The following is a 288358-nucleotide window of genomic DNA, read 5'->3' as shown; positions in this document are numbered from 1 at the left end:
TTGAAGAAAATCAAGTAAGATGCCAACTACTCAAGTTTTTGCATGTGCCATTGCAAAAAATTATTAAGACAATTGATGAAGTTGATATTGGCTGATGAGTTGTTTGGCTGGGAAACCGTCGTCAAGTGATGAAGTCTCAAGTGACAGGAAACGTCTCCACCTACATCTTGTCCCAAAACGTGGACACAATGGACTGACAAAAGAAGCTCAAAGACAAAGATGCTGACTGACAAAGAAGCTAACAGAAGTAAACAGACAAAAAGGTGAAAGAGGTAAATGGACAGACAAGCTAACAGACAGAAATAAACACATATCAGCAAATATCAGAAAAAAAATCAAAGTAAAAAAGAGACTCAAAGAGCTGGTAGAAGTATAGGCAAGCAAACTAGAATAATGGCTAGATGGATAAACATAAGCAGGCAAGAGACAGATAATCAGTCAGTCAGACAGCTAAGCAAAGGATGCATTCTAACAAATGGAAAGGCAGACACTCAGACAATGGCAGGCATAAAGCGATTGGATGAAGGCAGTGGCACCTCACAAAATTTGGACCACATAGAGCAGATGAGAGATCACTAGCTAGGTTTCCATCCAATTGGTGACAGTATTCAAGCGAATATACAAAAATCTGCGTAAAGAAAATGTGCATTTTCCCACCAGTGGTGTGTTTCCACCAAATGGACTTGTTGCAGATAAAAATCTGTGTGTAATGACAGTGCACACAAAATGTACTTTTTTGCTTAAGTTTTCATGTACTGAATAAAACATTTAAGTTCGATGTGTTTCCATCGCATTTTCAACTCTGCTAAATGGCATATTATTATATTATTATCTACAGGCTAGAATCTAGATGAAACGCCAAAACAATGGGGTAATAGCCTGCTATTTACATTTTACATTTACATTTTAGTCATTTAGCAGACGCTCTTATCCAGAGCGACTTACAGTTAGTGAGTGCATACATAATTGTTTTATTTTTCATACTGGCCCCCCGTGGGAATTGAACCCACAACCCTGCCGTTGCAAACGCATGCTCTACCAACTGAGCTACATCCCTGCCGGCCATTCTCTCCCCTACCCTGGACGACGCTGGGCCAATTGTGCGCCGCCCCATGGGTCTCCCGGTCCCCGCCGGCTACGACAGAGCCTGGATTCGAACCAAATCTCTAGTGGCACAGCTAGCACTGCGATTGACCAGGTAGTCAATTAGAAATGACTTGTTAAAATGGTAATTATGTAATAATTGAATACTCATGACACTTTGGTTTCTGAGGTTAAATGACACATAGGTTCCTACAATCTCAGGTGCCAAATGTCAAAACAGGTCCTTAAGCAAAAGAGTAGCCCAACTCCCTGACCTCCATGACGTTTCTAGATAGTCTTGAGCTGTTCGCCTTCTAAAAAAGCATCCATTCAGCATTGACATCATGCATAGCAGATTGCCTTCAGCTTTATGGATAAGTGGTAACTTTCTCAGTGGTGGCAGGCAGAGCCATGCTATGGATCCTAATTGCTGTCGTGACGGCAGCTCGCAGTGCATCAAATACAGTCATGCTTCAACACGACCGAGCTGCAATCTTACGAAGGGAGTTTCTCATCCTTTTTGACATGTTGCACGATCACCATCAAATTATGGCATAGGAAATATTTTCTTACATAAGGGATGTATAGGCTTAATTCAAGACATAATTGTATATTATTGTGGTCAACTAGGTATAACTGTTTGATTAATTAGCTGAGTGATTACTTGATTGGTTCATTGAGCAAGTTAGCGAGGAAAGAATAATGCACAGCTTGAATCAACGCAACGTTTCTCTGCATACATGTGCACACGTATCGGTAGCCTACAGTATGCTATTGATGGTGTGTGTGCAACAGTGTCTTCTTGTGTGTACACGCACATTCCCACATGCACACGCAGTACAGACAGGTCCCTTTCATCACCTGGGTCTCATCTCGTCAGTCAGCATCACACATACAGAAGGAGAGGAGCTTCTAGCTGACGCCCTCTGCTGCCAGGCAGGAACACGTTTAGAATGGTGCAAGTACAAGCTTGCCTCATGTTTATCTATCAATCAGGCCAGTAATCATAAAGTGTCACAGAGTAGGAGTGCTGATCCTTTAGATCGTAATGAATGAGATTACATTGAGGGGGGGGGGGGGCCTGGGGATGATCACAGAGTAGGACCAATACAAAACGTTGTTGTTTTCTCTCGTTTGCTAAACCAGGGGATTCTTTACTCATTGCAAGTGGTTTTAAAACACAAGGTTTCAAGGTAGATAGAGCATGCAAGATACTGTGTGATGCAAGGTGTACTACATCATTTTATGATTGATACAATTCACCATTTTAATTAGTTTAGTGGTCTCTCATTAGTCTAGCCAACATGTTTTGAGAAGCCTTATAAACAGTGGTGTAAAGTCCTTAGGAAAAAAAAAACAGTACTAAAGTTGTTTTTGGGGGTATTTGTACTTTACTATTTATATTTGACAACTTTCACTTTTACTTCACTACATTCCCAAAGAAAATAATGTACTTTCTACTCCATACATTTTCCCTGACAACCAAAAGTACTTCTTACATTTTGAATGCTTAGCAGGACAGGAAAATTGTCCAATTCACACACTTCAAGAGAAAATCCCTGGTCATCCCTGCTGCATCTGATCTGGCGGACTCACTTAACACAAACACTTTGTTTGTAAATTAGTGTTGGTGTGCCCCTGGCTATCCGTAAATTAAAAAAGCTAGAAAATGGTGCCGTCTGGTTTGCTTAATAGAAGGAATTTGAAATGTTTATAGGTTTAGTTTTGATACTTAAGTATATTTTAGCAATTACATTTATTTTTGATAGTTAAGTATATTTAAAACCAAATACTTTTAGACTTTTACTTAAGTAGTATTTTACTGGCTGACTTTCACTTGAGTCATTTTCTATTAAGGTATCTTTACTTTTACTCAAGTATGACAATTAGGTACTTTTTTCAACCACTGCTTTTAAATTAGCATGAAATGATTCACGCTCAGTTTTCAAGAGGCTATTTAGCTTGGATTTGGATCACTGAGTTTATAATATTCGGTACAGCATTGCATTTGGGCTCTCTGTAACAAACAAAACAAAAGCTTGGCCTTTTTATCATTCAGAGAAGATTTATTATATGGGAAATCAAGCAACTAAAACCCATCATAATAACTGATCAAAGCTTCTGTACACACATAGGCCTTAAAGCAACCGGGCAAAACAGGACATAACTCTATGTACAGTTGAAGTCGGAAGTTTACATACACTTAGGTTGGAGTCATAAAAACTCGTTTTTCAACCACTCCACAAATTTCTTGTTAACAAACTATAGTTTTGGCAAGTCGGTTAGGACATCTACTTTGTGCATGACACAAGTAATTTTTCCAACAATTGTTTACAGACAGATTATTTCACTGTATCTCAATTCCAGTGGGTCAGAAGTTTACATACACTAAGTTGACTATGCCTTTAAACAGCTTGGAAAATTCCAGACAATGATGTCATAGCTTTAGAATACTAATTTGAGTCAATTGGAGGTGTACCTGTGGATGTATTTCAAGGCCTACCTTCAAACTCAGTGCCTCTTTGCTTGACATCATGGGAAAATCAAAAAGATATCAGCCAAGACCTCAGAAAAATAAATGGTAGACCTCCACAAGTCTGGTTCATCCAGGAAGTTAAAGCTTGGTCGCAAATGGGTCTTCCAAATGGACAATGACCCCAAGCATACTTCCAAAGTTGTGGCAAAATGGCTTAAGGACAACAAAGTCAAGGTATTGGAGTGGCCATCACAAAGCCCTGACCTCAATCCTATAGAACATTTGTGGGCAGAACTGAAAAAGCGTGTGCGAGCAAGGAGGCCTACAAACCTGACTCAGTTACACCAGCTCTGTCAGGAGGAATGGGCCAAAATTCACCCAACTTATTGTGGGATGCTTGTGGAAGGCTACCAGAGACGTTTGACCCAAGTTAATCAATTTAAAGGCAATGCTACCAAATACTAATTGAGTGTATGTAAACTTCTGACCCACTGGGAATGTGATGAAAGAAAAAAATCTGAAAGAAATAATTCTCTCTACTATTATTCTGACATTTCACATTCTTAAAATAAAGTGGTGATCCTAACTGACCTAAGACAGGGAATTTTTACTATGATTAAATGTCAGGAACTGTGAAAAACTGAGTTTAAATGTATTTGGCTAAGGTGTATGTAAACTTCAGACTTCAACTGTATAGACTAGTCAACAACACACGCACGCATGCACAGACACGCATGCACGCACACGGGAACACCAATGTGTGCACATGGGCACTTGTAGCCTACATGTTCGTCTGAAAAAATTACGATTATTGACATCCCTACTACACACACCACCCTGGGCTGCAGATGCCACACCAGCTCTGGAACACTCCCAGGACAGTGTTCCTAAATGGCAGGGATGACATCAAGGCCTTAATTCAATTGGTCTTGTGCGCTCTGCCTACAAGGCTTTGAGATGGCAGTGGAGAACTAAAGGACGATCAAACCCCCTCCCTTTCCTCCTAATGTCACAAAGCCTAGTCTAGATCCATGAGCACTGAAATCTAAATGTCATGCAGGTCTCGGGGAGAAAGAGAAAAATAGAACCGCCAGGAGATTGAGTCATTTCTACAAAACATTTTTCGGACCCAAATCATCTCCCCCTTCACTCTAAAAAGAGTGATCATTCAGGATAATTTAAGGTTAAAAAAAGAACCTTAAGGTTAAATTAAAAACCTATACTCTGCCATCAATTCGCTTTTTAACCTTTGTAGACTGAAGAGGTACTTTGAAGAACCCTTTTCAAATGAGGGGTTTGTTTTCGACCCAGCAGTGCGCTCGTGAGTAAAGGGCGCTCGTGTGTATAATTCAAATTGAGAACATTGGTCAAAAGATGCACTGGAAGCGGGAAGCGCGCGGATGGTTGGAGATGCGACAGATAAGAGATGACTTGTAACGGATCGACGTGAAAGGTGAGTGAACCTTAGCATTTTGAATTATCTTAGCTAGTGAATAGCTATCAAAAAAAAAATTTAAACACTACATCATGTAAGGTACTCTTTGTTTTTCATCAACTAGCAAAGCTATAGCCTTTAGCCTAATGTTAGCTGGTAATTGTTGTAGCTATAATTTTTGGTAGCTACGTTTCAATATTGAGAAATGTTAGTCCTAATTTAAACCCATGATACACTATCACCATCTCCTTCCATCCTCCTCCAGTCTCTGTCTTATCCTGCCCAGTTAAGTTAGTAGAGTTTGGGTGCTGTGAGAAACTCAGCCTCTACAAACAGGTAATACACACACACACACACCACACACACAGACAGACACAGAGGACCCAATCTAGGTTATGTTAAACTTGACAAAAAAAGAAAACATGAGATGTAACATTTGATATCAACTTCTTATATTGAATGTGTCAAATGTATATATTTCAGGCTGGTGTGTCTGGGTGGCCTGCTTTGATAGATAAACGCAACCTCAGAAAACAGGTAAGACACACACAGAGACACAGATTACCCAATCTAGGCTGTTAAACTGCACAAAAAGATTGTTGTTTATGTTCCTAATATATGTCTTTCATGTTGGTGTATTGGGGTGTTCTGTCTTCTGCATTTCAGACTAAAGCAAGACAATGTTTAAAGCTCACTATGGATCTACCAACAATTTAGCATCTACAAAGTCTTTGGATGTATTCGTAGTGTGTTTATAGTGTGTTCTATGTTATTCCTTAGTCTTTTCCAATACTAACCGAATGGTGAATGAATGTATTTACAGTGTGATTATTGTATGTTCTGTTACTCCTGTCTCTGTCTTCTATATTCTCCCTCTCCATTCTGCAGCTGATAGCATAGCACATACTTAACTTTTACTTGATGATCATCAACACCATCAATCAATGTCATTTGTATTAATCTAAATGTAATCTTGTATGCTTCTATTTTGCTTTAGGTACCCCATTACCCAGCAATACATGGATGTGTGCACAGCGCTCATTAAGAAGTACTCCTCGTTGAGAGACCACACGTGGAGGGGATTTGTAGGAATTCTTAAATTTCCTACTCACATTAATTCACACACTAATAACCTTTTTTTACACCAGATTGTGCCTACCCAGACCATAATGTTCTGGCTTGGATATTTTCTTCTCACATTGTTTATTCTATCACATTTCCAGCAGCATAACGAGACAATCGCTAGTTATGAAATTGACTAACCTCTGACCTTGGTCCCATAATTACATTTAATGTAATGACAGATTATGTACCCTCTACAGCACGAAGCCGTTCTAATCTATTTATTCTAATCCAGCCTTTTTATGACACACCCTCCAATTAAAAGGTCTCAAGGTCACTGTAGAAATTTGGCTCCTCCCCTACCTCCTCAAAGTAGATCCAAGTGGGCTGTACGTCACACCAAGACAGTCGTGAAGAGGGCACGACAACACCTTTTCCCCCTCAGGAGACTGAAAAGATTTGGCATGGTTCCCCAGATCCTCAAACAGTTCTACAGCTGCACCATCGAGAGCATCCTGACCGGTTGCATCACCACCTGGTATGGCAACTGCTTGGCATCCGACCGTGAGGCGCTACAGAGGGTAGTGCGTACGGCCCAATACATCACTGGGGCCAAGCTTCCTGCCATCCAGGACCTATATACTAGGAAGTGTCAGAAGAAGGCCGAAAAAATTGTCAAAGACTCCAGTCACCAAAGTCATAGACTGTTCTCTCTGCTACCGCACGGCAAGCGGTACCGGAGCGCCAAGTCTAGGTTCAAAAGGCTCCTTAACAGCTTCTACCCCCAAGCTATAAGACTGCTGAACAATTGATCAAATGGCCACCCAGACTATTTACATTGACCCCCCCCCCCTTTATTTATTGTTATGTAATTTTATTGTGTTACTTTTTATTTTATTTTTTACTTTAGTTTATTAAGTAAAGACTTTCTTAACTCTATTTCTTGAACTGCATTGTTGGTTAAGGGCTTGTAAGTAAGCATTTCACGGTAAGGTCTACACCTGTTGTATTCGGCGCATGTGACAAATCAAATTTGATGTACAGTATTTTCCAGCAGACGAATAAATATATGCAACATTAGAAGTGATAATGTGTAAGGTGTACTCAGTTGTTAACTTACTGTTTAAAATATGACTTGAGTAACCTTAAATCTTATTAAAATGTTGTATTTCTTACAGTGTGTAAAGTTCCCATCACCTACCATAAGAATAGATGGGAATCCCTTTGCGGATGAGAGCTACGTCCAAGTCTTCCTGGATGGAGAGGAGCTACTCACTAAAGAGCCTGAGGACATCTCCATGGGATTAGGAGTGGCAATGGACCCCCATTGCCTTTTTAATATTTAATATGCAGCATCAGTGAAAAGCACTATGATGTGCATTCAGAAATGTGTTGTTGGATTTGATGAGGGTGGTAAATTACCAACAAATGTTGAATGGCAAACTTTTTGCTGCGGAGAGGGACAAGGGAGACAAGAGCACAAAGTAACGCGAGGTCAGTTGTAACAGCCACATTACTCGAATGAGAAACCACTTACAAACTGTTATTCGATGTGCTAATGCTTTGTTAGTGTCTCTACATGCCTATGAGTTTTATTATTGACCTATGAAATATGTTTCATGTATCTAAACTTATTTGGGGTCTTTTGATTGGTATAGTTGATGACAATAATTATTATTGTGTTTTTATTGATTGATTGCATATTTGGATTTCTGTAACTTTCAAAGTCAATAAAGTGAATTTGTTGACCATTCAATGTTATTTGTATAATTATGATAATAATAATAATTATACATGGGACATAAAAGGTTCAAACCCTAGAAAGCTATTTGAGGAACCTTTTAAAAAATGTATTTTGGGAAAAGTTCCCTTGAAGCACCTTTTGGGGTTCCACCCGTGTTTTACAATCTGAGGAACCCCTAAAAGTACATCCAGGAACCTTTTCTTTTTAGAGTGTTGAATGAACACAAAAAGTAAGCTCTTAAACACACTCAGTAGTTGACATACGAACGTAATGTTGTGTCATGCAGTGTAACTTCCCAGAATTCATTGACTCACAGTGGGGGTATAGAAGAACTAGGCTAAATTCCATAATATTCCAAGGTAAAATGTCCCAAGTCCCATAGCCACAGGAAGATGTTTGGGGGTGGGGGTGCTGCGATTTTTTTTGTCAAAAGGGGGGTGCACTACTGTCAAGTCCCACAGTCAAGTCAACCCATCAAGTCAACCCATCAAGTCAACCTATCATGACATGCATATTGAAAGGCAGATAAAAACCTACCCGACACATAAGTAGGCTGTATCAGGCAGCCTAAAGCGTAAATCATAGTCCACAGACGCTGAGACGCGATAGTCCAGCGTCCCATTGTGACATAGCTACTCATATCCGAGACCACCATCCACGGTGGACACATAGCCCGAACACGCACCTCCTCAATTCATTTGATGCTGACAGTTGAAGAAATTGCTTGAGCTGTGCAGAGAATTCGAAAAGTATGAAAGCCAAAGGTCCAATATTCTAGAACACTGCTGTGCATATGCATTCAAGTTTAGGACTATGATAAACCCTTTATGCTGCATTCGTAACCAAGTGTGAAGTGGAAATGTACCACATGACTGGGAAAAATCCACTTGAAAAGCCTCCAACTGGTAATTACTGGAGGGAAACTCATCATCCAGAGCTCTCACATGCTCTGACATCACCTACTAAGGAAATTATTTAGATAACAGCATTTTCTGCAGGTAAATGCAACAAAACATTATTCATAAAAAGCAATCTATTAATATGGTTTTTGAACACTATAATTAGTTTACAAGCATAACAGCTGTAATTTTTGTTTATGGTTTACACAGCTTGTTGGCCACTAGCCGATCTGCTCTTATCAATGAGTTCAAAACACATGAATGCATCGAACTGGTATTTACCACTTCACAGTCCAGTCAATTCCCACCTCCCACTTTGTTATGAAAGCAGCAAAAGTCACTTGCCCCCCCCCCCCCCCATTTTCTACAACTGTTTCGAGTGGCAGCCCAGCCATCAGTGTGACATCTAAACATTCAAAAATGTTTTTAATGCTTTAAAACGATCAATTTTGAAACGAAATTGCATAAAAATCCTGTAGAGAGGTGTGGCTGAACAAGCGCACGATGCAATGATTCCATCTATGGACAAAGCTTGTTGTTACGTTGTAGCGGCAACCTATATAACTGTCAAGGCTCGCAACAAATAAGATTTGGACAGTTCACATAATGGCGAGATGTGGCTTCCTAAAGCTTCAGTTTGCTATTCCTGCACAACTGAAAAGGAAAACGGAGTCATGACAGCACATAGATTGAAACACCACATTCAGCTCTCTCCTCGAACTAATAACCTACTAGACAGTGTCAAGTGTTCATCTGTTGGAGACATGGAGAGGCTTCTCCCGAATCTAGTCTACCTGTCACACGTCCGAACAATCGCATTGTCAGTAGCCTAAATAAAAAGCCAGTCAATACCTGTTGACTCCTCCTACCGACGTGTTGGTTGGTGGAAGTCCGAACCTGAACCGATGATGTTTTGTCCTGAGCTTCTTTTCCGAAGTCGTTTCTCTGTCGTTTGACGAGGGGTGTAACGATTTGGAAGGTCTGCTTTGTCAGACAGTGCGCGTCTGACAAGAGCTCTGCGAGTTTTCGCCAAAGAAACGGTTTTTCACGGAGCCGCGCAAATTGAGTCGAGGCTAGAGAGCAGCAGCCATTGCGGTTACGTGCATTTTCGGAAATCCAACACTGGCCAGCCTACAGAGGTCCACTCCCACTTTTCATATCTACCATGCCAATTATGTAATCTACTGCAGGGTTTCGCAAAGTCGGTCCTGGGCCCCCCCGGGTGCACATTTTTGTATTTTGCCCTAGCTCTACACAGCTGATTCAAATAATCAAAGCATGATGATGAGTTGGTTATTTGAATCAGCTGTATAGTGCTAAGGCAGGACCGAGTTTGGGAAACCCTGGTCTACTGTACTGTACATCCAAACTCCAGCACACTAAGAAGCCTACTATTGCTCTTCTAACTATGACTTTGGAAATGCTACATGAGAAACACAATGACGTGAACATATATCAAATATTTATAATATTCCTTTCATAATCAAATGAATACATTACATGTAATGCTGTTTTGAATATAAATGTGGCATCAATGTCAGTATCTGTATTAGATTGGTTTCTTTTATTTTCTTCTAATGTGGGCGTCAAGAATGAATCCTATCTGTGTCAACTGTCAATGAACCAAATTCTTAGTGTAAATCTAAGGGCGCTTTCACATATCACTGTATGATCCGGATCCTGGAGGGTTTGGTACCCTAATCCGCGCTATAAAGCATGTGTGAAACGCTAACAAACCCTGGCTAAAACAGGCATATTTTATGGGGCCTGGCTGCCAACCAGGAGGGGGGACCTGGGAACCGTCCCACACTGGGTAGGCAATATGTCGCTAAGCAGCTATCGTCTTCTCATCCAGCACTCTCTCTCCCAGTCCCACGCTTTGACTGACAGCACTCTAGTGAAGGGATCCGATCCTGATCCAGAAAGTGCGGGGCTTATACAGCACATGCTCCCAGGAATCCCGGACCCCGCCCATTTAAAGGGACTGTGCTACAATATTCCTGCTAGAAGTCTCTCTCTCCTTGTTTCTTTCCCCCACAATGTAATCTTTCAAAGATGATTTCTCTGGCGCTCATCCTGGCTGGTGTCCTCCTCTCTACTCGCCTGGCCTCACCTGGTCTACCTCTCCTCTGTTTATGGCAGACTGTATTTATAGAAGTGGGCTACCTTCCAGGGCTATTCCTGAGATGGAAGTGAGCGCAGCGGGTCCATCCAGTCCACACTTGTCACCACCGGACAGGGTGGCCCATGGGCCGTAAATGGGCCCCTACTAAGCCAAGCATCCCTCGCTGGGTGTCCTCTTTCATCTCTCCCTTCTCTCCTCTCTTCCTCTTTTGACGAGATGTGTGAGGAGAGAGACAGCTGCTTGGAGACTGCCAGGACCATTTACTCACATAGCACTATGGCCTGGCCGGCCAGCAGTGTTTCCAGGGAGAGTGTCTGCAGACCTGGGTACCAATACTATTTGAAATGTCAAATACTTTAAGCTTGGAGTGTCATGTGGGCGGGGTTTGCACATTGGGGACTTTTCTATTGGTTCCATCACACCAGGCAAGCTCAAACAAGCACAACTAGTATTTGGAATGATTTTCAAATAGTATTTGAACGCAGGTCTAGTGCATCCATAGTGTGTGTTTGTGTTTCCAGGGACAGGAAACTGAGCATCCCAGTCAGAAAGCCAGGAGGATTATGGGCCATGGAGACGGAAATAGCATATGGGTGTCTCTGCCTGGTCTAAGCCTTCTTCTTCTTTGTCTGTCTGGGCCTGCAGGAGCACAGGCTTGGGCACAGATGTGGCCGTAAGCATGTGCATGTGTATTTGTGCTTATTTGTGTGTGTGTGTGTGTGTTTGTGTGTGTGTGTTTGTGTGTGTGTGTGTGTGTGTGTGCGCGTGTGTGTCAACTAAATCAAATTAAAATCAAATCAAAGTATATTGGTTGCATACACACACGCACGATTTCCAGGTGTTATAGCAGGTGCAGCGAAATGCTTGTTTCTAGTTCCAAGTGTTAAACAAATCATATATTTTATATTTGAGATTCTTCAAATAGCCACCCTTTGCCTTGATGACAGCTTTGCACACTCTTGGCATTCTCTTAATCAGCTTCATGAAGTAGTCACCTGGAATGCATTTCAATTAACAGGTGTGCCTTCTTAAAAGTTAATTTGTGGAATTTATTTCCTTCTTAATGCGTTTGAGCCAATCAGTTCTGTTGTGACAAGGTGGGGGGGGGGGGGGGGGGGGTATACAGAAGATAGCCCTATTTGGTAAAAGACCAATCCATATTGTGGCAAGAACAGCTCAAATAAGCAAAGAGAAACGACAGTCCATCATTACTTTAAGACATGAAGGTCAGTCAATACGGAACATTTCAAGAACTTTGAAAGTCTCTTCAAGTGCAGTCGCAAAAACCATCAAGCGCTATGATGAAACTGGCTCTCATGAGGACCGCCACCAGAATGGAAGACCCAGAGTTACCTCTGCTGCAGAGGATAAGTTCATTAGAGTTACCAGCCTCAGAAATTGCAGCCCAAATAAATGCTTCACAGAGTTCAAGTCACAGACACATCTCATCATCAACTGTTCAGAGCGGACTGCGTGAATCAGGCCTTCATGGTCGAATTGCTGCAAAGAAACCACTAGTAAACAACACCAATAATAAGAAGAGACCTGCTTGGGCCAAGAAACACGAGCAATGGACATTAGACCGGTGGATATCTGTCCTTTGGTCTGGAGTCCAAATGTAATATTTTTGGTTCCAACCGCCGTGTCTTTGTGAGACGTGGTGTGGGTGAACGGATGATCTCCGCATGTGTAGTTCCCATCGTAAAGTATGGAAGAGGAGGTGTTATGGTGTGGAGGTGCTTTGCTGGTGACAGTCTGTGATTTATTTAGAATTCAAGGCAAACTTAACCAGTATGGCTACCACAGCATTCTGCAGCGATATGCCATCCCATCTGGTTTGGGCTTAGTGGGACTATCATTTGTTTTTTAACAGGACAATGACCCAACACACCTCCAGGCTGTGTAAGGGCTATTTGACCAAGAAGGAGAGTGATGGAGTGCTGCATCAGATGACCTGGCCTCCACAATCCCTCGACCTCAACCCAATTGAGATGGTTTGGGATGAGTCGGATGGAAGAGTGAAGGAAAAGCAGCCAACAAGTGCTCAGCATATGTGGGAACTCTTCAAGACTGTTGGAAAAGCATTCCAGGTGAAGCTGGTTGAGAGAATGCCAAGAGTGTGCAAAGCTGCCGTCAAGTCAAAGGGTGGCTACTTTTAAGAATCTCAAATATAACATATCTTTTGATTTGTTTAACACTTTTTTGGTTACTACATGATGACATATGTGTTATTTCATAGTTTTGCTGTCTTCACTCTTATTCTACAGTGTAGAAAATAGTAAAAAATAACGAAAAACCCTTGAATGAGTAGGTGTGTCCAAACCTTTGACTGGTATTGTGAGTCAAAACAGTAACTCCACCACTCAGGAATATTCACTGTCTTCTTGGTAAGCAACTCCAGTGTAGATTTCGCTTTGTGGTTTAGTCCTCCTAAAAGGTGAATTCCTCTCCCAGTGTCAGATGTAAAGCAGACAGAAGCAAGTTTGCCTCTAGGATTTTGCCTGTGCTTAGCTCCATCCCGTTTCTTTTCGTCCCCAGTCTTTGTCGATGTCAAGCATGCCTATACTGTGATGCAGCCACCACGATGCTTGAAAATAAGGAGGCAATTACTCAGTAATGTGTTGGATTTTCCCTAAACATGAGCCTTTGCATTTAGGCAAAAAGGGTATTCCTTTGCCGTGTTTTTTTGCGGTATTACTTTAGTGCCTTGTTGCATACATATTCATGTTTCGGTTCATGTTTTATTTTTTATTCAGTATATTTTGATTCTTCTTTTCACTCTGTCATTTAGGTCATTATTGTGGAGTCACTACAATGTTGTTGATCTATCCTCAGTTTTCTCCCATCACAGCCATTGAGCTGTTTTAAAATCACCAATGGCCTTATTGTGACATCCCTAAGCAGTTTCCTTCCTGTCCTGCAGCTCAGTACTGAAGGACGACTGCATCTTTGATGTGTCTCGGTGGTTTAATACGTCATCCACAGCATAATTATTAACTTGACCAAGCTTTAAGGTATATTCCATGTCTGATTTGTTATTGTTACTCATCTACCAATCGCTGCCCTTCTTTGTAGTTGAATCTGTGCTGAAAATTCAGTACTTGACTGAGGGACCATACAGATGTTGTATGTATGGGGGACAGAGGAAGGTATAGACATTCAAAAATGTGTGGTCCCAAATCTGGGATTAAGGGTATCTTTTCCAAGTTTAAAATGATAAACTTTCAACATTGGCCATGCTGTCAATGAAGCATGATTTGTGCCGCGCTCAAAACAACGGTTAATTTGGAACTGTGAAAACTTGACTTCGGTGCGTTCAAGACAACTGGGAACTCGGGAAAAAACGAGCTATGACTGGGAAAATATGTTTTGAACGGTCATCCAACTCGGAATTGTAAATCCGGAACTCAGGCCTCTTTCTAGAGCTATGACCCGAAGATCAATGACGTCATCATGATTCAACCTTGTTTTTTTTCCAGAGTTCCCAGTTGTCTTGAAAGCACCATAAATCCAGAGAATGCCAGACTTTGATGACAAAATTTGCCCACGAAGGACCGCCACGCCACCTTAAGGTGAGTCCAAAGATGTCTTGTATGTTGCTGCATAAATGATGTAATAATCCAGGGAGATATGTATAATGTAGCTAAGAAAGTAACAATAAGTGTATGTTGTGTAGTAAGATGTTAGTAGCCCATGTGCCTCACCCTAATAATTTGGTCTATTTTCACCTCTTAATTTCGCCTACTGTTCTGACTTGGTAGTGCATATGGAGCCTATAACCTGTTTTAGAGAAATGTAATCATCGAATATTGTAAGAGCTTTCATTGTCTGCTTATATGCCCCCTTTATTTATCCTACGGTTCTGATTTGGTGTACAGGGAGAACACTCTAAGAACGGCCCAATTTCTGAATTCTGTCCATGTACATTTCAAAAGTGCTAAACAAATAGTTATATTGACTGCGTCCGTCCTCGCTCATTAATGTCTTAATCGAAATTACGGATTGCCTCTTATCCGCTTGTCGTCCCCTTATGCCATAGTTTGTACATCTCAATTGTCATTAGAAACCACATTTGTTTAAGCAAGTCAGCCATATCAGCTATGTTTTTTTTAAACGCAGTAAATGAGACTGAATGAACTGTTTCGCTGCCAGACAAGGCTCTGCTGATAGCCAGGTGGTAAGATGTTGGGACTGCTGTTGGGACAGCTTTATGTTGGCCCTAACAGTTTGTGGGCAACGTTTGTCACCGTTATAGTGCAATTCATGTATCGTTTAGTGTTGTGTTGTGTAGTGGCTTTGCTGGCATGCATGGCACTTTATTATTTTGTTTTTTTGCCCCACCAAGATTTATATGCTAAAATCGCCACTGCTCACTTGTCTCAATATTTATTTAACATGTCTCCGCCCTTTCATCTACACTGATTGAAGTGGATTTAACAAGTGACATCAATAAGGGATCACCTGGTCAGTCTATGTCATGGAAAGAGCAGTTTTGTACACTCAGTGTATGTGCATGAACTGTCTGTATTGTGTGGAGTTTGTATGAGAAATGTGTGTGTTTGTGTGAGTGTGTGTGGCTGCACCTCTATTCATGTGTGTTTGTGAAAGGTCACCTCACTTGGCCTTAGGAAATAACAGGCTGGTTGAGATCCTATCTGGTTTTGGGGAAAAAAACAGGCATAGCTTAGACTCCCCCCCTGAAGTGGGAAACCACATAAAAGAAAACAGGCTCGCAAATCTACCCCCCACTCACTGCCTCTCTCTCTCTCTCTCTCTCTCTCTCTCTCTCTCTCTCTCTCTCTCTCTCTCTCTCTCTCTCTCTCTCTCTCTCTCTCTCTCTCTCTCTCTCTCTCTCTCTCTCTCTCTCTCTCTCTCTCTCTCTCTCTCTCTCTCTCTCTCTCTCTCTCTCTCTCTCTCTCTCTCTCTCCCTCTCTCTCTCTCTCTCTCACACACACACACACATACACACAGACACACCAATTACCCCGTTTGCCACTACAACGCTCTTAACCTCTTAAGGATCGGACCCTTTTTTAAATTTTCGCCTAAAATGTCATACCCAAATCTAACTGCCTGTAGCTTAGGACCTGAAGCAAGGATAATCATAGTCTTGATACCATTTGAAAGGAAACACTTTGAAGTTTGTGGAAATGTGAAATTAATGTAGGAGAATATAACATATTAGATATGGTAAAAGATAATAAAAACAAAAAAACATGTTTTTTTGTTTGTTTTTGGTTCCATCATCTTTGAAATGCAAGAGAAAGGCCACAATATAATATTGCAGTTGAGGCACATTTTAGATTTTGGCCACTAGATGGCAGCAGTGTGTGTGCAAAGTTTCAGATTGATCCAGTGAAGCGTTGCAATACTGGACTACTTTGAGACATTTTCAGGAACATAACTATAGAGAACAAACCAAAATGATGTGGTAATACAAAATGTAAGTTTACACACTCCCAGGAATGTCATGCATGATGGATCATTAGCTTATACACTAACTTTCACACATCTATATGGCGGGGCGGGGTGGGTGTGGAGCCAGAGACAGCAGGGGTTCAAACTGTAGAACCCAGTTCCTACATTTGAATATGAAAATTGATTTTATCAAACAAAACTATGCTACATTTTATCTCTGGGACCCTTAGGATGACAAATCAGAGCAAGATCACTGAATGTAAGTACATTATCTACCTTCAGAGGTGAATGTATCAAACCAGTTGCCTTGATATGTTTTTTTGTTGTTGTGCACTTTCTTCAAACAATATCATTGTATTTTTTCACGGTAATAGCTACTGTAAATTGGACAGTGCAGTTAGATTAACAAGAATGTAAGCTTTCTTCCCATATAAGACATGTCTATGTCCTGGAAAGTTTGCTGTTACTTACAACAGTCATGCTAATCACATTAGCGCAAGTTAGCTCAACCGTCCTGTCTACAGGACACCGATCCCGTAGAGGTTAACATTAACACTCTACTGCGGCGCTCCAGCCGTGGCAGTAACATTCACACACAATCACACAAAAGCCAGAGGCCATTATGCCATTTCATTTTCTTTAACACACGTTGGGAAAGATAAATAATTTTTCCAACAGTCCTAGACAGCGCAGCGCAGTGCAAGCAGCTTGGTGGTTGAGCCAATCTGAAAGCATGTGGTAAGCCATGTGGAATGTTTCAAATCACTCCCAGATGTGGAAGCTAGCGCCGACACAGTTAACCCCTTAGCTCCACAGTCAATGGCACCCTATGCCCTATTTAGTGCATTACTTTTGACCAAGGCCCATAATACTTTTGATCAGAGCACTATGTGCCCTGGTCAAAAGTAGTGCACTTAATAGGGTGCTATTTGGGACGCACCCCCAGAGACGCTGCTTCAACTAGGGGAAGAGAGGAAGCATGTGGGTCTTTTTCCTTTTTGCTTTTATCGTTCATTCTTTGTCTCCCTCACTCTCTCCTGTCAGCTGAACGAGAAAAGGTGAGTTGTGTCTGGTGTGTGTGTGTGTGTGTGTGTATGTGTGTGTGTGTGTGTGTGTGTGTTTGTGGTGTTCCATGTGCACTTCAGAGAGAGGGAGGGCCATGGAGGAATTGTGTCTCTTTCCACCTGAGTGGACATCATACATCAGAGTGAACCAGACCTGTAGAAAGAGAGCGAGCGAGAGAGAGAGAGAGAGAGAGAGAGAGAGAGAGAGAGAGAGAGAGAGAGAGAGAGAGAGAGAGAGAGAGAGAGAGAGAGGAGAAAGGGGAATGTTTTTAGATACAGACTGTACCTTTCCACAACCTGAACAAGAACATGTAATTCTCTATTCAGCCTCACTGACCTCGTCGACTATTTCTGTTTGCTTGGCTTAACTATAGCATGTAGGTTCACACACTCCCTCATTGGTTGCCATTGGTTGCCACATGTTGCAATTACGGTAATGATGCAAATACTGCAACAGTATGAGAGAAATTACTGAAACTAAATGAACTGACTAACTGTAGCCCTCAATCTCTTCAGCAGTAGGTAAGGAATTAAGCACCTGCAAATAGCTGGTAAAGCGAGGAAATAATAATAATAATATAGAGCTGCGATTAACGGGGTTCACAGGATGACAAAAAGGACACAAGATCAGTTTGTTAACAAAGCAACACATGGTTTCCAGGTGTTTGATGCCATTCCATTTGCTCCGTTCCGGCCATTATTATGAGCTGTTCTCTGATATACACCATTAGTTAAGGCAACTGGGATTCTCCAGAGTTTCTCAAGCGGCAACAAGGTGAAAATAAGACACATAATGGTTTAGTTCTTATTGGATGTGAATATATTGTGCCACTGGGGACAATAACATCTATAGTGCCACCAACTGGCCTGGTGCAGCCATCTAAGGTTGCAGTGACTTTATATTCACACAGCTTCTAATGATATATACACAAGGTTTACATAACAAATTTCATGTCCATTTGTCCAGTTCTTATAGTGGTGTAGCATGGCCGACTTTAAATGCAGCAACTAATCATTCTCAAATGAATTAGAGGCTAATTCATTGAATGTACAGTCCCAGTCAAAAGTTTGGACACACCTACTCATTCAAGGGTTTCTCTTTACTTTTAATTTTTTTTACATTGTAGAATAATAGTGAAGACATCAAAATTATGAAATAACACATATGGAATAATGTAGTAACCAAAAAAGTGTTAAACAAATCAAAATATATTTTATATTTGAGATTCTTCAAATTGCCACCCTTTGCCTTGATGACCACTTTGCGCACTCTTGGCATTCTCTCAACCAGCTTCATGAGGTAGTCACCTGGAACGCATTTCAATTAACTGGTGTGCCTTGGTAAAAGTTAATTTGTGAATTTCTTTCCTTCTTAATGCGTTTGTGCCAATCAGTTGTGTTGTGACAAGATCCATATTATGGCAAGAACAGCTCAAAATAAGCAAACAGAAACGACAGTCCATCATTACTTTAAGACATGAAGGTCAGTCAATACGGAAAATTTTTCAAGAACTTTGAAAGTTTCTTCAAGTGCAGTCGCAAAAACCATCAAGCGCTGTGATGAAACTGGCTGTCATGAGGACCGCCACAGGAATGGAAGACCCATAGTTACCTCTACTGCAGAGGATAAGTTCATTAGAGTTAACTGCACCTCAGATCACCTCAGATTCATGGTCGAATTGCTGCAAAGAAACCACTCTAAATGACACCAATAAGAAGAAGAGACCTGCTTGGGCCAAGAAACACGAGCAATGGACATTAGACCGGTGGAAATCTGTCCAAATTGGAGATTTTTGGTTCCACCGCCGTGTCTTTGTGAGATGTGGTGTGAGTGAACGGATGATCTCTGCATGTGTATTTCCCACCGTAAAGCATGGAGGAGGTGTTATGGTGTGGGGGTGCTTTGCTGGTGATACTGTCTGTGATTTATTTAGAATTCAAGGCAAACTTACCCAGCATTGCTACGACAGCATTCTGCAGCGATACGCCATCCCATCTGGTTTGGGCTTAGTGGGACTATCATTTGTTTTTCAAAAGGACAATGACCCAACACACCTCCAGGCTGTGTAAGGGCTATTTTACCAAGAAGCAGAGTGATGCTATTCATAGCATACTTTGAAAAGGCATTTGATAAAGTACGACTGGAATTTGTAAATAAATGCCTGGAGCATTTCAATTTTGGAGAATCTCTTATAAAATGGGTTAAAATCATGTATAGTAACCCTAGGTGTAAAATAGTAAATAATGTATATTTCTCAAATGTATATTTCTCAGAAAGTTTTAAACTGTCAAGAGAAGTAAAACAAGGTTGTCCACTATCGGCATATCTATTTATTATGGCCATCGAAATGTTAGCTATTAAAATCAGATCCAACAATAATATCAAGGGATTAGAAATCCAGGGCTTAAAAACAAAAGTGTCACTGTACGCTGATGATTCATGTTTTCTTTTAAATCCACAAATTGAATCCCTCCAAAGCCTCATAGAGGATCTAGATACATTTTCTAACCTCTCTGGATTACAACCAAATTATGATAAATGTACTATATTACGTATTGGATCACAAAAAATAAATGTTTTACATTACCATTGTCACGGTTTCGGCCGAGGCTGCTCCTCTTCCTTGTTCGGGCGGACTTCGGCGGTCGTCGTCTCCGGAGTACTAGCTGCCACCGTTCGATGTTTCTTGTTCTTTTGGTTTTGTCTGTTCATAACACCTGTCCCTTATTTGTGTCTTGATTGTTCCCCTTATTTAGTTTGTGTGTTTGGGTCAGGTGTTATGCGTTATTGTTTTATGTCAGCCTGTGTCAGCTGTATCAGTCTCTCGTGGTTTTTCGAGAGTTTGCACTGCGTGCGCTTCTTTCTTGTTTTCCGCACAGTGTTTCAGTGCGTATTGGTGCGCCACCCGGTTGGGGAGGCTATTTTGTCCATTTTTGGATTTACTAAAGTGTTTAACGTCATCCTGGTTCCTGCGTTTGATTCCACACACTCACACCACTCTGACAGAATAACGCATCGAAATGGAATCAGCAGGAGCGACCGCGCCGACCGCCGATATGGACGAACGTCTTCGTGGTCAGGAGGACCGAATGAACCAGGTCTGTCACGCCCTGGAGAGGGTGATGACCACTCTACACCGATGGGAGACCAGCGGGGTGCCCACACCTCCAACCACCGACCCAGCTCCAGCGGTCAGCCCTCCGGTGTCATCTCCGGAACCCAGTGGGATTCGGCTCTCGCTCCCGAGGGCGTACGACGGCTCCACCGCCGGGTGTCAAGGGTTCCTGCTGCAGGTGGAGCTCTACCTCGCCACCGTACACCCGGCGCCCTCGGGACACGAGAGCGTCTCAGCCCTCATCTCCTGTCTCACCGGCAAGGCGTTGGAGTGGGCCAACGCCGAGTGGAGGAGAATGGACGCCGCAACCACGAACTATGCGGAGTTCTCCCGCCGCTTCCGTGCTGTATTCGACCATCCACCAGAAGGGAAGGCGGCGGGGGAACGTCTGTTCTACCTCCGACAGGGGATGAGGAGCGCACAGGACTTTGCCTTAGAGTTCCGGACCCTAGCGGCTGATGCAGGGTGGAATGAGCGGGCCCATATTGACCATTTCCGCTGCAGCCTCCGAGAGGACGTCCAGCGAGAGTTGGCGTGCAGGGACACGTCGTTAACTTTCGACCAACTGGTCGACATGGCCATCCGGCTGGATACCCTGCTCGCCACCCGTGGGCGTCCCGGAGGGGGGGGTTCGCCCATTCCACTTTCCAGCGCCTCCGAGCCGAGTCCTATGGAGCTCGGGGGTGCTGGCGCTAGGGAAAGGAGGAGGAGGAGCCCACGGGGACCCGGCCCGTGCACCAACTGTGGTCGTGGAGGGCACACTGCGGCTAGGTGCTGGGGCGGGTCCTCCAGGGGAGGAGATGGCAGGTCTAGCATTGGGGGGTCCCCCCAGGTGAGTAGGCGCCCTGCTTACCCAGAGCTTTCTGTCGTGCACCTAACCTTGCCTGTTTGTTTCCCACAGGTTGCACCTCGTTCCCAGCATAAGGCGCTGGTAGATTCAGGCGCAGCTGGGAATTTTATAGATCGCCAGTTCTGTTTAGAGTTAGGGATTCCCCTTCTTCCAGTGGATAAGCCTTTCCCCGTCCATGCCCTAGATAGCCGTCCGTTAGGGTCTGGGTTGATTAGGGAGGTCACAGCGCCACTTCAGATGATGGCGCAGGAGGGTCATGAGGAGAGAATTCAGCTTTATCTGATTGACTCTCCTGCGTATCCGGTGGTGCTGGGTCTTCCCTGGTTGATGACTCATGACCCTATTATTGGGTGGCGAGAGAAAGCTCTTAAAGGGTGGTCTGCTCAATGTGAGGGGCGGTGTCTGGGTGTTTCCATAGGGGCGACCTCGGTGGAGAGTCCGAATCTAATGCCAGCACTGCAGATTCCCCCCGAGTATGAGGATTTGGCATTGGCGTTCAGTAAGACTAGGGCTGCGCAGCTGCCGCCTCATAGACGGGGGGATTGTGCGATAGATCTCCAGTCAGGCGCAGCTCTCCCGCGGAGCCATGTGTATCCCTTGTCTCAGGAGGAGAAGAAATCTATGGAGACATACATCTCTGAGTCTCTTGGACAGGGATACATACGGCCCTCCGTTTCACCCGTTTCCTCAAGTTTCTTTTTTGTGAAGAAGAAGGATGGAGGTCTGCGGCCGTGTATTGATTACCGCGGTCTCAATCAGATCACAGTGAAGTACAGCTATCCACTTCCTCTGATTGCGACTATGACGGAGTCACTGCACGGTGCGCAGTTCTTTACAAAATTGGATCTTAGGAGCGCATATAACTTGGTGCGCATCCGAAAGGGCGATGAATGGAAGACAGCGTTTAGCACGACTTCCGGGCACTACGAGTATCTAGTCATGCCATATGGGTTGATGAATGCTCCCTCAGTCTTCCAATCCTTCGTTGATGAGATTTTCCGGGACATGCAGGGACAGGGAGTGGTTGTGTACATCGACGACATTCTGGTGTATAGTCCTACCCGTGCTGAGCATGTAGCCCTGGTGCGCCGAGTATTGCGGAGGCTGTTGGAGCATGACCTATATGTCAAGGCAGAGAAATGTCTGTTTTTTCAGAAGTCGGTCTCCTTTCTGGGTTACCAGTTATCTGCGTCAGGGGTGAAGATGGAGGTAGACCGGGTGTCAGCTGTGCGTAATTGGCAGACCCCAACCACTGTGAAGGAGGTGCAACGGTTCTTGGGTTTTGCGAATTACTACCGGAGGTTTATCCGGGGTTTTGGACAGGTGGCAGCTCCCATAACGTCTCTGTTAAAGGGGGGTCCGGTGCGCTTGCGGTGGTCAGCTGAGGCGGACAGGGCATTTGGGAGACTGAAGGACCTGTTTACCTCGGCGCCGGTGTTGGCGCATCCGGATCCCTCTTTACCGTTCCAAGTAGAGGTGGACGCGTCAGAGGCCGGGATAGGGGCCGTTCTTTCCCAGCGTTCTGGTACTCCACCTAAACTCCGTCCCTGTGCGTTCTACTCTAAGAAGCTCAGTCCGGCGGAGCGGAATTATGACGTAGGAGACAGGGAGCTGTTAGCCGTGGTACAGGCCCTAAAGGTGTGGCGGCATTGGCTCGAGGGGGCTCAACACCCTTTCCTCATTCAAACTGACCATCGTAACCTGGAGTACATCCGGGCAGCTAGGAGACTGAATCCTCGCCAGGCTCGTTGGACTATGTTCCTGGCCCGGTTTGTGTTTAAGATCACATACATCCCGGGGTCCCAGAACGGGAAGGCAGATGCTCTGTCCCGGCGGTATGACGCAGAGGAGAGGTCAGTTGAGTCCACGCCCATACTACCGGAGTCTTGTCTGGTTGCTCCGGTGGTGTGGGAGGTTGATGGTGAGATCGAGCGGGCGTTACGCACCGACCCGAGTCCTCCTCAGTGTCCTGTGGGTCGGACGTACGTTCCGCTCGAGATACGCGATCGCCTCATTTGTTGGGCTCATACGTCCCCCTCCTCTGGCCATCCGGGTATCGGCCGGACAGTGCACTGCCTTAGCACGAAGTACTGGTGGCCAACGTTAGCTAGGGATGTGAGGATTTATGTCTCCTCCTGTTCGGTGTGTGCCCAGTGTAAGGCGCCCAGACATTTGCCCAGGGGTAAGTTACAACCCCTGCCTATTCCACAACGACCCTGGTCCCACCTCTCGGTGGATTTTGTTACCGACCTTCCCCCCTCACAGGGGAATACTACCATCCTGGTCGTTGTGGATAGGTTCTCGAAGGCCTGTCGTCTCCTTCCCATGCCGGGTCTACCCACTGCCCTACAGACCGCTGAGGCTCTGTTCACCCATGTCTTCCGGCATTACGGGGTACCCGAGGATATAGTGTCTGACCGAGGCCCCCAGTTCACCTCTAGAGTGTGGAGGGCATTTATGGAACGGTTGGGGGTGTCGGTAAGCCTTACCTCGGGTTACCACCCGGAGAGTAATGGGCAGGTTGAACGTGTCAACCAGGATGTGGGTAGGTTTCTGAGGTCATACTGTCAGGGCCGGCCGGAGGAGTGGGCGAGATATGTGCCCTGGGCCGAGATGGCACAGAACTCTCTTCGCCACTCCTCCACCCAACTAACCCCGTTTCAGTGCGTGTTGGGGTACCAGCCGGTGCTGGCACCATGGCATGAGAGCCAGATCGAGGCCCCCGCTGTGGATGAGTGGGTAAGGCGCTCGGAGGAGACGTGGGACGCTGCACACGTCCATCTGCAGCGTGCCATACGTCGACAGAAGACGAGCGCCGACCTACACCGCAGTGAGGGGCCAGTGTACGCACCTGGAGATCGAGTCTGGCTCTCAACCAGAAACCTGCCCCTCCGCCTGCCCTGCCGGAAGCTGGGTCGGCGGTTTGTGGGGCCGTTTAAAGTCCTGAGGAGATTGAACGAGGTGAGTTATAGGTTAGAACTACCTGTTGACTACAAAAATATTAACCCCTCGTTCCATGTGTCTCTCCTCAGGCCGGTGGTAGCTGGTCCACTCCAGGACTTTGAGATTGAGGAGACTCCTCCGCCCCCGTTGGACATCGAGGGGGCTCCGGCGTACACCGTGAGGTCCATACTGGATTCTAGACGCCGGATGGGGGGTCTTCAATATCTCGTGGAGTGGGAGGGGTACGGTCCGGAGGAGCGGTGCTGGGTGCCAAGGAGGGACGTGTTAGACCAGTCCCTACTGACCGATTTCCATCGGGGTCATCCTGCGCGCCCTGCTCCGCGTCGTCCGGGTCGTCCTCGAGCTCCGGGTCGGCGCACGGCTGGAGCCGCGCGTCAAGGGGGGGGTACTGTCACGGTTTCGGCCGAGGCTGCTCCTCTTCCTTGTTCGGGCGGACTTCGGCGGTCGTCGTCTCCGGAGTACTAGCTGCCACCGTTCGATGTTTCTTGTTCTTTTGGTTTTGTCTGTTCATAACACCTGTCCCTTATTTGTGTCTTGATTGTTCCCCTTATTTAGTTTGTGTGTTTGGGTCAGGTGTTATGCGTTATTGTTTTATGTCAGCCTGTGTCAGCTGTATCAGTCTCTCGTGGTTTTTCGAGAGTTTGCACTGCGTGCGCTTCTTTCTTGTTTTCCGCACAGTGTTTCAGTGCGTATTGGTGCGCCACCCGGTTGGGGAGGCTATTTTGTCCATTTTTGGATTTACTAAAGTGTTTAACGTCATCCTGGTTCCTGCGTTTGATTCCACACACTCACACCACTCTGACAACCATGTAGTTTACCAATACAATGGTCTGATGGTGATGTGGATATACTCTGAATACATATCCCAAATGAAATATATGATCTCACTCCAATACATTTGAATAAAAATTTGCCAAAAATAGATGAGATCTTGCTACCATGGAAAGGTAAATACCTATCTATTTGTGGAAAACCTGATTAACTCTTTAGTATTATCCCAGTTTACCTATTTGCTTATGGTCTTGCCTACGCCTAGCGAACAGTTTTTTTAATTATATGAGAAAAAAATATTCCATTTTATTTGGAACGGCAAGCCAGACAAAACATGCAGCTAACAAAAATATATGGAAATGTCTGCTCTACCCAAAATTACAACCAAAATATTTCAGCATTACCGCAAAAATGGAAGAGGAAAGTGGAAGGGGAAAAAGTAAGGAACTTGTCTGTCCGCCCTGCATTAAAGAACATAATTGGTTAAAGAACATTGTGATAAATAAAAAAGTATACCAGTTTCATTTAAATACCAAAGGATTGACCGCCGTCCAGTATAGATTGCAAAATAGTTGGGAAGAGATTTTTGACGTACCGATTCTATGGCATAGTGTTTATGAACTGATACGCAAAACGATGCCGGATTCAAAACTTAGAATTTTTCAATTTAAATTATTATACAAAATTCTTGCTACCAATAGAATGTTATTTATATGCGGGATACAATATTCCCAGCTCTGCAGATTTTGCTGCGAAGAGACAGAATCATTAGATCAATTGTTTTATATGTATATATATATATATATATATATATATATATATATATATATTACGAGAGAAAAAAACATATGGGGGATTGGAAGTGATGCAGACAATTACATTGATGGAAGTTACAATCTATCTGCAATATTAAAGCTGATCTACACCCCCCCCAAAAAAAGGGGGAAAAAGGAGGAGAATGCTGCATCAGATGACCTGGCCTCCACGATCCCCAGACCTCAACCCAATTGAGATGATTTGGGATGAGTCGGATGGCAGAGTCAAGGAAAATCAGCCAACAAGTGCTCAGCATATGTGGGAACTCATTCAAGACTGTTGGAAAAGCATTCCAGGTGAAGCTGGTTGAGAGAATGCCAAGAGTGTGCAAAGCTGTCATCAAGGCAAAGGGTGGCTATTTGAAGAATCTCAAATATAAAATATATTTTGATTTGTTTAACACTTTTTTGTTTACTACATGATTCCATATGTGTTATTTCATAGTTTGTATGTCTTCACTTTTATTCTACAATGTAAAAAAAAATAAAAATAAAGAAAAACCCTTGAATGAGTAGGTGTGTCCAAACTTTTGACTGGTAGTGTATATGACAAATCTGGAGTCAATCGAATGTATGGTTTATGAGAAGAAGATTTTCGAAGTATTCTTTTGCATTAGCATGTGCTAACATACATCTATAGGTACAGTGCGGCCATATTTGAATGCAGCAACAATTTTGTGATAATGTGAAAACATGTAGAAGCAACATGTGATAACATAAAACTACACATGTGAAAACATTTGAGCACATGTGAAAACATGCTCTCATGTGGAATAAATGTGACATGTGGATGCAAAATTTCAACATGTGATACCATGAAACTACACGTGACAACATTTCAACATTTTTCACATAAAAGTGCAAATTTGATTTTTACATATGACCGTTTTCTGATGTGAAAATACAATTCCACATGTGAGAGTTAGATTTTCACGTGAGGTGAAAGTATGTTATTCTCCTCACATGTGAAAAGGTAGTGTTAACTCATATTGAATACATGTGAACAACTGACCTCTTGTCATACAAAGTTTTAAGTCTCTAGGTCAAACGCTGCGACGGATATGAGGGTTTAAGTGAGTCTTTGTAGAGAGCCCCTAATAATATTTAATTTGTAGAGCGCATTTCCCATGATCTATGTACACATCACATGGTTGCTCTGAAATGTCACCTAATACAGCCTGTGGTTGGAAGGTTTCCCTCTGTAGCAGATATGGGCAGGGATTTAAAATGGGAGAAACATAGCTTATAAATCCCTGAGAGTTAACCTAACTTTATTGCCGTGGGCATTGTAGCTTTTTTTGTTGTGGGGGTTTTATTAGCATGATTTAGTAGCATGATAACACACATATTGTTATTTTATGGGCGTAATAACACACACAATGCTGTTTTATTACAGTCATAAGGGATGCCGAAGGGAGTGAGGAAGGAGAGGAGAGAGGGAAAGAGGGAACAGTTTGCGAGTGAGTTGACTGCACAGGGGGCGGACACAATGGGCTGATTGATTTCCCCTTGAGCGATGAACTCAAGTGCCCTCTCTCTCTCTCTCTCTCTCTCTCTCTCTCTCTCTCTCACTCGCTCTCTGCTCCTGTCGCACTCTCTCGTCGGCTCTCCCTCCCGCTCTTTTGTGCTCACTCATTCACTCACTCACTAATTTCGTCTCAATCTCTCTCTTTCCCTTTCTCTGAGTCCCCCTCCTTCTCCCTCTCCATCCGTCCTTCCTCTCTTCCTCTCCCTCCCTCCCTCTCTCTCTGTCCTAGTTGGAAGCTGTAGCGCTGGACTGTCTGCCAGAACAAAACCCTGGAACGAGGCCCGTTTCCCTGCCCTATAACAATGGACAGAAACAAGTATGCAGGAGGAGAAGAGGAAGAGGGAACAACAGAACGAGACAGGGAGAGAGAGAAATGGAGGGAGGGAGGGAGGGAGAGATATGGAGAGAGGGAGGGAGAGATATGGAGAGAGGGAGGGATAGAGAGAGAGGGGAAGGGAGTGAGAGCTGTGGGTAGGAGGGTTGAGTGAGTTTTTGGAAGCTAAGGCAGTATGACGTGGGACGATCATACCACCCCGTTTACACACACACACACACACACACACAGAGGGAAAGTGAGAGTGAGGGGAAAAGAGCGATGAGGCAGGGAAGGAGAGTGAGAGAGGGATATAGCGAGGGGAGCAAAGGAGAAAGAGGGAGAGAAAGTGAGAGGGAGCGGGACAAAGAGAAACACTATTTGGTGTAGGGGACATTGAAACAGAAATGGATAAAAACAAAGAGAGAGAGAGAGAGAGAGAGAGAGAGAGAGAGAGAGAGAGAGAGAGAGAGAGAGAGAGAGAGAGAGAGAGAGAGAGAGAGAGAGAGAGAGAGAGAGAGAGAGAGAGAGAGAGAGAGAGAGAGAGAGAGAGTGAACAAACCCAACTGTACTGTACAGTATGGTACTGTAGTGTAGTGGTGTAATGTGACAAATCCACCCCGCTGCCTCCTGAGATCCCAGACACCTCAGCCCAGACGACAGACATCTGTCCAGACAGACTGGACTCACGTGGTGGATTGGAGCTGGGGCTGTAGCTGGGCAGGGTGAGCCACGCCAAAGCTCTGAATGTGGCTTCTAAGACGAATATAGTACTTCTATTTCAGTATTTGAACTACAATGAATGATTATGAAATGCTGAAATAGCAGCAAACTATTGCTTTAGAAATTAGATTCACACAGTCGGCATGACATCCAATCATGAGAAGACACCATAGCTCACCATAGCCATCTAACAGGAAGGATGTGAGATGTCACTGACATCTTGTGTAGTCCTCTGTAGCTCAGTTGGTAGAGCATGGCACTTGCAATGTTAGAATTGTGGGTTTGATTCCAGGGACCACCCATACGTAAATTCAATTACGTATTTATAACAAAATACCCTCCTACACAGCAAGAATATTGCAACCAAGTCAAAGTCCAGCGGAACCCCTCTCCTCTGGCACCATCCCCAGCAGGTGAAACCAACTCCATTCGAGACACAAAACCCTTTTGTCATCTTGTGTCTATCTGCTCCCCCTCCATCCTCCATTCTGTGCCCATAACGCATAGTTGCTCTGATGAGAACCTAATCTGCTGAAACTGGAGCCTGTAAAATAGAGAATATTGCCATGTCACAGAGAGAAGCGCTGCGTCATCCATTAGAGGAAGCAGAGAGGAGGGTGATGACAGAGATAATGAGGGTGCTGACGTACGGAGAGGTGGATGGATGGAGGGAGGGAGGGAGCGAGCGGGTGGATAGAAAAAAGAGGAAAGGAGAGGGGGTAGTGATGAATAATTGAGGACACCTGGCACGGCGCTTCCTCGTTTTCCTCGTGTCTCTCTTTCATTTATTCTTTAGTTCATTCTCTCCCCCTCCCTCTCTCTGTTTATCTCTGTCAGTCTTCCTCTGCTTGCTGTCTGCTGACCCACATTGTGAAGGGAACCAATAACAATGACTAACCTGATCACTCAGACTCCATGGAATCATACTGGAGGCTCTGCTGCCATTGAACAGGACTTACTGGCATCTAACTGTCCTGTCCTCTGTGTCTGTGTGTCTGTGTGTGTGCGTACTTGTGTGTATTTGTGCGTGTGTGTGTTAGATTATGTGACTGGAGTGGGGTGTGTGTGTGTGTGTGTGTCCACACAGAGCTGGAAAACAAACAAGTATATGGAGTCAGCCACACAGACAGATGAGCACCACCACAATATTCTCAAAGGGAAACACAACAGTTGCACAGTGTGTGTAAACTAGGGTAAATGAGCAACAAGCCAGCGTGCTGTGCTGCATGTCCAGCCAGGTCACTCATGATACAAGTCAGTATTCAACGTCCATCCATGTCTGAGGACGTCGGGAGATGACGTGGAAACCAGCCACTTGGGGCAACGGTGAGCGCTGCGCTGGAAAGTTGTTTTTGAGATTTTTGTTTTAAGCCTATCCCAAACCTTAACCCTTACCTTAACCATTACTAGTTAATACCTAACCTTAAGATTTCGGAGTGAATGCCTAAACTTAACCCTAACCTTAAAAATGTGGAGTTAATGACTAAACTTAACCTTAAACACTTAGAAATCTGACATTTGCAACGACTTCGAAATTTGACGTTTGAGAAACATGGATGAACGTTTAATTCTGACATGAGACTGTGAGAGCTAGTTGGCATGTCAGTACACTCAGGCTGTGTCCAAAATGGCACCCTATCCCCTATATAGTGCCTTACTTTTGACCAGGGCGCTATAAGGTGCTATTTGGAACGTAGCCTCAGAGAGCCCTTTCACAAGCCCTATAAAAGCCAACAGCTCAGTAAACCACAATTAAAACCCTGGCCACTAATTAGGTGGAAACTACAGCTTGTAAAAGGAAGAGGAGTGAAAGTTAGATGCAGTGTGTGTTGGGAAGAGGGGGTGGCTTGTGTTTGTGTGTGTGTGTGTATGTGTGTGTTGGGAGTTTATAGGCAAAATTATCATAACCTTAGCCTATAATCCACCCAGTTTCGTGTGGGATTAAACCACCTACAGTATGTACAGTATTTTCAGTGATGCTCCAAATACACCTTATAGCCTCACTGTGGGCACAAATTACCCTCTTATTGACTACACAAGCCAAACAACCACACCACACACACATCCCCTCACAGTCATTTTCACAGTCATTTTTAGGATAGTAATGTGCTGCTATAGATACCTTCATGGGACATAGAAAGTAGATCAAATGTATTAAATAATTGTGTTATTCTATAAAACGTGATCAACTCTACTGAACCTACATCCGATTAGATGACATAGCAACAACATCATCCACAAGTGGAAGTATGCTTTATAGTTATACAACACAAATCCAGGGACCTCTATGATCACATTAGCAATTAGCCTTGGATAACCGCTGCATGTTGTAACAGTGTGTGTGTGAGTGTGTGTGTGTGTGTGTCTGTGGTCATGGTGCGGCTGTATGGCTGGATGTTTGGCCACATTAGTATCGCTCCGAGGCACCGTGGTATGCTGGGATGGAATTAGGGATTAGGGTTTAAGGTCAAGGGTCGCAGAACTTAATCCCTTGTCCATCTGTCCCACATCCACACACCAGTCAGCTGACCAGGGAGAGGGGAGGGAGGGAGGGAGGGAGGGGATGTGGGAAAGGTAGAGAGGAGAGGGAGGTCGGAATGGTATGGAGGAAGGAAGTAAGGGAAAGAGGAGAGGGAAGAGAGGTTCAGGGTGATTGGAACAATATGGACGGAGGGGGAGAGGGAGGAGGGAAGAGAGAGGAGGGGAGAGGGAGAAAGAGATATAGGAAGAGGGGAAGGAATGAAATATAATGGAATATAGTCTGAGCACATGGTTAAGAAACAAGTAGCATATACAGGTAATAAAATAATGTATGTGCTAACTGTAAGTCGCTCTGGATAAGAGCGTCTGCTAAATGACTAAAATGTAAATGTAAATATATTATAATTACAGCTTGGGAAGGACAGAGTGGAGGGTATTCTCCTCTCTTTTCTTCTTCTCTTTTCTTCTCTTGTAGCAAAGACCTGCCCAAAATGGAGTGAATCCTCCACACACACACCCTTTAAAACCCCTATGCTCCTTTGAGACCCCTCTTTCAAAGTCACTGAGATCTCTTCTTCTGGCCATGTTAGCAATAATAATAGGCAACTGGACATTTTTATACATGACCCTAAGCATGATGGGATGTTAATTGCTTAATTAACTCAGGAACCACAACTGTGTGGACGCACCTGCTTTCAATATACTTTGTATCCCTCATTTACTCAAGTGGTTCCTTTATTTTGTCAGTTACCTGTACATACAGTACACACTCACAATCACACACGTTACACAAGCAATAGCACACACACACACACACACACACACACACACACATGCACACATACACGCACACACACACACACACACTCATGCACACATACACACATACACGCACACACACACACACACACTCTCTCTCTCTCTCTCTCTCTCTCTCTCTCTCTCTCTCTCTCTCTCTCTCTCTCTCTCTCTCTCTCTCTTACGTCCCCCAGTCTCTGTCACGCACCCCACCCCTCCACCCTTTCAAAATAAAATGAATCCGCTGTTTAACCTGAAGCCTTGACATTATTAACAAGGAGTTGTTATCAACATGAGGCAATGACGTTAATGATGGATGCTTCAATTAACACATTACCATTAACAGGAGACAATGCCATTAAATTGACACTCTTCCATTAAGGAGCGCCAGGACAAATGATATAAGGTTGTGGAGATACCATTAAGGGGTTTACCATTACCTTGAGGCTCTAGCTTTCATCTCCACGTCTCTATCATACTGAGACTCTATCATTATCAGTGAGCATTACCATTACATGGAACTGGATCATTGTTTGGAGGTCTGAGTGAGTGTCGCCATGCCTACCCGCACAGGTGTCAAATACAAGGACAAAGACTTGAGGTCAGCTGCATATCACCCTTCATCCTACTGCTGGCTAGGCTCTGAAGCTAAGCAGGGTTGGTCCTGATCGGTCCCTGGATTGGAGACCAGATGTTGCTGGAAGTGGTGTTAGAGGGCCAGTAAAATGATGGCACTTATCGTAAGAGTAGCTAAATGTCCTGGCTAAATTTGCAATCCAGCCCTCATATCATCATGGCCACCTAATCATCCCCAGCTTTCCAGTGTAACTATTCCCCAGGTCATTGCTATAAATGAGAATGTGTTCTCAGTCAACTTACCTTGTAAAATAAGGGTAAAATAAAATAAAAATATAAAAAGTTTTGATTCCAAAATGCCACCAGGTTAGTCCTCTTTCCATGCCCAAATTCCAGGAATTTGTGTCTCCAAATTCCTCTGTCCATCCCCCTAACCAACGTTCTATCTCCTCTAGAAACATTGTGCTACTGTAACATTTTTCCGTAGCGGAGACATTGCCCTCCTGTGACCATTTTGGGATCCGGGGCTCGTTGGAGCGTGAAGGCTAGTTGTCACTTCGCGTTACGGTGAGCAGGGGCGGCCATCCAGCATGCAGGCATGCAGAGCAGGGAACCACCTAGCAGCCCCCAACCCCCCACAACACCACCACCCCAGCCCCCTTCACTCCCCGTATAGTCATGCCCATGTAGTCCTAGCCTCCAGGGCTTGGATGACAGGCATACACTCGTAGAAAAAAGGGTTCCAAAATTGTTCTTTGAGTTCTACCAAGAAACGTCTTGATCAGATGAACCCTTTTTGGAAGACAGTTGTTCTTTATAATAAATTTTTTTTGAAGAAAGGGTCCTTTCATGATTCTTTGGAAGGGTGGAAGGATTATTTGGAAGGCAAGAAGGGTTCTACATGGAACCATATATAATATTTCACAGCATGCTCTATTGCAGTGTCAAGGTCGAGGTAAGGAGTAGACCAAGGCGCAGCGTGATGAACAAACATGACTTTAATTAGTTAAAGCGTCAAAATACAAAACAAAACACGACTCGTGACGTCCACGGTATCAATGACCGAACACGGAACAAAAACCCACAACCACAAAGGGAAAACATACAGTTTAAATATGGCTCCCAATCAGAGACAACCAGCCAACAGCTGACACTCGTTGCCTCTGATTGGGAGTCACTCAGGCAAACATAGAATACAACAAACTAGAATGAACACCAACATAGAAATACACACATAGAAATGAACACACCCTGGCTCAACATAATGAGTCCCAGAGCCAGGGTGTGACAGTACCCCCCCCTAAAGGCGCGGACTGCGACCGCGCCTCAACTAAACAAACCAGGGGAGGGCTGGGCGGGCATACCTCCTCGGCGGCGGTTCTGGCTCCGGCCTTGACCACCACCCTCCAATACACCCCCCATAGTGCCCCTGGTCCAGTCTGGCCCCGCCGGCTGGAGCAGGACTGGACTTAACAGGAGCGATCCTTACCAGGCTGTCGACTCGCACCCCTGGCTTGGTGCGTGGAGGAGGAACGGGCCTTACCAGGCTGACGACTCGCACCCCTGGCTTGGTGCGTGGAGGAGGGACGGGCCTTACCAGGCTGACGACGCGCACCCCTGGCTTTGTGCGTGGAGGAGGAACGGGCCTTACCAGGCTGACGACTCGCACCCCTGGCTTGGTGCGTGGAAGACGGACGGGCCTTACCAGGCTGACAACTCGCACCCCTGGCTTGGTGCGTGGAAGAGGGACGGGCCTTACCAGGCTGACTTCTCGCACCCCTGGCTTAGTGCGAGTGGCAGGAACAGGCCGGACCGGGCTGGCGACGCGCACCGTAGGTTTGGTGCGAGTGGCAGGAACAGGCCGGGTCGGGCTGGCGACGCGCACCGTAGACTTGGTGCAGGTGGCAGGAACAGGCCGGACCGGGCTGGCGACGCGCACCGTAGGTTTAGTGCGTGGAGCAGGGACAGGCCGGGCTGGGCTGTCGACGCACACCGTAGGCTTGGTGCGTGGAGCAGGGACAGGCCGGGCTGGGCTGTCGACGCACACCGTAGGCTTGGTGCGTGGAGCAGGGACAGGCCGGACTGGGCTGGCGACGCACACCGTAGGCTTGGTGCGTGGAGCAGGGACAGGCCGGACTGGGCTGGCGACGCACACCGTAGGCTTGGTGCGTGGAGCAGGGACAGGCCGAACCGGGCTGTGGAGACGGATAGGAGGCCTGGAGTGAAGAGCGGCCACCACCCGTCCTGGCTGAATGCCTACCCTCACACACTCTGTGTGAGGCATCCGCACAGGACGTACAGGGCGGTGTACCCCTGGCCTGGTGGCCTTCTGGATCCGCCCCCTTTTCTCCTCCGTCAGCCCCGTCGTCCATGCCGTGTGCCCCCCCCTAAACATTTTCTGGGGTTGCCTCACGACCGTCCGACGACGACCCTGATCACGCCGTAGCTCCTCTCTACGGCGCGCCTCCACCGTCTCTTCTCCCGGCGCTTCCTCCCATGTCCAGCCCAAGAGCTGCCCCTGGACACGCTGCTTGGTCGTTGCATGGTGGGTTTTTCTGTCAAGGTCGAGGTAAGGAGTAGACCAAGGCGCAGCGTGATGAACAAACATGACTTTAATTAGTTAAAGCGTCAAAATACAAAACAAAACACGACTCGTGACGTCCACGGTATCAATGACCGAACATGGAACAAAAACCCACAACCACAAAGGGAAAACATACAGTTTAAATATGGCTCCCAATCAGAGACAACCAGCCAACAGCTGACACTCGTTGCCTCTGATTGGGAGTCACTCAGGCAAACATAGAATACAACAAACTAGAATGAACACCAACATAGAAATACACACATAGAAATGAACACACCCTGGCTCAACATAATGAGTCCCAGAGCCAGGGTGTGACATGCAGGGAGATTTTAAGAATTGTTTGTTTTACTGTAACATCTGTGTTTTTACATCTACTACACAAAGATACATAACATACAGTTTTCTAAACTAATCCAATCTGTTGGATTTATTGCACCCGTTACTGAGATGATTGTTCGAGTTTAGATGATTGAGGTAGTCTCAGTATTCAATATTCCCTACCCTGGCAGTCATTCAGATTGCAGGTTGAGGGTGATTAACAATTCCACTTGTTGGATGTCCTAACTCTGGCTGGATTCCAATAGGAATACCAGAGGTGGGACCAAGTCACTATTATTCGAGTCACAAGCAAGCTTCAAGTCACAAGGTCCGAGTCTCAAGTCGAGTCCCAAGTAGAACGGGTTGAGTCTTGAGTCAAGTCCAAGTCATGCATTCTAAGAGCAAGTCAAGTTTCAAGTCAAGTAAAAAAATATATATACATGCAATGACTTGTTAAACTACAAATTAAGACCTTGGGACTATAAGGTTCTGTCTGACATTTTTTGTCAAAAATGAGTTTGTCACATATAATAGATCTTTAGATGGTTCTTCATATGTCTATGTCTGTGAAGTGAGATTTGAGAAAAAGTACATTTTAAGTGAACAAAAATGAAAAACTAGAAAGTTCTATCTGCCTAAACCCATTTGAAATTGCCGTTATGAGGTCATATCTGCAATCCAATCACAAGCCTGAACAAATACATTTGAACCAATCAGAACACGTCATTGCCATCTCCCTCTATGTATGGCCTAGGCTAGGCTAGTCTAGCCAGCAATAATGGCACACAAGCAAAAAACAACACTGTCAGAAATCTTAAAGTAAATGATGTCACATCGTTGTTCAGTGATGACAGTAATTCGTCTGATGATCATAATACATTGCTTAATGTATTTGATGATGTGTTCTGACTCTATTTTGGTAAAATAATGTTATTCTATCATTTATGTATTCAAATAGCTACAGTTTTCTTAAAAACTGAACATGTCTAATTCATAAGTATCAGATAGAACCTTATGGCTGAACCCAGATTGACATTTCAGAGTCATAAGGTTCTATCTGATATTGCACCCCCTTAAAAAAACGAAATGTCTCAGGATTTTGATACTCTGTACTTTAGGAACCTTTAAGGTGAGGACCTTAATGGGTTATGACAAAATTACTCAGTACAAAACAGTTCTGAGATCTGGGATGTGAAAATATCTCAGAACTATGCTTTGTGCAGATATAACCTTATATTCCCAAAGTCACAAAATCTTTTCTATTTATTGAGGCTACCAGACAGCTCTTTTCATTATTTTGTCTACAACACATTTTGACTATATAATAATTAATTTTAACAACAAATTCCAATTGCAAGCTCCATAACTCAATTATTATGATATTATTACATTTCAAGCAATTTCGACATACCAAAAGACCAGTAGGCCTATGCTAGTAATGGTTGCTTGATGACCCTTTGCTGGTGAGCATGCAAAGTTAACAGTTAATATTCTTGATCACCAAACACATTTTGGAGCTGCATTTTTATTTATGTCAATCCTCTCTCCCTACAATTTGATGTTTGCACCCGATCCTATACTGTAGCTGTACAGCAAATCAGCAATCTGTTCGCTAGCTCAGTTGTTCTCAAACTTTTTGACCCGTGACCCCCAAAAAGCAGTGGTTCAAAGATTACGACCCCCTGCGCACAGGTGATGCATTTTCAAAACGCAAGATACAGAAATAAACTGCGTTTTACACCTGCATTTTGAGCTGAAAGTCATTCATGTTAGCAGTCAATATCAACTTGGGATATCATGTCACACTTTCACTTCTCTGTAGCCTTTTCTTCCTTACAAATATCGTAATTAATTCGCCAGAATATGTTACATCTTCATCCCATAAGTATTGAAGGTAGTGCGATGTTACAACTATCTTTAGATATATAGCCAGTACCACCACTGAGGTACAGTATATAATTATTACCTACCCAAACTAGGCCTATCTGAAATATGAAAATTATCAATGAAATCACCAGTTAACTTATTGTTCTGGCAAAGATGCGTCCCTAGCAGATTGCTAAACTGAATATTATATGGGTAATATTAGCGTAGGTAGGCTACTCTGTTTTTGCCAGGAAAAAACAGAGAAAATTAAACAAGTGCTTTCTTGTCATTAATCTGGACATGTGCGCCAATGCTGATGACTGGTCATTGGTCAACAGTCAAGAAGCGCAACTTTTTGGTTCTGAAGCATAGATTACAATAACTTGGTGCAATTCCGTAGGCCTATGTTAGTGACCAGATCGAATAAGCAAAGATCTAAATATAAAGTACAAATGGTAGGCAATATCTAGCCCATTAAAATATGTATGAGTTTTGTATTTATTTTTCCCATTCAGTTTCACACTCGAGACCCCCCCAAAACCTTCTCACCACGATACTGTACCTCAACTGACCTGTGTTGATTGACAGTTTGCTGGTCCAATCAGAGGGCAGAGTGTATGTTTCACTAGCGAATCTGTATTTTTTCAAGTGCGATACTGTCTCTGACTGCATGGAGAGTAAACATTACAAAACCTGCCCAGATAATGTCAAGCCATCAGTCTCAAGTCTAAATTGAGTCCCGAGTCTTGAGGCTCCAAGTCTGAAGCCATGTCTCAAGTTGTTTTATTTTCCATCAAGTAGAGTCTCAAATCATCAAATTTGTGACTGGAGTACGACTATTCCAAGTCATGTGTCTCAAGTCCATACCTCTAGGAATTACACATCACTTTGCAAGCCAGCATAATGTGATTTGCAGGTCTGATGTGGCCTGTAAACCAGGAGATTCCTAACACCACTGTGTTAGGGTATAACTAAGCCCTCAAAGAAAGGCCTTATGATGTTTGTAATGTATTGTCATAAATAATAAAATGTGAAAGGCTAATAAGGCTGGTGGAACCTTAAAAGAAAAAGGGTTCTCGGTAGAACCCTTCATAGACGGTTCTAGGAAAAACCTTTAGATGATAAAATGGTTATTGGTAGAACCCTTCATAGAGGGTTCTAGGTAGAACCATAGACGGGGTTCTTTGAAGAACCCTACATAGAGGGTTCTAGATAGAAACCTCTGCAAAGGGTTCTACCCAGCACCAAAAAGGGTTCCCCTATTGGGACAAACCGAATAACCCTGTAGGGTTGTACTTAGCACCTTTTTTTCAAAGAGTGTAGAGCTGCATGTCTCCATCCCACTGGGGGGGATACCAAACCACCACACAAGATGGCAACCGCCGAAATTATGCATATACACTACCGTTCAAAAGTTTGGGGTCACTTGTCCTTGTTTTCGAAAGCAAAGCATTTTTTTTGTCCATTAAAGTAACATAAAATTGATCAGAAATACAGTGTAGACATTGTTAATGTTGTAAATGGCTATTGTAGCTGAAAATAGCTGATTTTTAATGGAATACTTGTATTTTATCTTTTCATTTTACCTTTATTTAACTAGGCAAGTCAGTTAAGAACAAATTCTTATTTACAATGACAGCCTACACCGGCCAAACCCGGACGATGCTGGGCCAATTGTGCGTCGCCCTATGGGACTCCCAATCACAGCCGGTTGTTATACAGCCTGGAATCGAACCAGGGGGTCTGTAGTGAGGCCTCAAGTACTGAGATGCAGTGTCTTAGACTGCTGCGCCACTCGGGAGCCCTGCGCCTATATCTACATAGGTGTACAGAGGCCCATTATCAGCAACCATCAGTCCTGTGTTCCAATGGCACGTTGTGTTTGCTAATCCAAGTTTATCATTTTAAAAGGCTAATTGATCATTAGAAAACCCTTTTGCAATTATGTTAGCACAGCTGAAAACTGTTGTGCTGACTAGTCTCCTGAGTGGCGCAGTGGTCTAAGGCACTGCATTGCAGTGCTAGCTGTGCCACTAGAGATCCTGGTTCAAATCCAGGCTCTGTCGTAGCCAGCCGTGACTGGGAGACCCATGGGGTGGTGCGCAATTGGCCCAGCGTCGTCCAGGGTAGGGGAGGGAATGGCCGGCAGGGATGTAGCTCAGTTGATAGAGCATGGTGTTTGCAACGCCAGGGTTGTGGGTTCGATTCCCACAGGGGGTATGAAAAAAAAATAATGTAAGTCGCTCTGGATAACAGCGTCTGCTAAATGATGTAAATGTAAAGAAGCAATAAAACTGGCCTAGTTGAGTATCTGGAGCATCAGCAATTGTGGGTTTGATTACAGGATCAAAATGGCCAGAAACAAATAACTTTCTTCTGAAACTCGTCAGACTATTCTTGTTCTGAGAAATGAAGGCTATTCCATGTGAGAAATTGCCAAGAAACTGTTCACAGAACAGCGAAAACTGTCTCTAACCAGAATAGAAAGAGGAGTGGGAAGCCCCGGTGCACAACTGAGCATCCCGGAGTCACCTCTTCACTGTTGACGTTGAGACTGGTGTTTTGCGGGTACTATTTAATGAAGCTGCCAGTTGAGGACCTGTGAGGTGTCTGTTTCTCAAACTAGACACTCTAATGTATTTGTCCTCTTGCTCAGTTGTGCACCAGGGCTTCCCACTCCTCTTTCTATTCTGGTGTAAAACTGTCTTCAAAACTTCACAAATGAACAGAGAGTTGCAGCCAACCTCTGCTGAGAATAGATGGCAATATGCATGTGTTTACAAAGTCAGATGCAATTGTTTACAAAAATTGTTCACCAGTTGGGCCTCTTCTTCAGGGTTCTCAAACCCCAAACATAAAAATGGTTTAATATGTTTTTTAAATACTTTTATAGTCATCTTTCAACAAAATACCCTAAGAGAGAAACTATTTCCAGTTGCAATACATTAGACCTGGCCAAAACAACTGGGTTAGTGGAAAAATTGACACAGAAAAGGTAGTAGACGTCTTTCTCAGTTTGATCTCATGGTGGTTAAGCATTAGGCCTCTGAAACTGTAATGATGTCATTGAAATTAGAAGGAATTAATTCTCAAACACATCTGTTTGGTGATTATTCGTTTCTCATGCAACTAGTGTCTTCAAGGGCAAAACAAAACGGAATAATCTTTTGACAATTTTGAACAATGTCTTCCATGGCAGTTCTGACGGCTGTAATTCACAAGGATTTGAAAATAAACGTGCGACAACATAAACCCCAAAAATATTTTTTACCACTAAACTAGTATACCTTTCACATACACAACCACATGCGTATTTACATAAACAAACACACATCCCTAGCCCACTTCTCTCTGCCTTGCATGCAATATGTGCTGAACCAAAAACCAAAGGCTTCCTCTTTCTCCCGCTGCATGGCTTTTAATTGCTGCCATTACCCATCTACAATCTACAACCTATAACCTTCACCCCCTCCTCTTACACCCCCTCACCTCCCCCGGCTCCCTGTCTCCCTTTCCCAGAAGCCCCCAGCCACCACATAGAAGTGAAACACTAGATGGTTACTTCAGGGCAACGGTGACAGACTTAACACAACGTATCCAATGTGTGTGTGTGTGATGTGACTGATGGTGGTTTGGGCAGACAGTGGTATTCAGAGTGTACAGGTGTGTGTACGTGTGTGTGCGTGTGTGCGTGTGTGGGCGTGTGTGTGTGCAGACTTCAGATCATGTGAGAACAGACGGGTGTTTTTTTCATTCAGACAAAAACAACGTAAAAGAGGAGGAGTAGAACTTCTGTCTGCTAGAAACTCCTAGACAGAGGAAACACACAAGCTACACCATTAAAAGGCCATATTATCTCACTTAGTAAAGATGTAAGATTGGATGTCTCACATATGATAGAGGTATGACAGGAGTATGACGGTAGTGTACTAATAATGTAACAAGTTTAGTGTTAGAATAAATGGAAAACTGGACATAAACCTCCCACATAAATTGGTATCACAGCTACGGTAAGTTCAGAAAATATTTATACCCCTTGACTTATTCCAAATGTTGTTGTGTTACAGCCTGAATTCAAAATTGATTAAGTGCAAACGACCTTATACTGGGGCGGAAATTTACATTCCAACAGGACAATGACCCTAAGAATACAGCCAAAGCAACACTGGAATGGCTTCAGAGTGGCCCAGCCAAAGCCTAGACTTGAATCCTGTTGAACATTTGTGGAAAGACTTGAAGATTGCTGTTCACCGCCACTCCCCATCTAACATAACAGAGCTTGAGAAGTCTGCAAGGAAGAATGGGAGAAAATCCCCAAATCCAGATGTGCAAAGCTGATACAGACATATCCAATATGACTCAAAGCTGTAATTGCCGCCAAAGGTGCTTCTACAAGGTATTGACTCAGGGGTGTGTATACTTATGTAAATTAGATATTTCTGTATTTCATTTGAAATAAATTAGCTAAAAAAAAGTTTAAAAAAATTAACTGGGTGAGAAAAACATATATCTAAGCAATTTTGAATTCAGGCTGTAACACAACAAAACCAATTTAATCCATTTGAAATTCAGGCTATAACACAACAAAACCAATTAAATCCATTTGAAATTCAGGCTGTAACACAACAAAACCAATTTAATCCATTTGAAATTCAGGCTATAACACAACAAAACCAATTTAATCCATTTGAAATTCAGGCTATAACACAACAAAACCAATTTAATCCATTTGAAATTCAGGCTATAACACAACAAAACCAATTTAATCCATTTGAAATTCAGGCTGTAACACAACAAAACCAATTTAATCAATTTGAAATTCAGGCTGTAACACAACCAAATGTGGAATAAGTCAAGGGGTATGAATACTTTATGAAGGCACTGTACCTATATTACAGCAAATAATACCAAGACAGTTGACTTCCAAATTCTGAATTTAGTTTGTGTTGATTTCTGGCAATTCTCAATCAAGCATCTGTCCTGACATATTTTGAAAAAGTGCTGATAAACAGTTTCCTGCAATATACGATGTAGCAATAAACCGTGATGAAACATGTTGCAAGATAATACACATGATGTATTATGACAATTATTGTTGTAATACTGTCACGTCATCACTTCCTGAGTTCTAATGCACTTCACAGAGATTAGTGATCTCAAAGAAGCAGTTAACACAAAGAAAAGGTTTTTCAAGTGAAACACAACAAAGACATTACACTCTGAAAACATGTGGGTTGTTTGGATGACCCAACTGCTGGGTTGCAGGCATTGGGTCACTTATTTGGGTTGTTGAGATATGACCCAGCAGGTCAGATCAGAAGACTGGAGACTTGGCCAGTTCAGAAGACTGGAGACTTGGCTTAGTAGGGCGTGGCCACCAGTAAGAGTACATTTCATTCCTGTTCTGTTACATTGTAAGCACATGCTAAGGTTGAACACTAACCAGGTTTCCACCCAACCTTTTTTGGCGATATTTTTTTTTTTGACAGGCCTGATGGAAACAGCAAATTTGTCGGTAAACTTTCCAAATGTCAAGAAAACAAAATACATTAGACAAGGTGGGATATTTTTGTGTTCTGGTGACATGATGATCGATGCTTGGCTGCCGTTTGACCAATAAAAATAATCTCACTTTTTTGTCCATAATAATGTCATCATGTACATTTTGCAATTGTTTTACTCATTTCATGCAACTCTACTGATTTTACCATGGGGTGGAGAGAAAAATGTGCAGTTTTACAGCTAATTTCCTGCAATTCTACCCATTTTGCCATAGAGTGGAGGCAAATGTTTGGGCCTCACCCCGGTCAGTAAAATTGACCATACTTACTATAAGTTTAGATAGCTAGCCGCTAGACTAACTTACCAATCTACAGTTTTTTTTGCTGTCATGGGCTAATTGACTGACTGCTGATGCACAACCAAATTTCAAAATTGCACCTTCTGTATTCTAATGCTCAACAATAAGTTGAGACCCCGACTGAGTTCCGCATCCCTGATTGTAGGCTATACCCACACTGTATCTACGAGTGCGAGGTGTTAGATCACACGTTCCAAGAACAGAGTGGACAAATCTGTCAAATATTTGTTTCGTCAAATATTTTCCCAAAGAGTGTAAGTAACCAGATTGAGAATTTTCATTTAATATGTGTCTTTGATAAATATCTGTTTTTTATTGTCTACAACTGTTGTAATTGCAGTTCTTCTTAATCAATCGGATCTTGGTCTTTTGATTAGCAATGAGGGATTAATCAAGCTTGCTGGGCAGCCCGTGATGATACCAGGATGTTGAATTATACATAAAATCTATATTTGGATCATCAGAGTCTACCTTTCACATCTGAGACTGGTTTACTTGTGCACAGTCTGTCCTATCTCTAAGATTTCTCTCTCTTCCTGTTTATTTCTGTCTGTCTCTCTTCCTCACACAAAGTACATACATACAAGCATGCACACTTGCATACAATACACTCACACATTGACCCACACATATGCACACAGGCATATGAAAGTACACACACACACACACACATACACACACGCACACACACACACACACACACACACACGCACACACACACACACACACACACACTGGGCTGTCTAGTGGGCCTGGATAGCAGTGATTAACCTGGGCCAGCCCACTGTAGGCCAGATTTTATCAGAGTGGGCAAGGCCTGACAGGGAGTCTGTCAACACCACGCACAATCAATACAACGCACCGATCCTACATGCTGTGTGTGTGTGTGTGCATCATGCATCTCTGCCTCTTTCTCTGTCTTTCGCCCTATGTTTCTCTGTTCCTATCTGCCCTGTTTGTTAGAGCATTGTACCTTTATCCATAGACAGAGTTCTACAGAGAGAGTTCTACAGAGAGAGTTCCACAGAGAGAGTTCCACAGAGAGAGTTCTACAGAGAGAGTTCTACAGAGAGAGTTCTACAGAGAGAGTTCTACAGAGAGAGTTCCACAGAGAGAGTTCTACAGAGAGAGTTCTACAGAGAGAGTTCTACAGAGAGAGTTCCACAGAGAGAGTTCCACAGAGAGAGTTCTACAGAGAGAGTTCTACAGAGAGAGTTCCACAGAGAGAGTTCCACAGAGAGAGTTCTACAGAGAGAGTTCCACAGAGAGAGTTCCACAGAGAGAGTTCTACAGAGAGAGTTCCACAGAGAGAGTTCTACAGAGAGAGTTCCACAGAGAGAGTTCTACAGAGAGAGTTCCACAGAGAGAGTTCCACAGAGAGAGTTCTACAGAGAGAGTTCCACAGAGAGAGTTCTACAGAGAGAGTTCTACAGAGAGAGTTCCACAGAGAGAGTTCTACGGAGAGAGTTCCACAGAGAGAGTTCTACAGAGAGAGTTCCACAGAGAGAGTTCTACAGAGAGAGTTCCACAGAGAGAGTTCCACAGAGAGAGTTCTACAGAGAGAGTTCTACAGAGAGAGTTCCACAGAGAAAGTTCCACAGAGAGAGTTCTACAGAGAGGCAACATCAACAGACAGGATTGTATGAAATGAGAAGAGATAGAGTGGGAAAGAGAGAGAGCGAGACGAGGAGACAGAGAGAGGGAGAGATGACAAGCCTTTGAAACAGAGCCGATTCCCAGCCTCCATCTGGCCGTGGTAAAAAGGAAGACCCACCGTGGGAGAGAAACATGCAGATGGGTGAGGGGGATTTGAGGGAGGAGGGGAGGAGGATAGGGGAGCATCAAGTCCAAAACAATGTGATTGGAAACTGAATCGGAGAACTTTAGGAACGTGGAACAATGTCCCGCATTCTTTCCCCTGGAAGCATAAACAGACAGACGAGGGAAGACACAAGTGAGCACAGATACACACACACACGCACAAATGTACGCACACACACACACACTTACACATACACAAACATTTGAAGACACCACCTTCCCATCTCTCATGGCTGGTAGCTTCGGACATGAAAGGGCTTGGGGGGCTGGGAAGGAATTGGGGTGTGTGTGTGTGTGTGTGTGTATTTTTGTTTAGTTATGCGCCCAGGGTGGGGTGGGGGTAGTGGGGGTGAGGGGATCACAGAAAGGAGGCGGAACAAGATTTATACGCTGCTGTCGTAAAACTCTGACCCCAAAGCTGTAAATCTGTCAATGGAGTCTAGCCAGCGCAACAGGATGCATAGAGTAAGAGACTAAGAGAAAGACAGAAAGAAAAGAGAGATGGGGAAAAAGAGAGAGAAAGAGACAGGAGGGGGACAAAGAGAGAGAGAAGGAGGGATTGAAAGGGAGAGAGAGCAAGACAGCGATTGAGAGAGAGAGAGAAAGAGAGAGAGCCCAGGTTTGGAGCATTTCAAAGGCGTCAGGCTCTTTCGGAGGAGACAGTTTACAGTCCAGCCACTGATCCGATACAGCTGGAACACCCCACCCCCCATCCACAGCCCATAACCCCCCATAAACACTCCCTGGTCCCTACTCAGGCCCCTATCCACAATCCCTACCCAGGCCCCTCTCTCCCATCTTCCCCCATTCACACTCCGTACCCACCCCCACCCATTCCCGTGTATAACCAGGCCTCCCTCGCATTTCCCCCCTATCCAAGGTACCTACCCAGGCCCCTCTCCTCTCCCATCTCCACCCCATCCATAATTCCTACCCAGGCTCCTCTCTCTCCTGCTCCCTCATGCCCTGCAGTAGGAGGTGGACAACGGGATCCAAAATGAGCACGCATATCCTCTAGGTCTCAGTATAGCCAGGCACGTCTGGTTATGTATGGTGAGCATTTGTTTTCACTACACCAGGGCCTGAAGGGCAACTCTGCTGATATTATGGCTAGAGAGAGCCAGTTCCATTTCTGTTACAGTCAGTTTAGAAAAGGAATGAAAATGTGATTCATGTACCGATTTTTTCTTCTGAACATTTTGTATTGATTCATTAACTCCTAATAACCCTGCCTCCTATTATCTACTCATTAGAACATTAGAAAAATATAATGAATAGGGTAATATACGTTCACATTAAATTTTAGTCATTTAACAGACACTCTTATCCATAGGAATCAATATATTTCTATATTCCATATAGGAATGGATTCGGGGCCCAACTGCAGCCCGAGTGGCATGACATCAAAGTCAAATAGACCATGACCCTGCTCCTAGGCCTGGCTCTGGTATGTATGAGAGGTTACTCAAGGTTTCCATGGAAACTGACAGGATGTCAGGGCAGGGCGAGACAGGAAGTGGCAGAGCGAGAGCGAGCGAGAGAGAGAGAGAGAGAGAGAGAGAGAGAGAGAGAGAGAGAGAGAGAGAGAGAGAGAGAGAGAGAGAGAGAGAGAGAGAGAGAGAGTCCTGATGGTGTGAAGATGACAGAAAGAGAAGAGTGGCTCAGGGTGTAGCCAGTAGCTAAGGAAACAAGTCAGTAAACACTCACTCTCAAGGTCATATCTGAACATCTATAAAAAGTCTGAATGTTACATTTTTGTTTATTGTATAGCAATGTCAACTCAGTAAAAAAAAAGGGACACATTGAGAAAACAGTATTTTGCCAAAATGTCTGCTACTATTAGACACACATTTGAATCACAAGATGAATCAGGTTTTGTACTGTAAACATACGTTTCACCATTTTCTCCACGATCATACAGAATCGACGCAACAAACTCTTAACCTGTGTGTGGCCCAAATACAATGTACTGTTATCTTCATGTATTTACTTCCACAGAGAGCTATTCCCTCCCAATTCTAGCTAGTGCATTTTCCCCGCCTAGACACAAAGTTGGCATAGCTGCTGTGTCTTCTGAGAGGACAGGGATGTACCAGAGTGCCATAGGGTTCATCTAACATTTGCAAGGGGAACTTGTTGTGGTGAGTAGTGCTGAAGTGGTTTCAGAAAGAACAGGGAAATGAAACTATTTTTCTGCAGAACAGTATTGGCCTTTCAAGTCTCTGACACCCAAAACAACAGCAGATGAATTGAAGATATGTGCCATCACCTACATAGGGTAAATATGCCTACATGTGAGTGTGATGAAACAAAATGTCCGTCTACGCATTACGAACTTAATGACACAGACAGTTAGTTATGAATTCTGTCTCGTGGTTGGTAGTAGAGCTTGAACATTGGTTTGGCATCATGCATGAACAATTTGTAACAGCAGCATTACTAAGGCAGACGCCACATTTCATCTCCCTCCCTTCGCTTGACGCACATTCTCCTCATCGTCAAAGCCAATGAATGTATTTACATAGTCCTAAATGTCAGCTGGCTGGATTTACGGAGACTCAGATTTCCTGTAGCAGCTGCTGTCTCCAGCCCCACTAGCAACACGACAGTAATGAAATCGCTCTCATTCATTTGGCTGGCTGGCTGAATGACTGGCTGGCTGGCTGGCTGGCTGCAGCGATTGGCTATTACTCAATGTGCTGGATTAAGTGGATCTTGTCTGGACATGGCTGGGCTTGTCTGGACCTGGCTGGGCTTGTCTGGACTGAGTGAAACAACAACATATGGAGCGCCGATTAGCACTGTATTCTGCAGCCTTATTGGTTAATAGGCGCATTCGTCAGATTTCATTACAGACCAGGATGTTGCTGGTCGATCTCCTACCTATATTGCCAAACAATCAGTCACAATAGTTGTATTATGAATGTCTTATAACAGAGGTATACTATAATTGTAAGCAGTAACAAGGTCAACAAAAGCTATGAATTATTTACTTCAGGAAATTATGCCTTTCGTTTACATGACAGAATACTTTTCCCAGGGCACGATATCGGAATTTTGCAAAGGCAAGCATGAGTAACAAACATACACCACCCCCCACCCCCTCAAACCCCACCATACATGCACCCACACACACAGAGACACACGCACGCACGCACACACACACACACACACACACACACACACACACACACACACACACACACACACACACACACACACACACACACACACACACACACCAAACCTTCCTATGACTCACTGGGCTTTGCCCCTGTTGCCCCTCCATCCTACGTCCCCTCCCTCCATGCTCTCTCATCAGTGACACAGACACAGGAAGAGAGAAAGAGAGGTCACATCCACATGCCCCAGACCAACGCTGGCCAGCTTCCCTCCCCAGGTAGGCCCTACCCTGGCAGGGCAGAAGTAGAGTCATTAACCCTCCCTCTACTATAGCCATATAGTGCAGGCCACTGTGTGGTCAGTAATAACTTACAGGAAATGAGAGGTGCTTTTTACCAGAAAAATGATCTGTGTGTGTTTGTGTCTCCAGGGGGTGTAGTTAATGCCCCTAATATTTTCTCTTAGCCAGATGACTTGTACCATCTGTAGTAGACAGCAGCTGTTGCCAATTGAAGGGAGAGAGGGGGGCGTTGCCTGCCATCACACAGATTGTTATGGCGCTGGACAGACACCACTCAACTAATGGGCCTGTATCTACATGAACATGTACAGATGTGCCTTAGTGAGTGTGTGTGTGTCCCTGTGTGTGTTCGCTCGTTCCTGCACATACGTGTGAGACATGGAGGGAGAGCGATAGAGTGCCTTTGCATGCATGTGTGCAATAATTTCTAATCACGGTTTTGCGAAAACGCCAGAAATGACTGATACTGAAATGAAATCTCTCCCAATATCTTCTGTATGACCTATGGTATACATAGAGATCATGCAGATTAGAATAACAGGTTAAGTTGGAGTCAGAAGAAGTTGAACCGTGTACCCCAGGGTAAGCGGGTCAGATCAGGTGTGGTTGAGACAGACGAGACGAGGCTGACAGTAGGTTGCCACAGAGTTGCGGTGGCAGCCTTCTCACACCAACTCACTTCCTCTCGCTGCTAAGCTTCTCATGCGATGGTCTTTGTCTCGCACACTCCTCTGTGTTCTCTGTGCCCTCTGTGTCTTCTGTGTTCTCTGTGTCCTCTGTGTCCTCTGTGTCCTCTGTGTTCTCTGTGTTCTCTGTGTCCTCTGTGTTCTCTGTGTCCTCTGTGTCCTATGTGTCCTCTGTGCCCTCTGTGTCCTCTGTGTTCTCTGTGTCCTCTGTGCCCTCTGTGCCCTCTGTGTCCTCTGTGTCCTCTTTACTCTCTGTGTTCTCTGTGTTCTCTGTGTCCTCTGTGTCCTCTGTGTCCTCTGTGTTCTCTGTGTCCTCTGTGTCCTCTGTGTTCTCTGTGTCCTCTGTGTCCTCTGTGTCCTCTGTGTCCTCTGTGTCCTCTGTGTTATCTGTGTCCTCTGTGTCCTCTGTGTCCTCTGTGTCCTCTGTGTTCTCTGTGTTCTCTGTGTCCTCTGTGTCCTCTGTGATAGTTTTTCTTATTTCATTTCTCCTCGTTTTTTCTAGTTTCTGTGTTGTTCTTCTCCTCTTTTCCCTGTTAGGTTATCTTGTCTGTATGCCGTTCTTATACACTCTCCAAACAGTATATCAATCCAATACTGCAGGCCTATAGGAGTTCAATAAACCATGCATACGTCATTTGGACTTCTGCTTATGTTAAGACGTACTTAAGACCAGGCAAGAGATAAACTGTACTCTCCCACCCAGGTGGAATGACCAGTTGTTTTTGGATTCTCTCTCTCTCTCTCTCTTTCTCTCTCTCTCTCTCTCTCTCTCTCTCTCTCTCTCTCTCTCTCTCTCTCTCTCTCTCTCTCTCTCTCTCTCTCTCTCTCTCTCTCTCTTTCTCTCTCTCTCTCTCTCTCTCTCTCTCTCTCTCTCTCTCTCTCTCTCTCTCTCTCTCTCTCTCTCTCTCTCTCTCTCTCTCTCTCCTTCCCTCTCTCTCCTTCCCTCTCTCTCCTACCCTCTCTCCCACCACTCCATTTCGCCCTCTCCCTCCCTCTCACCTTCCCTCCCTCTGTCCATGCTCTGGTTTTCATGAGACCCTCCCGTGGTTCCCAGAGGAGGAGTTGCAGGGCTTTCTGGGAGAGAGAGCTGTCAGATTAAAATATTTCCTTTTTCCTCTCTGTGATGCCAGAGGGCCAGAAAGCCCCTCCCTGCTGGGGACTCACTGCTGCTAAAAGCAACGTTTTTGTGTTTCGAAGGGGAAAGTGGTTGGGAGGAGGGTGTGTGCGTGTGTTGGAGGGGGGTGGGGGTTGCTTGTTTGAGTGTGTTTGTGGGGGGTTGCGTGTGTGCGAGTGTGGCATGCAACACACCCCATTGCCCTGTTCCCCTCTGTGTGTCTTAGCTTGTTTTCATTAGTCCTAACAGTCATGGAGTAGGAACACTAAACACATACAGTATATGCCTCATGACTTTGCTCTCCATGCCATTAAACCTGTGGCTATGTATCTGGTATATTGGTGAGTCTAAGAACTTAATCAACAGTGCCATCTACCAACCAATACGTGTCCTGCAGCTGCGAGGAAGTTGCTTTAATTTAATAAAATGGCTCAGGGCTGACCTCTAGTGTTCTTATTGAAGTCACCATGCAGATTCTCTCAAATAAAATATCCTTCATGATTCATAACAGCTGAGTCCGAAATATTAAACAGTCTAAACTGTGGTTATGACCGACTACTTTTAACTAAGCCTCTGAAAAGCTCCTTTATTCAATAAGCTCTTCTGTATAACGATTTTAATTATACGTTTTCGTCTTTATTTGGTCATGGGGTTCCACATGCACTGAGTGTACAAAACATTAGGAACGCCTTCCTAATATTGAGTTGCACCCCCTTTTGCCATCAGAACAGCCTCAATTTGTCGGCGCATGGACTCTACAAGGTGTCGAAAGTGTTCCACAGGGATGCTGGCCCATGTTGACTCCAATGCTGCCCACAGTTGTGTCAAGTTGGCTGGATGTCCTTTGGGCGGTGGACCATTCTTGATACACATGGGAAACTGTTGAAAAAAACCAGCAGCGTTGCAGTTCTTGACACACTGAAACCGGTGCACCTGGTACCTACTACCATACCCTGTTCAAAAGCACTTAAATCTTTTGTCTTGCCCATTCACCCTCTGAACGGCACACACACACAATCCATGTTTCTATTGTCTCATAGCTTTAAGGGATCATAGCTTTCACCTGGATGGACCTTGTCAGTCTATGTCCTAATGTTTTGTACACTCAGTGTATATTTTAAGCCCCAACTCTGAGGCTTTGTCATCACCTAGTGGATAAAGATAGCATAGATAAAGTGGGGCATTGGTATGTGGGGTCTTTACTGCCAACCAAACAGCACCAAGTGTCTTTTTATGGCTTAGCGTAACAGCACCTTATCAACTTATCACCAAGACCTTGTTTAGCTGAATCAGGTAGTGCTGGGCTGAGACAAAAGCCTGCACACACTGTGGCCCTCCAGAACCAGGAGTTAATAACACTGTATTGAGCAGCACTTCTATATTCAATAACTACGGTAAGACTAAGGCAGTCTCCTTGAAGAAATCACTTAAGTGACATTGCTCTATTGAGGAAAGCTTCAGTTTTACCTATTTTAACTAAGATCATTGATAGACCAGCATCCAATCAGCATCCAATCAATATCCCGGGCAGCAGTTGTGGGTCTTTAACTTACAGTATCAATGCTAGAAGTTTAAGGGGTTGTAATATGACTCTTGCTGAGTTCCTCAGCTATAAATACTCTCTCCTCTCCTCCCTCTTTATAACTATGACTGAGTGTCTCTAGGCCCCATGAATCTCCTGACATACAGTGGGGGAAAAAAGTATTTAGTCAGCCACCAATTGTGCAAGTTCTCCCACTTAAAAAGATGAGAGAGGCCTGTAATTTTCATCATAGGTACACGTCAACTATGACAGACAAAATGAGGAAAAGAAATCCAGAAAATCACATTGTAGGATTTTTAATGAATTTATTTGCAAATTATGGTGGAAAATAAGTATTTGGTCAATAACAAAAGTTTCTCAATACTTTGTTATATACCCTTTGTTGGCAATGACACAGGTCAAACGTTTTCTGTAAGTCTTCACAAGGTTTTCACACACTGTTGCTGGTATTTTGGCCCATTCCTCCATGCAGATCTCCTCTAGAGCAGTGATGTTTTGGGGCTGTCACTGGGCAACACGGACTTTCAACTCCCTCCAAAGATTTTCTATGGGGTTGAGATCTGGAGACTGGCTAGGCCACTCCAGGACCTTGAAATGCTTCTTACGAAGCCACTCCTTCGTTGCCCGGGTGGTGTGTTTGGGATCATTGTCATGCTGAAAGACCCAGCCACGTTTCATCTTCAATGCCCTTGCTGATGGAAGGAGGTTTTCACTCAAAATCTCACGATACATGGCCCCATTCATTTTTTCCTTTACACGGATCAGTCGTCCTGGTCCCTTTGCAGAAAAACAGCCCCAAAGCATGATGTTTCCACCCCCATGCTTCACAGTAGGTATGGTGTTCTTTGGATGCAACTCAGCATTCTTTGTCCTCCAAACACGACGTGTTGAGTTTTTACCAAAAAATTATATTTTGGTTTCATCTGACCATATGACATTCTCCCAATCCTCTTCTGGATCATCCAAATGCACTCTAGCAAACTTCAGACGGCCCTGGACATGTACTGGCTTAAGCAGGGGGACACGTCTGGCACTGCAGGATTTGAGTCCCTGGCGGCGTAGTGTGTTACTGATGGTAGGCTTTGTTACTTTGGTCCCAGCTCTCTGCAGGTCATTCGCTAGGTCCCCCCGTGTGGTTCTGGGATTTTTTTTTTCCTGTGATCATTTTGACCCCATGGGGTGAGATCTTGCGTGGAGCCCCAGATCGAGGGAGATTATCAGTGGTCTTGTATGTCTTCCATTTCCTAATAATTGCTCCCACAGTTGATTTCTTCAAACCAAGCTGCTTACCTATTGCAGATTCAGTCTTCCCAGCCTGGTGCAGGTCTACCATTTTGTTTCTGGTGTCCTTTGACAGCTCTTTGGTCTTGACCATAGTGGAGTTTGGAGTGTGACTGTTTGAGGTCGTGGACAGGTGTCTTTTATACTGATAACAAGTTCAAACAGGTGTCATTAATACAGGTAACGAGTGGAGGACAGAGGAGCCTCTTAAAGAAGAAGTTACAGGTCTGTGAGAGCCAGAAATCTTGCTTGTTTGTAGGTGACCAAATACTTATTTTCCACCATAATTTGCAAATAAATTCATTAAAAATCCTACAATGTGATTTTCTGGATTTTTTTCTCTCAATTTGTCTGTCATAGTTGACGTGTACATATGATGAAAATTACAGGCCTCTCTCATCTTTTTAAGTGGGAGAACTTGCACAATTGGTGGCTGACTAAATACTTTTTTCCCCCACTGTATGGCCCAGCTCCCAGCATGTACTGGGAGGCACCTGCCACACGCCGCTAAAGAATGGACCAGACTCAGTTCTTTATGGCTTCCGTCTGGGGGTGATCAATACACACACACACACACACACACACACACACACACACATGGATGGACATGTGGGCACACACGCACATAAACACAAATAAGAGCACAGGCGCACACACACGCACACACACACACACACACACACACACACACACGCACGCATGCACACACACACGCACACCCACCTAGCACACACACACACAGTCATCTTATATCTGCATTCCTGTCTGTTACACACAGAAGTCCCAAAGCCACCACCAATTCATTTAGTGGGTACTGTACATGTTTGGTCTCTACTGGATATACCATGTCTGTTTTGTTCTTGTGTTGAGTTCAATGGTTAAAAAACTTAAGTGATGTGAAATACTCTTTTCACAATTTCTAAGGGTATGAAGTTGAGCTGAGGGTTGAGGTGAATTTGTATGAAGCTGTTTCACTTAGTATAGAATCACTATCTGTGATCCTTAAATATCTGTAATTAGAGCTAATTAGGGTGTTTTTGTGACTGTGAATGGTAGCAACATTAGAGGGTGATATTTGCAGTGTACAAATAAATAATAGCCTAATTATAGGTTTTAGAGTATAGCCTGTTTCAGACTGTGAATGGTAATAACATTTGCTGAGGGTGATATTCTTAGAATGACAGGTCACAAAGTTTCTGATGACTGAAAAGTAAATGCTATAAAAAAAAAAGCAGCACTCATCAATTTACTTTTCCTCATGGGGTCAGCATTTATAATATCAGGCAGTTGTCTAAAATAGATCTCAGTCTGTGCTAATGTGCCAACAATATTCAAACGGACTACTTTCCTTAGACTTCTGTTAGTCAGCGATGCATCATGCATGTCTCTTCTCTGCTTACAGACATACCTGGTGCATTACCTCATTGAACCCATCCTGAACTATGAGGATAGCCCCCAAGTACATGTGTCCCACATAGCCACAACACTTGGCTAGTTGTGGGATCACATCAGCTAACCACGGGGGTGTCTAGCCATCTGTAGCCTTCACTTCCAGTATGTCACCCCAGCCTAGCCAGCACCCCCAAATAGACAGGGGTGGGGCTCCAAACACACGTGTGACACACCAGGGACAATATTAGCCCGTTGATCTCATCCAACAGCCGTGACTCAGGATAGAGGGTGGAGGGTGGTAAGGTGACCCTTAGCTGTGGTACGACCAACCCGGCGCTGTGACCAATGAACCAATGACAAACACATAGGGGGGAAATAGAAGTGTCTGCCCGTAAAAACGTAAACAGCTTATGGCCATAAGCTCAGTTTAGCCCACTGACTCGTCGCAGGGCATTCTTGCCCCGTACCACTTACTGCCGCCTTCCCCCGTCCTTCTTTACTGAGCTCATGTGTTGTAAATAGGGAAACAAGGGGGAGGGTTATAGGGAGAGAGGGAGTATATAAGCCTGAGAGGTGCTGCCACAAGTTAAAAAACACTTGAGGAAGTAGCTCACCAACCAAGAGATCCTCACAGCAAGAGATCCAAGGAACTCACACTCTTCTTCTAAGCAGACCGGAAAGGAAAACAGAAAAAATAACAACATGACTCAGTCCGCCGCCCCAGCAATCAAGAGCATCTTTGGAAACGACCCTTTCTTCAGTCAGGAGAGGATGGTCTTCCCCCCCATGCACCACCAGGCCCTCTCCGGCATCCAGGAGGACTTCTTTCAGAGGAGGTCAAACCTGGCCAGTGATCTCCTCAAGGAGCTCCACGATGGGTTCCCCAGTATGCACCAGCTGCACGAGAGGGCCCACCTCCGAATGGGCTCCCCATTCCTGGAAAGGAGGATCACAGGAGTTCCAGCAGCAGCACAGAGCCAGGGCCTCAGCACGGAGGTGGCTGAGACAGGCCGGAGCCACAGCCCCCTGGCCCTGAGCCTAAACGCCCAGGGCTTCAACCCAGAAGACATCACAGTCAAGCTGGACGGACGGAGGCTAGCCGTGGTGGCCATGAAACAGGCCAAAGCAGAAGAGGCTAAATCCACCTCCTCTGCCACCTCTTCCTGCTCCTTCTCCTCCTCCTCGTCCCAACAGAAAGGCTTTGTCCAGAAGATTGACCTGCCTGCCCACCTTGACCTGACAGCCTTGACCTGCTCTCTGGGAGAAGATGGACAGCTGAGGATCGAAGCCCCCACAGCTGCCTCCCAGCTGGACGCCCCTATAGAGGAGCAGGAGGTCCCCCTCTGCTTCAGAACCTCCCTGGACGTACCCATCACCAAGAGCAACATGGAAGAGTCCATAACAGTGAAGACCTCAAAACCTTGAATTACATAGACTGTCTGAATATTTTTGTAATTGTATTATCAATCCAGTGGATTACATTGTGGAAAACGATTTATAATATGCCTATTTGAATAAATATTATTTAATAAAGACAATCTGATATTGAAATGATGGTTGCTAGATTTGTGGTTTGTGTGGATGACAGTTGGGTTTTAAAATAGATAACTAGAAATAAGTGGTGGGTGTCCTGTCATTACTAGCATACTGTACATTTCAAACAGTCATGTGAACTGAATACTTTTACAGTCCGAAAAACACATGCAACCTTGCACTCTGCACCTCAAAACATATTTCTCTCACTGACATCTGGATTAGGAGACAGCACAAGGTCTTCGAACAAAGACGTTGTTGCTTGTCACATTGGTTGTTCTCTTCTATCTGTATTGAAATCAGGGATGTAGGTGGGCTTGGTACATTTACTCTTATCCAGAGCGACTTACATGAGCAATTAGGAATAAGTGCCTTGCTCAAGGGCACATCGACAGATTTTTCACCTAGTTGGCTCGGGGATTAGAACCAGCGACCTTTCGGTTACTGGCACAATGCTCTTACCCACTAAGCTACCTGCCACCCTGTGGCAAGCATAGGCCCACCCACTGTGAAACCACCCTATCAGATTGAGCAAAAACAAAACAAAAATGATTTCCTCCATGTTGCAGTATGAAGCACTCACCAACCTGAAGCTTGACCAAATGCTTAAAATACAAACTAACACTCTGATTATAATTGAAACACTCCAAATAAATAATAATAAAATACCATTTAGCAGACGCTTTCATCCAAAGCGATTTACATAAAATTATACGTATGGGCGGTCCCGGGGATCAAACCCACTACCCTGGCATTACAAGCGCCATGCTTTACCAATTGAGCTACAGAGGACCATATACATTAAGTGATTATGTTGTACTTGCTACTCTACACACTAAAAACAAATGGTTCTATATAGCGCCAAATAAGGGTTATTTGGCTTTTAACCATAGCGGATCCCTTTTTGGTACTGTATAGAACCTTTCTTTGAAAGTTCTATAAAGAACCACACGCATAAGGTTCTAAATGGTACCTGTATGGTGCTATAAAGTATCCTTTCCTAAGGTTTTATAAAAAACATTCATAAAAGGTTCTATATAGCACCAAAAATGGGTTCCACTATGGTTACAACCCTTTTTGGGGCTATATAGAAACCTTTTATGGTTCTTTATGGAACCTTTATGGAGAACGGTTCCATAAAGAACCTTCCTCAATCTCAAATGTTCTTTGTAGATCCTTTTGAAGAAGCATACAGGGTTTCTTATTCTGGTTAGCCATATGATATTATGAAGTTGAATCAGGTGTGCCAGCCCTGCAAAGGCTGGGGATCCCTGAGGAGAAAATTGAGAACCACTGATTTAGTCAACGGTTCTCAATTGACACAAGGCCATATGTGAGTCTTTCACAAAACACTGTCACTGGCCGTAGTCATATATAACACATATATAACACAACAGATTAGATAACCTGGAATGACGCTCTCACTTGCACAAAAAGAGCTGTAAGTAAACCACACCCCAAAATATTCAAATGAGCAGCCACCCCTACATTTTAATTATAACTAAAAGAGCCAAGAACCCTTTTGTGAACTGCAAAGAACCATTTGAAGGTTCTTTGAGAACTATAGGGTTCTTTGAGTCATTATGGTTCCACATAGAACCATCACCTTCCCAAAGAACCCTTGAGGAACCCTCCTTTCTCAGTGTGTTCCCTCTACAAACACTACCTCTTCATTGTCAGATGATGGCGCCAGTACCCTATAATAAGGAATTCCCCATTACAGCTGCTCTATGTGTAATTCAATCAGTTATACTCTTCCAAACCATCTATTATTCTGTTGAAGTAATGGTTTGCTTCATATTTTCTGTTTAATAAATTATTTGCAACATTTGATTTGATCGTAACAGTTCTTATAGGACCTGCATACTATTTACTGGTAAAGTACCAGGGGTGTAGCTCAGTTGGTAGAGCATGGTGTTTTCAGCGCCAGGGTTGTGGGTTCAAATCCCACAGGGGGATTGAAAAAGAATAATAATAATTATGCACTCACTAACTGTAAGTCCCTCTGGATAAGAGCGTCTACTAAAATGTAAATGTAAAGACCATAGAAGTCTGTATAGATCCATGTTAACCTCTGGTAATGGTAAAAAACAAAGGGAGTGCTCTGAGCACGAATGCAAACTGTAATTTGATCCATGCGGTGTAAGAGGCCTCTTTACCCTTTTTGTGTATCACACCTATAATCTTTTATTTCTTTATTTTTTATTTAACCTTTATTTATCCAGGTTAGTCTCATTGAGATAAAATGTATTTTTCAAGAGAGACCTGGTCTAAATCTAGCTAATCTAGCTAGATTTGCATACACCACAATTAATTTGCATACACCACAATTCAATTCACTCTTTGTGTATACCACAATTCACTCTTTGTGTATACCACAATTCACTGTTTGTGTACACCACAATTCACAAGACACACTGAACCTGGCCTAGATTTATATCAGTCTGGTTGTTAATGGTTGTACAATGTGAACTACAAGAGAGCAGGGAGTCAAGTCACGTAAGTTGTAGCAAGTTATAGTAGACCACTAATCATGGATACGTCCTATACAGCCACTGAAACAAATTTTAACCCAACCCAAACTCATGGGCAACTTTTCAACACTAACACACAACTGTTCACAACAGCACCTTCTCCCCTGACCCAAAAATAAAGACAACATTCAGTGCTAATGCTCACTTTACGGTCCCAGAATCCCCAGGCTCCTTGAATCCCTTTTCGAATGACCTCTAGAATCCCTTCTAGAATCCCTTTAAGGCTGATGACGAAGAATCTCCCAGAGACCAAGGGGTCAGAGAGGGTGAGACGCCAAACAGAAAACATAATCTTAAGTCTCTACACTGGGGGAACTCAACACCAAGGAAAGGGGAAGAATAAAGAGCTTTAAATGCTACCATTACACCCAACTCCCTGAAGGGGCCTAAATTAGTATCTGTAAAGGTTCCTCTGACATTTGCTACCTGAGAGACACTATTTGTTGTGGCGCCATAACAGGGACAAAACACAGCAGTTAATATTTGATGAGTTCTGCCCGGGGCAACGGGATAGACTCTAGGAAGAGAAGAAGAAAGGAAACTACTTAAATCTTTGGCCTTATTTAAATGTCACCAAAATCAAAGATTTACATAATGAGAGCTAGCTGACCCTTTCCAATGTGTAAAGGCTCCACTCCAATTTGAAACTGGCATATTGTTATAGGTGAAAGAGGTGGTATGTTACGAAAGACATACACTAGTCAAGTGGCACAACTCAGGAGATCTGTTTTTCTGTTTTTCACAAATGAATAGTTTTCATTGATTTTCAATGTGTTTCCATTCTTTTTTCTATCTCTGCCTTGCTTCTACCCAGGGATCATCTCATGTTAGATAGAGCACTTTCACAATGTTTTGGGGACACGAATAAAGGGTTCGCTGTCAATCCAAGTTGATAATCATCACCTGGAGGGTGGTACCAAAAATCTCAGGGACCCCATTTCTCCCCAGTAAATATTGAACCTTGTACGACAACCTAAACCTAATGACACGGTCCACAGCCTGCCTGGCAGCTTGTATCATCTGGAAGAATATGTGGACAGCTTCATGTGTTGCTCTAAACTAGTTTCTGACTGGTATTGATTTTCAGCCCTGATGAGGTACAGAGAGTGCTGCTGCCACATCATCATCCTCCCAAAGTTTCAGTCAGTGTTGCTACCATAAACTGAACCCCCAACTCTCTCTGTCTCTCTCTCGCCATCTCTCTCTTTCTTTCTCTCTGAGAATGGTGTGGGTTGTTTTCATTATCTTCCACTATTCTACCCACAGCCTCATAACTACAGATCAATGTGCTGTAGATCTGTGATCGTCAATATTGTTTCTCATTGATGTTCAGTGGAGTAAGACTAAATGATCTTGCCCTTGTTATAAGGGCCCAGAGTTTTCCTGGCCAAGTCACATGAAAAACAGGAAAAACTCCCTGTCTTATACCTATAAACTAGATGAGCTTCACAAGGCTTTTAGATCTTCCTGACACAGTCTACAACCACCTTATAGATATGAACAAGATCCTACAAGATGGATACCTCACCATGACTGTCCATAATGATGTGGAATCATCTGTGGTGCCTGAGGTGGATGACCAGGCGGACAGACAGAGAATAATGTTATGCCTCAGCCCTCCACATACTCATCTGTGTAATCTGCCCTGAATGATGTGTTCTATCAGGACACAGGCATTTGGTCTTTGCTCCTGGTCTTGGGTTTGCTAGCTGGAGAGTGAAGCCATGAAGATAATGGTCTGGGAAGAGCTTTCAGAGGCTCAGTAATCTCTCTTGGACATATTCAGCGTGTAAACCGAAGAATCTCTAGGGACGGGATGGAATGTGTAGGATAACACGCAGCAGTAGTTCCGGTGTTTGGTAGTAGCATCAGTAGTTCCTGTTGCAGCGGTACAGTGGAGGCTTCGCACACCGGAACTCCCAATTTCTAACACGTATGGACCCAGAACTAGGTCAAGGCTGTCACTAGGTCAAGGCTGTCACTAGGTCAAGGCTGTCACTAGGTCAAGGCTGTCACTCAGCTGACCAAATTATGCAAGTTCTGGGTTAACTGAGATTAGATGCTCAGTGGTGTTGGTCAAGTGTGATTATCTTGCACTAATCTGACAGTATTATGAAAACACAGACATCCCTTTTATAGGTGTAGGACAAGGGAATACAGTATCTTTAAAAGGGGATACTGATGATGTAATCATGTCAACAGATATCTCCACCAGGTAGGGTACCTAATTTGGAGAGCGCAATGGGAAAACGTTATTGCCACCATCAGCTACTGCAGACCTGTGTAATATTAGATCATGTTGCTATTGGGCGTTTATGAGATGGTGGTATGACAAGGTCTGGAGCGCAACTCCCCGGGAGGTCCTGGATGTCATAGAGACGACAGCATGAAATGTGGTCTGCCGTGTCAAACCCAATGAGCTTCGCCATGGTGACAAATATGAACTGGTGATAAAGATGGATTCCGATGGCGTCTCGGTATGGCCAGGGCCAAGGCAGGGGGTCGAAGGCTGATTTGATTTGTCAGGCCATCTAGCCGATACAGGGGCGAGAGCAGGCAAGCGTTTAGCAGGGTCTCCAGTCCCTTACCTGGAGCTCACGGCACATTAGTGATGTTGGTGATAGCGCAGCCGCAGGTTGCAGACGCTGTGGCGAACTAAACTGAGCAGATAGACATGCGTGTGTTCCTGTGGGATTTTGAGGCTGCAGCATGTGACTCACGGGTTTAAAAAGATTTCCGCATTGACAAATCTTGAAACATTCATGGGGCCGGTGGCTATTACTGGTATGTAAGATAATAAATAACTATAAGCAGGTACTTTCACGCAAATCATAAAAAGGACAAACTAAGGAGGCGGATATGAATATATATATATATATATATATATATATATATATATATATATATATATATATATATATATATATATATATATATATATATATATATATACAGTACCAGTCAAACATTTGGACACACCTACTCATTCCAGGGTTTTTCTTTATTTTTACTATTTTCTACATTGTAGAATAATAGTGAAGACATCAAAACTAGGAAATAACACATATGGAATCATGTAGTAACCAAAAAAGTGTTAAACAAATCAAAGTATATTTTATATTTGAGATTCTTCAAATAGCCACCCTTTGCCTTGATGACAGCTTTGCACCCGCTTGGCTTTCTCTTCACCAGCTTCATGAGGTAGTCACCTGGAATGCATTTCAATTAACAGGTGTGCCTTCTTAAAAGTTAATTTGTGGAATTTCTTTCCTTCTTAATGCGTTTGAGCCAATCAGTTGTGTTGTGACAAGGTAGGGTGGGTATACAGAAGATAGCCCTATTTGGTAAAAGACCAGGTCCATATTATGGCAAGAACAGCTCAAATAAGCAAAGAGAAATGACAGTCCATCATTACTTTAAGACATAAAGGTCAGTCAATACGGAACATTTCAGATGATCTCCGCTTGTGTATTTCCCACCGTAAAGCATGGAGGAGGAGGTGTTATGGTGTGGGGGTGTGTTGCCGCTGACACTGTCTGTCATTTATTTAGAATTCAAGGCACACTTAACTAGCATGGCTACCACAGCATTCTGCAGTGATACGCCATCCCATCTGGTTTGGGTTTAGTGGGACTATCATTTGTTTTTCAACAGGACAATGACCCAACACACCTCCAGGCTGTGTAAGGGCTATTTTACCAAGAAGGAGAGTGATGGAGTGCTGCATCAGATGACCTGGCCTCCACAATCCCCCGACCTCAACCCAATGGTTTGGGATGAGTCGGACCGCAGTGTGAAGGAAAAGCAGCCAACAAGTGCTCAGCATATGTGGGAACTCCTTCAAGACTATTGGAAAAGCATTTCAGGTGAAGCTGGTTGAGAGAATGCCAAGAGTGTGCAAAGCTGTCATCAAGGCAAAGGGTGGCTATTTGAGGAATCTCAAATATGAAATATATTTTGATTTGTTTAGCACGTTTTTGGTTACTACATGATTCCATATGTGTTAATTCATAGTTTTGATGTCTTCATTATCATTCTACAATGTAGCCATCAAAACTATAACGTTTTGGGGACTCTCACGAACACAAATGTCACAGGACTCGTCTGAAGGTAACCCATACAAACTAATGAAGTATTGAGGTAGTTTTGTGCCAACAAAAAGAAGGGGATAAATATGTAAAATATACATATATATATATTTCCTGAGCTTTCTTATATCTCCTAGATATAGGACAGACACTTCAAAACCTTATTCCTTATTATTGATTTTTGGACTGACTTTTTGGCCATTTGTGAATGTGTTATTCAATGTGTTTCTATGGGCTATAGTAGTAAAGGCCAAATTCAATATTCCATCCCCCCAAAAATGTATATACTTTTTTTTTATATCTAAATGGGTCCTACAATTCTAAATCAAATAGCTAAATGATCCATGGTATGAGCATCTTAAAACATTTCCATATATTAGCAAAGTACCCCTCCCCCCAGTTTAGTTCAGCGGCTCTGTAAAGAAAAATCCATAACACGTGAGTCATATCAAAATTCGCAGCTCTTTATGAGCTATTGAAAGGATCCAAAAACGACAATTAAATTCATACAGTTACAGTCAACACAAGTCAACACAAGTTTAATCAGTCTTCAAGTCTCTGAGGGCGCCTGTATGGAGCTCCGTGGGAATGTCCCGCCCCGGAGAAAGCCACTGGCGAAGGTGTGCTGACTCCTGTGATGTGTAAACATATGGCCATACATTCGGACAGTGCCATAAATCATGATCGAATCATCAGGCTGTGCCTTACTGCCGACAAGTCGCTGACGTGTCTTCATCACTACCTTCATCATCAGTCACCCACATGCTTGTTTGGGTTATTAAATGCCGCTAGTGTTTCCAGCCCCTCTCTGGGCCGACCATGTTGTGTCTGAGACAAACTGCTGCAATAACAGTGGTGGCCATTTTGCTTGTGGCTTGTTGATGCTCTTGGCTGTGAGCCTCTTGGTCAGTTTTGAATAAAAACTAAATGAGGACATCGGTCACTTTTTAATAGGCCTACCATTATTTGATAGATGTTTCAAATAAGAACAATAGAATTTCATGCGACAAGACAGACTTGTTAAATGCTAGAAGCTAGCTTTTAACAAGGAATAGAAATAGGCCTAGCTATTTAGCTAGCTACCTGTTTAGGAATACATCTTTGATATTGTTTTGTTTACCTTACCTAGACATTACTACAGTACAATGTCAACCTACAAGGAAAACAATCCCTTTTTTATTTAGTACATGGTCAACCTACAAGGAAAACAATCCCTTTTTTATTTAGTACATGGTCAACCTACAAGGAAGATTATCCCTATTTTATCACTAAGAAACTGGTGAAGGAGAAAACTACGAGAAAAACACGAGATTAGGAGAAAAATAGCACGGATGACAATATGACTAGAAAGAAAAGTCTGTATGAAAAATGTAATTATACATTGTGGAGTGAACCACTGAAAGCACTGGATCTAAATCCTGATTTGTGTGCATATCCACATCCTGTCTGTTAAAAAAGATTATACCTTGAGGATACCAGTATTGTATATGTCTCAATAATCTGTGGTATGTTCCTTCCTCACTGCTTAACTGACCTCACCCTCCCTCTCTTTGTCCTATGGGAAAGAGACAACAGGTGCTTCATTCCAAAGGATGGATCAATGGTTGAAGTGAGCTTTGTTGATCCTACCCGAAGCTCCCGTCTTTCCAACCTCCTCCTAGCACTGACAAAATTGATGAAATGTAGGAGGATGATAAAAATGTATGTCCTGGGTATGTATGTATGCCCGGTGGTCAACCCCCTCCTTTCACGCCTCGCCCCCTCAACATGGAACTCCTGGTAAGCCCCTGAAGAGCCAATACACACCTGTGGATTTCCAGTAATGTTTCACTTGTATTGTGTATCCTAAAAGCTACGTAAAGCTACGTAAAGCTGTCATAAACATGATAAGTCACCTGTCATAATAACAAAGTACAGGTGATGGAAGAAAAAACAAAATCACAAACTATACGGTCCTTCGTGACACATGCAATGATTACAAAGTGGCCATTGGGCAAACCCCCCTTTCTCTGCTTCCTTCAACTCCAAACAATTCCTCTGATTAGAGGAAATTGCCAGCCATTAATATCAAATCAAATTGTATTGGCCACATGCGCCGTATACAACAGGTGCAGACATTACAGTGAAATGCTTACTTACAGCCCTTAACCAACAGTGCATTTATTTTTAATAAAAAAGTAAAATAAAACAACAACAACAAAGTGTTGAGAAAAAAAGAGCAGAAGTAAAATAAAACAACAGTAGGGAGGCTATATATACAGGGGGGTACCGGTGCAGAGTCAATGTGCGGGGGCACCGGCTAGTTGAGGTAGTTGAAGTAATATGTACATGTGGGTAGAGTTAAAGTGACTATGCATAAATAATTAACAGAGTAGCAGCAGCGTAAAAAGATGGGGTGGGGGGGCAGTGCAAATAGTCCAGGTAGCCATGATTAGCTGTTCAGGAGTCTTATGGCTTGGGGGTAGAAGCTGTTGAGAAGTCTTTTGGACCTAGACTTGGCACTCCGGTACTGCTTGTCGTGCGGTAGCAGAGAGAACAGTCTATGACTAGGGTGGCTGGAGTCTTTGACAATTTTGAGGGCCTTCCTCTGACACCGCCTGGTATAGAGGTCCTGGATGGCAGGAAGCTTGGCCCCAGTGATGTACTGGGCTGTACGCACTACCCTCTGTAGTGCCTTGCGGTCGGAGGCCAAGCAGTTGCCATACCAGGCGGTGATGCAACCAGTCAGGATGCTCTCAATGGTGCAGCTGTATAATTTTTTGAGGATCTGAGGACCCATGCCGAATCTTTTCAGTCTCCTGAGGGGGAATAGGCTTTGTCGTGCCCTCTTCACTAATGTCTTGGTGTGTTTGGACCATGATAGTTCGTTGGTGATGTGGACACCAAGGAACTTGAAGCTCTCAACCTGTTCCACTACTAATATTACCTTGTTACAATAACACTTTTAATTTAGCTGACGTCACGTTTATGAGACATTTGCAACCCATGAGCAAATAAAGTATATATTCCTATCCTAATCATGAAAAATTGTCACTGCATGAATGAATTTGAAATCATGAAGAAATGATATGCATTGTTTAGGTATTTATGGTGTTATTCATTGGCATGATGTGATTGCAGTTTTCTTATTGTCTCCTTTCTTTCACTGCTGTCCATGTAGCCATCTTGGTCTGCTAGCGGAATCCCTTGTGGATTCATATCACATCACTGAGTCCTTGCTCTAAACCAAACAGACTAAACTCTTGGTTGAGCGAAATGGCCTACTGATGTAATACATATATATGCAGATATACTGTATATACCTTTACTGATAGTGATAACTGTCTCATATGACTGGCTTTAGGCTTTGAATCAGAAACAGATGGGCATAACATGTGTGAATACAATTAATGTATTAGGGATATTGTAATGTTATTTTGATATGACATATGGGAATATACACTGAATGTACAAAACATTAAGAACACCTTTCTAATATTGAGTTGCACCCCTCCCCCCTTTTGTCCTGAGAACAGCCTCAATTCGTCAGGGCATGGACTCTACTAGGTGTCGGAAGCGTTCCACAGGGATGCTGGCCCATGTTGACTCCAATGCTTCCCACGGTTGTGTCAAGTTGGCTGGATGTCCTTTTGGTGGTGGACCATTCTTGATACACACGGAAATGGTTGCGCGTGAAAAACCCAGCAGTGTTGCAGTTCTTGACAAAAACTGGTGCACCTGGCACCTACTACCATACCCCATTCAAAGGCACTGAATATTTTGTCTTGCCCATTCACCCTCTGAATGGCACACAATCAATGTCTCTGTTGTCTCAAGGCTTAAATTCTTATTTAACCTGTCTTCTCCCCTTCATCTACACTGATTGAATTGGAATTAACAAGTGACATCAATAAGGGATCATAGCTTTCACCTGGATTCACCTGGTCAGTCTATGTCATGGAAAGAGCAGGTGTTCATAATGTTTTGTTCATAATGACACAATATCAGTTCCACTTTCTTCACAGACCATAATTTATGTGCTGTATAGGTTATTCTAGATGACATCTTCCTCATGGGCTTTGAGATCCTGACAGTGCAAAGTGTTTTATTGACCAGGCTTAGCCTCAGTAAGCTGAGTAGCTCGCCAACTGTAATGTTTTTCATGAGAGGCAGATATGGAGCACATCTAAGAGAGAAATAAATCAAACAGACAATCATACTATTTCTAGAGGACCTCTTTATAAACAAAACAATGGACAAAACCCTATAAGAGCAGATCCAAAATTCTACTAATATATATTTTTCCGAAATGTTCTTTCAAACATTAAAGACACAGTGTGGTTTACACTAGTCTCACTGATCAAATAAAGAAATTCCCCTTGGACAGAAGCGACACCAGTAGTGCCTTGATGTTTCATATCCAGCCATTGATCTGTTCACTTCCTTTTTTGGGGAATTGAGTAAATAGATTAAAATAGGGTCTTGAAAGCCCAGCAGATGTGTTACATTCCCTGGGTTAAGAAATGATCTGCCTACTGAGCCTTATCGCTCTCACATCTACATTGCTTTCTCTGTTGTAGCCTGGGCTAAAATCTTGAAATTATTCCTATCCCTTATGTGATAGGTCACTTATTCACACATTGTATGTCACGGCTGCAGCTTTAACCAAATGTATTTACCTGCACTATGCGTGGAATAAATTAGCTGAATTTCTCTCATATTCAGAATAGCCACAATTACACAATTGAAAATAAAGCTTGTGTTTACACTTTTAACTCAAAATCAATGGATGTTTTTGTGGTTTTGTGCCACAATACACACCCCAAAGATCAATGTACTGAATTGAAGTACCTATCGTAGTATCTATCATATTTTATGACCCGGTACACCTGGTAGTTGTGCATTATCTGTATATCGTGGCCATTGGGCAGTCTTCCAACGCTGTATTTGTTTGCTTGCCTTGGCTCTGTTGAATGTCACTATCAGTGGGTAGCTTATCGGCCTTCCCATAGACAAACACTGGAGTTTAAACAAGCAGTGCTTTCCTAGAGTGCTCTGGATCCCTCACTTAGAAGATAAGACCTGGGATCAAATGCCTGTTTCCTGTCTAAAAAAGGAAGAGGTGTCTTAAGTGCAATTGTTTAAACGTTGAAGTTCTGTCCATCTAAGTTATTCCGGCTGACCTGGAGCATCGGTCAAAATGAACATCCTGCTGATAAAACTGTAAAACCTGTCATATTGTTAGATAAGAATGATCCAATAACACAAAAATCTGTGACCGATTGAGTAACTTCGGCATCAGAGAACTGATTAGGGTGTACTTTTAACATAATGTCCCCACTATCCTATTTGAGAAGCAATTTTTATAACAAGTAAATATAGTTCTGATATCCATGGATAATTTGGGGCAGCTAGATCTGAAATGTTCCCATTTACAATTGGTCAATGGGTTATTATGAGTGACCAGAATTGTTGGCTTTTGATTGGAATATTAGATTTTCTCTGCTCTCTTCAACTGCATAGGGCCTCCTGTAGCTCAGTTGGTAGAGCATGGCGCTTGCAACGCCAGGGTTGTGGGTTTGATTCCCATGGGGGGGCCAGTATGAAAAATGTATGCACTCACTGAACTCTACGTCGCTCTGAGTCAGAGCGTCTGCTAAATTACTAAAATTTTAAAATATATAGCGGCATTGTCTGTAGTTATATTACTAAAATAAATACCATGTCACTTCCATAATGGACAACGGCACAGCTCAACCCCATGACTCTAGTAGTTCAGTCTATCAAGGGCTTTGGATGTCTCTTAATAATATCATGTTGACATAGAGAAATTGTTAGGTCACAGTAGATTGTAAGCCTACAAGGCAGATTGAATTTGTGTTACAATTGATTTTACATGAAGGAAGCATGAAGTCAAGTGTTTTTATTGCTTGTAGGCCCATGCTGTGATAGCTTTTTTGGTGCATTTTTAGAGCACATACAGACTGACATTTTGACTAATTCCTGGACAAGCTGGATACAGGGATTGATTAAATGAGGCAATAATAATCACATGTAAGAATGACAGCCTTTTCTTGTTATCTCCAATAGTGGAAAGGTTCTCTGCTAGTCTGTTTGGTACCTCCATTTGTAATGACCTTTTACCAATGTCCCGTTTGACATCATCATGAACAGCAAGCAACCTGTCAAAACAGTCAGACGCAGCTAGACACAGCTTATCACCTATCACACCATCAGCCATGCCTGACATATCATCGGCGCTGCTAAATACTTACAAGCGCCAGAGATGGAGAACAAATGTACTATCAAATATCACCGGGAACCAGATTGGCACTGCCCCCTCTATTAATGTGTGTCATATTGTTGTCTTTACGGTTTTGACAGGAGCGGTTCCATTCTGTCTGGCCAACTCTTTGCTCAGTGCGTGGCAGCCTCCGATCTGATTCCCACCGCTAGTTAGCCTAATGTTGTTTTAACAGTATTTTCTCTTCCATTAGAGGGGAAGACTAAGAGGGTTACACCACCTGGCCCTGTTCACTGCTGAGCTGGTACTAGCCTGGTTATGTAATGCTGCATAGGCTGCTGGAGGAAAGGGTGTTTGCTCAATTAAGAGTATAAACCACAGGCTCCCCCACCAACTACAGGCTCCCTCTAGGAAACCCTCGGTTTGACTTGGCCATGATGTGGACAATTAGGGGTTGGAGCGGTCTGCCCAGAAGGAGTACCCAAAGACTCCTTTCTAAAGGCACTTACGTACAGAACAGAGATTCTACCAACTACCCAGTTGGCTCTGCTTCCCAAAGTATACTTAGCAACTCTGAGAACTCCCTCTGTTCCAAATTGTTCTAGAAGCTGGTAAGAACAGTCTTAAGCATGGGTCTTTTTCAAATTCGACTTATCACAACTCTATACACGACGCATTGGGATGACAATAATAATAATATGCCATTTAGCAGACGCTTTTATTCAAAGCGACTTACAGTCATGTGTGCATACATTTTTACGTATGGGTGGTCCCGGGGATCGAACCCACTACCCTGGCGTTACAAGCACCATGCTCTACCAATTGAGCTACAGAGGACCAAAAGAGGACAAAGATGGATAGGGAGAATTCAAACAGAAGCACACGTCAACACGCTTACTTATTGCACGACCACCACCATCATGCATACAGATTACATGCATGATGCAGTACTACCTGCCTACATCAAGTTCCCGGCTGTGATTATGAAATTGTGGAGGTTGGAAGGTTGGGTCACCACTGCTGGTTTGGTTAGTGCACAGGCAGCAGGTGCTAGAGGCAACTGAGACCCTTGGGGAGGGGGGAGAGCTGTCAGCTCTGATCAGAGCCCAGACTGGATCCGTAGCAGTCTCATGGTGCCTTTCTCTCTCTGCACTGACCCCGCCTGAAGGCTGGACAGGGCGGATAGTGGGCTCTGAACCGTCCTTCTAAGGTGAACTTTCAACGCAGACGCAAGGTGTGGGCTGGGGATGCCAATTCGGCCCAGCAAGTAAAGCTACTGGGAACAATCACTGAGGCTTACAAAATAAGCATTGTGCATCCCTACTTGACCCAGACAAATCATTATTCTGGGCCATTGAATCACTATTTGAATAGAAAAACAAGTCCTGAAGTAATCCCTATAGAAGATAACCTGGCATCTGTTTTTAGGTACGATAATGATTATTTAAATAATGCGTACAACCCTGTCAATTCAACCCTTCAATCTTTCAATTAACACTTTATCAATAAAAGCTATTTCCAATTACAGCAACTTATAAGTGAAAATACACCAACTCAATACCAGCTGCAACCGATACCAGATGTAAACAATCACTTAAAGGGATAGTTCATCCATATTACAAAATGTCATTGTTTCCTTACCCTGTAAGCAGTCTATGGACAAGGTATGACAGCAATGTAAATGAGAACTTGTTCTCAACTGGCTTACCTGGTTAAATAAAGGTAAAATAAAAACGTTTTAGCATTTGTGGCACAAATCCCATGCAAGTCATGGTACCTATATTAGCATTTTTCACGGATCACGTCCAATGTCAAAGACTGCTTACAGGGTATGGAAACCGTTATGTTATTTAGTCATTTGGGTGAACTATCCCTTTAACATATTCAAGTCAATTTGTCTCTGATCTCCATCCTGTCTCTCTGAGGAGTCAAGTCTATATTTCACTCCAAAGCCTCTGACTACTGACTCTGTGGTCACTAAAGATCTCATGGCACTTATCGTAAGAGTAGGGGTGTTAACCTCGGTGTCCTGGCTAAATTCTCATTCTGGCCCTCATACCATCATGGCCACCTAATCATCCCCAGCTTCCAATTGGCTCATTCATCCCCCCTCCTCTCCCCTGTAACTATTCCCCAGGTCATTGCTGTAAATGAGAAGGTGTTCTCAGTCAACTTACCTGGTAAAATAATGGTAAAATAAAAATAAATGAAATTATCGAATAGAGGTAAGTTACATATAAATGATTCAACATATAATTGTTGGAGTTGAGCAGTGGCAATGTAGGCTAAGGGTCATCCGTATACAACAGCGTGACTACATATCCCATCCCAATGTAGGCTAAGGGTAATCCGTATACAACAGCGTGACTACATATCCCATCCCAATGTAGGCTAAGGGTCATCCGTATACAACAACGTGACTACATATCCCATCCCAATGTAGGCTAAGGGTCATCCGTATACAACAGCGTGACTACATATCCCATCCCAATGTAGGCTAAGGGTCATCCGTATACAACAGCGTGACTACATATCCCATCCCAATGTAGGCTAAGGGTCATCCGTATACAACAGCGTGACTACATATCCCATCCCAATGTAGGCTAAGGGTCATCCGTATACAACAGCGTGACTACATATCCCATCCTAATGTAGGCTAAGGGTCATCCGTATACAACAGCGTGACTACATATCCCATCCCAATGTAGGCTAAGGGTCATCCGTATACAACAGCGTGACTACATATCCCATCCCAATGTAGGCTAATGGTCGTCCGTATACAACAGCGTGACTACATATCCCATCCCAATGTAGGCTAAGGGTCGTCCGTATACAACAGCGTGACTACATATCCCATCCCAATGTTGGCTATAGGTCGTCCCTATACAACAGCGTGACTACATATCCCATCCCAATGTAGGCTAAGGGTCATCCGTATACAACAGCGTGACTACATATCCCATCCCATAGAGAACATCAGAAGTCCCTAGAATAGCTCCGGAACATTTACTCAGCCCAAGAGTCGCTCCCTAGAAATCACAAACATCCCCCCTTCTCAGCGGTCTCAATTATAATTGCCCTTTCAGAAACACATTAGCTCAAGACAGGTTTGAGGAAGGAACTGAGGCGCATAGCCTTGTCCAAACAGCCTCTATAAACATGTAGAGCTTCCGTACACACACATATATACACACACACACACACACACACACTGCGGCAGACAGGAGTGCTGTCCTGTGTTTGCTCATACATATAGATTGGAGTGGCGACATGTAATCTTGGCTTGGAAGAAGAGTGTTTTTCCTATGTGTGTTGATGATATGATGATCGGGGTGGTGGTGGGGCAAATGGATAGGTCATAGTGTTGTGGGGGTGGGGGGTCAGATATGGACATCAGAACTGTGACACCCTGGCTTTACAGCTGGCATGCAACAGAATGATCTTCTCAATTAGAGTCTGGCTCAGCTGGACTTGAGTTGTAAATGACACATACACACCTCTCTTTCTCTCTCACACACGCACACACACACACACACACACACTGCCTCCGGGTGCATCTTGGATAATTTATTCAGGCCTGCAGCTGATTCTGCCCTCTCTCTGATGGAAGGTGTGGTGTGGTGTGTGGCTGTACTGCCTGGGAGACCATGCAGCAGTGGGCCAGGTGTGTCCGTCTGTCTGTTTGTCTCCAGGTGTGCCAGGGGTGTCTGTCTGTCTGTCTGTCTGTCTCTTTGTCTCCAGGGGTGTCCGTCTGTGTGTCTGTCTGCAGGCGTCCAGGCCAGCAGCTGGGTCTGGCTGACTGACAGTGTGCGTCTGTAGAGTGACGCACTACATCTAAGCCATAACATTGTTCCACAAAGCTGATTCACCACCACTCAGATTCAGTGGTTTAGGGGCCACTGCTCACACACACGCGCACACACGGACACACAAACACACACAGGCGCACACACACACACATGCAGCTTAAAGACATGTATTAAAGGCCCAGTGCAGTCAAAAACGTGATTTTCCTATGTTTTATATATATTCCCACACTATGAGGTTGGAATAATACTGTGAAATTGTGAAAATTATGATAATGTCCTTTTAGTGTAAGAGCTGTTTTGAAATTGCAACCTGTTTTGGTGTGATGGAGTTTTGGCCTGCCTGGTGTCATCATCAGGCGGTAAATTAGTTAATAGACCAATAAGAAAGAGAGTTCTGCCAATAACAGCTAGTTTTCAGACCACTGCAAGACAGCCCTAGCAAAATTCTTGCTTGAGAAATTGCTATTTGCTAAGAAGCTATTTTTATTTATTTTTTACCATTTTAATTGAAAACAATCACAATAAGGTACTTCATCGTTACGCAGAAATGATTTGATATTGAGATAAAAACAGCTGCATTGGATCTTTGATGCAGGGAATTGAGAGCCAGAGAGAGGAAAGATAATGGGATTTGTATGGTGAAGAGATGTCTGTATTTTCATACTCTCTGTCCATGAAAGATGGATCCCCTGGTGCTGTCAAGAGCAGTGTTGCTCACTAGAAAACATACCCTTACGTTCTATTTTATATTGAATTATTTTCCTTTTGGAAGAATCGCATGGAAACTACCCTGCAAACAAAAATGAGTAGTTAGGACGTCCCCAGAACATCACGAAAAGGTCACCTAAAGTTGTCAGGATGTTGTATCATAATAATAATAAGCCATTTAGCAGACACTTTTATCCAAAGCGACTTACAGTCATGTGTGCATACATTTTTACGTATGGTTGGTCCCGGGGATCGAACCATCATGGTCCCCTGGAGGTTTTGACTAGTTCCTGGTTTGTCCCCGAGGACTTTTTAGGACATTCTTGGGATGTGGTGTCATGGTTCCCTTGCCAAGCCCATCATATTCCTGATTGGTGAAGCACTGATCCATTTACAGCTCTTTGTCTTTTGGCAATGTCAGGGACAGCCCCCCACACACTACTTTGAACATAAAGTGTTTTCAACTTACTAGATATTTGACACACATGATTGTATATGTTTATTCAAATAGTAATTATTATTCAACATGTCCTCACCTGGGATTTGTACTCACATCCTCTTGGTTCACAGCACGCCAATCTTCCTGCTACGCCACCACGTCTGCGTCAACGACTGATTTCACCTGTATTCCTACACTTTGCACTTCAAAGTAAATCCCAGCTCTGTTAAACATACACTACAAAATGTTTTATATATGTATCATAGTGATTCAGGAGTAACATTAAAACAGAATATTATGCCCCACCAACATTAGACAACTATACTGAAAATCCAAACTCAAATTGCTGAAATAATTAAATGAAATCAATGATGAGAGAATAGTCAGAATAACCGATGGCAAAAGAGGGATGTCTGCACTTTTACTTTAGTTAAGTGCAGAGATGTTTTATATGTAATGAATGCGTAGGAGACTTCTGAAATTCTACAGACTGTGGCGCAGCAGAAAGCTCAGCATACCCCAAATTCAGAGGTTGTTTGTTCAAATCCCACGTGCGGTCATATTGAGAAGTCAGTACTAAGTGTAATCATATTGATTAAAGATTTTCCCACTATTTTAGCTGAACAGTGTACCACTTACCTTAAAGCCCCATACCATTGAATTACTTTACTTTTATACCACAGCATTGTTGAATACTCGTTTCTGATTGGTTAGAAGGGCATTCTATAATGGACATTAAAACCATATAATGGTACAGTTGAAAAATATAGGGACACCTTGGGGACAATTATGACGCAATTAATAGCTAGCGTTGATTTGGTTTTGCAGAGACATATTTTTTTTTGAGCATCTGATGACCTAATGTGGTGAGTGATAAACGTGAATTTCTCTGGTCCCTACTGTTGCGGTCATGACGCAAGTGGCGCTATGCTGTCAAATACTCCCACGATTCTAGTTTGACCAGCTGTTTTCAGCAACTAAGATTTTTTAATTCACTTGTCATACTGGCAGGTTTTCTAGCAAAACATCTATTTAGCTAGCTTCTAGCCTAGTGTTTGATATGCAATGCGATCTCCTCGTATTGAACAGTGTCGAGTGTCCTGATGAAAAGGACAACTTTTCTATCTATGCCAGGAAAAAATTGGGCATTATTGTTATGGATGTATCCAAATGAATGTCAATAGAAAACAGCTACTTTGCTGTTATTCCGGCTGCAGAGGTCATGACTGCGTTAGACTTAAAGTTTCAGTTTCCAGTTGAAGCTCGCATCTGCTACAAGACCATGGTGCTTGCCTACAGAGCTATGAGGGGAACGGCACCTCCTTACCTTCAGGCTCTGATCAGTCCCTACACCCAAACGAGGGCATTGCGTTCTTCCACCTCTGGCCTGCTGGTCCCCCTACCTCTGCGGAAGCACAGTTCCCGCTCAGCCCAGTCAAAACTGTTCGCTGCTCTGGCACCCCAATGGTGGAACAAGCTCCCTCACGACGCCAGGACAGCGGAGTCACTGACCACCTTCCGGAGACACTTGAAACCCTGCCTCTTTAAGGAATACCTGGGATAGTATTACCTGGGATAGTTTTATATATATATTTATATAATATAAAACAAATGACAATTAAAAATATACTCAAAAAAATTAAAATAAAGTGGTTGTCCCACTGGCTATCATAAGGTGAATGCACCAATTTGTAAGTCGCTCTGGATAAGAGCGTCTGCTAAATAACGTAAATGTAATGTAAATGTAACTTAGCTAGCTGTCTAGCTAGCAAGCAAAGGATAAGAATGTTGCCAGCGAGCATGGCAACGGAACATAAATAACTAATTTAATGAACGACTGGGTCGCGTCTCTTGCAACCAAAAGATGACAAAACGGGAACTAGACAAAACCTCAAGGGGACCATGACATAATGTCCCAAGAACACCCTAAAAAGTCCTCAGGGACAAACCAGGACCTAGACAAAACCTCCAAGGGACCATGACACAACGTCCTGACCACTTTAGGTGACCATTTTGTGACGTTCCCGGGACATCCTAATGGCAAATTTTTGTTTGCAGGGACGTTCCCTAGGGACCATCACAAAACGTCCTAATGACTAGTAAAATGAAAGTTTGAGAACGTCCTGAAAAGTCCTTACATGGCCCTACGTGACGTCCTGGTAACTTACAGGGAACTAGACAAAGGTTCCCCAGAGAATGTTCCCTTGGGATCATCATGTGACGACCCCTTGACCATCATGAAACGTCCCCTTGTGGTCATTGAATGTCCCATGGGTAGCATCCTTATCGGCAAGTAATTGAAAGTGGTGGAAAGAGTTGGTAAAAATGCCAATTCCTGCAAAAGCAGGGGCCATGCAACAGTTCTTACTCTGAATTGGCATTTGGTAGTCTTAATTCAGTGGTGTACTTGTCTTTACACATTATACACAATACATTATAATAACAAATACAATAATAAATGACATTGCTGTACAATTACTGACTAGGATACAATTGCACAATATTGCTATATCTCATCAATTTATTCATAAATGCATTAACATGTCTGAAATTTACACTTCATAACTGAATTCATACCTCCAATATGATATGCAATAATTTTCTTCTCTCAATAACCAGTTAGTATCATGTTCAATTTTCTAACCGTAACAAATGTACTTTATAAGAATCGAACTCTCCTCCCTTCATCACTAATGACAATCTCATGTTCCTGCAGTAGATTAGGTTCAGAGTTGTATTTTCTCGAGGTATTGTGTTTACTGATATCTCTAGTTAGTAATCAGTTTGTCAACTGAGGTAAGTGTCTGATTTCACCAGATGCTGGAATTTGTGTTTTTGCACCCACAAGCTCATTGAAAGTTGTAGGAAAAAATACATTGAAATCATTGTTATTTAAGCAATTCATGTGACATGGCGGACATGCCATCTTATGTTTACTAAGACACATTGATTACTCTTAAGTGTAGTAATATTGACTGATGTATACCACTGTGAAGACTGCTTAACATTTTGACACTCCAGAGTCAGAGATAATACTACTGTCCATTAGCCTTTTGCCAGACATTGTCTGTGATGTTTTGGTGTCTCTTGTTCATCACACCAGCAGTGTTGTACCCAGGATGAACTGGAAAATTGATATTTCTTTCTTTTTGGAGCAGACAAATTTAGGGTGACATTTCAAAGCATGGGAATTTTAGTGTGTGTGTGTATGTGTGTGTTTGTGTTCACTGATTAGATTATTCACAATGTCATTATGCCGTTGCTGCTAATGGTAACGCTATGTGGATTAGATTGCTCTATTCCTCTTAAAATGAGACACAGCTATATTACAGCACGCACACCAAAATCATGAATGGAATCTGTCTCTCTCGCTTTTAAGACAGGACAACTTGACACTTGATGTGTTTGAGATTAAAGCAATTCGTTTTTTTTTTTTTACCTAATTGGATCTTAATTTGCAAGCCACTTGTCACATAATAAGGAAAATAAGAAAAGCTGTATTCCTTCTCTCTTTCTCTCTCGTTTCTCTATCTCGCTTTCTCTTCCCGATCATATTTCGACTTTCTTCTCCCAAACTGCTTTCCCTCCAACTCTCATTGAGTTAAACTGTAAACAGTGTAATATTGAGATGGAGGTTAGGTTGGTGTTAGTTCTTTGGGGCCCTATGACTAGCTCACACCACGAGCTGTGTGTATGTGTGTGGGGTGGGTGTGTGTGTGGTGTTGATAGATGTCCACAGGGCAGAGGAGGATCAGTATGGATGAGAAAGCCACTGACGCCTCATGTGGAGCCACGTCAGACACTTTGGGCGTCTTTTTGGAAGGGGCCTGTGTATATGGGGAGACGGCATGAGCCCTGAAGTTATTTTGAGCCATTTTTGACGTCTAATGGGTTACGGCCGGGTGGGGAGTTGAGTGAATCAACAACAATAGAAAGGGAAATGAATGGTCATAGTCAATCAAGAGGAGGTGTCAAATAGGGGAGAGGAGCAGAGAGTGGAAGGGAAGAAAAGAGGGAGGAGCCTCTTGGCCCTTAGAGATACTTCCATACAACTGGTGTTATTTGATTCAGTGTCATACACTGACTGACTAACACTCATATGGATTTTTTCACTGGAATAAAACCTGGCCTCTGGTTTATTGAAAATAGGCCTAATCCTTCTCATTGCTAACCTGTGTATTCATTTAGTTGTGTGTTGACGGGCATTTTAAATGCTTAGCCCATGGTGATGATTTCACACATCTCTGCTCATATTCAGACAGACCTATGCATTGTAAACACTGCTCTTTGTACAAATATAGCCCTCTACACCTGTGATAAAGTCTAAGACTTGTATAGTCCTAGTCCCCCCTTTGATTCACACTGACCTGAGTAAGGCAACGTATGTGTCTCTTGATTGGTCCAATAATTACTCCTTCGTAGTCTCAGCCAGTAATTAATGAAAGACATTGTTTCGGCCCAGACGGCAAACAGTCCATGAGAGTTTTACAATCCCGTGGGAAACTGCGTTTGATTTCTGATTCACCCGACTCCCATGTCTTCCCCTCTCCAACTCACCTGCAAATAATTTACATAGTGCCATTAATGATCGTGAACCTCGAAAAGGGAACAATAAATATCAAATTATTAACACTCACTGTTTACAGGATGTGGTCTAATGAAGTCTAATTGTAGCTCATTGAGGATATGTTGTTATAACACTTAGCAGCTAGATTACAGTGAACAATTAATTTGATAATTTATGTTAATAAAATACAAATATAAAACACAGGTAGCCCTATAGAAAGTGCAGCCTATTTCTCTTCATCATATCACATCAACTTTTAACAGTTGAATGTAGACACATATATAATTATTTTTTGCATATATTTTTTCTTCTGAAATATGTTATTAAAATATGCAAATGATGCGATAGCTCGTTAAATATGCACATATTTACATACTGCGCAAATAAAAAAATTCTGGACACTGAATGAAGTCAGCCTAAATATTTTTGTTTCATTTTGTTAAGACACTCCAGGTCCAGACAAAGTCTAGAGCAGATTGTGGATAAATACTTTTTCATCTTTCCATCCATAAAATATAAAACATATGTATGCAAAATGCGTTTTAGCCAAATTTTACCAAATAAAATGTTATCTAGAATAAAAAAAATGACAACATATCAACAATTCCCTCTGGGCCAGTCTGGAGAATATATCTATGGATAACCGCACAAAATTTGGTGAATGCAGATGCTTCTGAAAATGAGTTGGCTTGTGAAAAATGAGTTGGCCTGTGAAAAATGAGTTGGCCTTTGGGAAGAGTCTGACTTTCTGGAAATGGCAGTTAAAGACAAGTACACCACTGAATTAAGACTACCAAATGCCAAAAGCCTATTTAGACCCAATCACCATTTCTTCAAAGTAAACTACTAAATGTTGTCCAGTTTGTAACATTCTCTATGAAATGGGCTCAGAAATTATGTGTAATTCAATGTAGTTTGCTTTGAAATTATTGATGTATGTCCATTTTAAGTGGTTAAAATTCATAAGAATGTTGATGGCGGTAGTATGATAAACTAAGGAAAATATACATTTTCATTAAGTTTTTGTTTTCATTTTTATATTTACTTTTTGAAAATACTAATATTAATGGACCAAAATATCCACATATCTCAAAATGGATAGGTATTTAATTTGAGCCTGTGGTGCTTGGCTTGGCACCTAAAACTCTCACAAACTTTTACAGATGCACAATTGAGAGCATCCGCCCTCCAGGACACCTACAGCATCCGATGTCACAGGAAGGCCAAAAAGATCATCAAGGACATCAACCAGCCGAGCCACTGCCTCTTCACACCGCTATCTTCCAGAAGGCGAGGTCAGTGCAGGTGCCTCAAAGCTGGGGCTGAGAGACTGAAAAACAGCTTCTATCTCAAGGCCATCAGACTGTTAAATAGCCATCACTAGCACATTAGAGGCTGCTGCCTATAGACATAGACTAGAAATCACTGGCCGCTTTAAGAAATGGAACACTAGTCAATTTAATAATGTTTACATATCTTGCATTACTCATCTCATATGTATATACTGCATTCTATACTATTCTACTGTATCTTAGTCCATGCCGCTCTGACATCGCTCGTCAATATATGTGTATATTCTTAATTCCATTCCTTACTCAGATTTGTGTGTATTGGGTATATGTTGTGAAATTGTTAGATATTGTTAGATATTATTATTATAATCGATTTGATTCGATTTAAGGGCATTACTGTACCAACAGGACCTTGACCCCCACCTGGTGGTTATTGGATTAGGCTACTCCACCAAACACACTAATGGGTACATTTCACTCTCTGACCTATAGGGAGTATTATCCCTTGTAAGTCATAATAATAGGCAATATTAATAGTTTTTTTGCCTACTGATGTCGAATCAGTGTAATCCTTATATGCCGAGGCCCGGCCCTATATGTTGTTGCTGTTTTAACCAAGATATCCATTGGAAATTGTGAAAGAATGAGTAAAGGCCTAATGATTGTCGATCTTTAGCCTGTTTGTAGCTTATTACCATTTAGCTATGTTTGACATCATCCTTCCAAATTGTTTGACAGCATTCCACTGGTTTGTCAATAGGACAGGTGTGATCCAAATTGCCCTAATGTCCTTATAGCCTACATCAGAGATTCAAATTACGTTTCCCCATATAGTTCGACTAGCATGATGCAATAGTAATATGTTAATCATCAGGTGACGTCGGTAATATGCCCCATCCCCCTTCTCACCATCACAGCCACCCGTCCCACCTCGTTGACGAGGCGACGATGGGTATATAAACCCCCTTGTGTTGGAGTGAAACAAAAGACCAGCGATTTGCAACCAAGACACAAGTTGAAAAAGGAACATTGCAGAAGCCAAGCAATAGAATCCACACTGCTGGACGCAGACACCTGTTGTCTTAACTACCTGTAGCTCACGTCAAGTCTTCTCAAAGTAAGTATAACTTTTAGTCTTGTGCATTTTAAATGTTTGCTGGTTTTACTTGTATTACTTTTAAGCTCTCATGGTGCGGACGCTTACATTTCTTTGCATCTTTGGACATAAAAAATGAGTAGCTATTTGTGCAGTTCGTCATTGAAAACATTTCAATGGTCCGATCCCCTATTCAAAGCTCTACATGTTGAAACCTACAGCTAGAATCGTTTTCCCAACTGGAGTTGGTTTGAAAATGCTAGAAAATACTCGAAAAAGCATTTCAGAACCATGGACAGCTACGGCGCGAAAGTTGCGCAAATTAAATTTGGATGAAGTCGTGATTTCTGTAGGCACAACATGCATTCCTATAACAGTTTAGTAATCAAACATGGATAATTAGCTTGTACTATAATTTCCTCCCAAGACGCATTCAGTAGCCTACAGAAAATGCAGATTTAATTAAAGAAAAATGCAGGATCGAAATGATCCATTATTAACAGGTGGACATCATATTTTTATTAGGATGCCTGCTCATCTATGAAATTGGTGTAATATTGATTGGTAGGCTATTTAGGCTGTATTATTTAGCTCGGTTGAGACTTTTTAACATTTAACAATCACGTGCTCCCTAACCCCCTTCTCCTGACCACAGATGGCCGTTATGCTGAAACCCTGGACCATCTTGGTCGCCTTGGTGTTGTGCGTGCTGGTGTGTCTCGGGACTTTCGTGGACGCCTACCCACCTAAACCGGAGAACCCCGGAGAAGACGCGCCTCCTGAAGAGCTGGCCAAATACTACACCGCACTCAGACACTACATCAATCTCATCACGAGACAGAGGTAAGCAGAACCTGCGCGCGCCATATGGCACTCTACGCAGCAGCTTTTGCCATTAAAATTATCTTTCTTCCTAGTCCTAACATCAAAGGACATGTTTTCTATTAAGTTATAAACGATATACCTCGTTTCTTTATGGCAAATGGAACTGTTTTTCATGTTTATTCCCGTGTAGGTTAATTAGTCTACTGTGACAGTGGCCCCTGAGTTTTCTGCTCTTATTTCTGCATCAAGCTCTTAATATACCATGATATATATTTCCAACATTTTTATTACAGGGCACTCTCAAAAAGCTTTAAGCCCTCCATATAAATAATGCCGTATCAATACAACCGGTGAAGACAGACCCACGCGAAGTCTCCAAATCGAATTATGGATCTCTGTGTGCCTGCAGGTTCCCTATAACATATTCTATATTAATATGGTGATGTCTGGGTTGAAGAGGTGGTCTATGTCTTATGCTGAAATGGCACTGAATCAGGCACACCTGATATTATTCATGATATTCAAATAGGCCATTGATCTTTAAGAAAATATATCCAACCCTCTTACATTCAACTTAGAGGGCAACATTTTTACTCTTTTATAAACCATTATCATATAGCATCCACATTTAAGTTGTCATAATATCACAATGGCCTGGATGACGACCAATCATATACTGGAAAAGTGTAGATCAGATCTTTATAGTCCAGGAGGATGACACTTAGTGGAGTTTGTTCTTCTTGTCTGTCATAATAACACATTGGACTACATTTAACATTTTAGTCATTTAGCAGACACTCTTTTTTTAAAGTGACTTACAGGTGCAATTCGGGTTAAGTGCCTTGCTCAAGTGCACATCGGCAGATGTTTCACCTAGTCGGCTTGGGGATTCAAACCAGTGACCTTTCGGTTACTGGCCAAACGCTCTTAACCTACCTGCCGCCAAATATGAATGATCAATCGGAAATGCTAATTTGAACATTAGAGAAGCTTTGCCTGCAGCAAGAACACTGATTTTCCTGTAATCAAAAATATATATAACAATAATATTGTCTTCTGCAACCTCACAAAGTGGTTTCTAAGTGGAGAGATGAGTGCATGGTCTGACAATGATGGTCCCCTTTTACATCTTGTTACAACCCGCTGTCTATGGAGCAGGTGTGATTGCCTCGGTCGCTTTCTTAGAAGGCTGGCTGATCATGTTTACCTCCGCTTCACCGGCATCGCTTTGGAGTGCCCAGTGGGGTTGAATTGGAGCATAAAATTGCATAGCCATTATGAATGGCAGGTTAGGTGGCATGATGGGAAAATGAACATTTTCCACTCAAAAAGTTTTCCCCACAGAGGAAGCAATTCCAGCCAAATCCCTCAGAGATATTCAACTTCCAATTTAAATTTCAAAGAGAAATTGATCATTTGTACAGACTTCATCTGTGCAGGGAGTGCTCATACACAAACAGACAAACACACCGGAAAGAAGAACAATTAGATTTTGCATGAACAATCCAAGCGTAGTTTCTCAGTCTATGACCTACCTTACTACAGAGAACTACATTATCATGCCATTTAAAACCCTCATTATATTTGGTAGTTGAGCAAGAAAGGCCTCGAACAGCATATTTTCAGAGGAAAGGAGCTCTGACTCACTAGGTTATAATTGGCCTTGTCTGGTGGCTCCAGTGTCTGTGGGAGTTTGTGGGCTGACATGGTCAAGTTTCACACATACACATAATTATATCCCCCCTCTCCCATTACACACACCTCGGACAGCTACCTTGGCACCTTTAGTCACATTCAGACAGCACAATGTTCTAGCTGTCATTGAGAAGTGGGATCATCCTGCAGTATGCTTAGAGGGGAGTGGAAGTTTGACAGTCTTTTCTCTCTCGCTTTCTCTCTCTTTCTTCCTTCCTTTTTTCTAGGTATGGGAAGAGGTCCACCCAGGAGGGAGTGATGTCAGAGTTGCTGTTCGGCAACAACGCAGAGAGAGACCAGAGATCAAGGTCAGTCCATCAAAGATATCAAACATTTCCAACACAATTTCAACGGAAGATGCAAAGACTGATATCTCTTTGTTTCTGGGGTTATTTCAATAGGGTAGCATCAAAGAATGGCTGCTTTATCGGCTACAGCCACCTACTGTATAGGAAAAGACTGGCATGCACAACTTTTAGTAGGTGTGTCTTTGGGTAGCCCAGGAGTAAACCAAATGTACATTTCCACATGACATTGTTCTCTCTCTCCCTCTCTCCCTCTTCCCTCTGTTCCCTCTCCAGATATGACGACTCCTACATGTGGTGATTCCTCTTTCTTTCTCATTGGGCATTCTCTCCAGGTGTCCACCAATACCTGGAGAGGCCGACCAGTGCCTCCCACAACTGCCTCACCATCTGACCCCTGACCACAACCAATGACCATCACAGACCTTAAGACAATGTAAAATCAACCTTAAATACCTAACCCTCCTTCCCCCTCTTTCACTCTCTCAGACTTCTCTCTCTCACTCGAAGTCTCTGCCTCATTTCTTCACATAAAGACAATTGTAAATAATGAATTATTGAATTAAGATATAGAATACAAAATATATAGTGATTGATGAAATCATATGTGTAACCTTCACTGCTGTATGTCTTAACAGATAATCATATTTTATTGTTGGTACTGTATAAATGCTTTGTGTGTGATTAAAGTTTGATGGATGACTATGACAAGATAGATTATTGTGTCTCATTCATTCTCACAGTCAAAATTATTGTGGTGTTTTAAAAGGAGCTCTTGGAGTAAAATAATGTATTGATGAGCAGAAGACATCACATCTAGTTGAAAATGGATGACCCCCTCTGTGAGGACTTTCCAAACCATGTTACTGTAAGGGTATGGGTATCTTCTACTAGCCGGCTTGAAAATCAGACATCTGTTGTGTCTGGTGCAAGAACTGGATATCAGGCAATGTAAATTCTGCCTTACCCTGATGTCTCATCTTGATTTCAATGCAGATGATTCCTCCTAACTGTAATACTTATCTTCTTCCAGTAGATGTCACTCCTGTGAGGCAGCTACCTGACATGAACATGAGGGGCATAGTGAATACAATGTGAACACTAATTGAATTAGTAAATACTGATTTTCTGAAATACATGTATATTATAATGGAGTACATATATTATAATCAGCCTATATATTATATACATGTATACATAATATAAGTACAATTATTGACTTAGCATATTTGTATGAGTTACATTGAAGAGCATATGGAATTATAGCATTTTTGATAGATTGACATCTTGAAGATTCAGTTCCATTAAAGCCACAATCCATAAGATTTCCATTTGCTCATTGGCCATTTCAACGAATGGAATAGCCATGATTTCTGAGAATGTAACTCATAGATGCTCTGTCTTACCTTATCACAACCAACGCAATAAGGACCTATTAAGCCATTGTGTATGATACTTTAATAATACTCTGCACAACTTAGAGTGTGGCTTTAACCCAAACAAATGTGTATTTCTTCTTAAGAATATTCATTTAAAGCATAAGGATTACACACAGATCATGTGATGAAAATCATGTAAATCCTTGACATGTAATGGAAATCACTTATTTTCATCAAAAACATTTGTGTGTTCTTGACTTATTGTAGGCCTAATTGTATTTCTTTGTTATTGTAAACGCATTAGATGGGTCTGCAATAATTATTTGTTTACTAGTTTAGAAAGACTGTTAAAAAGGCAGGGACAGGATATCTATTCTTCAGTCGTGGTCAAAAGTTTTGAGAATGACACAAATATTAAGTTTCACAAAGTCTGCTGCCTCAGTTTTTATGATGGCAGTTTGCATATACTCCAGAATGTTGTGAAGAGTGATCAGATTAATTGCATTAAAAGTCCCTATTTGCCATGAAAATGAACTTAATCGCAAAAAAACATTTCCACTGCATTTCAGCCCTGCCACAAAAGGACCAGCTGACATCATGTCAGTGATTCTCTCGTTAACACAGGTGAGAGAGTTGACGAGGACAAGGCTGGAGATCACTCTGTCATGCTGATTGAGTTAGAATAACAGACTGGAAGCTTTAAAAGGAGGGTGGTGCTTGAAATAATTGTTCTTCCTCTGTTAACCATGGTTACCTGCAAGGAAACACGTGCCGTCATCATTGCTTTGCACAAAAGGGCTTCACAGGCAAGGATATTGCTGCTTGTAAGATTGCACCTAAATCAACCATTTATCGGATCATCAAGAACTTCAAGGAGAGAGGTTCAATTGTTGGGAAGAAGGCTTCAGGGCGCCCAAGAAAGTCCAGCAAGCACCAGGACCATCTCCTAAAGTTATAATAATAATATGCCACTTAGCAGACGCTTTTATCCAAAGCGACTTACAGTCATGCGTGTATACATTTTTGTGTATGGGTGGTCCCGGGGATCAAACCCACTACCCTGGCGTTACAAGTGCTGTGCTCTACCAGCTGAGCTACAGAGGACCACGAATTGTTGATTCAGCTGCGTGATCGGGGCACCACCAGTGCAGAGCTTGCTCAGGAATGGCAGCAGGCAGGTGTGAGTGCATCTGCACGCACAGTGAGGCAAAGACTTTTGGAGGATGGCCTGGTGTCAAGAAGGGCAGCGAGGAAACCACTTATCTCCAGGAAAAACATCAGGGACAGACTGATATTCTGCAAAAGGTACAGGGATTGGACTGCTGAGGACTGGGGTAAAGTCATTTTCTCTGATGAATCCCCTTTCCGATTGTTTGGGGCATCCGGAAAAAAAGCTTGTCCGGAGAAGACAAGGTGAGCGCTACCATCAGTCCTGTGTCATGCCAACAGTAAAGCATCCTGAGACCATTCATGGGGTTGCTTCTCAGCCAAGGGAGTGGGCTCACTCACAATTTTGCCGAAGAACACAGCCATGAATAAAGAATGGTACCAACATATCCTCCGAGAGCAACTTCTCCCAACTATCCAAGAACAGTTTGGTGACGACCAATGCCTTTTCCAGCATGATGGAGCACCTTGCCATAAGGCAAAAGTGATAAATAAGTGGCTCTGGGAACAAAACATCAACATTTTGGGTCCATGGCCAGGAAACTCCCCAGACCTTAATCCCATTGAGAACTTGTGGTCAATCCTCAAGAGGCGGGTGGACAAACAAAAACCCACAAATCCTGACAAACTCCAAGCATTGATTATGCAAGAATGGGCTGCCATCAGTCAGGATGTGGCCCAGAAGTTAATTGACAGCATGCCAGGGCGGATTGCAGAAGTCTTGATAAAGAAGGGTCAACACTGCAAATATTGACTTTTTACATAATCTTAATGTAATTGTCAATAAAAGCCTTTGACACTTATGGAATGCTTGTAATTATACTTCAGTATACCATAGTAACATCTGACAAAAATATCTAAAAACACTGAAGCAGCAAACTTTGTGAAGACCAATACTTGTGTCATTCTCAAAACTTTTGACCACGACTGTACAATATGGCCATGCGTAGTTGGTGGGGCCCACATTGAGGAAAGAAGTGCATTGCCCGTTTAAATCTCCATCGCGACGACTTTACAGCGTTTTGACAACCAGTAGCGGTTCAGAGATCTCAAATTAAACGGAGACAACGACGCGACCACGAGACCGAACAGGTTAGTGCAGTCCCGTTATGTAGAATTGCGTTTAGAATGTTTTTATGTTTTGAAATTCTAAGATATATTTTCAGTGGAATGCATGACAGATGGTCTATTTGATTTTAGCTGTTTTTCGTTGTGCATGTTTGCGTGTGGGGGCATTATGCTGTCAAATAGTAGATTATTCCGATAACGTAGATACAGAGTCAGACAAATACTCAAATGGTGCGATCTAGCCATAGCCTAACCGAACCCAGTTTCTATACAAATATACATAATTGTGTTTTATGTTAGATAAATTATGTATGCGTTTCTCTGTCTCGGTTGCAGACCCAAAGCGTTAGGTGGCCTATCTGGCTACCATATGTGGGTGTCAGCTATCGGCTACGCACCAAAGAGAACGGTTACATTCAGTAATTTTAATTCATTCTAAATACACAATAATATGAAGACTGTTTTGTAATACAGTATTTTCGTTAATGGAGGAATATAATTCCTGAATAGTCTGGTAAATTGGTGCATGGTGTAACAATACAATGCGCGCTCTACACTCACACTCACGCACGCACACCACCTGCACGCGCAGACTTTTGGCAAGGTACAGTAGGATCATAATATCACACATGTCATGTAGGCTATAAGACGCACCTAACCGGACAAGGTGCATGTCTTTAGCAGATACTCTCTCTCTTTCTCTCCATCTGGGGTGTGGAGGAGTTTGCTCAGGTGTAAGAATCAGACCTTTGGAACATTGCGTTTTCTGTTTTGTATCCCGTACGTTGAAGCACACTAGTGAAAGTGGACAGTCTTTGATGGAAATCCAATTTCACTTTCCCGATTAAAGTAACACCATGTGATTAGTTCAAAGCCAATCATATAATTCTGTGGTGGCAGTGAAAAAATAATATTTATTTTGAAAATATGTCGGTGACAATGCATTGATATCAGACGTGAAATGTATTGATAATAAGGGCTTATTAGAAATTTGAATAATGGAATTGAAGAGATCAATCTCTTAAAACTAAACATCCCGTTTCTCTCTCTCTCTCTCTCTCTCTCTCTCTCTCTCTCTCTCTCTCTCTCTCTCTCTCTCTCTCTCTCTCTCTCTCTCTCTCTCTCTCAATTCAATTCAATTCAATTTAAGGGCTTTATTGGCATGGGAAACGTGTGTTAACATTGCCAAAGCAAGTGATGTAGATAGTAAACAAAAGTGAAATAAACAATAAATATTCTCTCTCTCTCTCTCTCTCTCTCTCTCTCTCTCTCTCTCTCTCTCTCTCTCTCTCTCTCTCTCTCTCTCTCTCTCTCAACTGAGTCTTTGGAACAAACCACAAAATGCAATGTGACTGGCTAACACACTGTGTTGATGGGAGCCATGCACCCACCATAGTCTTTAGAGAGAGGGGGGACAGATATTGTGACACAAGCAGATGGGGCATGTAGCCTATCTCTAAGGGGGTGACGTGGATGACGGGGTCAGGGAGGGGTGGGGGGGCAATGAAGGGAGCAGATGGAGTTCACATCAGCGTGTGATCTCGTTAGGGCCTGGACATGGTGTCGTTAGTACAAGAGGCCACAGCATGACGTGTATGTGGAGGAGGGGAGAGAGGGAGGGAGAGAGGAAGGAGAGAGGGATGGAGAGAGAGAAGAGAGTGGCGTAGTGGTCTAAGGCACTGCATCGCAGTGCTAGCTGTGCCACTAGAGATCCTGGTTGGAATCCAGGCTCTGTCGTAGCCGGCCGCGATTGGGAGACCCATGGGGCGGCACACAAATAATGTATGCACTCACTGTAAGTCGCTCTGGATAAGAGCGTCTGCTAAAATGAGAGAGGGATAATGAGAAGGATGGTGAGAGAGAGGGAGAGGGACGGGAAAGAGATGGAAGGGAGAAAAGGATGGAGAGAGGAATGGGAGGGTGGGAGGAGGTGGAGGGATGAGCGATAAGGATGGCGAGAGAATATGCACTACCCACATGGACTGCCCATTATGAGTGAGGAGAAATGGACAGAGAAAGGCAATGGGAGGGAGGAATGGAGAATAGTGGAAAGGGGATATTAACTACCCAAGTGGACTGCCTGCCCTATGGTTAATAACCCCCCAACATGAGGAGGGAGGTGATGAAGGAAACCTCCCTAGGGATCTGTGTGTTATCTACCATCGACTAGGAGCACTATGGCGGGTCTTGTGGTAGCAAGGTTCAAATTTAGGAGTAGAGCTACTGAGCTAGTTTAGTAGTGGAACAATGTACAGTAATCAGGATCTCTTTATTTTAGATAAAATAGGTACAATAGTTGAAAAAGCAAGTGGATGTTTTGGGTGCTCCCTACAGTTTTTTAGGTTATTTTCTATCCAAGATCAGCTTTAATATTGCAGATAGATTGTGGCTTCCATCAATGTAAATGTCTGCATCATTTCCTATCCCCCATATAAAAATAAAAAAAACGAATATTTTCATTTACTATTTTCCCCTAACCCTACTATCTCTTCCAGTTATTGTTTGGCAAATTATTGTAACGCTTACTGCTTTGCTAAGTGCTCAAATGCATGATTAAATTATACAAATGATCATTTTTATATTGTTTCATACTGTTTGGCAGAATCATAATTCAGCATACAAGTCAGCAATATTAGATGCCATTGTATCTGCCAAGTCACAGTACAAAATCATGTACAGGGCATTCTGCCATGGAAATTGCTGACTGCACATAATAATCTAATGCAAATGCAGAAGAAATAACCGCACACACAGACTTGCTCCTAAAAAATAGACATTTTATTTAAATAATTTGAGTATGGCTTAGATCAGACATTCCAACCGTTGTTTAGTTTTTGTGTTAGAATAATCTTCCCCCATGTATACACTCTTAGGTGACATTTTGTGCATAAAAGCCAAACAAGCCACCACATCTATCAGTGGCTTTATGGATTGATTAACCATATTGCCCTAGATATCTCTAGATGTACTCCCTCTCTTTCTCCTCTTCTCCTGCTTGAGGGGCTTACACAATGCCTAGCCTAGCAGCAGTGTGAATGTGCGTTAAAGGGGCGGGGTAGAAAGCAATACATCCCATTGGTTGCCTACCTCCTCTCATGGCATAATCACCTTTTCCTTTTTTTGAGCGCCCAAGCTGGGGAGGCTGGAAGGCTGCTTTGTTTCCCCACCTATAGCATTGGCATGAGTGGTTGAATGATGGAACGGTGTGTGTCTGTGTGTGTGTGTGTATGTGTGTGTATAGCTTAGATTAATCACCCCTGCTGACGGTGCTCCTCTACCCACGTTCCCCCTGCGCCCCATCCCAGCAGCCCCTCTAACATGCACCATGCGCTGAAAATATGCGTCCCGATCCCTGCGGCTGCAGACTGTAGTAGCAGATCGTCATAGCAACTGGCTGACGGGGAAGAAAGGAGGCGGTCCATCTCATACGTTCCTGGATACCTACAGAGAGCTAGGCTTGTCTGACCACAGATCTATAGGTCGATAGCCGTAGGTCGATAGCCCTGTGTTATACAGCAGTTCTGTCTATCAGTCAGAGTGTCGGCAGATATAGCCGACCAGATCGACCACACTCAGTCCTTGGTGTGAGAATAGCATCCTGGGGGACCTTTGGTTTCTGGCATAGGTGGTATTGGACTGGGCCTCTGTGTGTGTGTCTGTGTCTGTGTGTGTTGTGGCTCTCCCTAAAGAGGGACTATTTTCAGCCCTAGCTTATTAGAGCAGACCAGCGGACAGAGAGGAAAGGAGAGCTGCTGGCTTGGTATTCTGGATAGATGGATGGAAGGTAGACATCACCACTGGCAGCCAAGTGCACACATGGAAGTTGGAACACCATCACATCTAATTAAATATTTCACAGGACAGATATGGTTGGATTCACTGATACAGGACATGTTTGTCTTCTTACCATTTTACAGATATGTTTATTTTATTAATGTTTTGACAACAGTCATACATTTCTCCTGATATTAAATGTTATTTGAAGATGAGCAATGACAATTTCACTCCTCGTCACATTCACTAGTTGTATCCATCTAATGAAATGTAATTGGTGCCACTGTCTATTGTAAATCAAACCAACAGTCACTATTACCACAGAGTGACCATATCACCAACAAACTAACATGGTCCAAGCACACCAAGATAGTCATGAAGAGGGCACGACAAAACGTATTCCCCCTCAGGAGACTGAAAAGGTCCTCAGATCCTCAAAAGGTTCTACAGCTGCACCATCGAGAGCATCCTAACTGGTTGCATCACTGCCTGGTATGGCAACTGCTCGGCCTCCGACCGCAAGGCACTACAGAGGGTAGTGCGTACGGCCCAGTACATCACTGGGGCCAAGCTTCCTGCCATCCAGGACCTCTATACCAGGCGGTGTCAGAGGAAGTCCCTAAAAATTGTCAAAGACTCCAGCCACCCTAGTCATAGACTGTTCTCCCTGCTACCGCACGGCAAGCGGTACCAGAGCGCCAAGTCTAGGTCCAAGAGGCTTCTAAACAGCTTCCAAGCCATAAGACTCCTGAACAGCTAATCAAATGGCTACTAGTGCTCAGCATATGTGGGAACTCCTTCAAGACTGTTGGAAAAGCATTCCCCATGAAGCTGGTTGAGAAAATGCCAAGAGTGTGCAAAGCTGTCATCAAGGCAAAGGGTGGCTACTTTGAAGATTCTCAAATATAAAATATATTTTGATTTGTTTAAAACTTTTTTGGTTACTACATGATTCTATATGTGTTATTTCATAGTGGTGATGTCTTCACTATTATTCTACAATGTAGAAAATAGTAAAAGTAAAGAAAAACCCAAACTTTTGACTGGTACTGTATATAACAGATTAAACAAATAAATATCCAATACAGAAGTGTAGTAACTGCAGTAGTGGTAGAAGCAGGTGTAATCTATGTGGGTCATTCATGTGGATGCTATCCTCCTCCTCATTACTTACTGCCTGTCTTGTTGCCCAGTAACATGAGTTGTTTTGATCCTGGACAAACAACCACTGACTCGGAAGAGTCTGTAAATGAGGGGAATCTGTCCGACATCTGTCTAGCAGAAGTTAACAAAACACTGTGATGCAGCAAAATGGCTTGTTGAGTGTGTTGGTAGAATACATTTGTCTGATTGATTTGTCTGTCTGCCGCCTCAGGTTCTTATTATTGTTTGCTGAAATAGGATTTTCATCTCTTTCTTCTGCTTCTTTAATTTTACTCTCGCTACTTTTCTGTGTCTCTTTCATGCACTCTCTAGTCTTGCTGTCTAACTCTCATTGTATGTCTCACTCTCACTCTCTCACCCTCTCTGTCTCTCTTTCTCCCTCTGTCTGTCGTCCCGCCCTCTGTGTCTCTCTCTCTCTCTCTCTCTCTCTCTCTCTCTCTCTCTCTCTCTCTCTCTCTCTCTCTCGCTCTCTCTCTCTCTCTCTCTCTCTCTCTCTCTCTCTCTCTCTCTCTCTCACTTTCACTCTCTTTCTCTTTCTCAGTCTCTATGTATCATGCTCTCTCTTAAACCATCTCCTTTCAGCGTTCGACATATACAGGACCTCTCTGCATGGTTTTTACTATCTCTCCTCTTCGGGGGATGAGTGTTGGTGGGGTGGTGATGGAGTGGGGTGGGACCGCTGCTCTCTCTTTTTGTTCTCCTTTATTGCCCCCACCTCCCCATTCGTACCATACATTGAGCCTGTTGTCATGGATACCATGGATTAGCTACACCAGATGCCCACTTTGTCTGTGACGGCGCAGGCCTTCTTTCTTGTTCATGTCTCCTTACATTGTCCTGGGAGAATAGATACCCGCACACCGTCGAAGGGTTAAAAGAAATCCGAAACAAAGGCTTAGATTGGAGGTATTCACGGGTGCAAAAAGTTGGACCCGTTCCGAAATGGACCTGGGGCTTTCCCACCCGAGCCAGATATGCATAAATAAAAAAACAATTATATAGAGATCCGTTCTGAACGGACCCGAGGACAACTAGACCCGTTCCATATAGACCTGGTTGGATCCAGACCCGGTCCGATTTGATCCGAGGAAAGCAGCAGAAAAGTCATTTTTTAAGCTACTTAATTAACCGGAGCTGATAAAGCACTTGGGAGAGAGAGGTGCTGCTCTAGCAGGCGGGAGAGCGAGTGAAACGTGTGTGAGCGAGTGAAACGGGGAGCAGGGAGGGAGAGAGGAGAGACAGCAACCAACCAAGCCGACTCGCGCTATAGTAGACTAATAGCTGCCATAACTAGTTTATTTATCATCCAGTATGATTATGTAGTACCTGTCTTGACTGCATCAAACCGGGAGAAGTTAGTTAAGCTGGCTAATGTTAGCTAGCTAGGCTAATTGAGGCTGCAGTGCATGCGCATTCTCATCCTACAGTTACAAATAACAACAACTCCATTCAGAATAGCAGCCTACCTGTTGGCTCTTGGTCATTGTAGCCTATCCTTCTCAATTAACTTTGAATTCTGTCATTTTAATTCCATCTTCCATTGATTAGATATCTCCTAACTCTATGACTGTTGCCTATTGCCGGTTTGATGACTTGTAGAGTCCATGCCCCAATGAATTGAGGCTGTTCTGAGGGCAAAACAGGGTGCAACTCAATGTTAGGAATGTGTTCCTAATGTTTTGTACACTCAGTGTATAAGTGTATATAAGTCAAGGAAAACATCAGTGCTTATTGGTAGTCCATTAAACCTCTTCAACTTATCCAGAACGCTGCAGCACGTCTGGTGTTCGACCTTCCCAAGTTCTCTCATGTCACCCCGCTCCTCCGCACACTCCACTGGCTTCCAGTTGAGGCTTGCATCTACTACAAGACCATGGTGCTTGCCTACGGAGCTGTGAAGGGAATGGCACCTCCTTACCTTCAGGCTCTGATCAGACCCTACACCCAAACGAGGGCACTACGTTCATCCACCTCTGGCCTGCTAGCTCCCCTACCTCTACGGAAGCACAGTTCCCGCTCAGCCCAGTCAAAGCTATTCGCTGCTCTGGCATCCCAATGGTGGAACAAGCTCCCCCACGACACCAGGACAGCGGAGTCACTGACCACCTTCCAGAGACACTTGAAACCCTACCTCTTTAAGGAATACCTGGAATAGTATAAAGTAATCCTTCTACTCCCCCCCATAAAAAGAAGAAGAAAAAAGTAGTTTTCCCACTGGCTATCATAAGTTGAATGCACCAATTTGTAAGTCGCTCTGGATAAGAGCATCTGCTAAATGATGTAAATGTAAATGTAGTCCATCGTTCAAACTTGAATATAATCTGCTGGTGGGAAAACAGCACTCCCTGCTGGTGAATATTATAGTAAGAAAAAAATACCAAATGCACCTGCTGGATTCTATGCTGGTATAAATGTGTATCGTTATTGTACATTAGAGGTCTTCATGGATCCACCTCTACCCGAATATCCGAGACCCGATCCGGGACCGAGCGGGTCCAGATCCAGAATTCTAAATAATGTCACGGGTCTGGGTCGTTTCTAATATGATTGTCGGGTCTTGGTTATGTGTAATTCTAACTGACTTGTCCGGAAGGACCCATACAGATCCCAACGCGACTACTGCAGTAGAGAGATAGAGAAATTGCATAGTTTATGCTGCTGCTCTTTGCTTTTCACGAGAGTGGCGCGTGTAGCTTGTGGTTGTTGGCCAATCATAAGTCATCAAAGTGGCAATAGGCTACAGTCATAGAGTCTTCACGTGGGGCAAAAGCTAGGAGATATCTAATCAATGGAAGATGGAATTAAAATGATTTAATTAAAAGTTAAAAGAAAAAGGATAGGCTACATCGACCATTGACTACCATCGACTACTTAATATTCTGAATGGAGTTGTTGTTGTTTGTAACTGTGTAGGACGAGAAAGGGCATGCAGCCGCCTCAATTAGCCTAGCTAGCTTAACTAGCTTCTCCCGGTTTCATGCAGCCAAAACCGGTACTACTTAATCATGTTGGATGATAAATAACCTAGCTATGGCAGCTATTAGTCTACTATAGCACGAGTCGGCTTGGTTGGTTGCTGTCTCTCGTCTCCCTCCCCTCCGACCTGTTCCCTGTGTCACTCGCTCACACTCACAGTAACCTACACACACAGCACGGCACCTGCACCTCTCTCTACCTCCTCTCCCTCGTGTTTTATCTGCTCTGGTTAATTAAGTAGCATTCAGAATGGGTCTGGATCCGACCAGGTCTATACGGAACGGGTCTAGTTGTCCTCAGGTCCGTTCGGAACGGGTTTTATATTTTAAAAATTAATTTATGCATATCGGGTCCATTTCAGAACGGATCCAATTTTTTTGACCCGTGAAGGTCTCTACAATACATTTCAGCTCTGATGACTGCATTCAAAATGGATGTCTGTTCTGGCTCACATGCATGCACACATGATGAAACATTCTCAATAAAAATACATTTTTAATTAAAATAAATGTTTATTAATGCCCCCCCCCCCCATTTCTCTCTCTCTCTCTCTCTCTCTCTCTCTCTCTCTCTCTCTCTCTCTCTCTCTCTCTCTCTCTCTCTCTCTCTCTCTCTCTCTCTCTCTCTCTCTCTCTCTCTCTCTCTCTCTCTCTCTCTCTCTCTCTCTCTCTCTCTCTCTCTCTCTCTCTCTCTCTCTTCCTCTTACTCTCTGCCTGCAGCTGACACAGTTTGACTAAAGCCTCAACATGCCTGTGGCGTCAACTGGCACAGAGCCTGGTGAGTTTTGTTTTCCTCTCCCTTCCTTTCCTCCCTCCATCCCTCCTTTCCTTCCTCCATCCCCATCTTCCTCCTCTCCTCCCTTACCCAACCCATCTCCTCTGTCCATAGCTCTGATAAATGGGTCCGCCACACTTTCTATATGAAACGCACATCCATAAACACACCACACAGCCATTAAGACCCACAGTGTCTCACTGTCGCAGCCAGCAAAGGTCTACTTTAATGAGGCCATATAATGTGGCCCCTAAATGGAGATTGAACTGACACTGTTACTTCACTGCTTGTCCAGACAACAGCCGCCATCTTTTCCTGCATAAGTTTTGGGCTTTGGTGGAGGGAGTCTTGGGTCACACTTTACATTAAAGGGCAATCTGCAGTTGCTACATCAATTTGTTGACTTATAAATGAATTATATGTACCCATTGATTCTTGAAAAATATAACTTATAAATGCCTTATAAGCTTAGTTCAACTGCCGTACCCCATCACAAACCAAAATAAGCTTGTTTTACTCTAATGTATTTAAACAAAGTAAATGTAAACAAACACTGTATAGCCTCAAAACATGGTTAAAACTATAATGTTGATATCATGGATGGTCAGTCCTTGTATCCATAGCTCTGTGTATGAATTTGAGAGTGGTTACATTTCTTCCTCAGCTTTTTACTGAAACAGTGGTTGGAAAACGCTTTGTTATTGTTTCAACTGCTGATTGCCCCTTTAAGATACACAAATACTACCCAGTAGTGATTTAGAGAGAAGATACTGTATGAGCACTTTTATTTTCTCTGTGAGAAAGATACCACAAAATGGACTATTTTTAAACAATAGCAGAAGATGGTCAACTGAGACCTTGGGCAGACCATATATTAGATACTATGACATTGTAGGATACGGCCATTGATTGTGACTAACTATATATATATATATTTTTAAGTCCGTATATCCTATACTGGAGAGCAACATGCTAACGACATGCTGATGTCATATAGATGTATGACATCGTTAGTCACTCATAGCTTAGTCACTCATAGCTTAGTCACTCATAGCTTAGTCACTCATAGCTTAGTCACTCATAGCTGGGTGCAGAAATGCAGAGGCAGCATACTGTACAGTTAAAAATCTTGTTTAACGGGGGGAGCTTGCTGACTGGGGTGTAAATTGAGTTGAAAGCCTGTAAAACAATACTTTGCTTTATACATTTAGCTGTATGCTAAAGGTTTTATGAGATAAAGCTCAAACTGATGATCCATTCAAGGTTCTTACAGTATTTGTGGGGCCCACTAATAGATCACATGGTCCGCTTACATCACATGGTCCGGAAAACCTCCTGAACCTTGGCAGTAGAAATGCGATAACTCCTCCAAAACTTAAACGTTAAGTTTAACTTGTCTTCGCAAAAGGGCGAGTCTTCCTCCCAGTCCTGTGTGAAGCTGGGTGTAACTCTTTCCTCTGAATCTGTATCAGTGTTTCTGTGTCTCTGTGTGTAGCGGTACCCCCCCAGGTCCTGGATACCCTGAGTGACAGCAACAGCTCCACCACTGCCAATGACCTGGACCTCATCTTCCTCAAGGGCATCATAGACAGCCCCGTGGTGAGTCAGAGAGAGAGAGACCTAGTACACCCACACTCAAACATGGCAGGATGTATTCACACGCCTACAGAGAGCCTCATAGTGAGTCAGAGAAAGGTGAAATATGTAGGCCTAGTATGTAGGGTCAGACACACACTCACATACACACACACACACATACACATACACACACACACACACACACACACACACACACACACACACACACACACACACACACACACACACACACACACACACACACACACACACACACACACACACACACACACACACACAAACCAGAGAGAGTGATTGAATAAGGCCCACAGTCCTAAAACCAAGAAATTACAGCGCCAAAAAGACACTGCACGTTCCCAGAAGCTATAACTCATTCAAGCCTTCACAAACTCACAACCCTGTATGGCAAAAGAGACAATACCATGTGAACTGACACCTTCCCTCTGAACATGCATTCTATAAAAGGTGAGAGGCATCACAGCATGTAATTGCAACTGATACCCCCCTTCAGCCGGCATGCATTTAAAAAAAGGTGAGACGCATCAACCTTTGCAAATCCGTTAGAGGATTTACTACCAAATGAAAATAGCAGTGAGAGCTGTAAGTCATTACAACACTCTCTATGGCTGAGGGGAAATGGAAACCACAGCTGTGAACAAAGGAGACAGAAATGGGAATCATTCAATTGCTTAGGAAATAAATTAGGTGTTTAGCCTTTTGTTTCATTAATGGTCCCCAAGGAGAAGGGTTGGGCACCTTTTAATTGAAGTCTTGCTCAGTGATAAAAGGGGAAGTGTCTGTGTACTGTTGCTGGAAATACAGGGGATTGGTTTGGAACAAAGGCTACCAAGACACAAATCTTTAAAAAAAAGCCCAACAGGTCTTTTATCATTTTGTTATTCATTTATTCGTGATTAGTTAGGGCAAGTAAATGTCATTATTTAAATGAGGTAATCTCTTGTCCCAAGGAGGACTGATGAAGAGGGTAATATGATCTCAAACTAGTCGACATCTGAGGATGTGGAACTGTCATGCCCCAGCACTAATGACTCCTGCTGGATTGCTTTGATGTCAGATGTTGAGAGGAGTTTCTTTCTCTCTCTCTCTCTCTCTCACACACACACACACACACACACACACACACACACACACACACACACACACACACACACACACACACACACACACACACACACACACACACACACACACACACAAACACACACACACACACACACACACACACACACACACAACTCTTCCCTACAGGGGAAATGAGAAGTGACAGCCCAGACTAAAATTAGCACTTCTAAGGGAGGCCTGGCATATTGATTTGCCTTGAACCACAGTTTGTCAATGAACCAGATATATGATGTAATTGCACTACTAGTCCACCAGGTGGGATGATTCCCAAAGAGTTTCAATGACAGTTTTGGTCTGTCAGTGAGGCCCATATACTCTGTGTAGGTGGGTCACTTTGCCCTTAAGTGTTGATCCCAGTACAGATTTGCTTAATGCCTCTTCATAGTAAGTTTACATTTAAGGAAAGATAGGTGGATCCTAAATCTGCTCTTATGACAACCACTGGGCTGGAAGCCTAAACTCCTGGCTGGTGCCAGATGCCACTCAGTTCCAGACCCCAGGGTTGTGTCTGGCCCATCCCTTCAGTTGATAATTTAATGTCCACAAATTCTCTCAATAATTACTTTCAAGCATCTGCTTTTACATTAAAGACATGATCAGCTGACTTTCAACTCATTTCCCTCTGTGAATGAACTTCAAACAGAAAGTCTGCCAGCCAGGCATTCTTTAAAAGGAACATTTGGGCGGATCTTGGAGACTCTGTGAAATATTAATGGCTTCCACTCTACTTTGATGAAAAATACTTATTTAATCAGATAAAAGTCACAGAGAACAAAAAAAAAAGGATTTTCAAAGATTTTTATATATATTTTAAGGTGCAACGTATGTGTACTTACTATTTTTAGAGTACGCAAAACCATTCTCAAACATATTTATTTTCATATTAAAGAGATTCTCCAGTACTTTTCTATACTTTTTAGCCAGTAGTTCTGAAAGTAGCACTTACGAGCCAAAAGTGGTCCCGAAAATGGTGTGCATTTTGCTAGCTGTAACTCAAATGGCGAGGGGCTGAAGCTCATTGGCTAGAACTCAAATTGCTAGGGGGCTGACCCACGAGGGGGAAATCGTAGGTAAAATGGCGCAGCACAGCTTCCAGAAAAACAGTCGCTTTGAAACTAGGGTTTTTGTGGCTTATTGAGGTAAGACAGTAATTCTGCTCATAGATTATGCATGCATGAACTACACATTGACACATCCAGCCCAAAGCGGGAGGTAAACAAATAAAAGTATACGTGTGTGTGTGTGTGTGTGTGTGTGTGTGTGTGTTTCCTTATGTCCCGAAGGAGCCAGAGAGTCTGGAGGAGACCAGGTTGGAGGCGGTGAGGGACAACAACGTAGAGTTGGTCGAGGAGATCCTCCGAGAGCTGAGTCCCTTCACACACCAAAGCAACACCGCAGCAGAGCTCACACGAATCCTCAACGAACCCCACTTCCAGGTACACACACAGACGCACACGTAGTGTGCACACGCATACCCATACACATTAAACCACACACTCACGTGGACATCAATGGACACATACACCTACATAGACGTGCAGAGAAGAAATATCCTTCATCACATAATCCACTATTTAGTCTCAAGAAAGTATTTCTTGTCGCCTTAGTCTGCTGTCAATCTAATGTTCTCCTTCTGCCGAGTGGTTCCCAGTCTCTGCTGGAGACCCATGACTCGGTGGCGTCCCAGGTGTGTGACACCCCTCCCCCCAGCCCCTGTGCCTACATGGAGCTCCCCGTCAGCAACCAGCCCGTGCCCCCAGATGCCGTCCGGATGGTTGGCATCCGCAAAGTGGCTGGGGAACACCTTGTTAGTACCACCTTGCACTTTGCCTATCACCAATCTATTATTGATAGCATGGCACTCAGAGTTGAGGAGTTTTAGTCAACTCTTCCCTCCTTTGGCTGAATCACAACCAGGCTAGTGGTTTTAACCATAGTGTATAATGTTAACTGTAGTGTATCATCATTCATGTATTTTTTTCAAGAGAGGGAATGCCAATTATTGTGTCATTTTAGATATTTTATTGAACATATAGGACAGTGTAGAAGGACAATGAAGAGAGGAGAGAGTTTGTGCCAAAGTAGCAAGACCCCACACATCCTCATTTGGTTCTATGTTTTGAACCTGTTCAGGGCGTGACTTTCCGTGTGGAGGCGGGGGAGCTGGTGATTGCCAGGATCCTCCATGGCGGGATGATCGACCAGCAGGGTCTCCTCCACGCGGGTGACATCATCAAGGAGGTGAACGGGAAGGAGGTGGGCGAGGACCCGAGGGTGCTACAGGAGATGCTGCAGGATGCCAGCGGCAGCGTGGTGCTCAAGATCCTCCCCAGCTATCAGGAGGGCCACGCGCCAGGACAGGTACGAGTTAATAACAAATGGAAACACTTTTTGGGGGGATAGTCCATCTGTAGATGCTCAACAGACTATGTACAGACTATCAGTAACATTTCAACTAACTATCTACTAACCCTAACCTAAACCCTTATCCTAACCCTAAACTTAACCCTTACCCTAACCTTAAGCCTTACCCTTATTCTAACCCTAACCATAACCTTAGCAAGCAGTTGCTTATCAACAGATAGTTTGTTGATAGTAGAGAATCTACAGATGGACAATCCGGACGATCCAAATAAAGTGTGACCTAAGAAACTACCAGTGGACAGGTAAGAGTTAACATACACAACACTTACTTTAACAACATGCTACCAGCCCAACAGACAGGTAAACGTTAAAAACAAACAAGAGCCCCATGCCTCAAGACAGACAAGCTATAAACCCCACAGACAGGTCCCCACTATTGTACCCAAATACTAATCCAAGGTAAGAGCATTAATCTGCCACTGCCAATTAACTTCAATCTACTAGACAGTTTGTACATAATTTACTGGCTCTAAGAATATACTTTGAGGGGTGGATTATGACGGTGTCACACTGTCTGCTTGTGCTCACCCCCTCTTCCCCAGCTGGTTGTCATGGATACCACCAGGCAGAGTAATCCCTTACGTCTTTTGGGGGGATTTCTTCCCTTTTATCTTCCCTCGTTCCGTGGCTGGTGGACTGTGGAAAAGCCGGGATGGGAAGATAGTCAGAGTACAAACAAGTCGTCAGCAGAAGGGTGTTATGGCTGCTGAGGAAGTGTTGATGTTTACAGTAATGAGGTTCAACTGAGGATTGTAGAAAGTGGTTTGTTTTTATGCTTTCTGGTTGATAATGGCTTGCAGTGATTAGCTGGAATACTGTATATAGCTGTATACTCTGAATGCACATACTGCATGCTCTAGAGCAAAACTTCCACTTCGATAAACAAATGTAAAATTTGCATTTAGAAGTGTGCACAACTCAAGCTTCTGCTTTTGAATTTGGTACGAAATGTTCAATTCTATCCAACAATAACAGACTCGTAACCATCTGTATGTATCTTCTTCCTGTTCCCCACAGGTGTTTGTGAAGTGTCACTATGATTATGACCCAGCCAATGACAACCTGATCCCTTGTAAAGAGGCGGGGCTTAAGTTCTACACCGGTGACATCCTGCAGATCGTTAATCAGGATGACCTCAACTGGTGGCAGGTGGGTCCATATGGATTATTTTGCCATGTACTGTACTGTATGTAAAAAACCTGAAAAACATGCGCACATCCAGGTACTTTCAGCAGGTGCTGGAGTTGTAGGTAAATTAATGAAAAACAGAAAGGAAAACGCCGCACACTGCTGCTCATGCTCCCAGGTGATATTTATTTATAACAACGTTTCGACCCTTAGGTCTTCATCAGGCATCCATATCCCAGGTGGGGGTGGAAGGTCATATATATAGGGGCAGTACTCAGTGACATCACTTCCTGAAACAGGAAGTAAAAATTGTATGACAGGTTAACAATATTAACATTCAATGTATCAAAATATATGATCATATACAAGGAATGTGATCAATATTTATAGTAATATACATAAAATATTCATACAATGTTCAATTAGGAAAAAAACAAAAACACAATTTGGACATTGAAACTATAAAATGGTTTCAAGTCAAACTCCTCGTTAAGGCCAAGAGGAGACAGTGTGTTGAGCCTGTGGATCCAGAAAGATTCCCTTTGAAGAAGTTTCCTCTCAATGTCCCCTTCCCTGCGTGACATCTTGACCATTTCTATTCCAATGTATCTCAGAGAACTAATAGGATGTTCATCTTGTACAAAATGAACAGTAACCAGATTTTTTGTCTCACCTGTCCGTATATTGCTGCGGTGCTCACAGATCCATATCTTAAGGCTTCTGCGGGTTTTCCCTATGTAAGACAGACCACAAGGACAATTCAACATGTAAACAACATTGGTGGACATGCAGGTAATCTTAAATCTTTGTCCTGTGCAGGGGTGGGTAAATGAGTTGCATTTGTACGTGAAGCTGCATTGAGCACATTGGCCACATTTGTAATTACCCTCCGGAACCTTGTCCAAGAAAGTTTCCCTTTTCTCTGGTGGGTAATCAGATTTAACCACAATGTCTCTCACGTTTGGGGGTCTTTTAAAGACCATACGTGGGGGATATTTAAAAATGGGTTTCAATTGTGGGTCAGTGTCAATAATGTACCAGTGCTTCCTGATAATTTCCTTAAATGCCTTCCCCAATGTTGAGTATTGGGTAAAGCATGAGGGGACATGCTTTTTCTTTAACTTTTGGTTGAAGGCTTTCCAGCTGTGTTAGCCCTTCAAAACGATCATTGGCATGTTTTACCCAATTGTCTTTGTACCCCCTTTCCTTAAACCTCTGTGTGAGGTCCGTGGCATCAGAGCTGCATATTCTTCTGATGCGACTGAATTGACTTATAGGGACACTTTTAATAAGTGGACGTGGATGAAAGGTGTCACCTCTAAGGAGGGTATTCCTGTCCGTAGGTTTCCTACAGAGATCTGTAGAGAAGGAGGTTTTGTCCTTAATAACATCAAGAAAACTGATTTGTGATAGGTCATAGTTAATGTTGAAATGAAGGTGTTCATTCATAGAGTTTAGATAAGCATGCAATTCCAAAAGTTCTTCCTGGGTCCCTGTATAGATCACGAAAATGTCATCCAAATATCTCAGAATTAGGAGAATATTGGAGAGAAAGGGGTTAAGGTCTGGATTCAGCACCACCTGTTTTTCAAACATTCCTAGATATAGGTTAGCATAATTAGGAGACATAGTGCTCCCCATCGCTGTCCCTTTGGTCTGGAGGAAAAAGTCTCCTCTGAAGAGAAAATAGTTGGAGGTTAATACCAGTTCAGCCAGGTCCACAATACAATTGGTGCTGGGAAGAGCATTAGGGGGAAGTTCATTGAGGTTGAACTTGAGGGCCTCTAGGCCACCCTGATGGGGGATGTTAGTATATAGACTGGTAACATCAAAAGTACACAGAATAGAATTACGTCATTTAGCAGACGCTCTTATCCAGAGCGACTTACAGTTAGTGCATACATTATTCTTTTTTATTGTGGGTTCAATTCCCCCAACCCACAACCCTGGCGTTGCAAACGCCATGCTCTACCAACTGAGCTACCTCCCTGCCAGCCATTCCCTCCCCTACCCTGGACGACGCTGGGCCAATTGTGCGCCGCCCCATTGGTCTCCCGGTTGCGGCCGGCTACAGCAGAGCCTGGATTTGAACCAGGATCTCTAGTGGCACAGCTAGCACTGCGATGCAGTGCCTAAGACCACTGCGCCACTCATATATGGTCCACAGATTTAAAAAAATTAATAAAATCAATAGAGTCTCAGGTATACGTGGGGAGGGAGATCGCCCAGGGTTTCACAACATAGTCTACAAAGGTACAGATATTCTCTGTCAGAGGTACGTTACTACTCAAAATGTGCCTGCCTGGTATAGGTGATGTCATGCTCTGCTGCAGAAGCCTTAAGATACGGATCTGTGAGCACCACAGCAATATACGGACAGGTGAGCCAAAAAATCTGGTTGCCATTTTGTACAAGCTGGACATCTTATTAGGTCTCTGAGATACATTGGAATAGAAATGGTCAAGATGTCACGCAGGGAAGGGGACATTGAAAGGAAACTTCTTCAAAGGGAATCTTTCTGGATCCACAGGCTCAACACACTGTCTCCTCTTGGCCTTAACGAGGAGTTTGACTTGAAAACGTTTTTATAGTTTCAATATGTCCAAATTGTGTTTTTTTTTATCCTAATTGAACATTGTAAGAATATAGTATGTAAATATTGATCACATTCCTTGTATATGAACATATATTTTGATACATTGAATGTTAATATTGTGAACCTATTTTTTACCTCCTGTTTCAGGTAGTGATGTCACTGAGTACTGCCCCTATATATAGGATATTCCACCCCCACCTGGGATATGGATGCCTGATGAAGACCTAAGGGTCGAAACATTGTCATAAATAAATATCACCTGGGAGCATGAGCAGCAGTGTGCAGCGTTTTCCTTTCTGTTTTTCTGTATTGTATGTAACACACATTGTTTAGTGTATTGCTTCTGTTGTCAATACTATCACCTCTAAATGTGGCTACTTGTGCCTATCGGTATACAGTGTGTGTACTGGTGGGTCTAAGTATTGATGAGAGTATCATCCTGTGGGTCTGTCAGGCTCGTCGTTGTGTGGAGGGAGGCAGTGCTGGGCTGATCCCAAGTCAGCTGCTGGAGGAGAAAAGAAAAGCCTTTGTCAAGAGAGACGTGGAGCTGGCCCCCACAGGTAGGACCAGTGCATAGGGCTGTGGCAGACATGACATTTTGTCAGACGGTTATTGTCATGCAAAAGACTGCCAGTCTCACAGTAATTGACCGTTAATGAACATAATCACGTTTAGCATCTCCATGCCTCCACGCATACAAGCCTCTGATGCGCGTCTTTGGAACATCTACATTTAAAAAAGTTGAATATATCAATTTAATATACACCATCACAATGAATCCATTATTTAGATTAGTCAGGTCTAAAGAAACATTATCATATGAAAATGTATTTCAGAAGAAGAGAATAGGAGTTGGCCTACTGTAGGCATATGTTATCTGGCTATGCTCCATGCCATATGCTGTAGGCTGGTTCATTTAGCTGACAAGATATGCTTATACACCCCGTGCTATTACATTATTTTATCTGATTTTATAGTAAGAATATATTTTTCCCATTACAGAGCGTATGAAGTGGCTATGTTGAGCGTAAAAGTGATAATTTGAAACAGGTCCTACGGTGCCTTCGGAAAATATTCAGACCCCTTGACTTTTTCCTAATTTTGTTAGGTTACAGCCTTATTCTAAAATTGATTAAACACATTTTTTCTCATCAATCTACACACAATACCCCATAATGACAAAGCAAAAACTGTTTGTTATAAAATATAAAAATAAAAAATGCAAATATTGCATTTACATAAGTATTCAGACCCTTTACTCAGTACTTTGTTGATGCACCTTTGGCAGAGATTACAGCCTCAAGCCTTCTTGGGTATGACGCTACAAGCTGGGAACACCTGTATTTGGGGAGTTTCTCCCATTAATCTCTGCAGATCATCTCAAGCTCTGTCAGGTTGGATAGGGAGGATTGCTGCACAGCTATTTTCAGGTCTCTCCAGAGATGTTTGATCGGGTTCAACTCCGGGCTCTGGCTGGGCCACTCAAGGACAGTCAGAACAGAAACTTGTCCCGAAGCCACTCCTGTGTTGTCTTGGCTGTGTGCTTAGGGTCGTTGTCCTGTTGGAAGGTGAACCTTCGCACAGTCTGAGGTCCTGAGTGCTCTGGAGCAGGTTTTCATCAAGGATCTCTCTGTACTTTGCTCCGTTCATCTTTCCCTTGATCCTGACTAGTCTCCCAGTCCCTGCCGCTGAAAAACATCCCCACAGCATGATGCTGCCACCACCATGCTTCACCGTAGGGATGGTGCCAGGTTGCCTCTAGACGTGACGCTTTGCATTCAGGCCAAATAGTTCAATCTTCTATTCATCAGACCAGAAAATCTTGTTTCTCATGGTCTGAGAGTCTTTAGGTGCCTTTTAGCAAACTACAAGTGGGCTGTCATGTGCCTTTTACTAAGGATTGGCTTCCGTCTGGCCACTCCACCATAAAAGCCTGATTGGTGGAGTGCTGCAGAGATGGTTGTCCTTCTCCCATCTCCACAGAGTAACTCTAGAGCTCTGTCAGAGTGACCATCGGGTTCTTGGTCACCTCCCTGACCAAGGCCCTTCTCCCCCAATTGCTCAGTTTTGCTGGGCGGCCAGCTCTAGGAAGAGTCTTGCTGGTTCCAAACTTCTTCAATTTAAGAATGATGGAGGCCACTGGGTTCTTGGGGACCTTGAATGATGTAAAAGTGTTTTGGTAACCTTCCCCAGATATGTGCCTCGACACAATCCTGTCTCAGAGCGCTACAGACAATTCCTTCGACCTCATGGCTTGGTTTTTGCTCTGACAAGCGCTGCCAACTGTGGGACCTTATATAGACAGTTGTGTGCCTTTCCAAATCATGTCCAATCAATTGAATTTACCACAGGTGGACTCCAATCAAGTTGTAGAAACATCTCAAGGATGATCAATGGAAACAGGATGCCCCTGAGCTCAATTCCTAGTCTCATAGCAAAGGGTCTTATGCAAATAAGGTATTTCTGTTTTTCATTTTTAATACATTTTCTAAAAACCTGTTTTCGCTTTGTTATTTTGGGGTATTGTGTGTAGATTGCTGAGGAAATTGTTTTATTTAATCCATTTTAGAATAAGGCTGTAAAGTAAGAAAATGTGGAAAAAGTCAAGGGGTCTGAATACTTTCCGAAGGCACTGTATATGCTAGATTTAGAGTTATTTGGCAACTTTAGTTGTGAATGATACAAACCTTAGAATGTCTTAGAAATCAAAACATATATGGGCTGCATGATGCGACCTATAGGATATTGATGATTTGAGAAAATAACAAAAGTAGCTTGTGCTCTGTTCCTTACCTTAGGCAGCACAGCTGTTGTCTCATCAAATGATCATATTTTCACCCATCAGACTATTCTAAATGTAATATTTTCTTTACTAATATGTAAAATTAGTTTCGTTTTAGAATGGGCAGGAGCAGGGGAAAACATGCATGTCATCTGTATGCACTCAAATAGCGAATGGAGGCCGTGCTTCCCGTCGATCCGTTTTGTAGGCTACTTCGGTTTTATAGCGGAGCATGTGCTTAATATGAGCAGCTGAGAAATAAATATAAGAACACTTATTTCACTCCACGCATCAAACACTGTTTGTGGAGTATGCTCTCTCTGCCCGACAGGTAATATTCCGCCCAAAGTCTGTATACCATGGGCTCTCAAACCTTGTTCCTGCAGCTACCCAGTGCTTAATTTGGGAAACCAAGTGAAATCTGTTAGGGAACATCAATAGTAACATGTTTTTGCAAAACAAAACATATTTATTTCACTAAACTGTTGAGAGCCCGTCTGCGTGCCCAATAAAGGAATAAAGGAGAGCGAGGAGTAGATGGAAACGCATGGTGGTGAGATATTCTGTATAGCTGAAGGTAATGTGACACTCAATTAATTATAATTAAAAATCCCTATTACTAGGCTATTCAAAATCAAAAACAAATTCACTTATTGTAGACTAACTGTAAGCCGCCCTGCACAATCAATAAACCAACAGCATCGCCTAGGGCTGGACAAACATTCTCTCCCAGACTCATGGATAGACATTTTGCAGCGGAGCATAAGGTAACTAGTCCATCCAGTATGCATAATAATATGGTCCACACTAAAAGGCGATTACTCAAATTTGTTTTATTTTGGAGTATAGGCTAAACCCATTATGTACCAAAGACATCTTAAATCAGTTTAGTTTTATTAGTTTTCTGCCATGCGCAATATGCGGTAGGATATGTATTGTATAACGGCACAATCATGTTGGGTACTACCAAAGCATGTCTAGATTGCATAAAAGGAGATTACCGTGACGCAATGATCAAATGGAATTTTACTGCGGTCATGACTCATGACCTCATGACTCATGACTTGTTTTCTGCCATGCGTAATATGCGGTAGGATATGTATTGTATAACGGCACAATCATGTTGGGTACTACCAAAGCACTACCAAAGCATGTCTAGAGTGCATAAAAGGAGATTACCGTGACTCAATGATCAAATGGAATTTTACTGCGGTCATGACTCATGCCTACCAGTGCAGCCCACATTATTAACTCACCATAACTCTTACCCCCTGTCTGTCTGTCTGTCTGTTTGTCTGTCTGTCTCTCACTCTTCACAAATGAACAGACAGCATTTAATATGAGGCAGATCGTCAGATCCTAGATGTGTAGCTTATTATGTAGAGGGGAATGATGGGTGCATTAGAAGTCTTCATAGATCCACCTGTACCCGAATACAGAGACCCGATACGGGACCCGAATTCGAAATAATGTCACGGGTCTGGGTTGGATCTGATATGTTTGTCAGGGGTCTCGGGTATGTTTAATTTTAACTGACTTGTCTGAAAGGACCCTTACATACACTACCAGATCAAAGGTTTGGACTCACCTACTCATTCAAGGATTTTTCTTTATTTTTACTATTTTCTACATTGTAGAATAATAGTGAAGACATCAAAACTATGAAATAACACATATGGAATCATGTAGTAACCAAAAAAGTGTTAAACAAATCAAATTATATATTTTATATTTGAGATTCCTCAAATAGCCACCCTTTGCCTTGATGACAGCTTTGCACACTCTTGGCATTCTCTCAAACAGCTTCACCTGGAATGCTTTGCCAACAGTTTTGAAGGAGTTCCCACCTATGCTGAGCACTTGTTGGCTGCTTTTCCTTCACTCTGCGGTCTGACTCATCCCAAACCATCTCAATTGGGTTGAGGTCGGGGGATTGTGGAGGCTAGGTCATCTGATGCAGTACTCCATCACTCTCCTTCTTGGTCAAATAGCCCTTACACAGCCTGGAGGTGTGTTGGGTCATTGTCCTGTTGAAAAACAAATTATAGTCCCACTAAGCCCAAACCAGATGGGATGGCGTATCGCTGCAGAATGCTGTGGTAGCGATGCTGGTTAAGTGTGCATTGAATTCTAAATAAATCACAGACAGTGTCACCAGCAAAGCACCCCCACACCATAACACCTCCTCCTTCATGCTTTACGGTGGGAAATACACATGTAGAGATCATCCGTTCACCAAAAATCTCCAATTTGGATTCCAGACCAAAGGACACATTTCCACTGGGCTAATGTCCATTGCTCGTGTTTCTTGGCCCAAGCAAGTCTCTTCTTCTTATTGGTGTCCTTTAGTAGTGGTTTCTTTGCAGCAATTTGACCATGAAGGCCTGATTCACACAGTCTCCTCTGAACAGTTGATGTTGAGATGTGTCTGTTACTTGAACATTGTGAAGCATTTATTTGGGCTGCAATTTCTGAGGCTGGTAACTCTAATGAACTTATCCTCTGCAGCAGAGGTAATGCTGGGTCTTCCATTCCTGTGGCGGTCCTCATGAGAGCCAGTTTCATCATAGCGCTTGATGTTTTTTTGCGACTGCCCTTGAAGAAACTTTCAAAGTTCTTGAAATGTTTCTGATTGACTGACCTTCGTGTCTTAAATTAATGATGGACTGTCATTTCTCTTTGCTTATTTGAGCTGTTCTTGCCATAATATGGACATTCTTCTGTATACCCCCCTACCTTGTCACAACACAACTGATTGGCTCAAACGCATTAAGAAGGAAAGAAATTCCACAAATTAACTTTTAAGAAGCCACACTTGTTGATTGAAATGCATTCCAGGTGACTACCTCATGAAGCTGGTTGTGAGAATGCCAAGAGTGTGCAAAGCTGTCATCAAGGCAAAAGGTGGCTATTTGAAGAATCCCAAATATAAAATATAATTGGATATGTTTAACACGTTTTGGCTACTATATGATTCCATATGTGTTTTTTCATAGTTTTGATGTCTTCACTATTATTCTACAATGTAAAAAATTGTAAAAATAAAGAAAAACCCTTGAATGAGTAGGTGTGTCCAAACGTTTGACTGGTACTGTGTCCGAAAGGCGACTGCTGCAGTAGAGAGAGAGAGATAAACTGTATAATTTATGCTGCTGCTCTTTTCAAGATAGTGGCACGTGTAGCTTGTTGTCATCATAAGTCATCAAAGCGTCATAGAGTCTCCATGGCAAAAGTTATGAGATATCTAATCAATGGAAGATGGAATTAAAATCACAGAATTAAAAGTTAAAGGAGCAGGATAGGCTACAATGACCAAGAGACAATAGGTAGGCTGCTACTTAAAATTCTGAATGGAGTTGTTATTATTTGTAACGGTAGGACGAGAAAGCAGCCTCAATTAGCCTAGCTAGCGAACATTAGCTAGCTTAACTAGCTTCTCCCGGTTTGATGCAGTCAAGACAGGTACTACGTAATCATATTGGATGATACATATGGCAGGTATTAGTCTACTATTGCACGAGTCGGCTTGGTTGGTTGCTGTCTCTCCCTCCCTCCTCCCTGTGTCACTCGCTCACAGTAACATCCGCCCTCCCCCGCCTGCTAGAGCAGCACCTCTCTCTCCCTCCTCTCCCTCGTGCTTTATCAGCTCCGGTTAATAAAGTAGCTTAGAAAATTCACTTTTCTGCTGCGGACCGGGTCTGGATCCGACCAGGTCTATACTGAATGTGTCTAGTTGTCCTCGGGTCTGTTTGGAACGGGTCTCTATATTTAAAAAAAATATTTATGCATATCGGGTCCGGGTGGGAAAGCCCCAGGTCCATTTCGGAATGTTTCCAACTTTTTGGACCCATTAAGACCTCTACTTGGTATTGTTATATACTGCCCCCTAGAGTAAAATCAAATGGATGATTAATAAGAAAACCATGTGAATACCTGTGGATGCATGTGGATAGATGGAGTTTGTATGGGATCATGTTTTAATGGGATCATCGTTGTTTACATGTTTGTTATTGTGACAGGAAATCTTTGTACTGGAGTGGCGGGAAAGAACAAGAAGAAAAAGATGATGTATCTAACCACAAAGAATGCAGGTGGGAATTCCTCTCTGTGAATTCTGAGTGTTTCTGTAAGTTACATTGAAAGGTTAACAAATAAACAAAGCTATCAATTTGTCACTGTATGTCTCTGTCTTTATCTGTCATTGTTTTTATTCACCCTCTCTCTCTCTCTCTCTCTCTCTCTCTCTCTCTCTCTCTCTCTCTCTCTATTAATCTATCTCTCAGAGTTTGACAGGCATGAGTTGCTGATCTATGAGGAGGTTGCCAAGGTGCCTCCGTTCCGCAGGAAGACGTTGGTTCTGATTGGTGCACTGGGAGTGGGCCGACGCAGCCTGAAGAACAAACTGCTGCTGTCTAACCCACAGCACTACGGCACCACCATCCCCCGTGAGCGTTGCTAACGCTAACTTTCCAACTAATTAACAAAAAAATGCTAACATGCTAAAGCTAGCCCTTGATGTATAGTCCTAACAATCAGAGAATATTCTTTGGACTTTGGATTGAATCCATTGTGTTAGGACACCTTCATATAGTAACTAGTGATTGTTGAAACAGTTTCCAGCAAGTCGCTCTGGATAAGAGTGTCTGCTAAATGACTAAAATGTAGAAAATCTTCTTGCATCCTTCAGACACCTCCAGAAAGCCAAAGTCAGGGGAGCGGGAGGGCCAGATGTATGCCTTCACCTCGCGGAGCAAGATGGAGGCAGACATCAAGAACGGCCGCTACCTGGAGCATGGCGAGTACGACGGCAATCTCTACGGCACCAAGATGGACTCCATCCACGAGGTGGTGGAGGCCGGTCGCATCTGCGTACTGGACGCCAATCCTCAGGTAGGAGCAACTGACTACATTGTGGCCCCACAATCTGGAGCCCTATATGGGTGAATTCAGGGTTCTAACTGTTATAGACATTGGTACCTCTTACAGACATTGTATTCCTTGTACTACTTCCAGGCCTTGAAGGTACTGCGGACGTCTGAGTTCCTGCCTTACGTGGTGTTCATCGAGGCCCCTGACTTTGAGGTCCTCAAGGCCATGAACCAGTCGGCTGTCGAGACTGGAGTCGTCACCAAGCAGCTGACGGTAAGCACCAGGGTGAAGCCAAACAGAGGATAATGACTGAATGGAAAAATCAACGACTGCTATGTATTTCATTCAGGAATCCCAACATGCCTCACTTTGTTTAGCCATTATACACTGAGTATACAAAACATTAAGGACACCTCCTCTTTCCATGACATAGACTGACCAGGTGAAAGCTATGATCCCTTATTGATGTCACTTGTTAAATCTACATCAATCAGTGTAGATGAAGGGGAGGAGACAGGTTAAAGAAGGATTTTTAAGCCTTGAGACAATTGAGACATTGATTGTGTATGTGTGTATGTGTGATTGGGCAAGACAAAATATTTAAGTGCCTTTGAACGGGGTATGGTAGTAGGTGCCAGGCGCAATGGTTTGTGTCAAGAACTGCAATGCTGCTGGGTTTTTCACGCTGTTTCCCGTGTGTATCAAGAATGGTCCACCACCCAAAGGACATCCATCCAATTTGACACAATTGTGGGAAGCATTGGAGTCAATATTAGGAAGGTGTTCCTAATGTTTGGTATACTCAGTGTAAAGACCCTTTTTGTAGCACTTACTACTTCGAGACCTTGGGACTATAAGATTCTATCTGATATGTGTGTCAAAAATGAGTTAGTAACATATAATAGATCTTTAGATAGTTATTCATACTGTATGTCTGTGGAGTTAGATTTTCGAAAAAGTTAATCTTAAGTGATTTTTTACTTTTTTTTTACTAGAAAGTTCTATCTGCATAAACCATTTGAACGTGGAGCTATCCAATCACAAGCCTGAACAAATACAGACGGACCAATCATAACACATCTTTGCCATCTCACTTAAGTATGGCCTAGGCTAGTCTAACCAGCAATAATGGCATGCAAGCAAAACAAAAACAACACTGTCAGAAATCTTAAAGTAAATGATGTCACATCGTTGCTCACTGATGATAGTAATTAGTCTGATGATCATAATACATTTCTTAATGTATTTGATGATGTGTTCTGACTATCTGGATAAAATAGTGTTATTCTATCATTTATGTATTCAAATAGCTACAATCTTCTTAAAAACTGAACATGTCTAATTCAGAAGTATCAGATAGAACCTTATGGCTGAACCCAGATTTACATTTCAGAGCCATAAGGTTCTATCTGCTATTGCAGCCGATAAAAAAACAGATTTACAAATGTCTCAGGATTTTAATGCTCTCCACTTTAGGTACCTTTAAGGTGAGGACCTTAATAGGTTATTAAAGACACATTTATTACAAAACAGTTTCTGAGATCTGTGATGTGAAAACTTTGATTCTCAATATCTCAGAACTATGCTTTGCGCAGATATAACCTTATAGTGCCAAGGTCACAACTTGCTGTAAAGCTGAAAGGCCCTAACGTTGCTCACTAGCTACATGTCTGAGCCTCCAGGTTCGTAGCGATTGCGCCTCATGAACATAGCTAATTAGCTTGTCCAGGGCCTGTTCCCCTCCTGTTACTCTGAGTTCTAACAACCACCATCTTTGTTCTCTGTAGGACTCAGAGCTGAAGAGAACAGTGGACGAGAGCACCCGCATCCAGACGGCCTACGGACACTACTTTGACCTCACCATCGTCAACGACAACCTGGACGAGAGCTACAGGAACCTGAAGGCAGCCCTGGAGAAGGTCTCTGCTACCCAGCAGTGGGTCCCAGTCACCTGGGTCTTCTAGCGGGAGACAGAAGGACAAGAGGGTGGTGTTGAACACTTGTTCTCTCACTCATCCCCACAAGACATCCGACGGTACTGTCTGGCTCATCATCACAGTGACCTCTGAACCTCTGAACTTTGGACCCCATAGATAAGACTGAATTGACAGCATTATTTTTGCTGTGTACTTATTGCTTTTGGAAATGTATCGACAAAACATGAAGGATTTTCTTGTTTGGGCATTATGTGATTCTGGTGTGTGTGCGGTTGCAGAGTGTCTTTACCATAATCATGTTCACTACATTGACTCTTTAGGTCAGCAATAGTTCATCTATGTTTACATGAATCATTAAATGGAGATTCAGAATATGAAATACATAATCTTACATCAAAACAGTAAACAGTGGTAGATAGTTTTCTACTGTTTATGTCTTCACTGCAGGTCTGACACACACACACACGCGCGCGCACACACACACACATGCGCACACACACACACAGACACACACTCGCTCAAAGAGAGCCAGCTGTCTTATTCCCCAAATTCTATTTTTAATACCACATTCTATTTTTTTGTATGGGGCGTTCAAGTTGAGACACTTTTTGACACCTACTGTTGGGATATTCTTTTCTATCATTTCAAAAAGGCAAGCCACTAAGGTGTGAACATAAAACATAACATGTAGATACATAGAGAGATGTGTATGATAGATGTACTCTCAGTACAACCTTTATAAACGTGACTACACAGATACCTTTTATATACAGTGGGGAGAACAAGTATTTGATACACTGCCGATTTTGCAGGTTTTCCTACTTACAAAGCATGTAGAGGTCTGTAATTTTTATCATAGGTACACTTCCAACAAAAATCCAGAAAATCACATTGTATGATTTTTAAGTAATTAATTTGCATTTTATTGCATGACATATGTATTTGATCACCTACCAACCAGTAAGAATTCCAGCTCTCACAGACCTGTTAGTTTTTCTTTAAGAAGCCCTCCTGTTCTCCACTCATTACCTGTATTAACTGCACCTGTTTGAACTCGTTACCTGTATAAAAGACACCTGTCCACACACTCAATCAAACAGACTCCAACCTTTCCACAATGGCCAAGACCAGAGAGCTGTGTAAGGACATCAGGGATAAAATTGTAGACCTGCACAAGGCTGGGATGGGCTACAGGACAATAGGCAAACAGCTTGGTGAGAAGGCAACAACTGTTGGCGCAATTATTAGAGAATGGAAGAAGTTCAAGATGACGGTCAATCACCCTCGGTCTGGGGCTCCATGCAAGATCTCACCTCGTGGGGCATCAATGATCGTGAGGAAGGTGAGGGATCAGCCCAGAACTACACGGCAGGACCTGGTCAATGACCTGAAGAGAGCTGGGACCACAGTCTCAAAGAAAACCATTAGTAACACACTGCGCCGTCATGGATTAATATCCTGCAGTGCACGAAGGTCCCCCTGCTCAAGCCAGCGCATGTCCAGGCCCATCTGAAGTTTGCCAATGACCATCTGGATGATCCAGAGGAGGAATGGGAGAAGATCATGTGGTCTGATGAGACAAAAATAGAGCTTTTTGGTCTAAAGTCCACTCGCCGTGTTTGGAAGAAGAAGAAGGATGAGTACAACCCCAAGAACACCATCCCAACCGTGAAGCATGGAGGTGGAAACATCATTCTTTGGGGATGCTTTTCTGCAAAGGGGACAGGTCGACTGCACCGTATTGAGGAGAGGATGGATGGGGCCATGTATCACAAGATCTTGGCCAACAACCTCCTTCCCTCAGTAAGAGCATTGAAGATGGGTCGTGGCTGGGTCTTCCAGCATGACAACGACCCGAAACACACAGCCAGGGCAACTAAGGAGTGGCTCCGTAATAAGCATCTCAAGGTCCTGGAGTGGCCTAGCCAGTCTCCAGACCTGAACCCAATAGAAAATCTTTGGAGGGAACTGAAAGTCCGTATTGCCCAGCGACATCCCCAAAACCTGAAGGATCTGGAGAAGGTCTGTATGGAGGAGTGGGCCAAAATCCCTGCTGCAGTGTGTGCAAACCTGGTCAAGACCTACAGGAAACGTATGATCTCTGTAATTGCAAACAAAGGTTTCTGTACCAAATATTAAGTTCTGCTTTTCTGATGTATCAAATACTTATGTCATGCAATAACATGCAAATTAATTACTTAAAAATCATACAATGTGATTTTCTGGATTTTTGTTTTAGATTCCGTCTCTCACAGGTGAAGTGTACCTATGATAAAAATTACAGACCTCTACATGCTTTGTAAGTAGGAAAACCTGCAAAATCGGCAGTGTATCAAATACTTGTTCTCCCCACAGTATGTTTTTGCCGTGTCAAAAGCCTTCTTTCTCTTTTATTTCATAAAAATACTATTTATACCCAGGTCAGCTGTACAGTACAGTACACACCAGTTTGACAAGTAAATGGCTCCAGAATTTTACTTGATGGGTTCCTTGCTGTTGGTTACCATTTGGTAAAATAAAAATTCTGGAGCAGGCCTTTTTATTACACTTTCATAACAGAGGGTCTTGTGATGCAGTAGTACAGGATGCATGGTCTATTAGGTCAGTTGAAATCGATGCACCCCAGGCTTTGGGAAATGTGGTGATAATTTGTTTTGGGAAGAGAAAGATAAAGGCAGATGAACCCAGAGTTCTGGGTCGTATTCACTAGACACGAGGTTGTTGTCGTTTTCTGTTGTGGAACATTTAGCTGTAATGTGGCCTAATGAATACGACCCTGGAAACTCCAGAGGAATGACACATGACACACAACAATGACAAGTTTGTGTACTCCAGATTAGTGTAAGGTCATAGTTTCTTCCTTTTAGTATGGTTTCTACTTTCTATGATGCTCACATGTATCCATGGCATTTTCAAATACCAAGAATATGAGTTTGGAGATTCATGATTGAAGGATTTCAAGAAGCTTCTGTATTTGACTGTGTATCAGTCACATTTTCTAGACGTACTGTAAATGACAGACTGTGAATGTAGATATACAGTAGACTAGAGGCAAATGCTAACTACAGTAACAGTGTGTTGTTTATAGGAAAATGAACTATACATTTGATGATGTCCACAATTAAACGTATAAAATCAATGAGACCAAATTGACGTCTGATTCTATGGAAGGATCGAAGAGCATCCCAGTAAAGCTACATTTATTAGGGGGTTTAGGAAACAACAGAAACTCTCCCACTTTTTTAGAAGGCCCATGTGCAAGGGATTTCCAGTGTTAAGGACAAATCTGGTGGCCAAGCCCATAATAACTTATCAGGATGATATGCATTCCAAGCCATGATGACCTCATCTGACTCCATTTTCAACTTTCACTAAAAAGAATGGATTGCTCCAACTAACTGATATTCAATTAAACTAGCAGAAAATATTAGATTAACAATGCCTCATCACATAATATTGATAGAAACAGTCCCCCTGGGTTTCTAAGAGCCCTGCCCATTGACACTCCTCATGCCCAAAGGCTAAAGCACAAATGGTGGGTGTTTTCTATATATATAATGATCTTCTTTCTTTCCATCCCTCAGTTCCCCCACTGCTTCAACCTTCAGTCTCTTCCGCAACAGACAGGGAATCTCTTTGCCTTTGTAGGGCAGAGAAGTTCAGGTATCTTTAGGTTATTTTCCAGCTCAGGACTTTCAGGCATCTACCAACAAACAAAGACAATACTAAAAACAGTTCCAACAAACGTTGCTGTTCCCTTCAGGACGTGACGGATAGCTGTGCTCCCTGTGCCTGTAACCTCCTGCCGACCTGTCTGGGATGTGGCCAGTGCTGCTAGGTGTGTTCACTGCTCTGGTGGTGGCCTGGGTGACCATCTACATCCTAAATTATTCCAAGAGGAAGAGGGTATTTTCCCAGGAGTGCCTGCGACCACCAGGGCCGTTGGTGACAGACAAGAAGCAGAGAGATGGGGTGCTGAAGAAAGGTGAGTCATGGTTGTCATGGCTACAGGACTCAATGTTGTTTGCTGACATTTTCACTAAGTAAGATGGGGGAATAGTTAGCTGTGTTTTTGAACCGCTGTTGAAAATGACGACATGCTATGACTAGAAGAAACAGGAAGATATCCATATCTGGATTGGGTTACTGTATACAATGTGAAATCTGATCTGTCTGAAAAAGCCATACCTGACATACTGTAAGCTTCAACATTATGTGCTTAAACAATGAATGGTTACTTGACTGCAACACCCTAACTTTACAAGGGTACAAATATGACTAAGCATTTGAATGACATATTAAAACAATAGGTGTGAGGCATGTGCATGGTGTGACAAACGTAGCTCTTGGAAATATCACATTTGAGTTCAACATTTCCTTAAATTTCCTTTTCTTTGTGAGTGGATGACGAAAAAGGAAGAAGTCCATTCACGTTGCATCAAGTTTCTGCCAGACTGGTTGATTCCCCAGTGATCGTCTGTCTAAATCACTTTGATGTTATTCTGAATGAGTGTTTTAAGAATCGACTTCAACACTAACGTGAAAATGACAGAGCAGAAAGTACACAAACACACTTCACTTATGAATATGATATCCTCTTTCTGCCTATGTCTATGATGATATTAACGCAGCCCCTCCCCCTATCAACATTTCCAGGTTTCAGAATGGACCGTGTCCCGGAGAACCTTGACGCTATAGTGATTGGCAGCGGTATCGGGGGTCTGACAGCAGCGGCGGTTCTAGCCAAAGCAGGGAAGAGGGTTGTGGTTCTAGAACAGCATGACCAGGCTGGAGGCTGCACTCACACCTTTGAGAACCAGGGCTTTGAGTTTGACGTAGGTAAGAGCCACTGTGACAGAACCGACCATGGACTACACTCATAAGGCCTTAATGTTTATGTACTCAAGTTGATCGCTCTGGTAAGGTTCCTCTTCTTTGTTCATCTCAGTGAAAAAGCAGAGCTTGTTTCATTGAGTACTTACAAAGCGAAAACTAGTCTCTGGTGAGTGGTGACAGACGGCCAGCGCTCACGCAATAGTTGGTTCAGGGTTGCAGAGATTAAGCAAGAAGTAACGACAAGTGGTGTTTGATAAACTCAATCTAGGCACAATCATAAGGGAGGATCATTGGGTAGGATAAGCTTCTAATACATACACAAATGATCCAGCAAATATTCTCTCACCACCTCCACCTCCGTCAGGGATCCACTACCTGGGCCAGCTCCATGAGAACAGCATGTTTCGTGTGGCCCTGGACCAGATCAGTGAAGGTCAGATCCAGTTCACCAGGATGGAGCAGCACTTTGACACACTGATCCTAGGTCAGGGTGAAGACCGCAGGGACTACCACATCCTCTCTGGGAAGACGGAGATGGCAGAGAGCCTGAAGAGGCAGTTTCCTGATGATGTGGAGGCCTTGAATGAATATTTCAAGTATATGAAGGTACTGTGTGTGCGTGTGTGTGTGTGTGTATGTGTGTGTGTGTGTGTGCATATGTGTGTGTATGTGTGATCATAACCCCTCTCATGTCTCCCCATGCTGCAGAAGGCAGCTCGTCGCATCAATCTCCTGGCCGGACTCAAGATGATGCCCATATGGCTGGTACACTTCCTGGCTCGGACCGGCCTATTAGAGCGCATCTCCTCAGTGTTCCGCATGGCCATCACCAAACACACAGAGAAGATGGCCACTCTGACCAAGAACAAAGACCTACACGCCCTCTCCGCATACCTCTTCTATGGTCAGTCCCTATACACATCCACTCCCAGGGTGAATTCCAATACGTTTTTATTGGACAACTATTTTCCCGAACTGAACATACACACTCTTGCTAGTTTACAACCTAGTCCTGGAACCTACAACTGAGTGCTGTTATGTGAAATTGAACTTTAATTGGATGTCCCTGACTGTGTTTCCCCTGCTGGTAGGTGTTCCCCCTAAGGAATCCAGTTTCCTAATGAATACTCTACTGCTGCAGCACTATAAGAGGGGAGCCTACTACCCCATTGGAGGGGCCAGTGAGATCGCCTTCCACATCATCCCAGTCATCCGGAAGGCAGGTGGCGCTGTGCTGGTCAGAGCCCCTGTACAGAGGGTCCTTCTGAATGAGGAGGGCTCAGTGTATGGTCAGTATCTAGTTCAGGGGGGAAAGCACTAAAGCAATGACTCATTTTACTATTAGATATGCTTACTGTTGACCATCTTCTATGGGAGTATTTGGCGTTACATTAGACTCATTGTGTTGTGAGTAGTTGGCCTATGACCCCTGACCTCTGGTTGACCACTGGTTGTCAGGTGTGATGGTGAGGAAAGGTCAGGAGGAGGTGGAGGTGTTGGCTCCAGTGGTCATCTCCAACGCTGGCATCTTCAACACCTTTGAGAAGTTCCTGCCCCCAGAGATACAGGCCAAGCCGGGTGAGTGGTGGTGGTCATGAATTGTACTGAACTCTAGCCATGCTGAACTTTTACTGAAACATCAGGAAACAGGTTGAAGCGTGAGAAGACGTGTGACGAGTAGACAGTGTTTGACTAATTTGGACTAATCAAGATGTGTTCTATGTTCCCAGACATCCAGGCCCTGCTGGGGAGAATGCAGCATGGAATGGGCAGCTTCCTGGTGTTCGTGGGTCTGGACGGCACCAAGGAGGAGCTGGGCATCACCTCTATGAACTACTGGATGTACAAAGATAACGACCTGGACACACTGTTAGTACAGTATCGGGTCTCTTGAATTGTATTCTCTTTGATTCTTTAATTTGCTTGTTCATTCGGTTTTTGTTCACACCATTTGTGTTCTATTGTGTTCTATTTTTAATTCAGGGATGGGCAACTCCAGTAATTGGGGGCCTGATTGGTGTCACACTTTTGCCCCAGCCCCAGCTAACACACCTGACTAATCAACTAATCATGATCTTCAGTTTAGAATGCAATTAGTTTAATCAGCTGTGTGTGCTTGGGATGGGGGGAAAGTGTGACACCCATAGCCGCGAGAAGTAGGGGCGCTGAGGGTGCTGCAGCACTCCCTGATAAATCACCCTAAAAATATATTAATATAAAAACAAAATACAAAAGTTTCCTACCAAATTAGTGCACTAGGCTTTAATTACTTACTTCTGTATGAGCGGAGAAAAATACATTAAATTAACTGCAGTTGAGGTCCCTTATACTTTGAGGGCCTTAACCACAGTATTATATGCCTTTATTTTGAAATCACATGTAGTCTTTTTTTTGGGGGGGGGGTGGATCAGCTTAATATTGCAGATAGATTGTATCTTCTATCAATGTAATTGTCTGCATCACTTCCAATCCCCCATGTTTTTTATATATATACTCCCCTTTATTACTTTTCAACCCCGCCATCCTTTCCCTACTTGGAGTAAATTAGTGAACAACAATGCCCAGGCCTCTACTTCCGATCTATACTTACTATCTACACCTTATGGACAGAGTTAATTTTACAATAATTTTATTATATATATATATTATTTATTAATTTTTTGTTCCTGAACTTCTTCTACTCTCAACCTCTCCGATCATTTTCATGATGTCCATCCGGTTTGCATCTATATGCCATATCTTTCTGACTGTGCTCTTTCCCAAAAGCTCCCAACATACAACCTATATACTTATTATGGACACAGTATGCTTACATTATAAGCTATCTTTGTTATTATTTGTTGTTATTTGTTATTAGTCCCATCCTTCAACTCTATTCAATACCTGTAGTCTTACTGCATGTGGAATGTTTTGATTGTAGGATGGAGCGCTACAGCTCTCTGAGCCGAGAGGAGGTGGTGGGGAACATCCCCATGATGTTCATTCATTTCCCCTCTACCAAAGACCCCACCTCCAGTACCCGCCATCCAGGTAGCTGCCTCAACAACACACCTGCACCAATAATAAATCAATCACATTTTATTTGTCACATGCTTCGTAAACAACAGGTGTAGACTAACAGTGAAATGCTTTCTATATAGACTATAACACAGTATTTGAATTCATAGAGCGTTCATCACACCCACGGAAACTCTGAAAAGACTGAGAGTAAAGCATGGTAAATCAAATAAAACATTTGAGATGAACAGTGATGAACAGTACTTCAATGCTGCTGACTAAGGTCTATTTTCATACAAAAATGGCAGATAGTTTCAGACATTAATTATGCAGAGTTCAAATGATTGTGTTCTAAGACTCTCTCTCCACCTCCCAACAGGGAAGTCCTGTATGACTCTGTTGACCATGGCCAAGTTTGAGTGGTATGAGGACTGGAAAGATACCAAGGTAAACAAGAGAGGGTCCAATTACGAAGACCTGAAAATGAGCATGGCCAAGGAGCTCCTAGACTGGGCACTGGTCATCTTCCCTCAGCTCAGGGATAAGGTACTTTAAAAATCTAGCGTCATTTGAACATAACTTGCCAAAATATATTGTCATATTAAATTTACTGATGTATACAGTAGAGTAGAGTTTCTTGGACAATCCAAAGAGGCATTATAATTCATTCATTGTGCTTGAAATCAATCTTATTTGAGCCAATAAAGTCATCCAATTGTAATGATGTCTCATACCTGCTGGCTGCCTCTGTGCAAGATGTTGAAAAGACGTTGAAAATACATATTTTTGGTTGAAAGTCATTGAAAAAACATATTTAAACCAATTCTGCTCACTGGATACCTTGTGTCTCTCTACAGGTAGTGTATATGGAGGCTTCCACGCCCCTGACCAACATGCACTACCTGGGTGCCCCGCGTGGGGAGATGTATGGGGCTGAACACAACATGGACCGCTTCAGCCCAGAGACGGTGGCCAGAACCCGGCCCACCACGCCCGTCAAGGGACTCTACCTCACCGGTGAGAGAGAAATTGGTCACTGTGCTAGTATTTGAGTTGTATTTGAGTACATTGGTCACAAAGGCACAAGGTGATGGTTGACTGTGGCAGTTCTATGAGTTAGTCAGTAGAGTAATATGCAAGAACTGAAAGTCATTTTAAGGTACTACCATGGATAATACTGTTTCTGGTCTATGCTAGACGGTTCTACACATTGTACAAACTTACCGTCAGTAGTTTTCATATCAGCAAACCCTTTGTCTTGTTCTGAACCCCAGGCCAGGACGTGTTCTGTAACGGGATGGCCGGTGCTTTGCACGGAGGAATCCTGTGTGCCTCGACAGTTCTGGACCGTATTCTCTACATGGACCTCCTGGCTCTGAAGAAACAGCTCAAAAAGCTGACCTGTGAAAAGGCTCGTAACAAGGCCTGAGAAACCATTTGGACACAGCACTGACCACAGTCAAAATCATTATATAAACCAATATCATGTAGTTACGCACATTATGTCACATTTCTTCACCCTATCTATCAATTTCATGTAACGGTGCCGTTTTGTCTAATATTGAATTAAAATACTGTATCTTTCTTTATTACCTGTTATGGTCACATGTTGCCATCTCCTTAGCCTTGTTTGGTGATAGAATAAACAATGGCATCACTGAATTCCCCACAGTTGTGAATGATTACTACTCTTTAGTCAGATCACACCAGGCATAAACATGTGTGTTTTATGCTTTGTTTCAATTGAAGTGCTTCTATAGAAGAAGACACAACTCATTAAGGTGCACTTTGCCCCCTGAAAATCTATTACATTTATCCCCTCCATTGTAACCACGTAATGCTGTTACTGTACTACCGATCACTGTTACACCGTTGTTACACTACTGTAACTTTTGCACCTAGTACTGTAGCCAGCCACCAGGTAGGTTTCAGCTTGTTCTGTTCTGTCGACTCAAATGCAGATAGGAGAAAATAAGTCACACTCACTGCACCTCACGTCTCAGTACAAACACTGTGCTGGGAACTGGACTTTGAACTCCCATGCCTTTAAAAACACTTAAACATTCACAAGTATTATTACAGTACATTCGGAAAGTATTCAGACCCCTTGACTATGATTTTGTTACGTTACAGCCTTATTCTAAAATTTATTAAATTGTTTTTTTCCCCTCATCAAGCTACACACAATACCCCATAATGACAAAGCAAAAACAGATTTCTAGATTTTTTTGCAAATTTTATTTAAAAAAAAAAACCAACTGAAATATTACATTGACATAAGGATTCTGACCATTTACTCAATACTTTGTTGAAGCACCTTTTGCAGCAATTACAGCATTGAATCTTCTTGGGTATGACGCTACAAGCTTGGCACACCTGTATTAGGGGAGTTTCTCCCATTCTTCTCTGCTTATCATGTCAAGCTCTGTCAGGTTGGATGGGGAGCGTCGCTGCACAGCTATATTCAGGTCTCTCCAGAGATGTTAGATCAGGTTTAAATCCGGACTCTGGCTGGGCCACTCAAGGACATTCAGAGACTTGTCCCGAAGCCACTCCTGCGTTGTCTTGGCTGTGTGCTTAGGGTCGTTGTCCTGTTGGAAGGTGAACCTTTGCCCCAGTCTGAGGTCCTGAGCGCTCTGGAGCAGGTTTTCATCAAGGATCTCTCTGTACTTTGCTCCATTCATCTTTCCCTCTATCCTGACTAGTCTCCCAGTCCCTGCCGCTGAAAACATCCCCAAAGCATGATGCTGCCACCACCATGCTTCACCGTAGGGATGGTGCCAGGTTTCCTCCAGATGTGACGCTTGGCATTCAGGCCAAAGAGTTCAATATTGGTTTCATCAGACCAGATAATCTTGTTTCTCATGGTCTGAGAGTCTTTATGTACCTTTTGGCAAACTCCAAGCGGGCTGTCATGTGCCTTTTACTGAGGAGTGGCTTCTGTCTGGCCACTCTACCATAAAAGCCTGATTGGTGGAGTGCTGCAGAGATGGTTGTCCTTCTGGAAGTTTCTCCCATCTCCACAGAGGAACTCTAGAGCTCTGTCAGAATGACCATCGGGTTCTTGGTCACCAAGGCCCTTCTCCCCCGATTGCTCAGTTTGGCCGGGCGGCCAGCTGTAGGAAGAGTCTTGGTGGTTCCAAACTTCTTCCATTTAAGAATGATGGAGGCCACTGTGTTCTTGGGGACCTTCAGTGCTGCAGAAATGTTTTTGTATCCTTCCCCAGATCTGTGCCTCGACTCAATCCTGTCTCGGAGCTCTATGGACAATTCCTTCGACCTCAAGGCTTGGTTTTTGCTCTGACATGCGTTGTCAACTGTGGGATATTATATAGACAGTTGTGTGCCTTTCCAAATCATGTCCAATCAATTGAATTTACAACAGGTGGACTCCAATGAAGTTGTAGAAACATCTCAAGGATGATCTATGGAAACAGGATGTACCTGAGCTCAATACCTGAGCTCGAGTCTCATAGCAAAAGGTCTTTCTGTTTTTCATCTATAATACATTTGCAAACATTTGTAAAAACCTGTTTTCGCTTTGACATTATGGGGTATTGTGTGTAGATTGATTAGGACATGTATTTATTTAATCCATTTTAGATTAAGGCTGTAACATAACAAAATGTGGAAAAATTCAAGGGGTCTGAATACTTTCCAAATGCACTTTATACTATATAAAAGTTGTTGAATCACACTCACATGATGAGTGAGTAACTTTGCACTGAGACCTGTCCTGAAGACTTGTGTGAGTTCCGCAAGTTAATGCCTCATCGGGCTAACACGGTCCACAACAAGACAACGGTCCACAAGCACACAAGAGACCCAGGTTTCTAACCCAGTCTGTCATATTTGCAAAATGCTCGTATTGTTCATGATGTTTCATAAAGTAACACAACACACATTTTTAGACCAAAAACAGTGTTGGTGTCACGAATTCAGCCGAGGCTGCCCGTCCTCCTTGCTCGGGCAGGTTCCGGCGTTCGTCGTCACCGGCTTACTAGCCACTACCGCTCCATTTATCATCACTCCATTTGTCTTGTCTTGTCAATCACACACGCCTGGTACTCATTCCCTCATTAGTCTGTGTATAAGTGTTCCCTCTGCCCCCTTTTCCTTTGTGAGTGATTGTTCATTGTGAGAGTGAGTAGCTCGGTTGAACTACTCTTTCCTTGTATGTAGCCAAGGTGGATTTTCCCCTTGTGCTAGTTTCGTTTTGACGCTTGCTGCGCTTTATTCATGTACACTGAATAAACTCTGGATTTCGGTGTTTTACCTCCTGCGCCTGACTCCGTCATTCACACCTCATCACAGTTGGGTTAGTAGCATTGAGGCATCTCAGTAACAACTGCTCAACCTCTGGTGTCGGCAGGTAGCTTAGTGGTTAAGAGCGTTGTACCAGTAACCGAAGCCGAGCCGACTAGGTAATAAATCTGTTGATGTGCCCTTGAGCAAGGCACGTAACCCTAATTGCTCCTGTAAGTCGCTCTGGATAAGAGCGTCTGCTAAATGACGTAAATGTATAGTCTTAGATAATGAATGACAGAGGTGGGCCATATATCTGTTTTAATCATAGTTTCCAGTCATAGAAAAGGGGGGGGCGTTACCATTTTACTGTCACATCATCAGCCAAAGACTTGTTCCTATTCATGTAAAGATATATGATTGGGCAACTGGAGTAACAGGAAATAACATCTTTATAACCGAGAGGTATGCCAACAATTGTAAAGTCCATCACATAGTAAATTTTTATCAGTTTGTCTGTTCAATATCTTACCAGTGTTTTACAGAACAGCTTCCTGGTTAGGGCTGTTATGTAACCTATTGGGCCAAAGAGCACGGACGTGTGTTACAGCATCAGACATGACTAATACAGGACTGATTGAATCTTTGATAACGAAAACAGACCTGTACCATATTACACAACAAGGTCCATGACACTGATACTAATATTAATAAACTATTCTGAGTTACACTTTGAAAAATAAGATTTGAAAGATTTCTTTAATATTTACACACTGGTATGTACAGATTGGTAGCTATAGCCACTACGCAACCCCATTCGATCTCTTGTCCCCAACTTCTGCTTTACAGTACACACTTTCATAGACGTCCAAACCCTTGCTGAAGTCATAAGTTGCTTTTTGTTATGGTCTCCAAACCTTCCACCTCACACCCCCATTCCATAATCCCAAGGACCAAGTCTCTGGGGTATCCATGTCCAGCTTCAGAATCCCCACTCCACATACAGTATCTGCCATATTCTGTGCTATTTATCCCTTAGAGTCTGTGGCCTCAGGCCTCCCCCTCACAGGCTTCCCAAGGTGGTACAGTCCTATGGTTGGGGTTCAGGAGGCGCCGATTAAGGTTGCAGGGGGAAAACAGGTGTGTTGGAGACCTCAGAGTACGCTGGAGGAAGCTCTGGGTGGATAAATTCTGGCTTCATCTCCACCTAGACAAAATTAGATCAGAAGTGGATGAATAGATGAGAAACACTGAGATTCCAAAACACTTAGAATACAGTGTCAAGTGTGAATAAAACGTCATTTTAAAGTTGTAAACCGCACTGTACGGTACAATTGGTACGTCATGTTTAGGATGGACTTTTACCTCATTGTAGGCTGGAGGTGGGCCGTAGAACTCTGAGGTGCTGTAGCGAGGAGGCCTGTGGATGTCTTCGTTGTCATAAGATACTGCGGGGAAAGGAATGACATAGATGGAGGGCCTGTCTCGTCTCTCCTCCCGGTCCAGTTGCTCCTCGCGGGCCCGGCGGAAGGCCTTACAGAAGGCTGTGCAGCAGATGATGGTGATGCCAAGCGAAATCAATGGCATGAAGATTCTGAGGGAATGAATTTCTCATTGCTGTAGGAATGCATGACAAGATACAGGCAAGGTCTATTTCAGTGTGTCCTAGACCGATATGAATGTGGACAGGAATGGGACACTTACTCTAAAATCAGCATCTTGTGAAGTTAACAGCTGCACCTGAGCAGGGAGAAACACAGCACCTTATTTTGACATGCCCTTTTCTCCTCCCAATCGAATAATCAATGATGTTTACATGTACTGTATAGAACGCAACATCTACTTGATGTCATCATCTTTGCAATCCAATTATTTGCCCGCTAATGTCAGCCATCTGATAAACTGAATGGCTGTTGAGAAACAACAGAACATTTGGTTATAAATACAATACCCTTCTGTCCTAAAGTAACATTCCACTGTTTGATCACAGCCAGTTACGATGGAGGTATATTCAGTTCACTGTGAAGCACTGACCTACTACTGAAACTCGATAATGACTTGGTTATCTGTTAAAGATCTAATTGGTTAAAAGTCAACAAATATAGGTAATTGGTGAGTCAACAGATTGGATATTCCACAATGTCAAGTTGGCTTTATTAATTGGTCCCTCTTCTTTGACCCCTTCACTGTTTGTCAGTCATGAATGTAATCTGGAACCATCCACTGAAGTAGCCTACTGATAATAGATCTCTGTTGCCATTTCAACTGAGGGCACTAGTGTACAAGAACAGAAGGTACTTGAAAATAACTTTGAGAAGCCAAAAGCCTGTCTGAGGTATTTCCGTTGTTAATAAACAATGAAAATTGGGTAAAGTTATGGTTCACATTTTCATATGGGATTGAGGCACATAGCTGAATCTACATAGCAGATTCTGTAGAACGGGGACTTATCTCGTTAAACTACATTTAATTTAAAAATACCTGACAAACTTTGATTTTGGAATGATTCATCATGTTACATTTTATTGGTGGGCACACAACCAAAAGTTAACTTTTATTGGTGGGCACACAACCAAAAGGCTATTGAGGTACAGCCTAGTGTTACATTGAAAAGAAAAGATTGGTAAATGTATATAATCTTTGTATTATTATCAAGTAATAAAACATAGAATACGTTTATTGACTGATAAAGTTTTTGGCACCAAGTGCCTCCCTCTGGATGAAAAATAACCAAGAGAGCTGATATATGATTCTTTAATCACTGGCCACATAATAACCAACCAGGAAATTCCATACCATTTAGTGTGAATAGAATTTAGATCATCAGTAATTTGGGGTCCGTGTTGTTTGACCATTTCAGCTCCTCTGAGATGTGTACGCCAATGAACTTGAAGTTTTTGACCGTCTCCACGGCGGCCCCGTTGATGAGGATGGGGGCATACCCAGCATGGTTCCTCCTGAAGTTGAGGGAGAGGTTGTTTACCTGGCACCACACCGTCAGAGTGCCTGCCTCCTCTTCAGTCCCAGAGCTTAGAAGGCACTATGGTATTGAAGGCAGAGCTGTAGTCGATTAAGAGCATCCTCACATATGTATTCCTTTTGTCCTGGTGGGTGAGGGCAGTGTGCAGTGCAATGGCAATACATCGTCCGTGGATCTGTCGGACAGGCTCGAGTGTGTCTGGGAGGGAGGAGATGATGTGGTCTTTGAATAGCCTCTCGAAGCACTTAATGGAAGTGCGTGCTAAGGGTCGGTAGTCATTCCGTTCCAGTTCATTCTTGGGCATGGGGATGATAGCGGACATTTAGAAACAGGCATAGCCTCGGTTCTGGTTCTTTTCTATCTGAGTGTGGCAAAGGTACTATTTCCTGAGTCATGTCTATGACCCTTACAGAAAAACCACATGATTTCACATGCCTTCGGGAAGTAGGGGCAAAGAATAATGCTCTGTCACCCTCAATTTGAATTGGTCAGTATCAAGGTACAGTTAGTATCGACATTCTACTGTAGAGCTGTGTTTGGTTTATATAATAGGTTGTTTATGGATATCTATGGCTTGATCGAGAGGTACTCACAGGTGATAGTATATCATGTTAATAAGTCCACTGGTTGATAAAATCACAAGTATATAAAACCACAAGTGGAAGTGAAGTGAAAGAACAAGCTTCCAAAGAATAGCATACCTAACCGCATTGTCAATGTGTAAAACACAGAGTCAACACCAAGAAGAATCTATTCAATTCAGTCTGTCAGAGTAGATATGCATCATACATTCATACTAACAAAGTTCTGTTGACCTATAGTCATATTATACTGCATGTAAACCCATTGCAAAAATATAAATCCAAATAAACGTTATCCTACCTTAAAGACAGCAGCCGCTTCAGTGAACCTGGGACTTCAACGGAAATCAATAAGGACCTGAACCTATGTGTACTGTATGTGTGTGTGACTATAGAAGACCTGAGTGTATGTGTACTGTAATGTCTGTGTCAATGTGTGTCTTATCTGGCAAAGGGTGTGCTATGGGACTGAAGGTTAAGGTTACAGGTTTATGGCAACCCTTTGCTGTTTAAAGGCACAGCACCTGAGCTGCCATTGCCATGATGAGGCCAAACACAATGGTAAAGTTCACTAAAGTGGAAGTTACTGTATGTATCATTCTGTCTTAGCATTAGAATAAGACCTATCGGGGCACGTTTTAGACAACGAAATGATATGGACTTAGTTTGTTACACCTCTTAACGCTCTTCATAGCACATCACGTAGTAATATTTTTTCTATAGTTGGTTTCTAGATTAGCATGAGAATATTGGAAGAAGAGATTAACTTTATCTGAAGGGGGTTAAGGTTTTATAATTGAAAAAGGAGTTATAATTGGACAAGTTAATTAGGAAAAGCTAAGCATTTATTGAAAGACATGTAAATAAAACATTGTTCAATCTAAACGGATATACTAAATATCAAAATGAAACTCTAACTGAAAACATTAACAAGTCTAAAATCACTTTCAAAAACGTCAATCTCATGACATCACTATAGTAAAATATTTTCTCCTATCATTTTCTCTATAATCCATATATTACTTAATCTTAGTTTGAATATTACAAAATATATTAGTGCAAGTCTAATTAAGAGACCAATATCATCCTGCAGTGCCAAAAACTGCAGCAGCAAACAGTGGCTGGTCTCATTGACAAAAAACGGAAGCAACTCTACCACATCATTACGCAGCGTTCAGGGCTTGTCCTACTGAGCACAACAGTAAGGACAAACTATTTCACATACTGTTATTACAGTACTTGTAAAACAATACTGAACAGGACATAGAGCTATTGTATAACTTGCAAAGCATTTTCCCTCTTTACCAAGTATTCACTAACTTCATGGTTAATAAGCAAGCTGACTTTTTATCTTTTATCTAGTCTTGGTTGAAAGATATTAGATATTAAAGTCGTCCTACCTACTGACCCTCATGGTAATATATAGCTAGCCCGGCACGCTATATAGTGGCTATATTTCAGAGTCCTGTCATCATTCCTTGTGTAAATATTGCCTTATTTTCTGTTCATATTACTATGACCTGTAGGGGTCAGTAGAGGTCTTTCTACAAAGCTAATAGTTGACTACGTCCCCATGAAGAAACAACCCAACAACCACTAGCCCTAAACTCTATACCTGAGAGGTAATATGGTTGAAATTCCATCTGGCCTATCAAAGGGAAAGGTGAAGCTACAATAGTTCATGCTTATACCAATTATGTGAATAGGTATGTTTATACCCGTCCAATTCTTCCTGATCAACATGAAGTGCCTAGGTTGACCTAGGGTATAGGGTTACCGGTTGTTTGTGGACAGAGCCTACTTTCCCTCTTCATATTAAAGGTAGACTAAGTGAAATGACATTGCCACAAGCAGCACCGCAGATATTGCGATAAGCGAGATGCACGACTCCGCTCTCACACAGTCACACATAGTATCTGCGCATACTGTATGTACGGGTTCGCTTCACGCTTTTACAACATGGACCAAAACAGAGGACAAGTTGAGCCTCGGGCTTCAACACTCTTAGTTGTAGTGGAAATTGACCCACTATGCTGCTTACTCTCTGCATCTACGCCATATCGCTGAGTCTACTTTTAAGTGGTCTAATATCTTAGCTGGTGGAGGAATCTACGTAGTTCCCAGGGAAGAATCCCTCTACTCCGTTGAGCAGTCCCTCACACCAGCCATCTTCATTCCTCTTGGTCAGGTAGATGACTTCTCCCTCTTGGAATACCAGGTCCCCAGGCTTCCCTGAGTTGTAGCTGTACAGCGCCACCACTGGGAGGGAACGTGAATTGCAATGAAACAACCAAGACACCACATAAACATAGGCCATATTTTATGGTATGATTCGGTCAGACTTTGAATAAGTACTGTAGAAGTATGCATGCAATTTGGGCCATGACAGCATTTAGTAATTTATCTATTGGTGAATATGCATGGAGCACTATCATACCTTTCTCTAAAAAGTCTGTAGGGCCAGTCGTGTGATAACCCACAGGGGGAGGTAGGGGTGGCATGACGTCATCAAAGCCCCCCACGCTGTCGGTAAAAGGCGGAGGAGGCGGGGCTGGGATCACCAGATCTACAGGATTGGACAAAAGGCATATAAACCCAAACTGATAGGCTGCACCACTTGCCATACAAGTAATTCAGCATATGTTCCAAAGTGTATGAAAACTGTAGTGCATAACTTGTTCTGAGGTCTCTTTAAATGAATTTACAGTACTTCTTTGAAACTATTTTCTCCACATAATGTGTTATCTGTTATATTGAAAAACATAAGCCATCATATCTATCAAGGACAAAACAAAGACGTTACCAACCCAGTGTCTGACGGACTTTTAGAGGACAGAATCTGTCCATGGCTTTTCCTTCCAACACAGTAGACTCAACAGCAATAGCAGCAGCAGCAGCAGCAGTGATGCAGTCATTTGGACAGAAGTCACCCTCTCACCACCCCCCCCTGTGGCCTGGAGGGTGTATTGCGGTCTCACACAGTCTCCACTTACCCAGGTGCTCCAGGTGGGCGGGCAGGCTGGACAAGGGGCTCAGCGACACGGTAGGGGCGAGAGGAGGAGGGTATGAAGGGGGAGGGGGGATCATGACTGACAGGTGAGGTCACAGAGGGAGAGGTAGGAATGGGTGACGGGGAAAGATTACATCAGATCAACCAAAAGGGGTCTTTAGAGGGGACTCCAAATGCTAATGCTAGCACTAATATGAAAGCTAACACTATAGCTTAAGCAAGGCTTGAACTTTCATCATGCATCAAAAACCTAAATAATGGTGGTGTAATATCAAAGCAGTTTCGCATTAGCCATGTTCAGCTCATCATGAGCTAATGATTGGTATATTAATGCTAAGTCATGAGGCCATATTGGACTACAGCTGAGGGCAGGACCTGGGATGGGTGGGTTGCCAATGTGGCCTTACGTGATTGGATGGTTGGAAGGAAGAGCGAGCGAGTGTAGAGCGAGCGAGAGCTAGGGCCCGTGCGGACCCTGAGGGACATGGAGCGCGAGCTGGGGGGGTGACGACGTACACGAGACCGCCTGGGCTGCAGAGCTGAGCCGGAGAGAGACAGGTCACAGGTCAAAAGGTCAAGATGAAGCAGACAGACACAAAGAGAGAAAGAGAGAGGAAGACACTGAATAGAGTCTAATAACAGAGATAAGGACAGGAAAACACCAAAGATCAGCATCAACGAGCGTGCTCTGCATAGACAGACAGACAGACAAACAAACCCCAGACAGACAGCTAAACTAAACAAATAGATACCAACATTTCAACAAATCAGATCCTTTGCGGCATTAGAATTGGATGTGAGTCCTTTCAAAACCACTTGTTGAAAGACCATTAAAAGTACAGTGTGACACATTTAGGGCTGGGTGTTGCACCCAACCAACCCGCTCCTTTTACCTTCATCCACCTCATCACTCGGTGGAGGGGGCGGGCCAGGGAGCTCCAGGCCCTCACTGGTTGGTGGAGGGAGAGGCTCGTCAGATGGTGGTGGCATAGGGGGCGGGAAGCCGTTCTCTTCAGCCACTAAGAAAATAGAATATTCATGAGGAGAATATCGGCTTCATCAGTCGATATTCAGCGTTTCATACCGTGTGAAATCAGTAACACAATCATGCAACTAGGCCCGAAAAAGTATTTATTTCTTAGTATCACAGCAGGCACAAGGTTGGTTGTTCCTGGTTTTCTGCCTCTAGATGTTTCAGCATGTGCGTGTCTCTGGGTGTCTGTTTGCACACAACGTGTTCTCATTTCCTCTACTATACTGTGCTGTGCAGTGTGCTAAAGCTGTCTCACAGTGTGGGAAACACAAAAACAAGCAATATTTTCCGCCTAGATGTTTGATATTTATTTTTATCTTTCACCTTTATTTAACCAGGTAAGCCAGTTGAGAACAAGTTCTCATTTACAACTGCGACCTGGCCAAGATAAAGCATAGCAGTGCGATAAAAACAACAACACAGAGTTACATATGGGGTAAAAAAACATAAAGTCAAAAATACAACAGAAAATATATATACAGTGTGTGCAAATGTAGCAAGTTATGGAGGTAAGGCAATAAATAGGCTATAGTGCAAAATAATTACAATTAGTATTAACACTGGAATGCTAGATGTGCAAGAGATTATGTGCAAAAGAGATACTGGGGTGCAAAAGAGCAAAATAAATAACAATATAGGGATGAGGTAGTTAGGTGGGCTAATTTCAGATGGGCTGTGTACAGGTGCAGTGATCGGTAAGGTGCTCTGACAACTGATGCTTAAAGTTAGTGAGGGAGATAAGAGTCTCCAGCTTCAGAGATTTTTGCAATTCGTTCCAGTCATTGGCAGCAGAGAACTGGAAGGAATGGCGGCCAAAGGAGGTGTTGGCTTTGGGAATGACCAGTGAGATATACCTGCTGGAGCGCAGACTACGGGTGGGTGCTGCTATGGTGACCAATGAGGTAAGATAAGGCGGGGATTTGCCTAGCAGTGATTTATAGATGGCCTGGAGCCAGTGGGTTTGACGACGAACATGTAGTGAGGACCAGCCAACAAGAGCGTACAGGTCACAGTGGTGGGTAGTGTATGGGGCTTTGGAGACAAAACGGATGGCACTGTGATAGACTACATCCAATTTGCTGAGTAGAGTGTTGGAGGCTATTTTGTAAATGACATCGCCGAAGTCAAGGATCGGTAGGATAGTCAGTTTTACGAGGGCATGTTTGGCAGCATGAGTGAAGGAGGATTTGTTGCGAAATAGGAAGCCAATTCTAGATTTAACTTTGGATTGGAGATTCTTAATGTGAGTCTGGAAGGAGAGTTTACAGTCTAACCAGACACCTAGGTATTTGTAGTTGTCCACATACTCTAGGTCAGACCCGTCGAGAGTGGTGATTCTAGTCGGGTGGGCGGGTGCCAGCAGCGTTCGATTGAAGAGCATGCATTTAGTTTTACTAGTGTTTAAGAGCAGTTGGAGGCTACTGAAGGAGTGTTGTATGGCATTGAAGCTCGTTTGGAGGTTTGTTAACACAGTGTCCAATGAAGGGCCAGATGTATACAAAATGGTGTCGTCTGCATAGAGGTGGATCTGAGAGTCACCAGCAGCAAGAGCGACATCATTGATATACACGGAGAAAAGAGTCGGCCCAAGAATTTAACCCTGTGGCACCCCCATAGAGACTGCCATAGGTTCAGACAACAGGCCCTCCGATTTGACACACTGAACTCTATCTGAGAAGTAGTTAGTGAACCAGGCGAGGCAGTCATTTGAGAAACCAAGGCTATTTAGTCTGCCAATAAGAATGCGGTGGTTGACAGAGTCGAAAGCCTTGGCCAGGTCGATGAAGACGGCTGCACAGTACTGTCTATTATCGATCGCGGTTATAATATCGTTTAGGACCTTGAGCGTGGCTGAAGTGCACCCATGACCAGCTCGGAAACCGGATTGCATAGCGGAGAAGGTACGGTGGGATTCGAAATGGTCGGTGATCTGTTTGTTAACTTGGTTTTCAAATACTTTCGAAAGGCAGGGCAGGATGGATATAGGTATGTAACAGTTTGGATCTAGAGTGTCACCCCCTTTGAAGAGGGGGATGACCGCGGCAGCTTTCCAATCTCTGGGGATCTCAGACGTTACGAAAGAGAGGTTGAACAGACTAGTAATAGGGGTTGCGACAATTTCGGCGGCTAGTTTTAGAAAGAAAGGGTCCAGATTGTCTAGCCCAGCTGATTTGTAGGGGTCCAGATTTTGCAGCTCTTTCAGAACATCAGCTGTCTGAATTTGTGTGAAGGAGAAGCGGGGGGGGGGGCATGGGCAAGTTGCAGCGGAGGGTGCAGAGTTGGTGGCCGGGGTAGTGGTAGCCAGGTGGAAAGCATGGCCAGCCGTAGCAAAATGCTTGTTGAAATTCTAGCCTCAGTGCAGTGGGCAGCTGGGAGGAAGTGCTCTTATTCTCCATGGATTTTACAGTGTCCCAAAACTTTTTGGAGTTAGTGCTACAGGATGCAAATTTCTGTTTGAAAAAGTTATATTGAGTGTGATATGTTAATGTACTATAGTTCCGCATACAGTATGTTTACAGTCAACTACTAATAGTATGTACACTAGTTACAAATGGTTTATTCATATCTATGAAATTCATGATACTTACCAGTCTCCAGTGGGGGTGGGACAGGGGGAGAGGGGATGCTGGCTAGGCTGGTATGGGCAGGTTCAGGGGTGCTGGTTGTGGTGGTGGGCGGCAGTGGAGGGGGAGGAGGGACGTCCAGCAAGGAGGCAGCAGGCGCCATGGGAGGAGGAGGAGGGGCCGGAGCTGTCATGGCGGCGTCACCATCCTCCATCAGAGACAGGGGCGGTGGTGGGGGCGGGGCCTCCTCCAGCAGGGTGGTGATGATGTCAGAGTCAGGTGACGCGGGCCAGCTGGGGACCACGGGGGGAGGCACGGCCTTGCCGAAGCTGGACCTGATACAGGAGGGGGAGGGCAATGTAAACTAGAGGTATATTTCCATGTCTGGGTGGAGATATTCTACAGGCTTCTCTACACACAAAATATATAAATCCAGAAACACCACACTTAACTGAGGTGTCTGAGTAATCGTATGGAATGGAGTGTTTAGTAGTAAGTGTCAAAGCTTATGTGTGTACAGTATAAACTGTGTTTCCAGAAAGTGTTTTTTACCCAATGGAGCGATCATGGAGAGAGGTGAGGGATGCCCCTCGAGACAGAGAGGGGGCTATGGGACACTGGACAGGCTCTGGGGGTGCTCTGGAAGTGCTCCTGCTGAAAACACACACACAGCTGTAAGCGTCACATACATTTAATAATATTTAATATGCCATTTAGCAGACGCTTTTATCCAAAGCGACTTACAGTCATGTGTGCATACATTTTTACATATGGGTCGTCCCGGGGATCGAACCCACTACCCCGGCGTTACAAGCGCCATGCTCTACCAATTGAGCTTACAGAGGACCACAGATGCATTATCACAAATGCTGACACTTGAACTCACACAGACCAGCTCTATCAACTCATAGTGAGAAACATGCAGAAAGCTTGACTGAGAGATTTTGTTCTCTTCTCTCACCTAACAGTTTAAATATGCTACTCAGTGCAAATGATACCCGCACATTTGACTTCTATACTTCCTGGTTTGTTTTTGGCATAATCTCATTGTGAAAGCTCTGTGCTCTTTCTCCTGCCCACAGTAAATCTCCCTCTGGCTGAATGGCATTCAATCCCCTACTGAAGGAACACAACAAACATGATTGGACAGGAGGTGTGGTTAGTCATGAATACTGTTTACCCTCATTCCCCTACCCACAGCACACACACACGCACACACACACACGCACATTATTTTAAGGATTTCCTTTGCTGATGTGTCTGGTCTTGAATAAAAGTTAAATAAAGGTTTTTTTGTGGGCCACTGAGCATAGAGGATGTGCGGAAACTAGGCTTCCTGTCTGAAATACTTTTACAGGAAGTGAAACAGTTACAGTTAGACTGACAGTGTGAGAGCAGAGCAGTCAAATGGAGTCAGCAGTGTCAGAATCATACCTGATGGTGCCGCCATGTTTGCGCATTGATGACCCTGCTTTCCCAAGCATCTTACCAGAATCCTGTGGGGAAGTGTTGAGAGAGAGAGAGACAGACAGACAGACAGACAGACAGACAGACAGACAGACAGACAGACAGACAGAGACAGACAGACAGACAGACAGACAGAGAGAGAGAGAGAGAGAGAGAGAGAGAGAGAGAGAGAGAGAGAGAGAGAGCGAGAGAGAGAGAGAGAGAAAGAAAGACAAAGGGAGAGCAGAGTGAAAAAGGAGAGGTAGTTTATGTGTGTGTGTGTGTGTGTCCGCTGTAGATGAGGGAATTGTGTTGGAGCATCAATGAAGCGGCTTAGCCTTGGCAGCACTAATTAGTGTGTCTAGCCATTTTCCCACGGTGCACAGTGGCTGGCTGGCTGCTTGCTCTGTGTGTGTGTGTGTGTGTGTGTGTGTGCATGAGTGCGTTGCATCCGTGCATGCTTGTGTGTGTGTGTGTGCTAATCGAGGTCAGCCCTACGCAACAAGCTGCTCCTCTCTAACTGGATGTGGTGTAGACTAGAAGCACAGTGGTAAAAAATAACGGCTGCTGCCCAGCTGCATCTGAAAGGCTTGTCTAGAGAGATAAGGAAACCTACGGAGCCTTTGTTTCCAACCATAGTACCCTGGTAACACAGCCCAGGTTTTAAAAAGTAGTTTTCACCAACTTTGCATTATGTAATTACATTTCCACATAAGTAATTTCCAACATTACTATTGAATATTGATTGCAACATACAGTAGTGTACAGTTTGTAGATGTATAGTAAGACACTTCCAGGAAAATTATTTATTTGAACCTTTGACCATTTGAATATCATGGGAATGTTAGGTAAAACATGTGTTGTGAGTAATTGCACTTGAACTTGAGAACACAGTCTCACCTTCATGCCATGTCCCAGTGTGTCCAGGTCAGAGTAGGTGATGGGACTACGGGTGTACTTGGGTTTGGGCTCCTTGCCTGTTGCCGGGGGGATAATTTTGTGACTGCGGGGAACCCTCTTGGCTGTGGTAAAAGCCCCTATCTTTCTCCGGGCCACCTTCTCTCTGTGCATGTCCACTGTCTGCAAGACAGGAGGCAGAGGATGTTGTCATCAGGGTATGAATCAATAACACTTAAATTGATAACAAACCTACAGATAAACGTGCCATTCTTAATTCCTTCCCTCTGGTAAAATGTAACCTTTTCCAAAATACTAAAGAAACCATATAGGATGGAATAGCATGGTACCCTTTCTCTAACAACATCATTAGCTCAATATAGCTCATTCACGAAAGTGGTAATATTCTCAAACCCTCTTTCCTCCCCCAAATAGTGAGCCCTATCATTTAGTATACAGTTGTTAGGGACTCTTCATGGGTGCCAGCAGACAATGGAAGACATCATTCAGAGGTTAGCAGGAAGGAACGCTCAGAACAGAGAACATTGGGGTCTTTCATTCCATCCCAGCCCCTATGATGCTCTGTGTTGAAGGTCAAAGTTCACCCTGTAGCCTCTCAACCCATTCACCTCTCCACCCCAACCCCCTCCTCAGGTGACCTGGTTCTGTATGATAATGCTGTGCACGGAGCATGCAGGAATGCCTGGGATCTGTGCCAGCTTTGGGAACAGTGGGGCTACAGAGAGGGGGAGGGGAGGGGGGGGGGGGGGGGCAGTGGGGGACAGTTGGGCTGGTGTAAGAGAGGGAGAGAGGGGAGGCACGCGGTGTACTGGGGATGGAGAAATCAACTATTCTGCATGGAAGAAGGCCAGGGTCCCCAAAGAGTCCCTGGAAACCAGCCCAGGTCAGCGGAGAGGTAGACCCTTCATATGCTGAACACCAGGGGTAAGGAGATGAGGGAGGAAGAGATGGTGGGAAGGAGGGAGGCGTAGGGGATAGAGGGAAAGGAGGGGTAGAGGAAAAGGAGGAAGAGAGGGAGGGGACAAGGAATAAGGGAAATTGGCACAGTGGGTACCAGTGACACTCAGAGAACCGTGCTGATCTAGGTGCAACAACGCATCAACCTCGGACAGAGGGTAAGACTCATGAAATCAAATTTCCTTTTTTCCAGTCACTGCCTCTGATGGGCCTCCTCATTCTAAAGTCCGGGTTCAAGCAAGCAAACCTCTTTTTAGCAAGGTTAACTGTACATTTCTGCTAACCAGTGGAGGCTCCTCAGAGGAGGAAGGGGAGGACCATCCTCCTCAGTGAATTTCATTTTTATAGTGAAACACTAAAAAAGTTATCCTTTTTAGATAAAACTATGCTAAATATATTCACGTCACCAAATCATTTAATAAAACACACTGTTTTCCAATGAAGGTCTACAGTAGCCTCAACAGCATTCTGTAGGGCAGCACCATGGTGTAGCCAGAGGACAGCTAGTCCAAAACCTAGGAGGCTTGTGGTTCTCACCCACTTCCATAGACTTACACAGCAATTATGACAACTTCCGGAGGACATCCTCCAACCTATTAGAGCTCTTGCAGCATGAACTGACATGTTGTCCACCCAATCAAAGGATCAGAGAATGAATCTAGTACTGAAAGCATAAGACACAGCTAGCTAACACTGTAGTGCATGAAATATGCTGAATAGGTGACTCAATGAGAGAGAAGGACAATAGCTGAACAGTTTTGAACAAATTCATTTATTCAAAAATGAATGAGAAGCAAGAGAGAGAGAGAGAGAGAGAGCTAGCTATATTTAATTGTATTTTTTTTTTCACTTTCACTTTCACTTACTTAGCTAGCGAATGCAGCTAGCTAGTTTAGCCTACTCAAACAACCGGCTCAAACAGAGCGGGATGCTATGTTAGCTAGCTGGCTATGGCTATCCAACACTAAAACTCTTCCAAGTCAAGGTAAGCTTTTGGTTTTATGAATTTATTGCCACCGGGGCTCGCCAGTGTAACTAAACTGCTTGCTGCTGACTGTACACTGTACTGCATGATTGTAGCGGGTTTACTAACACGTTAGTTCTAGTAGCTATCAGTGGCGGCTGGCCGATAGAGGGCGCTAGGGCGCCGCCCCCTTAAATAAAATTATTTAAAAAAATAAAATAAAAAATAAATAAAAATAATAATAATAATAATAAAAACATCAGTATGTCAATATTTGTGTGTTTGAAATATGGAATGCACACAGTAATATGTGTAAGATATGATAGAAAATCATATTCGCAACCTTTCCTCTGCCTGTCAAACGCCTCGTCAGCTCTGGGCGATACAGAAAGTGCCCCGAGGAGGCGGGTCTACGTAGCAGTTAAGCCAATTGCTAATTTAAGATATGAATGTATGACATAAAATGTAGCTAATCAGCGATTTTAATTCGAATCCAAGGAGGGCGATTATTTTATCGCCCCAAGCTCGCCCCTGATAAAATAAGGACCGGGCTCCAGTGGCGCCATTTTTACTAGACGACAATGGTGAGCGCAAACGTTACTCCTCCAAGACCCAACCCTAACTCGGTGAAATCTCTCCTCCAAGATCCGTTTGAGAGGAGAACTTTGTCAGAGAAAGTTCGGGTGAAAGAGCTGGGCCCAGATCAACCTGACCTCTCAATCAGACAGCAGGCTAGCGAGAAAGGGAAGCAGTATATGCGCGGCTTCTCCCGTAGCTGGTACACCAGGAAGGCTTGGCTAGCTGGGTGCACTGATGCTTTATTTTGCTTTCCGTGCTTGCTTTTTAAAACGACGGGCCGGACGGGGTCAGATTCAGCATGGACAGGTACCGGAGTGAGGGATATGAAGCACCTGTCAGAGAAGGTAAAGAAACATGAGAACACCAGGGCACACATGGACAACTCTGTAAAGCTAGCTGTATTAGGAAGGGTGAACATTGCTACGCAGCTGGATGACGGCCACAGGATTGCGGTGAGGAAACACAATGAGGAGGTGGATAAAAACAGGCACATTCTATCCAAAATTATCGATTGTGTGAAGTTCTGTGGGGCTTTTGAGTTGGCCTTGCGTGGGCACGAGGAGACTGACTCCTCGGACAACCCCGGCATTTTCCGGGGCTTAGTGGATTTTGTTGCCTCCCTCGACAGTGTGCTGGAGGAGCACCTGAAGACAGCTACCGTTTTTAAGGGCACGTCAAAGACGATACAGAACGAGCTGTTGGAATGTATGCTGTCAGTGCTTAAGGATTACATCCTGGAGGAAGTAAAGAGTGCTGATTTTATCGCCATTCAAGCTGACGAGACGACTGACGTTTCCACCCACTAACGTGTTTCCAGACCATCAGAGACTCTGGGAACTTTGATGCCCCGACTGTCAGAGAGGCGGGGGGCTTTGTGAGGATGCTCGAAGACGAGGCTTTCTGTTTTTTCCTGGCACTGTTCCACAAGATCATGCCAAATGTGGACATGCTTTTCAGCCAGCTGCAGAAGAGGAACATCGACCCTGTCTTCATTAAAGCACTTGTCCAGAGGTTCACAGACAGCATGCTAACAATCAGGTAAATAACTATATTTACTATTGGCTGATAAAGATGTTGTTAGAAAGATGAATAGTTCACTTACAACAGTTTAAAAGCCTAAATGTGTCTGGTCATCAAAGTGAGTGATTATCATAGAGCCGTCACAATTATATTTGTTTTAGTATTTTAAAAGGAAAGAGAAGACACAATCAGACGTTGATAATAATGCAGGAAAGTACTACACAGTTTGTAATAATTATTCAGGTGTCCACCAGGTCAATTTCTAGAAGAGGCCTAGTTGTTATTGAAGATTAACTTTATTGCTAAGTGCACAGCAGAACAAAATGATATGTGTGTATATACACACTATCTGTCTGTCTGTCTGTCTGTCTGTCTGTCTATATATATATATAAAATTCCTGTACAAATAAGATGACAGACACACACACACAGAGCAGCTCTGGCCGCATGTTTCTTTGTATATAGTTGACCTTAGCATAAAAAATCCAGTTATATATGGTACTCTAGAAAGTCTTAATAGTGTCTTTGCTAATATTACTGTATATATGTTGTTTTGTATCAATTAATTGTTGCAGTTCTGGAGCACATTAACAATTAGTCACATTTAGTATGATCATAAAATACTGTATGCTATTCTTCCAGTCAAAGGTTTGAGTTCATCCACTTGATATCAATTTCTATATTATACATCCTTTTATACAGTGTAAGATTTCCTATAAACTTTATAATAATTTCATGTTATTGTCCACTTTCCACTCTGTTCTGACAGCATGCCTGTTGCGTTGCCTGTTTACTACCAATGGTGAAAAGTTCACTTTAAATGCAAATGAAAGGCTTGGGTTTGTGTAATATGTTTTTGTGTAAGAATGCCTCAACTTTTTAATATTGGCATTAAATAATTACTGAATGTTTCACTGAGCACTGCTTTCCTGCAGTTTGTGTTAAAATATATCGCGATGGTTACAGGAAAAAAAAAGTATGGCACAGCCCCACCGAGAATATTTTTCACCAGCCGCCACTGGTAGCTATGTTGACTATGACAATATGGTCACAACGACTGTGTGTAGCGGTTAGCGGTTATAATAAGAAGGTTTGGATTGCACTGAAGTCCACAAGCAAAGGGAATATGTGAGGAGATTGCGTAGATGCGAGAAGGAATTATACAAAAAGAAAATTGATCATGCTGTTTGTATGTGGCTGCTATGAAAGTGAACGGTGTTTGCGTGTGATTATGGGTGCATTAATTCCACCGATTCTGTTGAAAAACGTTTCGCAAACATTTAGCAAACGGAGCAAAATGGGTATAAACATACCTGAATTTGTCCAATAGAAACTCTTGTTTGCATCTGTTGGACTAATGATTGCACCCTAGATCAGCTAGATGGAGGCAAGAGTGTGCAAGGCGGTATTGAATGTGTTAATGTCTGTCACCTTGATTACTCAAATTTCTCTCGACCTGTGCACCTACGTTGTAAACTTTCATTCATAGGCTAGGTTGTAGCAACCTCATGATGGGTATAGGGGAAATGTAGTAGCCTAAACCTATCGATGTTATATTGAGCTGGGTGAATGGAATATGAATGACAGTCAACCAATATGCTGTAATAGAAACAAGGCAATGCTCATAAAAAATATTATCGTCCTCCCTCATCTTAAACGGCACCAACCGCCACTGCTGCTAACATACACATGCTTGTGTTCTCTTCCTGAAACTGAATCGGGGCCTAACACACAAGTGTGTACGGAGACATGCTAGTGACAAAAAAGTGTGGAGACATGCTAGTAACCCCTGCCGTGTTCTGCTCTACCTGTCCGATGAGGTTGACAGAGGACTCCATGTGTCTGAGCTGGGAGTTCTGTGCGTCCAGCAGCTTGAGCACGTTGGAGGCCAGTGTGCTGATCTGGTAGGCCACACTGGCCAGAGACTGGGTGGTGAAGTTCTTAGTCTCTTCCAGGGCCTTGACCGCATCCGCACCTGCCTAACGGGAGGGATAGAGAAAGAAAGAGAGAGGGAGAGAAAGAGAGAGAGAGAGAGAGAGAGAGAGAGACACAGAGAGACACAGACAGAGACAGAGAGAGAGAGAGAGAGAGAGAGAGAGAGAGAGAGAGAGAGAGAAAGAGAGAGAGAGAGAGACACAGAGAGACACAGACAGAGACAGAGAGAGAGAGAGAGAGAGAGAGAGAGAGAGAGAGAGAGAGAGAGAGAGAGAGAGACATTGGAAGACTAACAGTCATAAAAAACAAAAACATGATGCTCATGTCACAAATACCAAACAATAGATTAATGATTACTTGGGGATCATAACAATCATGATAATAATAGCATCTGATTTTGACATTTTCAAATGACAATGTAGGATGACTTTTTCATATGATGCTGTTGAAGTGTCTGAGAAGAGCAGTGAAATCCGACCTCTCACTTCCTGTTCTAATTCTTGGAAGCTGTCAAAGACTGTGTGTGTGTATTTTGATATTATGGAACCATAATATCGAAATACACACACAGTCTTTGACAGCTCAGTGCTAAACACATTACCCCTTTTTTAGATAGCCAGTGAAAGCACTTATTTACTAGCCTGGAAGAAACAGCCTGATCGCTGCGTTCACAATTCTATTTAATTTCATGGTGAATGTACACAGCAATTTCTCCAGTGTTAAATCAACATTGACAGTGTTACATTTAACACTGGGCCAGTGTCTACACAGGTCCACACTTTTGCGCGTTAAATGAACACTGTGCTTAGTGCTGACGCTGTTACACCTTGTCAGTGTTAGGGAATTAACACTTTCAGTGTTATGCAATAACTCCTCATATAGCATTTTTATCCATTACACCAAGAGGTCTGTATCTCTTGACAAGGTCATTCAGTGTTGGACATTATAATATGTCTTTATTGCCACATGCTCTTATGTAAGGTTTTACAAAGACTTCAGAATTAGCAGCAGACGTGCTCAAACTTTAATTACCATAACCATAGGCCACTTAAATTGATACAACACTTCTACTCACGGGTGGCCAAAAATAAATAATTCAAAGCCACGCCGCGACTAAGCCACGACCCCAATATAATTTCACAGTGTGCGTTGCCTTTTCGAGTGAATTATAGAGTTACCACCCTTGACTGTATTTGTTAGTGACAGAGACATGATTGTTGAATTCGTTCATTCTCAGTCCTGTGGACTTCACAGAGTTCCTACTGTTAAACTGTTTATTACAATACAATACATTACATACAGTATATCATAAGGCCTTACTTTGATGACCATGTTTTACCTCAACACAGTGGTGTTATGAACCTACTGGTTTCCAGGCCACATCAGGCCTGCAAGTCACATTATGTTGGCTTGCAATGTGATATGTAATTCCTATGTGAATCCAGCCTATGTGAATTTTTTATTCACCTGCAACCTGCATTAAGAATGACTGTTAGGGTTAGGAACATTGATAAAGGAGCCTACCTAAATCATTTAAACTGGAACAACCATTTCAGTGATTGGATTAGTTTAGAAAAATGTATGCTATTTATCTTTGTGTAGCATAAGACTGCTAAGGGGACAGGACAACTTCACCGCATCAAAGGGACGATGGACAGGGCCATGTACCGTCAAATCTTGGGTGAGAACCTCCTTCCCTCAGCCAGGGCATTGAAAATGGGTCGTGGATGGGTATTCCACCATGACAATGACCCAAAACACACGGCCAAGGCCACAAAGGAGTGGCTCAAGAAGAAGCACATTAAGGTCCTGGAGTGGCCTAGCCAGTCTCCAGACCTTAATCCCATAGAAAATCTGTGGAGGTAGCTGAAGGTTCGAGTTGCCAAACGTCAGCCTCGAAACCTTAATGACTTGGAGAAGATCTGCAAAGAGAAGTGGGACAAAATCCCTCCTGAGATGTGTGCAAACCTGGTGGCCAACTACAAGAAACGTCTGACCTCTGTGATCGCCAGCAAGGGTTTTGCCACCAAGTACTAAGTCATGTTTTGCAGAGGGGTCAAATACTTATTTCCCTCATTAAAATGCAAATCAATTTATAACATTTTTGACATGCGTTTATCTGGATTTTATTGTTGTTATTCTGTCTCTCACTGTTCAAATAAACCTACCAATAAAATTATAGACTGATCATGTCTTTGTCAGTGGGCAAACGTACAACATCAGCAGGGGATCAAATACTTTTTTCCCTTCACTGTAAGAGCCTACCCGTATATGTGCACTCCTTCACACTCACATAAAAATGAGCACATATGCATGCTCACTTCTAACACACAGATGCTCAGAGACTTCCTGTGCTACTTGCTGTGCTCAGATTAACCCTATTTCTCTCTCACACTCAAATGCAGATAGAGACATGTCACACACATACACAACCAATTAGGATGCAGTCTATTGTGTTTCTCTTCAAATTGAAACACTCTCTTTACACTGAAATATTTGAAGGAGACGGGTGTCACCGGAAGCGCACAATCTAGCAGCATCACTCTCCCAGTGTGCACACTAGAATACAAGCACAGAAATGCTCTTTGTCAATTTTGTAAGCTTTCTAAACTAGTGCGAGTACTTCTAACTACGTAAACTAATCTGTTCCTCTTTCTTCGACAGGAATGTTTCTTAATGTATACTGAATAAAAATTCAAAATTTTACTGAGTTACAATTCATATAAAGAAATCAGTCAATTGAAATAAATAAATGAGGCCCTAATCTATGGATTTCACATGACTGGGAACACAGACACATCTTCTTTGCATAAAGTTGATCAGGCTGTTGATTGTGGCCTGTGGAATGTTGTCCCTCTCCTCTTCAATGGCTGTGCGAAGTTGCTGGATATTGGTGGGAACTGGAACACGCTGTCGTTCACTTCGCACCAGAGCATCTCAGACATTCTCAATGGTGACAAATCTGGTGAGTATGCAGGCCATGGAAGAACTGGGACATTTTCAGCTTCCAGGAATAGTGTCCAGATCCTTGCGACATTCCATGCATTATCATGCTGAAACATGAGGTGATGGCAGCAGATGAATGGCACGACATTGGGCCTCATGATCATTCAAATTGCCATCGATAAAATGCTATTGTGTTCGCTGTCCGTAGCTTATGCCTGCCCATACCATAACCCCACCGCCACCATGGGGCACTCTGTTCACAACATTGACATCAGCAAACTGCTCCCCCACACGACGCCATACACGTGGTCTGCGGTTGTGAGGCCGTTGGACATACTGCCAAATTCTCTAAAACGACGTTGGAAGAGGCTTATGGTAGAGAAATAAACATTCAATTCCTGGCAACAGCTCTGGTAGAGATTCCTGCAGTCAGCATGCCAATTGAATGCTCCCTCAAAACTTGAGACATCTGTGGCAATTGTTGCATTGTGTTTATATTTTTGTTCAGTATATGTTAAATGCATCAAACAATTGTCACATGTATTTATCGATATATTTGGTAAATATATTTGGAAATGAATTTGGAAATGCTTTGTAAAATATATTCCAACACGCATTTAAATGTATTTGTAAGAAATATATATATATATTTTTTATGTATGGCAAATATTTAAGAAATCCACCAAATCATATTGTAACAAAATGGCAACTGTCTTAACAATAAAACGTTATATACTGGCAATGTACAAACTTCACCTTTAATCATTGAACACAACATAACATATTAACTGGCCTAAAAATCAGTCTCATAGGAGGCCAAAGCCACGCCCCCAACAAGCAACACCTCCAAAGTTTCCAATAGGTTGCAGACACTACAATATATTTTGTCAAAATGCATTTTTATTGTACTTGACACATACCAAAAGCACTAACATGTATTTAAATGACTACAATCATGATACATTATCGGTCATGTAGTGACTGTATGTCTCTCATGTGCATATGACAAATAAACAAAGGAACTTGACGAGAGTGTTGCAACCAACATCCAAAAGGCAGAACATAACGTGTACTGGGTTGTTCCAGTAGAAATGATGCACATATTTAATTTTAAAAGCCAGTTATATGAAATGAAGTGCCCTTTAATATAGACCACATGGAGAATTCAGTCAATGGGAATTTCAGTATGAATAAAGACTTGCTAAAGTGCCAAAATTCAGCATTTTGACATGTCCCTCCATCCACCCTCTGTGACTTCTAGGAAGATTTTAACCGACTAATCTCAAAAAATACTCCCAAGCTTTCACCATCATTGTAAAGCCCTAGTTATTGTGTTGCTTTGACAAAGTTATTTCTGAAGATGATTATTTATTTCATGTGATTTGTGATTAATTTACGTCTGTCCCTCATTTTAATGTCAACCATGTTACGTGAACTGAACTCTCGTTTTAATATGGTGAAACTATTACTTTTGAAATATTTATTTCAAAAGAAACATTGAACATCTAATAATCAAATCATAGTGTAAAAGCAGGTGAACTGGTTCTACTCTTTTTGGACATTTTCTGGTGTTTTGTGGTGAAAAACTGAGCGTGTCGAGAATAACACGTCAACCCTGTTACCCAAAGATAGACAGGCTAGAAATGTTTTAAAGTTTGTTGTGAATCTTGCATTCAATTGTCCCTCCCTGTTGCACACAACAAGCTTCCATTCCCCTATCACAAGGGGATTCATGGCTGATTTAACTAGTAATTAGCAGTTGGAGGGGCTTTCAAGTGGATTTTTCCTTTTTTCCCAATTCCCATTTCCCACTTGGTTACGTAAGCAGCATCACACTGCTAAAACCCCACTGTAGAGGTGTATAGTAGTATAGTAATAGTATAAACACTCATTGGAAGCACAAGACATACACCTACACTTTGACATATTGTGGAGCGTTGTACAGTTTTCATTTAAATCAGGCACTCAATTTATTTTTCATTATTTAACTACGCTGAAGAGAGGCACTTACTAAAGTCATTTTTTTTACCTCTTCAGATGGGAATTTTTTTTCTCACAAAGTTGAACATGTGCTCTTTATGACATAATGTTAAAATTAGGTGAAATCAAACATATTGTTTTTACTCAACATTACAATTTAAATGATATCACTGCCAAAGTTTTGGCTTGGTGGCCCAAAGCATTTGCTCCATTGATTAATATGTAAAGAGTAATTTAATAGGCCAAATTAGGAACCACTTTGAGCACCCTGTAGACTACACTCTTAGAATTAGTGGTGATTCAAGGAACCCTGGAGATCCTCAAGGAACCCCTGGAGTTCCTCAAGGAACCATTGCTAGTCAATGGTTCATATTTGCACCTTCGGTTAGTTGAGGGGTTCTTTTAGGAACCTTGAATGGTTCAATGTAGCAACGGGTTTGTGGAGGAACCCTGGACTGGAGGCATGGCTTAGTAGGGGCGTGGCTTTAAGATATATATTTTGGGGGGGATGGGCCACCGTTACATGCTGACCATACTGCCCACGTTGCATATTTGAGCGTTGCAAAATAAATGTACACATACATGTTATTCAATCATTTCATCCAAACTGCTCGTGCGTGTCAACGAGCGTCTGCGTAATCAGGCGCTAAAATAGAACTTGGTTCTATTTTTTACGCTTGGCACGGTCCAAGTCCTGCCTCTGCCATCTCCTCATTGGTTTTTAGGAGCATATACAGTTGAAGTCGGAAGTTTACATACACTTAGGTTGGAGTCATTAAAACTCATTTTTCAACCACTCCACAAATGTCTTGTTAACAAACTATAGTTTTGGCAAGTTGGTTAGGACATCTACTTTGTGCATGACACAAGTAATTTTTCAAACAATTGTTTACAGACAGATTATTTCACTTATAATTCACTGTATCACAATTCCAGTGGGTCCGAAGTTTACATACACTAAGTTGACTGTGCCTTTAAACAGCTTGGAAAATTCCAGAAAATGATGTCATGGCTTTAGAAGCTTCTGATAGGCTAATTGACATCATTTGAATCAATTGGAGGTGTACCTGTGGATGTATTTCAAGGCCTACTTTCAAACTCAGTGCCTCTTTGCTTGACATCATGGGAAAATCAAAAGAAATCAGCCAAGACCTCAGAAAAAAAAGTACCACGTTCATCTGTACAAACAATAGTACAAAGTATAAACACCATGGGACCACGCAGCCATCATACCGCTCAGGAAGGAGACGCGTTCTGTCTCCTAGAGACGAACGTACTTTGGTGCAAAAAGTGCAAATAAATCCCAGAACAACAGCAAAGGACCTTGTGAAGATGCTGGAGGACACAGGTACAAAAGTATCTATATCCACAGTAAAATGAGTCCTATATCGACATAACCTGAAAGGCCACTCAGCAAGGAAGAAGCCACTGCTCCAAAACCGCCATAAAAAAGCCAGACTACGGTTTGCAACTACACATGGGGACAAAGATCGTGCTTTTTGTCCTCTGGTCTGATGAAACAAAAATATAACTGTTTGCCCATAATGACCATCGTTATGTTTGGAGGAAAAAGGGGGCTGCTTGCAAGCCGAAGAACACCATCCCAACCGTGAAGCACGAGGGTGGCAGCATCATGTTGTGGGGGTGCTTTGCTGCAGGAGGGACTGGTGCACTTCACAAAATAGATGGCATCATGAGGAAGGAAAATTATGTGGATATATTGAAGCAACATCTCAAGACATCAGTCAGGAAGTTAAAGCTTGGTCGCAAATGGGTCTTCCAAATGGACAATGACCCCAAGCATACTTCCAAAGTTGTGGCAAAATGGCTTAAGGACAACAAAGTCAAGGTATTGGAGTGGCCATCACAAAGCCCTGACCTCAATCCTATAGAAAATGTGTGGGTAGAACTGAAAAAGCATGTGCGAGCAAGGAGGCCTACAAACCTGACTCAGTTACACCAGTTCTGTCAGGAGGAATGGGCCAAGATTCACCCAACTTATTGTGGGAAGATTGTGGAAGGCTACCCGAAACGTTTGACCCAAGTTAAACAATTGAAAGGCAATGCTACCAAATACTAATTAAGAATGAACCCACTGGGAATGTGATTAAATAAATAAATTCTGACATTTCACATTCTTAAAATAAAGTGGTGATCCTAACTGACCTAAGACAGATAATTTTTACTAGGATTAAATGTCAGGAATGGTGAAAAACTGAGTTTAAATGTATTTGGCTAAGGTGTATGTAAACTTCTGACTTCAACTGTACATGCATCTCTGGAATACATTTTAAGGCATTACATGCATTTTAGCAAACATGGCAATTTATCAACTTATATTTTAAATACATTTTACATAACATTAAATACACTACATTAACAAAAATATGTGGACACCTGCTTGTCAAACATCTCATTCCAAAATCAATGCCATTAATATGGAGTTGGTCCCCCCTTTGCTGCTATAACAGCCTCCACTCTTCTGGGAAGGCTTTCCACTAGATGTTGGAACATTGCTGCGGGGACTTGCCACAAGAGAATTAGTGAGGTTGGGCACTGATGTTGGGCGATTAGGCCTGGCTCACAGTCGCATTCCAATTCATCCCAAAGGTGTTTGATAGGGTTGAGGTCAGGGCTTTGTGCAGGCAAGTCAAGTTCTTCCACACAAATCTCGACAAACAATTTCTGTATGGACCTCGCTTTGTGCACATGCTGAAACAGGGAAGGGCCTTCCCCAAACTGTTGCCACAAAGTTGGAAGCACAGAATCGTCTAGAATGTCATTGTATGCTGCAGCGTTAAGATTTCACTTCGCTGGAACTAAGGGGCCTAACCTGAACCATGAAAAACACCCCCAGACGATTATTCCTCCTGCACCAAACTTTATAGTTGGCATTATGCATTTGGGGAGGTAGCGTTCTCCTGGCATCTGCCAAACCCAGATTATGCCAGATGGTGAAGTGTGATGCATCACTCCAGAGAACACGTTTCCACTGCTCCAGAGTCCAATGGCGGCGAGCTTTACACCACTCCAGCCGACGCTTTGCATTGCACATGGTGATCTTAGGCTTGTGTGCGGCTGCTTGACCATGGAAACCCATTTCATGAAGCTCCCAACGAACAGTTCTTGTGCTGACTTTGCTTCCAGAGGCAGTTTGGAACTTGGTAGTGAGTGATGCAACAGAGGACAGACGATTTTTACACGCGCTACGGGCTTCAGCACTCGGCAGTCCCGTTCTGTGAGCTTGTGTGGCCTACCACTTCGCGGCTGAGCCGCTGTTGCTCCTAGACGTTTCCACTTCACAATAACATCACTTACAGTTGACCGGGGCAGCTCTAGCAGGGCAGATATTTTACGAACTGACTTGTTGGAAAGGTGGCCACCTATGACAGTGACACGTTGAAAGTCACTGAGCTCTTCAGTAATGCCATTCTACTGCCAATGTTTGTCTATGGAGATTGCATGGCTGTGTGCTCGATTTGATACACCTGTCAGCAACGGGTGTGGCTGAAATAGCGGAACCCACTAATTTGAAGGGATGTCCACATACCTTTGTATATATAGTGTATGTTGAAATTTATTTTTTCCCGTATGGGATATGCTTTGTGAAAACAGTTGTGTTATTGAATGAGGTGAGAGAGAAACAATTCTCTTTCACTATTTAGCTGGATCGATGCATGATGTAGGGCCTTGATTTGAATAGCCTACTCTCGTTGCTGTGAAGGTAACGGTACTGTGGGCTATTTGTTGAACTGTACAAGTAATTGATAGGCTATGCCATGTCTACTAGCTACCGTATAACTCAGGCAGTGTCCATAATGGACACTGCCGGAGTTATACCTTAGCTATGCCATGTCTGCACTACATTTTCATCTCACCTGCAGGTAGTTGCTCTCACAGTATTCGGCCACATTCATCAGGTTGTTGTAGTTGTCCAACAGGGCTTGTCTCGCCGACGGAGCCTCTTGGAAGATTTTTGTAATTGCATCAGTACAGCTTTGGTCCTTCATGATGCCCCTTTGCCCGCAACTCTCTTCCTTGGAAACCCGTGGCGACTGCAACCTCTCCGTGAGGCACTTGTGGGAACTTGTTAGTTGAAGTACATCACTTTATATGTCCAACACGCAGAAACATCATCACTTTGCAGAAGCAGTACCAAAAGTAGGGCTGGAGATTCTCCCAATTTGCGTTACCAAAAAAGAGAAGCTGTTTTACTTACCACTTGGCTGTTTGTGTGTGTGGTGTAGCTCACTTGATCTTCCTCTTTCTGCAACGCCTTGACATTTGCAAGGCGTGCTGCTGATGGTGTGCGTAAGCAATAAAACCTTTGATGTTGTATCAGCCCAGTCAAAGCTATTCGCTGCTCTGGAACCCCAATGGTGGAACAAGCTCCCCCACGACGCCAGGACAGCGGAGTCACTGACCACCTTCCGGAGACACTTGAAACCCTACCTCTTTAAGGAATACCTGGAATAAGTTGAATGCACCAATTTGTAAATCGCTCTGGATAAGAGCGTCTGCTAAATGACTTAAATGTAAAACCTGCCGCGCATTATCAGTGCGCATAATAAACAGGCCTAATGTATGCAATTGATCCCTAAATGACCTCTTTAAAACCAGTGAGTAATGGAAATCAAGATTTTTAAATGTATGCATGTCAGTTTAGTCTACATACCGGTAGTCTACTGTAAAACATGTCTTCAATGAGCTGCCTGCCAGCATCATAGGGTCAGCGTGAGCATCCATGCTAATGCATGCAGCATTAGTGCCACCTATTGGCTATAAGGCAAAAATCCAATAGGGTAGGCAATAGCAGAAGTTTTTTTTACACATATACCTACATCATTAACACACTTTCTTTCTTTAGCTAAAATGTAGACAAATTGGAAGTAGAGACAATTCTACATTTCACAAAATTATTTATTCAAAATAACTCAAAAACAAATCTCATCAAGTGTCAAGCACATCTCTAGTATTTGGCTACTTTTGGTCTTACTGTGCGCCAGGTATACTTCAACAGCACTATCAAAACAAATACCCCAGTCATCCCCCCATAGCAGAGGAGAATAATCCTCAGGGCATAGAGAGACTCAGGGTCAGAGAGCAGATGCTTGCGGCCCAGACGGTAGTACACCCCCAGCCTGATCTGAGCAGCCCTCTTCCCCTGGATCCAGCAGTAGTAGGACCCTCTGTCCTCCTGTGTTGCTGGGCTGAAGTGCAGGTGGTGGCCTGTGTCTATGAAGAGATGGGAGGTCTCATTCATGCCCTCCATGTACTGGGAGCGGTCCCGAGACCTAGAGCCTTTGTCCCAGGCTACCGCGTGCTGAGGTTTGGCCCCAGGGCAGGAGAGGATGAGTGGGGTGTCCACTGGGTGGTTGTGGTAGTAGACAGGGACTCCTGGAGCTGCTGGCTTGTTGTAGCCCAGGAACTCCAGCAGGGCCTGGTGTTCTGGCTGGGGGATGAACCTGGGGGGGCAGGGGACCTGGCAGCTCCGCACCCCCAGCTCTGCCCCCTGATGGTTGGCTTGGGTGAGGCCAAAGCACTGGGGCACAGCGGACGAGCCGCAAGAGGCCACCGTCGGAGATGTCCGCCTGTAGCGCACGTGGAGGTAGTTGGTCTTCACGTAGCAGAGCCCTACGCGGGTCTGCTCACCCTGGACGCCACAGCGGTCGCACACGGACCACGGCCAGAAGCTGGTGAACACCTGGTAGAGTGGAAGATCCTGGTTGGATCTTGAAGCCGCCCTAGCCGCCACTGCTGCTACTCTCCCCCATCTCTGGGCACGACTCCAGGGAAAGGACACCCTGTAAGCCTCTTGGACGTCCACGTCATAACCATAGAATAAGTCCCCCTTGGTCGTCCTACAGAGGTAGTGGCCTGAGTCTTCCTTCTGGGCTCTGAAGATAAGCAGCCTGAAGAGGCGGATGGAGAACCTGCTCCGGAGGTCCCCTCCCCGGCCCACTTTGGATGAGTCTACCACAGAGGTGCCCTGGAAGTCAGTGAGGGCCCTGGTGTCTGGGCTGCCCAGCTGTTTTTGGTAGTACCACACCACAGAGTGGGCCTCCTCAGGCTTACAGTGACAGGGCAGCTCTATGGTCATGTCAGCCAAATAGGCAGCGTTGTCAAACACAAGGAAGGCAGGACAAGCCCTACTGGCAAAAATGTCCTCCTTGTCTTCAGGGGCCTCATAGGCAGACAGGACAGAGAAAGAGAGGGTCTGGAGGAGGAGTAGCAGTAGCAGTAGGGACAGGTGTTTTATAGGGATCATCATGTTCTTAGCCCCATCATTGTCATCTTCAAGTTATCCTTAGTCTATCTAGATATGCTATGAAAGGGCCATTACGTATTCTAGAATGTTCAGAGATCCACAAACAGATTCTCTGGTTACTATGGTAGTTATTGTCATTTCACTCTGACACTGCATTGCATTGTAGTGAACATTGTCCTTCATATAACTTATACATATTATACATTTCAGAATAAAGAACAAACAAAAAAATTATATTCAAGTTTTTGCAACCACATAAAGCTCTATAATGTATAGTAACAGTCACTGTTATTTCTGAAAACAATAAGTCGAATATGGGTTTGTGTAATGTTTCTTACTGAGGAGGAGAGACAGTTTGAACCCCATACAACTGCATTATACCATTTAACGTTTCAGTATCACTGCTTCCTCCGGCAGTCTCACTGGTCTGTCCTGGTCCTGGACACAGAGTCTCTGCCTCATCATCATGTGCCTCTTTAATCTCTTCCACATAACTTCCATGGACAATGACATCACCTTCAGGTCCTCTGACACTGCTATTCCCTGCTTCTGATGCTTTCCTCAGGTTCTGAAACAGCTCTCAACATGCCTCCCTCTCAGCCCGGCTCAGGAAGGACATATTGAGGCCAAACCTGGGGGTCTTGGACAGCCCCTCCAGGACCCCTATCACCGTGGCCTCATCCCCTGGCTGGAGACCACTGGATAGGAACACAAGGAACTCCCCCAGTAGGCCGAACACCACCTCAGCCCTGAAGATGTCCTGAAGGCCCTCTCCACCTAGGGAGAGGAGGAGGCTGTATTTATCCTCTGGGTTTTCACTGCCGAACCTGTGCCAGTCCCGGCTGAACTCTGACGCTGTCTTGGGCTGGAACTCTGACAACTGAGGCTTAAAATAACATTCGGGAGACATTGTGTGTCAATTACCAATTTAATGAGATTGTCAGATTGCGTTAATATGCTTTGCATGCCTGTTTGGTAACATCCCTGCCATATACTATGAATACAACTTGTCTAATTTAAACTAGGAGTCCATATCCAGGGTTCTCCGTAGGATTTTTAACAAGGTGGTGCTGCTGAGTATGGCAATCTAGAAAAAATAAACTATTATAGTGTGGTGCCTGGCCTTAAATTATAACAAATATAATTAAATTACAGTGGCACAGCCAGTCCACAAGGTGGCGCAGCACCACTCTTACATTCTTTAGGGAGAACCCTGATATTAGAATGGAGAGATGTTTGTGTTGGTGTGTGGTGGCAGAAGTCTAACCTTTAGGCCTATTTCATCACAGCTAGTCTGGTTCTGTCCTTTGTCAGTGGAGGCGAGGGCATTCCAGAGCTGTTTGCGAGGAGCTCCAGCTTTATCCTTCCTGTCCAGTGGTTTCAGGTGGGATGCCAGGACTATGTCCCTGAGAGGTCTGAAGGTCAAAACAAACCATAAAACTGTCTGCTGTCTGGACTTCATTGTTTCAAGACAACCTTTTATTTCTAATGGGACATTATTTTTAATGATGAAAAAACATACAGTACATATGTTGTCTATTAATTTGTGTAACAACAGTGCGCAGGATATTAAATTAAAAAAGAATCAACCTAGCTATCTCACCTAAACTCCTCATAAGTTCCAACCTTCTGGTGTAGAGCACGAAACTTTGCATCATTTTCTCTTTGATATTTCTTGTCTGCTTCAACAGCAGACTGCAACTCCTGCTCCAGCGCTGAGAAGTTTATAACCTCAGCAGTCATCCATCCTGTCAGACAAGCCACGACCAGTGAACCTATGGAATCTCTTTTTAGTTCCGTGACACAGACACTGTACTCAGAATTGCCTGACAATCAGACTGTGATACTGTAACTCTGATTCAGTCTGAGATTAATGCCATACATTTGTTTGGAAAATTACCTCTCACAAGCTCTACAAGCCAGAATGTTGAACAAAAATTATATTTTAACTTACTTTATCGGTTGTCGGTGCGGTCTTTCTGCAGGTAGGAATGTGAGACAATATATCCACAGGAAATTATAATGAAATCAACTTTTCAATGCGCTGGTAGTGACTTCAGATGTCTTTCACCTGAAGCATGCACAGAACCATGCACCCACTGGGCACAGACATCAAATCAATTCACATCTATTCCACGTTGGTTCAATGCAATTTTATTGAAATTAAGTGGAAACAATGGTTGAATCAACCAGTGATTGCCTTGTGGGTAAACACATGCATGAGCTTGGCAAGTATGAATGCGTCCCGTGTATATGTTTTCATGTTGTGCACGTGCTTCAGGTGATAGAAATCTGAATGGACTAACTTACCAGGACTTTGAAAAGTTGATTTAAATATACATTCCTGTGGATGTCTTACATTCCTACATGCAAAAGAACCAAGCGCATGGACAACCGGTAAAGTAAGTGAAACATCATTTTATTCAACATTCTGTCTTGAGAGGAAATGTTCCTGATTCAAACACTTATTTATACCAGACATAAAATGCTATCCAATTCAACGTCGCCGGGTCTTCAGGCTAGACGTCTCAGAACTGCTTGGACAATAAACTCCTCCAACTATGTTGCCAGATAGGAACCTTTATAGACTACATTTTCTTTCATTGATTGCGGGATGGAGAACTAACCTGAGCTTTAGGTTAGCTAGGTAGTATTAGTTTGATGAACAATCTAAATATCTGGACGTTCTTGTTGGTATGTTGTTTGTGCTGTAGCCTGATGGTCTTGTTGCAAGTCCGTGTCCCCTTCCTCAAACACGCGTAGTCACCATGACAACTTGGGTACGAAAACATTTTCCGGGATCGTTGGAACTTGAAATGTAGGTAAGGGTTAAGGTTAGGTAAGGGTTAGGGGTTAAGATTAGTGTTTTAGCAAAGATGTGTATTGTTATATCTGTGGTTTTAGGGTAGGGACGTTCCAAGGAACCCGGATTGCACGATCCGTGTGAAAAGGCCATGTGTAACACAACTTCAAAATAAAAGTCCCCCAACGAAATGTATCTTTCTCCTGACACTCCTGACATTCATTTTTGTCAACACTAATGGACATTGGTTCTTGGTCAGAATCATTGACGTCATACATTTTACTGTGTTCAGTCCTGTTGTACCTTTTGAGAGTTTCTGGGCTTTTCAATGATATCACGTGTGTGTCAGGGATGTGACATTGATAACTTTCTCTTACTGGTTCTTCAAATTGGCTGCCAATCGCAATTACCACATGGTAAGACAAATGTATGTGTAATTATATTTTTTGTGAGTTTGATATAAAAATTGTTTTAGTGAGGAAATATCTCAGGAATAGATTGGGGAGTTATAAAAAAGTGTCATAATTTCTTCACATTAAATAAGAGCTAAATATGAGCTTGTTTATAAATGTCTAATGTAGTGGACATCAGGGTGTGCTAACTGTTTTTTACTGTACACATTTACTGTAATGTTGAATTTTTTATATTTACTAACCAAGTCCTAATTATTTCACCCCAAACATTCATGTGATGTAATCAAAAATAAAAATAAATTTGCTGGTTCTTATGAGGATATATTACAGATTTTTTTTTTTATGTACAATTGAACATTTAATAAAACATGTAATTGTGTGGCTGTTACAACCCATCATTAGAATGGTAGTCTTGCATTTGTTCAACATAAAAAGGACAACTTGATGAACAACATATACCGGTATATACAAAAAAATGCTTTTTATATTTAAGACTCAGGAAAGTCATGACAACTACTGTTTTGGTTCAGTGATTGTATAGGCCTGTAGCCCTACAACCGCTGCTGGTCCTTCAACATGGAATTGCAGAAACATCTTACATTGAATTAACGTAAAACCAAAAGGCAAGAATGCTATACATTGAAATAGCCACTGGGTCTGGTGTTGGAGAGGCCACAATGCATTGAAATAGCCACTGGTTGTGTTTAAGGCGGAGGAGACCTAGAGCTGGCAGGCAGATGGGTGGTGTTTGAGGGCAGAGCGCTAGTGCACTGGAGGACACAGATGGTGAGCAGGTGGATGATGGGCACAGGGGGCCACTGATGCTGACATGATTTTTTTTTTTGTGTAGTACTCCCAATGTCCATGTGTTATTCCATTCACTGAGACATTGAATGGGTTGCCTTCCTCTTCCAGCTGCATGTGCCATGTCCATGCTCTCCTATGGAGCTCTTTGCGGGGCGTGCCCGTCCCCGGCTAAACTTTGATGTTGGTCCAGGGTTGGTTTTGCCAAAGTTTGATGGTGCGGCTATGAGTTCAGTCTGTTTGCATCTTCTTGAAGTTGGAAACGAAGGATGCTACTGCAGGCCTGAAACTCACAGGATCCTCCCTCATCTTCTTTTTGAGGTCTTCAAAGATCTCCATCCACTCTTCCTCTAACGTCGCCCCCTCAGCTGGTTTTCCAGATGTACCTTGGAGAGCATTACAACCACAGTATTATAATTACAACCATCATTCAGATGACTAAATGAGTTATAGGTATACAGTCTTCAATTGGAGCCCTTCACTTGATATCAGATATATTGTTGTGACATTGTAGATTTACCTGAGCCGTTTACATCAGAAGCTGGAGCACACTCGATTTCAACGGTGTCCTCAGACACGTTACTACAGTCTAATGTAGGAGGAGAGAATTACAACCATCAAACAACCAGATTGTTAGACTTCTATATTGCCTGTCAGGGATAATGTTGCACTTTTTTTTTTTATTCAGTTATTGAGGAACATACCGAAAACATAGCATTCTGGTGAACATTCTTCTTCATTGCAGTTATCCAGATGCTTGTTAGAATCATCATTCCTCTTCTCTACATACGATGCAACACATGCTTCTTTGAAAAGTTTGTGGTACAATCTGTAATGGACAAATGAGGGACACACCTAAAGCATACTATGTTCAAGTGTGTCAAGCCACTGACTTGTAGCAGAATTGAAGGTCAGGCAAATGGAGCGGTCCACAGAGGCATGCACATGGTTGTCTCCATACTCCACTTGCAACTCATATTTGATCGTTTTTAGAGCTGATGAAGGAGAGTGGCTTATTTCAAACAGCTTTGTCAATTTCTCAATGGTGTCCGCTGACACATCTCTCCTCTTCAGCACCTCAGCACTTGTCAGACTGTGGTTGTGGTTGTTCCGTAGACGGACATGAAAGAGGAAACCTTCTTTCATATGGGGATCTGCAGACCTACAATGAATGGGATAAAAATAAGAACATTTCAAGCTACTTCCTGAAAAAAGGAACTTCATAACTATTAGGCCTACTTAATAACTTTGTTTTGTCTTATGATAGTGTGGGTAAATTGTATTGCACTTGTATTACTAACCTTGATTCTCTTTGTTGGGTATGAATGGACCTCTTCAGGATGAGGTACATTATTGCACCACAACGTGTTTTTGGTACTTCTGGCTGAACTGGAGCTTGTATTATGCTGGCATCTTAGGTCCACCTGTAGAAGATGTAAATCAAATATTAATTTCAATTGATGTTTTTTAACATGGGCCAACTTACTCTTTCTTACTCTGATTACGTTTTATTGTAAGTTGTATAGCCTTGGAAGCCCAGGCTTCTCATGTTTCAATAGTCAAGTGAACGATACGGGATTTGGAAGGATGGCCACACGAGGCTATAGGGCGATTCTTCACAAAACTAGAACAAAACAGGACCAAGATTTTTTGGATTTTCACAAAATGTAACCCATAGAAGGGTCCTTTGGAGGAAGGATTGTTGAGCTATATTTGACATGTGTATCTTAAAGCATAATTGAGAAATAATTAATTGAAGTTAGAACATTTGTGACATTTTGGCCTTACCCAGGCCCCCTTTAGGGTGGCAGGTAGCCTAGCGGTTAGAGCGTTGAGCCAGTAACCGAAAGGTTGCTGGTTTGAATACCTGAGCTGTCAAGGTGAAAACTCTGCCGATGTGTCCTTGAGCAAGGCACTTAACCCTAATTTGCCTAAATGTTGCTCCAGGGCCCCATCCTACTATGACCGACTGTAAAACAACACATTTCACTGCATTTAAGACCCCATCATGTTTAATCTGTATGTGATACAAAGGAAAGATTGGTGTCATATTAAGCTTTAACGCTTTCTCTGTAATATGAGTCGTTTTGAGATTTTAATAAAACATTTCTAACATGAATATTAAAAAATATCGATCTCTGCTAGTTTTAAAGTTATGGCCCATTTTATACAGAGAAATTGGCATAGTAGGCAATCACAGCCCTCCTTTTACTTGTATCATTGCACATCCTACAAATCACCGGCAGAGGGCGACATTTTTATCCACTTTCACATTCACTGTCAGTAACGCTTACAAATTGGAACACTACAACTAGCAGAGATCCCACTCTGGAACTTTGATTTGCCCGTAGAGTAGCCTATATTATGTTCAACGATATATTGAAAAATTAGCCAAATCTAAAATGGTAAATTTTCAATATTCTTGTTTATATTTGTCAATATTCAAAAATTAATGTAAGAATTTTTTTTATTGAAATCAAAATACTACTCACATTACAGAGCAAGCGGCAACGCTTCATTGATACACATGTTTGCTTTGTAGCACCTACAGACACATTATGGGGTCTTATGAGGCCTGGGTAAGCCCAAAATGTCACAAATGTTCCAATTTCAATTAATTATTTCTCAATTATGCTTTAAGATACAAATGTCAAATATATGTCGAAAATCCTTCCTCCAAAGGACCCTTCTATGGATTACATTTGGTGAAAATCCCCCAAATCATGGTCCTGTTCTGTTCTAGTTTAATTAGGAATCACCCTGCTATAAACTTTATGATACATAAGGGAGGAATTGACTCTATACTTGTTACTCCCGTCATCATTGGGATAGGTCTTTGACTTCCTCCAAGTCAAGCCTGATGTTCTCTGGAAGTCGTTCAACCACTTGTGGACCTCTTCCTCAGAGCACAGTTTCAACTTCAGGGAGGATCTGAAATGTGTTTCTCCCAGTGGTTGGTATGAGCACAAAGTGTGGTCATATTTATCAGGCAAGAGAGTCTGTTAGAAAAGATCAGCCAAGTTTGTTATCAAACTCTGGTCCACGCACATGCAACGGATATGCACTGCAAACTGCACGTACATCCAACACATGCGCATAGACCAGAGCTAGTCGTCTACTATGCATACCTTCATATACAGTCATTGATGCATTCAGAGAAAGATTTGCCTGCAATATAGCAACAACTTTACTTTGGTGAGTTACTTAAGTAAAGTATATTGATACCAGTCAGTAAACAACATCGGTAAAAAAAAAAAAAAAGAGACCAGATCTACTAGTTAGCTAGCTAACTTTAGCTGTAGCTATTATAAGTCTGTGAATACATCGTTTTGTACAGTGTATTGTTATATTTTTGCAATAGGGAGATAGGCCTAGGTGTAACAAAGAAATGTTAACAGAGATATTTTGTTAGCTAACTTGATCCTACCTCCAAAGTGTGTGTGGTCTCCTCTGCGCGGTCACCGTCCACACAGCACAGTTGACACCAAGACAAGGTAATTTCGTGACAATTTTCTTTTCATACATAAACTCTCAATATTTCTTTAAAGATCATTTAAGATACCTCTCAATGTAAACAAACAAGTAAGCTCTAACCTCTGACTGGGGAATCACTTCTGGTGAATTGTATGTTCATTGAGCCTTCAAAATAAAGGTCCCCTGTACATCAACTTTGTAGCAGTTTTGATTCCAGTGTTATAAATTATAGTGTAGAAAGGACATACAGCATGTAAAAATACTTTAATATAAAGGAGTTACAGAAGTAGGCAACAGAAAAAACAATAATGAATAGAACCTTCATGGTTGAGTATATACATACAAATAAGTACAAACACAGACAACAGATTAGCGTTAAACTGCACTCAGGCAATTGGCCCCCAATTCCCACGCCACGTACCAGCTGTTAATAGCTGTCCTTTAGGGAGCTTTGTAGGCTCACACTTGATAATATTTTTTTTTTAAGCAACCCACATGAAAAAATACCACAGTTCACTATAGATTACTACAGTACTTACTTACTATAGAATACTACAGTACTTGCAATATAATTATATAGGAAACTGTAGTATACTGTACTACACACTTTAGTATCCCTTGATCATGTGTAGAACTTACTATATAATTTTATAGTATACTGTAAAATACTACAGTAATGTATTCAAAAAACACTAGTCTGCAAAAACACTACACTTTTTGAACTACAGTAAATGCTACAGTATTTAAATTGCATATACCAATTCCCTTCCCCCATATCGCAATTTGTGTCACCCATAAATTAGAAACCTACATACCAAATATAGACCATATATTGTGTTCCCTACAGGTTACTATCCATTCAGATCCCAGTCCTACCTATCTATAGGTTATGGAAAATGTAGTAGTGCTCCAGCAGGTTTCCTGAAGGAGAAAGCCTCCGCTTCTTTGTAAAAGATAATACAAAATAAAAAAACACTATAGTAAATACTACAGTATACTACAGTCTGCAAAAACACTACATTAACTACTATATTATATACTACAAGATTTATACTATAGTTAACTGTAAATACTACAGTAAACACTACAGTGAATACTACAGTAAAGTCCTCAAAACGCTTGAGTGAATACCGTAGTATTTATAACATAGTATACTATAGTATGTTTTCATTTGGGAATGCCTACTTTCACTATGTCACATACAAACAAAGACATATACAGTTAACAGCCAAGCACAGTGCTCCCAGTCCCAAATTAATTTGGTGTATGCCATTGATAGTTAGGAGAGAGTTCTGAAATTATAGTCCTACTCTCTATATTTATCATATTATTTGACAGAATACACACAAACAAAGCAATCAGACAGCGCCCAACCTATAGACCTATTGTGTACAATACATGTACATTGAACGCTTTGAAATTACCCCAATCTCATTGTTCTCTGTGATTGAAACTTCTCAATGTTCCTTTCTTCTTGGTTGAGGAGTGGTAGTAGTGCCTTGGAACACTACTGTGTCAACCACTCTATCAGTTGATCTCTGATCCATTCCTCAGAATTAGGCCACTGGGATCAAACATACTGTACTTTCTATTGGCACATTTACATCCATCACTCAACTTGGGCTCATACAGTAATACATCAGAAAATGACTGTAAACAAATCACGTAATAGTTTAAAAGCATAGTTTTAAAATAGTTTTGAAAGCATTTATATTCAAACCACAGTACACAATGACAGGACAAATATCAGTCTGTTCCATTTGGAAAGATCAAATCATAAGATTAAAAATAAAGCGCTTTTAGCAAAACTAAAACAATGTTTCAAATTAGTATTTTACAATCCACTGTACACTGAGTATACAAAACATTAAGAATACCTGCTCTTTCCATGACATAGACTGACCAGGTGAATCCAGGTGAAAGCTATGATCCCTTATTGATGTCACTTGTTAAATCCACTTCAATCAGTGTAGATGAAGGGGAGGAGACAGGTTAAAGAAGGATTTTTAAGCCTTGAGACAATTGAGACATGGATTGTGTATGTGTGCCATTCAGAGGGTGAATGGGCAAGACAAAACATTGAAGTGCCTTTGAAAGGGGTATGGTAGTAGGTGCCAGGCGCACCAGTTTGTGTCAAGAACTGCAACGCTGCTGGGTTTTTCACGCTCAACAGTTTCCCGTGTGTATCAAGAATGGTCCACCACCCAAAGGACATCCAGCCAACTTCAATGGGAAGCATTGGAGTCAACATGGGCCAGCATCCCTGTGGAACGCTTTCGACACCTTGTGGAGTCCATGCCTCGACGACTTGAGGCTGTTCTGAGGGAAAAATATTAGGAAGGTGATCCTAATGTTTGGTACACTCAGTGTATGTTCTTATTGACATCAAAACAACTAACATTAAAAGTACAATTCTAGAAAATAACATTTTGGTCCAGAGCATTCAATCTTGTACACTATAAGGAATATGTCAGTCATAACACCATCAGTCCTGTTCCCAATAATGTCCACAAATCCAGACTTGCGCCCAGCCAGTGCATATTGAGATAGAGTTTCTCAATAAGAGTAGTGGTAGTGTTGAAGGCATCAGTCAGTAGTAATGCTGCATTTCAGTCCAGTTTGTAATCCAGTGCTTCTTTTTTTTATTGGGGTTTGGCTCCTCAATGAGGAATCCCTCGTTTACCTGGTAGCGCTCCTCTTTGCCAATCTTCACTCCCTGGTGTGTTGGCGTCATCTTGAAGTGGTTGGGCCGCTTGAAAAAGCCACACTGTGGGACGATGGTAGACGAAAAACAAAGTGAACATTTGAAAAGTGTAGACTTTGGTATTAGCATGTTCTTATTATAAGTATTTCTACATTGGTGCCACCAGTATCATTAATGGAGGCAATCTCAGTCCTGCTATTGTTTTGATACTTGACATCTTTCTAATGTAATCACGGGTATCATGATATATGTGAAATACATGATAAAATCACCACACAACCAATATACTCAAGCTCTGCAAAGCTGGTTAGGAGAAGAGACTAAATAGATAGCAATGGGAAAATAGTGAAATAAACATAAAAGTCAATCAGAGAAGTCACAGCCTCTGAAATGCTGTTTCCCCTGTGGATAGATACTCTTGATTAAGAGAAACCCTTAAAACATGGATAATTTGACAGCAAGAAAGGAAGACTGAAGTTAAGGAATGCCACTGCAAGCTGCAAAAAGCCATTGGAAGCTGCAAGGAGTCACAAACGGAAGGACTATTATTTTACCCAGGAAACCCAGTGCATTGTTCCAGAGGCCCACAGGGGGACCTCCCTCCCCCAGCCTCACTACTCTTCAGTCAGCCTCTCCACCTCCGACGGCTGGGTCTTCATCTCAGCTTTCTGGGCCTTGGCTTCGTACATCTCCCTGGTGCTGGCCCTCCTGAAGAAGCCACACTGAGGAGGGGAAGGCGGTCAGAATGCGTGGATTTGTTGTTGGAGGTGAAATTGAATCTCCATTCTCCTCTTGCTGCTAACGTCAGCGCAGGTTATTTGTTCAATTGGACCTAACTGGCAGACCTTTATAATAACTAATGTACTGGATCGTTACCTTCCACATGAGGAGGATGATGAAGGCCAGAAGGAGGACCCCAGCGACAGCAGACACAATGATGATCCACAGGGGGACCTGGTACGGAGCCTCCTCCCCCAGCTCTGGGTCTATATCCAGGGTGAACTACACAGGGGATATCAAACAGAGGACATTAACTATGTCTGCATTTACGCTATATGTAAAAACGTATCCTCAATATCGTTATGTATATTCCTCCTCTATCATGTATCAACTATCATCATCGTCATCAAACAGCAATCATCATGGAAATGACCTTTAAATTAGTATGGATGTAGCCTAGCTTTTATTATAGTATGAATAGTATGGTGTTATTACCTCTGTGCTCTCAGTGTTCATCCTGATGGTGGGTTTGTCTGTGACCAGTTTCAGTGTGGCCTTGCCATTCACTGTCACCCGCCACGCTTCCCTGTAGTCCTATGGAAACACAACACATATACAGGACTTTATTGGTACACCCATTCCATTCACGTGGCTTCACTCTAATGAAGTTGAGGAGAAAGTTCACATTAAGACTAGACCACTGTGCTTTGGTGACTTTACCTCCAGCATGGTGCTGTTCCACACTCTGGCCCTGACAATTATTGTTGCTGTGTTGTTCATGTTGTGGAGAGGGCAGATGAATTTCACACAGTGAGCAGTGCCCGTGACACAGTCCTACAGACAACAGTTGAAAGGGAGTTAGCACCAGAACACCATTTGGGCATACATACAGTGGGGAGAACAAGTATTTGATACACTGCCAATTTTGCAGGTTTTCCTACTTACAAAGCATGTAGAGGTCTGTAATTTTTATCATAGGTACACTTCAACTGTGAGAGACGGAATCTAAAACAAAAATCCAGAAAATCACATTGTATGATTTTAAAGTAATTAATTTGCATTTTATTGCATGACATAAGTATTTGATACATCAGAAAAGCAGAACTTAATATTTGGTACAGAAACCTTTGTTTGCATTTACAGAGATCATACATTTACTGTAGGTCTTGACCAGGTTTGCACACACTGCAGCAGGGATTTTGGCCCACTCCTCCATACAGACCTTCTCCAGATCCTTCAGGTTTCGGGGCTGATGCTGGGCAATACGGACTTTCAGCTCCCTCCAAAGATTTTCTATTGGGTTCAGGTCTGGAGACTGGCTAGGCCACTCCAGGACCTTGAGATGCTTCTTACGGAGCCACTCCTTAGTTGCCCTGGCTGTGTGTTTCGGGTCGTTGTCATGCTGGAAGACCCAGCCACGACCTATCTTCAATGCTCTTACTGAGGGAAGGAGGTTGTTGGCCAAGATCTCGCGATACATGGCCCCATCCATCCTCCCCTCAATACGGTGCAGTCGTCCTGTCCCCTTTGCAGAAAAGCATCCCCAAAGAATGATGTTTCCATCTCCATGCTTCACGGTTGGGATGGTGTTCTTGGGGTTGTACTCATCCTTCTCCTTCCTCCAAACACGGCAAGTGGAGTTTAGACCAAAAAGCTCTATTTTTGTCTCATCAGACCACATGACCTTCTCCCATTCCTCCTCTGGATCATCCAGATGGTCATTGGCAAACTTCAGATGGGCCTGGACATGCGCTGGCTTGAGCAGGGGGACCTTGCGTGCGCTGCAGGATTTTAATCCATGACGGCGTAGTGTGTTACTAATGGTTTTCTTTGAGACTGTGGTCCCAGCTCTCTTCAGGTCATTGACCAGGTCCTTCCGTGTAGTTCTGGGCTGATTCCTCACCTTCCTCATGATCATTGATGCCCCACGAGGTGAGATCTTGCATGGAGCCCCAGACCAAGGGTGATTGACCGTCATCTTGAACTTCTTCCATTTTCGAATATTTGCGCCAACAGTTGTTGCCTTCTCACCAAGCTGCTTGCCTATTGTCATGTAGCCCATCCCAGCCTTGTGCAGGTCTACAATTTAATCCCTGATGTCCTTACACAGCTCTCTGGTCTTGGCCATTGTGGAGAGGTTGGAGTCTGTTTGATTGAGTGTGTGGACAGGTGTCTTTTATACAGGTAACGGGTTCAAATAGGTGCAGTTAATACAGGTAATGAGTGGAGAACAGGAGGGATTCTTAAAGAAAAACTAACAGGATGTGAGAGCCGGAATTCTTACTGGTTGGTGGTGATCAAATACTTATGTCATGCAATAAAATGCAAATTAATTACTTAAAAATCATACAATGTGATTTTCTGGATTTTTGTTTTAGATTCCGTCTCTCACAGTTGAAGTGTACCTATGATAAAAATTACAGACCTCTACGTGCTTTGTAAGTAGGAAAACCTGCAAAATCGGCAGTGTATCAAATACTTGTTCTCCCCACTGTATTTCAGTTGAGTGCATAATGTGACCGACGGGGTTCAAACCCAGGTCTCCTGCTCACCAGAGGAGAGCATTGGCCCACTAAGCCAAAGCCTGGGCGTAGGCTCAGGGAGACAATTCAATGCTTCAGGTCATAGGCTTATGTATAAGATGGTGGGGACGGCCCTCACCAGTTTAAAGGACTTCTTGCGAGTTCCCTTCAGATTGATGGAAGCCTTGGGTTCTCTTGGGTGCACCTCCTCTGTGGAGCCCTCCTCTCGCCTTCTCCTCCTCCTGGCTTTGCTCTCTGGTAACTATGAGAAAAAGGAGACCAGAGAAAAAGGCACAGACCTCATAACTCACAGTATTATAGTATTGACACTTAAAAGTAGCTGGTTTTTAGGTGTTATATTGACAACAACTTGATCAACTGTGGACTTGAAGTTGAGATTTCCATCTGGAACCATAACATTAGGAACACATGGTGTAATGAATACTCGGACAGAGTGGTAAGATCCAATCGCAGAATAGCGATGCTTTATTAGAGGACAGACAAGGGAATAGCTTAATCGTGGTCGGGCGGGCTGTGGTCAAAACCGGGCCAGGCATAGACAGGCAGAGGTACCAAGGGAGCGGGCTTAGTCGTAGTCGAGGGCACAGGCACAGGATCAGAGAACGGTAATCACTGGGGTAGACAAGCAGAGGATTAAGCAATACGGGGAGTCAAACAACAAGGCACAGGTCGGATACACGGGTAATCAAAAACAACAAACTCTCTCTCTCTCTCTCGGAACAAAACGCTTAGCAAGTCACAATGGAACAATACCTCGCACCGACTGAACTTCTGAGCACACCTTATATCCTACCCTAATTACGGACAGGTGTGCTCAGAACTCAGGTGAACCAGATCGAGTCTGATGACTCCCCCTCTCTGTAGATCGGGGAAGTGTCAGACTCTGTCTCCCAGACCTGCGCACTCCGACGGAACCACTCATCCACCGCCGGTACCATCCCTGATGCGGCATCCCACGGGAACAGGGGTGGTTGATACCCTATAACACACTGGAAGGGCGTTAGGCGTAGGGAGGTGTGAATGAGGGAGTTCTGAGCATACTCTACCCAAGGAAGGAATCTGCTCCAATATCCTCCGGGACACCAAACTGCCGGAACACCTGGGTAAACATAGTCTCAGCCATCTGAGTGGCGTTAGGCAAACGGGTCATGGGTACCAACCGGCACATCTTGGAGAAACGATCGATGACCACGAGAATTACAGTATGGCCCTCTGATTCTGGTAGGTCGGTAACAAAGTCCATTGCAATGTGCGACCAGGGTCGTTGAGGAGTTGGCAATGGCATCAGCTTACCCTCCGGTAGTGCACGAGGTACCTTGGACTGAGCACATACTGGACAGGATAAGACATAGTCTCTGACATCATCTGTGAGGGAATCCCACCAGTATTTTCGGCTGATGAGTCGTGTAGTTCGAGTGATTCCGGGATGACCAGATCCCAGCGACGTGTGGCACCATTCCATCAGTTGAGGTCGAAGCGGAGCTGGTACAAACACCTTGACACCGGGGTTTCTGGAGGAGCTGGTTCCGCTTGTAGGCTCTCCTGAATCGTGTCATCGATAGCCCACCTCACAGGACCAGCACGGCAACTCATGGGGAGGATAGGTTCTGGTTCCACCGGTCTTTCATCGCGCTCGAACCAACGGGAAAGCGCGTCCGCCTTACAATTCTTGGACCCGGGAATATAAGAGACAGTGAATTGGAAACGGGTGAAGAATAAAGACCACCTTGCCTGTCGGGAGTTCAGTCGCTTAGCACTGTGAAGATACTCCAGATTGCGGTGGTCCGTGAGCACTTGGAACGGATGAGCTGCTCCCTCCAGCCAATGTCTCCACTCCTCCAGTGCTAACTTCACCGCCAGTAGTTCACGATTTCCCACGTCGTAGTTCTGCTCGGCCGGATTCAGCTTCTTAGAAAAAAAAGCACAGGGTCGTGATTTGGGCGGCTCACCTTGGCGCTGGGATAGCACAGCTCCAACTCCAACCTCCGAGGCGTCCACCTCCACGATGAACGGCAAGGTAGGATCCGGCTGACATAAAATGGGAGCGGTGGTAAATCGTTGTTTCAATGTCTCAAAAGCCCGCACTGCCCCCTCCGTCCATTTCAGACCACGACCCTTGTAGCTGGTCATCGCCGACAGGGGAGCTGCGGTTGTGCTGAAATTACGCACGAACCGTCTATAGTAATTGGCAAACCCTAAGAATCTCTGGAGCTCTTTCACCGTCTGGGGTTGAGGCCAGTCTCGTACAGCTTGCACCTTGGATTCATCCAGTTTTACCCCGTCGGGAGTGAGTATGGCCCCAAGGAAGGAAATCGTCGTGACATGGAATTCACTCTTTTCGGCCTTCACGAACAGAGAGTGTTGTCGGATTCGGTCCAGAACCTGTCGTACATGGGACACATGTTCACGCAGCGAGTTAGAGTAGATTAGGATGTCATCAATGTACACTATGACAAAGCGATCAATCAAGTCCCTGAAAATGTCATTCATGAACGCCTGGAACACAGAGGGCGCGTTAGTAAGTCCATAGGGCATGACACAATATTCATAATGTCCTCAATGGGTGATGAAGGCGGTCTTCCATTCGTCCCCTTCTCTAATGCGCACCAGATTGTACGCACTCCTGAGGTCCAGTTTACTGTAGATGGATGCCTGCCCCACCTGCTCGAGGGCTGCTGGAATCAAAGGAAGGGGGTAACGATTTTTAACGGTAATATCGTTCAAACCTCGATAGTCTATACAAGGACGCAGTCCGCCATCCTTTTTCTTAACAAAGAAAAAACTGGATGCGGCGGGAGACGTAGATGGGCGAATGGCCCCTTGCTGTAGTGCCTCATCAATATACTTGCTCATTGATTCTCGTTCCGGCTGTGACAAAGGGTAGATTCGTCCGCGAGGAGGTGTAGCCCCGGATAGCAGATCAATTGCACAATCCCAGGCCCGATGCGGTGGTAACACGGTAGCCCTCTCCTTGGAGAACACCTGCGCGTAATCCTGGTACTCTGTCGGAACAACAGTAGACACCGCACCCTTCGCATCCTCCACAGTAGACGTTTTGCAAGGTAAAATGAGGCACTCTGCCCTACATACCTCACTCCAGGCCGTGATATCGCCAGATCTCCAGGAGATGACCGGATCATGGGTAACGAGCCAGGGGTGGCCGAGGACTAGCGGCTCCCGTGGAGCGGAGATGACGAACAGAATGATGTTCTCATGGTGCAGGGAGCCCACTTGTAATTTGATTTCCTCGGTACGGTGCGTAATGAACCCAGTGCCCATGGGCTCACCGTCTAGCGCGTTGACTCGCAGGGGAGGTTGAATTGGGATAAGTTGAACTCCCAACTCCTCAGCAAGACCCATATCCAGAAAGCTGGTAGCCGCTCCGGAATCAATAAGTCCTTCCAACCTGCGCACTTTCTCTCCGACAGATAAGGTGACTGGGACATACATTTGTTTGGATGTAATGTTCAAAACTGGAGTCTCACTCACCGGTTTGGCAGTTCCGAGGCGATATCCTGGGGTACGGTTTGGTCGTACCGGACATTGACGAACGAAATGACCCGACTGACCACAATACAGGCATAGTCCGTCTTGCCGACGTTGTTGTCTCACCGACCCTTGTAGAGGTGACCGTCCCAGTTGCATAGGTTCCTCCTCAGATTCCTTAGGACCAGTGATCGAGGGCTCCCGGACTGTGGAAACCTTGTGTTGCACTATCAGATTATCAATAGAGATGGCTATTTTGATAAAATCATGTAGCGCAGTGATATCTCCTCGACAAGCCAACTCAGTCTGTACGTCTTTGCGCAGCCCTCTTCGGAAAACGGTGAGCAAAGCAGTCTCGCTCCATCCGCTACCGGCTGCTATCGTACGGAACTCCAAAGCGTAGTCGGCTACTGTGCGACGGCCCTGCTGAAGTTCGCATAGTTGGTCTCCCACACTACGCCCAGATACTGGGTGGTCGAACACCTCTTGGAACAGTCTCTTGAACTGAACTTCCGCATTCAACTCGGGGACCTCAGCTGCCCAAAGCGCAGTAGCCCAATCCAGTGCTCTTCCCGTTAGCAGAGAAATCATGAAATCCACCCTGCTACGGTCATCGGGAAACATCGTACGATTATACGACATATACAGGGACGTCTGGAGTAGAAACCCCTGAGATTTGCCAGGTTCCCCGTCGTACCTTGTCGGTAGAGAAATCGGAGGTGTAGGACGAGGACTGACCGTGCTCGGGGTGGTGCCCTCAGCCGCACCAGCGTTGAGTAGCTGCAGGAGTTCATCCATCCGTTTCTCCTGTATCTCCCATCGCCTCTGTAATTCCGCTGGATCCATGGTAAGGGCGAGGTATTCTGTAATGAATACTCGGACAGAGTGGTAAGATCCAATCGCAGAATAGCGATGCTTTATTAGAGGACAGACAAGGGAATAGCTTAATCGTGGTCGGGCGGGCTGTGGTCAAAACCGGGCCAGGCATAGACAGGCAGAGGTACCAAGGGAGCGGGCTTAGTCGTAGTCGAGGGCACAGGCACAGGATCAGAGAACGGTAATCACTGGGGTAGACAAGCAGAGGATTAAGCAATACGGGGAGTCAAACAACAAGGCACAGGTCGGATACACGGGTAATCAAAAACAACAAACTCTCTCTCTCTCTCTCTCTCTCTCTCTCTCTCTCGGAACAAAACGCTTAGCAAGTCACAATGGAACAATACCTCGCACCGACTGAACTTCTGAGCACACCTTATATCCTACCCTAATTACGGACAGGTGTGCTCAGAACTCAGGTGAACCAGATCGAGTCTGATGACTCCCCCTCTCTGTAGATCGGGGAAGTGTCAGACTCTGTCTAGACCCAGCCAACCCCCGATCCCTTACACATGGACGCTAATATAGCAGCTACTGGGATTCTGAATAAACAAAACCCAACTGAAATAGCCCTGATAATACTCCAACAGGTTTACCGTGAGGTTGAGTGGGTTGACGATGTCTCCAGGAGGCACACAGTGAGAGTCTGACGTCCCTTTGGTCTGGATCTCCATCAGGTACAGCAGCCACTTGCCATTGGCTACCTCCCAGGGCCAATCAAACTCCACCTCCAGGTTTCCAAGGTTACCCAGTGGCTTCCCAAGAACATTCACCTATGAGGAGAGGAAGATGTTTATTAGGATCTTCAGAGACGCTAGCAAGGATTGATTTCTAAGTTTAAACAAACTATTTTTTACCTTAAATGTGAACTCCACAGGACTTCCGACGTCGCTGGCAGTCTTCATGCCCGATTCTCCCATGACCTCCCCACTGAAGTGAGTGTGACCTGTGTACTGGGCACTAGAAGAGAGGCAGTAACACTGAATCAGATCCATGTGACAAGGTAAACAATTGACCCTTTTCCCACATGAAGTATGGTGCTACCTAATGCCTATAATCAAAACATACCCTTAAAATGACTAGAAACCAATAACTTACAGTTCAAAAGACGTCTTTAGTGTATACTCCACCACCATGAGAAGAGGCAGCGGTTGTAGATTGCTCTGTTTACTCAATCTGAGAGAGGACAAAGGTAGAGAAGCAATTCAATGTCACAGATTATTGTAGTTGGGTATTGACCCACTCCAGAAGCAATGCTGTGATGAGGGATGATGTATGTAGGTAATGACAGTAGGTAGTGTACATAGAAGAGAGGGCCATTTACGTGGAGAGCTGCAGTGTAGACCGGATCTCTCTGGTGTCCAGATTGATCTTAGACGTCTCAAAGGTGATCAGGACCTGAGCCTGGAAAAGAGAAGGGGTGGTAGAAATCCACATTTAAAACCCTATATATGGTACCATGCTCGCATCCAGCTTGTATTCTATCCACTGTGGTCCAATAGAAGTAGTGGACAGTACCAGTTTAACTAGAACCTACCCTCTGGTTGCTGGTGAAAGGGTTCCCCAGCTCACACAGTAGAACCATGTCCTCTGCTGAACACTCAATGACTGGGTTGTTGCTCTGTGGAACATAGGCAACCATTTCATGAGGAGAGAGAAGCTGAAGAGGAACTAGTCATTTTTGGGACAACAAGCAAGTAATCGTATCTAAAAATCACCAATCAGAGTCAGGAACCAGAAATATGTGTTTGTTTACTTACCCATAGCTTAGCATTAGCATTGTCGCGTGCAAAACAATGGGAGTGATAGAAGTCCTGTTAGCCTTCTAGCTCCTCCCAGAGTGCAAAGAACCTTGGCGTGACTCTGGACAACACCCTGTCGTTCTCCGCTAACATCAAAGCGGTGACCCGATCCTGCAGGTTCATGCTCTAAAACATTTGCAGAGTACGACCCTGCCTTACACAGGAAGCAGCACAGGTCCTAATCCAGGCACTTGTCATCTCCCGTCTGGATTACTGCAACTCGCTGTTGGCTGGGCTCCCTGCCTGTGCCATTAAACCCCTACAATTTATCCAGAACGCTGCAGCCCGTCTGGTGTTCAACCTTCCCAAGTTCTCTCATGTCACCCCGCTCACACTCCACTGGCTTCCAGTTGAGGCTTGCATCTACTACAAGACCATGGTGCTTGCCTACGGAGCTGTGAGGGGAACGGCACCTCCTTACCTTCAGGCTCTGATCAGACCCTACACCCAAACAAGGGCACTACGTTCATCCACATCTGGCCTGGAAGCACAGTTCGCGCTCAGCCCAGTCAAAACTAGTCGCTGCTCTGGCACCCCAATGGTGGAACAAGCTCCCCCACGACACCAGGACAGCGGAGTCACTGACCACCTTCCGGAGACACTTGAAACCCTACCTCTTTAAGGAATACCTGGAATAGTATAAAAGTAATCCTTCTACCCCTCCCTCCCCCACCCCCCCATAAAAGAAAGAAAAAGAAAAAAACTAGGTTGTCCCACTGGCTATCATAAGTTGAATGCCCCAATTTGTAAGTCGCTCTGGATAAGAGTGTCTGCTAAATGATGTAAATGTAATTATCTCTGTTACACACCACAATAGAGGCTTCGGGGTTAAGTTTCCCCTAGGTACAGCTCTAGGATCAGTTTCCCCACCCTCAATCCTAACCTTAACCATTAATAGAGGATATGCTAAACTGACCCAAGATCAGCGTCTAGGGGCAATTTCACCCTATTACACCACAGGGAGACACCAGAGTAGCACAGCATAGCAGGCTTACCTTTGAGCGAACGCCAGAGTAGATCAGCGACGGGGGAATGGTGACATTGAGCATGGCGTTGTGAGCGTCCTCCGCCGGTTGCCCTGGCGACTGGAAGTTGGTCACATCCACGACCAACAGGACCTTCTTGACACTGGCGCTGTACTGGAGGATCTGGTGACCGTCATGGCTGTACAGGGAGATTCACAACAAACACAGGATTTGATGTCTTGGTCACAACAACTTGCATTATTCAATGTCAACCTCTATGGTTTACGTTCCTCTCAAGCCACCAATCATATAGCTGATGACACTTTGAACTATCCCTCCTATACCTCTAGTCATGACCTTTGATCCCTGACCTCTGATGACTGTACCTGGGGAAAGGTGTCTGCTCTTCATTGGTTTTGGCAAACTCTGCCTTCATCTGCAGGTTACTCTGGCACTTATTGTCCAGGCCACAGGCCTTCTGGAAGTGAATCTGTGGGAGGGAGGGAGGGAGGGGGATATAGTAAGAGGGGAGGGAGAGAGAGAAGTTAAAAGCAAGTATACTTATTCTCTACAGAGCTAATATTATTTTCATCCTGCACACTATCAACAAACCCCAGTGTACAAAGCGTGGGCAGTAACTGAAGACTCACACACACAAATAGTGAAGTGGAGATTCTGTGTCAAGGGGAACTTTCAAAACAGTATTATGAGTAGTCACACCTTGTTATCAATCATTAACTCAGTAAACATTAGGTCTAACCTCCTTTTTGACATGGCTGGCCTTTCCCTCACTTAGCACAGGGAAGGCATCCAGGCTCTGCAGGGACTGCCGGGCTTTGGGATGCCCCTCATGGAGAGACACGTTTAGGGAGAAGACTACGGGCTCCACCTTGTCTCGAATGGGACTCTACAGGACAGACAGCGAGACATGGTTAGAAAACATGGTTAGGGTAATACGCACACAAGTGCTAGCATACGCATTTTACACACACCTACATTGTAATATTGTTGTATGGTGGTATTATACACTGCTCAAAAAAATTAAGGGAACACTAAAATAACACATCCTAGATCTGAATGAATGAAATAATCGTATTAAATACTTTTTTCTTTACATCGTTGAATGTTCAATGGAAATCAAATTTATCAACCCATGGAGGTCTGGATTTGGAGTCACCCTCAAAATTAAAGTGGAAAACCACACTACAGGCTGATCCAACTTTGATGTAATGTCCTTAAAACAAGTCAAAATGAGGCTCAGTAGTGTGTGTGGCCTCCACGAGCATGTATGACCTCCCTACAACGCCTGGGCATGCTCCTGATGAGGTGGCGGATGGTCTCCTGAGGGATCTCCTCCCAGACCTGGACTAAAGCATCCGCAAACTCCTGGACAGTCTGTGGTGCAACATGGCGTTGGTGGATGGAGCGAGACATGATGTCCCAGATGTGCTCAATTGGAATCAGGTCTGGGGAACGGGCGGGCCAGTCCATAGCATCAATGCCTTCCTCTTGCAGGAACTGCTGACACACTCCAGCCACATGAGGTCTAGCATTGACTTGCATTAGGAGGAACCCAGGGCCAACCGCACCAGCATATGGTCTCACAAGGGGTCTGAGGATCTCATCTCGGTACCTAATGGCAGTCAGGCTACCTCTGGCGAGCACATGGAGGGCTGTGCGGCCCCCCAAAGAAATGCCACACCACACCATGACTGACCCACTGCCAAACCGATCATGCTGGAGGATGTTGCAGGCAGCAGAACGTTCTCCACGGCGTCTCCAGACTCTGTCACGTCTGTCACATGTGCTCAGTGTGAACCTGCTTTCATCTGTGAAGAGCACAGGGCGCCAGTGGCGAATTTGCCAATCTTGGTGTTCTCTGGCAAATGCCAAACGTCCTGCACGGTGTTGGGCTGTAAGCACAACCCCCAACTGTGGACTTCGGGCCCTCATACCACCCTCATGGAGTCTGTTTCTGACCGTTTGAGCAGACACATGCACATTTGTGGCCTGCTGGAGGTCATTTTGCAGGGCTCTGGCAGTGCTCCTCCTGCTCCTCCTTGCACAAAGGCGGAGGTAGCAGTCCTGCTGCTGGGTTGTTGCCCTCCTACGGCCTCCTCCACGTCTCCTGATGTACTGGCCTGTCTCCTGGTAGCGCCTCCATGCTCTGGACACTACGCTGACAGACACAGCAAACCTTCTTGCCACAGCTCGCATTGATGTGCCATCCTGGATGAGCTGCACTACTTGAGCCACTTGTGTGGGTTGTAGACTCCGTCTCATGCTACCACTAGAGCAGTGGCGGCTCCTGAAAAAATTCTCAGGAGGGGCAATTTTTCTGATGATTTAGGTGACCTACACACGTGCACGAGTCCGTGCACGCGATTCCAGATATCTTTACCTCTGAATAAACTGCCTTTATTATACCATATCCACCCTGTCCAAAGTCTCTACTTGGTCTCAGTTCTCCAGTAAACTTGTGATTATCAACAGTACACAACGGTAACAAACAATTGGGGGAACTCACGGGGCAGATAGTAACCACTTAAAAGGAAGCGATTCCCAAACCTTCCATAACAAAGCCATCACCTACAGAGAGATGAACTTGGAGAAGAGTCCCCTAAGTAAGCTTGTCCTGGGCCTCTGTTCACAAACACAAACAGACCCCACACAGCCCCAGGACAACAACAACAACAACAACAACAACACAATTAGACCCAACCAAATCATGAGAAAACAAAAAGAGAATTACTTGACACATTGGAAAGAACAAACAAAAAAACAGAGCAAACTAGAATGCTATTTGGCCCTAAACAGAGAGTACACAGTGGCAGAATACCTGACCACTGTGACTGACCCAAACTTAATGAAAGCTTTGACTATGTACAGACTCAGTGACCATAGCCTTGCTATTGAGAAAGGCCGCCGTAGGCAGACCTGGCTCTCAAGAGAAGACAGGCTATGTGCACACTGCCCACAAAATGAGGTGGAAACTGAGCTGCACTTCCTAACCTCCTGCCAAATGTATGACCATATTAGAGACACATATTTCCCTCAGATTACAGCGATCCACAAAGAATTCGAAAACAAACCCAATTTTGATAAACTCCCTTATCTACTGGGTGAAAAACCACAGTGTGCCATCACAGCTGCAAGATTTGTGACCTGTTGCCACAAGAAAACGGCAACCAGTGAAGAACAAACACCATTGTAAATACAACCCATATTTATGTTTATTTATTTTCCCATTTGTACTTTAACTATTTGCACATTGTAACAACACTGTATATATACATAATATGACATTTGAAATGTCTTTATTCTTTTGAAACTTCTGAGTGTAATGTTTACTGTTAATATTTATTGTTTATTTCACTTTTGTTTACTATCTACTTCCCTTGCTTTGGCAATGTTAACACACGTTTCCCATGCCAATAAAGCCCTTAAATTGAATTGAATTGATAGTAAGGTCGCAATGACACAGAAAGCAGTTCAATGTCGGGGTACAGAGTCGCTCTCTTACCAGGATCGCGGTCCGCTCTGACCAGGGTGAAGGTGGCCGGCTCCACTTCTCTGTCCGGGACTCATCCAGCCAAGTCTCCCAGCTGTATTGGGATTCAGCTGCCAGCAGCGTTTTCATTATTTAGTCCGTTCGTAGCGGGTATGTACACGATCAACAAGATCAGTCCAAAACCAACCACTGGAAATCCATGGTTGGCAGAATGTTTGTAAACTAAGTCTACAAATTAAAAACATAAAATAACGCCGCACTGCAGGTCGCAACAGAGACGCTTCTAGCCGCCATTGTCTTAGTTACGTTCAACGTTACGTCACGTATGACGAAAGCGCGTAAGTGCAAGCCCACAGACACCCATAGAGAATGTATTGAAAGCTTTGAAATGTGAAAAAAATAGATTTTACATGACAGGCTATGAGAGACTTCTGGGCGATTTTCAACTTGACTGAAATCGCCCCAAAAACGGGCGGGGCCATTTGAAGCACGACTTTAGCCTGATTTGACATTTAGTGGCTGGCAGATCAGACGTGAACACTGATAACTGCTGTTGCCGTGATATAATTGATTAGAAAAAAAATCCCTTCCTTTTCCCGTTTGGCAGTGCGTCGCCCATATCGCCCTATTGAACAAGCCGTCCCTGCACTAGAGTGAAAGCACCGCCAGCATTCAAAAGTGACCAAAACATCAGCCAGGAAGCATAGGAACTGAGAAGTGGTCTGTGGTCACCACCTGCAAAACCAGTCCTTTATTGGGGGTGTCTTGCTAATTGCGTATAATTTCCACCTGTTGTCTATTCCATTTGCACAACAGCATGTGAAATGTATTGTCAATCAGTGTTGCTTCCTAAGTGGACAGTTTGATTTCACAGAAGTGTGATTGACTTGGAGTTACATTGTGTTGTTTAAGTGTTCCCTTAATTTTTTTGAGCAGTGTACATTTTGCATTGTAGATATGTAGTGATGTAATAATGTTATATGATGTACTGTTTTATCTTTTGTTTTATATGTAATGTAAGTGCTTTAATGTGTTTGGACCCCAGGAAGAGTAGTTGGTGCCTTTGCAACAGCTAATGGTATCCCTAATATATACACTAGTAACCATACAGGGCTTTGACCCTGGAGGAGTAGAATGTAAAACCAAACCCAGTCCAAGGTCACAATAGGTTATGTCAGTGACAGTTCCTTACCACTAGTCCGAGCCTCAGCGTTTTGCATTTGGCAGATGGCATTGACAAGAAGCCAGTGTAGCTGTCCTGGCCGTTGTCTTGGAAACGGACCCGGTGGTTGTGCCGAGTCAGGTCGGCTTCCACAGTGTACTTCACAGCTGAGAGGACATGGGACAAAATGCTAGAATACATACTACAGGGAATATCAACAATTGTTTAATCTAATTCAATGAATTTATAATTGGACATTTATTCATTAATTTAGCAGCTTTTATCCCCATTGTTTGAATACAAATGTGGCTTCAATCAATAAAAACAATAAGCGCAAGTAGGCTTTGTGTACATTTGAAACCAACAGTTGTGGTTGCATACATATTGTATGCCAGACATAAGATTTATTTAGATAATACTATTAGGTATCTGTCATTTGATTTATGATTTTGGCGAAAAAAGAAAGGGGACCAAGCCAGTGATGTCATAAAAAATATAATTTTAGAGATGTTATGCGTGTGTTTCTTGACAAGCTCATAGGTTCAAGGGTAACAATGGTGGAGTTCGTTTTGCATGGCCCGGTTCCCCGGGTGGGTGGAGATTTCACTTAAGGACCAATGCCCCACCCAGGGCACGGGGCCATGCAAAGCGAACTCCACCAATGTCTTGCTAATTTACACCCTCCCCCTTTTGATGAACAACCTGCGCTAATTGGCTGGACCATCTTGCCAATCAATCACTTTCACCAATTAGTTAATAGCTAGGCACAAATGAAACCAACAGTCACCATGGCCATTTAGGACTCATGTTAACGCGATGCATCCTTGGCTTACAATTGTACCTTGGGGAGAAATAAACTTTATTGAATTGAAATCAATTGAACCAAATTGAATTGAATGGACTGAATTGAATTCCATTAGCTTAGGAAATGACATTCATACATGTTGGCAATCTTGTCGTAAGATCACTTGAATGACTAAAATAGCGGTGTTAGTGTTAGAGCAGTGGTCATCTAAGAACAATGTTGTTACAGAACCACACTCACTGACGTTCTTCCTGAAGTCCTTGTCCCCAGTACTCAGTGTGTAGGAGAAACAGACCTCCACCTCCACACTGCCAACATAGAAAAACATACTCAAATGATCAGGGATTCCCTATTCAGGGTCATAAGATGGGTTTAATCACTATTGCTGAAACATTGAGTATCCTCAAGCATTGAAAAGAGAATGATGTCCAAATCAATGTATACAAAACAAAATCTTACCAGTTGTCGCAGTCTTTAGGGTCCACAATCTCTGGCGTCACTTCAAGAGTTTTGATGAGGTGAATGACTGGGCGAGCCCTGATAAAATAGATAATAACATGACATCATGGATTTATGGTTGATACAATAGGTTTGCTGTGCATTAAACAATATGTCTGGTCGAGGGATGAGAACTGAGATGGCCGAAAACACAATATACATGTAAATGCAACAACAGATCCTTATTGTGATTAGCTACCTCAGTAAGGCTACGCGGTCGTCCAGTGAGCCGACCACCATGTCGGGGTAGCGGTTCCCATCCACATCCAGCCCTCCGTTGATGGAGTAGCCAAACGTCTTGAACCCACCTCCAGCTATATCCTCCCCCTCAATCACCTGAGAAGAGGGAAGTCAATACAACAACCAGATGTTGTAACAGAAATCGCTCCTCATCTGTTCAGCTCTGCATCTCTCCTCACCATGAGCCCCATAGGATGAAGTTACCCGTAGATGCTGATCTGACGTCAGTTTTACATTTAATACCCTTATGGCTAAGGTTAGGAGTTGGGCTCCCGAGTGGCGCAGCGGTCTAAGGCACTGCATCTCAGTGCTTGAGGCGTCACTACAGACCCCCTGGTTCGATTCCAGGCTGTATCACAACCGGCCGTGATTGGGAGTCCCATAGGGCGGCGCACAATTGGCCCAGCGTTGTCCGGGTTTGGCCGGTGTAGGCCGTCATTGTAAATAAGAATTTGTTCTTAACTGACTTGCCTAGTTAAATAAAGGTAAAAAAAAAAAAAAAAAGGAGTTAGGGAGGATCCTAGATCCTATGCCTAAGGGTGTGTTTCCATACCTGACTGGGCTCCTGAGAGATGCCCTGAGCACTGCCTGTCCAGATTAACACCCTGCCTGTTCCATGGAACGGAGCACCCACCGCAAAATCTAGGAGGGGAGGGGGAGAGAAAGAGAAAGAGATTATAGGCCCTTGTGTCTCCAACAAAGGTCTCCAAAAGCCTTGTTTAATGTCAGCACTCAGCACTGAGCCAATACTGAGTGAGAGTAAAATGTTTTCAAAATCCCATTCAAACAGCTTTGATTCATGTCAGAAAGGCACATGATAGATTTGCAATACCAGTGTCATAGACATTATGAGAGATTAAAGGTCCAATGCAGCCGTTTTCATCTCAATATCAAATCATTTCTGGGTAACAGTTAAGTACCTTACTGTGATTGTTTTTCATTTTGCTAGGACTGTCTAGGTGTGGTCTGAGTGGGGAGGGGAAAACTGAAAACTAGCTGTTATTGGCACTGAGGTTTGGAATGCTCTTTCTTAAGTAAGGGATAAACGCAGAGGTTCTGTACTTTACCTTGGAAATATGGATGACGCAGCGAAGTACATTTTTCCAAGATAATGTACAGAACGGAGGTGTTTATCCCGCTTATACCACAGTTGCCAAATAAAACAATACTAAAGCCCACATTTAACGGTAGAAATAAAAAAAATGTGTTGATATTTTCATCTTTATAAGAGAATTCATAATCTATCATCTTTTGGTTCATTCGATTAGTTCGATATTTATGGCCGCGACCCAGTTGTTTGTTCTATATGTTCCATTGTTGCCATGCTCGCTGGCAACGTTCTTGTCCCTTGCTTGCTAGCTACTGTAGCCAACTAGCTATGGCTAACACAGTCACAACCTCTGCAGCCAGAATAACAGCAAAGTAGCTGCATTTGCATTTGTTTAAGCTGTTTTCTATTGACATTAATTTGGATACATCCATAACGTTGAGCTGATGATGCCCGATTTTGCCTGGCATAGCTAGAAAAGTTTGCCTTCTCGTCAGGACACCTAATACTGTTCATTGCGGGAAGATCACATTGCATATCAAACACTAGGCTAGAAACGATCTAAATAGTTAGTTGCTAGCAAACCTGCCAATATGACAACCAAATTAAAAAATACCAGTTGCTGAAAACAGCTGGTCAAACTAGAAACATGTGGGAGGATTTGACAGCATAGCCCCACTTGCGTCGTGACTGCAACATAGGGACCGGAGAAATTCAAGTTCATCACTCACCACGTTAGGTTATCAGATGCTCCAAAAAAAGATGTTTCTGCAAAGACAAATCAATGCTTGCTAAGTTCTTCCTTGTTGGGCCTGCGTTTACAATGTATCCAATTTCGGTTTGTGTGGTTGTTTGTTTAGCTGTCTGTAACTTTGTAGTAAGTACGGTCTGCATGTGTAGACACATTTTGCGTCATGATTGCAAGGTGTCCCGATATATTTTCCAACTTTCCCGATATCTTTTCCAACTGTCCCGCTATCCGGTTTTAATGTCCATTCTAGAATGCCCTTCTAAGCAATCAGAAACTAGTATTCAACAATGCTGTGGTATAATGGTCTATTAACAAATTTACAGCCTGATGATGTCACCAGGCAGGTCTAAACTCCATCCCACCAAAACAGGCTGAAATTCCAGGCAGTCTTTCCAAACAGCTCCTACACTAAAAGTGCATTTTCATAATTTTCACAATTTCACAGTATTATTCCAATCTCATAGAGTGGAAGTATATATAAATCACGTTTTTGACTGCACTGGGCCTTTAACTACTTCCTATCCTAGGTACAGTATGTCTGCAGACATTATTAATAAGTGGAATTCAATTTCGTTTTTTACATTTAAGATCCTGTTAAAACCACAAGAGGGAGCCACCACCACATAACTTTTAAGGAACAGATTCAACCTCATTTTCTTTATAAGTGTGAGAAATTAAATAAAATAAAAAATGTTACCTTGAAAGCCATCTTGATTGACATCTCCAATGGCAGCCACAGCCATTCCAAACGCAGAGTCTCTAGGGCCTCGGAGTATGATGCTGGAGCGCTGCCGGAAGGAGCCGTTCTCGTTCATATAGACGTACACCGCTCCACCAAGCTCCTTCTTCCGATCAAAATAGAACGGGGCTCCAATGATCAGATCATTCCAACTACGAAAATGTGCAAACAAAGAAAGTGTGGTTTCATTGACAGGGTTAGTAACTAACAGGGTTCGGTCAATAATATTTCAATTAAGACAATTCAGGAAGAATTGATATTGCAGCTAAATTAATTCCAAAATAAGCGATATCAATGATTTAAAACAAGTTACTTATGTCCCATGGGGATTAAGAGGAGTAAGTAAGTAAGTAAGACGAAGTTGCAATCCATACTGTACCCATCATTGTTGAGGTCTGCCACGGCTAGGGAGTTCCCAAAGTAGGACCCCATCTGCTCGCCTCGCAGGGTGAGGTAGGGTTTCAGCTGGTCCCTGTCCCCTGAAGCCGACATCTTCTTCACAGTCAGAATGACCGAGCCTTTGGCATCATCCTTGTTATCCTTAGGAGCCCCTGTCACCACTGTGTCCTGGTCCTGGCTGAGGAGGCCTCGGCCCTCTGCCACCGAGTAGCCTGGGACACAACAACAACAAACAACATCCTATTACTAACTTACGTGATCTGATCTTAATCTTAAGAAATTGTTCGTAAAGTAGAGAATCATGCACATGCGCAGAAGGTACGGTTGTTTAGCTATCGGGAAGAGGCATCTAGGAAATCTGGCCATGCAGCCACTCTGTCCTAACTACTACATACTGACATACTAACAACATAGGTTAACTGACAACAGAAAACACACACGACATTTTCACTCTTTACTTAAAAACCCGGTTCAATTCAAATCTGTTTATAGAAGTTTCGTGGGTAACGCAAGACAAAATTGTACCTATGTAAATGTGCCGTCGATTATTAAAGTTGGGGAAGCTGCTTCTCTTGGTGTCATAGATGACCTTTGGGTTCATCCAGGAGACATGAACATTGCCTGAAAGAGAAGCAGAACAACACACTGACATTTTGGAACAAAATATGAAATAACCACAAAAACGGGCACAATTAGCATGACAATGACCATATGTGTTGACTATACCACACACACAGACCAGGCTAACATACAGTCATGACCAAAATTATTGGCACCCTTGATAAAGTATAATAAATAATACAGGATAATCCACTTGCGGCCAAGTTTCAGCCTCCTGGCAGAGGCAACCAGGTTTTTGGATAACAGTTATGTGGTACTGGGTAAAGGTCATGATGCCGTTGACCTTAACAAGGGCCCCAGGACCAGTATAACCCCATAACATCAAAGATCCATCACCATATTTTACAGTAGGTTTGGGGTTCTGGTCTGTATATGCATCTTTCTTTCAACGATAAACACACCACTGGTGTGTGTGGCCAAAGAGCTCTATTTTCATGTCATCTGACCATAGCACCGGTTCCAATCCAAGTGCCAATGCAGTTTAGCAAACTCCAGGGGTCCATACTTGCGAACATGAGAAAAAATTAAAGTTTTAGTTTAAGCATCAGCCAGTTAAAATCATTGACGTATTTGCATGTGATCAAAGGCTACATGTTAGCTGTTTCCATCACATAACCTGGTACATTTAGCCCAAAGCTAACCCTCACCAGGTGGCCAGGATTATTTATTGTAACAAATTTCGAATCAGCCTATCAAAGATCTTTAACTTTTTCTCCACACACCAATGGCATTTCTTAAAATAGGTTAACTTGGCCACCAGAGGAATATATTCAAACCTGTAAATTCAAGGTTTACTTTTGTTCCCCTTCACTTGGTCTGTCTCAAGTGTAGCGTACCAATATTGCATGATCATCGCATCTATGACTAGGGTACTTCCTAATGTTACCAATTCATAAGACTCACTTTCGCATCTACACCGAGTGTACAAAACATTAAGGACACCTTCCTAATATTGAGTAGCAACCCCCCCCCCCCCCCCCCCCCCCCCCCCCCCCCCCTTTCACCTGGTCAGTCTACACTACATGACCAAAACTATGTGGACACCTGCTTGTCGAACATCTCATTCCAAAATCATGGGCATTAATATGGAGTTGGTCCCCCTTTGCTGCTATAACAGCCTCCACTCTTCTGGGAAGGTTTTCCACTAGATGTTGTAACATTGCTGCAGGGACTTGCTTCCATTCAGCCACAAGAGCATTAGTGAGGTCGGACACTGATGTCGGGCGATTAAGCCTGGTTCGCAGTCTGCATTCCAATTCATCCCAAAGGTGTTCGATGGGGTTGAGGTCAGGGCTCTTTGCAGGCCAGTTAAGTTCTTCCACACCGATCTCGACAAACCATTTCTGTATGGACCTTGCTTTGTGCACAGGGGCATTGTCATGCTGAAACAGGAAAGGGCCTTCCCCAAACTGTTGCCACAAAGTTGGAAGAACAGAATCTTCTAGAATGTCATTGTATGCTGTAGCGTTAAGATTTCCCTTCACTGGAACTAAGGGGCCGAGCCCAAACCATTATTCCTCCTCCACCAAACTTTACAGTTGGCACTATGCATACGGGCAGGTAGCATTCTCCTGGCATCCGCCAAACTCAGATTCGTCCTGCCAGATGGTGAAGCGTGATTCATCACTCCAGAGAACGCGTTTCCACTGCTCCAGAGTCCAATGGCGGCGAGCTTTATACCACTTCAGCCAACGCTTGGCATTGCGCATGGTGATCTTAGGCTTGTGTGCGGCTTCTAGGCCATGGAAACCCATTTCATGAAGCTCCTGACTAACAGTTATTGTGCTGATATTGCTTCCAGAGGCAGTTTGGAACTCGGTAGTGAGCATTGCAACTGAGGACAGTCCATTTTTACGAGCTACGCGCTTCAGCACTCGGTGGTCCCGTTCTGTGAGCTCGTGTGGCCTACCACTTCGCGGCTGAGCCGTTGTTGCTCCTAGACGTTTCCACTTCACAATAACAGCACGTACAGTTGATCGGGGCAGCTCTAGCAGGGCAAAAAGTTGATGAACTGACTTGTTGGAAAGGTGGCATCTTATGACAGTGCCGCGTTGAAAGTCACTGAGCTCTTCAGTAAGGCCATTCTACTGCTGATGTTTGTCTATGGAGATTGCATGACTGTGTGGCACACACTGCTAAAGCAGTTCACTCGAAAACAACAGTGCTCATTCACTGTGGGTTTGAGCCCCCTTTGCTTCAAGCACTGTTCACTGTTCTCTGTTCACTGTTCTCGGCTGGTCGGGTGATAATAATAATGCATATAAAACATTGTACATGTAAGTGTAGGCCTACACGTCTATGTAATATAGCCTATACTATAGTATGTGTCGGTCTGCAAAAGGAACTCCAACAAGAAGCTCCTCATTAAATGTATTCGTAATCTTCATTTAAAAGGTTTTGGCTGCACTTCTCTTCACAACATGCTAACACAATCAATTTTAATATACATTTCAAGGGAAAAAAATATATCTCAAACTTGCTGCAAACGGCGATAATCACCAGGATCCAGGCTTGCAACAATGTGAGCTAATCGTCCAGTTGAAAATTGATGCGTGTTTTAGTAACTTTAATTAGCAGATGGTGCAGCGTGCTGTTAAGGACGCTCTCATGGAAAAGTGTTGTATCACATCCAACTAGGAAGATGATTTTAATTAGCTGATACGAAATTTGAACCGGATATAATCATAGCCATCTGGTGAGATTAGCATAGGGCTTTTTTTTGTACCAGATTTTTGTGATGGGGACAGCTAAAGCAATTTCTGTTGCAGATGCAAGTTGCAAGTGGCATCATTTTAAGCAACTTTGCTGATACACGAAGCAATTCAAACGTAATTGAAATTGCATACAACATCCAATGCTGTCATACATCAGATCATGGTTTCATAAATTACTTGTTTATCCAAACGTTTGGTAATTGTAACAGCATCGATATAGACAAAATGCTGGCTGTACATTTAGCTACATTTGCAAACCATGTTTTATCAAGCTAGCTAGCTAACCAAGCTAGCGTCGAGCTAAGCCAGCTAGCTGTATAGTGCAGTTCATGTTGGACAATTTCAGTTGAAACTGGACAAAAAAAGGTCTGGGGGGGTGACACACGGAGAAACCCAGATGCAACTTTGTTGCAAGCAACATAAATTGCGTCCAGATTACTTCGTTTGACATCGGCTTAACATGTAGCCTTTGATCACATGCAACTGCGTCAACGATTTTAATTGGCTGATTCTTAAACTTTTTCTAATGTTTGCAAGAATGGCCCCCAGGTTTTTACATTTGTTATATTAAATGAAAATAGAGCTATTTGGGCACAAGTGGATCTTCCAGCAAGACAATAACCCCAAGCATACATCAAAATCCACAAAGAAATTGTTAATTGACCACAAAATCCATATTTCCGGACTTGAACCCCATTGAAAACCTGTGGTTTGAATGGAAGAGGGCAGTACATAAGTGCAGACTAATTATATTAATGATCTGGAAGGATTCTGTATGGAGGAATGGCCTGAGATCCCTCCCAATGTGTTCTCCAATCTCATAAAACATTTTACAAAAAGGCTCAGTGCCGTTATCCTCGCAAGGGGAAGGTGCCGGAGTATTGAAAACATGGGTGCCAATAATTTTGTACCCCTATCTTTGTGATACAAATCATTTTCTCTGAAAAAATATATGAATATAAAATACGTTCATATAGTAGTCTTTTTTGCTCATCTTTATCAAGGGTGCCAATAATTTCGGTCATGACTGTACTTAACTTTACTGACTGTATTGTCCCTGTGGGATGTATTTTTTGCAGTCTCAAACAAATCTATGCCTACCTTGCCACTCAAAGCTGCCAGGGGCGCCCACGATGACCTCTGTGTCAGTGATTGCAGCAGAGATGCCCATGTTGCACATGACCTCGCCTGTGATGTCTTTAGTGTGGCTGCACACCTGATCAGGGTTCTGCCAGTGCATGTCTGTTTCATTATAGTTCAGGTCGTTACCACGGATATAACACTTCCCAATCATCTGACGCAGCTTCAATACGCCGTATAACTTCACAAAGCGATGGCCACAGGTCTGAGAGAGAGAGAGAGAGAGAGAGAGAGAGAGAGAGAGAGAGAGAGAGAGAGAGAGAGAGAGAGAGAGAGAGAGAGAGAGAGAGAGAGAGAATCATTCATATCAATCTTTAATGCATTTTAACATTCTTTGCTGTAATTTACACTAATCTGTTCTGTAAACTCAGAAAGGAGATCCAACTTGCTGGTCTGGAGGGTCACGAGAGGAGAGTGACTGATGGCCTTTTGAACCAATTAAGCTTTAATAAGCAGACAAGAAGTTACTCACCAGAATTCGCCCCCCTGGCTGTCTCTGGCTGGCCACAGTCACCCCCAGCCACATATCCTCAACTCTGTCCTCACCCTCAATGAGGTCAGGGTCTGAAAGGTCGAAGGTCACAGTATATCACAACACTCATCATCACTGTGCTTTGGGTTTCATAAAATACAACAATAAGGCATTTGTTTTAGGAACCAGAACCAATTACTTCCTTATGTTCCTCTTCACATCCCTTATTTCAGTTGATTTGTTATTAACATTTCCTCTGTGACGATATTAATGTTTTCCATGGATAGTACCTTTTGTAGAGCAATCAGTAATCTATTCTTAGTCCAAATGTTCTATAATATTTCCTTACATTTTTAAAGCAGAATTAGAAACTCTGAGCAACAAGTGCAAAAACACAATGCCTACCTGAGCCAATCAGGTTCATCCTGGTGCAATCTGATTGGGCAACATTTACAGGGCAGGTATACACATCTCCTGTTTCACTGGCCTTCACGCCGGACTCTGCCTTCTCCTTGGGCGCTCCAACAAGGAGTCTGTGGATCCAAACAAGACAAAACAAATCTGCGTTTACATTTCAACCCATAGATTAGCCATCTATAGTCTATAGCTCACTGACAATAAGGCCCCACACGCATGTCTGCAGGAGATCAGATGATACCCAGTGGTGTAGTGGCAGGTATACACAGGTATACGCCTTATACCCACTTTTTTCAGTGGGCATTGCATATACTCCTTCCTTAATCCCCACAAGTAGTTTAGTCGAGGTATACGCAGTATCAATTAATAAGGCTGATTTAACAGATCAGAATGTTTCGGTTAAAATGTTGATAAACTATAATTTTTCCACATTTTAAGCGCAGCAATGTGCACACGGCGTTAAGAGATCTAAAGATGCAACAACTATTGTGGGTTGCTAATATGACTAGGATAATGCCGTTGGCTGCTAAACAATGAAATAAAGTTGATTTGAAAAATAGTCCTATAGAACAGGAGAGCGCATATGAGGTTTATAAAATATTTCCCTCAACATTTCTATGGTCTTATTTTGGCTAGGCTACTTTAAAGCAAGGTAAGACATGCCTCATAATATGTAGTAAAACATCCAGGTTTCAAACAATTAAGGAACAGGAAAAATATAGAGATGCTAATGATAGGCCTAACCGTCTTCTGGTAGATGGAAAGGCTTTCCCAAAAACCTTCTCAATTAAATATTAAAGCAGCCTATGTCTACCGGGCAGAATGAGATCATGATTATTTGCATCAATCCAGTGGCCATTTGTTTTGCAAACTCCATCCCATGGCCGCTACAGAAACACTGCTAACCAAATAACAGTGCTAAGTGCCTCCACACTTGAATTAAAGGGTAACTACGACTCAACAGTGGTCTCCTGATGTGGTTTAAGCATTGTTGTTGACTTAGAACATCCAATGTTTTTTTTGTTTTTTTTCAATTAAAAAGGTGTGAATTTGAAAGCTAAAACCTAAAAGAAATGGGGAAAATCAGAAACCTTTCAATTTCTGACTCAGTTGACATCCTCATTTATCTATTTCAATAGTAGGCCTACTATTAGACTACTTGCGCAGTACATATTGGGTTGTCCTGACTGTGAAAGACCAATATGGGATTAATCATTTTAGGTCATTCAGAGTACGTCACTGTTTCTCAGAGGGCGCCTATCCTTCGCCGGGCGGGCTGTTTGGGAAAATGTTAGAAAAATTGGAGTATATCGACTTCTCCGGGCACCACTGATGATACCATGTCAACCATGCGTATCCACTGACCCTTGATAACTGGCACCTAATTGGCTACTTGATCAGAAGTCTTTCACCATACAGACATGTGGCATTGTGTAGCAGAGAGAGTAGTAATTCAAAATGTCTTGTTTCCTTTAGAGAGTCAAATGTATGTATTTGGATTAAAGGGTGTAATAACCAAACAATTTGAGCTGTCCTCCCTTGCTTCAATAAAATATAATAGATGTAACACAGATGACTGCACCTGTGAAATAGAGAGGCATGCAGCCAAACCAGGATGTGCAGATTTTTCCCTATCTCGCTCGCTTTCTCTTTCTCGTTGATATGCTGTACACACTGCAATGAGGTGGGTACTGATGAGGAGGAGTCGGGGAGAGGTCAGACACAGAAAAGTCAGACTGGAGAGAGGTAGAACGAGTAAACAGAGGAGAGACTGGGGAGGAGGGGCGCGGAGGGAGAGGGCAATGCGAGGCGGCAGTCAGACAATGACAGACGGAAGAGAGGGAGGACCAGGGAGGAGTGCTGAACTGAAGGGCACCTTTCTCCTGCCATCCGTCCCTCTGAGCTGTCTCATCCAGTTTGTGGGGGGGGGGTCTAATTTAATTTGGTTGCCCCCCTCCCCTCACCCAGGACCCGGGTTGGGTTGTGTCATGTGACTCTAAATCAGGTTTGGCTGAGCAGGAACGAGGAAATGAGGATGTCAAGTAAAGGGTGAGTGAGCTGTGGTATACAAGGACACGACGGTATCCAAACAACCAAAGTCAATCAGTCTCTTCTCCTCTAATTCATAATTCCTTTCTCTCTTTCTCTCTCTCTCCAACTCATGTCTCATTCATAAGTATTTGGGATGTGGAGGGGACAATGGAGAAAGAAACATCAAGCAATTCCACGCAATATTCATTAATAACAAGAATGCATTATAGTGAAGACACTACCGTGGCACGGAATTATTCTATAAGGAGTCCAGAAATGGGAGCGCTCCTCTGGGTTAAGAAGATCTGTACATTTGTAGCAACAAAGACAGATATTTCAGCTTTGACTGTAATATCTAGACCCAGGCAGACACAAATGTTCAGAGCTCATCAGTCAAGTTTAATAAATGCCAGTCGTCACCAAGGCGATGACAGAGATAATAGGGAGGACATTTACTGACATCCACCAATAAGGCTGACTAGTTACACAGATAATGTTATCACAAATACCACTGGCCCACTGGAGAGAAGGAGGAGGAGAAAAGGAGTAGAGATAAACATACCAGAGAGTAGACAGGGATCACTACTGATCAGTGTGTGTGTGTGTTTGTGTGTGTACTTACATGCATGTGTGTGTGTGTTTTGTGTACGTGCGTGCGTATGTGCCTGCTTGTGTAACAAACACAAGGTAATTGTTCCACTCATCTGGCATCTGACCTGGGAGTGCTGTCCCGCTACTTCAGCAAAAGGAGCTCCAGTACTGGCAGCTGTGGTATGTCATACAGGTGGCAGGGGGTACTAGGAAGGAATGCAACACTACCAGCACACAGGCTAATGATGTCCATGCCGGCGTGCTCTGCATGCTCTCCATTATCACTGTACTGTAAGACATAACAGAACGAGTCAGAGTCCTTCAAATACTTTGAGAGTTTACTTGAGCCTGCATTGAGTGCCTGATGGGCTGGGTTTGTCACGTTCGTTGAAGGACGGGACGGACCAAGGCGCAGCGTGTTATGCATACATGTTTATTATACCGAGTAAACACAACGACAAAACAACAAACTAAACGAAACGTGAAGTCCAAGGTAGACACAAACAACATACCTTACACGGAACAAGATCCCACAACCCACTAGTGCCAATAGGCTGCCTAAGTATGGGCCCCAATCAGAGACAACGAGCTACAGCTGCCTCTGATTGGGAACCACACCGGCCAACATAGATCTACACATAATAGACCTACAACATAGAATATATATAACAAATAATATACACACCCTGACTCAACATATAAGAGTCCCCTGAGTCAGGGCGTGACAGGGTTTGCGGTTTCTGGAATAATCTATTGGTTCAATAAGCCAGGCAAGCAATCGAGCACAGATAACGTTTTTGAAAGGATTTCAAATACTATTTGAACCCAGGTCTGAAAAGAGCACATGCTATTAGAGCTAATCGAGCCCTGATGTGTCTTCCCTTACGGAAAAACCAGATGAATTTCACGTGATCACGTGTTTCACATATGATCTCATGTGAAGTTAATGTGATAATATGTGACAACATGTAAAAGCAACATGTGATAACATCTGAGCACATGTGAAAATATGATCTCATGTGAAATAAATCTGACAACATGGGGATGCAAAATTTCAACGTGATAGATACCATGAAACTACACGTGACAACATTTCTGTACTGAATACTCAGGGAGAAAAAGGTGTAGATTCACGCGCAGAGCGCGGCAGGTGTTTATTTCGCCTTCGCAAAAGGCAGGAATTGTGGTCACAGGCAGGAAAATCAAAAACTAGGACTGAAGGCTATAACTGGTTCTCACAAACGAGCTAGGAAAAGGCTTAGTAGATTCAAAACGAACAATACAGTGGGGGAAAAAAGTATTTAGTCAGCCACTGTCACGATCGTCAGGGAGAGACCAATGCGCAGCGTTGAAGGTGAACATATTTAATATATTAATGATCACACGACCAAAACAACAGACGATAACGTGATGTCTCCGGTTTAACACAAACCAAATAAGAACAAGAAACCACAAACACAAAGTGAAAGACAGACAGTTAAATATGGCTTCCAATCAGAGACAACCAGCTGACACTCGTTGCCTCTGATTGGGAGTCACTCAGGCCAACATAGATAGACAACGACTAGAAGCTAAACAAAATAAACACCCTGGCTCAACATACGAGAGTCCCCAGAGCCAGGGCGTGACAGTACCCCCCCCCAAAGGCGCGGACTCCGACCGCGCCAACCAACCACAACAGGGGAGGGACCGGGTGGGCACTCCGCCTCGGCGGCGGATCCGGCTCCGGACATGACCCAGGCACGGGTTGTGCTGGACTGACGACGCGCACTCCTGGCTTGGTGCGGGGAGCAGGAATGGGCCGGACCGGGCTGACGAAGCGCACCCCTGACTTGGTGCGGGGAGCAGGAATGGGCCGGACCGGGCTGACGATGCGCACCACTGACTTGGTGCGGGGAGCAGGAATGGGCCGGACTGGGCTGACGACGCGCACCACTGACTTGGTGCGGGGAGCAGGAATGGGCCGGACCGGGCTGACGACGTGCACCACTGACTTGGTGCGGGGAGCAGGAATGGGCCGGACCGGGCTGACGACGCGCACCACTGACTTGGTGCGGGGAGCAGGAACGGGCCGCGCCGGGCTGACGAAACGCACCACTGACTTGGTGGGAGTGGCAGGAACAGGCCGGACCGTACTGGGAACACACACCACTGGCCCTACGTGGGGATCAGGAACAGGCCGGACCGGACTGGCAACACACGCCAGTACCTCTCGCCGTGCCTCTACAACCTCCTTCCCCCTGGTGACCAGTGACTCCCGTAACCTGGCGGCCTCCTCTGCCAACCCGCTGGACCGCTCTATCGCGGCCTCCTGCTGCCCCGACGTCGTGAGCCCCCCCCTAAAAATTTTCTGGGGGTCTCTCCTCCCCGTGGGCCAGGCCTCCATCGTTCTCGCCCAACTCTCGCTCCTCTGTCTCCAACTCCCGCCATTCAGCTCCTCAATGGGCTTGACCCAGTCGAAGCTCTTCCTCAACTGGTCCCAAGTCCACCCTCTCTGCTCCTCACTAGGCTTGACCCAGTCGAGGTTGCCACGGAGATCTGCTAGCGATGGCTCCTGGACACGCTGCTTGGTCTGGTTTTGGTGGTTTCTTCTGTCACGATCGTCAGGGAGAGACCAATGCGCAGCGTTGAAGGTGAACATATTTAATATATTAATGATCACACGACCAAAACAACAGACGATAACGTGATGTCTCCGGTTTAACACAAACCAAATAAGAACAAGAAACCACAAACACAAAGTGAAAGACAGAGTTAAATATGGCTCCCAATCAGAGACAACCAGCTGACACTCGTTGCCTCTGATTGGGAGTCACTCAGGCCAACATAGATAGACAACGACTAGAACCTAAACAAAATAAACACCCTGGCTCAACATACGAGAGTCCCCAGAGCCAGGGCGTGACAGCCACCAATTGTGCAAGTTCTACCACTTAAAAAGATGAGAGAGGCCTGTAATTTTCATCATAGGTACACGTCAACTATGACAGACAAATTGAGATTTTTTTTTACAGAAAATCACATTGTAGGATTTTTAATGAATTTATTTGCAAATTATGGTGGAAAATTACTATTTGGTCACCTACAAACAAGCAAGATTTCTGGCTCTCACAGACCTGTAACTTCTTCTATAAGAGGCTCCTCTGTCCTCCACTCGTTACCTGTATTAATGGCACCTGTTTGAACTTGTTATCAGTATAAAAGACACCTGTCCACAACCTCAAACAGTCACACTCCAAACTCCACTATGGCCAAGACCAAAGAGCTGTCAAAGGACAACAGAAACAAAATTGTAGACCTGCACAAGGCTGGGAAGACTGAATCTGCAATAGGTAAGCAGCTTGGTTTGAAGAAATCAACTGTGGGAGCAATTATTAGGAAATGGAAGACATACAAGACCACTGATAATCTCCCTCGATCTGGGGCTCCACGCAAGATCTCACCCCGTGGGGTCAAAATGATCACAAGAACGGTGAGCAAAAATCCCAGAACCACACGAGGGGACCTAGTGAATGACCTGCAGAGAGCTGGGACCAAAGTAACAAAGCCTACCATCAGTAACACACTACGCCGCCAGGGACTCAAATCCTGCAGTGCCAGACGTGTCCCCCTGCTTAAGCCAATACATGTCCAGGCCCGTCTGAAGTTTGCTAGAGTGCATTTGGATGATCCAGAAGAGGATTGGGAGAATGTCATATGGTCAGATGAAACCAAAATAGAACTTTTTGGTAAAAACTCAACTCGTCGTGTTTGGAGGACAAAGAATGCTGAGTTGCATCCAAAGAACACCATACCTACTGTGAAGCATGGGGGTGGAAACATCATGCTTTGGGGCTGTTTTTCTGCAAAGGGACCAGGACGACTGATCCGTGTAAAGGAAAGAATGAATGGGGCCATGTATCGTGAGATTTTGAGTGAAAACCTCCTTCCATCAGCAAGGGCATTGAAGATGAAACGTGGCTGGGTCTTTCAGCATGACTATGATCCCAAACACACCGCCCGGGCAACGAAGGAGTGGCTTCGTAAGAAGCATTTCAAGGTCCTGGAGTGGCCTAGCCAGTCTCCAGATCTCAACCCCATAGAAAACCTTTGGAGGGAGTTGAAAGTCTGTGTTGCCCAGCGACAGCCCCCAAACATCACTGCTCTAGAGGAGATCTGCATGGAGGAATGGGCCAAAATACCAGCAACAGTGTGTGAAAACCTTGTGAAGACTTACAGAAAACGTTTGACCTGTGTCATTGCCAACAAAGGGTATATAACAAAGTATTGAGAAACGTTTGTTATTGACCAAATACTTATTTCCCACCATAATTTGCAAATAAATTCATAAAAAATCCTACAATGTGATTTTCTGGATTTTTTTTCTCATTTTGTCTGTCATAGTTGACATGTACCTATGATGAAAATTACAGGCCTCTCTCATCTTTTTAAGTGGGAGAACTTGCACAATTGGTGGCTGACTAAATACTTTTTCCCCCCACTGTACCTCACAAGGCACCAACAGAATGAACTGAACTACATAAGGAGCTGATGAGACCAGGTGAGTAACTAACACAGGTGAAATCAATGAACAAAAATGAAAGACAGGGCTACGTTCAAGAACACAAAGAAACAGGGCTACGTTCAAGAACACAATGTTGACTAAGAAAATAAATACAGAACCTTACAATTTCAGAGTTTTTCACATGTCAAAATGCAATTCCACATGTGAGAGTTAGATTTTCACATATTAACATTTTTCACGTGAAAGTGCAAATTCGAATTTCACTTGTGAAAGTTTTTCACATGTGAAAACATCTTATTCTCACATGTTAACATGTAAACTCTACACTGAGTGTACTGTTATGGATTTTTTTATGTTTGTGCTTTTCTAATAACCGATTTCTGTGTTCTGTTTGTGCTTTCTATAAAACAATTTCTGTGTTCATGCAAGTGACTGATTGAACGAATCCTCACTATCAGTATCTGCAATTTGGCAGTACTGTCACGCCCTGACTCAGGGGACGCTTATATGTTGAGTCAGGGTGTGTATATTCCTTGTTGTGTTTGTTCTATGTTGTAGGATCTAGTATGTCTAGATCTATGTTGGCCGGTGTGGTTCCCAATCAGAGGCAGCTGTCGCTCGTTGTCTCTGATTGGGGACCATACTTAGGCAGCCTATTGGCACTAGTGGGTTGTGGGATCTTGTTCCGTGAAAGGTATGTTGTTTGTGTCTACCTTGGACTTCACGTTTTGTTTCGTTTATTGTTTTGTCGAGTGTTTATTAAGTTTAAATAAACGTGTATGCATATCATTCTGCGCCTTGGTCCGTCCCGTCTATGAACGAGCGTGACAGAAGATCCCACCAAACAAGGACCAAGCAGCGTGCCCAGAAGGAGCAAATGCCGGGGATTCAACGGGAGGTAACTTTAGTAGATGTCCTCCTCGGTTGGGGGAGAATTACTGAGGAGGAGGCCGTCCGTTATCGTGAGGCGATGAAGGTTGATGCCCAGGTAGGAGAGGAGAAACGGCGCCAACCGTGCCGACGACGGAGACCCGAGAGGCAACCCCAATAAAAAAAAATTGGGGGGGCACACGGGGTGGATGACGAGGCAGCAGGAGGCCGTGGAAGGGCGAATCTGCAGGTTAGGAGGCCACCATGTTACGGGGTTGGTTCAGAGGGAGCAGGAGTTATTCGGTCAGAGGGAGGCGCTACAGGAGGCTAGAAGGGAGAAGGAAAGTGTAGAGGCACGGCGAGAGGAGCTGGATAGGCAGCAGAAGGAGCGGGGGTTAATAAAGGAACCCAGTCCCGCTCCTCACTCCAAGCAAGTGGTGCGTGTCGCCAGTCCGGTCCGGCCCGTTCCTGCTCCCCGCACTAAGCCAGTGGTGCGTGTTCCCAGTACGGCCCGACCCGTTCCTGCTCCTCGCACCAAGCCAGTGGTGCGCGTCGCCAGCCCGATCCGGCCTGTTCCTGCTCCTCGCACCAAGCCAGTGGTGCGCGTCGCCAGTCCGGCCCGGCCTGTTCCTGCTCCTCGCACCAAGCCAGTGGTGCGCGTCGCCAGCCCGGCCCGGCCTGTTCCTGCTCCTCGCACCAAGCCAGTGGTGCGCGTCGCCAGCCCGGCCCGGCCTGTTCCTGTTCCTCGCACCAAACCAGTGGTGCGCGTCGCCAGTCCGGTCCGGCCCGTGCCTGCTCCTCGCACCAGACCAGTGGTGCGTTTGTCCAGTCCGGCACGGCCCTGACTCAGGGGACGCTTATATGTTGAGTCAGGGTGTGTATATTCCTTGTTGTGTTTGTTCTATGTTGTAGGATCTAGTAGGTGTATATCTATGTTGGCCGGTGTGGTTCCCAATCAGAGGCAGCTGTCGCTCGTTGTCTCTGATTGGGGACAATACTTAGGCAGCCTATTGGCACTAGTGGGTTGTGGGATCTTGTTCCGTGAAAGGTATGTTGTTTGTGTCTACCTTGGACTTCACGTTTCGTTTATTGTTTTGTCGAGTGTTTATTAAGTTTAAATAAACATGTATGCATATCACGCTGCGCCTTGGTCCGTCCCGTCTATGAACGAGCGTGACAAGTACGCCCAGAACCTTGTTTAGAGAAAGGGACATCTCACTTTCAAGGTCTCAGCTTTGAGAGAAGAAGCCTTGTGAGGTATTGGTCGTCACATGAATGAAGCAAACATTAATTATGAATGAGCTAAATCATGCCATTAATTTACTTATCTCAACAATTTGAAGGTTTTCTGTATAGTTGTCTAATGTTGGTGGGGCATATTATCATGTTTTAATGTCACTCTTGAATCACTAAGATAAATATAAACAGTTTTTCTTGAGTGTACTATACAAAGCTAAGATTTTGAAGTCCAAAGTGTAGGAATACAGGTGAAATCAGTCATGGACACAGACATGGTGGCGTAGCAGGAAGATTGGAATGCTGTGACGAAAGAGGTTGAGAGTTCAAATCCCAGGTGAGGACAGGTTGAATAATAATTACTGTATAAATAAACATACACAATGTAATAATGTACTTTAAATATGTAAGTGGAAAACACTGCGCCTATTTTGTGATGTTCCAGGGACATCATAACAACTTTTTGTTTGCAGGGCATCATGTGAAAGTTTGAATCCACATGTGAAAAGTTATGTGAAATATCATCACATGTGAAGTGTTCCAAAACCACATTGTGAAATCATCTGTTTTTTCCGTAAGGGTTATGCCCAATTGCCCACTGAACATACCTCATATGCAATTACATTGGCAGCCTGCCTTCTTCCCTGCAATATGATATTACACACTTGGTCAGGCTGCTTTGCTTGCTTGGATTATTAGGATATCATCCGTGTTGGGGATGTTTTTCTTCACTTCAAAGTATTTTCTAATGTCTTGCACCTTTGTTCTTAGCTACTGCCCTGTGATACACAGCATAGTGGGCTGGCTTTGAATTATCAGGTTTGATTCTGATAGCTTAATTTACAATCTTTTAAGTAGAGCTCTTATCAACATACTACTATTTGAATACACCGGATTTAAACATATTCAAGTCAGTGGCTGTTATCATGGGAATGATTGAGCATTTGTGGGTTGGGTTGGGTAAAAACAACAACATAAGCCTTGTTTGAAAAGACTGAAAGCCAAAGGCACTCAAATCCTTTAATTCGTATAGCCTAACCTTTTTAACAATGTCATTGTCATAAGCAGTTAACAAAAGACACATTACCAAACCCCTTAAGCAAACACAATCATTCATGTAATAGAAACAGCGAGAGTGCATTCACTTGTGCTACTGCAGGCAACGTTGTGGGCGACTGAACTGAGAGAAGCATAAAGGTCTCTGATTGAGCTGCTTTGGCTCGGCTGCATGGGAACTAATGCTAAGACACGTCACAATCACTTAATCACTTTATCTCTGAATCTCAAGCCAAATCCTTCAGCGATGAGGTGGGAAATCAGGGATAAAGAGGAAGATATGGCACAGTTCATAGTCAGGCTTTGTGTAAACACATGTACTATAGACCTACTGTGCACACACACACCCTAGTCCTAACCATCCCATACTGTACAAAGATCACCACTGGCAACTCTCAGGGGGGAGGGTTGGCAAAGTAGAGTAAATAAATGACTAAGATATCTACATGAACACTTGCTATTGTGAAAAGGCATGCACAGTAATAAGACGTGAGCTTTTTTTAGGGGTGGTGTTTCTTAAGGCATAAGCTCTGCTGGGTTTGAATGTACTTCACTTTGTAGCTCAAGACTCACTTCAATGAACTCTCAATGTTGTGTGACTTTAAGCAAAGTCTATATACAAATGTCACAGGGTGAGGGTGCTGGCACAAACTTCTGCCAACTTCCCAATAAGTGATTTTACACTGGAATCTCAATTTTGAATGATCCTCTCACAAAACCCCTAAATCCAAAGTACTGAGACAGGGTTTAGACCTCTTGGTAGCTTGGCAGACCATCCTGGTGAGTAGTCCACTGACAATTCCACCACACCTTTACACAGATGGTACAAGAATGAGTAACGCACTTCTTGGCAATCAAGAGAACTAGTGGTTTAATAAGTAATAGAGAGAACAGAGGAAGCATAGCAAAAGGACTTATGTAGCTAGCTGGTAGACTGAATAATTTCCTCTCCCATACTGGCCCAGTGCCCTAGCACACACAGTCAAACAGACCACTGCACCTGAGACAAGATATGGCCGATGACCTCATAGTACATACTGGAACTTGTTTTACTTTGTGGTGAATACCAAGACTATAGTCAGGTGGATGAAGTATTTAGAATGGACTTGATGATTTAACGCTTGGTCAGTTTGCTGTGAATGTCCAAGATTGATGTTCATGGATGGTAATGTATCATCAACATGCTTGTTGTGTTCCCTCTCTCACAAAGTAGTACGAGAACTATTTCAAACATGGTCTTGAGAAAAAGGCATGGGTTATATACATTTACTGAGAGGGAAAAAACTGGCCTAGCTTTGAAAGTGTAGCTAAACAACTGGCAACATGAGGGTGGCCTGAATACACAATGCAATATAAGATCACCATGGCGATAGGCACCGGAACCTGCTGCCTGTAGAGAGAGACAACACGGACCGCTGATCACCATATTGTTCCCTGGCATGAAGGCATCCACATGACTAAACATAGCACATCTGAAGACATTCAGAACAATCAACGGGATTGGTATCTTTAGGCATTGCAGTGGATTCAGTGTTTCCTGCACAGAGCATCACGGTTGAAGACATGAGATCAAGATCAATCTGTTTCACAGAAACAAAGCCCATTTAAAAACACCAACTGGATCACAGGGCTTCCCACATAAATAAATAATTATATTCGTACCCTCACAGAGATTCTAAAATAATGTAAATGTACTTATTAGAAAGTAATCAAAAATGTCCAGACAAAATGCACTTTGAATTTTAATTAGGATATACCAAAAGGAACACAGAGTGCTGCAATCGTAAACGTTGAAGCAGCACACGCCCCAACTGAAAACACAATGACATGTCCTGTTTTGTCTCAGCAGACAGAACAGCTCTAATCAGAGATATCACACACCCATCACATCACAGAGGGAGATGGAAAGGAAAGTGGCAGTGAAAAGGACATCAGTCAGCTTTCGCAGACCTCACGTACACAGACCTCACACAGCAGTGTTTCCAGCAACACAGTGTTTTACACAGCTTTCAGGACAAGACGATTTCTTCAAACGGGGTAACACACACTCCATCTGCCTGTTGCCATCAAGCTACTCAAGCTTCATCCAAATGATGTTGGATAAACAGGGGATGCTTTGAAGATTGACATGTTGATGTTTTGAGGCAATACAGAGAGAGGATCTGTGCCAAAAATGGAAAATGTATTTGATTGGTACAGAGAAACAACAGTACATTTTTCACACACTAAATAATAAAGAAACTTTGAGTGTCCGTATATTAAAATCAGTTAAAACAGTAATAATTCACATTTTATGCAATCCTCCTTTGTCTTTTTGTTTAGTCTGCAACTTTGCATGCATTGGTCCAAAAACAAACATGAACGAAAAGAGACAGACATATGATGTGATTAGGTTACAGTATTGAGCAGCCACTGTAAGCAGAGGCATAACAAGACAAGGCTTCTTTGTAACTCGTGTTAACTAATAGACAGACTAAATGAAGTCGGACAGCAGACGCGGCTGGAGTCCAGAATGGAACGCAAGCCAGACGTGTTTATCTCATTCATTATGTGGAATTACCTGGTGTCGGAATCGACTCTCTTGAAAACAAATACTGCTGCCGGTCAGAACCATTAACCTGACTATATGTCTCTGTCTATATGTCATGTGGTCCTCTGTAGCTCAGCTGGTAGAGCACGGCGCTTATAATGCCAAGGTAGTGGGTTCGATCCCCGGGACCACCCATACACAAAAATGTATGCACGAATGACTGTAAGTCGCTTTGGATAAAAGCGTCTGCTAAATGGCATATTATTATGATGTACACACACATACACATACAGTGGGGAGAACAAGTATTTGATACACTGCCGATTTTGCAGGTTTTCCTACTTACAAAGCATGTAGAGGTCTGTAATTTTTATCATAAGTACACTTCAACTGTGAGAGACGGAATCTAAAACAAAAATCCAGAAAATCACATTGTATGATTTTTAAGTAATTAATTTGCATTTTATTGCATGACATAAGTATTTGATCCCCTACCAACCAGTAAGAATTCCGGCTCTCACAGAGCTGTTAGTTTTTCTTTAAGAAGCCCTCCTGTTCTCCACTCATTACCTGTATTAACTGCACCTGTTTGAACTCGTTACCTGTATAAAAGACATCTGTCCACACACTCAATCAAACAGACTCCAACCTCTCCACAATGGCCGAGACCAGAGAGCTGTGTAAGGACATCAGAGATAGAATTGTAGACCTGCACAAGGCTGGGATGGGCTACAGGACAATAGGCAAGCAGCTTGGTGAGAAGGCAACAACTGTTGGCGCAATTATTAGAAAAGTTCAAGATGACGGTCAATCACTCTCGGTCTGGGGCTCCATGCAAGATCTCACCTCGTGGGGCATCAATGATCATGAGGAAGGTGAGGGATCAGCCCAGAACTACACGGCAGGACCTGGTCAATGACCTGAAGAGAGCTGGGACCACAGTCTCAAAGAAAACCATTAGTAACACACTACGCCGTCATGGATTAAAATCCTGCAGCGCACACAAGGTCCCCCTGCTCAAGCCAGCGCATGTCCAGGCCCATCTGAAGAAGGATGAGTACAACCCCAAGAACACCATCCCAACCGTGAAGCATGGAGGTGGAAACATCATTCTTTGGGGATGCTTTTCTGCAAAGGGGACAGGACGACTGCACCGTCTTGAGGGGAGGATGGATGGGGCCATGTATTGCGAGATCTTGGCCAACAACCTCCTTCCCTCAGTAAGAGCATTGAAGATGGGTCGTGGCTGGGTCTTCCAGCATGACAACGACCCGAAACACACAGCCAGGGCAACTAAGGAGTGGCTCCGTAAGAAGCATCTCAAGGTCCTGGAGTGGCCTAGCCAGTCTCCAGACCTGAACCCAATAGAAAATCTTTGGAGGGAGCTGAAAGTCCATATTTCCCAGCGACAGCCCCGAAACCTGAAGGATCTGGAGAAGGTCTGTATGGAGGAGTGGGCCAAAATCCCTGCTGCAGTGTGTGCAAACCTGGTCAAGACCTACAGGAAACGTATGATCTCCGGAATTCTTACTGGTTGGTAGGGGATCAAATACTTATGTCATGCAATAAAATGCAAATTAATTACTTAAAAATCATACAATGTGATTTTCAGGATTTTTTTTGATTCCGTCTCTCACAGTTGAAGTGTACTTATGATAAAAATTACAGACCTCTACATGCTTTGTAAGTAGGAAAACCTGCAAAATCGGCAGTGTATCAAATACTTGTTCTCCCCACTGTACAGTCGAAGTCGTAAATTGACATACACTTAGGTTGGAGTCAATCGAAACTCGTTTTTCAACCACTCCACACATTTCTTGTTAACAAACTATAGTTTTGGCAAGTCGGTTAGGACATCTACTTTGTGCATGACACAAGTAATTTTTCCAACAATTGTTTACAGGCAGATTATTTCACTTATAATTCACTGTATCACAATTCCAGTGGGTCAGAAGTTTACATACACTAAGTTGACTGTGCCTTTAAACAGCTTGGAAAATTCCAGAAAATGATGTCATGGCTTTAGAAGCTTCTGATAGGCTAATTGACATAATTTGAGTCAATTGGAGATGTACCTGTGGATGTATTTCAAGGCCTACCTTCAAACTCAGTGCCTCTTTGCTTGACATCATGGGAAAATCAAAAGAAATCAGCCAAGACGTCAGAAAAAGAATTGTTGACCTCCACAAGTCTGGTTCATCCTTGGGAGCAATTTCCAAACGCCTGAAGGTACCACGTTGATAGAATAATGATTAATGACTAATTATTACACCCTGAAACTGTGTGAAATGTGTTAGAATGTGTGAGTGTAGGACCAGTAAAGATTATGACATTGTCTTACTATTTAGCAATGTGAGTAAGAGTTAGGCCAGACAACAAAGGACAAGGAGAACTGTCTACAGACAACTGAGAAACCAAGATAAAGAGGCCTCCCAATTTAGGGAGGAGAGAAACCGTTAGACTTGTTAAAGACTATTCAATATGGTGCAGGATATTATGAGGACGGCGATAACTAAGGAATGCAGCCTATGATAAGAACATGTAAATGTGACCTGATGGTTAGGAGAGCAGAGGAAAACATGAGCTAAACCCAGGTACAGTGGAAATATACAGCCCGACTACAGCGGGGTGGGATTTTTGTATGACGTGTGTGTATAAAAGATGGACTCTGAAATTGTGATAACAGAATTCTCAATGAATAAAAATCTCTGACTATTGCAACTGGGAGCTCTGTCCGTTTCTTGATCTAAAAGCCTTACAACCTTTTGGGAGACGCACAGAGACACTGAAATAGTTAGTTAATAAATTATCTTAACACACGTTCATCTGTACAAACAATAGTACGCAAGTACACCATGGGACCATGCAGCAGTCATACCGCTCAGGAAGGAGACGCGTTCTGTCTCCTAGAGATGAACGTACTTTGGTGCGAAAAGTGCAAATCAATCCCAGAACAACAGCAAAGGACCTTGTTAAGATGCTGGAGGAAACCGGAATAAAAGTATCTATATCCACAGTAAAACGAGTCCTATATCGACATAACCTGAAAGGCTGCTCAGCAAGGAAGAAGCCACTGCTCCAAAACCGCCATAGAAAAGCCAGACTATGGTTTGCAACTGCACATGTGGACAAAGATCGTACTTCTTGGAGAAATGTCCTCTGGTCTGATTAAACAAAAATAGAACTGTTTGGCTATAATGACCATCGTTATGTTTGGAGGACAAAGGGGATGGCTTGCAAGCTGAAGAACACCATCCCAACCGTGAAGCACGGGGGTGGCAGCATCATGCTGTGGGGTGCTTTGCTGCAGGAGGGACTGATGCACTTCACAAAATAGATGTCATCATGAGGAAGGAAAATTATGTGGATATATTGAAGCAATAGCTCAAGACATCAGTCAGGAAGTTAAAGCTTGGTCGCAAATGGGTCTTCCAAATGGACAATGACCCCAAGCATACTTCCAAAGTTGTGCCCACAAAGTCAAGGTATTGGAGTGGCCATCAAAAAGCCCTGACCTCAATCCTATAGAACATTTGTGGGCAGATCTGAAAAAGCGTGTGCGAGCAAGGAGGCCTACAAACCTGACTCAGTTACACCAGCTCTGTCAGGAGGAATGGGCCAAAATTCACCCAACTTATTGTGGGAAGCTTGTGGAAGGCTACACGAAACGTTTGACCCAAGTTAAACAATTTAAAGGCAATGCTACCGAATACTAATTGAGTGTATGTAAACTTCTGACCCACTGGGAATGTGATGAAAGAAATAAAAGCTGAAATAAATCATTTTCTCTAGTATTATTCTGACATTTCACATTCTTAAAATAAAGTGGTGATCCTAACTGACCTAAGACAGGGAATATTTACTAGGATTAAATGTCAGGAATTGTGAAAAACTGACTTTAAATGTATTTGGCTAAGGTGTATGTAAACTTCCAACTTCAACTGTATACACACACACAAAGAGAAATCCATTAAAATGTAGATGCCATGGTTGTTTTAGCCCTAAGGTAATTATAAGTACTATCTACCAATAAAGACCAAATGACAGCAGATCAAAATGTCATAGCTAGGTATGTTATGTGCACAAAATCGACAAGCCACATAGTGGCTAAATCACATGGTGTGATTTAGCCCAGGTCTCTCACAGTGCTGTCAAATCAACAGCAGGTACAGCAGTGTTCATGGAAGTAACCCCGCTAATTCTACCCCTTGTGTTGACAGTCTGGAATTTATCACATCAAAGTGTCAGGTTACCCAACCCTGGACTTGGCTATTGGCCAGAGAAACAGATAACAACACTGGAGTGGACTGTCAGACTAGACTTCACACAAAGACAGGATACGATCAATTGTCTGATGCTCAGAAAGATTTAAATGTTAACATACTGTAGGCTACATTTGAAGGGATGTATCACACCATACGTGAATACAATTACTAGGCCTATAATGAGTAGACAATTACAGCTAGTACAGAAGTACAGACCATGTGTGATGTAGGAGCACAATGAGATCACTACTATGAAGGAAATGGGTGATTTGTCTGCAGGACAAGATGGCTGATAGTGTGGGTATAAAGCTTTCATTGTCTAAAAGGTTGCGGGGGTCACATTACTCCTCCACGGGAACCCTTTATGTCTGTGGGACAGACGGTGGTGGAAGTGGAACGTAGTGTGTAAACGTTTTGACTGCTGTGGAAGTCTGGAATCAAACGTGGCATGCCAAATAGAACCTTTGAACTCCCCACCTGGAGTTCATTCTAAGGGGCGGTGTGTCTCTCACGTTCAGTTATGTCATGTTGAAAAGAAAGCTCTGGAGGACTCTCCAGATCCAATTTCCCCTTAAATCTAGGAACCGACATACTGGAGGACTCGGGAGCCTCTCGGTAAAGGGAGAATGTCAAGAATATTTTTATTTAACCATTATTTTAAAAGACCCTTGAGGTTAGAAGTCCCTTTTGTGAAGGCAATCTGGAATAGTTACCCCACAGTAGACATATTGCCTAGTAGTCAAACAATATCAGCCAACTGTATGACACAACAGAGAGAACAGGAGATAATACATCTCCCTTTCTCTCTGTTGTGTGATACAGTAAAAGGGACCACAGAGGCCACGAAAAAGTAGCCTTTGAAACAGGGAGAACGTGAAGAATCTTTACTCCCACAGCAGACAGTCAAACAATGTCAGACATCTCAATGAGTTATGTCCCTTTCTCTCTGTTCTGGTTGATACAACAAAACCGACCACGAAAAGTCTGTTTCCTGTACCACTCAGAGCCGGAGCCCTGTCCATCCTCCTAAGTCACTATGCTGCGTCCCAAATGGTACCCTATTCCCTATATAGTGCACTACTTTTGACCAGGGTGCTGTTTGGGACGCATCCTAACTTGACAGGTGCTTCCTGTTGGAGTGATGTTTAGAATCTCTTCAGTTCCCCCACAGAGCATTAAAGGGGCACTTCACCACTTTATATCCCCATATTGAAAGATAGACACTGCTATGGTGCTGGAGATAATGAATGTTAAGTTAAAAACAGGTGAACTGCCCCTTTAACACTCATCTGCCTCTCATTTCCCCCCTCTCATTAGCACCTGACACAGCGATGTTGCAAACAGCCCACCTCAACCCGACTCAACCTGACCAAAGCAGGATCAAGTGTAGTACCACACCACTTAGGATCATTAAGATCATTAGCCTGTTAATTGATGTCAACACTGTCAGCCATTTTAAATGATCTTGCTGTAATTACTATGTTATACTTTAGGGAAAATATCTGGTACTTCTGGACAGTAGGCCATAAAACATAAGACAAATATGGGTAGGTTTTAACAGCATGCAAGTATGGATTTGGTTTTGTGTTAGCTCTTCTTATCATAGATCATTAATGTATTTCGTTCACTACAATGAAACCAGACAAAATGTATAGATTAGCGAGAGCAAAAGAGCTGTCAAATCGCTCCATTTTGAGACCAACCAATCAAGTGAAATGGAGATAGGACTGCTGACGCTAGCAATAGTAATATCACCCATTAAACAGGAAGTCATTGAGGGACAAGAGTTTCAGTCACCCAATCGTAATCAGGCCACAGAGACCCTTTCATTCTGTGAGTAAATCACTCCCATTCACATCCCCTGGGGTCAAGGACCAAAGGGATTTCCTCCTCTGCACTTCCTGACATGACAGCACTGGTGACAACTTTAACCTGGACATCATTTTAGATGGGTGATTAAGGCAAAAAAAAAAAAAAAAAATTATGGTATTGATCTATGTGTTCATTATTTTATGTCTTTGAGTCTTTTGATGATCATTTTTATAATTGTATAAAACATGTAATAAAAAAAATATTAAAGCTTTGTGTGTTACACGGACTTGAGAAATCTGTCATTTGAGCCCAACTGGTACTAACACAAATGTATACAGGCAACAAAATGTTACATTTATTAGTCCATTGGCTAAAGACTTGTGGGAGAGCAGTCTACCAGCCTACGTATAGGAGGTATAAGCTACTTCCCAGTCCTGAATTAAAACAGACAGTATTCCATCAGCCAAATTTACAGCAGATTATTCGAGGGACGGACCACACCACATGTCCTTTTCATCTGTGTCGGACGGTGCAGTTAATTGATATGGGTGGGGGTTTACGTATGGATTTCCATTAAAAGCTCAATTCAATTAGTTGGAATAAAGGCGAGGGGAGAGGGAGAGAGGCTCAGCTGCCATAATGTGTTTAAGGTTCACAAGGAGCCTCCATTGACCTGCATGTCAACTCTTGTCCAGTTCAGATGAGGGTCTCAATGTTCACTGAATTAGAAAGCTTTATCACGACGGAAGTACAGATGAAGCAGGCTTAAGTACAGTTCAGTATCAGTACAAGGGAGTTGAACTTCAAGACATGAAGCGCTGAGATAAATAGTACACTTACAGTATATGCTATGTTATACAACGGGTGGGTCTAATCCTGAATGCTGACTGGTTAAAACCGCATTCCAGACGGTGTCTATTCCACAAGTTACCACCGGCTAAATCTATGTTAAAATGCCTATTTACTCTGTTCCATCTGACTGCGCAATCCACTGTCTCATCAGCCCAGCCAAGCAATTTATAAACTTGATCTCCACTATAAAAAGCATCTAGACATTATCTCACATTTCTTTTAGACTAACATTTAGTTTTCAACAGCGGAGATGTGTATAAACCTTGCTGTCTGTCTCTCTGACATTTGCAACATTGTTTCAATATTAAAATTCTTTATCCAGCTGTCCCATAGTAATGAACGTGTCGGGAGTTGGGATGAGACAGACAGGCAGGCAGTGTTTCTCAACCAGTCAAAATCATGAATCAGCTGGCATCATTTTTATGGATATTTACAAAGACATGTCAATTGAAAAAAGGTAAAATGAAACGAAGTGCAGCTAGTTTGCAGTCTTTCCAGCTCCAGTTAGAAATGATTGTGTTAGCTGTGTTGTTGGCTAGCTCCTCTGAACAACAGTGTCCTGACGAGTGAGCACATTTTCTATGCCAGGCGAAATCAAGCCTCATTGTCTCATTGTTATGGATGTATCCAAATAAATGTCACTAGAAAACAGCTTAAACAAATGCAAATGCGGCTACTATGCTGTTATTCTGGCTGCTTATTGACGTGACTGTAAATTAGCCGTAGTTGGCTAGCAAGCAAGGAATAAGAATGTTGCCAGCCAGTATGGCAATCAAACATTTAGAACGAATGACTGGGTCGCATCCATAGATACAGAACAAAAAGACTGAACGACTGGGTCGAGTCTCCAGCAACCGAACCGATAGAATGAACAACCAGCCGGCATGGGTAGAAACCTTAGATTTGTGTCGGGACTATATCTTCTGAATGGATGAAATATTATGAATACATTAATCAAAATAAAGTTTTTAATGAAAATATGTCAATCATTATTTGAATATGTTGGTAACCCATTGTATAAAAGTGATAATGCCCTCAAAGCCAGTGTTTGGAGGACATATCGACACGGTTTGCCAGTCCCCGACTTCGTCTCGGGCCTAACAACACCCGTGCTAATATATCCTCCAAACACCGGCTTCTCGGGCATTATCACTTAAATATCAAACTACAATATTCACATCACTCATTCCACAGCTATAACAGCTGTTTATCATTTTAATTAATTAAAAAAGTCTATTCATATTATTTATTTATTTATTTAAAACAGGAGAAATAAAAAATATTTCAAACATATATACATATAAAAAACAGATAAACACCATGTGCTAATGAATGCAACACATATTTTGCAACCATTCCTTATCTTTCATAAAAACAGGTGGTAAACCCCAATGGAGAGTTTTAGGAATGTCTCAGCCAAACAAAAACAATATTGCCTTACTGTTGTTAGTACTGTACCTCTTTCAACCGAATGGGTTGCTGGGATACAAAAGCTGACGCAGTAGCTGCTGTAACCTCTATATATTGAATGGTTTGAACCAGTTCAGTTCTCTTCATCTCTTTACAGCGATAGAGATGATGAAGCAGTGGGATCTGAGCCAAGTACAGTATTACCCTTTGCCCTGACGGTTCCCTTTTGCATCATGAGGTATTCTAAACGCATTATTAATGCCTCAACACATTAATCTGAGGGTTGATTTGACTGCTCTAATTCAAATAAAATGTTATTTGTCGCATGCGCCGAATACAACTGGTGTAGACCTTACAGTGAAATGCTTACTTACAAGTCCTTAACCAACAATGCAGTTCAAGAAATAGAGTTAAGAAAATATTTATTTACTAAATAAACTAAAGTAAAAAATTAGATAAAAAGTAACACAATAAAATAACAATAACGAGGCTATATACAGGGGGTACCGGTACCGAGTCAATGTGCGGGGGTACAGGTTAGCCGAATTCCTACAGTACGTCAGGTCAGCTTTTACAGCCATAAAAGGGGCCAGACACCAGCAGCTTTCCTTAAAGGGAAGAACCAGCTCTAGGGTATCTTGCATCTCTCTTAGTAAGTCTTTAAAGCTGCAATATGTAACTTTTTGGGTGACTGACCAAATTCACATAGAAATGTGTGTTATAGATCTGTCATTCTCATTGAAAGAACGAACAGATCTACCACTTCTTAGACTATGTGCGCTATTTCTATGCTTCCCTTTCTTAAGTTTATTTTTGCGTCTTTTACTTTCGGTTTTGTACACCAGCTTCAAACGGCTGAAAATACAATATCTTTGGTTATGGAAAATATATTTCACAGCAGTTTATGATAGATCTCTACATTATACTTGCTTGTTTTGTCACATAAACTGAAATTAGGCGAACTATTCTAATTTCATCAACCAGGATATGGCGGAGCGATTTCTGCATTGTGCATCTTTAAGGAAGTCTCTCTGATTTTTGTCAGATATCTAATTGAATCACTATGATATAGGAAGAAAGAGGGAAGGGGACATACCAATATACTGGCGTAAGAGAGTAAAGTCCATTGACCTGGTGACTGAGTAAATAATATTGGAGAAACCGCTAACACTGTAACCCTCTTGTAAGACAAGAGTTGTTGTGTGTCACTTGACTTGAGTCCAACATGGATTTGAGACTGGCTCGTCAGTCATCAGAACTGATCTTCTCTAATTAGAGCTTCATTCCAGTCTGAGCCTGGGTGGGGACGACACTATTGATCAGCCTATTGATTCAGAGAACCAACTAGCTAACTCCTGGAGCTGTCTGACAGATAGCCTAATGAAGAAAGAGTACCCCCAGCCATTCCACTTATTTGATGAATGCCATTACTAACACACCTGATCCAATCCACAACTAATCATCATGCCTTTCATAAGTTGAATCATGTGTGCTAGATGGTCTGGAATACATCAAATACATGGTGTGGTACATGAGGGTACTCGAAGAGAGATTTGGGAAATGGTTTGTGCAGGACGTGTAAGACTTCTTCAGTCACTTGGGCCTACAGTACAGTCGTGGTCAAAAGTTTTGAGAATGACACAAATACTAATTTTCACAAAGTCTGCTGCCTTAGTTTTGATGATGGCAATTTGCATATACTCCAGAATGTCATGAAGAGTGATCAGATGAATTGCAATTAATTGCAAAGTCCCTCTTTGCCATGAAAATGAACTTAATCCCCAAAAAACATTTCCACTGCATTTCAGCCCTGCCACAAAAGGACCAGCTGCCATCATGTCAGTGATTCTCTGGTTAACGCAGGTGAGAGTGTTGACGAGGACAAGGCTGGAGATCACTCTGTCATGCTGATTGAGTTAGAATAACAGACTGGAAGCTTTAAAAGGAGGGTGGTGCTTAAAATCGCCCAAGAAAGTCCAGCAAGCGCCAGGACCGTCTCCTAAAGTTGATTCAGCTGCAGGATCGGGGCACCACCAGTGCAGAGCTTGCTCAGGAATGGCAGCAGGCAGGTGTGAGTGCATCTGCACGCACAGTGAGGTGAAGACTTTTGGAGGATGGCCTGGTGTCAAGAAGGGCAGCAAAGAAGCCACTTCTCTCCAGGAAAAACATCAGGGACAGACTGATATTCTGCAAAAGGTACAAGGATTGGACTGCTGAGGACTGGGGTAAAGTCATTTTCTCTGATGAATTCCCTTTCCGATTGTTTGGGGCACCTGGAAATCACCTTGTTCGGAGAAGACAAGGTGAGCGCTACCATCAGTCCTGTGTCATGCCAACAGTAAAGCATTCTGACACCATTCATGTGTGGGGTTGCTTCTCAGCCAAGGGAGTGGGCTCACTCACAATTTTGCCTAAGAACACAGCCATGAATATAGAATGGTACCAACACATCCTCCGAGAGCAACTTCTCCCAACCATCCAAGAACAGTTTGGTGACGACCAATGCCTTTTCCAGCATGACGGCTCACCTTGCCATAAGGTAATAGTGATAACTAAGTGGCTCGGGGAACAAAACACTTCGACATTTTGGGTCCATGGCCAGGAAACTCCCCAGACCTTAATCCCATTGAGAACTTGTGGTCAATCCTCAAGAGGCGGGTGGACAAACAAAAACCCACAAATTCTGACAAACTCCAAGCATTGATTATGCAAGAATGGGCTGCCATCAGTCAGGATGTGGCCCAGAAGTTACTTGACAGCATGCCAGGGCGGATTGCAGAGGTCTTGAAAAAGAAGGGTCAACACTGCAAATATTGACTCTTTGCATAAAGTTTATGTAATTGTCAATAAAAGCCTTTGACACTTATGGAATGCTTGTAATTATACTTCAGTATACCATAGTAACATCTGACAAAAATATCTCATAACACTGAAGCAGCGAACATTGTGAAGACCAATACTTGTGTCATTCTCAAAACCTTTGACCACGACTGTACATACGACAATTGAAAACATGGACAGGACACACACACTTGAACACAAATATATACAAATGATGGCATGTAGGGGTATAACTGTAATTTCCCTGTACAGTAAGTGACCTTTGTAAGAGAAACAATTGGGTTACCACTGTATTGCCTCAGTTCTCTCTATTAAGAACTACTTGGCAGACCCCGGCTTTGCTAGACCGGTCAAATTGAATGCAGGCCTTGCTTCTCAGTGCACTCACGATTGCATTCCCATCTACTGTAGTCAGGTCCAGATTACTGTGCTTTATAGAGGCTTCTCCAGGCTGTGTTGTGGCTTGTCTCTGAGGACATCCCCTCTAAACCCCACCCAACCTCACCAAATCACCCCCACACACACACACAAAACCCATAAGGCTATGCAACAGTAGCTCAACTAAGAAATAACCTGCAAGTGCTGCCTCAGAACCATTGGGTTGCCAAAAGAAGAACTCAGATCAGTGCTTAGCCCGGGGTCACACAAAGCAATCTGCAGACCATTTTTGTTGCAAATTGCAAGTAACATCACTTTTAGGGGTGACTTTGTCCAACACCATAACTAGGGCCAAGAGTTTTTTCCATACCAGGAAACTGGACAGGAGTTTTTCTTGGTCAGGTCATATGGTCTTCTCTGCAGACACTGAACAGCCTTTTCCCAGGGGACCATACACCAGGAACCCAGTCCAGCCTCTTCCTCCTGCTCTGACCAGCAACCAGGAAGCCTTCAGACAGACCCATCCATCCAGGCCACACAATACCATCATAACCCAGCCACAGCCACACAGTAGAGGGAGGATACCATTAGGGCTAGTGTCATTTTCCTGACGACATGACCTGACCAGGACAATCTCTTGCCCTTAGATGGCCTATCATATAAAAACAACACTTTGCATTTTCTCTCCCCATATCTTGTCTCAATATCATGGACACTTCTCTTTAAAGGGCAACTCGACTACTGACACATTTTGGTAAGTCGTGTATGAACCCACCGTCCAGTGTCTTCCATGGATGGCATGGGCAACTACACAAGGATGTGTGGAGGAGACAAGACATAAATGACAAAACAGCTCATCACATCTGTTAACAATAAGGATGTTGCTGCTATTAACTTTGCTATGAACTCCTTTACAAGCATTTCACTACACCTGCAATAACATCTGCTAGATATGTGTATGTGACCAATACAATTTGATTTGATTTGATTTGAAAGACTCAGAGCGTCAGAGGTAACAACTAAAATGACAGTATGAGAGCAATAAAATAAATCACTGACAAGTTCGACCTAAGAAGAAGGATATCGGTATAAATGCAACACTTTGAGGGGGATGGGTGTTAGAGACATGAGCTAACCTCAAAAAAAATAATCATAATGACTTGCATATGGCCCATGCATTGTGTTTACTGGTTCAGCCAGACATCATAATTACTGTTAATATGGCTGAGATGTTTTTTCAAAGTACTTAACTTGACACAGTCTCATCACCCACTGAGGCTTTGCTGAAGACAACCCACAACTGAAGAAACACAGCAAAAAATATTTGTTGACTTTGTTCACAATTTTTCAACACCAGCACCAACATATGTGAAAATGGCGCATTTCTATATTTTGTGGAAAAAATAAATAAAGGAAGATCAGTGTTTCCAATGACATCATCGGTGTGCATCGTGATTTTAACCAATTATGAGTAGGCATTGCCTACTAATTGTCTACAAATTGGTTGATGATGTCATTGGAAAAACTAATCTTCCTCTATCTTTTTTACTACAAAACATAGAAACGCGGCATTTTCACATCTGTTGATGTTGGGGTGGTGCTGGAGATTATGAATATAAAGTTGAAACATTTTGAAATGTCCCTTTAACAAAGCTCCTACTTGACTGAAAACTATCCACGCCCTCCTTTTATGATTAATTTCGAGGAAGATACAGTATGTGCGGTCTAGAATTTAAATGTTTGGCCACATTTTATGTCTGTCAAATGGGAGATTCTAAGTCAAATGGTCAGGATTGTGTGGGTAGTGATCACATACATAGGCCTATACTATACAGAGTTGTTATGTAGTTGTGCTATGCTTTATAGTTTAGTTAAGTCTTGATGTACAACCACCTGTCTTGAGTCATCGTAACAAGACATCACACATTTAAAAACACACATACAGATAGACACACAAAAGACACAGTATCCTACATATGTTTCTACGTAGATGTTCTCTCTTTGGGCTCACTTCACATTTTCCCCACTATGTTAATGTCGGGCCTTTCAATCAAAACAGGATTATGTTATGCCTAGCATCAGATCCCATTGTAATAAAAGAAAACAGCCTGTATGTAAGAGCTGCAGGCCTGTTGTATGACATGGCCCTATTGTGAAATATGTGGCATGCCATCCGCCGTGAGGGAGAGAGGGGCTGGCATTATGAGCCAACCACCAGGCCTGTTGGGGCTATAGCAGAACAGCCTTAGCTAAGCATCTCCTCCTACCATTATTACTGCAAACAGCCAGAGGATAAAGTGGAGGATTGCTAAAGCCAAGATCAGGCATCTTCCCAGGGGAATCATGCAAGAGGCAATTGTCTGAGTGCTGGGAGCAATTTTTATATGCAATTGAACAGTAACGGTTTCTGCATTTTATTTGTGTGACTTAGTAGGCCCACCAATTTGTAAGTCGCTCTGGATAAGAGCGTCTGCTAAATGATGTAAATGTAATGTTGTGGGCCAGTCTGTGCAGGGTTTTCTAAAAGTGTGAAACAAAGTATGCAAGTGAGTAAAAGTGTGTGTGTGTGTGTGTGTGTCTGTGTGTCTGTGTGTGTGTGCAGGTGTGGCACTCTCACTTCAACTATCTCCTTGACCACACTCTGGCCACTGAAACACAGGTCAAATAAATCAAGGAACATTTAACATGTCAGTGATGTCACCACAAGAGCATCTGGTTAGTACCAGCCCATTGATTACACAGAAACAGCAAAGAAATTGATATTTAAAAAAATACATGACACATCGCCTTTTCCACTCTCAGGTCTCAGTGGAACTTTGTGGGCCATTAAAGGTGATTGGTGGGTTGTGGGGGACGGGGGACCAACTCCCAGGAAGCCTATACTTCCTGGTCCTTAACTAGGTTAAATGTGACAAGGTTAAGACAACGTAATAATTACATGTGTCAGCCTTAGAAAATAAACAAATTCATTGGACCAGCGCCATTAATATCTACTAGCGCTGTGGCTAACTAGCAACGCTGGTCCCATTTTCGCAAACAGTTATGGGATATTAGAATCCTGTTCTCTTAACCTTTGTCATCTTCAACCTGCTCTCCAGCTCTGGAGGGACTCTCCACTTAAATGCCCAGCTAAATCAGAGCTGGGATGACTGGGAGAGCTGGTTAATGGATCGGAGGGAAGAAATTAAATCAGGTGATTTAATACTGGACTATTGGAGGATGAGGTGACACACCTGGGGAGTAGCCACCCATGACCAGGATAGGGCATAGCCCAGCAGAGAGCTATGTGTGTAACGGAGATGGTCCGGTGAAAGATGATCATGTGATACGTGACCTTGCTTGAGGCTGAGACCTGAAGACACCTAGGGTTTAGCTCAGCAGGCTAACATAGTCTTGTGGTGCAACTCCGTTACGTTTGGCTAAAAGCCTCTCTGATGTGGATTTGGTGTTCTTCTAGGTCAGAGAAGGCATGCCGATGTTCAGCTTTTGCCCACCAAAGAAAGGTCAGTGTTTTTATTGGGAAGCTCTAATAATTTTCCTCCGGGCCATAAAGAGGCAAAAGGTTCAATTAAATCGTTTTGTGGTCCTCTGGGGCATATAAGAGAGGTGGCACCCAAAGAAGATGTATATCAAATACCCTCAATAAAACATCTAAAAAATATATTATTTACACAAATGTTTGTTCTCTGTGTATTTCAACCAGTTTGTATGGCCCCCAGCTACACTATCACCAAGACTGTGATAGTACCATCATGAATGGTCACCCACCTCCATGAGCTGGTTGAGCCTAGCCTACTCTGTCAGACTGTGAGTCATAATTATTGTGTAGCTGAGACATGGAGATTAATAATTGACTGAATAGAATTAACCTAAGCCACACCTTGCATGGGGAATAAAATATATCCCCATCAGCATGTTTTTGAGGTTCCTGTTGCATGTGCATGCTTAGGCCTATGCGTGGAAATGTGTCGAATAAAATTGATTTGAAATGTTTATGATGGTACATGGTTTGTGTTATAAATTGCATGAATGTACAAACCACCAAATAAACGTTATGTTTATAGTCTGGTAAAACTCCAGTAGACATTTGAGATCCTAATGTGACATTTAGCCTGCATATAACAGTTTGACAGAGTTTGAAGTGTTTGTTGCTGAACTTGAATCACGGAAAAGCGACAGCCTACATTGTAAAGGGGTTGCCAGGAATTTGACAGGCAGCTATGTGGCAAGTAAAATTCTGTATTTCATATTACAGTACACCTACTGTAATATAAATATGGTATCAAAGAAAGTACTGTGTAATGACACACAGTACAATGGCATGAAATTGACTGTACTATACTGTAAAAAAAATAAAATATATGCTACTGTAATCACAGTATTTTACTGTAATTACAAGGGATAGGTGCAAGCAGGATGGCTGCTAGATAAAGTGTTTACACATAACAGCATAATGTATGGTACTGTATTCTTAGGGAAGAATTACAGTACCTTTCGAAATAAAGCTATTCTTTCCCCGCCCACAACATTTCCCCACAATGCACCATCATTTACAGTATGCTGCTTTTACTGTTGATAATACCCCAAATGACCGTCTAATTTACAGTTTGCCGTTACAGTACTCAAAGGAAGTTTGACATCCACATGTGCAATGCCTTTTATTTCCCCCTATCTTGCCTGTGCACATTCTATAAAAGCAAAATTGATAAATCGAACATTTGACAACACTTACAGGTATCTTTTCTCTCCCACCATCTGTTTGTGAAGTGCCACCGAGAACCCAAAGAGACTTCCCGGGGTCTTTCCTTCCTTGACGACAGGGAACCGCACGTCCAGGTTGAACCCTTGAAGAATATGTACTGTGCACAACAGGACAAGCAACAGGAGGTAGTAGGTATTCGTAGAGAACCGGAGAAGTTGAAAGATAGCCATGTGGACTTCCTTATTATATTTTCTTCTCAAACATCCGTTGTTCAAATGCAGAATGTGTTGTATTCTTTTTCAAATTACTTTCGAATCTTTCCCACAAGTCAAATAACCGTGCAGCCCTCAACGAACTCGCATAATTACCGCTGCCCTACCGCCCTCTCTCTCTCTACGCTCTGCTCTCTCTCCCTTCTGTCTTCAAAAACATACAACCACATACGGCCGATAGAACCTCAAACGCGCTCACTGTACACATTAGTCATTCTTCCGGGGTGTACTGCGGTCATCATAAATTAAATCATTGGGGGGTTATACGGAGATTAAATTGAGCGCGCACGGGCACCTTGTCTGCGCGACAGCTCAGCCTGGTCTCGTACACTAGACATTACATAGTAAAGGTAAATCACGCAACTAAATATAATATGTAATATTTGGTATGGTTTCATAAGACAGAATTCATAACATATCATACCTTTTGCAAATTCGTAACATATTGTACGAATTGCAATTCGTAACATATCATACGAAATGGATGATGGACATCCACAAATTAATACATACCATACGAAATGTAACATATCAATCCAAGTGTTATATCTCAGATTTACTTTTACTATGTTACGTCTACCCCTGAGTCCAGGTTGGACAGCTCCAGACTACCAATAGAGCAATTGCAATCATGCATTGTTATAATCCTTGCCAGACAGCATAGAGTAGCCTATTCTAGACAGTGTATTCTCCAAGTAGTGTGGGAGTTTAAAATATGATATTTAAGTGTCTATAGTGCCCCCAGGCGAAAGTGGTGATTACAATAATCATGGATAGAAGACAAATTGCGAAATAAAAAAGTAAACATGCACTTTGACCATGCCCTTCCTCTTCTTGAATACAGCTAATTTGCAGTTGGATACATGGATTGTATGATAACCTTTGAATGATACTGAACAACCGTGTTATATCAACACACTGTCCTCACTGTCTGTAGTAATTGAAAAGTTTATGAGCAGAGTCCTATGATGTCATTAAAGAATACTCCCATATGACGTAATTAAATTGATCTTTCTTAGAAGTATGCCATGTAATTCCACATAATAATGCTTGTAGTAGACAGTGTATGACCCCAAGGCACATCTCTCTCTGTGAGGGTTCCCGTAGGAATGCTTTTGATGATGATGTCTGACTGAGTAACAGGTTCAGAATGAGTTTCAGAATCACAAAGCCAGGTTATCATCATTCTTCCTCTTGTTTTTACCTTCAATAATTCACATCATTCCTCACTTCCTCTCCTCTCTATCCCTTCTATTTCTCAACCATTGTAGAAGTTTCCCACAGCCTTGTTCTGAGCTGGCCTTCTTCTGAGCAGGCATACCAGGCAGCAGCTGCTGTGCCAGTTATTGCTGGCTGAAAACAACTCTGATTTGACCTCAGAGTAACATTTGTGAAATTGTTATGCGTGAGTAACAACCTGACAAATCAGGATTAATGAATCATCTTTCTGCCCGATGTTGAATGTCACCTTTTCACCAAACTGTCTCTGGGCTCTATTTTCGGCTGGCGTTAAACCAGTGCAATTGTCAAACGCACGCTTGTTTGCAGTGGTGGAAAAAGTACTCAATTGTCATACTTTAGTAAAAGTAAAGATACCTTACTAGAAAATGACTCAAGTAAAAGTGAAAGTAAAATACAACTTGAGTAAAATTCTAAAAGTATCTGGTTTAAAATGTACTTACTCTAAGTACAGTGGTGGATAAAATACTAAATTGTCATACTTGAGTAAAAGTAAAAAGTAAATGCTATAAATCAAATTACTTATATTAAGCAAACCAGATACCACAAATTTCTTCTTTTTTTTACACCCGGATAAGTAGACTTTAGCCTACTGGAGATGATTCGGGAAGGAGAAGATAAAGGGGCAGTAGGACTGCTGACAGCAGGGTATGTAAGGTCACAATACCATGTCGCAACACACATTTACACAGACGGCTCCAAGGACCCGGTGACATGACACATCTCAGCAACCTTCTCTATCCCAGACATACAGTTCACCCAGAAAAAAACCCGAACATGATTCTACACCAAGCCATAACAGTCAACTTTCCTTGGGTCGCAGCTCACGTGTGGGTGCCTGGGAACGAGATGGCAGATGAAGGAGCCCTACATGACAACACCAACATCATAGTTCCAATGTCAAAATCTAAAATGAAGTCACTCATCAGAATCAAAATGGCAAATGGCAAAAATAATAGAAAGAAGGGGGAAAAGGAAGGAATATATACTCCATCCACCCACTGGTTTCAATCAGCAATAACCACAAAGGACTCTCAAGATGATCAGAAACCATAATCACCCGTCTGCGAATAGGAAACAATGGCCTCAATCACTCTCTCCAAAAGATAGGAAAACACAACCAACTGTCCTGCAACAGATCACATCCTCCTTCACTGTCAAACCTATGAACATCAAAGGCAAATGCTCAGAAGAACGATCACATCCCTGAGAATAAGCTTCACCCTTTCCAACTTACTCAAAAGCTGTCCAGAAAAAACTGTAATTCACTTAGCAATAAATTCCTTCCTCCATTCATGTAGACTTGAGAGCAGAATCTAGAACACCTCCATAGTATCATCACACCCCAGCTCAGTAGGTGGCGGTAATGTACCTAATACTGGTATGCATACTGCCATAAAACCCCAATGAAGAAGAAGTAGGAGCTAATCAAGATGAAACTCCCAAACAATGTCCAGCCCTGTGATCATAAAAAAATAACATTTTCCGCCTCTCTGAGTAACTCTACCAACTCACTTCCCTTCTAGATGACATATCAGTGGCACCAGACTCAAACAAAATCATGATTTGAGGGAGGAGTTTCTTAAAATGAAAACCCAACCAAACCCTTCTTATCCAAGTACTGTAGTAGGCCTATGTAATGAAACTCTGTCCTGTTCTGCAGTGATTGTTCCTATTACATCCGGGCACTCTTATCAGTTCCTCCCACACTCTCCATCCCACCCAGGGGCCCTAATAGGGGACGGACAGCAAACAGGAAGTGTAGACAGTGCCATGTTGTGCATTGGGCTATGTCCCAAATGGCACCCTATTCCATACATCATGCACAAAAGTAGTGCACTACATAGGAAATAGGGTGCTATTTGGGACACACCAGGGTGTCACGCTGATAGTCAATGGGGCATTTTCCCAAAAGGGCAACATAGATCTTATTCCGTACATTACTACCAGAATTTGTAACTTGGCAGTTGTAAGCTTTTCATTACTGCAGACAGAGGGAAGTGTTGTGGTTGCCGGAGAATTCCCCATACATCAGTCCTGAGTCAGTGCCAATTCTTCTTTGGAACTTGAAATGGTTTGAACTTTGAAGTACATAATGAAGAGGGTGATGATCACTGCTCTTTGGTTTCAGTTTGTCAGCTTCCTGCCTCCTGTTTGTCTCCGGGCCTCTAGAGGTCATCTGTGTTCCCCTCTGCCTTAGTTCTTCCTCGTGTGTCCTTATTAGCTTTATCCAGGTCACCTGTGCCTTGTTTCCCCTAGAGTATTTTAGCTGTATTTTTTCCCCTTGTTCCTCACTTGGTTTTTGAGTCCTGGCTATGTGTCTCCTGCTGTGTCCCACAGAGTCTTTCCGAGTAAGCTTTTCTAAGTTATCTTTATTTTGTTTTTCTCCCCTCGTGGAGTTATTTTGTTTTGTCCTCCTGTTTTGTTTACTGTACCTCTGTTAGTATACCTCTTTCTGAGAAGAACTTTTGTTGGATTATTTTTGAAGTGCAAAGAAATACCTTTTTTTATATTAAATCTACTTTGCCTGGAGTATTGCCTTGGGTGTTTCGTTTGGGTCCTACTATACCTCCTCTGTGGCTAAGGGGTAGAACACCCAACTCTCCACTTCTGAGACCTGAGTTCAAGCCCGGCTTGTGACAGAAAAACCAAGTCAATCATGGACTCAGAAACACTCAGTTCCAAGGACCTGTTGGCGGTGATCGCTCGACATGAGGCATCTTTCCAGCGCCATGAAGCCGTTCTCAGCCGACAGGAAGAGCTGATGGCTAGTCATTCTCAACTCCTGGCCGATATGATGAGTTCCCTCCGCCAGCTCTTTGAACGCCTCCCTGGTCCTTCCCCTTACTCCAGGTCACCCCCCAGTGACGACAGGCCTTCTCCATTGGCGGAGCCCCGACTACCACCTCCCAAGCCCTTTTCTGGGGATCCAAGCTCTTGCCAGGGTTTCCTCACCCAATGCTCCCTCACCTTCGAGCTCCAACCCTCAAGTTTTCCCACAGACCGTTCCAAGATTGCCTACATCATTACCCTTCTTTCAGACAAGGCGCTCTCCTGGGCCTCTGCGGTGTGGCAGTCCCAGGAGGCCTGTTGTGACTCCTACGCTGCATTTGTAGAAGAGTTCAAGCGGGTGTTCGATCATCCTGTCAGTGGGCGGGAAGCTTCCAAGCGCCTACTGTCTCTCCGTCAGGGTCCCCAAAGCACGGCAGATTTTGCCATTGAATTCCGGACCATAGCAGCAAGGAGCGGATGGAATGATGAAGCGCTGAGGGTCTGTTTTCAGGGAGGGTTATCTGAGCCCCTTCAAGATGAGTTAGCCACCCGAGAACCAGCTGGGGATCTCGAGTCCCTCATAGCCTTGGCCATCCGCCTGGACAATCGTCTAAGAGAGCGGAGAACGGCTCGCCGCCAGGTGTCTCAGTCCCAAGTTCCTCTGAGCAGCTCTGTTTCTCCTGTTTGGGCTCCGTCATTCAGAGCTTCCCCGGCTCCTGAACTGCTCCAGGATTCCCCGGAGAACATGCAGTTAGGCCGTTCCAGGCTTTCTCCCAACGAAAGGGAACGTCGCATGAGGGAGCGTCGGTGCCTCTACTGCGGGGTTGCCGGCCACTTCCGCTCCACTTGCCCCGAGCTTTCGGGAAACGCCTGTCCCCGCCTAGCTACAGGAGGGCTGTGATGGGGAAAATTAGAGCTCCTCCTACTAACGCTGTCTTAGCTATTCCAGCCACTCTGTCCTGGAAGGGCCACCAGCATCGGGTCCAGGCTATGATCGATTCCGGTGCCGCAGGTGATTTCCTGGATTTAACCTTGGCTAAGGAACTTAAGATCCCTACCCAACTACTTCCTCAACCCCAGGCAGTTACAGCCTTAGATGGCAGACCTCTGGAACCAGGAAGGGTTACAGAGGCGACTCAGTCCCTGCGACTTACCATCTTTCAACACCAGCAGGAGGAGACCTTCTTTCTCATTGACTCCCCCGAGTATCCTATTATCCTGGGTCACCCTTGGCTATGCAGACATAATCCCCAGATCGACTGGCCTACTGGCACCATTCTAAGCTGGGGTCCCACTTGCCAACTCACCTGCATGCTTCAGAGTCCCTCAGCCCCTAGTACCCAGTTTCAAGAGTCTGTTGACGTCTCCCGAGTCCCCAGTGTTTACCATCGGTTCAAGGCAGTGTTCAGCAAGTCCCGGGCTACTTCCTTACCGCCTCACCGCACGTATGACTGTGCCATTGATCTACTCCCTGGTTGCTGCCCTCCTAGAGGTCGGATCTTTTCCTTATCCTCCCTCGAGCACTCAGCTATGGACACCTACATTAAGGAGTCCTTGGCAGCCGGCATCATCTGTGCCTCTACTTCCCCGGCTGGGGCGGGCTTCTTTTTTGTTGAAAAGAAAGACGGGGGTCTTAGGCCTTGTATTGATTACCGGGGACTCAACAAGATCACGGTTCGGAATCGATACCCCCTTCCTCTCATGGCCACTGCTTTTGAGCTGCTTCAAGGGGCTTCCATTTTTACTAAACTGGATCTCCGCAATGCTTACCATCTCGTGCGGATCCGGCCAGGAGACGAATGGAAGACGGCATTCAACACGCCCACGGGGCACTATGAATATCGGGTGATGCCGTTCGGGCTCACCAATGCCCCCGCAGTATTCCAAGCCCTGATTAATGATGTTCTCCGGGATATGCTTAATCTGTTCGTCTTCGTGTACCTGGACGATATCCTCATCTTCTCGAGGTCACTGAAGGAGCATGAGGGGCATGTTAGCAGGGTTCTCCAGAGGCTCCTTGACAATCACCTCTACGTTAAACCTGAGAAGTGTGAATTTCATGTTTCCCAGACTCAGTTTCTCGGGTTTATTGTCACTCCCGGCCACCTAGAGATGGATCCCAAGAAGGTCAAAGCGGTCCACAGCTGGCCCACACCTGCCACGGTCAAGGAGGTTCAACGGTTCATTGGCTTTTCTAACTTCTATCGGAAGTTCATTAAGAATTTCAGCTCTGTGGTAGCCCCCTTGACGACGCTTACCAAGGGAGGAGGGACCAAGATTCACTGGGGTCCGGAAGCAGCAGGGGCCTTCGAGGATCTCAAGCGCCGCTTCACTTCTGCTCCGATTCTGGTGATCCCTGACCCAGAAAGACCTTTCGTGGTGGAGGTGGACGCCTCAGAGGTGGGGGTGGGAGCCGTCCTGTCACAGAGGGGTGAGGATGGGAGATTACACCCTTGTGCCTTCATGTCTCGCCGCCTGTCTGAGGCCGAGCGCAACTACCACGTGGGGGATCGAGAGTTGCTTGCGGTAAAACTGGCCTTGGAAGAGTGGCGCCATTGGCTTGAGGGGGCTCAGCATCCTTTCCAGGTTCTCACAGACCACAAGAACCTGGAATATCTCCAACAGGCAAAGCGGATGAACCCTCGGCAAGCACGATGGTCCCTTTTTTTTAATCGATTCCAGTTTCTCCTGTCTTACAGACCTGGCACCAAGAACGTCAAGCCGGATGCCCTGTCTCGAGCCTATTCTCCCGAGATACAAGAGAAGCCCTTGGCATCGATTATTCCGAGGTCTAGGATCGTCGCACCTCTTCAGTGGGAACTAGAAAGAGGGGTACGAGAGGCCCTTGTCCATGAGCCCGATCCAGGCGGTGGTCCTGCCGGACGCCTGTACGTTCCTCTCTCTGTTCGGGCCCGCGTCTTGCAGTGGGGTCATGAGTCGCCCTTGACATGCCATCCGGGTAGTGCTCGCACACTGGAATTCCTCCAGCGGCGGTTTTGGTGGCCGTCCATCAAGAAGGACGTGCAGGTCTATGTTGAGGCCTGCCCTGTGTGCAACCAGGGAAAGTCGACACGTCAGCGACCCCAGGGACTGCTCCATCCCTTACCTGTTCCTCGCAGACCATGGTCACACCTTTCTCTGGACTTTGTTACGGGACTTCCTCCATCCCAGGGCAACACAGTCATCCTAGTGGTTGTAGACCGGTTCTCTAAGGCTGCCCGGTTTATTCCCCTGCCCAAGCTGCCCTCGGCCAAGGAGACTGCTGAGCTCCTCATGAACCATGTCTTCCGGATATTTGGAATTCCCCTGGACGTTGTCTCCGACCGAGGTCCCCAATTCTCGTCCCGGTTTTGGGGGGCCTTCTGCAGGCTTATTGGGGCCACAGCCAGCCTATCGTCTGGGTTCCATCCAGAGTCTAATGGCCAAACGGAACGGATTAATCAGGATCTGGAGACCACCCTGCGGTGTATGGCGGCCAGTAATCCCACGTCTTGGGCCACCTATATCATTTGGGCGGAATATGCCCACAACACCCTCCAGTCCTCAGCCACCGGATTGTCCCCCTTCGAATGCCAGTTCGGATACACCCCTCCATTATTTCCAGAGGAAGAGGCGCAAGTTGGTGTTCCCTCGGCCCAGCGCTTTGTCCAACGCTGTAGGCGGACCTGGAAGAAGGCCAGGCGTACCCTCCTTCGGACCTCCCAGAGATACCAAAGTCAGGCTAATCGCCGCCGCCGGACGGCCCCTAGTTTCCGAGCTGGTCAGAGAGTTTGGTTGGCCACCAAGAACCTGCCCCTCCGGGTCAAATCCAAGAAGCTTTCCCAGAAATACATCGGCCCTTTCCGCATAGCAAGGAAAGTTAACCCTGTTTCTTATCGTTTGGTTCTCCCTCGCTCCCTTAGAATTAACCCCACTTTCCATGTTTCACTACTAAAACCTGTCTTGTCTTCTCCCTTTGCCCCCCCACGCAGACCCCCGCCACCTCCCAGGATCATTGACGGCCAGCCAGCCTACACAGTGCGCCGGATACTGGACTCCCGGAGGGTCCAGAACTCTCTGCAGTATCTGGTGGACTGGGAGGGCTACGGGCCAGAGGAGCGCTCCTGGGTTCCAGCCAAGGACATCCTGGACCCAGGTTTGATCCGAGAGTTTCGCACCCTGAGGCCAGGGTGTTCTGGAAGGAACGTCAGGAGTCGTTCCTAGAGGAGGGGGTCCTGTCAGCTTCCTGCCTCCTGTTTGTCTCCGGGCCTCTAGAGGTCATCTGTGTTCCCCTCTGCCTTAGTTCTTCCTCGTGTGTGCTTATTAGCTTTATCCAGGTCACCTGTGCCTTGTTTCCCCTAGAGTATTTTAGCTGTGTTTTTTCCCCTTGTTCCTCACTTGGTTTTTGAGTCCTGGCTATGTGTCTCCTGCTGTGTCCCACAGAGTCTTTCCTAGTAAGCTTTTCTAAGTTATCTTTATTTTGTTTTTCTCCCCTCGTGGAGTTATTTTGTTTTGTCCTCCTGTTTTGTTTACTGTACCTCTGTTAGTATACCTCTTTCTGAGAATAACTTTTGTTGGATTATTTTTGAAGTGCAAAGAAATACCTTTTTTTATATTAAATCTACTTTGCCTGGAGTATTGCCTTGGGTGTTTCGTTTGGGTCCTACTATACCTCCTCTGTGGCTAAGGGGTAGAACACCCAACTCTCCACTTCTGAGACCTGAGTTCAAGCCCGGCTTGTGACACAGTTCAATTGAAATCTGGTAATTTATTTATCCAATTAAAAATAGTTATTCCAATGATACAACATCATCTGTGGTCCTCTGTAGCTCAGCTGGTAGAGCTCGGCGCTTGTAACGCCAAGGTAGTGGGTTCGATCCCCGGGACCACCCATACACAAAAAAATGTATGCACGCACGACTGTAAGTCGCTTTGGATAAAAGCGTCTGCTAAATGGCATATTTAATTTTTTAATTTAATCATCAGGTTATAACCATTGTGACTGTCTCTAAGTAGAGGACAATGTCTCAACCTGCCTCTTTCTTTAATGCCCACAAAAATGCAGTTGACAAACTGTGGCCTCATGTTCTTTTCATGTTTCAACGCTTACAATATGCAATCACATGTACCTCACAACCAAATCACCCCTTGTTATATTCCAACAATGTTTGCTTACTTACACGCCTTATCTTTTCTAGGACACGCTTGTACGATTTATAATGGAAGATTTCCCGCGTGATCAAAGCAACAGCTTGTTTGGACAGGTGGAGATATCACACTTACCCTGTCAGACGTCATACAGTCAAGGTAACACATGGACAAATTGTGCTCAATACACTCCAAACACACCTTGGCAGGGTGAGTTTGAATAGACAGAACTTGACACTGTCATAGAGGAGGTGCATTTATGTGGAACCCCCTGAGATCCTTAGATATTATTAAGCAATAAGGCTTGAGGGGGTATGGTATATGGCCAATATACCATGGCTAAGGGCTGTTCTTATGCACGACGCAACGCGGAGTGCCTGGATACAGCCCTTAGCTGTGGTATATTGGCCATATATCACAAACCCTGAGGTGCTTTATAGCTATTATAAATAGGTTACTAACATAATTAGAACAGTAAACAAGTAGTTTTGCCAAACCACGGCTTTCAGCAAAACAGTATCCAGGAGCCAAACTACCCGGTTTATAATACAGATTATACAACGGGTGGGTCTAATCCTGAATGCTGATTGGTTAAAACCGCGTTCCAGCCAGTGTCTATTCCACAAGTTAAAACTCTGTTCCATCTGACTGCACAATTCACTGTCTCATCAGCCCAGCCAGGCAATTTATGAACTTGATCTCCACTATAAAAATAATCTAGACATTACCTCACATTTCTTTTAGATTAACATTTAGTTTTCAACAGCGGAGATGTGTATTAACCTTGCTGTCTGTCTCTCTGACATTTGCAACATGGTTTCAATATTCAAATTCGATCTCCAGCTGTCCCATACTAATGAAAGTGTCGGGAGTCGGGACGAGACAGACAGGCAGGAAGCGTTTCTCAGCCAATCGAAATCATGAATCAGCTGGCATCAGCTTCATCATTTTTATGGATATATACAAAGACATGTAAATTGAAAAAAAGTACAAAGAATCGAAGTGCAGCTAGTTTGCAGTCTTTCCAGCTTCAGTTTGAAGTGATTGTGTTAGCTGTGTAGTTGGCTACCTCCTCTGAACAACACTGTCCTGACGAGTGAGCACATTTTCTATCCCAGGTGAAATCGTGCTCATTAGCTCCTTTTTTTTTTTTTTTTTTTTTTTGTTCTTTATTTATTTTTTTATTTTTTATTTTTTTAGCTCATTGTTATAGATGTATCCAAACAAATGTCACGAGAAAACAGCTTAAACAAATGCAAATGCAAATACTGTTGTTATTCTGACTGCACTGTTGACGTGACTGTAAGTTAGCCGTAGTTGGCTAGCTAGCAAGCAAGGGATAAGAACGTTACCAGCCAGTATGGCAATGTAACATTTAGAACGAACGATAGATACAGAACAAAAAGACTGAATGACTGGGTCTCGTCTCTGGCAACCTAACCGATAAAAGGAACGACCAGCCGGCTTGGGTAGCAACCTTAGATTTGTGTCGGGACTATGTCTTGTGGATGGAGGAAATAGTATGAATAAATTCATCAAAATAACGTTTGTTATGAAAATATGTCAATCATTATTTGAATATGTTGGTAACCCGTTGTATAAAAGTGAAAATGCCCTCGAAGCCGGTGTTTGGAGGACATATTGGCGCGGTTTGCCGGCCCTCGACTTCATCTCGGGTCTAACAACACCCGTGCCAATATATCCTCCAAACACCAGCTACTCGGGCATTATCACTTAATTATATTCACCTCATGCGTCTTAGTTTACAGTATATGTCACGCCCTGACTCAGGGGACGCTTATATGTTGAGTCAGGGTGTGTATATTCCTTGTTGTGCTTGTTCTATGTATGAGGATCTAGTATGTCTAGTTCTATGTTGGCCGGTGTGGTTCCCAATCAGAGGCAGCTGTCGCTCGTTGTCTCTGATTGGGGACCATACTTAAGCAGCCTATTGGCACTGTCTAGTTGTGGGATCTTGTTCCGTGTAAAGTATGTTGTGTGTATCTACCTTAGGACTTCACTTCACGTTTCGTTTTGTTTATTGTTTTGGCGTGTGTTTATTTAGTTTAATAAACATGTACGTATATCACGCTGCGCCTTGGTCTGTCCTGTCATTCAACGAACGTGACAGTATAGAACACATTCCAGTCATTCTAATGACTAATTATATGGTTGGAATATACTGTATTTAGTTCAAACCCAAGCATTCCTTAGGTGTTTATTACGACAACGCTCCCGAGTGGCGCAGCGGTCTCAATGCTAGAGGTGTCACTACAGACCCTGGTTCGATTCCAGGCTGTATCACAATCCGGCAGTGATTGGCAGTCCCATAGGGCGCCACACAATTGGCCCAGTGTCGTCCGTGTTTGGCCGGGGTAGGCCGTCGTTGTAAATAAGAATTTGTTCTTAACTGCCTGGTTAAATTCAGTCTCCCCCTCAGGAGACTGAAAAGATTTGGCATGGGTCCCCAGATCCTCAAAAGGTTCTACAGCTGCACCATCGAGAGCATCCTGACCGGTTGCATCACCTATATACCAGGCGGTGTCAGAGGAAGGGCCAAACATTTGTCAAAGACTCCAGTCACCCAAGTCATAGACTGTTCTCTCTGCTACCGCACGGCAAGCGGTCCTGGAGCTCCAAGTCTAGGTCCAAAAGGCTCCTTAACAGCTTCTACCCCCAAGCCATAAGACTGCTGAACAATTAATCAAATGGCCACCCCCTACATGTACAAATTACCTCGACTAACCTGTACCCCCACACATTGACTCGGTACCGGTACCCCCTGTATATAGCCTCGTTATTGTTATTTCTTTGTGTTACTTTTTTATTTTTTACTTTATTTAGTAAATATTTCCGTAACTCTATTTTCTTAAAACTGCATTTTTGGTTAAGGGCTTGTAAGTAAGCATTTCACGGTAAGGTCTACACCTGTTGTATTCGGCGCATGTGACAAATAAGATTTGATTTGATTTGTTTGCAGAATTTGGTAATATGGTACTGAATTTCTCTTGACAGTATTGTCAAGTCATTGGTATTATATTGACACGATCATGGATGAATATCAGGAGATGTGTTGATGATGGCAGGAATTATATGTGGTTCATAGTAAGTTTATCGAATGATACTGTAAGACCTCTCAATGTTGAATCTCCCGAGTGGCGCACTGGTCTAAGGCGCTGCATCGCAGTGCTAGCTGTGCCACTAGAGATCCTGGTTCGAATCCAGGCTCTGTCGTAGCCGGCCGCGACCGGGAGACCCATGGGGCGGCGCACAATTGGCCCAGCGTCGTCCAGGGTAGGGGAGGGAATGGCCGGCAGGGATGTAGCTCAGTTGGTAGAGCATGGCGTTTGCAACGCCAGGGTTGTGGGTTTGATTCCCAAGGGGGGCCAGTATGAAAAATAAACTAACTGTAAGTCGCTCTGGATAAGAGCGTCTGCTAAATGACTAAAATGTAAATGTAGTAACAAGCCAAAACAATTTGCATGTACTATAAGTCTTCAGAAAGCACCAAGTTGCACTTTCTGCTCTATAAATGCCACCCGGTTTCACCCACAGTAGAGGTTGTAGTTAGGTTTCACACCATGGCTGTCACATAGCAGAAACAACAGGTCTATCTTTCCACCAGAGATTCTCTGTTTCCCATGGTCCCAGCCAAGCAGAGGAGAGGTGGACAGAGTCTGAGCGCTCACAGACAGACAACCACTCCATACTGTATACAGAGGGGAACTAGGATGCATCCCAAAATGACACTCTATTCCCTACATAGTGCACTACTTCTGACTAAAACCCTATGGGGACTATATAGGGAATAGGGTGCCATTTGGGACACTGACATAGTCAACTATACAAGAGCCAAAGCTTTGATTAACAGTCCCAGGAATCAGGATTTTTCTTGTTGATAATGCAATGAGGACATCGTTGAAAGGACAGGCTGTTATTCTCTGTTCCCCTCCTCCTCACACCCAGTGATACAGTATCTAGAGGTGAAGAGAATATAGCAGCGGAATTCTGATATGAAATACATACACCTCACACAACCCCACACACACACACATACTGTATGGTCTGCTCTGAAACACACAAATCAATATGAAACATGCTACATGCCAAACATCGCACTTTTCATATCTGGACACAGGGTTGGCAAGGAAATCACTTATTTCAAGGGGAAGCTTAGTGGTTGTTTTTTTTCAACACAGCTTGTGTATACTGTATGTATACTGAAGACATTGCCAACAACTAATTCAAAACACACACAATCAAAGAACTGATCTTTGTGATTTTATATATTTCACACAAGTTGTCATCAGAAGCACCCGCTAATTAGTGTCAGAGAATGATGTCAGGCTGGCATTTCCTGCACTGATTAGACACGACAGGAAGTTTTTGGCAATGAAATGGGATGGGTCACACAGGAAGGCCCTAATTGGCTGTGATCATTGTGTGTGTGTGTGTGTGTGTGTGTGTGTGTGTGTGCACGTTTGTGTGTGTGCACGTTTGTGTGTGTGTGTGTGTGTGTGTGTGTGTGTGTGTGTGTGTGTGTGTGTGTGTGTGTGTGGAGCCATGAAGAACCAGGAACAGCTGTAGCTCTAGCAGTTTATCAGCAGGCCATGCTAACAAGGAGAGCCTCAACCAATACACCCCCTCCTCCCCTCGGCTCCTCTCTCCCAATCCTCAGATAAATGGCTTCCTGGTCAGACGCAGGTCAGCATACAGATACAATACATCCCCTGCCTGACAAGCAGACCTGGATTCCGGGTCTGCTTACAAGCAACAGAAAATTAGGAAATCTGAGGCAACGTCTCTCCTAGCCAGACTGTCACAACAAGTCTCTTTCCTTAGTGTAGCGTAGAGAATATTGGATAATGGCTTGTGGAGTAGAAATGTTGTCAGTTATTAATAAGGTGGTGAGGAAAAATATTATATCCACACTATTTTAGAGTTGTGTTAACTGTATATTAAACATTCAAACTCATCAAAGAGGCATTGATGTTGGTTTCACTTTAAGCCAAATGAACTTTCTGACACAGGCTGTAATGAATTAGCCTGGAGGTTGTTCAAGACTATCAGACTGAGTAAGAATTATTTGAATAGCTCTGAAACTATGTGACGTATGTATGTACCTTGTCAGTCTTAGTGCTCCCACATCCTATCTGACCAAGGATATCTCAGAAAACACTGCTTTAGGCCTGAATTTACCTATTTCCTTCTTGTTAGCAGTGTTTCAGAGATATCAAGTCAGAATGTTTATTTTAACATTAGCTTCAGTGGTCAAGTATGTAATGCAGGGGTGCAACTTTCACTGGGGACGGGGGGACATGTCCCCCACATTCTGAAATTACATATTTGTCCCCCCCCCCCCCCACCCCAGTTTTATCATTGGAATGTGATACAAAACGAGGGAATGGTGTGCTTTAGGACCATGCAGACGCCTCCGAGCAGTCAGGTAGGCTGTTTGGAGTGTTTAAAAAATACATATATATTATTATTCCCCCCCCCCCCCCCCCCCCCCAACTTCTAAAACCAAAGTTGCGCCCCTGATGTAATGTATCAGGTATTGAGTCTGTCCAGAGCTACAAAGATGATACATCTCCACGGTGTGCTCCTCTAACATGGCATTGCCAACCATGCCATTAGTATGATGAATTATCTTACACTTATCTAATCTGTGCCCCTGACAAGGGAACTGCTGCCTGAGTACATTGTTAAACTCTGCACACAGAATACAATGGAAGATTGGTAATATATATTTTATCGATGTTTAGTGGTTCAATATTTATACATATTAGGTTCTTATTTATTGCACAGTTTATTCAGTTTGTCATTCCCCTCAGGCTTCAGGTCATCTGTAAACATTGTGATACACAAAGTGATACATTACTGTAAGTCACAGATCATTTCCCCAGAATGCTAACATGGATCAATACAGTGTTGGTCTCTCTTATCTCTCTCAGATTAAGCAGGAACGGTATGGATGCTGCCCATCAGTTCTGCCTTAGCCATGCTAAAATGTATTTAATATCAGGCTCATCGCTGTCTAGCAGATGACTGTGATATGTGGGTGTTTTACCTACCTTAGTTGAATGCACTGCTGGTAAGTTACTCTGGATAAGAGCACCGGTTAAATTATTAAAATGTAAAGATGTACGTCCCTTTGTTTACCGTAGCCCTTGGTTTATCATAGGTCTGTGTTATAGACAGGTCTGCATTAAGACATTACATTGTAAAAGATCCATTGCCATCACAGCACGATGTACAGGTGCAGTCTCCACACAATGTGAGGCCCAGAACACAGTTGATTTCCATGCCAGATGTAAACAGTACTTGGCCCAAAGACAGACCCATCCATTAATGTCCATCCATTAAGCTGTCTCAGTGGGGCTCAATGGGTGATTTACCGCCACTAAGATAGAGCAGACACAATTTCACCAGACTTCACCATTCTGTGATCAGGCCATTAAAGCAGGGATGGCTTTTTATGAATGTGAATGCCATCGTTAACAGACTGAGATAGATAAATGGGAGGGTAAAGCCAAAGCCTCTGTTAGAGGGTGGCAGGTAGACTAGTGGTTAAGATGGTTGAGCCAGTAACTGAAAGGTTGCTGGTTTGAATCCTAGAGACGAATAGGTGAATAATCTGTTGATGTGCCCTTGAGCAAGGTACTTAACACTACTTGCACCCGTAGGTCGCTCTGGATAAATGACTAAAATGTAATGTAGAGGAGGTGTGTTCCGGGCATCCCCAGAGTCCTGCGGTTACCCCCCCTCCTCCTCCTCTGGCTGCAGTTCAAAACTAATGGAGTGACATCCTCTGTGCCAGGGTAGCTAAGCTAAGCTACAGGACTGTTTTGCTAGCACAGACTGGAACATGTTCCGTGATTCTTCAGATAGCATTGAGGAGTACACCACATCAGTCACTAGCTTCATCAATAAGTGCATCGATGACGTCGTCCCCACAGTGACCATATATACATACCCCAACCAGAAGCCATGGATTACAGGCAACATCCGCACTGAGCTAAAGGGTAGAGCTGCCGCTTTCAAGGAGCGGGACTCTAACCCGGACGCTTATAAGAAATCCCGCTATGCCCTCCGACGAACCATCAAAAAGGCAAAGAGTAAATACAGGACTAAGATTGAATCGTACTACACCGGCTCTGACGCTCGTCAAATGTGGCAGGACTTGAAAACTATTACAGACTACAAAGGGAAGCACAGCCGCGAGCTGCCCAGTGACACAAGACTTCCAGACGAGCTAAACCACTTCTATGCTCGCTTCGAGGCAAGCAACACTGAAGCATGCATGAGAGCTGTTCCGGATGACTATGTGATCACGCTCTCCGTAGCCAATGTGAGTAAGACTTTTAAGCAGGTCAACATTCACAAGGCCGCAGGGCCAGACGGATTACCAGGATGTGTACTCCGAGCATGTGCTGACCAACTGGCAAGTGTCTTCACTGACATTTTCAACATGTCCCTGACTGAGTCTGTAATACCAAGCAGACCTCCATAGTCCCCGTGCCCAAGGACACTAAGATAACCTGCCTAAATGACTACCGACCCGTAGCACTGACGTCTGTAGCCATGAAGTGCTTTGAAAGGCTGGTCATGGCTCACATCAACACCATTATCCCAGAAACCCTAGACCCACTCCAATTTGCATACCGCCCCAACAGATCCACAGATGATGCAATCTCTATTGCACTCCACACTGCCCTTTCCCACCTGGACAAGAGGACCACCTACGTGAGAATGCTACTCATTGACTACAGCTCAGATTTGAACACCATAGTGCCCTCAAAGCTCATCACTAAGCTAAGTATCCTGGGACTAAACACCTCCCTCTGCAACTGGATCCTAGACTTCCTGACGGGCCCCCCCAGGTGGTAAGGGTAGGTAACAACACATCTGCCACACTGATCCTCAACACGGGGGCCCCTCAGGGGTGCATGCTCAGTCCCCTCCTGTACTCCCTGTTCACCCATGACTGCATGGCCAGGCACGACTCCAACACCATCATTAAGTTTGACGACGACACAACAGTGGTAGGCCTGATCACCGACAACGATGAGACAGCCTATAGGGAGGAGGTCAGAGACCTGGCCGTGTGGTGCCAGGATAGCAACTTCTCCCTCAATGTGACCAAGACAAAGGAGATGATTGTGGACTACAGGGAAAAAAAGAGGACTGAGCAGGCCCCCTTTCTCATCGACTGGGCTGTAGTGGAACAGGTTGAGAGCTTTAAGTTCCTTGGTGTCCACATCACCAACAAACTATCATGGTCCAAACACACCAAGACAGTCGTGAAGAGGGCACAACAAAGCATATTCCCCCTCAGGAGACTGAAAAGATTTGGCGTGGGTCCTCAGATCCTCAAAATGTTTTACAGCTGCACCATCGAGAGCATCCTGACTGGTTGCATCACTGCCTGGTATGGCAACTGCTCAGCCTCCGACCGCAAGGCACTACAGAGGGTAGTGCGTACGGCCCAGTACATCACTGGGGCCAAGCTTCCTGCCATCCAGGACCTCTATACCAGGCGGTGTCAGAGGAAGGCCCTCAAAATTGTCAAAGACTCCAGCAACGCTAGTCATAGATTGTTCTCTCTGCTACCGCACGGCAAGCGGTACCGGAGTGCCAAGTCTAGGTCCAAAAGACTTCTCAACAGCTTCTACCCCCAAGCCATAAGACTCCTGAACAGCTCATCATGGCTACCCAGACTATTTGCCCAGTGCCTCCTCTCCACACTCCTCCTCATAGAAAACAACATGCACACACACGCACACACGCACACACTCATCCACTCACTTATGGACACACAAATAGATGCACACAGACACGATTCTCCTCCAACGTCCTTCTGCATGGCCACGGATGATTAGGCGCTGATCGATGTGCTGTTTTTATTTAACCTTGGTGGTAATAGAGACAGCATGGCTGTACTCAAGGTCTCCTTGGTGCTGTTGTGGTGGCACATCTTCACACTCCCCCTGTCAGTCTGCTTCTTAAAATCACCACCTGCACACACGCACACACAGACACACACACGTTCAGAGAGGTTAGTTTCAGGAGGCAATAAACACAGGGGTGGAAATTTAAAAAGCCACCAATGAAATTAATTCCTAAAAAACTGTTAATTATTTTCTATAAATATTTGTCAATGTATTAGTTGAATTATTTCCTAAATTGACAGCTGAATTAACCTCAACCCTAATTTTCACAGCAAATGTTTTACTTGAGCATGGGGACATCTGGTGGAGAAAAGTTGAAATTACTAATTTTCTCCATAAGAGAGCATTTTCAAAGCCACCTAATGTCATGACTAATCAGTCGTGGAAAAAGTACCCAATTATAATACTTGAGTAAAAGTGTCAATCCCCTTAATAGAAACTTACTCAAGTAAAAATGAAAGTCAGCCAGTAAAATACTACTTGAGTAAAAGTCTAAAAGTATTTGGTTTTAAATATACTTAAGTATCAAAAGTAAAAGTATAAATCATTTCAAATTCCTTATATTAAGCAAAGCAGATGGCACCATTTTCTTGTTTTTAAAATGTATGGATAGCCAGGGACACACTCCAACACTCAGACATAATTTACGAACAAAGCATATGTGTTTAGTGAGTCCGCCAAATCAGAGGCAGTGGGATGACCAGGGATGTTCTCTTGATAAGTGCATGAATTTGACCAGTCCTGCTAAGCTTTCAAAATGTAACGAGTACTTTTGTGTGTCAGGGAAAATGTAGGGAGTAAAAATACATCATTTTCTTTAGGAATGTAGTGAAGTAAAAGTAAAAGTTGTCAAAAAATATACACTACCGTTCAAATTTCCTTGTTTTCAAAAGAAAAGCAATTTTTTTGTCCGTTCAAATAACATCAAATTGATCAGGAATACAGTGTAGACATTGTTAATGTTGTAAATGACTATTGTAGCTGGAAACGGCTGATTTTTAATGGAATATCTACATAGGCGTACAGAGGCCCATTATCAGCAACCATCAGTCCTGTGTTCCAATGGCACGTTGTGTTTGCTAATCCAAGTTTACAACTGAGCAAGAGGACAAATACATTAGTGTCTAGTTTGAGAAACAGACGCCTCACAGGTCCTCAACTGGCAGCTTCATTATATAGCACCCACAAAACACCAGTCTCAACGTCAACAGTGAAGAGGCGACTCTGGGATGCTGACCTTCTAGGCAGAGTTGCAAATAAAAAGCCATATCTCAGACTGGCCAATAAAAAGAAAAGTTTAAGATGGGCAAAAAAAGACAGACAGTGGACAGAGGAAGATTGGAAAAAAGTGTTATGGACAGACAAAATCGAAGTTTGAGGTGTTCGGATCACAAAGAATAACATTTGTGAGACGCAGACCAAATGAAAAGATACTGGAGGAGTGCTTGATGCCATCTGTCAAGCGTGGTGGAGGCAATGTGACGGTCTGGGGGTGCTTTGGTGGTGGTAAAGTGGGAGATTTGTACAGGGTAAAAGGGATCTAGAAGGAGGAAGGCTATCACTCCATTTTGCAACGCCATGCCATACCCTGTTGACTGTGCTTGATTGGAGCCAATTTCCTCCTACAACAGGACAATGACCCAAAGCACAGCTGCAAACTATGCAATAACTATTTAGGGAAGAAGCAGTCAGCTGGTATTCTGTCTATAATGGAGTGGCCAGCACAGTCACCGGATCTCAACTCTATTGAGCTGTTGTGGGAGCAGCTTGACCGAATGGTACGTAAGAAGTGCCCATCAAGCCAATCCAACTTGTGGGAGGTGCTTCAGGAAGCATGGGGTGAAATCTCTTCAGATTATCTCAACAAATTGACAACTAGAATGCCAAAGGTCTGCAAGGCTGTAATTGCTGCAAATGGAGGATTCTTTGATGAAAGCAAAGTTTGAAGGACACAATTATTATTTCAATTAAAAATCATTATTTCTAACCAATAACTACATTTCCTATTCATTTTGCTATATTTCTTATTCAAACTCATTTCATGTATGTTTTCATGGAAAACAAGGACGTTTCTAAGTTATCCCAAACTTTTGAAAGGTAGTGTATATATAATTATAAAATAGTAAAATCCTAATATACAAAACAACAATACTACAACACCAAGGTTTGGGTGGCAGCTTTAGAAAATACATCTTTAGAGTTCTTAGGAAGGCATTTCTAAGACCCTTGGGCTACATGGTGTGTGCATTGATCAGTTTAGTGAAGTACGGAATGGGAGAGTTCTGATAGCGGTCTGTGCGTGTCATTGGAGTGGTAATGTTCAGTTTGTGGCTGATGCAGGTTGGCCGTCCAGTAATCTGCTGTCTGGTTGGGGGGACCCACTTTGCTAACTGGGAGTTCTGCAGGGATTTAGCAAATGTCATGCTGATCTGCTCCCGTCTGCTCTCCAAGGACATGATTCAGAGGGTTTTTAGGGCTTCCTGGTAGATGGTGTAGGACCCACCCATAATTATTCTGCAGGCCCTCTTCTGGATACGCTCTAGCTGAGTAGTCAGGGTTTGAGTGTGTGCAGGGGTTATATTAGGTTGGTCCTGCCGGGTCCGAGACCTGGCACCTATGATCCAAGTGAGAGCCAGGCGGAGTTGAGACCCCATACCTTTGGTTATTTGAATTATCTAATGAAAAATTGTTGTCCACATTTAATTTTCCATCAGAAAAATCTGACAACCCCATAGTAGAAGAGTTTACCTATTCAAATGTTTAGCCTGTCACATTCTATGCAAGAAAATAATATTCCTCTTGAGGCGCATTCAAAATGGAGTGCCTTACAGAGAGAGAAATATGCCTGCCCAGTCATTGTACATTCTTAATGCAGTTGCAGGAAAACACAACTTTGAAAGCAGATTTGATTGTGTTGGGTTCTAGTTTGAAATACTTTCTATACTAGAAGGTAATGATTACATGTATGAGGAATGTATATGGTGGGGTCAATGGATTAGTGAGAAATGTGGGCCGAGGTCAGGTCAGGTTAGGGAAAAGGAACACATCATTAATACACACATCACTTAACTTCCTACCTAGCAACAAAGATGTAGTGCTTAGATGTGCAAGGAGGAGACTCAGAGAATAAATACTTGTGCTGGTGGAAACATGTCTTTGTCTTTTCAGCTGTTTGACCCATTGGGTGAATAAACTTGGTTTGAGCTTTTACTAGTCGTCATGAGTTTTACTCTGTTTATTTAGAACCTAACAATGGCCACTGTTAAAAGAGGAGGACCACAGAGCTTTCTAGTGTTACTAGGCTACACTTATTTCTCAAATCCAGGAAATTAGTAAAATTGACCATTTTAGAACCAGAGTTTTTAGCAGCGGCATGGTTTATGCACGTTAACGCTTGCTAATGGAGTTGAATGAATAAGGAAGACCGAGGCTAAATGTAACAAGGCGGGTCAGGTATAACTGGTAGGCAGCCTACATTATATTCACAGTAAATTATCCTTGGTTGGCTGAGTGCCAGTGGAATATTTTTTGGGAATGTTGCTAACTAGCCTAACAAGGTAGCCTAATGTTTAAACTTTGTGATCTAGCTAATGATTAGGCCAATGGGGTAAATACAGATGGGCAACCCTCAGCCTATTTATTTATAGCCACTATGCTGCATCAGGTGGGCTATATCAGGTGATAATGCTTATTGCTAAATAGCACACCTGCCTGATAATATGGACCAATACACTGAGTGTACAAAACATCAAGGACACCTTCCTAATATTGACAAATGCTTATTGTTATAAGATAGATCATGTTGATTCTTTCAGCATCTATACAAATATGTAAGGATATATATGGGACCTACTGAACATGTTCAATCTCTATGACCTAGACCTTTTGTCAATAATACAACGGAATTGCATTTTCTGAGATTGATTGAGAGCTCTAGGTGGGCAGGAGGAGAGGACCAACCAGGAGCTGGTGAGGTTCCTGAGGAGTCACTGTCAGGACTGGCAGGGGGAGTGGGACCGGTTCCTTCCCTGGGCAGAGTACGCTCAGAACTCACTTCGTCACTCCTCCACCGGGCTGTTTCCCTTCCAGTGTGTCCTGGGGTACCAGCCGGCCCTGGCCCCGTGGACCCCGTGGACCCCGAGACTGACTGAAGCCCCTGCGGTGGATGAGTGGTTCCGGCACGCAGAGAAGGAGCAGGTGGGCCACCACCGCAGTGAGGCACCCCGTCTTCCATCCTGGTAATCGCTTCTGGCAATCCACCATGAACCTCCTGCTCCGCCTGCCTTGCCGGAAGCTGAGCCCCTGGTTTGTGGGGCCATTCAAAGCCCTCCACTAACTACCGGATCTCACCCTCTTTCACGTTTCCCTCCTCAGGCCGGTGGTTCCTGTTCCCCTGGCTGATGCCATCCCCCACGACACTCCGCCTCCCCTGGACATCGAGGGAAGCCCCGCCTATGCCATCAGATCCCTCCTGGACTCCCGAAGTTGTGGGGGTCGGCTCCAGTACCTGGTGGACTGGGAGGTGTACGGTCCAGAGGAGCAGGGTTGGGTTCCGGTGGATGACATTCTAGATCCAAACATCATCCGAGATTTCCACCTTCGCCGTCCGGACCGGCCCGCTCCTCGCCCTTGGGGCCGTCCTCCTGCGGCTGTAGCCGCGCGTCCGGCGCTCGACGTCGCCAGCCTACTAACCACTGGTCTTGGCTACCCATCATTACACACACCTGGCAAACTTAATTACGCACACCTGCGCCTCATCATTAGGCACACCTGGACTTCATCACTTCCCTGATTACTCCCCCTTTATCTAGCACTCCGTTGTTATCACCCATCAGGCAGTATTGTTTCTGTGTTCATGTTCAGATGCTGCTCTTGTTCGGTTTTCACTCCATGTTCATTCTTATTAAACTCACTGACTGCACCTGCTTCCTGACTCCCTGCGTCTTCGTTACAGGTCCTTATTTATTAATTCATGCAACAGTGAATCCACTCACCAAAAGACCTGTGTACATCAAGGATGTGAAAAATATGTAACTTGTTTCAGGAAACTAGGCGTATGTCGCTGGTCACTACTATACAAGAGAGCCTTTTGAATGTAAACTTCTTTTTAAAAATCAAAATGTGTTTTTTGGCAGAAATGCCTTCTGGAACATTCATGTGCCTTAATAACTGACTTGTATGCCATTGATGAGGATTTTTCAGGAAACTATGAGATAAACAAAGGTAATCACAAACATGATGAAGACGGAGCCAGGGTTAAACATGGGTACATCTCTGTTGCTAGGCAATAATTTTATTGGTTATTTTCACTGGGTTTGTGTGTGTGTGAAATGGGGATCTGACCTCGGGTCGATTTCCTCGCCCTTACCTAATCCACGGCTGTCCTACCTTATCAGAGACTGAAACCAGATTGTTGCCTTTTGCCTCTGTCCTCAGACAAAGTCCTGAAAACAGAGCCAGAGTTGAACGGAGTTTAGACTAAACATGAGTAATTACAGCATGACGGGAGGGGAGAGAGTAGTTGGATTTGGGTATGTTTGAGAGATTGAGTGTGGACCTGCCATGTCCAACAATAAATCTCCAGGTCAAAATAGGGTGAGCCGGGGTTGAACAGAGTTTAAACTGAACATGATTATTTTTGCATGACAAGGGCTTGATTGATTGTACCATCATTGTTTCCAAACTGAATAGAAGTCAGATTTCGCCACTATCATAGACTAAGGAAGTGGGCAGAGCGGTCAACAGGGGGAGGATGAGGATAGTGGTGGGGGAACTCAAGAGGGAGGGGCTTTAAGCTGAGATGTATGTGAATATGACTAAATAAACGGAGAGCTGAGAGGTAGGAGGGAGATGCTTTGCGAACCATCTTGGCTTTGTCTATTGCAATAAAGTCTATCTTAATTCTACAAAAACTCTGAAAATACTTTGGTTCTTTGATCAGTATAAGGACGAATTTGCCACAACATATTTGGCACCCCAGATGGGACTGGAAAAAGAGACCATAGGGTGTGGGTTCATCTGAAGGAGGCTGAATGAATCACACACAAACAGTGGCCGCTGTAACAAGAGATAAGCAACGTTCTTACTTTAGACATAGAAATTGTGTGATTCGGAATTCGGATTTTGGAATGTCAGGTCCTGGGTCTCTCCAGTATTAAGGGCTAAATTTAGGAAAAGTACAGAGTTTTTGTGGGAATTAGAAATAAGCATGCATGCAATGTTGTTGATTGTTGATTTTTGTATATAAGGACCGTAGGTACAGCTTTGGTGTAATAACCATAGGACTGAACGCACTGGGAATAGTTAGGAAAAAGAAGAGCTGCGAGGGAGGCTGTGCTACATAGAGAGAGCTCTAGGTGGAGTAGTAGTTCTGCTCAGCCCAGGGGATGCATTGCATAGGGGAAAAGTGGTAGCGATGCAATAATTAGATAGGGCCGTTAGGGAAAAAGTAGCTTTGATCATCCTGAGTAGGTGATGTAATAATTGGAAGAAGCGCTGGTCATCCTGAGTAGATGAACAGTTGTGAAATAGCCACAAGGGCTGCAATGTACAGAAAATGCCAGGTAGAGTAGGGCTGCTAATCTTTGAGGGTGATCAGGAAAAAAAGAAATCCTGTGAATATAGCCGTTTCTGTGTGAATCAGGAAGGGGCAGTGTTTGAGTTGCTTGAAGTTCTGTCTCGGATGGGGAGGGGCTGACGCATCTCTTTTGGATCCTTGTTTAAGTGCAGCCTGGCAGAGAGGACACACCCAATCTTGCATTTAGGAGGAGAATAATAAATAGTGCGTGAATGTTCATTGACATACTGAATGTGGGAAAATTCACGGTTACCAGGAGGGTTATGAGAAATGTTGTTAGAGGAACAGGTCGCGTGTACCGGTGTGTGCTAAACATTGTATTTCGGGCAGTCATTCGGGGTGGGGTCAGGCCATTATATCCCGGTTGGACCGATCTCTACAAATTTGGAAACCTTATGGGTGATTTATGATTATGCTAAAATTGGTTATAGTAAAATGTTAATGTGATAGATTTGACATTCCAAGTTTGGGCCCGTTTATAGAAGAAGATATTCCTGCAGGTTATACGATTATTGATTAAGTGTGTTGGGAAATAGTATTGTGTGAATGTGATATGAGAGTTGTGTGAATATGGGAAGGAGTTGTAATCTGAAGTTTGGATAATAACATATAGAAATATGTATAATAAAATGGTTGGGATTTGGATAATAAGCTTTTGATTTAACGTTATCTTGGGGTTCCGTACATTACTACCGATCATAGAATATCACAGGGAGGTACTGAGAGTGGGATGTTATGTTAGAAAGTGGGTCCGGGAAACTAAAAGTTGTTTTTGGTTCCGCTGGGTGTAGATTGTGATAAGTGGATGTGTGGCAATGGAGAATCATTAAAAACGCGAATTGATTGGTTGATGTAAGTATATGACGATATGGTGAATTTGATGTGCGTGTAATCGATTACTAGATATTTGATAAGGTTAAGCATTATATGACTGTCTGTCACGCCCTGGCCTATATTACTCTAGCTAGTTTGGTCAGGGTGTGAATATATTCTAGGTTTGTATTTCTATGTTTGGCCGGGTGTGGTTCCCAATCAGAGGCAGCTGTCGCTCGTTGTCTCTGATTGGGGATCATACTTAGGCAACCAGTTTTCCTGCCTGCGTTGTGGGAATTTGTTATGTTCAAGTTTAGGCTTGTGTGTTAGCCTTTGGACCGTCACGGTTAAGTTTGTTGTTTTGGTTACTGTTTTGTGTGTTTATTAGTTAATAAACATGTTCGCCGTTCACGCTGCACCTTGGTCGGTCCCGTTCCTTAACATACGTGACACTGTCTCTCATTGCGGAGCTAAGGTGTAGTAAAGGAATTTCATTATGTCGCAAGGGAAAACCTAATCCATTTGATTAAACTTGTTAGATCTGTTTCCAAATCAATTAATGTAAATGTAACTCGTCGGCTGCTAATTTAGTCCCTTTGAGCATGTGAGATCTGTGCAAAGAAACACTTGGACGACCTTTAAGGCTATTTTCTGGTAATTGTGTTATGTGACAGATGTTAAGACTACAAACCATTGTAATTGGGAGATTTGCAGGATTTACTTGTCATTTAAATAGGCATAGGTTCTGTGTTACTGACTAAAATCTGGATTTCTGATTATAATTCAACTATGGCCATGGGTTGCTTAGATTGATATGGCAGCCAGTGTTTATTTTAAGAGAGCGGAATGATTGAGGGAATAGTTTTTTTTTGTGTGGCCTAATGGTTAGCTGGAGGAACCTACTGGAAAACGGAGTTGTAATTTTAAATATTTAATGGAATATGGAAATTAATTGAATATTTGCTTGTAAAATACAGCAACTGTTTGTTTTGTTACCTGTAGCCTAATCAGAAAGGACAGTTACCTAGACCTGCTGACTTCTAATAATAGCGGATTGGTTTTTTCATAGAGCTGTGGATATGATCTTAATTGATAACATTATCGGAAAGGGGCACAATCTAAAGCAGTGTCTGTAGTGTTGAGAGAGTTTCGGTGGGTTATTCCGAAACGAGCGACAGTAATGGGGAGGTAATTAGGCACGAATAGGAATGGTAAGAACAAATGGGCACAAATAGAATTACCCAAATTGGTGCATGAAATTCGAAGGTGGGGGCGCAGACTGGGAGAAAAGATAACAGTCAAACCACGATTATTAAAACAGTGGTGGGCGTAAGAAATAGTAATCACATAGAAGGTAGGAAAAGTTAGGGAATAAATGCCAAGACGTAGATTAGAATGAGAACCAGCCGCATTTAAGAATAGGATAAGGGGATATACAATAGTGGATTACACAGTGACAGGAAACATAAAAATAATAACGTATGATATAGACATACTGAAAGACAGGAACATAAGGTATAGGAAGATATATTAGGGATACCTAGAGTACGAAAATGGAAACGTAGGAATATTTGAGAAAATAGTAACGTGAATATTATTAGGGGAAAAGAGGGGGTGGTCTAGCGACCTAAGACTGAATAGACCACTGGGAAAATACCTAAGGACAGGAGAGTGAGGGGGGTATTTTCTAGGTTTGAGATAAGATAAGGGAACAAAGAAAAATAAGAATATAATACCGAAGCACAGGGAAGTGAGTGTGTTATCTTAATGGGAAGTGGAGCACGGGGACAAAGATAATAAAATAACTAAAATGAGGGGCACAAGGGATAAAAACACATTTTTGGAAAGAAGCAGAGTATGAAGATATATTAGTGAGAAAGATACCATTAACTGAGGAATATACAAACTTTTAGCTGAGATCGCTAACAGAAATAACAAATTGAGCAGAAGCAAGAGAAAAGTGGCCATACATAGATTGGGCTGGGATAGTAGGAAGGAATTGGACAAAAGGTTGTATTTTCTAATAATCCCAATAGATGAACAGGTTGAACCTTGGTTGACATTAGGGGAAGCGCTAAGGGCATAAGAGCTGGCTTTTCTCTCATGCCTTTTCTCTCAGGAGTGAGACAGGAGTCAATGTGGAGTGGGCATGGAGAGAAATCTGTTCAAATACAACATCTCTCGTGATACTGGTATACTGGGTGGCAAACGGACAAATCATAATGGGGGTAGACGTGGTGGCGGCTCAGGTGAGACATTGAAATTGAAACATTGTCATGGACAATCCAAGTTGAACTATGAAGCTATCTGAAGAACATAATGAAGAGACGCCAGAAGATTGAGTACCGGGGAAGGAAGGGAGTGTGATTTGGGGTATCAGGTTGATTGAGGAGGTCTACACACTGCTACATTTATGTAATTTAGGCAAAGAATACATTGAGATACTGATCTTCTAGTTATTCTCCTTATGAGGAAGCTAATGCTAGAATTATGGATAATTATACTGTATGATAATATAAATGTACATTCTGCCAGTGTCAATGGGTGCTAAGTTGAGGGTTTTAACTTGAGTGATAAGACCAATGTTAATCACTAAGAATTGTCCTTCTAAATTTGTTTTGGATAATTAATTTGAGTATGATCATGAGTTGTAAGCTGACTGATTGATTTGAGTAAGTTATTAATATGTTAATAACTAAAGATGTTGACACTGCAATTAATGTGTTAGATATTGGTATTGATTATTTTGATTGGTATACTGTTTGTGATATGGCTAAAGAAGTTATGTGAGCTAAAGATGTTGACACAATTCTCAACATGCCCTAGATATTATGGTTAAAACAATGCTACGTTAGTTTTAATGTGTTAGGATATACGTATATGGTTTATTTCGAGTAGAAACTTTTGAATCTTACTGTTTGAAAAATATAATGTTAATGCAAGGATTGTGCCTTATACCGTGAACATGTTCATTTTTATGTCACAATATTCATATATCAGTCACTATATACATTTGAAGTATTTGGATGTATTGATATGGGACTATGAAGTCCCAGAGGGGGGATATGATGAGGATTTTTCAGTAAACTATGAGATAAACAAAGTTAATCACAAACATGACGAACACGGAGCCAGGGTTAAACATGGGTACATCTCTGTTGCTAGGCAAGAATTTAATTGGTTCCTTTCACTGGGTTTGTGTGTGTGTGTGAAATGGGGATCTGACCTTGGGTCGATTTCCTCGCTCTTACCTAATCCACGGCTGTCCTACCTTATCAGAGACTGAAACCAGATTGTTGCCTTTTGCCTCTGTCCTCAGACAAAGTCCTGAAAACAGAGCCAGAGTTGAACAGAGTTCAGACTAAACATAAGTAATTACAGCATGACGGGAGGGGAGAGAGGAGTTGGGTTTGTGTATGTTTGAGAGATTGAGTGTGGACCTGCCATGTCAGTTTAAACTGAACATTATTATTTTTACATGACAAGGGCTTGATTGGTTGTACCATCATTGTTTCCAAACTGAATAGAAGTCAGATTTCGCCACTATCATAGACTTAGGAAGTGGGCGGAACGGTCAAGAGGGGGAGGCTGAGGATAGTGGTGGGGGAACCCAAGAGGGAGGGGCTTTAAGCTGAGATGTATGTGGATATGACTATATAAACAGAGAGCTGAGAGGTAGGAGGGAGATGCTTTGCAAACCACCTCAGCTTTGTCTATTGTAATAAAGTCTATCTTAATTCTACAAAAACTCTGAAAATACTTTGGTTCTTTGATCAGTATAAGGACGAATTTGCCACAACACCATCTGTAAATATGAATAAATAAATAAAATTACGAGCCTAGTTGGTTTAGCCACAGAAAAAGACAGCAACCTTCCCTCTAGCCATGATTGGCTGAGATAATGAGCTAGCAGGACATGCCGAGAGATTAGTTCGGATTGGTCTGCCATATAGCACGCTTCTGTCTATTTGAGCTGGCCAGTATGTGTAGGTAATCCTGTCTAACGCGGCATTTTTAAAAATGTATCGCGTAGTAGAACTACATAAGTGTTGCTCTCCACTTTCTGGAGGACAGAGTTTTGAAATCAGTGGAATTAGAGTATGATAGCTAAGGAGATGGAGTAAACACCTGTCTCCGGATTACATCTTCAAACTAAGGGCAACCATGGCATCCGTGACAGGGAGAAGCATCCATCCATTATGAATACGAGTAAGATAGTCTAGCTAGCTACATTTTCAGATATTACACGTTTCTAATTTTGACAGAAAGTTGTTTTCATTTCAAGTTAAAGTGTACTGTTAGCTAGCTAGCTAACAATAGCTGGCTGGCTCGCTAGCTAATGTTACATGTATGATCTTATTATTTGTATATCAGCCATTTGCTTTGCTAGTTATAGCATAATGTTAGCTAACTAACATTGAACCTGGTTGGTTAGCTACCTGCAGATTCATGCAGGGTAGTAACATCATGAGTTGGGATTATGGTTCATTGTCTAGCTAGCTAGCTACATGTCTTAACAAAAGACTCCACTGTGCAAGTATCCATTTCAATAGAATGTCACTGCGACAACTGTTGATAGACGTAGCTGGTACAGTGGGGAAAAAAGGATTTAGTCAGCCACCAATTGTGCAAGTTCTCCCACTTAAAAAGATGAGAGAGGCCTGTAATTTTCATCATAGGTACACGTCAACTATGACAGACAAATTGAGAAAAGAAATCCAGAAAATCACATTGTAGGATTTTTAATGAATTTATTTGCAAATTATGGTGGAAAATAAGTATTTGGTCACCTACAAACAAGCAAGATTTCAGGCTCTCACAGACCTGTAACTTCTTCTTTAAGAGGCTCCTCTGTCCTCCACTCGTTACCTGTATTAATGGCACCTGTTTGAACTTGTTATCAGTATAAAAGACACCTGTCCACAACCTCAAACAGTCACACTCCAAACTCCACTTTGGCCAAGACCAAAGAGCTGTCAAAGGACACCAGAAACAAAATTGTAGACCTGCACCAGGCTGGGAAGACTGAATCTGCAATAGGTAAGCAGCTTGGTTTGAAGAAATCAACTGTGGGAGCAATTATTAGGAAATGGAAGACATACAAGACCACTGATAATCTCCCTCGATCTGGGGCTCCACGCAAGATCTCACCCCGTGGGGTCAAAATGCTCACAAGAACGGTGAGCAAAAATCCCAGAACCACACGGGGGGACCTAGTGAATGACCTGCAGAGAGCAGGGACCAAAGTAACAAAGCCTACCATCAGTAACACACTACGCCGCCAGGGACTCAAATCCTGCAGTGCCAGACGTGTCCCCCTGCTTAAGCCAGTACATGTCCAGGCCCGTCTGAAGTTTGCTAGAGTGCATTTGGATGATCCAGAAGAGGATTGGGAGAATGTCGTATGGTCATAGGGAGAGATTGAATATGTCCATAAACACTCCAACCAGCTGGTCTGGGCCGGCAGCCTTGCGAGGGTTAACATGCTTAAATGTGTTACTCACATCAGCCACGGAGAACGAGAGCCCACAGTCCTTGGGAGCGGTTTAACTGGCTAACTGGCTAACGTTGGCTAGCTTGCTAGCTACTTCCAGACACAAATGAGAAAACTGTTCACTGACTATTTTACTCGCCCTAACAAAGCTGGTTAGGCTGTCTTTATGTTATCCAGAGCGTTGGGGACTGTAACTGTGCTGCTGGCAACAAGTTACGCTTTTTTGCCAACGTTTACTGACCCCCGGCCAAATTTAACGGGTGTTGAGCATTCGTAAAGTTATTCTGCGCTCTGGCACACTCAGACAAGAGTGCTCTGCAATCGGAGTAAATACAGTGGGGAAAAAAAGTATTTAGTCAGCCACCAATTGTGCAAGTTCTCCCACTTAAAAAGATGAGAGAGGCCTGTAATTTTCATCATAGGTACACGTCAACTATGACAGACAAAATGAGAATGTTTTTCTCCAGAAAATCACATTGTAGGATTTTTTATGAATATATTTGCAAATTATGGTGGAAAATAAGTATTTGGTCAATAACAAAAGTTTCTCAATACTTTGTTATATACCCTTTGTTGGCAATGACACAGGTCAAACGTTTTCTGTAAGTCTTCACAAGGTTTTCACACACTGTTGCTGGTATTTTGGTCCATTCCTCCATGCAGATCTCCTCTAGAGCAGTGATGTTTTGGGGCTATCGCTGGGCAACACGGACTTTCAACTCCCTCCAAAGATTTTCTAAGGGCTTGAGATCTGGAGACTGGCTAGGCCACTCCAGGACCTTGAAATGCTTCTTACGAAGCCACTCCTTCGTTGCCCGGGCAGTGTGTTTGGGATCATTGTCATGCTGAAAGACCCAGCCACGTTTCATCTTCAATGCCCTTGCTGATGGAAGGAGGTTTTCACTCAAAATCCCATGATACATGGCCCCATTCATTCTTTCCTTTACACGGATCAGTCGTCCTGGTCCCTTTGCAGAAAAACAGCCCCAAAGAATGATGTTTCCACCCCCATGCTTCACAGTAGGTATGGTGTTCTTTGGATGCAACTCAGCATTCTTTGTCCTCCAAGCACGACGAGTTGAGTTTTTACCAAAAAGTTATATTTTGGTTTCATCTGACCATATGACATTCTCCCAATCCTCTTCTGGATCATCCAAATGCACTCTAGCAAACTTCAGACGGGCCTGGACATGTACTGGCTTAAGCAGGGGGATACGTCTGGCACTGCAGGATTTGAGTCCCTGGCGGCGTAGTGTGTTACTGATGGTAGGCTTTGTTACTTTGGTCCCTGCTCTCTGCAGGTCATTCACTAGGTCCCCCCGTGTGGTTCTGGGATTTTTGCTCACCGTTCTTGTGATCTTTTTGACCCCACAGGGTGAGATCTTGCGTGGAGCCCCAGATCGAGGGAGATTATCAGTGGTCTTGTATGTCTTCCATTTCCTAATAATTGCTCCCACAGTTGATTTCTTCAAACCAAGCTGCTTACCTAGGTAACGAGTGGAGGACAGAGGAGCCTCTTAAAGAAGAAGTTACAGGTCTCTGAGAGCCAGAAATCTTGCTTGTTTGTAGGTGACCAAACACTTATTTTCCACCATAATTTGCAAATAAATTCATTAAAAATCCTACAATGTGATTTTCTGGAGAAAAAAAATCTCAATTTGTCTGTCATAGTTGACGTGTACCTATGATAAAAATTACAGGCCTCTCTCATCTTTTTAAGTGGGAGAACTTGCACAATTGGTGGCTGACTAAATACTTTTTTCCCCCACTGTATATGATCAGTGAATATATTCAATGTACAGGCTACAATGTGGGGATCTCTTGCTTGGTAATTCTTCTCTGCAGATCCTCTCAAGCTCTGTCAGGTTGGATGAGGAGCGTCGCTGCACAGCAATTTTCAGGTCTCTCCAGACATGTTCGATCGGGTTCAAGTCCGGGCTCTGGCTGGGCCACTCAAGGACATTCAAGGAAGACTCAAGGCTGTAATTGCTGCCAAAGGTGCTTCAACAAAGTACTAAGTAAAGGGTCTGAATACTTATGTAAATGTGATATTTCATTTGTTTATTGTTTTGGGCAAAAATGACTAAAAACCTGTTTTTGCTTTGTCGTTATGGGGTATTGTTTGTAGATTGATGAGGGGGGGGGAAAACAATTGAATCCATTTAATAAGGTTGTAACGTAACAAAATATGGAAAAAGTCAAGGGGTCTGAATACTTTCTGAATGTACTGTAAGGAAACATTTGAATTCCCTGTTGCCCAAAGTTTGGCGCAGGTGTTGGTAACTGGTTCGCCATGTTCAGAAAATATGACCACTGGGGGAAAGATTTGGCGTGTAGTGGTGACAGACAGACTTTATTTTTCATGTTTACGATTAATTGTATTTTAAATTCAATATGTATGGAGTGAAATTGTGATGGAACAATCTGTTAAACTCTTTTATTTTATGTAACGCTCTAAAGTATTGAATTATATTTTTAATAGTTCTAAGTGTTCTCTATTTTGTAAGATCCCTATGTGTGTGTGTGTAACCGGGCTTCCAACCGAGCTTCCAAGACCGCTGCCTCAGGCTTTAGAGGAAACTGCATCTAGAGTGTTTCCAGTGACGACCAAACCCACAGTGAGTCTGTTGTGCCCTTTACAAATGGTGCAATTGCACCTCTGTTTTCCACACACGTACACATACCAAGATCACGTGTTTTGTATATGCTTGCATAAGATAGTTTGGCTACATAAGCTAAGACCGAACATCATTCGCTGGGCTCTCAACAAATCACCTTCGGGTGGTTTGTTGACCAGCTCCATAATTGCAATTCTTAAATAAAGATTGATTGTTTGAAGAAATGACAAAGTCTCCCTCACTTGATTATAATTTCCACGACAGCACTCGGTGATACACTACATGCCAACAAAGTGAGGTAAGTATATGTATAGCTCTATAACTGGCAGGAACACTAACCCCGCTTAGACTAGCCAATACCATAAACCCCCAACAAAGACAGATACAGCACTGTACCTGGCGGGCCCACGATGAGGAACTGCGCAGGGAGGCGTGTAAACAAAAAGCCCTTGACCCAAGGAAAAGTTTGGACTAAAATGTGTGAAAAACGACCCGTAATAAGAGACTGTACACTGTAAACCATTTCCTTTTTTTTTTGTTGATAACTTACAGTTGTTACCGTACCATATTTTACAGTTTCCAATATTGTTACTGGAATCTTTACCATTGCCGGCACAGGTGAAATACCTGACTAACGAGATGACACGCCAGCACAGGTGTAACACATACTGACTAACGAGGTGACACCAATCGGTGTGGCCAACGTGCTAATGTCCAACCTCAAAACACAAATGGAAAAACAAATGAGAATTTCCCTGTCGTTTTTCAAGATATAAACCTCAGTAACATTACATTTGGGCGGTATTTCAAATGTTACATGTGTCAAGTCTCAAAATCAGACAAACAAATACAGGTGGCTCATAAATAGGCACGCTTCTCCATTCTTTTGTGTGACTGAACTGCTCACTTATTTGTGTGTGTCTGCAGGTATACTGACGAGGAGGCACACAAAGGTATGTACAATTGGTATTGGTTTGTCTCATAATGTTATGCAGATCACATGTATCATCTCCAATTAATTTCAATTAATTGTTTCTCTAAAATCTTATAGAAATCATGCACAGCAGCCATCTTCCTCCTCCCCAGCCTTTTCAATGAAGATCCCAGAGGCATCTTCATTACAGACAAGGTAATGTATGTGTATGAAAACCATTGTCAAAAGTTTTTAATTCATATAATTTTTACACAAAAACCAAGATATGAATACTGTCCTGTGCACGTTTTGTTAATCATCTGTATAATTATATATTTTTTGTATTCACAGACTTCACCCTCCCTACACCTCTGATGAATATAACAAGAAACCTTTTCGATTACCACGCACTGCAAAATCATTCTGGCTATGGACAGCCTACAGAGGACATCAACATCAACACGCCAGACGATATAGCTATTAGACTTGGGGCTGGGAGTGCACCTCATGTTTAGATTGTTTTATTCTGCTTTGTCACTACACTCTAAAAAGAAAAGGTTCCTGGAGTATCCTTTAGGGATTCTTCAAATTGAAACTGTGGGGGAACCCCTATAAGTTCTTTGAAGAACCCTTTAAAAGGGTTCTTCAAATAACTCCTTTTAATGGATCCTCGAAGAACCATTAAATACCCTTTTGGGGGTCATTTTTGAACTACCCCCCCTCCCCTATTATTAAGAAGAAGAAGAAGAAGAAGAAGAAGAAGAAGAAGAAGAAGAAGAAGACAATATTTTAGTTGTCAGCATTTATTAAGATTTTAGTGGCAAAGCAGAACTAAGAAATCAAAATATGAGGTAAACTCCCAGCAGAGCCCCAAGGGTATATCCTCTGTCCTGTTGATGTTAATGTGTTGATGTTCTCCGTATCCATAGCCAGAACGATTTTGAGTGCATTATGATCGAACAGGTTTCCTTTTATATTCATCAGAGGGAGGGTGAAGTCTGTGAATTCCAAAAATTATACAGATGATTATACAAATGATTGACAAAACAAACACACCACAGTATTCATACCTTGGTTTCTGTGGTAAATGTGAATGAAAAAAACTGTTTTCATACACATACCTTGTGTCACGATCGTCGTTAAGAGAGGAGGACCAAGGCGCAGCGTTGCAGGCAAACATACTCTTTATTAGAGACACGATCAAAACAACAAAACGATAACGTGACAGTTCACGGTCTAACACAACAGACTAGAAACAAGATCCCACAAACACTAAGGGAAAAGCGACAGTTTAAATATGGCTCCCAATCAGAGACAACCAGCCACAGCTGACACTCGTTGACTCTGATTGGGAGTCACTCAGGCCAACAAAGAAATAAACAAACTAGAACTCCCAACAAAGAAATACAACACATAGAATGAACACACCCTGGCTCAACATATAGAGTCCCAGAGCCAGGGTGTGACAGTACCCCCCCCCTAAAGGCGCGGACTGCGACCGCGCCTCAACTAGAACAAAACAGGGGAGGGCTGGGTGGGCATTCCTCCTCGGCGGCGGTTCTGGCTCCGGGCTTGCCCACCACCCTCCAATAAACCCCCCATAGCGCCCCTGGTCCGGTCTGGCCCCGCTGGCTGGGGCTGAACTGGACGTAGCAGGAGCGGTTAGCTTCAGCTCCGTTGTGGAGCAGTTGACCGGTACCTGATTAAGCACCGGTGACCCAGGCACGGGTTGTGCTGGACTGACGACGCGCACCCCTGGCTTGGTGCGTGGAGCCGGAAAGGGCCGGACCGGGCTGACGACTCGCACCCCTGGCTTGGTGCGTGGAGTAGGAACGGGCCGGACCGGGCTGACGATGCGCACCCCTGGCTTGGTGCGTGGAGCAGGGACAGGCCGGACCGGGCTGGCGACGCACACCGTAGGCTTGGTGCGTGGACCAGGGACAGGCCGGACTGGGCTGGCGACGCACACCGTAGGCTTGGTGCGTGGAGCAGGGACAGGCCGGACCGGGCTGGCGATGCACACCGTAGGCTTGGTGCGTGGAGCAGGGACAGGCCGGACCGGGCTGGCGACGCACACCGTAGGCTTGGTGCGTGGACCAGGGACAGGCCGGACTGGGCTGGCGACGCACACCGTAGGCTTGGTGCGTGGAGCAGGGACAGGCCGGACCGGGCTGGCGACGCACACCGTAGGCTTGGTGCGTGGAGCAGGGACAGGCCGGACTGGGCTGGCGACGCACACCGTAGGCTTGGTGCGTGGAGCCGGAACAGGCCGGACCGGGCTGGCGACGCACACCGTAGGCTTGGTGCGTGGAGCAGGGACAGGCCGGACTGGGCTGGCGACGCACACCGTAGGCTTGGTGCGTGGAGCAGGGACAGGCCGAACCGGGCTGGCGAGACGGATAGGAGACCTGGAGTGAAGAGCGGCCACAACCCGTCCTGGCTGAATGCCTACCCTCACACACTCTGTGTGAGGCCTCCGCACAGGACGTACAGGGCTGTGTACCCATACTGGCATAACAGCACGTGACACTGGAGCAGGATATCCGGGACCGCGGAGAGGCATTGGAGACCACGAGCGTTGAGCCGGCACACTTCGTCCTGGCTGCATACCCACCTTCGCACGACACGTGCGGGGTGCTCGCACAGGACGTACAGGACTATGCCGGACCACTCGTGGCACAGTACGCCGCTCCGCATACCGCGGAACCTGCCCCGTCCCATGCTGCCATGCCTGAGTACGGGAAGTTGGTTCCGCTCTCCATCCAGGCTCCGCCAACCTGCCTTCTGGCCCCCCTAACCCGGTGGCCTCCTCTCCAAATCGCCCTGTGGCAGCCTCCTGCTGCCCAGCCGCCCATGCCGTGTGCCCCCCCCTAAAAATGTTTTGGGGTTGCCTCTCGTCCGTCCGACAATGACACTGCTGACGCCGCTGCTCCTCTCTCGCCAGGGCCTTAATCCTAGCCCATGGCCCTTTGCCCCCGAGCATGTCCTCCCAGGACCACGATTTGCCCACCTGGGCCATCGCCAACCTCTCCATCTCCTTTCCCGGCACTTCCTCCCATGTCCAGTCTGCCTGCTCCTGGACACGCTGCTTGGTCCTTGTATGGTGGGATCTTCTGTCACGATCGTCGTGAACAGAGGAGGACCAAGGCGCAGCGTTGCAGGCAAACATACTCTTTACTAGAGACACGATCAAAACAACAAAACGATAACGTGACAGTTCACGGTCTAACACAACAGACTAGAAACAAGATCCCACAAACACTAAGGGAAAAGCGACAGTTTAAATATGGCTCCCAATCAGAGACAACCAGCCACAGCTGACACTCGTTGCCTCTGATTGGGAGTCACTCAGGCCAACAAAGAAATAAACAAACTAGAACTCCCAACAAAGAAATACAACACATAGAATGAACACACCCTGGCTCAACATATAGAGTCCCAGAGCCAGGGTGTGACACCTTGTCCATAATGTAGAGGTCTATGGGATATTCATTGAAGAGGTAAGGGAGGAGGATGGTAAATGTGATCTGCATAACATACCAATACCAATTGACATACCTTTGTATGCTTCCTCCTCTGTATACCTGCAGGCACAAAAGTGAACAGTTCAGTCATCTGCACCCAATACAGCTAGCCTTCAACATATTCTTATAGCCTACATATTCTTACCTCTTTGTTGATTTGATAACCATTGAATTGTCCATTTTATGTTTTATAAAGCCCTTTTTACATCAGCAGATGTCACAAAGTGCTTATACAGAAACCCAGCCTAAAACCCCAAACAGCAAGCAATACAGATGTAGTCAGCAATTGGGGAGTGATTGCTTCCTAGAAGACCACAAAATATGTACATTTCTAGACATATTTGAAAAGTGAGTCAGGTAAAGAGCTTTTATTTTTGTCTTGAAGGGGCAATGTTGTATTTTGAGACAGGCTTGAATATGCGAAGTAGCCAATAGGCAGAGGGTAGCATAATTTGTCTGATTCTCTGTAATAATGGTATGGGAATAATAATAAATTGTATTATTACTTGCATCAAACAACACAAAAATATGTTCAGTCACCTCCTTGTCTGAAGGACAAGTGGATAAACAGGTTGTCAAGCCCTGCATGTTTTTTCAAAAGGCTCATGGAATGTAGGCCTACATTAAACACCACACATTGGCTGCTACTGTAGGCTGAATGATAGAACAGCTATTTCCATGTTTAAATGCATTTCCTCCATTGCTTTTGATGGTAGGCCACTCTGGTAGGTCTACATTATGATCAAATAGCCACAGTAGCCTACTTGGCCACTGTTCAAACTTAAAGCGGGTACAGTCTCAGTGTTCACAGTAAACGAGAACTGGAAGATGTACACAATTTTTACAACGTTTAAAGTTTGGGCTCAGCAGACCTGAAATTAGCTCAGTGTCTAAAGAAATTAGAGGGAACTTTCAATATGGTGTTGAAAGATATCAGCAATGCCTAAAATGTATTTCTCTTCTCTTTCTCTTTCTTTTTTAAATATATGATAATAGTAGTGTTAACTGTAGTCAATGTATTAGGCAATTTCTTCCCCTTATACAGCAATAATATAATTGTATTGATTTTGTGTTGAATGCACATATTATCTAATCTTGAAGGGGGTATATATAAGACATTTACTGAATCTACTTATGACAATTTAGTTAATGAAACCACCTTTATGAGCACTGCATTATCATGCACAACAACCTTCATAAAACATTTATTCCATATCATTCATGTCTTTTTCAAAATAAAAGTCCATTATCATTACATAACTACTTGAAGAGGGAGGGGACTGTTATGTCTGTTGTGATGAGTAACTTATTCATAAGACATATTCATATTCAAAAAGGGTGTGAGGGTGATATGTGTAAGAATTTTGTGAATAACCATCCTGTTCTTTCCTTCTCCACCATGTTTTACTTTATGCCATGAAATGCTACACTGTTTAAAAATTCCTGTAATTTTAAGGTAAACTACAGGCTACTGGTTGCAGTGAAAGTACAGTAAATAACAACAAGTTACAGAATTGTGTGTATTTGTGCCAATAGTCAGTGGAAGTGTTGTAACAGTTTAAATGGTTGATGGTTATGTTGTAAAAGGTCGAGCACCACTTTTAACACTGTCAGTTCTGCAATCCTTGTAAGAGCATTTGACAAAGAGCTGCAGGTGCTCAATCTTCAACAACATAATTATAAAACCAGTTAAACTTCTACACAAACTGGCACAATTACAACATATTTTAGACCATGCCCCCAAATATTCTAATGAGTCTCTGCCAGCACATTGCCCCCACCTACATTTCAAAGCGCAGTAATGATTATACCTTACATTGAATATACACTACATGACCAAAAGTATGTGGACACCTGCTCATCGAACATCTCATTGCAAAATCATGGACATTAGTATGGAGTTGGTCCCCCCTTTGCTGCTATAACAGTATCTACTCTTCTGGGAATTCTTTCCACTAGATGTTGGAATATTGCTGCGGGGACTTGCTTCCATTCAGCCACAAGAGCATTAATGAGGTCGGGCACTGCTGTTGGGCGATTAGGCCTGGCTCAAAGTCGGCGTTCCAATTCATCCCAAAGGTGTTCAATGGGGTTGAGGTCAGGGCTCTGTGGCCATGGAAACCCATATCATGAAGCTCCTGATGAACAGCTTGTGCTGACGTTGCTTCCAGAGGCAGTTTGGAACTCGGTAGTGGGTGTTGCAACTGAGGACAGACAATTTTTACGTGCTATGTGCTTCAGCACCCGGTGGTCCCATTCTGTGAGCTTGTGTGGCCTACCACTTCGTGGCTGAGCCGTTGTTGCTCCTAGACGTTTCCACTTCACAATAACAGCACTTACAGTTGACCAGGGCGGCTCTAGCAGAGCAGAAGTTGACGAACTGACTTGTTGGAAAGGTGGCATCCTATGATGTTGCCACGTTGAAAGTCACTGAGCTCTTCAGTAATCTATGGAGATTGCATGGCTGTGTGCTCGATTTTATACACCTGTCAGCAACGGGTGTGGCTGAAATAGCCGAATCCACTAATTTGAAGGGGTGTCCACATATTTTTGTTTATATAGTGTACTTTTACACAATGTTGTATGCATGTTTGAAGAAAGAAAAGTATATTTCTAAAATAGTATTAGGCAGTTTGTTGTTCTATGAGGTGTAATTGATCATGATGAACAGATATCAAAAAGTTCATAATACACAAAACAGTTAAGTATTTAGAACTTAAAAAGACAACCATATGGGTGGTAAAAACATAGAGGGAGTTCTATTAACCTGAGCCGCGGTGCACTCGGCTATCGCCCGTGACAGGGAGGACTGTCCATCTCAAATCGAACAGTAATCTGCGCCGCTTGGACATGTTGTCAACAAGGCAACATGGTGCATCGTCCAGAAACATACAACATCTCTTCTCTATAAAATATATATTTGGATTTTCAAACTAGTTTTAATTGGGATGGCAGCTAAAGCATTTGTATCAAAAGCAATCACTTTTGCGTGTGAAAACAGAATCCTGTGTTTTCACCGAAGCCGTGGGCTTTGAACGGGTCACCTAGCTCACGCCCGGGAGGCAGCCCGGTTTAAAAAAACGAATGCAGTCATTTTTCACCAGGTGCAAACTCCTCCCACCGGGCAACCGAAGCCAGATAATCGAATCCCCTCTATATCTTATGTGAAGTGTGCCAAAAACACGTTGGCACCATGATTTCACATGTGAAATTTCAATTGCACATGATTTCACAAATGTGAAGTATTCCAAAAACACATGGTTTCACATGATTTCACATGTGAAATGTCATATTTTTTGTTTCATGGTATCACATGTTGAAATGTTACATTAATGTTACATTAATTTAGCTACACAGACTATCTGAGTTAACCTTGTATCCTTATTGACCTTTTATATTTATTTTCTCTATGCACACTCACAGGGCCCTACACACTCACACAAACACTCAAGCCATAATCTGCTCACTCACACATACAGTGGCTTGCGAAAGTATTCACCCCTTACAACCTGGAATTAAAATTTATTTTTTGGGGGGTTTGTATCATTTGATTTACACAACATGCCTACCACTTTGAAGATGCAAAATATTTTGTGTGTGTGAAACAAACAAGAAATAAGTCAAAAAAAACTGAACTTGAGCGTGCATAACTATTCACCCCCCCCAAAGTCAATACTTTGTAGAGACACCTTTTGCAGCAATTACAGCTGCAAGTCCCTTGGGGTATGTCTCTATAAGCTTGGCACATTTAGCCACTGGGATTTTTGCCCATTTTTCAAGGCAAAACTGCTCCAGCTCCTTCAAGTTAGATGGGTTCCACTGGTGTACAGCAATCTTTAGGTCATACCACAGATTCTAAATTGGGTTGAGGTCTGGGCTTTGTCTAGGTACAGTGGGGAAATTTTTTATTTAGTCAGCCACCAATTGTGCAAGTTCTCCCACTTAAAAATATGAGAGAAGCCTGTAATTTTCATCATAGGTACACGTCAACTATGACAGACAAATTGAGAAAAAAAAATCCAGAAAATCACATTGTAGGATTTTTAATGAATTTATTTGCAAAGTATGGTGGAAAATAAGTATTTGGTCAATAACAGAAGTTAGGGCATCAGCGGCTTGTAGGCTATTCGTGGAAGCCAGGAGATACTAAATGTGTTGATGTTAATTAACGGTAAATTACCTTGAGACCAGCAGTTATTTGCTTGACTATAACCGGCTGACAAAATGTCATGACTGCCACAGCCCTACCTGTGTGTTAGAATACTGTGTCCCTTTCACATAATTTGAATGATCCCTCCACTACCACCTACTCTCTCTCTTTCTCTCCAGGACACATTAGGGGAAGTTGGTTTACTGTTGGCACCAATCCCACGCTGCCAGGCTGCCAGAAAACACCAACGACTTTATCTCCCTTATCCTAAACTTTGCTAACTGTTGTTCAACTGCTCTTTGATTAAATTGTTTTAATTAAATGTTTACATTTGCTTCAAGTGTGTTATTTTTTTACTGACAGTTGACACTTGTATGGAGTTAGACATTTCATAGGGTAACTAGAAGCATAAAGCCCATTTTCCAGTTGGTTTTGGCTCAAAGTATCAATGTGGTATATCTGGTATTTTTTGTAAATCTCGCTCATTTGTGCCCCTGGCCCGGAAACTCATGCATATTTGAAGACCTATTTTCAACTTGAGTACAGGTAGTGCTGAGGTTTAAAAGCTCTCATATGGTGGGCACTATACTGGCCCAAAGGTTCCATGGCCACAATAAAGCCAGATTATGAATCATAATGTCATGGGAAATTTCAACTCAGTAGCATTGGAAATGACACCCTTCAAGTACTGAGCAAATGTCTAAATTAATGAAATGCCCTTAATTTGCATTGTGAATGTTGGTTTGATGGATACTAAATACACTATATATACATAGAAGTATGTGGACAGCCCTTCAAATTAGTGGATTGGGCTATTTCAGCACCGTCATAGGATGTGATGTGTATTCTTTAATGAATTGGGAGATAGAACTGGGTTAATCACGAACATTGAGTTAGAATTGTTTGTTACTGGGCTAGGAATTTAATTGGGGCATTTCACTGTGTGTGTGGGGGAGTAGAGATGAAATCTGCCCTAGGGTCAAATTGCTTGCTCTTGCTTAAATCCATGGCTGTCTTATCTGATGAGAGACTGAAACTAGCTTGTGGCTTTTGTCTCTCTCTTCAAACACAGTGAAGGGAACGGCACCAGGGTTGAATAGAGTTTGGGCTAGACCTTTGTCGCCTTGGTATCTTCTTGATTGATTACAGCATGAGGGGGTGAGGTTTGTGTAATTTAGGGCCTTGTCATGTTTAAACTAAACATGAGTGTGTGTGCAAGACAGGGGAGCGAGTGATTGATGGAGTAATAGTTCAGCCGTCCTCAGGGACAAAGGAAGTGGGTGTGGAGTGATAAAGAGCGGGAAACTGAAGAGGGAGGGATTTAGAGCTAGAAGAGTGGGGGATGATGGTATATAATGTGACGTGAGGAAAACAGAACGGGGTGCCACTCTGCAGACTGGTATCGGCTTTGTTGAAAACTTTAATAAAGTCATTTCTTGATGTAACAAAAACTCTGTAAGACCTTTTTTGTAATAAAGTATAGTGGTTATTTTCCACAACATATTTGGCGATCCCGGCAGGACTGGTTATAGAGATCTCTGATTGCTTTATCGTCGGAGAAAGTTTGAGCGACTCACACAGACTCAGTGGCCACTGAAAGGTAAGCTTCATTCTTACTTAAACTGTGTGTTTCGATCAAGCTGAATCTGAGAGTGTGGTACGGAAGGGTTCTCTCCAGAAATGTAAGGACCAGATTTAGCAGAAGAAGCAGAGTTTTTGTTGGAATGAGGAATAAACATGCATGCAATGTGATTGTAGAAAAGTGTAAATAAGTTAAATCCTGTGGTACCGCTGTGGAGAGCTAAGTTAGCACTCCAGAGGGCTGGAAGAGCAGGTGGCTAGCCAAGAGTTGTACATAAGACTGTAGTGTACATAAGACTGAGAGGGCCTACGGTACCGCTCTAACGTGGAGTTCATCATTAGAGGACTGCTCGGGTAGGTGTGCATTATCCTGGTTGAGGTAATGCACAAATTAGACAGCTAAAATTAAGTAAGTCATCCTGAGAAGGTGACACCAGAAAATGGAAGTAGCGCCGGGCATCCTGAGTAGGTGAACGGTTGTGAACGGCCACCAGGGCTACAAAGTATAGAGAAATAATAAGATAGAGTAGGTCTGCTCATCTTGTGCGGCTGTGGTTCATTCAATTGTGATTAAGTTGTCATTTGGTCAGCTTCGTTCAATCGTCTGACACTATTGTTCGTCCTGCTTGTCATTCTGTCTGACTCATTTAAGCACGAGTGGTGGCTTATCTGTGTGGGTGATCGGACAACAAAAGAAATCCTGTAAATAATAGCCTTGTCTTTGTGGAGAAAGTGTAAGGAAAGGGACTATATTTTAGGTCGTTTGAAGCTTCTAAGACTGGTGGAGAAAGGGAAAGCCCAATCTTGCATTAGGGAGAGAAGAATGAATAGTAAATGGATATTCATTTACTAACGTAAAGGAGAGAGAGAGAAATCCTGTTGAAGGAACAGGTCACGTGTACGGGAGTGATCATATGACGTCGTCATATGGTAATTAAAGTTGGGAAATTTAGAAGGGATATAGGATTATGGTAAAATTGACCATAGTAAAGGAATATTCCAGTAGGTTATGCAAATAGTGATGAAGTGTGTTTGAGAACAACGTTGTGTGAATGTGATATGATGAAGAGATAAAGAGGTGTGTAATAATGTTATAGAGCGTGTGGATAATACGCTTTTTTATATAATAATATCTTGGGGTGTGTACAACGCGGCCTGGCATAGAATAGTGTAAAATCAGTGACCAGTCTATAGGATTCTGAGATGATGCTATAATAATAAATAATAATATGCCATTTAGCAGACGCTTTTATCCAAAGCGACTTACAGTCATGCGTGCATACATTTTTTGTGTATGGGTGGTCCCGGGGATCGAACCCACTACCTTGGCGTTACAAGCGCCGTGCTCTACCAGCTGAGCTACAGAGGACCACATGCTATGACTGAGGGACGGGGTCTAGGTTGTTAAGTTGATGTTCCGCTGGTACTGAATTAGGGGAAATTAACATGTGGCAATAAAGAATCATTAGAAATACGAATGCGGTGGATGATATGAATAACATTGACATATGATGTATGTTATGTGTGGGTAATTGATTAATAGAGAGTGGATAAAAGTGGAAAAATATATAAGTGCTGGCTTGCGCGCCCAAACTCGTAGACGTACGTGGGGGATGGGAGACAGCACTTAGAGCGTGTGGTAGAAAAGGTTAAGCATTATATTAGCTATCTATCATTTCAGAAGCAGAGGTGATATAATCAAGGAATTTTAGTATATTAGGGGGGAAATATAATTCATTTGGTTAAGTCGTTAGATCTGTTGCAAAATCAATGAATGTGGGTTTGACTTGTTGACTGCTAAGTTATACGTTGAGCTTGTGAGATCTGTGTCCTTCAAAGCTATTTTGTGATAAATGTGGTATGTGCAAGATACTAGAAATACAGACCATTTATAACTGGAATAACAGAGGATTTACTTGTCATTCCGATAAAGCATAGATTCTGCATTTTCCAATTACGTTTATGGGTTGCTTAGAATGATAGAAGAGTCAGTGTTCATTTTGTGTTATAAGACTGAACGATTTAGCAGCTTGCTGATTTCAAATTGAACGACTCCCGTATTCAACCGGAATAGGGGGGGATAGAAAGATAGTTGGTTATTTTCTGAGGCGCCGTATTACATTTTTGCATTTTGGTCATTTGGCAGATGCTCTTATCCAGAGCGATTTACAGGAGTGGTTAGGGTTTGGCGCTCTTGACCACTAGTCTACCTGCCGCCCGAATGAGTTGATAATTTGAAAACTACTGAGAATATAATTGGAAATTGGAATTTGGAATAGTGAATTGAATATGGATGTGAATTAAATGTATGCTTGTAAATTATAGCCAGTGTTTGTTTTACTAATTGGAGCATAATCAGAAAGGACAGTTACAGAAATTGAATAGCGGGCTGGCAATTGCCATAGAGCTGTGGCAATGAGTTGAATTGAGAACACGGGTAAAAGAGAGACAGACCAGCTAGTACGAATCAAGCTGGAAGAGAGATTAGAAGTAGAAGTCTAAATAGTGTAATGGACAACAGTGCTTTGACAAATTCTAATTGTTATTACTTTATTCGATAGGTTGCTTAACACAAGTGATGTATGCAAATAGTTGGTGAATTCTAGAACGATAATTTATTTTCGTTACGTGAACCAGGGGATGCAAGTAGCTTTGGCTATTGTGCTGAGGGAATAGCACCAACTTATAGTGGGTTCTAGATTTGTTGAATAAACAAACGTATATTTTAAACTAAAGTAATGCAATAGGCTACAATTATAACATTATCAGAAAAAGGCACAATTTAATGCGAAATAGTTATTTCAAGTGTCATTGATCCAGTAATGATAGAATGATAGTAAAGGAAAGGCAAGGGATAAAATCTCATTTAGGGAAAGAGGAAGAGTATGAAGATATATTAGGGAGAAAATACCATTAACTGAGGGATATAAAAACGTTTAGCTGAGAAAGGCAACAGGAATAATTTACCTTACACCCTAATATAGACACTGAACCATACAAGAAGTAGAGATTATTAGGTTGGGTGGGGGACTCAGGTGCAGAGACGGACACACGGACAAAGAGAGTGAATTAGGATGTAGTTTATTCAACGTGTTTTGGCAGAGAGAAGCAGTTCAGGGTGGAGTAGCTTCAGGCCGGGGTAGGAGCTGAGTGGGGTGGAGAGCCAGTAGTCCTGAGAGCTGGATGACGAGGATAACAGGTAACAGAGGAGCAGGTAGCGGCGTGGGAATGGCAAGCAGGCAGGCAGCAGGAACAGACGGGATCTGGTCGAAGGAGAGACAGGTTACAAACGTGGCAGGAACAACAATAATACTGAGAGCGTACAACTAAACTGAGAGTGCTGTACGGGCCAAGTTACCACAGGTAGTGTAGGAACGAACTGGCGCTGGAGAGGTGTCCAGCCCGGGTAGATAACTGCTGCTTGATTGGTGACAATGAGCTGCAGCTTGATGTAACTGATCTTGTGAGAGAATGGCCACGCCCCCTGACCTAGATCCTCTGACTGGGCTGCACAGCAGGGGGAGACAGACACAAACAACACACACAGGGGAAAAAAGGGAAAGGAAAACCAGCAGGAACAGGACCAACAGTGCCGAACCGTAACAGAGATGGCAGGAACACCAGTAGCAATCATGAAGAGAAGGTTCCCAGAAAATAGTGAAGATATTGGTAATATCTCTGACAAATGGGAAAAAAGGACAAGGAAAATAGTAACTAAATGGCCAAAGGAGGGAACATTTGATGTAGCTGTGTGCGAGGAAATGGACACACTAATAAAGAACTATAAAACAGGAGAGAAAGGGGAGAAAAGAAAGAAGAGAGAGAAAGAGAGAGAAATCTTGAAAATGTTCTGGGAGGAAGGAAAGAGTTGGCGGGACAGCATAGCCAAAGCTAGAAAGATGTTAAGGGAGAGTGAAACAAAAAAGGCTGGCTTAACTACACCACCACCATACACAGAAGGGGGGCAGTATTCACAGGTTACAGGTCTAGTCTCAATAACAGGGAATATAGAGATAGAAGAAAGAAGAAAATGGGAAACAACAGGTTTCCACGCATAAAAGAGGAGAAAAATCACATTTAGATATAGACTGTTATGGAGGACTGAGGGACATGTTAACAGAACTAGAAAATTATGGGGTAGATGAACAAAAGTATGGAGGGCAAAAAGATGTGGAGAATACGAGTGATGGGGAAGGTGAAGAACTTAGACAGTATGCTGACTCTGATCAAGAACAGACTGAGACAGAGGGACGACTATCAGAGCAAGGAGCCACAGGAGGCAAACTTATAGTCACAGAATTAGGTAAGGCACTATACGCTCATCTGGAAAAATCAAATTTAAGAAACAGAAGGACAATCAAAAAGCCAAAAAAATATGGAGCTCAATATCCCATTTTGGTAAAGGGGACACAGGTTCACTATGTGCCCTGGGGAACGCAAGACCTGGAAGGTCTGGTGACTAGACTGCCTAACCTGCATGAAGGAGCAGGGAAATGGATTAGAACATTTGAAGAACAAACGATGGGGAAGCTACTGGCGGTGGGAGACTTGAAGGCATTGCTGGCCAGGGTGGTGGGAGTGGCCAAAATGGAGAACTTGATGCAGGCGGATGGCCTCATACCGGCGGTGCGGAGAACGATACTGGATGGCGTGGCCTTTGACAATTATAGGCCAGGACTGTGGCACACTCTGAGAATAGAGTATCCAGCCAAAATAGACCCTAAAGCACTAAGAGGGGAGCCATTGGGGGATAAAGAAAACCCGGCAGGTTATCTGGAGGACCAGCTCAAGAGGTGGCGACAAGAAACAGAAAGGGATCCAGAGTGGGATCCACTGATGACAACACTGTTTAGAACATCATTGATGGAAGGAATGCCAATGCCTGTCAGAAGCAGACTAGAAGATGTGGTGGGACTAACGTCAAAGTCACACAAAGAGTTCTGCGACCATGTTATCCACGCAGTGGAGAAATACAGGAAGGATGAACAGAAACTGACAGATCAAGGGAGAGACATTCAAAGAAAACTGACACAGATGCAGCTGGAAGAGCTGTCAAGAAATGACAAAAAGAGAACACAAGCTCCAGTGATTACTCCGGCATCGCTGGAGGAGGGTGCCATGGCACCTGTCATCCAGGGAGTTCAACAACCACTGCCTCAGCAGCAAGGCCAAAGAGCTCCTGCCTTACCAGTAGTGAATGTGTACACACAACAATCCCCTGGACAGTGGCTAAACAAAGGAAATGGAAACAGACCAAAGAATCCAGGGTACCGATCACAACAGCAGACATGCCAAGAGGGGTGGACCGAGAGGACCGCCAGGTGTCTGCTGGGGGTGTAATCAATTAGGACATATGAGAAGGGAATGTCCTACCAACCCATGGCTGCCTAGGCAACCACAACCTGAAAATTGGCAAAGAAATGGCACCAGCTAAGATGAATGGCAGCAGTCTTAGAACTCATGGGAAGGACCAAATCAGGGTAGCTAGAGAAGCATTTGTTTTGGACTAGGGGACAGGACTAACTTTTTGTAGGTTCTGGATTGATTACACAACAACTTATATTTTCACTAAAATCAAGGCAGCAAGTTGAAATTATTAGAATACTGGAAAGTGGTTATGTTATAGGTATATATTCCACTTAATGAAACATTAACATGTCTGATGTGTCTTGATTGGGAGTCTTTCTTCACGGATTGATGGAAATCCCTTACAGTATGAATGATGAGGGAGATGTAGGAGACCACGTCTCAAACAACATTTTAATAGATACTTGGGATCAAATATCACAGATTCCTTACACTGAGGAATTGACTGTATTTGTGAGAGGGAAAAGTACTACATTCAGTGGGGTTAAAGAATCCTTCCGAGGGTCAAAGATAATGAATTCTGAAAGGTGAAATGTAAATTGACAGTATGTATGCATGACAGCGCGAATGAGGGTTACAAATAGTCAAATGGTGTATCATGCTGCATTTAAACAATCGCTAGAGGGGTTGAATTTGAGTGTTGTGGATTGTAGTAAAGTGTTATGGACGTCGAATGACGATGACGCTAATGGGCGAAACCATCATCACATTAGTAAACGATTTTATAGGAGGGGGGCCACAGGGCATGTGGGAAAGTCATGTATACAGTCATGTATACATAGCTTACAAAGCTACTCCCCTTAAGATCACTGATTAACATCTTTAACTGCCACGCCACTATTATCTTTGAAAGTCCAATAACACATGTTGTTTACTCCAAAGGGCCATGGGCGCTGTTGCCTCTTTCCCTTATCTCATTATATTGGTGGCATGGCACAGACACTTTTAAAAATAAAATACATACATTCATCATAGCATGTTTACACATTGTATTGACTATATTCCTTATTTAAACATGCATCTGGACAAAAAAATGTCAATCATGTTTACTATATTTTATCTTTGACATTTCCCAACATTTTCCTTAATGATACATAAAATATTACCATATAATCCCCCCTTTGGGACATTCCAACAATGTCCCAAATAATACAAAGATTAATTTTTTAATGAATGTAAGCATGTGCATTTACTTATTCTTATCCTTGCCATATGTGGTTACTTTTCATATGCATATATTTAAACCAATATATATTCCTCATTGTTTGACCCATCCTGATGAGGACCCAGAGCCCAGTCAGGTATTGGATACAAGTTTGGAAGGTTTTCCTCTAAATTAACCTCCAAGTTTTTCTATTAGGCTTTGTAACCATGGCAGGCCCATCAACCCCCAGGAACAACTTCATACAAACATTCAGGATTCCCAAATTCCCCATATTCATTTACCTACTGTCATGGCGCTCCCTGAACTGGGTGTATTTATTTATAAACATTGCTCCCCACTTTTGTTTAGTTATAGCATTTCCCATATATGTGTTAGTATCCTATCACATCAACATATGCAACTTTGTCTTAACATTAATATCTAGAACATATTAAGAATGGTGTCAATATCTTTAGCTTACATAACCTTTTTCACCCATATATAATATAAGTATTATAACAATCAAAATAATCAATATCAATATCTAATCCATTAATTGCAATGTCAATATCACTAAGCATTAATATTAATAAGTTATTCAGATCAATCAGTCCCCTTATAATTTATAATAATAATCAAATTAATTACCCAAAACAACTTTGGAATGACAATTCTTAGTTAGTCACCTTTGTTCCATCATTCAAAGTTAAAACTCTCACCTTGGCACATATTGACACTGGCGGAATGTATATTTATACTATAATAATTCTAGCATTAACTTCCTCATAACGAGAATTACAACAGATCAGTATCTTAATGCATTCCTAGTCCAAATTACTATAAATGTAGTAGTGTATAATACCTCCTTAATCAACATACTACCTCAACTAACAGTCCCTTTCTCTACCGACACTCAATCTTCTGGTGTCTTCATTATGTTCTTCAGATAGCTTCATAGTTCATCTTGGATTACCCATGGCAATGTCCCAATTCCAATGTCACACCTGAACCGCCCCACCTCCACCATCATTCTGTTTTGTCCATTTGCAAACCAGTATACCCAAACTAGGAAGAACGTTGCATTTGCATAGACCTCTCTCCTCCTGCTCACTCCACATGGACTCCTGTCACATTCTTGAGAGAAAAAGCACAAAAGAGAAGGCAATTGATTGCTTTGATTTGATGCTGGATTCAGGTCTCCTGGCAGAGGTGGTGTCGGACAGGGACGTCTTCAACGCCTTTGTTGCTCCTCTTCAGCCGGGTAGAGGGTTTTTGGTTTTTATTGAGGTTTACACCGTTCTGGACCGAAGTATTTCTGCTATGCGTTACGACACCATCCGTAGTAACCTCAGGAAAGGACAGATCATAACAGTTTAGTTGAGTTCATTTCCAATCCAAAACATCCCTATTAACATTGTCTACATGTCTTATGTTTCATCACTCATTCTTAATAGCCATTTCTATCTAATGCCTGATATATTTTTCTTTGAGGGGTCCCTGTATTCCAAAGGCTATCTGTTTAAACACCCCCTATTTTCACATTCTCCCTTGAATTCTCCCAAACTATGTAACCCAATTGTTTTACTTTAACATTCCTATATTTTTGCTCATAATCTATTTGACATTACTCTGGTGTTTCCCTTTTCCTTGTTCCTATTCCAACAATTGCTTACACTTCTCTCTTCATCCTGGTTGATCATAAAATTGTTTATAGTTAGAATTTCCTAAATATTACAAAAGTTATGATTGAATCCTAGCACACAGTCCTAGTAACTGTGAAGATGTTGAACTACTGTTAACTGTTTAAAACGGAGATGTGATGCATATTATACTATTTTCTTTTATTTACTTTTAATGCAATACATTGTACTCATCTATACCAATCATTGTTTAACGGCTCCTTCAATTCCCTTTCTTCTGTATTTGGTATGGCTCTAACATGTACAGGGTTCAGTGCACTTTCCCAAGGAATAACTACTCCAATAACACTTCCCCCTGGAAATCTAACACTAAATACTACATCAAATTGTTTATCTAAGTCTTGGACTGTTCTCCTTACGTCTATGATTCACCTGTCTATTTCTTTCATTATCTTAAAGTCACACTACCCCATGTGACTTCCCCATACTCTTTGTGCTGGTTCCTCACACACCAATAATATTTTAACCCTTGTATTTTAATAGTGATCCCTTCCTGCATTTTAGTTATGGTTCCTGCCTGTGCAAGAATATACTAATCCTAATCCTGTCTATATCCCTTCTATGTCTTGTTCTTCTGCTCTCTACTATTTTCAGTACCTCATTCCCCTTATTCTCAGGGAACTAGTCAAGTACAGAGAAATCAATGATGAGGATTTCTGGTGCGTCTTGGAGGTCTTGAAAGTCTTGGTGGTGTCTTAGTCATCGGTTTCCTCAGTCTGGTACAATGGTTTAGATGATACCGATCGCGCTCCCCTCTATCCGTACCGCTGTTGGTGTAACCTGGACAACGATGTATGGTCACTTTAGCTGTTAACCTTCCTCCGTCACTAGGGTCTCTGGATCAGCCAGATTCCCTCTCAATCTATCGACATCGGTCTGCGAAGAGTGTCCTTCAATCAGCCTACCCATAGGGAAGCTCAGAGTTACTGCTGCAAAGACACAAGCACAGACACACACAAAAGACAACAATGCTACCCAATGGCTGAGGTTGGAACACTCCTATAGTGGGAAACATGGATCTAAGTATCTGTCTCCACCACTTTTACCATCATTAAGGTAGCCAACAACACCTGGTAGAGGCCCCTCCACATAGGGTCTTTCCAGCTCTTTCTTCTGTAGTTGTTTGCCATCACATAGTCTCCAGGGCGCAGAGAATGCTCAGACTCCTACTTAGTTGGGCAGAGTTATCTTCACCCATGAAAATAAAATCTTAAGAGCATTGTTAGGTTAAGTGAGACACAGTATGCTACTCATGTCCTCTCATCCGTCAAGAGAAGCCTTGAGATTATGAAGCACACCTGCAAAAGATTTAACCTAACCCATAACACATTATTACTACTGCTCATATCCTTAATACACCTTATATATTTCCCCACAAAACCATAATAAACATTAAAACCTCTGTAATCCCAACTTCCCCCCTTGGACACATGCATCACATCGTGATTCATGTGTACAAAAAACAAAACAACAACAATATTGCCTATCAAACCTAAAATAATAACTAACCTTAAAATGACAACCCTTAAGCATATCTTTACTTAACTGTATCCCATAACACTATTCAAGGAATACCTCTCCTTCAGGACTAACCCTCTCACCTCATCCTTGTCCTGTTTGGACTAATTTATATATAGATTTTTTCCAAATTATAAACTTATTCACAATTATCCTTATTATATCTAACCCCCTACTTCAGCATGCCTCTAGAATTTACAGTGCAGGTGATCAGGTCACACTATAAAGCCAGGACAGATTTCAGAGGTCATTGAAATCATTCAATGAATTGTTTCATCCAATAGTATACTACTGCTAACAACCATCAACACATTTAATAAATGTTGTATCCCGAGTGTACAGTAAGTCCTTAGTACAGCTCTCTTCAAAATAAATCACACATATTTACTTATCCCTCAGTAAATAAAACCCCAAATTACATGTGTATTCCCCTTTAAGATATTTCACTTCCATCCTGTCAAAAAAACCAAAATAGAAATAAAAATCCTATACAGAATAACACTTCATACTAAGTAGTTTGTTTGTGGTTATTCGAACACCATATAGTAAAACAATAAACAAACAAAAAATGGCCAGGCCTTATTTATTTTGGTAGCTCCCTATGACAACCTAAAAATTAAACTACTTAATTTTACTAACTAGTTCCACCCTAGCCTACAGACTTTTTTAACATCCCAATGAGATATAAAGAAATCCCCATGTTCCTGGAAGAGAAAGTATACATGTCGATAACATAGAATCAACAATCCAAAGATAGTAATTACACACAAAACATCATACATATATCCCCAGTCCTATCCCATCAACAATCATTCGTATCAATCTCACTCCTCAGAACTACTCCCATCGTTCAACGTACTATAAACAAATTATCGTTATCTGAAGCAATGAACCATCTTCATAACTCACCGCTGTTTAACCAAACTATATAATGTCATAATAAAATGATCAATGATCAAATATCGTTCCTTATTCAACTATCGAGACATGTTCTTCATTAGTAAATCGTCTCCACAAAGCAATACTACCTAATAACATATTCTCATTCTCCTAAATATAAATAATTACTTATATTAAACAATCCCATTCAACATCAAGTCAACCTGTCTCATCACCCAATTAACTTACTTATTTTTTTTTTAAACCCTCTACAATATCTATCATACTCTACCGCTAATTTTCCTCATAATGGTACCTCAACAGATGACAAATTATTTTACATTTATAGTAAAAACCAATTAAACATCAAATTCACCGATATGCAATTTTAATTACTATGTTATCCTATCCGACATGGATTGGTAGGACAACATCTTTCCTATAATGTTATCAATGAAACCAGTAATTCACGTCAATAGCATCAATGTAAAATATTTGCTTTCTGTCCCTTATTAGATTCGAACCAGGGACCCTCTGCACACATCGACAACATTCACCATCGAAGCACCGTTACCTGTCGTTCCACAAAAGCCCCGGCCCCCGCAAAGCAACTACTTCCAGTTCATAGAGCAAGTGACGTCACCCAATGAAAACCGTACTAGCTCTCACCGCTAATTAGCTAGCAATTTCCTGCCGATAATATTCAACCTCCTATGACTTCCTACAAAAACGCGATCCTTGTACACCTAACGTAACCCATAATGTCCCTTATAGCGCTCTCACGTTTCAGCAAGCCCCAATGGTTAACACCCGTGGACAAAAATGAAAATTCTTCCATTTTTACTAGCAGACCTACTAATAAAACACACTTTCAAACAGCGTTCTCTATCATAGGGTTTAAAAACGAACTTAACAACATTAACCATCCTAAATTGCCATAGTAACGTCATGTTTGGTTCAGTTGATCTATTACCATATAAGACATTCACTTCTCCATGCGTCGTAAACTATATCCTATTTCTCTTGTAATCAACTAAAATCATAGCCACGCAATTAAACCATCACTCCGCCATTATCAGAATGTATGAACTATCCTTTCTAAGTAAGCTACAAGTAACACCAAACACTTGCTGTAGTTTACCATCATATATTGAAATCATCCATTTATCACGATCCAATTTATTTATAGACATATTCCACCATTGTCACTCGATTAATCTAGCAAAGACTTATTCAATGACTAAAAAATTACTACCACGCACTCTTCTCTCCATAACCATTAACATTTGTTAGTCATTTAGCTGATGCTCTTATCCCAAGTGACCCACAATTAGTGAGCTCATACATTTTTATACTAGCCCCCCTTGGGAATCGAACAAGCAACCCTGGCGTTGCAAGCACCGTGCCCTACCAACTGAGCTACAGAGGACCACAGTTGAGCGTATAGTGCCTTTTTCTGATAATGTTATAATTGTAGCCTATTGCATTACTTTAGTTTAAAATATAAGTTTGTTTATTCAACAAATCTAGAACCCACTATAAATTGGTGCTATTCCCTCAGCATAATAGCCAAAGCTCCTTGCATCCCCTGGTTCACGTAACAAAAATACATTATCATTCTAGATTTCACCAACTATTCGCATACATTACTGGTGTCACGCAAACTATAGAATAAAGTAAAGTAAAATTGGTAATACCAATTAGAATTTGTAAAAAAAATGTTTTCCATCCAGCTATTCAAACTTGCTTCAAATATCTCCTTCAGCTCGATACAGTCAAGCAAGTACGACTCTCTTTTACCCGGAAACCAGTTCATGGCATTAGTAAAGTCTATTCACATCCCAACAATAACTAATAATATATTTATATTCATATTATTAAAATACCTTACTTTCCTTCCAGTCTACCTAAACAATTCAAATTATGGCCATAACTCTATCGCAATTGCCAGTACTGTCACGATCGTTAGAGGAAGCGGACCAAGGCGCAGCGTGATAAGCGTACATCTTTTATTTAGTACACACACAAACAAAACAATAAACCAAACGATACGTGAAGTCCTAGGTTAATCCAAAACAAACCTTACGGAACAAGATCCCACACCAACTAGTGCCAAACGGGCTGCCTAAGTATGGTCCCCAATCAGAGACAACGAGCTACAGCTGTCTCTGATTGGGAACCACCCTGGCCAACATAGATCAACACGATCTAGAACAAAACATAGAAAACTAAACCATAAAACCTACACACCCTGGCTCAACATAAAGAGTCCCCAGAGCCAGGGCGTGACAGTACCCCCCCCAAAGGCGCGGACTGCGACCGGGCCAACCAAACACAACAGGGGAGGGGCCGGGTGGGCATTCCGCCTCGGAGGCGGCTCCGGCTCCGGGCATGACCACCACTCTCCTTCTACCTCCCCGTAGCGCCCCTGGTCTGGTCTGGCCCCGCTGGCCGGAGCTGGACTGGACACCGGTGGAGCGGATTATTCTGGCTCCGCAGTGGAGCAGGCACCGGTGGAACAGGCACGGGCCGTGCCGGACTGACGACGTGCACCACTGGCTTGGTGCGGGGCGCAGGAACGGGCCGGACCGGGCTGACGACGCACACCACTGGCTTGGTGCGGGGAGCAGGAACGGGCCGGACCGGGCTGATGACGCGCACCACTGGCTTGGTGCGGGGAGTAGGAACAGGCCGGACCGGGCTGGCGACGCGCACCACTGGCTTGGTGCAGGGAGCAGGAACAGGCCGGACCGGGCTGAAGACGCGCACCACTGGCTTGGTGCGGGGAACAGGAACAGGCCGGACCGGGCTGGCGACGCGCACCACAGGCCTGGTGCGGGGGACAGGAACAGGCCGGACCGGGCTGGCGACGCGCACCACAGGCTTGGTGCAAGGGACAGGAACAGGCCGGACCGGGCTGGCGACGCGCACCACAGGCTTGGTGCGAGGGACAGGAACAGGCCGGACCGGGCTGGCGACGCGCACCACAGGCTTGGTGCGAGGGACAGGAACAAGCCGGACCGGGCTGGCGACGCGCACCACAGGCTTGGTGCGAGGGACAGGAACAGGCCGGACTGGGCTGGCGACGCGCACCACAGGCTTGGTGAGAGGGACAGGAACAGGCCGGACCGGGCTGGCGACGCGCACCACTGGTTTGGTGCGAGGGACAGGAACAGGCCGGGCTGGACTGTGGAGACGGACTGGAGGTCTGGAGCGGAGAGCTGACACAACCCGTCCTGGCTGAATGCCTATCTCCACACAATCTGTGTGAGGCATCAGCACAGGACATACAGGGCTGTGCACTCGTACTGGCACTACAGCACGTGGCACTGGCGCAGGATATCCGGGACCGAGGAGGGGTACTGGAGGCCACGACCGTTGAGCCGGCACACTCCGTCCTGGCTGCATGCCCACCTTAGCACGACACATGCGTGGTGCTAGCACAGGACGTACAGGACTGTGCTGGAACACTCGCGGCACAGTACACAGCTCCGCATAACCTGGAACCTGCCCAGTCTCACGCTGCCTAGCCTGAGTACGGGGAGTTGGCTCTGCTCTACCTCTAGGCTCCGCCAACCACCCTTCCAGCCCCCCAAACCTGGTGGCCTCCTCTCCTAGATCTCCGATGCGCCCTGTAGCTGCCTCCAGCAGCCCCGTCGTCCACGCCGTGTGCCCCCCCAAAAAAATTACTTGGAATTGCCTCTCGCGTGTCCGTCGTCGGCACGGTTGGCGCCGTTTCTCCTCCCCTGCCTTGGCATTTACTTTTGCCCATGGCCCTCTGCCCGCGAATATGTCCTCCCAAGACCACCATTGGCCCACCTGGGACATCGCCAACTTCTCCTCCTGGGCACGCTGCTTGGTCCTCTTATGGTGGGATCTTCTGTCACGATCGTTAGAGGAAGCGGACCAAGGCGCAGCGTGATAAGCGTACATCTTTTATTTAGTACACACACGAACAAAACAATAAACCAAACGATACGTGAAGTCCTAGGTTAATCCAAAACAAACCTTACGGAACAAGATCCCACACCGACTAGTGCCAAACGGGCTGCCTAAGTATGGTCCCCAATCAGAGACAACGAGCTACAGCTGTCTCTGATTGGGAACCACCATGGCCATCATAGAAAACTAAACCATAAAACCTACACACCCTGGCTCAAAATAAAGAGTCCCCAGAGCCAGGGCGTGACAAGTACGCTATTCAAATGTATTTAACTGTCCTTTCTGACTATAGTCACTCCTCCTTCTTTCCCGTTGAATAAGTGAGTCCTTCAGTCTGAAAAGACGCAGGCTGCTAAATCGTCCAGTCTGATCCTGAATGTTCCTTCAATCTAAACAACCCACAACCATAGCTGAACTATACTTAGAAAACCTAGACACTAATCAGCGATGCAGAATCTATGCTTTATTGAAATGACAAGTTAATCCTCCTTTATTCCAATGATAATGGTCAGTAGTTATAGTATCTGGCACATACCACACTTTATCAGAAAATAGCTTTGAAGGACACAGATCTCACACGCTCAACTTAAACAACTTAACAGTCAACGAGTCAAACCCCACATTCATTGATTTGGAACCAGATCTAACCACCTAACCAAATGAATTATACTTTCCCCTAATATACTAAAATTCCTTGACTATATCACCTCTGCTTCTGAAATAATAGATTTTAGTTTATTATAATGCTTAATTCTACCACATGCCCTATGTACTCTCTCCCATTTCCACGTACGTCTACGTGTTTGGGCAAGTCAACACCTATAATTTTATCCAATCCCTCATATTAAATTACACTCACATAAAATTAATTATATTCCAATATATTCATATCTACCAAACCATTCATGTTTCTAATGATTCTTTATTGCCACAAATCAGTTAATCACAATCTAGTCTCAGCAGAACGAACAACAAATTACCCAAATCCTTCCCCTCAGTCATAGAATCCTCCCATAATCGTATATGCTGGTCACTATTCACTGATCTTACGAAATTCTATGACAGGCATTGTTGTATGAAACTCCAAGATATAATTTACAAGAAAAGCTTATTATTCCAACGTATATATAATTATCATACACACCTCTATATCTCATCATTCAAACTTCAGAATGCGACTCATTTACACCATTATATCACTCTGCCATATGTGTGTTCCTACCCCTATGAACATTCACACACCATTCACTCTTCCCCTCTTGGTGTGAGACCGGGTGTGTCCTTCCTACCAGATTACACTCAAGCAACGGTCCAGGAAAGGTGCGCCAACCTTTCTCCACCAAACACCGACACTTCAAACGACCTCAAACACAGCTTCTCTCCTCAACACAGAAAATAAGCTGTTATCTGCAGGATTTCTTATTATTCTCATTCATACAGATGAGTAGCCACTTGTGCCCAAATGAATCAGACAGTTGAATGACTCACAGCCGCCCAAGCAAACCACTCACCCACACAAGATGAGCAGACCTACTCTATTTAACACTTTCTCTATATTTTGAAGCCCTTGTGGCTATTTAACCCGTTCACCTACTCAGGATGACCGGTGTTACTCCAATTTATGGTGTCACCTACGCCGGATGACCTAACTTTTTTACCTGATCGACCCTGCCTAACTTTGGCATCACCACAACACAGGATGATGCCCCACCTACCCGAGCAGACCTCCAACAATAAATTCCTCATTAGAGCGGTAACCGTAGGTCCCAAATTTAGCCAGCCACCTGCCCGTTCAGCCCTCTGGAGCACTAATTTTAGCTCTCCAAAGCGGTATCCACAGGATTTCTATTTATTTAGCCCCCTAGGTGATACACTTCCTCTACACACCTGGACTTTTACTACGCTTTCCTAAGCGACCTGTAAATTCTTCCCTTCTTCTCTGATTCACTTCCTCGACACAGAAAATAAGCAGTATTGCACAGGATTTCGCCTACCTAAGCAGCCTATAAACGATACACTTCCTCTACACGTCTATAGCGGTATTCGTAGGACTTAACATGTTATTGTCTGATCGCTCAACCAGATGGACAACCGCCCGTGCCGAAATGACCGAGACAAAGCGATCAGCTGGATGAATCAAATGAATCAAATGAATCAAATGAATCAAATGAATTGAACAGACGGTTCAGACGAACAACAGAGTGATATCGACATGTATTCTTAAATTCAAAAGCTCCCAGTCTCTAATTTTCTGGTTCTTAAATTTGGAGAGACGTACTTGGTCTGCAGCTGATGCCGTGCCCCAGATCGAACCACACAAACGTTTATACTATATAAGTAAGAACTTGGCTTACCTTTTAAAAGCGGCCGCTTTTGTTTGTATGGTCCGTCCAAGCCGTTTCATAACTGCAGATGTACACCGTCTCTGGACACTTTTTTTCAACTCCTGGCAAGATCGCCAAATATGTCGTAGAAATATTTGACTAAAAAATAGTCAACTCAAAAATATCTCTCAAGAGACTGGAGCTTGTGAATCCAGAAATTAGACTTTATTATTGCGTAACAAAGCCGAGCCACTCCATGGAACGGCTGTCTCTCTTTGGCTTAGAGATCTCTTATATACACACACAAATGCACAGTCATGTATACATAGCTTACAAAGCTACTCCCCTTAAGATCACTGATTAACATCTTTAACTGCCACGCCACTATTATCTTTGAAAGTCCAATAACACATGTTGTTTACTCCAAAAGGCCATGGGCGCTTTTGCCTCTTTCCCTTATCTCATTATATTGGTGGCATGGCACAGACACTTTTTAAAAATAAAATACATACATTCATCAAAGCATGTTTACACATTGTATTGACTATATTCCTTATTTAGACATGCATCTGGACTTATAAAATGTCAATCATGTTTACTATATTTTATCTTTGACATTTCCCAACATTTTCCTTAATGATACATAAAATATTACCATAGATGGAAGTGAAATATCTTAAAGGGGCAAACACATGTAATTTGGCCTTTTATTTACTGAGGGATAAGTAAATACCAGTGATTTATTTTGAAAAGAGCTGAACTAAAGACATACTGTACACTTGGGATACAACATTTATGAAATGTTTTGACGGTTGTTAATGAGTAGTATACTATTTGATGGAACAATTAATTGAGTGATTTCAATGACCTCTGCAATCTGTCCTGGCTTTATAGTGTGGCCTGATCACCCACACTGTAAATCTTGGAGGCATGCTGAATTGGGGGTTGATTATAATAAGGAATTGTGAAGAAGTATATAATTTGGCATTCATCCTACATATCATTCCAAACAGGACAAGGATGAAGTGAAAGAGTTAGTCTTGAAGGAGAGATATCCTTGAATAATGTTATGGAATGAAATTGGGTTAAGATATCATCAGGGGTTGTCATTTTAAGTTCAGTTATTATTTTTGGTTTAACAAGCAATATTGTTGTTGTTTTGTTTTTTGAACACATGAATCACGATGTGATGCATGTGTCCAAAGGGGGGAAGTGTCACGCCCTGGCTCTGGGGACTATGTTATGTTGAGCCAGGGTGTGAAAGTCTATGTTTAATTTTCTATGTTGGTCTGAGTGACTCCCAATCAGAGGCAACGAGTGTCAGCTGGGTGTCTCTGATTGGGAGCCATATTTAACTGTTTGTCTTGCACTTTGTGTTTTGTGGTTTCTTGTTCCTTTTGGTTTGTTTATCGAAGGACTTCACGTTTCGTTCTTTGTTTTGATCGTGTGATCTAGTAAATAAATATAAATATGTTCACCCGCAACGCTGCGCCTTGGTCCTCCTTAAGCGATCGTGACAGAAGAAACCACCTTAACCAGACCAAGCAGCGTGTTCAGGAGCCATCACTGGCAGATCTCCGTGGCAACCTCGACTGGATCAAGCAGCGTGACGAGGAGAGAGGATGGACGTGGGAGGAGATGATTGCGAGTCTGGCAAGAGGGAGGAGAGACCCCCAGGAAATTTTTAGGGGGGGGCTCACGACGTCGGGGCAGCAGGTGTACGGGTTAGAGCGGTGCAAAGCGTTGGCAGAGAAGGCCGCCAGGTTAGGGGGGCCACTGGGCACAGAGGAGAGGGAAAGTGTGGAGGCACGGCGAGAGGTACTGGGGTGTGTTACCAGTCCGGTCCGGCCCGTTCCTGATCCCTGCGTGGGGCCAGTGGTGTGTGTCCCCAGTACGGTCCGGCCTGTTCCTGCCATTCCCACCAAGTCAGTGGTGCGCGTCGTCAGCCCAGCCCGGCCTGTTCCTGCCATTCCCACCAAGTCAGTGGTGCGCGTCGTCAGCCCGGCCCGGCCTGTTCCTGCCATTCCCACCAAGTCAGTGGTGCGCGTCGTCAGCCCAGCCCGGCCTGTTCCTGCCATTCCCACCAAGTCAGTGGTGTGCGTCGACAGCCCAGCCCGGCCTGTCCCTGCTCCACGCACAAAGCCTACGGTGTGCGTCGCCAGCCCAGCCCGGTCTATTCCTGCTCCCCGCACCAAACCTACGGTGTGCGTCGACAGCCCAGCCCGGCCCGTTCCTGCTATCCGCACCAAGTCTGTGGTGCGCGTCGCCAGCCCAGTCCGGCCCATCCAAGCTCCCCGCACCAAGCCAGTGGTGTGCGTCGTCAGTCCGGCACGGCCCGTGCCTGCTCTCCGCACCAAGTCTATGGTGCGTTTCGTCAGCCCTGTCCGGCCCGTTCCTGCTCTCCGCACCAAGTCTGTGGTGCGCGTCGCCAGCCCGGTGCGGCCCGTCCAAGCTCCCCGCACCAAGCCAGTGGTGTGCGTCGTCAGTCCGGCACGGCCCGTGCCTGCTCTCCGCACCAAGTCTATGGTGCGTTTCGTCAGCCCTGTCCGGCCCGTTCCTGCTCTCCGCACCAAGTCTGTGGTGCGCGTCGCCAGCCCGGTCCGGCCCGTCCAAGCTCCCCGCACCGGGTCAGTGGTGCGCGTCGTCAGCCCGGTCCGGCTCATTCCTGCTCCCCGCACCAAGTCAGGGGTGCGCTTCGTCAGCCCGGTCCGGCCCGTTCCTCCTCCACGCATCAAGCCAGGGGTGTGCGTCGTCAGTCCAGCACAACCCGTGCCTGGGTCATGTCCGGAGCCGGATCCGCCGCCGAGGCGGAGTGCCCACCCGGTCCCTCCCCTGTTGTGGTTGTTTGGCGCGGCCGGAGTCCGCGCCTTTGGGGGGGGGTACTGTCACGCCCTGGCTCTGGGGACTATGTTATGTTGAGCCAGGGTGTGAAAGTCTATGTTTAATTTTCTATGTTGGTCTGAGTGACTCCCAATCAGAGGCAACGAGTGTCAGCTGGGTGTCTCTGATTGGGAGCCATATTTAACTGTTTGTCTTGCACTTTGTGTTTTGTGGTTTCTTGTTCCTTTTGGTTTGTTTATCGAAGGACTTCACGTTTCGTTCTTTGTTTTGATCGTGTGATCTAGTAAATAAATATAAATATGTTCACCCGCAACGCTGCGCCTTGGTCCTCCTTAAGCGATCGTGACAGGAAGTTGTTAACGATTTTGTTTTTTTGGGCTTACAGGGGTTTTACAGGTGTTTTAATGATTTTTGGGCTTACAGGGGTTTTACAGGTGTTTTAATGATTTTTGGGCTTACAGGGGTTTTAATGTTTTTTTATGTTTTTCAATATTTTTAATGTTTTTAATGTTTTTGTGGTAAGATATGCAAATTGTATTAAGGATATGAGCAGTAGTAATAATGTGTTATGGGTTAGGTTAAATCTTTTTTGTTTTTGTGAGAGGAGGCAGGGTGTGGAGGTGGTCTGTCTATGAAATGAGTGGACTACAACAAGCTGGAAGTAGGTGCGCTTCATAATCTCAAGGCTTCTCCTGACGGATGAGAGGACATACTGTAAGTAGAATACTGTGTCTCACTTAACCTAACAATGTTCTTAAGATTTTTTTCCCATGGGTAAAGGGAACTCTGCCCAACGGAGTAGGAGAATCTGAGTTTTTTCTGCGCCCTGGAGACTATGTGATGGTAAAAGACTACGGAAGAAAGAGTTGGAAAGACCCTATGTGGAGGGGCCTGTACCAGGTGTTGTTGGCTACCTCAATGATGGTAAAAGTGGCGGAGACAGATACTTAGATCCATGTTTCCCACTATAGGAGTGTTCCAACCCCAGCCATTGGGTAGCATTGTTGTCTTTTGTGTGTGTCTGTGCTTGTGTGTCCTTGCAGCAGTAACTCCGAGCTTCCTTATGGGTAGGCTTATAGAAGAACACTCTTCGCAGACCGATGTCGATAGATTGAGAGGGACTCTGGCTGATCCGGAGACCCTAGTGACGGAAGAAGGTTAACAGCTAAAGTGACCATACATCGTCGTCCAGGTTACACCATAGAGGGGAGCGCGATCGGGTATCATCTAAACCATTGTACCAGAGTGAGGGAACTGATGACTAAGAGACCACCGAGACCTTCAAGACTTTCAAGACCTTCTAGATCTTCGAGATATTCCAGACATTCAAGACATTCAAGACGATCCAGATATCCCCATCATTGATTTCTTTGCACTTGACTAGTTCCCTGAGAATAAGGGGAATGGGGTACTGATAATAGTAAAGAGCAGAAGAATGAGACATAGAAGGGATATAGACAGGATTAGAATGTATATTCCTGCACAGGCAGGAACCATAACTAAAATCAGTCCTCCCCTCCAGCTCCGTGGCTTGATGACTCATTGCGAGCTCACAGAACAGAGCTCCGGGCAGCTGAGTGGAAATGGAAGAAAACTAGACTCCCTGTGGACCTGGCATCTTTTCACTCCCTCCTCTCTACATTTTCTTCATCTGTTTCTGCTGCTAAGGCCACTTTCTACCACTCTAAATTCCAAGCATCTGCCTCTAACCCTAGGAAGCTCTTTGCCACATTCTCCTCCCTGCTGAATCCCCCCCCCCCCCCCTCCCTCTCTGTGGATGACTTCGTCAACCACTTTGAAAAGAAGGTTGACGACATCCGATCCTCGTTTGTTAAGTCTAATGACACTGCTGGTCCTGCTCACACTGCCCTACCCTATGCTTTGACTTCTTTCTCCCCTCTCTCTCCAGACTAAATCTTGCGACTTGTGACTACAGGCCGCCCAACAACCTGCCCGCTTGACCCCATCCCCTCCTCTCTTCTCCAGACCATCTCCGGTGACCTTCTCCCCTACCTCACCTCGCTGATCAACTCATCCTTGACCGCTGGCTATGTCCCTTCCGTCTTCAAGAGAGCGAGAGTTGCACCCCTTCTCAAAAAACCAACACTTGATCCCTCTGATGTCAACAACTACAGACCAGTATCCCTTCTTTCTTTTCTTTCCAAAACTATTGAGCGTGCCGTCTTTAGCCAACTCTCTTGCTATCTCTCTCAGAATGACCTTCTTGATCCAAACCAGTCAGGTTTCAGGACTGGTCATTCAACTGAGACTGCTCTTCTCTGTGTCACGGAGGCTCTCCGCACTGCTAAAGCTAACTCTCTCTCCTCTGCTCTTGTCCTTCTAGACCTGTCTGCTGCCTTTGATACTGTGAACCATCAGATCCTCCTCTCCACCCTCTCCGAGCTGGGCATCTCCGGCGCGGCTGACTCTTGGATTGCGTCCTACCTGACCGGTCCCTCCTACCAAGTGGCGTGGCGAGAAGCTGTCTCCGCTCCACGTGCTCTCACCACTGGTGTCCCCCAGGGCTCAGTTCTAGGCCCTTTCCTATTCTCGCTATACACCTAGTCACTTGGCTCTGTCATATCCTCACATGGCCTCTCCTATCATTGCTACGCTGACGACACACAACTAATCTTCTCCTTTCCCCCTTCTGATAACCAGGTGGTGAATCACATCTCTGCATGTCTGGCAGACATATCAGTATGGATGACGGATCACCACCTCAAGCTGAACCTTGGCAAGACGGAGCTGCTCTTCCTCCCGGGGAAGGACTGCCTGTTCCATGATCTCGCCATCACGGTTGACATCTCCGTTGTGTCCTCCTCCCAGAGTGTGAAGAGCCTTGGCGTGACCCTGGACAACACCCTGTCGTTCTCCGCTAACATCAAGGCGGTGACCCGATCCTGCAGGTTCATGCTCTACAACATTCGGAGAGTACGACCCTGCCTTACACAGGAAGCGGCACAGGTCCTAATCCAGGCACTTGTCATCTCCCGTCTGGATTACTGCAACTCGCTGTTGGCTGGGCTCCCTGCCTGTGCCATTAAACCCCTACAACTCATCCAGAATGCCGCAGCCCGTCTGGTGTTCAACCTTCCCAAGTTCTCTCACGTCACCCCGCTCCTCCGCGCACTCCACTGGCTTCCAGTTGAAGCTCGCATCTGTTACAAGACCATGGTGCTTGCCTATGGAGCTGTGAGGGGAACGGCACCTCCGTACCTTCAGACTCTGATCAGTCCCTACACCCAAACGAGGGCATTGCGTTCATCCACCTCTGGCCTGCTGGCTCCCCTTCCTCTGCGGAAGCATAGTTCCCGCTCAGCCCAGTCAAAACTGTTCGCTGCTCTGGCACCCCAATGGTGGAACAAGCTCCCTCACGACGCCAGGACAGCGGAGTCACTCACCACCTTCCGGAGACATCTGAAACCCCACCTCTTTAAGGAATACCTGGGATAGGATAAACTAATCCTTCTACCCCCTCCCCCTAAAAAAATAAAAAAATATTTTTTTTAAAAAATTGTAAAATGGTTATCCCACTGGCTATAGGGTGAATGCACCAATTTGTAAGTCGCTCTGGATAAGAGCGTCTGCTAAATGACGTAAATGTAAATGTAAAATACAGAAAGGGATCACTATTAAAATACAAGGGTTAAATGGTTATTGGTGTGGGAAGAACCAGCACAAGGAGTATGGGGAAATCACATGGGGTAACGGTGACCTTAAGATAATAAAAGAAAAAGACAGATGGATCATAGACATAAGGATAACAGTTCAAGACTTAGATAAACAATTTGATGTAGTACTTAGTGTTAGAGTTCCAGGGGGAAGTGTTGTTGGAGTAGTTATTCCTTGGCAAATTGCACTAAACCCTGTACATGTCAGAGCCATACCAAATACAGAAGAAAGGGAATGGATGGAGCCGTTAAACAATGATTGGTATAGATGAGTACAATATATTACATTACAATTAAATTGTCAATAATGCTGATGTGGATGCGGTGGTGAAGTCAAGCGCAGGACACAGAGGATAAGTCAAGACGACTTTACTAGCAAACTCAATACGCACAAAATAAACGGCCTCCAAACACAAGAGGCGAACAAATACGCGGAGTGCGTAATCAACACGATAAGCCAAGATACCGAACCAATACATCAAAGACAAGCGGATAATAACTTACAAAGGCAAACATAAAACAGGGGAACTTATAGGTGACATAATCAATACAGAATACGAAACAGGTGTACCAACTAGACATGACAAAACAAACATCGAAAACATCAAGCGGTAGTAGCTAGTACTCCGGGGACGACGAACACCGAAGCCTGCCCGAGCAAGGAGGAGGAGCAGCCTCGGCGGCATCCGTGACAGTACCCCCCCCCTTGACGCGCGGCTCCAGCCGTGCGCCGACCCCGGCCTCGGGGACGGCCAGGAGGACGCGGAGCAGGGCGCGTGGGATGACTCCGGTGGAACTCCGTCAGGAGGGAGGGATCTAAAATGTCCCTCCTAGGCACCCAGCACCGTTCCTCCGGATCGTACCCCTCCCACTCCACGAGATACTGCAGACCCCCCATCCGACGTCTCGAATCCACGATGGACCGGACTGAGTACGCCGGAGCCCCCTCAATGTCCAGTGGGGGCGGAGGAGTCTCCCGTATCTCACTGTCCTGGAGTGGACCAGCTACCACCGGCCTGAGGAGAGACACATGGAACGAGGGGTTAATGTGATAATCATTAGGCAGTTGTAACCTGTAACATACCTCGTTCAATCTCCTCAGGACTTTAAATGGCCCCACAAACCGCCGACCCAGCTTCCAGCAGGGCAGGCGAAGGGGCAGGTTTCGAGTCGAGAGCCAGACTCGATCTCCAGGTGCGTACACTGGACCCTCACTGCGGTGGAGATCGGCGCTCGCATTCTGCCTACGGATAGCCCGCTGCAGATGTACATGCGCAGCGTTCCATGTCTCCTCCGAGTGCCGAAACCACTCATCCACCACAGGAGCCTCGATCTGGCTCTGATGCCATGGTGCCAGAACCGGCTGATACCCCAACACACACTGGAAAGGGGTCAGATTCGTAGAGGAATGGCGAAGAGAGTTCTGGGCAATCTCTGCCCAGGGGACATACCCCGACCACTCCTCCT

At 43.6% G+C, this 288358-nt stretch overlaps 10 protein-coding genes across 11 annotated transcripts; 4 read left to right on the top strand and 6 right to left on the bottom strand.

Annotated features, from left to right (window-relative positions):
* Nucleotides 1–54835: 54835 nt before the first annotated feature.
* LOC311145090 (heat shock protein Hsp-16.1/Hsp-16.11-like) lies at nt 54836–55558 on the top strand (the record flags this gene model as incomplete). The annotated part of the gene is made up of 1 exon (XM_084181269.1): nt 54836–55558. One exon carries the CDS (start codon nt 54836–54838, stop codon nt 55556–55558), a length of 723 nt encoding a protein of 240 aa, XP_084037395.1.
* A 24773-nt stretch (nt 55559–80331) lies between these two features.
* pyya (peptide YYa) lies at nt 80332–83896 on the top strand. The gene is made up of 4 exons (XM_084171952.1): nt 80332–80443; nt 81078–81265; nt 83170–83250; nt 83524–83896. Exons 2-4 carry the CDS (start codon nt 81078–81080, stop codon nt 83546–83548), a joined length of 294 nt encoding a protein of 97 aa, XP_084028078.1. The 5' UTR covers nt 80332–80443; the 3' UTR covers nt 83549–83896.
* Nucleotides 83897–95521: 11625 nt separating this feature from the next.
* On the top strand, nt 95522–114054 carry LOC311148202 (MAGUK p55 subfamily member 2-like; the record flags this gene model as incomplete). The annotated part of the gene is made up of 12 exons (XM_084185082.1): nt 95522–95552; nt 97045–97148; nt 99575–99727; nt 99943–100098; nt 100425–100652; nt 101733–101864; nt 104894–104999; nt 111241–111312; nt 111505–111666; nt 111909–112111; nt 112235–112363; nt 113878–114054. 12 exons carry the CDS (start codon nt 95522–95524, stop codon nt 114052–114054), a joined length of 1653 nt encoding a protein of 550 aa, XP_084041208.1.
* A 3792-nt stretch (nt 114055–117846) lies between these two features.
* LOC311145080 (inactive all-trans-retinol 13,14-reductase-like) lies at nt 117847–123289 on the top strand (the record flags this gene model as incomplete). Its single annotated transcript, XM_084181258.1, has 11 exons — nt 117847–118012; nt 118684–118866; nt 119228–119469; nt 119572–119767; nt 119955–120152; nt 120322–120441; nt 120594–120732; nt 121784–121893; nt 122240–122406; nt 122718–122877; nt 123135–123289. 11 exons carry the CDS (start codon nt 117847–117849, stop codon nt 123287–123289), a joined length of 1836 nt encoding a protein of 611 aa, XP_084037384.1.
* Nucleotides 123290–127222: 3933 nt separating this feature from the next.
* On the bottom strand, nt 127223–127916 carry LOC311138924 (uncharacterized protein; the record flags this gene model as incomplete). Its single annotated transcript, XM_084173737.1, has 3 exons — nt 127810–127916; nt 127471–127699; nt 127223–127312 (listed from the first exon to the last, which is right to left on the bottom strand). Exons 1-3 carry the CDS (start codon nt 127821–127823, stop codon nt 127223–127225), a joined length of 333 nt encoding a protein of 110 aa, XP_084029863.1. The 5' UTR covers nt 127824–127916.
* Nucleotides 127917–130495: 2579 nt separating this feature from the next.
* LOC311142827 (ABI gene family member 3-like) lies at nt 130496–153256 on the bottom strand. Of its 2 annotated transcripts, none has more exons than XM_084178523.1 (9): nt 152897–153256; nt 143966–144136; nt 138620–138799; nt 137708–137769; nt 136826–136927; nt 136298–136608; nt 133570–133695; nt 132104–132232; nt 130496–131925 (listed from the first exon to the last, which is right to left on the bottom strand). In XM_084178523.1, exons 1-9 carry the CDS (start codon nt 153026–153028, stop codon nt 131759–131761), a joined length of 1380 nt encoding a protein of 459 aa, XP_084034649.1. In that variant the 5' UTR covers nt 153029–153256; the 3' UTR covers nt 130496–131758. The 2 variants fall into 2 exon arrangements, with proteins under 2 accessions (XP_084034649.1, XP_084034650.1); XM_084178524.1 differs by having other exon boundaries at nt 130502–131925; nt 136826–136924; nt 152897–153094.
* Nucleotides 153257–153987: 731 nt separating this feature from the next.
* Nucleotides 153988–155289, bottom strand: LOC311137665 (Ig-like V-type domain-containing protein FAM187A; the record flags this gene model as incomplete). Its single annotated transcript, XM_084172188.1, has 1 exon — nt 153988–155289. The coding sequence occupies one exon, from the start codon at nt 155287–155289 to the stop codon at nt 153988–153990; it is 1302 nt and encodes a 433-aa protein (XP_084028314.1).
* A 577-nt stretch (nt 155290–155866) lies between these two features.
* On the bottom strand, nt 155867–157029 carry dnaaf19 (dynein axonemal assembly factor 19; the record flags this gene model as incomplete). Its single annotated transcript, XM_084173727.1, has 3 exons — nt 155867–156172; nt 156554–156701; nt 156890–157029. The coding sequence occupies 3 exons, from the start codon at nt 157027–157029 to the stop codon at nt 155867–155869; spliced, it is 594 nt and encodes a 197-aa protein (XP_084029853.1).
* A 1908-nt stretch (nt 157030–158937) lies between these two features.
* Nucleotides 158938–162940, bottom strand: LOC311138911 (uncharacterized protein; the record flags this gene model as incomplete). Its single annotated transcript, XM_084173709.1, has 7 exons — nt 158938–159692; nt 159827–159895; nt 160011–160468; nt 160608–160719; nt 162059–162305; nt 162734–162819; nt 162901–162940. The coding sequence occupies 5 exons, from the start codon at nt 162938–162940 to the stop codon at nt 160162–160164; spliced, it is 792 nt and encodes a 263-aa protein (XP_084029835.1). The 3' UTR covers nt 158938–159692; nt 159827–159895; nt 160011–160161.
* Nucleotides 162941–165458: 2518 nt separating this feature from the next.
* On the bottom strand, nt 165459–220019 carry LOC311145664 (integrin alpha-3-like). Its single transcript, XM_084181927.1, has 26 exons — nt 219502–220019; nt 190382–190509; nt 189977–190068; nt 189466–189709; nt 185555–185650; nt 185010–185241; nt 184589–184782; nt 182646–182734; nt 182052–182188; nt 181814–181891; nt 181595–181662; nt 180580–180716; nt 176637–176783; nt 176263–176366; nt 175907–176075; nt 174647–174730; nt 174434–174513; nt 174208–174285; nt 173967–174069; nt 173706–173882; nt 168866–168988; nt 166925–167038; nt 166700–166798; nt 166361–166486; nt 166039–166206; nt 165459–165547 (listed from the first exon to the last, which is right to left on the bottom strand). Exons 1-25 carry the CDS (start codon nt 219699–219701, stop codon nt 166099–166101), a joined length of 3207 nt encoding a protein of 1068 aa, XP_084038053.1. The 5' UTR covers nt 219702–220019; the 3' UTR covers nt 165459–165547; nt 166039–166098.
* Nucleotides 220020–288358: the final 68339 nt, after the last annotated feature.

The sequence above is a fragment of the Coregonus lavaretus genome (assembly GCF_964263955.1).
Source record: "Coregonus lavaretus genome assembly, chromosome: 2".
In the NCBI taxonomy this organism is placed as follows: domain Eukaryota; kingdom Metazoa; phylum Chordata; class Actinopteri; order Salmoniformes; family Salmonidae; genus Coregonus; species Coregonus lavaretus.
This window is presented reverse-complemented; position numbering and strand designations above follow the sequence as displayed.

Bases quoted from the DNA above. Each gene is read 5' to 3' on its own strand.
- LOC311142827 (XM_084178523.1), bottom strand. From the start codon at position 153,028: ATGAAGGACCAAAGCTGTACTGATGCAATTACAAAAATCTTCCAAGAG. The intron at 144,137-152,896 runs GTGAGATGAAAA...CCCTCCCGTTAG, and splicing joins GTGAGAGCAACTACCTGCAG to GCAGGTGCGGATGCGGTCAA. The intron at 133,696-136,297 runs GTAAGTATCATG...CTATTTTCTTAG, and splicing joins CCCACCCCCACTGGAGACTG to TGGCTGAAGAGAACGGCTTC.
- pyya (XM_084171952.1), top strand. From the start codon at position 81,078: ATGGCCGTTATGCTGAAACCCTGGACCATCTTGGTCGCCTTGGTGTTG. The intron at 81,266-83,169 runs GTAAGCAGAACC...CCTTTTTTCTAG, and splicing joins AATCTCATCACGAGACAGAG to GTATGGGAAGAGGTCCACCC. The intron at 83,251-83,523 runs GTCAGTCCATCA...TTCCCTCTCCAG, and splicing joins GAGAGAGACCAGAGATCAAG to ATATGACGACTCCTACATGT.
- LOC311145664 (XM_084181927.1), bottom strand. From the start codon at position 219,701: ATGGCTATCTTTCAACTTCTCCGGTTCTCTACGAATACCTACTACCTC. The intron at 185,242-185,554 runs GTACAATTTTGT...GTTGTGTCCCAG, and splicing joins TCGACGGCACATTTACATAG to GCTACTCGGTGGCAGAGGGC. The intron at 181,892-182,051 runs GTAGCTAATCAC...CTATTTTATCAG, and splicing joins GACCGCGTAGCCTTACTGAG to GGCTCGCCCAGTCATTCACC.